Source organism: Rana temporaria, chromosome 1, assembly GCF_905171775.1.
Source record: "Rana temporaria chromosome 1, aRanTem1.1, whole genome shotgun sequence".
Classification (NCBI taxonomy): domain Eukaryota; kingdom Metazoa; phylum Chordata; class Amphibia; order Anura; family Ranidae; genus Rana; species Rana temporaria.
This window is the reverse complement of record NC_053489.1, coordinates 252,849,347-253,113,775: the sequence shown is the minus strand read 5'-3', so window position 1 is coordinate 253,113,775 and position 264,429 is coordinate 252,849,347. Positions and strand designations below refer to the sequence as shown.

Below are 264,429 nucleotides of genomic sequence, written 5' to 3'. Positions count from 1 at the left end.
AACAAAACATTTTAGGCATTTTTTTTCTTTAAAATAATAAACACATCATACTTGTCCTGTACAATGGCTTTGCGCAAAAACAGCCCTAAACACTCTCTTCTCAGGTCCCCTACCAACGCTTCTGGTTCCTCTCCCTTGCCAAATGCCCACAGAGAAAGCTGCCTGCCCTGGGGAAACTTGCGTGTGTGTGCTACCGAGCCACCTCTGAGGTGTCTGTGGGACACAGAGAGCATGGCTCTGTCCTGCCCCCTGCTCCTTACTCAGGGCTGGACTGGGACAAAAATTTGTCCCTGGACTTCATCCAGACTGGCCCACTTTGACAGGTCTCTCCCACGGCGGCCGGACAACTCCCACACCCCCCGGCCACCCAAGCCCCCTCTCCCCCTTCACTAGCCACTACTTTATTAGAGTAGAACGGCTGGTACTGGTACTCTTATAGGCAGTACCAGTGGAGAAGCTAGACATTATTTCACCCGGGTCAAAGAATCAGTTTGATGCCCCCCCTTATGGGACAAGATTAGGCAGAAGTGAGAAACTCCCATAGCTGTTGAGTCAGCTGTCTGCCCCCTCCCCCATGCTCCTCTGTCGTCCCCCTGCTCCTCTGGTCCTCCCCCTGCTTCTTTGTTCCCCCCAGGTGAGTGCTGCAGGGAGGGAGAGGAGGTGAGCGCTGCGGGAAGGGAGAGACAGAGGAGCGGAGGGGGGCAGCGGTCCACTGTCACTGAAGCTGGCCCACTAAGCCATCGGCCCACCGGGAAACTCCCTGTAGTCCCAATGGCCAGTCCATCCCTGTCCTTACTCACTGGCTGGGATTGACATTGCCTCCCGCTGCTGTGTCTCAGCCAATGAGGAGGGAGGGACCCGGGAAAGCCGGTGCTCTTGGGCACATAGCATTCCACACACCGCACATTCCTAAACCCTGCAGTCTGTACATTGCGCACTGCTTACCCTGCATTCTGTACTCTGCAAACTCCTAAACCCTGCACTATGTACTCAGCACACTCCTAAACTCTGCATTCTGTATGTAGCACACTCCTGGTATTTAATGTTCCTTTAAGACCCTCCCACTGTTGTGCAATTTGGCCACACCCACCATTTGCTGTGGCGCACTATCCTGACCCCTCTCGGGGGAAACATGGGGGGCATGGTTGAGTTACTGCCCCGATTCTCTGCGAAAAATCCATCCATATAAATATACAGTATATATACTGTTTACCAGCCCTCAAAATTTTCACTCACCTGCTCACATGTGGTTAGTGGAATTAATTGTAGGGCGAGTGGGGCAGGCAGAAGCAGAGGCAGCCAGGATCCTGCTGAGGGAGGAAAAGAGGCGATTTGTGAGAGCTGGGGGTGCCTTTGTGAGAGGTGAGATCTGGGGGCATTTGTGAGAGATCTGGGGGACATTTGTAAGAGGCGAAAGAGCTTGAGGGGATTTGTGAGAGCTGAAGGGGCATTAGTGAGAGGTGATAAAGATGAGGGGCATTTATGAGAGGTGAGAGTGTTGGGGGGGGGGGGCATTTGTGAGAGGTGAGAGAGAAAGACCGCTGTTCCAGATGAGTGCAATGAGCAATCAATGTCCTCCTCAGAGACCGTGGGTGCTGGCAATGCACAAGGCAGAGATCAATGAAAAAAATCATGGACAGCCGCACACCAAAATCAGCCTTAAAAGGTAGCCTTTATTGGTGCAAAAAGGATAAAAGCACTACAAAGCACAGCACAGCAAGCAGTGGGATATAAAAACTGACGCGTTTCGCACAGAGATTCAGTGCTTAGTCATAGCTTAGTCATTGATCTCTGAGAGGTGAGAGACCTGGAGGGTATTTGTGAGATCTGAAGAGGCATTTGTAAGAGAGCTTGGGTGGGGGGCATTTGTGAGAGGTAATAGTGTCATCATGTACCTGGGTGTGTTTGAACTGGGATCTTACTGGTCCCACAGCTGCAGCCTTACCTGTTGTGCTACGGAGGAGATCCCCTTGACTCACTAGCCTTGGACCTTGGACTCACTAGCCCCACCTGCTGCCAGCTGTGGACAATTTTCAATCAATGCAGCCCATAAATAGGAAGTGATGCTATCTCTCAGCGCCCGTTTGTGTAGATTAGCTCCCTGGGTGTTCTGACTGCTTGTGATCTTGATTATCGTGTTAAACTTCTGCCTGAATCCCTGACTACTCTCTAGCCTGCTGATTTTGTACTTCACCGCCAGCTCGTGTATGACCTTTGCCTGCCTGACCACTCTCTGGATTTCGTTCGTGTACCATTTTTGCCTGACCTGTTGCCAACCTAATCTGCCTGACTACATTTTCGCATAAATCCTCAGCACACAAGTTACACTTTGGACACTACATATAACAGGTACCTTACATAGAGCTGGGGGACGTTTGTGAGAGGTGAGAGATTTGGATGCATTTGTAAAAGATGGGGGGCATTTGTGAGAGGTGATAGAGCTGGGGGCATTTGTGAGAGGTGAGAAAGCTGGGGGCATTTGTGATCATGGCATACCCCTGTATGATCGGTTTCTACCTCTGTATGATCTGGATAAAATATGATAATTAAAGAGGGCGTGTTTAGGGGCGGAATTAGGGGCAGGGCAACTGGTGGAGAGTAACTCTTAAGGCCTGGCGAGTAGCTCAGGACTTGAAATTTTGAGCCCTGCTGTATACAGTGCCTTGAAAAAGTATTCATACTCCTTGAAATATTCCACGTTTTGTCATATTACAATCAAAGATAAAGGAGGGGCTTCTAGAACAGTAAAAGTACAAAAAACAAAGGGGGAGGTACCATCGTCCAGATTAAATGAAAACGGTAGTTCCCCAAACTAGTCTCCAAAGGTAAGGAAATGGACTACTCTGTACCAGGTATACACAGTACATATTTGAGTACATATTCTTTTATTTTATTAATACAAAAGGATAAAAAACATGATATCCAACATAAATAAGGACATCACATTCAATATTTAAAACAAGACAATCATGTTTATGTGGGGATTTATTTGAATGTAAGGGGGCCTATGATTGGACAGATGTTGGCACCAAAGTGTACAGTCCATGCTCTGTTTCTTCTTGGATGGGACAGCCACCCACCTACAGTTCAGATAAACTCTCTGGCATATTATGGCATACTCCCAGCCAGAAACCCTCTCACGACATCCCCAGCCAGAAGTCTTAATATTTAAGAGTTAATGAATGTCTACACACAAATACAAATGCAGAACACCCCATGTGAGGTTAGACATTCTGTAACAGTCACCTCAGTGCAGACACAAGTACACAAATTTTAATTAAGCCATCTTCTCTTTCTTCTTGAGCATCTCGTAGAGTTGGGACCACTTCCCTACATATACTAACTCCACAGCATTGAGATTCCATCACCAAGTTTCAGGACCTTCAGCTTAGGGTCAGAGGAAGGTGCTTCTGTTAGTATACATGTTTCTTCTCAATATCACTTATCCAGTCAGACACACTCTCAGGCCCCGTACTCACGACCAAACATGTCTGCTGAAACTGGTCCGCGGACCAGTTTCAGCGGACATGTTCGATCGTGTGTAGGCAGTAACGGACAGGATTCCAGCAAACATTCGTCGGCCAGACCGTTTCCCAACGAACAACTGTTTCCTGGTCTTGCTTTAAAACAGTCCGCTGGAATCGTGTCCGTCAGACATATTCGGTCGTCTGTACACAAAAGCAGCGTACAAAAACCCAGCGCATGCTCAGTCAAAATGAGGAGACGGGAGCGCTCGTTCAGGTAAAACTCGCGTTTGTTTGGGATATGGCACATTCGTCATTTGAAAGCTTTTATTCTAGCAAGAGAACAATGTCTTAAAAAGGCGCACTAAACCACAGTTTCTTGCCTCGTTTTATTAATTCTTCTCTTGCTAGAATAACCCCGTTCTCTTGCTGATGCAATTTCAATTGAGTTGTCCCATACTGAAATGTCACATTTCTTGCTTGTGATGTAATCCTTTAAAAATGTTTTCTAGGCCAGACGTGTGTTTTTGTTGGTGGTCCTCCATAATTTTTTTTAATCATTTTTGTAAAGGAATGTGCATTTTTTTTTTTTTTTTTTTGGTGTTTCTAGTTATGTCACCATTTTCTTCATTTTTTTCTTACATGTTTTTTTTTGTTTTATAGTGCTTTTTTTTTTTTTGGGGTTTCATTTGAGAATATTGAACCATGTTGGCACACCAAATGTCCCCCCCCCCCCCAAGGAGTGTGTCCTTTGTAAATGACCCATTGTATATTTATTAAAGGTTTGCTGCCTAATAATCCCCACAGTATAACAAACAATAGACATGTTTTCAAATGATAGCAAAAAGTCATTTATTTATGCAAATGTCATCCAAACAAAAAAAGAACGGCAGCACTAGAACAGATAGCAAACTATATGCAAACTTGCATTTCCAACATGGTGAAGGATAAACTACCAAGCCTCAGGAGGCAAAACCAAAAATATGAAGCAGCAGCACAGAAACAAAGGAACCCAAACTGTGGTAGTCCAAACAAGATGTCCTTTGTGTGGAAGGAAATGGAAGGCAGAGAATCACCGTTTCCTCCTCTTTCCAGCCTTCCCTCCAGGCAGCCTTCCAGCGGATCTTACACGGGCTCTTGCAGGTGGGGTCGATGTGGCAGCAGGAGGATGGTGTTCAGCAAGCCGGGCCGGGTCACATAGCCCAGTGTCTGGGGTCAGCAGGCCCTTCTGCATCCACCAAAGGACCTGGTTCATCAGGGCCTTTGCCAGTCTTCTCTGGTCCTCCTCCCCTTCATTTAAATCGTGTGCCAAGGAGGCACTGAAGGCCTCTGTGGGGTTGAGGGGGGCCCTCATGATGGCGCTTGCCTCCTGGATCATGCGGAGGCTTGCCTCCTCCACAGGCCTCAACTGCCTCCTTCGGCCTGATGGCCTCACCTGGGGGGGAGAAGACTGGCTGGTGGTGGTTCTCCTGGCCGGGGGGACCTGCTGCAGGCCACTGGGCCCGGCCTCCTCCTGGCTGCCACTGACCCCGGCCTCCTCCTGGCTGACAGACACGTGAGGATCTGCCACCTCCTGGCTGATCTCTTCTTCCTGTGTGCAAAAAAAAGGACATTTTTTACAATTTTGCAAAATAAAACCACACTCATTTTCCTGTTTTTCGTTTAGTATTTTGGTTCATTATTACTTGAATAGACTCTACTTCTGACCCCTGCAGTTGTCATCCCTGACACCTATTTGTCTGTACACCTTTTTTTTTTGCTTTTTCCCAGCTTGGCTTTTCTTTTACAATATCAACTCATTAATCCACCAATAATTATTTACGCCAGAAATATAGAGGAAACTACTATACCTCCTCATCGAAGGGTGGCAGATCTGCATCTCTGTCAGCCAGGCCCTCTTCCTCCGACTCTGCAGGGCTGTGATCATCTGGGGAATGTCCGCTGGAAGGTAGCGTGGAGGAAAGGTTGGAAGCAAGACTAGACATCGTTTTCCTGCCCTCCATTTCGTCCCGCAAAAAAGCCATCTGTTTGTAATACCACAGTTTGGGTTCCTTTGCTTGTGTTGCTGCTGCTCCCGATTTTTTGGTTTTATTAGCTTTGTATGCTCTTCTATATGTGCTTCAGAGGTTGGCAAGTTTATCCTTCACCATGTTGGCAGTGCATCCTGGCACCCATGTTTGCATATAGTTTGCTAGCTCCTCTAGTGCTGCCGCTCGTACATCTTTATTGCAATATAACGAGTGTTTTGAATTCCACAGGATGGGCATGTCCTGAAATTTTTCTAGTAAGGCCTCTATTGATTCCTTAGTTTGTAGGAGGTCCATTTCCCGGTGTGATTTTATAATTGTTTTTTTGAGTCTAGATTTGCAAAACATAAACCAAAGAAAAATAGATATTAAAAAGGATCAGCGTTGACCTTGATATAATATGTGTCTTCACATTTATGACCTATATCTAATTACAAACACAGTCTCTCTTGTTGAAAAAATGATTGGCAGCTCGGCCGCATTGGTTGTACCAAACATTGATTTGCTAGATGCAGAGCCATTGTTAACATTGCAGTAACTAATTTTAATATAGAAAACTAAACAATGATTACAAATGAGAGCATTCATCTAGGCACTCTTTCATGTGTAGATCTCCTGCCCCTGACAATGGATGACATAAAAGACACTTCCTAATGACCTCTGTACAACCAACACTTGAACAATACTTTGCCTGATCTGAATACACCATTCAAAAACTTGTCAATGAGGTACAGCATTGTTCACATCTCTATTTTGTGAGGTGTCCAAAAGCATTTGGACACCAAAATAACATTGTGGTACCCCATAGACAGAATAGCTTAAAAAGGGTGCAACCAACAGCCCAAACCCCCATCCCATGGGTCTCCATTTTCTAGGCCTCTGCTGATCCCATTTTTAATTTCCTTACCTTCCTGTCTCTCGCTCCTCGTTTCTCACGCTCGCCTAATTACCGCGTAAGCTGCGTAATCACGGCGTGCACCTTTTAAACACTCCGCGTATTTATGAAACGCCGCCCTCGTCACCTTTGCTAGGCCCCTAATCAATGTGTTTAGGAAATATGGCGTTAACTGTGTATGTTCTGGATGCGCTCGAATATTCTCCGCGTAACCTACGTAAACACGTTGTTTGCATTCTCTACACTCCGCGTATGTATGAAACGCCGCCCTCGTCTCCGCCCATGGCGTAACAATTCCTCTTTTCCCCGCCCATAATCTCTGTGGGAAAGGAAAGATGGCGATGTCACACGAGCGGGCACGATGCTCTCATGCCACAAGTGAAGGGACAGAGGCAGGGACGTCCCGATCCAGGCAAAGAAGATACAAAGCCACTAATATGCGGTTCCAGGAAATGGTGGAGTTAGTTTCCATCATGCGGAGGAAGGACTATGATGGTGAATTAGGGCCATACAAGACCCCTAACCGCCGAAAGGCACATATTATGGACAAGGTGGCGAGGAGAATGCAGAGGATGTTTGGGATCACCAGGTCCAAGGAACAGCTGAGGAAACGCTGGTCAGACTTAAAATTGAGGGAGCCACATCAGATGAAGAAGATCCTTAAAATTCTGCGTAAAAGTAAGTAAATATTTTTGGGGGTTGGGGGGGGGGGGGGGGGGTGATAGTCTGCAAGAATGTGTTGCCATGTATATTTCACCATCTGCCTCCTTGGCCTGCTTGTAATTTTGAAGACATGTTGTCATTTATTTTTTATTACATAAATACCTACATATTTACAAATAGTGTTCTTAGTAAACCACGTAACATCACATAGTTTCTCAGAAAGGCTCGGTTAGTCCAGGAACAACACACCTGGACATGGCTCACTGGCCAAAAACTTTGTTTGTAAACATTGTGTAAAAGCTAGTTTGAAAAAATATAATTAGGAGAATGGGAAAGGCAAACAGGATTCATTCTAAAAACAGTGGTAATAAAGCAGATGTTTTCACATCTGCAATGCAGAGCACCTGTGTCTCCCCAACTAAAATTTTGGTTTTGGTAGGGTCTCCCAGAAATACAGTTTAGGGGGGACATCCATGTGTGTCACTTTGCTAAAAAGGGGCAGGATCAGAGCTTGCCATAGAAGTCTTTCAAAAATGTAGGTTTGGTGAAAGCTAAAAGTAAATAAATGAAAGCATCTTCTAAGCAATGTGTGCGATTTCTGCTCTCCAATATCTGTGTGCTGATGAGTATACATTTTGTTTTGTGTTATTTAGGGGAAAGAAATCGCCAGCATTTGGAGGAGGCAGAGAGGGCCAGACAAGGCCAAAATCTTACATCTCGCCATGTGGAGGAGGAGGAGGATGTGGAAGGAGAAGAGGATGTGGAAGGAGAAGAGGATGTGGAAGGAGTAGAGGATGTGGAAGGAGTAGAGGATGTGGAAGGAGTAGAGGATGTGGAAGGAGTAGAGGATGTGGAAGGAGTAGAGGATGTGGAAGGAGTAGAGGATGTGGAAGGAGAAGAGGATGAGGAAGGAGAGGAGGAAGTAAGAAAGGAGGAAGGAAGAGAGGAGGAAGAAGTAATTTTGGACTTAGAATTTATAGCAGATGAAGGGCAAGTGGCGGAAGAAGAATTTGGCGAATTGAAAGAAGGTGGATTGATGGATGAAGGAGGAGTCGAAGATGATGGGGAAGTGGTTGAAGAAGGAGGAGTGATAGAAGATGATGGGGAGGTGGTGGAAGAAGGAGGAGTGATAGAAGATGGCGAAGAGGTGGAAAGGAGAAGCCCATCAGGTCAGTGTCACCCTAGCTTGATTTTAAAAAACATATGTAGATAGGCCTCATCAAATATTTAATTTTTGAATGCCCATTTTTTATTTTTTTAGGGGAGGAGGATGGTGTGGCAATATTTTCACGTGCAAGTGCTGCTATAATTATTCAACAGGTAATGGAGTGCAGCACTGAAATGCACAATATGCGTGAAAGGATGGTTGTCATGGAACAGAATGTAACAAATGTCCTTTTGGAATGCAGCACGGAAATGGACAATATGCGGCAAAGAATGATGGTAATCGAAGCAAATTTTAAAAATATTATTGACATGATGGGCCGTGTCAAAGACTGAAACACCCCCCGCCCATTCCCCGCCACCACAACCATTTTTACTGTTTTAATAATGAATACGCCAAAATTTGAAGATACACACACAGTGTGCCAACATGTGCTATCTGCCATCACAGAATATCTAGTGTCTGTGCTTTGTGGGTCCAACCCCCTCCTCCATCCTCAAGTAGTTGAGAGGAAGGGTTTGCTCCCACAAAACACAGACATTGATCACCCATGATGTCAGATAGCACATGTGGCCATTTGTCTGTTGAACCAATGACATTTGCCGATTTTTCACGGAATGTGTGTATCTTCAAATTTTGGCGTGTTCCAGTGTGAAAGCACACCATGACTGACTGCTGTTGTGAATTCTTATATTTTTATAAGGTTTAAGTTCTTTTGTTTGTCCATTTTGTAAATTTTTGTATACTATAAAGTTTAGACCATAAACAATCAAAGAATAAACACCCAAAAAAAGGAAATATATATATATATAGAATTATAAATCTCTATAATCACTTAATTTAGTGAAGTCGAGATTTGACTCCTAAATCTCCCCAAAAAATATTCGTTTTTAAAAACCCACAAAAAAATTGAAAAAAAAAATACAACAAAAAAAAAAAAAAAAAAAAAAAAAAAATATTATATATTTGTAAAAAAATCTAAAAAGAAAAAATGTAGATTTCAAAATTTATAAATATTTTTCAAAAATTTTTGGGATTTTCGTGAAACAAAAGTAAAAAAAAACAAATAGAGGTTTTTTGACCGAAAAAATATGCCGAAAAGAAAAAATACAAAGGCGGTAAACACCCCACCAAAAATATTCTATATATATATATATATATATATATATATATATATATATATATATATATATATATATATATATATATATATATATATATATGTAAACAATAAATAGAACTATATTTGATAAACAAAACTGTGAACTTGTTAAAAAATGTATATTCTTGATAATATTTTTTGTTTAATTACCTGAAAAAATACTACACAAAGTACAAAAAATATTGTAGACTCCTAAGTACAAAAGCAGGGAGTACTGAAAAAAATATAAATTAATTGTTGTGGTCATGAACAAGCAGAAATGAAAAAACTTGACCTCAAAATTTTAAAATGGAGTGGCTTCTTATTTCTAGACTCAATACCCTGTTTGTAGATGAGTGAATACTGTGCAAATGTGGTTATTTACTAAAAGTGGAGAAATAAATTTTGCACTAAAAATGCAGAAGTTAGTTTGAGAGCCAGGAAGACAGATAAAAAGAGAAAAAAACAACTGTATAAAGTCCAATGGTCTAATTATTTATTAGTTGTGAGAATATTCCTTTCTTTTGGGGGCCGAATTAGAAAGAAATATGATCTGGCATAGCAATGGCCCCCCGACCCATGAAGTACTCAACATATTTGTCGCGTACCTCACGAGCTGATTGGGGGGCCAAGCCAGCGCGACCAGTGTCCAGCCCGGGAAGGGGATCTGAGGGTAGTCTTGCCTCAGAACCGATGTTGGGTAGGTACGTCTGGGAGTGCCTGCGTAAAAAGTTGTGCAAAATGCAGCAGGCAAATACAACGGTGTCCAATTTATATTCCGCCAGATGTATCGATGTCCTGAACAGGCGGAACCGGTTGGTGAGTATCCCAAAGGCATTCTCGACTACCCTCCGAGCCCTGGCCAACCGAAAATTAAACACACTCCTCTCTGAGGTGAGGGTCCTCTGGGGAAAAGGCCGCATGAGGTGAGGACCAAGCCCGAAAGCCTCGTCCGCTAGGAACACAAACGGAAGTCCTTCCACATTATCTTCATCTGGTGGCAATGCCAGACCACCAGCTTGGAGACGATCATAGAAATCAGTCCGTGCGAACACTCCCCCATCAGACATCCGGCCATTCTTCCCCACGTCCACATATAGAAACTCATACTCTGCCGACACCACCGCCATCAACACAATACTATGATAACCCTTGTAGTTATAATAGTAGGACCCCGAGTGGGGTGGGGGCACAATGCGGACGTGTTTCCCATCTATTGCTCCACCGCAGTTCGGGAAATCCCACCGCTGGGCAAATTGGGAAGCCACAGACTGCCATTCCTGTGGTGTGGAGGGTAGCTGTGGGGACAAACAAATAAAGAGATTTAGTACTTTGGCACATAAACATTGAAAACATAATCCTACAAGCATCCTTGTGCTACTTCACAGTATTAAAATTGCATTTCAAAAATGTGCAGGGAGAATTTGGGGAATGAAATATATAGGGCCACTTAATTAAGAGACTCCACAGCCCTCTGATGGGGACTAAAAAAGTTTTAAGGGGGGGGGGGGACACAAAAACCAAAAAGTCGTGTTTGAAAAATTGGCAAGGTGGGTTTGTCCCTAGGATAGCATGCTGGACAGGTTAATATTGGGTAAGGGACAAATATGCAGGTAGGCCAAGAATAAAACATGTAAAGCTTATATCAACATGCATAGGGAGAAAAGGGAACGTTAGTTAAACACACAGCATATCTGGGAATTTAAAAATAAAGTTAGTTGGCCACATTATTACAGCCAGGAAACTTACCTTAATATACTCCTCATGCAGAACTTTGATGATGGCAGCACACGTGTCCGGTATGATGACCCCAAGCGCCTGCGGAGAGATGCCTGTCGAGAACTTGAGGTCCTGCAGGCTCCTCCCAGTCGCCAGGTACCGCAACGTGGCAATAAGCCTCTGCTCGGCCGTGATGGCTTGGCGCATCACAGTGTCCTGCCTCGTGATATAGGGGGACAGAAGATCCAGCAGACTGTTGAATACGGGGTCCGTCATGCGGAGAAAATTCCTAAAGTCATTAGGATTATTCTCCTGGATTTCCCTAAGCAGAGGCATATGTGAGAACTGGTCACTCTGGCGCGACCAATTCTTGGTCCAGAAACGCCTCCGCCCCCTGTTTCTGGCCAAAGTACTGGAATAATGAACATATCCAGCAGCCATCCCATAAACAGCACCAACTCGCGAAAATTGACGCTGCTGCTCCATCATGGCTTCAAACCGGCCGGCTGGTCAGTCAAGAACACACTCCAACAGAAAGCACTCCCAAATCCAGCACTACCTGCGACAAACGCGTGACAAACAGATACGAGCGCACAGGATGCAACTGCAAAAGCAGAAACAACCTGCTAGCCTATAGCCGAATGACAACTACGATCCCGCAAGCACACGCACTGAACCCGTGAATACACGCTGTCAAAGCCTGGAGACAGAGAAGCGCGAATCAACTCTAACCAAACCTTCACTAACACGAGCAAACCCGTAACTAGCAAAAGAGGAACAGAGGGCGGAGCCATTAACTTTGGTCTTCCCCTTTATAGTGACGTCGTACGTGGTTTACGTGCACGCGTTCCGGTACGAAGGGAATTTGGTCCGCTGGTGTTTACAAGCCAGCGGAACAAAACAAAAATCAGCCTTGTACGCCGGAAACTGTCCGGCAGACAGTTTTCAGCGCACAGATCCGGTCGTGAGTACAAGGCCCTAGATAACATACTCATTCCCAGACTTTCTTCACTAATTATATAAGAAGACTTTGTCCAAGCCCCTATAGTTTTATGCACCTCACTACAGGAACTGCAGAAGAAGGTCAATGGAGACAAGGAGACAGCTCTCCTCACATGATCTGTTCCACCTCACCTGGGAATTTAGCTCTGCAGAGGGCCCTTTAGATCTTTGCAGTTCTAGGATTTCCTGTTCCCATGCCCTGGACTCTCAAGGAGCCCCTCCCTTGCTGACATTTATATGGGCACTACACTGTAACTCCACCCAATACATCGCTAGAGGTGGAATTTCTCTAAGAGGGGAGACAACACCTGCTTATAACTTTCACCATATTATACCATATTGACAACAGAGTTATCTATTGGCAGGCAAGCTATCTGCACCCACAAACACACCTATTGTGTTATCTTTCACTGTAAATGTCTTTACTACGTTGGCAGTATATAATGTTTTTTTTAAGTTTGCCTTTTAAAATTTTGCAGGCTTTTTCAGGTGGTGTTGTAGTTGCACTATGCCTTCTAGCTGACGCACTTCTATCGAGAACACAAGAAGCATGTTTGCTGATCTCCCAGCTGGTTGCTTATCCAGAGACACAGAACCAGTCAACGCCTAGGTTAGAACAGTTCCTTTTTCAGACACACAAAGATCTTCTCATTCTGCATCCTTTACCCCACAAAGGAATTCCCTCATTTAACAATAGAGGAGACAAGGCCCAGAGGAGATGAGTAAAAAGGGCCTAATAGCACTGAGATGGCACTAAGGAAAACCAGTGAAACTGGAAATCAGGATGGTAGCTGTTCGTCTGCACTGCAGTATTGTGAGCTCACTTATTGATGTGGTATGTAATAGCCTTTGTCTAGCACCGATATTTCCCCAGTCCAAACAAGCTCTTTTGGGTGCTAAACAGCTGGGGAGTCTAGAAGAACTACAGAAACACGGAGAAGGAGACATTTCCCTCTTTACAATTCATTTACTTTATCTTTTTGCTGTTATGCTGAACGTTGTTGCACTATGCCCTCCATTCAGGGGGAGAACTATAGCCGGGACTACCTACAGTGAGAGTTCACTGCCATCCCACAGGGACTGGTGAGAGGGCACTGCCCATTGTTCACACTGCTAGCAGAGACTAAGTTACTGGAGGCTAGGGGTGTGAAATTTAATCGCAGCATCGATGCATCAAGATACGGCCGTCTGCGATTCGGCACCGATGCTGCTGCCCAAAATAATCTATGTTTATATTACGTCATCCGCGCTGTGCCCTGCCACTCCAAACTGAGCTGAAATGAGCTGTGGGCCTTTGCTGCGAGAGCAGCCGAAAGGCGCTGTGCCTTGCCTTTGCAAACAGAGCCGAAGTGAGCTGTGGCCTCACCCTCTTTTCCTGCCTCCCTTTGACGTCATCCCCAGCTGCCTGGCATCGCTGTGTGTTGAGCTGGCTGCTACAGGAGAGGAGACATGTGGAGCAAGTGTCCCCGGTCTCCAGAGAGTCCTCCTCCTCGGCTCACTGTCACAGGCTGTTGCAGAAGATCCGAGCCAGCACCCCATGCTTGTATTCCTCACAACAGGCTGCTGCGGGCAGCGGCACACTCTGTCATCATCATCATCATCAGGTATTTGTCAGACACTGACAGTTTATATCTGATGCACCATTATGTTCAAATTTGCCACCGACCGATTGACCTTATTGTCCTTAGTGATTGATTCACATCACAACTTCATTGATACCTTCTTTTTTTGTATGGTTTATGGTTTTGTTCATCACTGCTCCACACATGCAGCCATGCAGTTTACTTAAACTGTGGTTAAGTGTGCCAATGCTTCTTAAAGGGCCCCAGCGATAGCCGACTTAAAAACAACATAAAGGAACACCACCAAAAAAAATATTAAAAGCCAGCAGCTACAAATACTGCAGCTGCTGACTTTTAATATTAGGACACTTACCTGTCCTGGAGTCCAGAGCCGTCCGCAGCAGAGGACGAGCGATCGCTCATCACTCTGCTGCCCCCCCCCGCCATCCTCGGTGAGGGAACCAGTAAGTGAAGCGCTGCGGCTTCACTGCCCGGTTCCCTACGGCGCATGCGCGAGTCACGCTACACCTGCAGATTGGCTCCAGCTGTGTACTGGTAGCCGAGTGTTCCCAAAACACAACGGTCGGGGGGAAGTGACGTCATGCCCGCAGTCTGCCCGAGACTGTGTGGCCGGAAGTGGGTGCAAATTCCTGTCTTTAGACAGGTATCTGCACCTCTCTCCCCCTGAAAGGTGTCAAATGTGACACCGGAGGGGGGGAGGGTTCCGATCAGCGGGAGTTCCACTTTAGGGTGGAGTTCCGCTTTAAGTACCCTTCCAGCAGCTAGCATCACTTGGAGATTGACTATTAGAAACTGCTGGCTGCTGGGAGATAAGCCTTCTGACAAGCCTATGGAAAATTTAATAAAGGTATATTAATTAAAAATAAAGAAAGAGAAATGTTACATAAAATACTATTTATTTGTTGATAAACAACATCCAGAAAGTATTTGCAATATATGGTACATAGTTTCGTAAAAAATCAAAATGCAAACAATAAAATCAGCTAATAACCAGGTAAAACAATTATATAATTAATTATTGACCTCTCATGGCGTGACGCGTTTAATGGACATTATCTACTTCTTCAGGAGCCAGCAGTATCTGATTCTGTTCATAAAATCATCTAAAAAAATCACAATAATAAGTATATAATCATGCAGTATCCTGGTACAGTTTTATCAAGGTGTTACATTGGGTGAAGGAAGGACAGGGGAAAAGCCATGACTACTAGCGTTGACTAGTAGGGGGGCCAAAATAGCAGTAGGACCCCAACCTCCCAACGACGATATCCAAGCACACTTTACCTTTATTATATCAAAATAATTGCTGCTATTTTGTATTGATGCACTAGATAACGTACTTCGCCGGGTCAATAGGTTGACATAGCTTTCTTTGCATATGCACCAAATTTTTAGGCTAAAGGCTTGGTTTGGCTTCTTTTGTGCATGCCTTTCATTGGTAAATGCCTCTTTGGTGAATTCCTTGATACATTTGTCAATGAAGTTACTATAGGGGAGATGGTAATTTTATCCACACTAACACTAAAATCCCTGCATTTATAGGCATCCACGATCTAACACTAACCTATCCCTAGCCCTGTAAAGTAGAAATCAATAAACATAAATTTTTTGAAGCTGATCCAATCCCACGCTGAGCTGTTAACTGTAGCTTCGCTGTGTAGGCGGGTGCAGAAGACACAGCTGACATCAGAAGCCCCATAGTAAGTCTATGGGTGATGTCACTCCCCATTCATTACACAGCCGCTGTGTCCTCTGCTGTGTTCTCTGCAGAGATTCCTCCACTGGAGACCGGATCGGATCAGCTTAAAAAAGGTATGTATACTGATTTCTTCTTTACAGGGCTAGATAAGTTAGTTAGATCGTGGATGTCTGTAGATGCAGGCATTTTAGTGTCAAGGCACGTACACACGATACGAAAATTGGAAGTAAAATTTTGTCCGATGAACGATCTAAAGATTTTTGGATCGTTAGTATGGTGCTTATATGCGTGCATGACTTACGTATGCGTTTCCTTCTGCATGCGAGCATGAAGGCATAGGGTGCTTTAATTTTTTTTATTATTTAGTTTACTTTTTTTTTTTTTTAAGATGGTCCCTTTACTTTTTTTATCACTTTTATTCCTATTACCAGGAATGTAAACATCGCTTGTTATAGAAATTAGGATGACAAGTTCTCTTTATGGACAGATCTGGGCCTGGGGTCAAAAAGACCACAAATCTCTTCATTATCTTTAAATGCAAACGATAAAAAAATTATAATTTTTTTGTACTTTCGCTAATTTGTTTCATTTTTTTTCTTCCAGGGTGGACCGAAAGTGATGTTGCTTTGGTCCTCCTAGTTGATAAGGGAGTGTTCACTCTTTGATCGCCTATGGGAGCAGCCGGCTGCACTGTCGGATCGTTTCTCGGGCAAACTGGCGGAAACGGTAAGCCCTAGTAGCGTCCTCTCCCAGCGCTTTTCAGGAACCAGCCCAATGGCTCATGAGCCGTTCTGACTGGTTTCATAAGAAAGCCAGCTGCCTGCTAAACAAAACGGTACTGGGGTTATGGCTGATATCCTTGTTTCTCTGTAACTAGAGTTGTATGGGTATATGAGGCTTATATCTCCAGACAATCTAATTGCGTTTTTATTGCATTTGTTTTACTTAGTTTTTTGTCACTAAGGTTTACAGGTTTTTTTTTTGCAAGCGCACAAATATTTTTTTCTTGGGTTTATTAAATCCTAAACCTTGTCTTCAGTCAATATCCTCAGTAGAGGGAAATCATTAAAGTGGAACTTTATTCAGAAAATTAAGTCCTGCTAAATCACTTAAGGCTGAGGCCTCGTACACACGACCGAGAAACTCGTCGTAAAAGAAACATCGTTTTCCTCCTTGTCAGGCATGTCGAGAATCTGGTCAAGCTTTCTTTGCGTACACACTGTCAAGACAAAATCTTGTTGTTCTCAAGCGCGGTGACGTACAACACGTACAACGGCACTATAAAGTTTGATTCCACTGGCACAACCCTTGGGGCTGCTTCTGCTAATCTCATGTTACTGCGTGTTAAGTAAAAGTTTGGTAAGAGACGATTCGCGCTTTTCAGTCTGTTACAGCGTGATGAATGTGCTATCTCCATTACGAACGCTACTTTTACCGAAGGTGCGCTCCCGTCTCATACTTTATTCTGAGCCTGCGCGTGTTTCTAAGCATACACATGAATGTGTTTCTCTTTATACACCAGCCAGACGAGAAACAAGACGAGGAAATTGAGACTCCCGACGAGAAAAAAGAGAACTTGTTCTCTTTTTTTCTCGCCGAGAACCACAACAGTTTTCTTGACGAAAAACATACACACGACCGTTTTCCTCGGCAAAAAAGCTCTGCCACCAAGTTTCTTGATGGATTTTGTCGAGGAAAACGGTTGTGTGTATGAGGACTGACCCCTTTTGCAGGATTAGCTATGTAAAACATCAAAAATAAGTGCCTATACTGTTAATAATCCAGTAATACACTGTTTGACCCCGCACTGCACATGCTCAGTTGATCTCCATTTTTTGGCACTTTTAGGCACAGATGAGTTTGAAGGGGGCGATCAGCCTTAAAGTAGAATTAAACCCTTCACAGCCAAGAAGCTGCTTCTGTTTGATCTGCAACTGTTATGGTGCTGCACATGTGATACGTTATGACACCAGCCATTTTATGGTTTGACAGTTTGTTTGCGGACACAAGCAAATGTGACAGTTGGCAATCCCAGCATTCCAGAAATGTAACTTTTTTCTGAAACCATTGTTTCAGGGGCTCTGGGCTTCAGCAAAATGGCTGACTCTAGCAAGAAAAAACAGGAGAAATGCTGGAGGCAATTTACAGCACACACTAATCTTGGTAGCATAATTATTAAGGTGAAATGTATGTGCCTTGCTAAAGAACATTATTTTTTATCAAGTTGTTATGGATAAAATTCTGCTTTAAGAATATCAGTTAGCTTTTGGTCGGTTTAAGACAACCTGGAGCTGTATAGAGCCTCATAAAAGGCTCTAAAAGTTTATTGGACCTCAGCAGTATTAGTAGCATTATATTATATATCCTGTAGATTACTGAGTGTGGCTAGTAAGTGGCCAGTGCTCTCACCCTCCTCACAGTACTTCTACTTTAGAAAAAAACTCCTATGCACTGCCTTAGGTAAGTGCAGAATGTTGTAAATATTTTGTATTTCTTGCAATCTGGCCTACTCTATGTAGGGTTATTGTATGCTCTCTCTGCTGACATTAGTTTGGCCATATTGGTTACTTCCCATGCCTTAGCAAATCTTTTCAAATGGAATATATCATGCTATAACAGTCCCCTTTAAGCTTTAGATGTGTTGAACACAACTCCTGGTGACCCCGAAGGTATATTATTCAGACTGTCATCAACACTGTAAGGGAATGAACTTAGCCAAAAAAGGTCTCACTTTCCACTCTATAATATGCGGTCTATCATAAAGATATTTGTGTACCACCATAGGGGAGTGGTCTGAGAGGTCCCTGGGAGCATAAAATACATATGTAGCAGAAGATAGAATATGGCTATTCCCAAAAGCTAAAGATATTTGCGAGAGGGACTCATGGAAGCTTGAGCAACAAGAAAACTGAAATAACTCAGGATGCTTAAAGCATTTGTAACCCTAAAAAATATATATGATCCTGTTCTTTGAAAGCATATTATACAGCACAGTGCTTGTGCTGTGTCATTTAGCCCTTTTTGTCACCTAAAAAACCTGTCTGAGCCTGCCTGGTTCTGCCCTCCCCTGTAAACTGACCACAGTGTGTTATGGTTGCAGAGCCCTGACACCATGGTCAGTTTACATGTCTCCTTCATCTGCAGCTCTCCTGTCTGCTCTACCCCATCCTATCCCCCCTCCTCTCCCTGCCAGCGCCCCTCTCCCCTCCCAGCTGTGTGTAAGGAGCGTTCTCCTCGCCCCTCCCCTGCTGCTGCCATACTATGTACAATAACTTTCTCTACTAACTAAAATCCCCTCTGTTATATCAGGTTATATCGCTCAGTACCTTTGTTTTATAAAAATGATGTGGCGCAATACCTTATTGAAGACTGCCGCTGATCGGTCACTTGACTGCCCGAGGCTCTCCTCCTCTCCTCTCTGTGAATTTAGAGGGAACCTCAGCCCCTCTCTCTATAGTCCTTAGAGCAGGGCAGGAGAGCACCAGGAAAGGCAAATTGGGTAACTACCACTCCAAAGACTTTCCTGTGAGATCTTGAGCCGCCAAAAAATCCTGGGTGCCTGCCTGGGTCCGCAACCCCCATATGCAGGTATAAAAGAAAAAAATATTATATGAGCTTGTTACCTGGTAACTGCATACTCTGCATTGGGATATGTGCTTTGTGTATACGTTTATGATGCTATTTTTTGTCTGTATATCTCTTTGCTGTACTTTACAGTTACCCACTATCCTTGTCAATAAAAAAGTATTGATAAAAAAAAAAATAGCGGCACTTCCAGAGAATAAAAACAGCTCCTTTTTATTGTGCAAAAATGGGAATGAAAGACATGCCACACACACTCAATCCACAGTCGGTCAGCAGAAACGTTTCACACTCCTGTGCTTAATACTTGCTGAGAGCACCGGAATATCAGCTGACTGACAGTGGCACTTCAAAATAAGGTATTGCACCGCATCATTTTTTTAAAACCGAGGCACTGAGCGATCTAACCTGATATAACAGAGGGGATTCTAGTAAGTAGAGAAAGTGACTTAACAACCACTTTAACCTCCCTGGCGGTATGATTCTTTCTGAAAAAAGGTGCTGAAAGCGGTACCATTATTTTGCATGGAAATTTGGCGTTTTAGATTGCAGGCCTGCAATTCTTAGGAATAACTCACCTAAATCTGTCCAAACCAGAGTCTCTAATAGACTATGACAAAGTTTGAAACACAAAATCATAAATTATAATATAATAAATAATAACAAATAATAATTTAATAATAACAATAGTTTTTATTCAATAAATTTTAACAAATAATATATTCAGATACTCTGATTTTTTGGGGGGTCAAACAGGGGTGCAAAATGATAATTCAATAAATGTCTCGGGTGTGGAAATCCTTAAAGCACGGTATGGCGCAAAGTCCAACATCACAGTCGAGACAACAGTAGCGCGTTTCTTTGCGAATTTTCCTTCCGCTGGCGTCGCGCTTGGAGCAGCAAACCACACACATCCGTGTGGGTGCTGCTTTTTTTGGAGTGGGTGGTACATATTCCAAAAAATGTCGACCAGTTAGTCGCTCTGGATTTACAACCCCAGAAGCCCGTCGTCCAGAACGGTTTACCACCGTTGGTGTTTGGTTTTTGAGGAAAATTTGTTCAGCCACCTTCCACATAAAGTCCGCATGGACGATAGACCTGACATTTTTTTTTTTGAGCAGGATGAAAGAGTTCCAAAGACATTGCTCCAAAAGATGTCGGAAAATCTTTTTATAATATTTTTTTTGCTGCTTTCTCATTGCAGGGTAAAAAGTCATGGCCTGGTCAGCCCTGTCCACACCTCCCATCGTGTGGTTGTAGTCCAACACCACCTGTGGCTTTAGAACGTCTTTCCCACCTTTGGTATGGACCATGGCGGTCGAGGTGTTGTGGACCGTGCTCAAAAGGGAAACGTCCTTTTTGTCCCGCCACTTCAGAGCCAACATTTTCCCCTTTTGCCATGCAGCTACTTGTCCTTTCCCGAGCTTTTTGTTTGGAAATCCTGACGGCATGTCACGCCGGTTAGGCCTCACAGTCCCATAAGCGTCTGTCCTATTCAGAAGTAGGAACTCGTATAGTTCTGGGGACGTATAGAAATTGTCCGTAGTGATACAGTAGCCCTGGTTGAGCAAGGGCTCTATCAATGAAAGCACTGACGCGGTTGCCATCCCAAAATCACTGAATCTCGGGGAGAATTTGGTCCCTTTGCCAGTATAAAGTACTGAGTTCCAAATATATCCCGAGCTGGACTCACATAACATAAAGGATTTTATCCCAAAGCGAGCGCGCTTAGACGCAATGAATTGAATCCAGCTTAGGCGACCTTTGTAGGCCATGAGACTTTCGTCTATTGAAATTTCCCTCTCAGGTATGTAGGTCCGCTGGAAATTCTGCAGGACCATTTGGTAAATATCCCAAATTTTTTTAAGCTTTGGAGCTGGATGAGACCGTTCGTCAAATTCCTCATTATTTGCAAAGTGCAAATATTTCATTATAAGTGAAAACCGATATTCGGACATTACTGTTCCAAAAAAAGGTGTGGCCAATAATTTATTTGTGGTCCAGTGCCACTTTTGGAGTGGTTTTCCCACCACTCCCTGCAAAATTAGGAGGCCAAGGAATTTCCATATATCCTCGCTGGTCACAGGCTCCCATTTTCTGCGTCTTGAAAATAACTGCTGGGTAGCAGATTGCTGTTCTTCATACCGATTGGTCTCCAAAACAATTTTGTCGATCACCTCATCGGTCAAAAATAGTCGGAGGTATTCTAAGGGATTGTCATCCTCTATGTCCACTTTTATTCCAGGTGATCCTGTGAACGGAAACCAAGGGGGCGCTACGTGCTCCGTAGCGCAATCAATTGCGCACCAGGTCCGCACGTCGCTGGGCACAGGTGCAGGATCGTCAACCACATCACTTTCTGCATCCGACGATGAACTTTCCCACGCGTCGCTGTCGCTCAGCTCCTCCGCAATGGATTCGGCATCGCTGTCGCTGTTTGGCAGCAAGTCGCATAATAAGTTTGATGCAGAGGCGCGCTTTGCCATTATTGCTGTGCAATATACAGACACTGATACAGTAATTCTGCAGACAGGGCACTGGAAAGCACTGGGGGGGGGGGCAATCAAAGGTCACTGTATTTTTTTTAAATTTTATCCAATGATATCAGTGTGTTTTTACTGTGTTTTACTTTGTTTTACTTTTTATACGTTTGAATTTCCCGCCGCCCCCCCCCCTCCTTCCGCCCCCTGCGTCGCGACGCTCGCAGGGAAGGGAATCAGGGGAACACACAGCATCGAGCGGACATCCGCCCGCCGTGCACTGCGAGGATTCAACGCTGGATCGCGGAGAAAAGGTAAGAAAACCTTTTTTCTGCATCGAGCGAGGCATGCCCGAGTGTGACTCGGGGTAACCATTCGCAGCCTGAAAATCTCACCCCGAGTCACACTCGGGAAGACCGCCAGGCAGGTTAAAGTAGACCTTCACTCCAAAATGAAAGTATCAGCATTTCTCCTCCCCACCCCAACCTCCACTCCTAAAACATTGAGCTATATTTTTTTTTCAGGCAGTGGGTACCTTTTTTAACAAGGTATCCATTCCCACTGCCTAAATTTTTGCCTAGACTCAACAAAAAAATTTGTAGGAAAGAACTTTTTAAAAGGTACATTCACGAAAATGGGGTAATACCACATTCACATATTTAAAAAACTGTTCATTTTATACAGATAAAATGGTAAATGACAGATAACAGATAAATGACCATGTCTACATATTGGACACAGAATGTACACATTCATGACATGTCATTCTTATTGAAAGATGGAAAGATTCACGTGAGAGATTAATGCATTTCAAACACTTTTCTTCTTCAGGAGTCCATGTGAAAGCATACCGTGTTTCCCCGAAAATAAGACCTACCCTGGAAAAAAAGGCCTATTGTGATTTTTGGGGAGGGCTGCAATATAAGCCCTACCCACGAAAATAAGACCCAGCGCAGTATGTGATGTGGGCTGTGTGTGCTGGATGCATTCGGTATAGCGCCGCTCGGCGCTCAGCTGGCCTCCCGCTGCTCTCCTCCTCTTCAGCCAGCTGTCAGCGGGGGATTTTGACCCCCCTCAGTGCTCGGAGTGGGAACAAGAGCTCCGACGGGCCATGGAAGCGCATAGCGGCACTCAGCTGATGTCCCGCTGCTTTTCTCCTCTCTTCAGCCAGCTTTCAGTGGGGGATTTTGACCCCCCCACAGTGCTTGGAGCTGGAACAAGAGCTCCGGCGGGCCATGGAAGCGCATAGCGGTGCTCAGCTGATGTCCCGCTGTTCTTCTCCTCTCTTCTGCCAGCTCTCTTCTGCGGGGGATATCAGACCCCCCTCCATTTGCAGTGCTCTGGCGGGACACGGGTGCGGCGCTATGTGAAGGTGTTTGTCACACATGGATTGCAGAAAGGTACGGTTTTCATTATCTGATATTGTAATCCAGAGCATTCTTGAGTTTTGCAGGCACTTTTACTCGGTTCCACTGGCCACTGGGGATTTCTGACAGGCAGGGAGGGAGATTGGGGGAAAAATCAGCACATGACAAGCCCTACCCCGAAAATAAGCCCTACTGGGTTTGTTGTTGCCAAAATTAATATAAGACCCAGGCTTATTTTCGGGGAAACACGGTAGCATATATTATAAAACTGATATACCCAAGAAAGAGCAGCACAATCAACAATCGTTTGCATGGAATAATTATAATTAAAATGTACATTCCAATGAAATTTGTACAAAAAACTACGGGCATACGTTAACATGCATAAAAATAATATGAACCAATAATTATGTATGTAATATTACAAATTAAATTAATAAAAAAATAAGAGTGTATTAAATGCAATGTACAAATTAAATGACATGCGTTAATGTGCCTACATATCATAAAAACAGCGACTGTGTACACCTTCAATATCACAAACTGTACTTTACTGAAATAAAAGTGCATCCATTGTAATGTATTGAAATGTTCAACTTGGATCAATCAGGAATATTCCATATGTGCTCAATGTCCCAAAAAGTGTACACCTTTAATATTACAAACTGTACTTGGAGTGTAAACCAGGGATCTTGGTTTACACTTCATCACTCCTTTTCCAGGCAACCCAGACTGTTATGCCTAGCGTATGCTATCTTCGTGAAAAGATAATTCTCTAAGCTCCCTTACTCTACCAGGACAAGAACAACACTGAAGATACCTTTTACTGGAGGAGCTGGTAATTGCTTTTCTGAGGAGTGTGGAGATCCTTTTTGGTAAAAAAACACCCAAACACATCTGGAGAGGTTTGGAGAGATAGTGCATATTTATTGAGGTCAGCAGCTAGTGTGACTAGTGACGGATCACACTGGGTGATTCACAAAAAAATCCTTGATTGTACTTACAAAAAAATGCTTTTATGCACTTCTACAATGAATGCACTTTTATTTAGTTTATACTGTAAGTACAGTTTGTGATATTAAAGGTGTCACTGTTTTATAATATGTACGCTTGTCATTTATTTTGCACATTTCATTTGATACACTCTTATTCTTGTATTTTTACTAATTTAGCATGTGATATTGCATACCCTAAGTAATGGTTTATAATATTTTTATGCACATTAACGCATTTCTGTTTTTTTTTTTTGTACAAACTTCATTGGAATGTAGATTTCATTATTTAGTACATTTGCTTGTTGATTGCACTGCAGGAATGCATGTCAGTGCTGGCTGCAGTCATAAGAATGAACACTGTGTAGGCTGAAGGGGGTTTTGATTTTGGTAAGGTGGTAGAGCAGAGACAACATTATTTGATATATTATAAAACTGCAGTTAAGCCATTTTACAGACCTTAAAGGGGTTGTAAAGGTTTGTTTTTTATTTTCTAAATAGGTTTCTTTAAGCTAGTGCATTGTTGGTTCACATACCCTTTCCTTCGATTTCCCTTCTAAATGTAGTCCCAAGGGAGGGGGCAAGCACGCTGACTAACTAAAGGACATTATTTATTTATTTTTTTTAAAGGTTGAAATTCCTCTTTAATGTGCTATAAATTTACTAAATTCACTGTAATGGAAAAACGGGGTGAGACTCCGCCACAGTGGCAATTCCCAAATATTGTCAACTGGGTAACAAAGGAAACTTCTACACAGTAGCAAAGAAAAAGCAAAAAATAGGGGTATGAACCCTAATCGGACTTTCAGCGGCACAGTAAACAATAGAGATGTATAAAAAATATATAAATGTTTAATAGAAAAAGAAAACCACGTATATAACATAGGATACAAGGACAATACAAGAATTAAAAATCATAAATATGAGTACATATAAATGATGAGAGGCCGAATGCATCAATGAGTTTCGCCTTGAGGGCTTCTTCAGGACGCAAATTCAGGAAAACAGTAATTGTAGAGGCAAGAAAGGGATCTCACTCTTACAAATTAGTTTCTTGGTTAGCATGTGGCCAAACCAGACATCCAATAGAGGAGAAAACGAGCCACGCAAAGAAGGTGCAATGCTGGGCGAAGCAAAAACGGGGAGACCAACTGTAATTTCCAAATAGCCGGTGTATATGACTACAAAAGTCACAAATGGAAAAAATGGATATAAGAAGAATGTCTTCCTTTTCAGCCAACAAGCCCAAATATTGGACGTCAAAGTATCATTCAAAATATCAATAGGCTGGGATCCATAACTCAAGAGGGATATACAATATGGATCCCCCAAGTAGTGACTATTATTAGACTGGACAGGTTCAAGGTAATCCACAGGGGAGAGCACAAAAAGAGGGCTCTACTAATTTGTAAGAGTGAGATCCCTTTCTTGCCTCTACAATTACTGTTTTCCTGAATTTTGTCCTGAAGAAGCCCTCAAGGCGAAATGCTTTGATGCATTTGGGCTCTCATCATTTATATGTACTCATATGTATGATTTTTAATTCTTGTATTGTCCTTGTATCCTATGTTATATATATGGTTTTCTTTTTCTATTAAACATTTATATATTTTTTATACATCTCTATTGTTTACTGTGCCGCTGAAAGTCCGATTAGGGTTCATACCCCTATTTTCTTATTTTTCTTTACCACATTATTTACAGATGTTGGCAATGTGAGTGCTATTCTTCTATTTGTTCTACACAGTAGCTTTGTAAGGGAACCAAAAGTAACCTTCAAGTACACTGTGTAAGCTAATAGAGTTTAGAGCAACTGCACTAGTATAGAACTGTACAGTGAGTGATCTCAGTAGGGTGTTTCAAAAAGAGCAGTAGCCTAGCTATGGATGAGATGCCACAATGGCAATTTCAGACTTAGGCTGGTGGAGATTTAATGGGTACAGTTTTATTGTGGCACTCATTACTATCTAGTCACATGGATGCTGCTGCAGGGGTATCAAAAAAAAATTTTCTCCACCACCCTGAGATGGGCAGGTCACAGCATGGCATATGGATGTTTTAAATGTTGCAACATTCTTTATACTTCCATGTAACTGGCTCTGTCTTTGCAATTCTGCTGAGAAATCTGGGAATTTCAGCCCTATTATTGAATACATCCTTATGCTATCTAGCTTTATGTATTATTTTTTCCCTGTCTTTATAGTGAAGTAGTTTCAGGAGCATTAATGAGCTATTTCCCCATAAAGATGGTAGGGAATTTACTCTACACCCAGGAAATCGGATTATACGAACATTGTTTTGTCACAGTCTATTCTTGTGGATGTCTACTTTTTTGTAGCACACAGGCTTTGCCTAACCTACTTCTACTCTCTAGTGCTGTGGTCATGCTTCATTGAGAATATTTCTTCTTTTATGCTCTTTAATTGGTTAGATAGGCTATAGTGATTTTACATACATATAAGTACCTCAAGAAGTGTGGGTTTTGGGTCTCTATCAAAACTGTCTCCTGGGGTTACGAGTGGGCTCTTATGTGATGCTCATGAGCACCCATATGTACATCCACCTGTCTGGGAGGATGCCTGGTACTGTGTGGGAGACACTGAGCACCGTGTGAAGCTAATGTGGTAGGCGCAAATATATTTTTCCAGCCGTACCACTTCATCCTTGCTTCTGTTGCTTCTTGTTGTTAGAGTGCTGCTGGAGGAGATTGGAGCTAGCACTTGGCCTGTTCCTTCCTGTTCCTTCATCATGGTAGGCCAGGGAGAGAGCAGCAGGGATAGTACACTTCCAGAGCAAGTCTGAGGGCGATAGATGGCAGGAGAAAGCACTTGCCTTTAGCAAATATTGTGGAGGCAGGATCAATAGGCAGGATTCCCGGATGAGTTCTACAAGACACAGTTGCTTACATGAGAGCCCAACTTGGCTTTTCTCCCCTTAGCATCCATTTCTAAACAATCAATCTACATACCAACTTCCATATGGCAAGTGACGATGTATGGCTGAAAACTAGTAATATGATTTTGCTCTTTTTTTAAATCAGTGATAAATCTTTAAGGATATAGTGCAAAAAATATATAAATTCTGTAAATTTCTTGTGCATGGCATGTAGTGGGAAGAACGTAAGCTCTATACATATAAATATACTATACAGTATTTCAGATTTATTAATACATAGCTCCACTTAAAATCTGTATGCATTTAAACACACTTCATTGGCTAGGGTTCCCTTGATGAACAACTTCATGGAGTTACTGAATCCAGTACTGTAACAAAATGCTCATCAACCTTATCAAGCTGAAGAATGCGAGAAATGAACCATTTTACCTATAGAAAAACAAACAAAAAAAACAACAATAGTACGTTATATCCTCACTAGTAGAGGGAAATGGTGCATAAACTGGCAGTGTCTTCAGCCTACAGGTAGATCAGCAATACACCTCATGTTCTACTCGAAATGATAATACCCACCTCACAATATTTATACCAATAATGCTTATTGTCATGCTTCTTGGGTCAAACCAGCATGAACGGTGTGTCGGAGGCAAGATATCCAATGTAACTGCTTCATCCCCCAAGTTCTCAACAAACAGAATGAGAGCTAAGGTAACCTATAGTTTGAATCCAGATGTCTGCAATCACAGGCTATGGCACAAATGTTTCATTCATTTTGGATGTCTAGTTTCTTACTATGACATTTAGGCTCCTTATCCTATGTATTAACTTTACGTTGGAGCTTTTCAAAATATAAATATTAATTAGTAGTGCCTTACCTGCCTAGACATAAACAAGTGCTTGTAAGATCATCATTGCTTTTCAACGGCCATGTTTCAAATATCACAGTTAAACACCACAATATCTGACCACTGAAGATAGGGTATTATCCTCCCTGGCGGTATGATTCTGTCTGGAATTACGTACCAAAAGCGGTACAATTATTTTGCAAGGAAATTTGGCATTTTATACTGTAGGCCTGCAATTCTTAGGAATAACTCATTTAAATCTGACCAAACATGTCTAGTAGGCATCCCGGGTATGATTTTTTTTTAAAAACAAAATGATAAATTATAATATAATAAATAATTATAAATAATCATAACAAATAATAATATAAGTATAATAAAAATTATTCAATAATGTAATCAACTCAAAATCACTGAAATTTGCTCAGTTGCAGAATTGTCGCTGTCATTACTTTTATTTTTTTATAATGAATTTCCCCACAAAATCGCTATCGCACAATTCTGCAAGTGATTATAATTTATTATCGCTGTTTTCTAGCTGCTCTAAAACCATTTTTGACATAAAGGGACACTTTTGGTTGCTATGGACAATCTACAGTTTGCAGGCAGAAAGAACAGTTTTTATTATATAAAAGAACATGTAGGGCACTGGGCAGACCACTAGGGACAAGGGGGGTGCGTATTTTTTACATACAGTACTGTAATCTATAAGATTACAGTATACTGTATGTAAGGTGTTTGTTTACTTTTTTGAATTTGGCGCCGTTCTCCGCCCCCGTGTGTCGTAACGTCGCAGGGAACGGAGATCGGCGGCACACGGGGACACTGTAAATCGAGCGAGGTCCCGCTCGCTCACACAGCGGGGATGCATCGCAGGATCCAGGGACAAGGTAAGTAACTTGTCTGTGGATGCTGCGAAAGGTAAGCCGCGCCGCTGCACGCTCTGCACATCTACCCCGAGCGTGACTCGGGGATACCGATCTTAGCATAGAAAAACAACCCCGAGTCACGCTCGGGGATACCGCTAAGAGGGTTAAAGTAACCAATGGGTAGCAATGATAATGTCTTCAGTATAATATGTGTTAAGGCTCTTTCACACGGGACGTATTAGTAATGATCCGCCCTGTGAACCTCCGCTTGCTCAGTGGGGACCGCTCCGTTGATCCCCGCTGAGCCGGCGGATGACAGGGCGGTCCCCGCACACTGTGCAGGGACCGCCCTGTCTTTTCTCTGCTCTCCTGTATGGGGGGATCGGATGAACATGGACCGTCTGTCCATGTTCACTCGATCCGATCCGCAGACGGATGGAAAAATAGGGTTTTCCTCTGTCTGCAGAATCGGAGGAATGCGGCACCGGGCGAGATCGGGTGTCAGCGGATGTTTATCCGCTGACACCCGCAATCTCATAGGGACCAATGTATGTCCCTTTTTCATCCGTACACAGATGGATGAAAAAGCTGACATACGGTCCGCCCGTGTGAAAGAGCCCCTACCAAAACTCACAAGGTCAAATTCTTTGTCAAGGTTCTTGGAGGGGCTGAAACATCAGCTTTTTCTTTTTGACTTTAATAGAAGTTAATTATTAGTTCGCAAAAGGTTCTAAAGAGTGCTGGTGACACATCATATCTGAATTTTGTAAATTCTCATAAATATAAAAACAAAAGGATTAATGGATTCTATTTGAAAAAAAGACACATATAGCAAACATATCTTCTTCCATTATTATAGTAAAAAAACATTATTAGCAAACAATAATATAACATCCCCATTTTTTTGCCATCCTGTTATGTCAAGCCATCAAGGTGAATATTCCTTTACCTTTACAATTGTTATAGTTGCACTGTAGAGGAAACTTAGCAGAAAGAGGGTGATGAATGTAGCAGCTGTTGACCATAGACTATCTTCGTCATCCTCCCTGCTGTCCTCCCAGATGAGGTATACCTCTAAAATGATAAAGATTTGGGGAAACAGGTTAATATTTGTTATAATTGTCACAAAGGGAAAAGCACTGCCTAGGCACACTATATAATAGGTTCTTTACATTTTAAGCAAGACGTAAACCATAGCACAATGATGCCAAAAAAACAAACATGTTTAAGGAGATTGTTTGTAATATGTTTTATTAATTTCCTACCTTGTATAAGTGATTGACTAAAATGTATTATAAGGATCTAACACAGAAAAAGGATCTTAGGCAACAGCAGCACTGAAGTTAAGGCACCTTGTGGTATCTACACGTACCCGTTTTGGTCAATTCCTGTGTGCCCCTTGAATTAAGCCCCGCCCCTAAGATGTGCCCCTGTTGAATAATTGTTAATTGCCAGAATCTGCTCACTGACATTCTGGCATTTAACAGTTGATAGCAGAAGGGGACATGGGTTACTCTTAACTTGGAAAGAGGCTGATTTACTAGAGGCAAAAAGGCTGTTCACTTTGCATTTAGAAATTCATCTCCCCTGTGTTTAGCTTTAGCCTAGGTTTGACAGGGGCTAACACATGTTCTATCGTTGAGCTTCAGTTGTTACCTTAGATATGTGTTGTGCCAAGTCACATTAACTTTAACCACTTGACCACTGGGCACCTAAACCCCCTTAATAACCAGACCAATTTTCAGCTTTTGGTGCTCTCACATTTTGAATGACAATTACTCAGTCATACAACACTGTACCCAAATTTAATTTTTGTCCTTTTTTTCCACACAAATGGAGCTTTCTTTTGGTGGTATTTAATCACCGTTGGGTTTTTTATTTTTTGCGCTATAAAAGAAAAAAGACTGAAAATTTTGTAAAAAAATGAATTTTTCTTTGTTTCTGTTATAAAATTTAGCAAATTTGTAATTTTTCTTCATACATTTTGGCCAAAATTTATACTGCTACATATCTTTGCTAAAAAAAAGTACAAATTGGTGGATATTATTTGGTCTTTGTGAAAGTTATAGAGTCCACAAGCTATGGTGCCAGTATCTGAAAATTGATCACATCTGATGTACTGACAGCCTATCTCATTTCTTGAGACCCTAACATGCCAGAAAAGAATAAATACCCCCCAAATGACCCCTTTTTGGAAAGAAGACATTCCAAGGTATTTAGAAAGAGGCATTGTGAGTTTTTTGAAGTTGTCATTTTTTCCCACAATTTGTGCAAAAATCAAGATTTTATTTTTTATTTTTTCACAAAATGTTCATATTAGCAGGTTATTTCTCACACACAGCATATGCATACCACAAAATATACCCCAGAACACATTCTGCTATTCCTCCCAAGTATGGAGATACCACATGTGTGAGACTTTTACACAGCGTGGCCACATACAGAGACCCAACATGCAGGCAGCACCATCAGGCTTTCTGGAGCATCCAGGCCAATTCTGACATTTCTCTCCTACATGTAAAAATCATCATTTATCTATATATATAAAACTCAATGTGTGTATGTATGTTCCAGCTTCACGTCCAAACGGCTAAAGATATTAACATGAAACTTGGCACACATGTTACTTATATGTCAGCAACAAACATAGTATAGGTGGTTTAACCCTTACCCACCCCCATTTGCCATGGTCAGGGTTTTCCTTTAAAGTCCCATTCAACTCTATGGGAAATACATGTTACTTTATAACTTCCAAACGGCTGTAGATATTTCGATAACACTTGGTCACATGTTACTTATATGTCCACTTAAACTATAGGATAGTTAATTTATCCCTTAACTACCCCCATTTGTGAGGGTCGGGGTTTTTGTTTAAAGTCCCATGCAAATCAATGGGAAATGTATGTTCCCACATAACTTCTGTACGCCTGGAGATATTTCAATAATACCTGGTACACATATTACTTATATGCCAAATAAAAATATATGACAGTTAAATTAACCCTTACCTACACCCTTATATAAAAGATGGGTATATTTATATTACTATGATTTTCCTCCCCAAAAGGTTAAGATAGGAAGACCGGGCAGCGCCGGGTATTCAGCTAGTTTGCTATAAAATTACATAGAACCCCAAAACATTATATATGCTTTTTTAGCAAAGACCCTAGAGAATACAATGACGGTCATTGCAACTTTTTATCATGCACGCGTTTTTTTTGTTTTGTGCTTAAAAAAAAAAAAAACATTAAAGTTAGCCTAATGTTTTTGCATAATATGAAAGATGAAGTAAGAAGCACCGTAGGGCGATGGGACGGGGGGATGGCCCCTTTCACCTCCCGTAAGATTGATCAAGAGGCGGAACAGCCGCCACGATCATTCTTCTGGTGTAGAGAAACACTGGCTGAAAAAGATGATATCTGAATGATGCCTGTAGCTGCAGGCATCATTCAGATATCCCTGCACAAAATCAAGGACGTCATATGACGGCTGGCGGGCAGGAAGTGGTTAAAACGCATTTTTTTTCCAGAGTATTGCAGAGTATTGGTTGGGTATTGCAGAGTATTGGCCGGGGTATTGCAGAGTAATGTGCGGGGGTATTGCAGAGTATTGTGCAGGGGTATTGCAGAGTATTGTGCGGGGGTATTGCAGAGTATTGTGCGGGGGTATTGCAGAGTATTGTGCGGGGGTATTGCAGAGTATTGTGCAGGGGTATTGCAGAGTATTGTGGGGGGGTATTGCAGAGTACTGGCAGGGGTATTGCAGAGTATTGTGCGGGGGTATGGCAGAGTATTGTGCAGGGGTATGGCAGAGTACTGACAGGGGTATTGCAGAGTATTGTGCGGGGGTATTGCAGAGTATTGTGCGGGTGTATTGCAGAGTATTGTGCGGGGGTATTGCAGAGTACTGGCAGGGGTATTGCAGAGTAATTGCGCAGGGGTATTGCAGAGTATTGCACAGGGTATTGCAGGGATGACTGAGCAGGGATGGCTGGATTTGTGACTGCAATAGTCACAGATCCAGCCCACAGCGCTGCTGACACCCGCTCTCTCCTCTCACACTGTACCGATCGGTACATAGAGAGGAGGGAGGAACCGATGTAATCAAATGACGCCTGTTTGTTTACATGTGATCGCTCCATCATTGGACAGAGCGATCACGTGGTAAACGGCCGCTATCAGCGGCAATTTACCGCGATCCGTGATGCGCCGGGTCCTCTGGGCCCGGTGGTCACGGACATTCCCGTGTGCACGCGCCAGGGGGCGCACGGCAGTGCGATTCTGGGAGGACGTCAATGTATGCCCTCCCAGACTTAACGAACCGCCCTGTAGACGTATTTTGTCTATGGGCGGGTCGTTAAGTGGTTAAACAATGCTTTATGTGTTATAACTGTTATGTGAATGTACATTAACATGCTCTATTCTTTAAAGTCAGCTTCTGACAAATAACTTCTATTAGCAAGTGATAATTTGCACAAATGCAGCCGCTGTGTCCCAGTATGACATCTGTGTGAGTGCATGTACAAGAATGCACACAGGGTGAGTTCAGGGACGTGCACTTGCTCACACATGCACCTGCTGTGTTCATGCAGCTACTGTGTCCCAGTAGGTATCAACTAGACTGCCTGAACGGTATTGTATGCCTTGTGTTAATGAGGCCATAGGAGTGGTCCTAATACACTTACAAATAGTTTTGTGTAATGTGATCTTTATTATTGCTTCCCATTTTTCAAGTAATTAGGTAATTTTTTTTATGCAATATTTCAGATTTTAGATGCTGAAAGCGGTACAATTATTTTGTATGAAAATTTGGCGTTTTACATTGTAGGCCTGTAATTCTTAGGAATAAAGCACTTAAATCTGTCCAAACAAGAGTCTAGTAGACATCTTGGATATGATAAAGTTTGAAAAACAAAATCATAAATTATAATATAATAAATAACTCTAAATAATTATAACAAATATTAATGTAATTATAATAAAAATTATTCAATAATGTAATCAAATCAAAAACACTGAAATTTGCTCAGTTGCAGAATTGTCGCTGTCATTACTTTTATTGTTTGATGACGAATTTCCCCACAAATCGCTATCGCTCAAGTGATTCTAATTTATTATCGCTGTTTTCTAGCTGGTCTGAAACCACTTTTGACATAAAGGGACACATTTTGGTTGCTATGGATAGCGTTGAGCGGACACCTGGATGTTCGGGTTCGGGTCCGAATCCGAACTCCGAACCCCATTGTAGTCAATGGGACACGGACTTTTAGAAAAAAAAATGCGCGGGTCCCCGCAAATTCAATAACCAGACCCTTTAGGTCTAGTATGGATATTAGGGGGACCCCGCCGTCAATTTAAAAAAAAAATTACGTGCGGTTCCCCCTAAATATCCATAACCAGACCCTTCAGGTCTGGTATGGATATTACGGGGAACCCCGCCGTCAATTTAAAAAAAAATGATGTGCGGTTTCCCCTAAATATCCATAACCAGACCCGTTATCCGAGCACGTTGACCTGGCCGGCTGCAGAAAAGAGGGGGGGACAGAGTGCGCCCCCCCCTCTCCTGAACCGCACCAGGCCACATGCCCTCAACAAGGGTCTCATCCCCACAACCCTTGCCCGGTGGTTGTGGGGGTATGCGGGCGGGAGGCTTATCAGAATCTGGAAGACCCCTTTAACAAAGGGGACCCCCAGATCCTGACCCCCCTGTGTGAAATGGTAATGGGGTACACTGTACCCCTACCATTTCACGAAGGAAGTGTAAATTCTTGTAAAAAAAAAAAAAAACACACACCGTAGAATAAAGTCCTTTATTAATAAAAAAAGAAAAGAAAAAAACTCCAGCGGTGATAATCCACTCATTCCCAGCTTCCTGCTCCAACGTTGTCCTGATCCAGCGACTAGTGCGGGTGATCTCCAGCGATGAGAAGATCCATCCATCCAGAGCGCAGCATCGCCGACCTCCTCTCACCGCTGGACACAGCCCAGCGAATGACGCGCTGAAGCTGTGACATTACTTATATAGGGGAGGCAGGGCCACCCGTCACATGACCCCGCACCCTCTGACATACCCTCTGCTACGTCACTGGGTAAGCCCAGTCTTCCCTCTTCCTTTGCTTCCCCAGTGACATAGCAGAGGGTGCGTCAGAGGGTGCGGGGTCACGTGACGGGTGGACCTGCCTCCCCTATATAAGAAATGTCACAGCTTCAGCACGTCATTCGCTGGGCTGTGTCCAGCGGTGAGAGGAGGTCGGCGATGCTGCTCTCTGGATGGATGGATCTTCTCATCGCTGGAGATCACCCGCACCCGTCGCTGGATCAGGACAACGTTGGAGCAGGAAGCTGGGAACGAGTGGATTATCACAGCTGGAGTTTTTTTCTTTTTTTTTTTTTATTAATAAAGGACTTTATTCTACGGTGTGTGTTTTTTTTTATAAGAATTTACACTTCCTTCGTGAAATGGTAGGGGTACAGTGTACCCCATTACCATTTCACACAGGGGGGGGGGTCAGGATCTGGGGGTCCCCTTTGTTAAAGGGGTCTTCCAGATTCTGATAAGCCTCCCGCCCGCATACCCCCACAACCACCGGGCAAGGGTTGTGGGAATGAGACCCTTGTCCCCATCAACATGGGGACATCCTCCCCATGTTGAGGGCATGTGGCCTGGTGCGGTTCAGGAGAGGGGGGGGGCACACTCTGTCCCCCCCTCTTTTCTGCGGCCAGCCAGGTCAACGTGCTCGGATAACGGGTCTGGTTATGGATATTTAGGGGGAACCCTATTTAAACTGACAGCGGGGTTCCCCTTAATATCCATACCAGACCTGAAGGGTCTGGTTATGGATATTTAGGGGGAACCGCACGTCATTTTTTTTTAAATTGACGGCGGGGTTCCCCTTAATATCCATACCAGACCTAAAGGGTCTGGTTATTGAATTTTCGGGGACCTCCGCGCATTTTTTTTCCCGAACTCCGAACCCGGACCCAAACTTTTTCCAATTATTCGGGTTCGGGTCCGTGTTTGGGAAAAACCCAAAGTCCGTACCGAACCCGAACTTTACAGTTCGGGTTCGCTCAACTCTAGCTATGGACAATCTACAGTTTGCAGGCAGAAAGAACAGTTTTTATTATATAAAAGTACATGTAGGACACTGGACAGACCACTGGGGACAAAGGGGATGTTTATTTTTTTCATACAGTACTGTAATCTATAAGATTACAGGGCCAGATCCTTAAAAGGGATACGCCGGCGTATCTACTGATACGCCGTCGTATCCCTGTTTCTATCTTTGGAACTGATCCACAGAATCAGTTTCCAAGAGATAGACAGAAGGTCCGACATGTGTAAGGGACTTACACTGCCGGATCTTAGGATGCAGTACCGCATCCGCCTCGGGTATGCAAATTAGCACTTACGGAGATCCACAAAGCTTTTCAGCTTCGTTTTTTCTCCGTAAGTTTTAGTTTGCAATCGTAAAATTAGGGCTGCTTTTACAAAGTGTAAACTGTTTACACCTTGTAAAAGCAGACCCTTCTGTCCAGCGACGCGTTTTTTTTTTGTTTTAAATTATTTTTTTTCGCCGTATCTTTTTTTTTTTCCCGACGCAACTTTATTGACCCGGTGCGATCCACAAAGCTCGGCGTAACGTAATTTTGCGCTATGCACGTTGGGAAAATGATGTCACGAGCATGCGCAGTACGGACGGCGCGGGAGCGCGCATAATTTAAATGGGAATCTCCCCATTTGAAGAGGAACGCCTTGCGCCGGCGGAATTTAAGTTACACAGCCGAAAATTTCTAGGTAAGTGCTTTGTGGATCGGGCACTTAGGTAGAAATTTTAAGGCAGTGTAACTTAAATGGGAATTTTTACGTTACGCTGGCTCTTTGTGGATCTGGCCCACAGTATACTGTATGTATTGTGTGTATTTACTTTTTTGAATTTGGCGCCGATCTCCGCCCCCGTGCGTCGTAATGTCGCAGGGAACAGAGCTCGGCAGCACACAGGCACTGTGTGAATTGAGCGAGGAGACAGCTCACTCACACAGCAGGGAGGCATCGCAGGATCCAGGGACAAGGTAAATAACTCCCTGCCTGTGGACACTGCGAGACGATCCCGAGTCAGGCTCGGGGTTACCGCTTTTGGTTCTGAAATTCCAGCCAGACCTGGGAAATACCGCCAGACGGGTTAAAATGAATTAAAAAAAAACAGTAACTTCTGTGCTTTACAGAGTACTGAACTGTAAACTTCTGATACTAAATACTACCACTACTACTACTAATAATACTACTACTACTACTAGTATCAATAGGCATATACAGCAGCAATAAAGCTTTTCACAACTACCTCATTAGTTTGTGTGACAAAAGACATGCAGTAAAATCCTGTATTGCCTTTTGTCATTTTGTTTCTAAAGTAAATAGTCCACAAAATTCTAAAGTTAGCATTTGATGAGTTTAAACTGATGATACTTAAAGTAATCAAAAAAATCATTATAATTACACTAGGAGTCTGCATTCTGATGAAAAGGTACTAACCCAATGAAAGAATTTGGAGCACTTAATTTTCTATGTAGACTTTATAAAATGAATTAGTTAAGCTTCCGTGCCATTATAATGGAGCAGAAAACTATTGGGAATGGACCCACTAACCAAGCAGATAGGCCTGTTTCAGGTCTATCTGCACCAGGAATGTGCAGTCAGGGGAAGTCAGGGGCAGATATGGGGCTCCTTGCGCAGCCTGTCAGAAGCTAAATACAGAGCGGCCACTTTAAATACAAGCTGCACACACTCTGTTTGCAGCAGACTGAGAGGTTGAGCTCACAGTGCCTCTCATTTCATGTCAGAGGCACTGAGCTTAATAAACAGCTTGGAGCCTTGGACCAATGGTAAAGTACCATTGGTCCCAGCTGTCCAATAAAAATGCTGCAGTGGAGGCACGCCTCTCACTGCAGTGTCATAGAAGGGGCATATGTCTAAAAGACAAATGCTCCCTTCCAGCTCAGCCCTCTTAACTGTTTATGGGTATAAGATTTACCCACAATCCCATGTTTTTCTCACACAGTTAAGAGGGAGAAACTAATTCTGTTGAAAAGGTACTATTATATTCAAGCTAAATCATATATTTATAAGCTATATGTTATAACATAATAATTTATTATTTATCTATTTACTGTGAAATTACTGGTCGGAAGTTATAACTTTTAAACTTCAGTAATTTGTTCGTTAAGCCACCTTCTTGAGTACAGAGTTTGAAAATATAGTAAAGTACCTTAAAAACAATATATAATAATTATTTGTATATTACTTATGGCAATTAACCCCTTGCCACCCAGGCCAATTCTGAAACTTCTCTCCTACATGTAAAAATCATAATGTTTTTGCTAGAAGACCGTATACATATTCATAGGTGACGCTTAAAAAATGTTTTACAGGTTACATATTTGGAGTTACAGAAAAGATCTAGTGCAGGGGTCTCCAAACTTTTCAAACAAAGGGCCAGTTTTCTGTCCTTCAGTCTTTAAGGGGGCCGGATTGTGGCCATTTGGGGTAGAAAATGTCTGGGCCCAATATCAGTAAGGGTAAACATGGCCTTGATGTTAGTGATCAATAGGAGGAGGAGTAGTGCCCCATCACTAGTACCAGTGGGAGTAATAATGCCCCATTGTTGGTGTCAGTGGGAAGAATAGTACCTCATATCATTAGTGCCCCAAGGGCCTGATAAAGGCTAGAAAAGGGCTGCATCCGGCCCTCGGGCCACAGTTTGGAGACCCCTGGTCTAGTGCTAGAATTATTGCTCTTGTTTTAATGATTGCGGCGTATGCAACCTGTGTGTATCTGGCCCTGATACCTGCCAGTGCCTCACCAGCCACTGACCTCACTGCATGTCCCTGATCTGCGCCAGCTTTGCCAGTTTCTATTTCAGAGTGAAATGGAAACTGGCACAGGGTCTGGACCTAACTAACAGAGAGAACGTGGCCATTTTCCATATAGGAAACTGACACAGATCCCTGAACTGGTGTACAGGATGTGATTTGTCAACAGACAGCTACATGAGCAGAGCATGCCGGGCTAATAACCCCCCTCTTCCCTCCCATTCTGATAGAGGGCAATCAGAGTGATCGTAGCATGTAGCTCTAGAACCAGAATGAAAAATGAAGAACTGATTGCTCCTAATTAATATAAGAGCTGTCTGCTCCTTTTTTTATGTTTAGAAGAGTGGTGCATGCATAATGTTCTTCTTGTTAATTCTCCATATGTGCTTTTCAGTTGCTATTGCTAACAAAAAGAAATAAAAAATAGGACTGTCAATGAATCTTATATGCTTCTAATGTTATCCAAGAAAAATACCTATTAGCAGTCAAGAGCATTTGGCAACACTTGTCTGTTTCAGAGCTGCCATGTTGGAAAGGGCCACCAGGCCCCTTTTAACATTACAGCGGAAGGGGTCAGAAGGGGTCACCAGGTAAATCTGGAGCTTGCACAAGTCTAATACAAGTAGGAAGAGTGAAGTGGTTGAGAGACTTTCAAAGGGAATGGGGCAGATCCTCGTACAGCGGCGCATTTATGCGCCTGGCGTAGCGTATCTATGATACGCTACGCCGCTGTAACTTTTTGTTTTAATCCACAAAGAATCCACGTCGTAAGTTACGGCGGCGTAGTGTATCTTTGGCGGCGTAATGGCGCGGAATTCAAATGGCTGTGATGGGGGCGTGTTTTATGTAAATATGTCGTGACCCGACGTAAAAGTTTTTTTTTAACTGCGCATGCGCCGTCCGTGGGGGTATCTCAGTGCGCATGCTCGAAATTAACCCGGAACAAGCCAATGCTTCCGACGGTGACGTCATTCTACGCAAATCCCTATTCGCGAACGACTTACGCAAACAACGTAAACATTTCAAATTTCTACGCGGGAAGGACGGCCATACTTAACATTGAGTACGCCTCATAACAGCAGCTTTAACTATATGCCGGAAAAAGCCGAACGCAAACGGCGTAAACAAATGCGCCGGGCGGACGTACATTCGTGGATTGCCGTAACTAGCTAATTTGCATACTCTACGCGGAATTAGACGGAAACGCCACCTAGCGGCCGCCGAAAAATTGCAGCTTAGATCCGACGGCGTACTAAGACGTACACCTGTCGGATCTAGCCGAGATGCCGTTGTATCTTGTTTTGTGGATACAAAACAAAGATACGAAGCGGGAAATTTTAAATTACGCCGGCGTATCAATAGATACGCCGGAGTAATTCTTTTGTGGATCTGCCCCATAATAACCAGATCAATTTAGCTGAAGGGGAAATGATTAGGAACCTGGAACACTGGGTTCTTTTTTCTCTTTTATGCATTATACCTGTATTTAGCTTTTAAAGGAAGGTAAAAGCAGACAAACACATAACATTTTACACATGACAGAGCTACACACTTGACAATCAAATACATATATAATAGTGGTATTGTGAGGTATGCCGGTTATGCAGGGATTTTTAATGTGATTGTAACTCAAATCTATTTATCAGCATATTTGGTTGTATTCCTCACTTATACACTTGTCTTAAGCAAATAGCTTATTTTCTTAAGTTGAGATTCTGTCAGAAACAACACTTTGAAGTTGATATACTAAAGACAAACTGTTTACTTTACAAGGGAATGTGCTCCAGAACGTAGTGAATGAAGTGAAACACAGTTGATTTCCATCATCCAATCACGCGCAAGCAAACTTTTTTTTTTTCTTGCATGTGACTGGGTATCATTTGCAAAGTGAAGCTCATTCACCACACTCTGGGGCAAATTCCCTTGCAAAGCGAACAGCATCATTTTCTTTAGTAAATCAACCCCTTTTGTGTTGCAGACTGTAAAGCCACTGAAATACATCCATAAACTTTGCAATAAATCCATTAAAAAATTTAAAACTGTATACATGACGTTAAAGAGACTGAAACATATATTTGGGCTTACATAAACTTTTTAGGGCCAGCCTCTGTACCATGATCATGTTATTTTCAGGTATTTAGCTGGTTTCTGTATACTTCTTTAACCGTGTAGCAAATTGGGTTTTTGCTCTCTAAGGCCGGGTACTCACGACCAAACATGTATGGTGAAAGCGGTCCGTCGGACCGTTTTCACCATACATGTCTGCCAGAGGGCTTCTGTACGATGGTTGTACACACCATCGTACAGAAGTCCGCGCGTAAACAATACGCGGGGCGTGTCCGCGGTGTCGCCGCGTCGATGACGCGGTGTCGCCGCGACAATGACGCGGCGACGTGGGCGGCCCGCCTTTAAAATGCTTCCACGCATGCGTCGAAGTCATTCGACGCATGCGAGGGACGGCGGGCGCCTGGACATGTACGGTAGGTCTGTACTGACGACCGTACATGTCCGAGCGGGCAGAATTCCAGCGGACTGTTTTAAAACAAGTCCAGGAATATTTGTCTGCTGGGAAAAGGCCCGGCGGGCAAATGTTTGCTGGAATTCGGCCCGCTCGCGCCCACACACGACCAAACATGTCTGCTGAAACTGGCCTGCGGGCCAGTTTCAGCAGACATGTTTGGTCGTGAGTATGGGGCCTTAAAGAGCACTGTGTTCACACAGAGAGGTGAATTTATGTTATTTTTGAACACATTTTGAGGAATTTAAAAAAGTTGGAATTTCAGTTGCACATGTTTGGATGATTGCAATGAATACAGCTTCAGTGAGCTAGTTATACTCCTTTAGTAAAGGCATCTCACTAAGGTTTGCACAATTATTAAATACATGGAGATTGTTAGTGGACAATTTAGGTTACATAGACTGCAAGGATTTTAATGTATGACTTATTATCTGGATAATATAGATTTATGGAAGTAAATAGGGCTGTGTGACCCTATTGTGCATTGCTTTTTGTTGTATTATGTAGTTAAATGCAGCTTTCTGATGTTTCTGTTTATCCACCATAAGAGTATGTTATAGGCAATTGCATGTATCATATTCAGTGGAGGACTTTTTATTAGACAATGATTTTATTATTCATTTGTTTTATCAAATTCCTAATCAGAAACTATTTAGTGAAATCTGTTGTTTACTCCCATATACTTTGTTTTAATAGTTAAGAATAAAAAAGGCAAAATACTGGTGAGACTTGATGCTCAATGCATTGATACAAATGAGCAATGGAGTTGATGCTACAAGTTGTTAATTATAAAAATAGCCTATACAGTGTTCACAGTGAAATTTAAATAATTAATAATATTTATAATTTATTAATAAAGCTACACGCACCACTGTTCATTAATAATTTCAGTTGGTAAAGTAGAAAAAGACACTATATGGACTGGAAAGGTGCTCCCTGACAAACTACTCATACTTCATATATATACAAGTACTTCCACTTGTCATCTATTGCAAGTTTAGGTCCATAGTGAGAACTCTGCATATGCAGTCTGGCTTTTATAACATAACAGAACATTCTGAATACGAAACTGTGTCTTTCTAAAATATAATCTAATAAAGGATTACATTAATAGTGCTGTATATGCTTATGTACCTATGCAGGGAGTTTCAACTATAGACATTTAGAGTACGTTATCTTGTTGAAAGTTAACCAGCCTAACCGTATTGATTGCAGTATTTGTAAGTAGTGATGCTTTATACATTTATATTTATAATAATGATATACTATGTTGTTATCTGATTTTATCTCTGTACTAATTAATGTATTCTTCTCTTTTTGTTGCATTAAATGTATACTGATATATTAAGACCCCAGATAAGTAAAGACAGACATACTGAGTTTAGCAACATATGTTATACAAGAGTTTATTGAGAAATAAGCACATGACAGGACATGACAAACACAAATTAAATCCAGTGTTCCACACACCAGAAACATAGGGCAAGAATAAATGCAAGATGAGTTGAGATTACATACACAAGGGAACATGTTGGACATCTTGATACACAGTGTTAATACAATGCTGATTTTGTCATTGGTCTACTTTTCAATGTTGGCAGCATTTCCTCTTATCTGTTCTTAAATTACGAGTCTGACGAATCTCAAAATGGCAAAAACTGCATTGGCTTAACAATTGCTTAATTTTATGACATTAAAGCACTAAAGCTTGATGTTCCACACATCAAAATGATGATAGGTTGTGGGTAGAATTTCAATGGTAACAAAGGATAAAAAGAGAGTAAGCCACTGGGAGTACTTCAGATATATAAAAAAAAATAGCGCACAAAAATCATTTACCCCTGGTTTTCTTTATTTCTTTTGAAGTTATCTTCTTGAGTACGCCTGAGCAGGTATATGTTGCTCCTCTGTTCCATTCTGATTTACTAATAAGGGCTGTGGTGTACATAAGGTAGGTCTCACCATCTCCATCTAGCACGGGTTCAGTGTTTGTGTAATTAGTATCGTCAATAGGTACACCATTCTTCTTCCATTGCACATACACATCTTTGTGGCTGAATTGTTTAAGTATACAGGTTAGACCCACAAAGTCATACAAAGAAAGTTCCTCTGGTGCTGGCTGGAAACAATAAATTGTTGGTTCTGTTACGTCCTCTGTAGGAAATAAAAAAAAAATGTAATCTTAAAATGAATACAATGTATGTTTGCATTATTATACATGGAAATTACTTTTAAATCCAATAAAGGGTTTTTCACCCACAAGCTTCTTACAACTGGAATTGCGCAGATATATAGTTAAGTCAATAAGTGGTTCAGCTCATCAGCATCCACCCATGTCTAATATATCCATCCCCCTCAAATGTTGAATTTTTGCCTATTGTGTTCCTTAAATCAATATGTTCAGTAGAGGCCCAGTGAGGATGATGAGTACTTGTTCTAGTTCCATTAAAACACAGCATTCACTAATGGATTATATTGATGGACAGTTAATGTCAGAGACTGCAATATACCAGAGAACACTGTCCCGGGACAAGAGGTTTTTCTAATTTAAAATGGTCCTTTCAGGTCCAGTGCTAGATGACAATAAAGGTCTTAAGGCTTTTTTCCTTTATATATATATATAGACATATCAGGTGCAGGTGTATATCAGTAGATATTTGCTTTGAGACACTTTGTATTTAAAGGTCTGTATGGAGCTGTCTCTGATCTGACTCATTCAGATGTGTAATCTAGACATCAGCTATTGACCTTCGTAAGCAAGAGGCAGGAAAGCAGTTATTGCTACCATGGTGAACATAAAAAAAAGAGCTGAAACTCATAACTATAGTATATTCAATTGTATTCACCTTACTAATAGAAATACATTTAATGGATTTTGTAATCATAATAAATATATATTTATGCATAAATTATTACCATCTCTATATGTAATTGTTTTTTCTATGGGGGCTGGAAGGTCACTGTGTGATACAGTACAGGAAAACTGTTTTCCAGAATCCCAGTCAGCAACAGAAATCTTCAGGATACTTTTGACTGTGTATGTGCCATCAAATCCTTCCTCTGGTTCAAATCTGAAAACCTGAAGTCTTTTGCCATCCTCACGCTTCCACTTAAATTCTGTAGAATCTGTAGATGTTAGTTTTTCTACTATACAAGTAACTTTGGCTTCCTTGGTGATCAGTAAATCTTTTGGGGTAGGTGGCAAAATGACAACCTTTGGATGGGAGGTGGAGGACTCTAAAAAAAAAAATATAAAAAAGTTAATATAATATACTCATTGGTAGAAAAGTAAACAAAAGCATTGGCCTATAATGATCTTGAAAAGTCAAATGGTTACTATTTTATTTTAATGATCTTGGTTAGAACTCACCAATTAACTGTTTTGGATATTACTTAAAGCTGAACTCCGGGATAAGCAAATATTGTCTAAATACCAGATCTGTGTGTATTCTTACTTGAATCTTGGCGTGTTTTGTATATTTCTTCCAGTTCTGTGCAATAATCCAGTGTGAAACTTTGCCTTTGTGCATGAGCTTCCTTTAATTCTTCCCATGCTTCTTTCTCCTTGTGCAGGGAGACTGGTCATGTCTCCACCCCCTCCTGTAGTTTTCTGCAGACAGCCTGTAGTGAGTGGACCTGCTGGGCCCCTCCCACAGCCCTGCTCTCTGCACAGACTATTTGCAGCACAGTAATGAGTTAATGTTTAAAAGGTAATATCTAGGTTTGTAAAGCCTTTTATTGCACAAAAAGTAGATTCATATGCTTTGTGGCTATATATTTAGATGAAAAGCTTTTGTGTCCTGAGGCTTTAAACAATACATAGTAAACACTGATTATTCCTTTTTGGACAGATGTCAGATGTCCTTACAGTTTTAAATCCATGTTATAGAAGTGACTGGTTGGTTGCTATTTTAATAGTCATAAACTGTTTAAATGTCACCTCCTGAGCATCCCAGTTAATTCAAAGTGCAATTGGGCACTAGTGTCCCACACATATTTTCAATACGAAATGGTCTGTTTACTTAATACTTATAAATACTTATACTTATAAATAAATACTTAATATATAATGTTAAGGACATATAATATTATATATGTTGCTATCACAAAAGTTGCAGTTTTAATATAACAAACAATCTGAACATTTCTATTAAAGTGTAGCTTCCTTTTGGTCTGTTAAATTAGAATTATTTTGTGTTTTGTTATTTATGTTTGATAATTAAAAAAAAAACCTGTTGGTCCTTACAGAAATGATGTAAGTTAAAACCTTCATATACACTCTTGTATGTGCCGCACTGTAATCAAATTAGCATTATTTACAGTTCTCTCTATGATCACACATACATAACTCTATGTAAGGCTGGATTCACACCCATGCATTTTTTTGTGCTTTTTGAATTACAGAACGCGTTCCATATGAAACCATGTTAAATGGACTGTAGCACAAAACTGAATAGGTGTGAATCCAGCCTTAAAGAGGAAAGGAAGAAGTATCCTGTAGTCCTTAAACTGGCCACAGATGGATCTTTTTCTTCTTTTTTTTTTTGATAAGCTGGCAGGCTTATAAAAAACAAAAACAAAATGGATTCACTATGGATAGAGGAATCCTCCCAGTTATGTCATTGTATTCTGACTGCTGGGACTCCTCTGCTGTCAGAATACACTGATAAGCGCTGGAGCCGATTGGCTGCATGCACTAATCGAACATAAATTTTCCAACAGTCCCATTCAAGAAAAGTCGATTAATAGATCTGCTCCGCTTGAATAAGAATGGCTATAGATGGATCAAATTTGGCTGGTCCCTGTTTAACCAGACACATTTTGATCCATCTACTGTATGACAAGCTTTACATGTTACTGCCAGATTTCCAGGGGAAAATACAGGGAAAAAAATAAAAAAAAGGCCACTAAAAAAATTATATTTTTGTTCTTAGGTTTAGATACTCTATATCTTTTTTTGATCTTTTTACTAGTACATCTGTATTTCAAACCCTTTCAGCAATGACAATTGTTTGTGTTTACAGCAGAGTATGCTATTATTACCTGAACATCTGTGGATGCTATCTTCGTTTTTGCTGGAGCTTGGAGGGTGGTTAACTCTACAAGTGTAAGTGTCCCCAGAATTCCAATCCTCTTTGGGAACAGAAACTTGACTTCTAGATTCAAATTTCCCTTCGCTATCCTTGTATGGAGTGCTATTTGTTGGAGAAATAGAAGTTACTTTTCCATTTAAAAGCCACTGTATTTTAATTTCATCTGGAGTGTATCCACTGATGGCACAAACAAGTTCAACTGAACCAGTTTCCCCGCACGATCCTTGCAGAACTTTTACAGTGGGTTCGGAAGGTGGGATAGGTTCATCCGGAGTGCACTCTAAATAAACAGATAAAATATTAGCCAATTAAAACTTTTTTTGCAAAACACGGTTAATACCACAACAGTTCTATAAACATTCTCCAGTCTGTGATTGTCTCCTGAAGCATGTCCCCAGTCCCTAAACATCTCCTGTAGCATGTCTGTAATCTCTAACTATCTCTTGAAGCATGAGCATGTTCTGTAGCATGCCAATAGTCTCTGACATATCTTCTCTAGCATGTTCATAGCTTGGCACCAGATCCTGATCACATGACCACTATGACAGCCAATCACAATGATCATGTGATCAGGCAGACCTTCCCACCCCCTGAACATAACATCTCAGACAGTTAAAATGACGCCTAGGCTATGTTTTTAAGAGCCATGAGCTAAATAGCCTTACAATATTGGAAAAATGACTAGTAGAAGAAATTGTTTTGTTCTCACCTGGTATATCCTTGTTAATTTTTACACCTGTGGCCTTGTGATCCACATTACATGTATATTTGTTACTTTTCCAGTCAGATGTAGAAATAGTCAGAAGGCTGGCTGAGAGATATTGCCCGTTTCTACTAAGTATGTTTGGTGGGTTTCTAATTCCAGTAGTTATGGAACCTGAATTCCAAGTAACATCTACAGTAGGAGGAAGGTATCCAGTAGACAAGCACCCAATGGTGACTTCTGATAAGGAAGAAAAGCTGTCACAGCAGGGCAACATGGGGAAAACTGACGGAGCACTTGACTGAGCTGTGGATTATTAAAAGAATGCATTAGTCATCAGATCATATCTGAAATAAATATAGCAAACAAATCTCAATTTTGTCAACTCTACAAGGGAAAATATGATTATGCATGTAGTTATCAAGCAGTAAACATGCCTTTTGTTTGTTATAGATATTGCAAAAGATAAAGTCATGCAAAGTATTTATATTGTGTTGGAGTTAAAACTCCAAGAGTTTTAGGGGAAGCAAGTGGCAGATTTAAAAAGTGACAGTTAATACTGGGCTGGACTCGAAAATGAACATGCACCTAAGAGAGAAAAAGACCAACTCATGTAGGGCGGCATGTGGTTGCCATCATCCCTTAGTAATTAAACAATTGAAAAAAAACTCAAAATGAAATTGGGATTGCGGAGGTAACAAATAGAAACTTCAAAATTTAAAAACATTTTAAAAATGTATTACTAATAAATAAATTAGTAATAATACATTTGTATAATTTTTGTAAATTTTGAAGTTTCTATTTGTTGCCTCCACAATCCCAATTTCATTTTGAGTTTTTTTCAATTGTTTAATGAACATGCACCTTTCCTTTTTAACTCAATCCCACTATGCCATTATTCAGGATATCGCGAAAAGACAAAACCGGAGCAAAGAAAATAAATATAACACTGAAAAACTGAAAGTCTAAAGGCTGCTGACACAATATAGTCAATCGTGTTCACCTATGGAAAAACTCAAAAACAAATGTAACTTAAAGGAGTTGTAAATGCAGAAGGTTTTTTATCTTAATGCATTCTATGCATTAAGATAAAAAACCTTATGTGTGTAGCAGCCTCCCCAGCACCCCCTAATACTCACCTGAACCCTATCTCTATTCAGCAATGTCCACGATTCCCTTAACTGCCTGGGACTCTCCATACTGATTGGCTGAGACACTGCAGCAGTGCCATTGGCTCCCACAGCTGTCAATCAAAATCAGTTAGCCAATCAGGAGAGAGAGGGGGTAGGGCCAAAAGGCAGCTCCATGTCTGAATAGACACATGGAGCTGCAGCCCGTCTCGGGTGCCCCCATAGCAAGATGCTTGCTGTGGGGGGCACTCAACAGGAGGGAGGGGCCAGGAGCAGCAAAGAGGGACCAGAGAAAAGGAGGATCCGGGCTGCTATGCAGAAAGGAGGTAAGTATAACATGTTTGTTGTTTATTACATTTTTTAAAGGAGACTTTACAATTACTTTAAACATGAACACAAATAAAGTATTTAAAAAATATCAATGCTGCATAAAGCAGAAAAATGATCAGGAAACATCAATGCATGTAATTTCACATTGTTCCCAACTGTCCCTCATTTGGAGGGACTGTCCCTCTTTTGAGACCAAATCACGCCGCCCTCGTGCAGCCTCAGCTGTCTCTCTATTTTGGTGTGGTGAGCCCAGCTTGACACAAAATGCATTCTCTACAAAAAGTATTATGCTGCACTAAACTTTGTGTCCAACCTCTATATTATTACATTTGTTATTTATAAAAGCTAAAAGGAAAAATGGAGATTAAAACATGCACTTGTGTGGTTTAGCCAATTATTTTCTGCAGATTTTTGTGGTCGGTGTAACAAGGGCCATGGCAGGGATGTGTCCTTTGCCTACATACTGGGGTATATTTACTAAAACTGGAGCACTCAGAATTTGGTGAAGCTGTGCATGGTAGCAAATCACCTTCTGACTTCAGCTTGTTCAATTAAGCTTTGCCAATAAAACCTGGAAGCTGATTGGTTTCTATGCAAAGTTGTACCAGATTTTGCACTCTCCAGTTTTAGTAAATAACCCCACTGTGTGCTAAACACTTTAGAAAGTTGAAAAATATAAATTACATCTTGCAGGACATGTGAAAACCAGAATGTTTACGTCCTAGAATGGAAATAAATTGTTTCAGTAATCCACAGTATGGTATTAGAGTGTAAAACTTAAATATCAATATGAATAAGAATTTTGCTTCAGTTTGTATTGAAATATATGTACATTTTTGTTCCTCATCTAGGGAATCATGCTGTATTTCAGAAAAAAATGTGTCTCTTAAAACATTATGTTTGCTTTAAAGCTCTTTTATATCTTTACCCTTTAATTTCACAGGCATCTATGAATAAGGTTCTAGTGCTCAGACCCTTTCAGATATCAGGACTTTACTTATAATAAGATAATAAGATGCTAAGATAATCAGCAGATGAGCATCGTAGATCTAGTTATCACAAATGTGTCATAAAGGTGTGAACATCCTCATTATGACTGCTACACTAAATCTGCATCTTTATACTGTAGTCTGTTACCTTCATAATTACACATATCACATTTGCCTTAATACCTCTATTGTACTTAGTTGCTATTTCAAATCTGTTAAGACAATGAACTTTTAATTTATATTGCATCAATTGGGATCCACATGGAATTCCAAAATATCTTTCTGAAGTTCAATATAGGGATAATGAAAAATGCCACACTAACAATAAGGTGGCCATATTTGTCAGATGCGGTCTGTTGCTGCAACATGCATGTTACTGCAATGCATGTTACATGCGCTAGCACATTGCAGTGCTATTGATTTTGAGACACTAAGGTAACATTGCTTCAAAAAATGTTGTATATATGATTTGTGCATTGGCAGCATCTTGAAAATAAATAATGCATCACGTGTTAAAGCATGACACAATGCGCATTATCGCAGTGCACAAAAATACCCAAGGGTATAAACCTAGTGCCACTTTACCTCTCTATGGGCCAGATTCTCGTATAATGGCGTATCTATGCGGCGGCGTAACGTATCCGATTTACGTTACGCCGCCGCAACTTACACGGGCAAGTGCTGTATTCTCAAAGCACTTGCTCCGTAAGTTGCAGCGGCGTAGCGTAAATCGGCCGGCGTAAGCCCGCCTAATTCAAATGTGGAAGGGGGGGGCGTGTTTTATGTTAAACTACTGTGACCCGACGTGATTGACGTTTTTCACGAACGCCGCATGCGCCGTCCGTGGAAATCTCCCAGTGTGCATTGCTCCTAATACGCGGCAAGGACGTATTTGTTTTGACGTAGACGTAAATTACGTCCAGCCCCATTCACGGACGAGTTACGCAAACGACGTAACTTTTTAAAATTTTGACACGGGAACGACGGCCATACTTAACATTGGCTGCGCCTCATATAGCAGGGGCAACTTTATGCCGGGAAAAGCCTAACGTAAACATTGTAACTTTACTGCGACGGCCGCGCGTACGTTCGGGAATTCGCGTATCTAGCTAATTTGCATACTCGACGCGGAAATCGATGGAAGCGCCACCTAGCGGGCAAAAAAAAAATTGCAGTTTAGATCCGACGGCGTAAAAGACTTACGCCTGTCGGATCTAATGGATATCTATGCGTAACTGATTCTAAGAATCAGTTGCATAGATACGACGGGCCAGATTATGACTTACGGCGGCGTACATGGCACTGCGCCGTCGTAAGTCTATTGAGAATCTTAATATAAAAAAATTCTTAAGTAACACATGTTTAAATAAAATACCAGAGGACAAAATTAGTTTTCTAGAAGAACCTATAACGGAAATGGAAATTCGTAATAATTTAAAGGAGTTACCAAAGGGGAAAAGCCCAGGCCCCGATGGGCTAACAACTGCATACTATCAAAAGTTCAGTGACATTCTTGTCCCCAGGATGTGCTCCTATATAAATGGTATTGGTTTAAATTGGGATATCCGTCAAGAGGCTTTGGAAGCTGCCATTACAGTAATCCCTAAGATAGGTAAAGATCCCTCCTTATGTTCTAGTTTTAGACCCATCTCGCTATTAAATGCAGATGTAAAATTGTTCGCCAAAATCCTAGCAGGGAGAATGAAAATAATCATGAAAGATTTAGTACATACTGACCAAGTAGGTTTTGTCCCCGGGAGGGAAGGTAGGGACAACAGCATCAGAACACTTCTGTTGACACAGATAATAAAAGATAGTAAATCCCCAGGTCTACTCCTGTCTATAGATGCCGAAAAGGCTTTCGACAGGGTAGACTGGGGATTTCTATTGAACACATTGGAATTTATCGGGATCGGTCCAAAAATGATGGGGTGGATAAGCGCTTTGTATAAACACCCAACGGCAAGAGTTAAGGTGAACGGGACATTGTCAGGGTCATTCGAAATGTTCAATGGGACTAGACAGGGGTGCCCCCTGTCCCCTCTTTTATTCATTTTATCTTTGGAACCATTGCTGGCCGGGATTAGAAATAACCCCGACATCAGGGGGATTCAAACAAATGATGGGGAACATAAACTCGCAGCGTTCGCCGACGATATTTTATTATATATAACGAATCCAACTATAACACTCCCGAATCTATTAAAAACCCTCAAATTGTATGGAGATGTATCCAACTTTAAAATCAATCCTCTAAAATCAGAAATCCTTAATATTAGCGTGAACGCACAGGATATACGGAGATATAAGCAAGAGTTCCCATTTACCTGGAAAGATACCGAGATAAAATATTTGGGAGTCAATATTACTTCATCCCCTGACTTAATTTACCTGCAGAATTATATACCATTATTAAATGATATTAAAAAAGACCTAAAGAGAATTGCACTGAGACAAAGATCCCTACTAGGGAGAATAAACTGTTTTAAAATGTTTACACTCCCTAAGATACTATATATAATGCAAATGTTACCAATTGCATTACCGGGTGTCTATTTTAAAATACTAAAACAGTTACTAAATAGGTTCATATGGCGAAACAAAAAGGTGCGCATAAGTATGGAGGTGTTAACTAGAGATAAGGAACATGGTGGTCTGGGGGTACCGGATATTTACACATATTATAGGGCTATACACATGGCACGGGTGATCGATTGGGTCAGAGATAACAAAGAGAAAAGGTGGGTGAGAATAGAAAGTTGTTCAAATAAGTCACGGTTAGGAAAAGAGATTTGGATACCGCCACATTTTAGACAAATAAATCCGCACATGCACCAAATCACATTGGCATCCACGTTTATATGGGATAGGGCACATAAAAAACATCGATGGGGCTATAATTCCCCACTAATCCCTCTATATGACACACTTTTTTTTATACCAGGGAAAATGGACCTGTTTGGTAATTGGATTAAAAAACCACATGCACAATTAAAAGATATATTAAAAGATGGCAAAATTCTTACCTACCAGGAACTAAGTAAAAAAAAAGATTTGTTTGAGTTGAACAGGTGGCGATACCAGCAGTTGACGCATTTCGTGGATTCCCTCCCCTCCCCCCTGAGATCAGATAGACACTTGCTTCCTTTGGAGCGCCTGTGTTCCGCCCCAGGGGGAAGGGGCGCGATTTCCGCAATTTATAAAATATTGATGCGATTAAAAGACCCCGGCCTCCCTCATTATATTAATAAATGGGAAGAGGAATTGGGAACGGGTAAAACCGAGATAGAGGTCAGGAAAATATTAGAAAGGACCCATACGACCTCATTTAATTGTGCACTGATCGAAATGAATTTCAAGTGTTTAGCACGATGGTATATAACCCCGGCCATAGCACACCGTTATCAAGACGACACCTCCAAAAATTGCTGGAGGGGCTGTCTTGAAGTGGGAACTATGTCACATATATGGTGGACCTGCCCAAAAATCAAAACATACTGGAATAATATATTATTGGTAATTGAGGAGATAACCGGAATTAAAATACCTCCTGATCCATGGGTCTGCTTGTTCCATGGGACAGAAATGTCAACTAAACAGTACATGAGAACTTTACTTCCTCACGTACTAGATGCAGCAAAGAGTCTGATTCCCAAACAATGGAAGGACCCTATGAGCCCGACAGAGAAGAGTTGGTTTTGCAGAATCAATGACATATATTATGCTGAACAGCTCAGGTTTTTGGGAGAGGAAGGAGAAGGCGGATTTAAACGAAAATGGCAGGACTGGGCCAACTTTAAACTTACACCAAGGTATATTGACAGGATGATCAGATGATTTGACATAGAGTAGGAAGATTATCGGGCAAAGAGTGATTCAATAGGAGACTGACTTCCGGAGGTAGGGGAGGGTGGGTAGGTGGGGAGAAGGGCGGGGGGTGACATGAGGGTGGGATGAGGGTTTGTTTGGCTTGGGAAAAAAAAAAAAAAAAAAAAAAAAAAAAAAAAAGAGAATCTGGGCCTATGTATATTGAAACAGTGGACTTCTTGTTACCCTATTTAAACACATATTTTTTAGGCCATCCAATACATATTATTTCTTTATTACTTTACCTCTATTTATCTGTTTCCAGATTTTTCTCATGTTGCTTCTGACAACACTATCTTCACCAAAGTAGTTACCCCTGTTTGCATATCAATGCTGCAATGTGTTACTTAAGATAAGAAGCTCCTTGGTCTTTATCTGACATTACATACTAAAATATACCCCCTGCCATAAGAATACGTCTCAACAAAATTGTTTTTATCAAGCAAATTAATGGACTAAAAAAAATACAGAAAACAGTTTGACCAATCCATGAAACAACACAGGCTACCACACCACCCTGGGCACTTGCCAAATGGTGGGACAGCTAAACAGTAGAGTAAAATTGTCCTCAGCTAGCAATGTACACTGCTCTACACAACCGGAAATCTGAGCAACCCTACATCCACAAAACAATGCACTGCATGATTGCACTGGTGGCCCATACCCAATGCTGTGATTTTGACACATATTCATCTGATTTTAGAAACTAATATATATATAAACTAATATAATAAATAGCTAAGGAATATTTTGAAGTTCCTGTTGTGGGGTAGCTAAATGATCCTGAACATGCTGTTACAGCTTTTTGGTTCTGAACTGAGCCAATGAAAGTGCATAATCCACACATAGCATTTTAGGGGCAATGAAAGCACTGGTATCCCAAGATTCATGACCATAGCTTTCATGGCACAGCTACCACCACAGGTGATGATACAATACTCCAATTTTTTTATTCATGATTTTTGGACTACAGTGAAGTTAAGGAAGAGCAAACTTTGTTTAGCTCTATACTATTCAGGTTTCAGTGAGCTATAGCTTGTCTTGTAGTTCTATGCTGGTTTGCCATTAATTTTCTGCAACTTTGGTAACTTAGGACTGAATTTTCCATCTCTAGTGAGTAAAGTTTACCACCTACAATAAGCCACGTTCAATAGTATGTTTGCATCACCCTGGCATTCCATATATCGTCCTCTTTTGGGGGCAGTTAACTAAAGCCTGTACTGAACCACTATCTGTATACTTTAGAAGGCTGTAGCCCACAGCTCTAGTGTTTTCTTGTTTGGAGCTGAATTACTATCTGTTTATTTTAGCAAATGATAGCCTACAGCATGGGTGCCCAACCGATGGCCCTCTGATGTGGCCCGTCACCTCCTGCTCTGGGATGGTGGGTCGACAAGCCCAGATTACGGGGGCCCCGGCCACTAGATGAAGCAGAGTCGATGCTTTCTGTATAGCACCGGCTTCTGTCTCAGGTGGAGTGATACCAAATGTGCTTCGCCTGTGACAGTTCCCAGCGCGATACAGGAAGCATCGGCTCTGCTCTCTACTGCAGCCGTATGCTTCCTCCAGCAACGCTCCTGTCACACTGATGGCAGGTCTGGGAGATCAAGAACCAGCCACCAGTACACAGAAATACCAGCCAGCAGTACCCAGAAGTACCACACAGCAGTACCCAGAAGTATCACTCAGCAGTACCCAGCAATACACACCAGTACCCAGAAGTACCAGCCAACAGTACTCAGAAGTACCACCCAGCAGTACCCAGCCATACACACCAGTACCCAGAAGTACCAGCAAACAGTACCCAGAAGTACCAGCGACCAGTACCCAGCAGTACCAGCCAGCAGTACCCAGAAGTACCAGCCAGCAATACAAAAAGTACCCACCAGTACCAGCCAGCAGTATCCAGAAGTACCAGCCAGCACCACCCACCAGTACCCAGAGGCACCACTCACCAGTACCCAAAAGTACCCACAAGTACCCAAAAGTACCCACCAGAACCCAGAAGCACCAGCCAGCAGTACCCAAAAGAACCACCCAGAAGTACCAGCCAGCAGTACCCACAGGCATCACCCAGCAGTACCAAAAAGTACCCAGAAGTACTAGCCAGCAGTACCCACAGGCACCACCCAGCAGTACCAAAAAGTACCCAGAAGTACCAGCCAGCAGTACCAAGAAATACCAGCCACCAGTACCCAGAAGTATCAGCCACTAGTACCCAGAAGTACCAGCTAGCAGTACCCACAAGCACCACCCAGCAGTACCAAAAATTACCCAGAAGTACCAGCCAGCAGTACCCAGAAGTACCAGCCAGCATTACCCAGCAGTACCAGCTAGCAGTACCCAGCAGTACCCACCAGTATCAGCCAGCAGTACCACAAGTACCAGCCAGCAGTAGCCACCAGTACCAGCCAGCAGTACCCACCAGTACTACTCGCCAGCAGTACTTTGCAGTACCAACCAGCAGTACCCACCAGTACCAGCCGGAAGTACCCACCAGTACTGGCCCTCAGCACTTGCCAGTACCAGCCAGCAGTACTTTCCAGCAGTACCCACCAGTACCAGCCAATGGTACCCACCCATACCAGAAAGCAGTACCCACCAGTACCAGCCATCAGTACCAGCCAGTACCAGCCAGCAGGACCCACAAACTGTACCCGCCCCGAAGGACAGCCTCAGCAGCCACCAGCCATACCCATGTAGGAGACAGCAGCAGCCAGCGATACCTGCAGGAATCCTGAGGAAAAAGTGAAGATTGAGGTCAGTTAAAGTGCAGGTAAACCACAGTGCATCAGTGTGAAATCAGCCATTCACATGATCACCTCTATAGAGTGGCAGATTTAAACTGACCTGCGTCCTTTTACACCCGCCTATCTCCAATCCGATCTGCTTAAAAAACAGAAGGGGATCTGTCCCTTTCTGTCTCGGTGGCTCGGAGGGCCCATAGAGTAGAACGGGTTGTGTCCCTGTCTGCTCTGCCTATACAGAGTGGATACAGACCTGTCATCTGCCCGCTCTGCTCATTGTGGCCTGTGACCAGCTGCCAAGTTGGTAAAGTGGCCCTCGCTCTTTCAAAGGTTGGGCACCCCTGGCCTACAGCTTTTAAAACCAAGCTGCAAGCTTATAGTGCATTCTACTATTCCTATGCTTATTTTAATTAGTTAAAACCTTTAAAGCATACACATTTTATGCCCTGCTCCCAAATGTTACAGTGATATAGCCTACCATGCCTTATGTTACCTACAATACATTATTCCATCCTTGTGCTTGGTAACATTTCCTATAGTCAGCCATACCATAGCTCACATGTTGGCATAATGCCCTTATGTTACCTCCAATTTTTTCTACAATTCATTATTCTGTCCTTGATAAAATCTCCTGTAGCCTGATATGCCATTGCTACAGAAAGATAAAAATGTAGGTGATACCTTATTAACACAATCTTGGCTTACAATTCCTACCTTTTAGCAAGTGATAGCCCACAGCTTTTTGAACCAAGCTGCTTGCTTATAGTGCATTCTACTATTCCTATGCACATTTTAATTGGTTATAACCTTTAAAGCATACACAATTTAAGCCCTGCTCACAAATGTCAGAGTGATATAGCCTACCATGCCCTGTTTCCTCCACTTCTTCCTACAATACATTATTCTCTCCTTGCGCTTGGTAAAATTTCCTGTAGCCTGCCAGACCAGCGTTCATATGTTGACACAGTGCCCTATGTTATCTCCACGTTTTGCTACAATGCATTATTCTGTCCTTGGTAAAATCTCCTGTAGCCTGCCATGCCATTGCTACAGAAAGATAAAAATGTAGGTGATACCGAACACAATCTTGGCTTACAATGCTTAACCTTCAGCAAGTGATAGCCCACAGCCTTTTAAACCAAGCTGCTAGCTTATAGCTTATTTTAATTAGTCATAATAACCTTTTAAAGGATACACATTTTAAGCCCTGATCCCAAATGTCAGAGTGATATAGCCTACCGTGCCCTATGTTTCCTCCACCTTTCCCTACAATGCATTATTCTGCCATTGTGCTTGGTAAAATTCCCTATAGCCAGCCATACCATAGCTCACGTGTTGGCATAATGTTACCCTTCACTTTTTACAGCAATTTGTTTTTCTGTCCTTGTGCTTGGTAAAATCTCCTGTAGCCTGCCATGCCATTACTACAAAAAGATAAAAATGTAGGCGATACCTTATTAACACTATCTTGGCTTACAATGCTTAACTTTAAGCAAGTGATTGCCCACAACTTTTTGAACCAAGCTGCATGCTTATAGTGCACCCTGCTATTTGTATGCTTGTTTAAATTGGCTATAGCCTTTAAAGCATACACATTGTCTGCTCAATTGTCTACCCTCCATCCTGGCTTACAACACACTATACTATTTCTGTGCTAATTTTTCTAGCTGTTGGCACAACAAACCGTATTATTTTACACCATACCTGTAGCAAATCCATATACTTGTATGTATAGCCTCCATCCCTGCTTTGAAGTGTCATTATAACCCTACGCTTATTCCAGAAAGTTATAGTATCCCATGGTATGTGTATAGTAAACCCTTCACCTGTGGCTCTTTTTTGGCTGGTTACCATTTGCTGCTGTTCCTGCACTGATTTTAATACATATCTGTGTTATAGTGCTATAGCTTACTATGCCCTATGTCCATTGCATTTTTCTGCCCTTGTGCTTGGTAAAATCTCATGTAGCCTGCAATACCATAGCTACAGTGAAGTAAAGATGTAGGTAATACCTTTTGTGTGGCTAATTGTATATAGTTTAGGTGCAAGCTATCACAATCAATTAGTCTCCTTCTCCAGGAGACTAATTGATTGTGGTTTACATTACCAAAGTTACAGTAAGCCCTGAACGTATAGTTTTCTTCTGCTCCTGGTCTTCTATTCTTCTATCCTTATGCTGATTTCTCATGTTCCAGATCCCCTTTCTGCCCTTCTATTCTATTCTAGCAACCACCTTTGTATACTCACCATAGGTATGCATGTATATTTATTAACACAATATTGGCTTACAATTCTTAACTTTCAGTAAGTGATAGTCCATAGCTTTTTAAACCAAACTGCTTGTTTACAGCACATTCTACTATTCCTATGCTTATTTTAATTAGCTATAGCCTTTAAAGCATAGACATTTTTAAACCCTGCTCCCAGTTGTCTGCCCTCCATCCTGGACTACAACACACTGCTTCTGTGCTGGCGTCTCTAGCTGTTGGAACAACAAACTGTATTTTTTCACAGCATACCCATAGCTAAGCCATGCATCTGTATTTCTAACTTCCATACCTGCTTTAAGACTTCATTATAACCCTATGCTTGTTCCAAAACATTATCGTATCCCATGGTATGTGTAAAGTAAACCCTTCACCCGTGACTCTTTTTTGGCTGGTGATAATTTATTGTGGTGTCCCTACAGTGATTTAAACACATATTTGCTTTAGAGTGATATAGCCTTCCATGCTCTATGTTACCATGCCAGTCAGCTATGGCCGTCTATCCTAAAGCTACAGTATTCCCTGCACCCATTTTTTCACCCCCCAATGTGCTATACAATGGATTCTTGATCAGATAAGTCATAGCTTTCGAAGGTATACATGCTTTAAATTGCTTAGATTGCATTACCCTATCCTGATTGATTTCTCACACTTTGAGCTACAGTGTACTATATATAGCCTGTTGTGGTATGACTATACTAAAACCTGTATATGTTTTTCTAACCTTGGTCCTTGCTTAAAATGTATTTTTAGTTCTGTGCTTGTTTAAATATGTTACAACCTGCTATGGTAAACCTGGAGAAAGCCTGCACCTATGGCTCTGCCATCTAATGGGTTCAAAGGGGGTTCAAAAGCATTGTGCCCTTCCTATGGTAATTTCCAATGCTGCTTGCTACAGAAAGCTATAGCTTCTTCATCAGCTTCAACAAAAGCTATAGCTCCTGCTATATTACTGATATTCTTTAGTGCTTACAGTGCATTTTTCTGGTTGTGCTTGTTCAGATTAGCTAAAGCCTGCCATGGCATACATGCATTAAAAACATAGGTACTTTACTGTCTTCCAGCTGTGAACCCATTGTTTTTATCCAGCCATGGCTTGCAATGCATTCCCAAAATGCCTATGCTACCAATAAAGCCATATCATGTCATGGTATGCCCATGGTAACCCAGTGGTTCTGACCACCACCTTTTATTACAATACATTTTACTTTTCCTGTTGCTTTTTCTATAGCCTGCAAGGGTATTACATAATCCCAAAAAGCTATAGCCTGTTATAGTATAAACAATTCCAAAAATCTATAGCATGATATTACCTAAGTATAGAAGCCTGTCATCCATGTTTGCTAACCTGTTTATGACTTTCACTATATTTTTGGTTTCAGTAAGCTACACCCTTCTGTGGTTTACCTAAAGTTACCTTCACATTTATGCTTCTTAATTTTAACCTTTCGGTCTACCGTAGCATTTATGGAGGAACCACAGTCCTACCTCATACTGTCAAAAACTTTCTCTCTCAGACCGCAGCTTGCTTTGAAGTTAGACCATTCTGGTAGATTATCTATTTCCTACCTTGTAACCTCATATTTTAAATATCACTTTCTAGAATGTGAGATCAGTATCCCACAGTCACTTACCAAGCTTAAATTATTTTCTATATTTTGGTAATAATGGGAATATTAAACTAACATGTTTGAATTGTTTTTATCTCTGGTACTGGGAATAATCTTTTAAGCATTTCAGCTTTAGAATTTGGATATGATATGCAACTATGTTATTCCTTATCCCAGTAGTAAATGTAATAACTAACATTAATTATATTCTATATGTTACCTTTGACTTCCAAATATTAACTTAATTTTCCAATACAAACTCATCAAAGAAAGAAACAAAAAAATCATCCAAATAACAAGGTATAATCAGCATAAACAATTGATACAGTCCACAGCGTAATAAATATAAATATATATATATATATATATATATATATATATATATATATATATATATATATACTAAAATCCTATATTAATATAATATATACTATAAATGTGAAGGCTCAACATGTACTTACGTCAATTAAGTTGTTCTCGTGTAATCTTTTTTTTTTCGGAATGAATAGCAACTGTTTAGATTCTTCTATGACCACTGTACATAAGAAAAAAAAAATCATTTTTATCATTGTAGAAAACTTACACTATAATCTCTTCTTCCTTTGAATCCCAAAGTCATTTGTTTTCAAAGTTTTAGTACTTAAAACAAAGCATGAATTGCCTTCTCTAAATAAAATGTATATAACATAACATATATTAGCTAAAAAATTAAGGTAGAAGGACTTAAAAAAATGTCAAGTAATAATCTTTAAAAGCTTTACCATATGCCATCAAGATGCTGCACCTTATGTCAAGCAGAGATTCACCCAGAGTTTTGGAGCTTACATGGAACAAGAAGCTTGGTACTTGCCAACTTAAGCAAGTAAATAACATTAAACTGGTTCATAAATGCCATTTCCTGCTGTATCGTTTCACACCTTGCTTGATTGTTTGTTCCATTTTCTTCAGAAATACACAATACTAATTTTAATCTCCGAATTGAATCATATTGGCAGTAAATAGAAAACCACCTATTTTGCATATTGGGTATCTGCACAGCTGGGCAACAATGAATGATTGGAATGCCTAGCTATCAAGTTACTTGCACAGTATAGACCTACAGTATGCAGCATGACATGAAACTGTCAGGCAATGCAATTAATACTTGACTTGCTATAACACAGACAGGTGTCCAAAATGATGTTGGAAGTGTTTGTGTCTGTGTCTATTTTATCCTTAGGAAAATAATTATCACTTCACTTTTCCAAATGCCCACAGTATTGTTAAAAACATGAAGCCTAATAATGGTTCACTGGATACATAAATGTATTGTTCATATCCAGATTCAGAAAAAGGAGGTGAAGGGGTTACTGTACAGATCACATACAGAGAAAGGCAGGAGATCAGATGTCCAGGTGTGTATACAGTTGTGTTCAAAATTATTCAACCCCCGAATGCTGTAAAGGGTTTTAGGGAATTTAGTGTACATTTGTAATTGTATTCAGAATGAAATCCTACAAGGACTTCTTAAAGAACCATATGCAACTAAAATGACATCAATTGGTTTTGTAATACAGTAGTAAATGTTTATTTTGTGAATTCTTCATTTACACAATTATTCAACCCCTTAAAGACTACCACTCTGAAGAACAGAGGTTCATTGAAGTGTTTTCAATCAGGTATTGAAAACACCTGTGGATGTCAGGGAGCAGCAATGAAGCCTAATAAGCACCAATTAGGCAGCTTTAAAATGACTGTGATACTCAGCTCCTTCTAGACATTTACTGGTGTGGTTACAAACATGGTGAAGTCAAGAGAATGGTCCAGGAAGACAAGAGAAGAGGTGATTACTCTATAAGAAGCTATAAGAAGATTGCAAAGATGTTAAACATACCAAGAGACACCATAGGAAGCATCATTCGCAAATTCAAGGCAAAGGGCACTGTTGAAAGGCTACCTGGTCATGGCAGAAAGAAGATGCTGACTTCGACTGCTGTGCGCTACCTGAAGCGTAGAGTGGAGAAAAGTCCCCGTGTTACTGCTGAGGAACTGAGAAAATATTTGTCAGATGTGGGTACTGAAGTTTCTGCTCAGACAATACGGCGCACACTGCGTAATGAAGGCCTCCATGCCAGAACTCCCAGGCGCACCCCCGTGCTGTCTCCAAAGAATAAGAAGAGTCGACTGCAGTATGACTAAAGTCATGTGGACAAACCACAGAAGTTTTGGGATTGTGTTCTGTGGACTGATGAAACAAAATTAGAACTGTTTGGGCCCATGGATCAACGCTATGTTTGGAGGAGGAAGAACAAGGCCTATGATGAAAAGAACACCTTGCCTACTGTAAAGCATGGCGGGGGGTCAATCATGCTTTGGGGCTGTTTTGCTTCTGCAGGTACAGGGAAGCTTCAGCATGTGCAAGGTACCATGAATTATCTTCAGTACCAGGAGATATTGGATGACAATGTGATGCAGTCCGTCACAAACCTGAGGCTTGGGAGACATTGGACCTTTCAACAGGACAATGATCCCAAGCATACCTCCAAGTCCACTAGAGCATGGTTGCAGATTAAAGGCTGGAACATTTTGGAGTGGCCATCGCAGTCACCAGACTTAAATCCGATTGAGAACCTCTGGTGGGACTTAAAGAAAGCAGTTGCAGTGCGCAAGCCTAAGAATGGGACTGAACTGGAGGCTTTTGCCCATGACGAATGGGCGAAGATACCCGTAGATCGCTGCAAGACACTTGTGTCAAGCTATGCTTCACGTTTAAAAGCTGTTATAACTGTAAAAGGATGTTGTACTAAGTACTAAGATTGAATGTCACTTGGGGGTTGAATAAAACTGATAATGATGTGAGCACAGAAAAGACATTTGTGGTTACTTCATTATAAATGTTATGTTTTATTTGTCTGACCTACACGTGCCTCTTTGATTTAATTGTAAGCAGGATGACTAAATGATCAAAATCAATGTCAAACTGGCCAAAACAATCAATTTCAGTGGGGGTTGAATAATTTTCAATACAACTGTATGTGTGTGTGCGTGCACGCATGTGTGTTGTGTTTGAGTGGTTAAAAAAAACATTCCCTTGTCTTTATTCTGCTGCTGATTATAATTTATTCATTCATAAAACTTCATTTTACAATGTTGCTTATATTGGCTTGGTACTCTGCCCGTTATCCAAACTGCCAAATGATGGTGGCTCGGTTCACAGCCATTGACGGTGCAATGGACATCTGTGTTTTGTTTCTCTAATGTTCTTATATACACCAATGGAGAAATAGCCATCCACCACTTCACTGTTCAAAAATATACCATGGTAGAAAAGCAGTTAATGTTCTAATGGCAGCCTTTCATACGTATGTCTGAACATCTAGGAACTTTCAATAAACTTTGTACAAACATGTGTAGCAATACCCCAAAGAAGCACCTTGAAATATTGGACTTTCCCACCATCTCCAATGATGGCCCACCTTGTAACTGGACCTACATAGAAATAGTGTAAGTTGGGTTATTTAAAACTGCAATAAGCCCTGCAGAGAAGTATTTTTGAGATGGGTATAGGCAAAGTTGAAAGCACAAGAAGGAGGCCAAAGACCACTCACCAATCTGATGTATGTCCGCCTAGGTACAATCTGGCCTCTGATGACTTACTCATGGGAGCTGGATGAGAAGTAGGCTGCTCCATCTCTGGCAGCTATTCCCTGACACTCCAGGCCCTTTGTGAATGGAGGGAGGGGGGTGAGATGCACTTTTATTCACAAGTAACTTATATTATTTAATTCATTTGTTCAACATTAAATAATTATCATCTTATTGAAATGGTTGTAAAGGTAAAAGTTTTTTTTTACCCTAATGCATTCTCTACAGTAAGGTAAAAAGCCTTTCAAAAACTTCTCCACACAGTCCCATCTAAACACTTACCTGAGCTCGATCTCCATCCAGAGCTGTGCTTGTCTGCAGCAGCTCTCCTCTTTCCTGTCTTCTCACAGGCTACTTGGCAGCAATGGGAGCCATTGTCTCCTGCTGCTGTCAGTCAAAGCCTCTGAGGAGGGAGCGGAGGGCAGGGCTGAGCCATGCTGTGTGTTTCTATAGATGCACACAACCCAGCTCAGGATCGGGCCCGCATGAGTGTCCATATAGCAAGTGGCTTACTATAGGGGCACTCAGAGAAGAGGAGGAGCCAAGAGCTCAGGCAGGGGACCTTATATAAGGAGATTTGGGGCTGCTATGTGCAAAACTATTATACCAAGTACCCATAACATGTCTTCTATTTTACCCAAAAACTTTTAGAATCGCTTTAAATGTTCTTGGGTCTCCACTGAATGTGAATGTGGTAATTAGGGATGAGCTCAATGTTCGAATCAAACGTAAGTTCGACTCGAACATCGGGTGTTCCCGAATATTATGGGGCGTTTTTGGGAAATTTTAGCGCCGTGGAATGTATGATGATTGGCCAAAGCATGTACCTGACCTGCATGCTTTGGCCAATCACAGCGCACTCTGCTGAGAGAGCCATATTTGACCAAAAGCTTGGTGCCTTTTTCCAATAATGGCTCAGGAAGACTAAGTCCACGTCCCACACTACATAAGGCTGCTTACATAGGGCCGTGTATAGTATGTGGATGTAGATAGATTAAGGTTAGCTAGTGGCAGTGTATTTGATATATATATACTCTGCATTTAGTCTAGACTAGATATTCAGTGAAGACGCTATATTCAGTCAATGCAGGCAGTGTAGTTTATATAACACAGTGTATTGAAGTGGTTAAGGGGAGCCCTGCACAAAAAGAAGAAGAAATGTTTTTACACAAAAACGCATCAGGATTTCAGGATGTAGCTATGTGCCTCATTATGACTTATATCTAGATATACAATTGATCGTTTTAAACCCATTGAACCATAAATTATGCTGCCAAGTTGATACATGAATCAACATTCTTCATTGCTATGTGATGATTATATATATATATTTATTAACATGATGTTATTATCAATATGCATATGTACAATATGATATTATTTATTTATTAAATTTTCCTCATGAGTTGTTTTATTGCTACTAATGGGCCCTGTGACGGCATACTAGCTCATTATGTAAAAGTGGGGGGTGTTGAGGCGCTTACTATTAACAGAATATAAATAGCAAAATATCTAGGTGCTATGTGAAATCAATTGTGCAGTTAAAAAAAAAGTGCATATACCTAATACACACAATACTGTCAGCAGTGTGTGTCCGCTGACAGAAATAAATAAATAACTTGTGAAAAAATCCCAAAATTGATAGTGAAATCCCAAAATATGATTATCAAACTTGAATAATAATTAATAATTAGTACACTTGGCAATAAACAACCTCTCTTCATGCAAAACAGTTCCTTCATGCAAAATTAATTATTGCAAGTGTGAGTCTCAGTGCAAAGTCAACACAAAATCCAATATCGTGCAGATTATTCCACCATCCACAGTAATTGCTAAATGTATGGTGCTTCAATCCACAGCAATTCACGAGTGTAGAGTGCTCCAATCCGAGTGACCCTGTTTCCCCAGCCTCTCACCTCAGCTGGCTTACAAATAAGCCTCTTTAAATCTCCACTGGCAATGGTTCCTGAATAGCAATCCAACCTTTAACATGGACAAGCGGCTCCTAGCTGACTTCTAATCAAACCTCCCTCCATCCACACCAACAGCGGCTCCTGAGTAGCAGCGATGCAGCTTTACCATGGGCGAATGGCTCCCAATTGAAGTGAAAACAGAGGGGACTCCATAGTGTAATAACTTATGTAAAGTTTAATAAAGAAAGAAAATACACTTACACTTATGCAGATGCAACATGCGCGTATAACAATGATCTCTCTGCTCTCGACCGTGAGCGGAGATGACGTCACCAATGGCTCTCCTCCCTTAGCTCATTATGTATTACTTACCTCAGATCGAAGCCCCCGTAGCGGTCCACGTCTCGCTGTGATTTGCCGGAGCCGCGATCACGTCACTACCACGCATGTGCACAGGCCCCACCGGTAACGGCAAGCAGACTGGAGCAACGACACATAGGTGCCATTGCTTTAGTTTGCCCCAGTGCGCATGTGCCGATGACATCGGCACATGCAGGACACGGGGATATCTCCTAAACCGTGCAGGTCGAGTATATCTCTCTATGCTGACGTACCATTGGTTGGCCTAGCTAGGATCACGATTGGAGGCCTGACTACATAAGTCAGCCCCCTTTCATGCAAATCCTGGTGACTATATTCGGCAGCAGATTAAAGTGAACTTTCCCAGGCTTAAAAAGAATGGGGCTATCTTGATTGAACATCCCAGCATGGGGTCAGTCACAGAAAGGGGTTTAAATCACTGACTCCGTATTGTCTAGTAACTTAACAAAGGCTTTGCTATATGCTAAATGCCATGAATTAGCATTCTAAATGAACAATATACTCTTGTACGCTGAGTGAAATGTCTTCAGCCACTACTAAGAGAAATATATTCATAATTACAATATATATATTTATTCATATATAGACACAGCCATATATATATATATATATAATCTATCTATCTATCTATGTATATATTCATATATATATATATATATATATATATATATATATATATATATATATATATATATATATATATATATATATATATATATATATATACATAGATATATATACACATCTCTATTTAATTTTGATTACCAAAAAACATATGGCAACAGAGGGGTGGAGGACATTGAAAGGTTGGTAAGGTGAATGAGTCTTCCAGCAGCATTCATGATTGACTGAAGGGGGAATAGCCTATGTAAAGGCAATCCAATGAGGAAGGAGTTGCAGTACTCAAGGCGAGAGATAACCAGGGAGTGAATTTGGTGTCAATGGTTAAAAAGGAGCATATTCTGGAGAAGTTGTGGATGACATGATTTGGACAGGGATTGCATGTGGACTTGATAACACTGTCCAGAGTCCAGGGTTGCACCTAGTACCCTGGCATGTGGGCAGGGCCGGATTAACAAGGGGGCTGATGGAGCTGTAGCTCCAGGCCCCTTTCTCAAGATAGAACCATTTGCCCAAAAAAAAAAAAAGATCGAATTTGGGGGGGTTGTAGCTCGACGACCAGAGGTCACAGAAACCCCACATTTGGGGGGTAGGCATGGGAAGAGCTACCCCACAACTGGTTAAAATATGGGACAGCTATCATTTATGGTTACGGAGATACGGGCCTGCTTGCACAGCCTGTCAGAAGCTACATTCAGAGCGGCCAATATAAATACAAGCTGACACACTGCAGCAGACTGATAGGATCACAGGGCTTATAATAATTATTTGTATATTACTCATGGTAATTGACCCCTTGCCACCCAGGCCAATTCTGACACTTATCTACTACATGTAAATATCATCATTTGTTTTTTGCTAGAAAATGACTCTATGGTGGTCTTTGTACTTTTTATGTTGCAGGGTATAGAGCTGCACAATTCTGGCTAAAATGAGAATTGCAATTTTTTTGCTTAGAAGATAGATCACAATTTTCTCACGATTCTTGCGGCGTAACATCATCTTTCACATTAAAACAAAAAAAAATGGGCTAACTTCACTGTTTTGTTTTTATGGTTTTTATTATTAATTGAAATGGGCAAATGCAGTGTGACATAAATATTGCAGCAATAGCCATTGTATTCCCTAGAGTCTCTGCTAATATATATATAATGTTTGGCAGTTCCAAGTAATTTTCTAGCAAATAATATTGCTTTTTAACTTAAGAAACAAGTGTTGGACTTTAAGTGGTTAAATTTAGTTACAATGTTAGTTAGTTACAATGTTTTATTTTGTTTACAAACTTGGCCTTATGTTTTCTTTACACACAGAAGTGTATCCCTTTGATCTAAGAAGGAAGCGTTAGTTACAATGTTTCCTGTTAAAAACTTGTCAGACTGCCCAGATATTTTCTTTTGACAGCTGAAAGTCTCTCCACTTGTTTTATGAAAGAATCAGCAAACTCTGCATTGGAGATCATCAGGGGGGTTGAATCGAGATCACAATTTTTTTGCACGGTATTTGCGCAGCAATTTTTCATTCATTAAAAAAACACTAGTTAGTTAAGTTAGCATAATTTTTTTTGGTATCCTAAGCGATGCTTTACAATAGCGCTAAAACAGAACTCTTTATGTTCGATGCCAGTCGGAAGAGACAACCGGCAACAAACTGGACACCATCGCCCATTCTGGGACAAATCATCTCCCCTAGCTCCAAAGTCAAAAGTCTAGGAGTCACGTTTGACACCTTCATGACAATGGACGCACAAATAGGGTCAGTAGTCAGCGGATCGCACCATTTGATGCGCCTACTACGCAGACTTATTCCATTTATCCCCAAAGAAGACGTAGCAGTCGTGGTGGGAACAATCGTGAATTCCAGACTGGACTATGCAAATGCCCTTTACCTCGGGCTCCCCAAGTACCAAATCGCTCGTCTTCAAGTCGTACAGAATACGGCCGCTAGACTGGTGACTGGGAAAAAATCTTGGGAATCAATCTCACCTTCACTGAGATCCCTTCACTGGCTGCCAGTGAAAGACAGAATTGCATTCAAAGCACTCTGCCTGACACATAAGTGCATCCATGGGAAGGCTCCTAGATATCTATGCGACAAGATCAAACCGCACAATTGCAACCGCATTCTGCGATCCACCGACCAAAATCTGGTCAAGGTTCCTAAAACCAAATACAAGTCCAAAGGAGAAAGAAGGTTTGCTTTCCAGGGCCCCAGGCTTTGGAATGCTTTACCAACCAGCATTCGGTTGGAGCAAAACCACCTGTCTTTCAGAAAGCAGATCAAAACCCTGCTTTTCTGAAGGCATGAGACACAAACAACTAGCGCCCAGAAGCGATTCAGTTCGCATGTGCCGCGCTATATAAATTTTTCATTCATTCATTCATTCATTTTTTTTAGGTTACATGTTTAGAGTTACAGAGGAGGTCTAGTACTAGAATTATTGTTTTCGCTCTAACGATCGTGGCGTATGTAACCTGTGTGTATCTGGCTCTGATACTACCAGTGCCTACCCAGCCACTGACTAGTATCTCTCCCCAGCCTGTCCCCCACACACCCTCTCACCTGCTGACCTGTGGATGGGGGAATCACTCCTGCAGTGTTATTGTGTTCTGCCAGTGCGTACAATGATCAGTGTTGCTAACTTTAGCTGGCAGCACTGATTGTTTTGGGAAAAACCTAACAGGCTGGTTGTACTCAAGTTGATTAATAGATTGACTTGTGTAAAACCAGCTAGCCCATACATAGATTGACTATGGCTGGTCTCTGCATAATTGGCGTAATTTCAATCCATGTATGACCCGCTTAACCACTACACAGTCCCTAAATAAATATCCTTCCACTCCTGTACATAGTGCTCACTGTCATACTCTCCACACTCCTCTCCTGTACATAGTGCCCACTGTCATACTCTCCACACTCCTCTCCTATACAGAGCGCCCACTGTCATACCCTTCACACTCCTCTCCTGTACATAGTGCCTGCTGTCATACACTTCTCTCCTGTGCATAGTGCCCACTGTCGCACCCTCCACACTCCTCTCCTATACATAGTGCCCACTGTCATACCCTCCACACTCCTCTCCTATACATAGTGTTCACTGTCATACCCTCCACACTCCTCTCCTATACATAGAGCCCACTATCATACTGTCTACATTCCTCTCCTGTACATACTGCCCACTGTCATACCCTCCACACTCCTCTCCTGTACATACTGCCCCATCATACCCTCCACACTTCTCTCTGATACGTTCTACCCTCTGTCATACCCCCACACTCTTCCTGTACATACTGCCCATTGTCATACCCTTCACACTCCTCTCCTGTACATAGTGCTTTTTGCCGTACCCTTTGTACTCCTCTCCTGTACATAGTGCCCACTGTTAGACCCTCCACATTCTTCTTCCTCACCTGCACATACTTCCCACTTATATACCGCCCATACTCCTCCCCTATGTCGCTTACCCACAAAAACAGTTCTTTAAAATTATACTGAATATCCTCATGTTACCAGCTCTAGAATGGACACTTTTTTGTTAGTTCAACTAAAGGAAATCTCAGTTCTCATATTTGTTCTGCCCCATTATTAGTACTCATTTAATTTTGTGATTACTACTATGATGTATAGAGGAACATCGGGGATCTCAGCTACTCTAAATATAGCACTTATATAAAAAAGTGTCCCTGAAAATATTTTTTAAATGTTGGCAATTGTGCACGTAAGCACTGCCCAAGGGCCACTGAGTCAGTAGGGGGCCCCATGAGAGGCTCCTGGGATCCTGTGATAAAAAAGCGGTAGTAAACTTTCCTGACATTACTACTTTTTAGAGGCCCTGGGGTAGGTTATGCCACAATGTACAAGTATGCACAGCATATTAGCACATTAGTGTACACTTAAATTTTCAGACTGAGCCCTCCAGTGCTGCGCTGTGATGAATCAGGCAGGGCCCGGGCACTTCCATCTTCACCCGGTCTTCCTTCTGGGTTCTGTGCCTTTGGTCACTTGCCTTGGCCGGGCTGCGTTCATGTCATTCCCACGCATTTATTTATTATTTATAAAAGGCCCCACCAAAATCCTCAGCACCAGGCCCATGATGTTCTTAATCTGGCCCTGCATGTGGGGATGGACTAATAGTTGTGCCATTGATCATGACAGAGACATCAAGGGAAGGGTAAAGGTAGGGGAGGAAATTTTATGAGTTCAGGTTTTGGATAGATTGAGTTTGAGGAAGTGGTGTAACACCCAGTCAGATATGTCTGTTAATAAATCATTGATATATGGGGAAACTGATGGGGTGAGTTGAGGGGTAGAGAGATAGATTTGTGTGTCATCAGCATAGAAATGGTATTGGAAGCCATGGGAAGCTATTAGCTGACCCAGAGAGAAGGTGTAGAACAAGAATAGGAAAGGTCCAAGGACAGACTGTTTATTGCTGAGATTAGCTCTTTCATGCACCTTTGGTAATGCCTTCCACAACTCTTTAACAGTTTTACACGTACTGTATATTTAATTTAAGCAACATCATTTTCACCAAAGAGGAACAAAAAGTGTCGCAATTAGGGTTGAAATATGACCCAGCCAAGAATATCAAAACTTTTATCGATTTGCACAAGTTCGTAAGGAAGCTCACTTTTAACCACTTAAGCCCCAGAAGGTTTTACCCCCTTAATGACCAGGCCATTTTTTGTGATACAACACTGCTTCATCTTAACTGACAATTGCGCGGCTGTGCAACGCTGTACCCAAATAAAATTTCCTTTTTTCCCACAAATAGAGCCTTCTTTTGGTAGTATTTGATCACCTCTGCGGTTTTTATTTTATGCGCTATAAACAAAAAAAGAGAGACATTTTTGAAAAAAAACAACATTTTTTACTTTCTGCTATAAAACATATCAAATTAAAAAATAAAAAAATCAAATTTCTTCATCAATTTAGGTCAAAATGTATACAGCTACATATTTTTGGTAAAAAATCCCAATAAGTGTATATTGTTTTTTGCAAAAGTTATAGCATCTACAAACGATGAGATATTCTTTTTACTAGTAATGGCGATTTTTAGCAGAACTGCGACATTGACAAATTGTACACCTAACTGACACTTTAGACACTTTTTTTGGAAACAAGTGACACTAATACAGAGATCAGTGCTAAAAATATGCACTGTTACTGTACCAATGACACTGGCAGGAAAGGGGTTAACACCAGGGGCGATCAAAGGGTTAGGTGTGTTCCTAGGGGTGCTTTCTATCTGTGGGGGGTTGCTCTGACTGGATGAAGACAGAGATCGGTGTTCCTGCTTAGCAGAAACACAAGATCTCTATCTTCTCCCCTGTCAGAATGGTGATCTGTATTGTTTACATTCCCTCACTCGGGAATGACAGCGGGTGACCGTCTTGCCACAGTAAATGTGCATAAGGCGGTCCGGAACTGGATAGAAAACATTATGCCACAGAGAAGATTGATAAAATTGAGGAGGATTCTTAGTATAAACATAGCAGTTTAAAAAATAATTCTACCTTTAATCCCAAATCAAGCAACAATCAGTGTCTAGGGGCATTTAGAATTATGGTAGAGGAGGACATAGAGGCTATTAATACAGATCCAAACAGAGGCAATAAACAAGACAGGGTATTGCAGAATTAGAGAAAAAGGAAAAATATAATAAGACCAGCAGATGAGGTGGGGGGATAGTCATCCTTAATAAAGATGACTGTATTAAGGAACTGAATCGTCTTATAAGAGATGAGGACACATATGGGAAATTAAAAGGAGATCCATGAAATAAATTGAATGCTAAATTAGCTAAGATAATCAAAAGAGCACAAAAATGGAATAATAAACAAAAAATAGGCTAAATATCTTATCCTAGAAGCCCCTATCATATACTAAGTGCCCATAATACACAAAGAAAGCAGCAACCCCCCAGGTAGACCCATTATTAATGGGGTAGTGTCTATAATCTCCAGGGTGGGGGAATATTTAGATAATTACCTTCAGCCCATAGCACAAGCATATCCATCGTACATAAAGAATAGCAGAGATCTGATTAACCACATTAAAAACATACCATTCAATAGGCATTGTATTTTGACAAGTATAGATGTCAACACCCTATACACAAATATCAAACAAAAGATCACAAATACAAGATAATACAGCGCTAATAACTTAACCTTTGAAAATTATGTTCTTCAAAACACTGGGGTGTTTTGAAGAATGATCAAATACTGGGATCCATTATCCCAGATAAACCCATAGTAATCTTTAGAGGAGCACCGTCATTACGTTTAAAAATTGCCCCAAACATCATTGATCCCCCTAAAGTGGTGCATTTTTTTCAAGAAATGAAGGGTTTTTATCCATGCCGTAAGTGCAATATTTGCAAAATTAATGCATTTCAGGGACGTAAACTCACATCTTTTCAATCTACTCAGACCCTTAAGGTATATAACATTGAAACATTTATCACCTGTACTAGTGATCATGTGGTTTACTTAATACAGTGTCCCTGTAAAAAACAATACATCGGTCGGACAAAACGAGCTGTTAACATCAGACTCAATGAACATGTTGGTAATATAGGTAGAGGATTCCCTAAACACAACTTATCTAAACATTTTGCGAAGCATCATGCCAAAAGTACTGATGGGACATTGTTTTTACCCATGGAAAAATTATGTCCACACTGAAGGGGCACAAACAAAGTGCGTACCATTTCCCAGCTTGAAACCCGTTGGATTTTTAATATGCGATCTTATAGGCCTCATGGGTTAAATGTGGACTGGGACATCAATTGTAAATAATGCATGATTTTTGTCCCGTCCACATTTCTTATTATACCCCACCACCATTCATTTTTTCCTCCTTTATCAATAGATGTTTTTAACATATTTTTAACATTTTTTAATCATGTAAATGTATACCTTAAATGAAATGTTATGATTCTCTTTTAAGACTCTAAATTAATATATATAGCATATGATGTGTAGATTTATGTATATCTTTATGTGTTATGGGTCGGCTTAAGATTTATATATATATGTTATATGTTTATTTTCATTAAGAAACTTCATGATTTGTGAGGTGGATATGGCGTTCCCTGATTTTTCCTGTGCTGTGTTTACTCTGTCCATGTGTCTTATTCCTTTTTGTCCACAAGATGGCACCCATCTTATTATTTTCACTCTCTTCCGCAATTAGCTTCGTTTATGCGTCGCACATTAACATGTGCACGCTCCGTTCTTTTCTCTCCCATAGTCTCTATTATTTTGCCCTCTTCCATCATGGCGGATGTGGCTATATATAATGAGCTGTGTGATGACGATCTCCCAGGCAGCCAATCCCCGTAGACGTCCGTATTGCGACGAAACGCGTAGGAGGAGCTTAGCCGTAGTGACGTCATCACGTTAGACGGAGAGACACGTGACGAACGGAAGTACGAGGCAAACGGAAGGTCGAGGAAACGCCATCCTCTCCACGCTATATCCCACATGCGAATTTACCAAGTCTTTGTTGTAAGTGCACACTTGTTTTTATTAAATTCAATCTTTATACAGTAACGCACTATGTGGTTTCCTACCATTTTTTATTTTATGAACACATCAACGCCAAATTGCTAAACTGGAGTAGATCTGATCAGGATCTTGTCCCCTGGAGCTCTTATGCTGGTGTTAGTAGCAGTGTCTGGAATAGTCTTTTCAAGGAAGACTTTAAACATCCTTATACCCTATGAGACCGTTGAAAGCCCGGTCTTTTTCTCTGTTAAGGAGATTTAATTTCCCACACATTGGGTGTCCTTTTATCTCATCTTCGGTGGAGTATCTTCTCACATGCAGATATTGTTGGTCACTTAAATTGGACTCAATTCACCGTTTTTTATGGACAATTTTTTTCACACTCATTGATTAATTGGATGGGTCCGATATTTTGAATGGTTTATTCTTTATTCACTCATTGTGTTCACTCACATTATTATTGGCCATTTTTTTCACACATAATTTTCAAAGGTTAAGTTATTAGCGCTGTATTATCTTGTATTTGTGTTCTTTTGTTTACTATGGTAATTAGTAATTAATACTGGCAGCTTTTTTAATTCACACGATTATTTAATTGATTTTATTTTGTTAGCGCAGTGTTTTTTTCTGTTAAGACAGAGAAATCCCTTTCCATCAAACAAAAGATGCCTTAAAAGCGATAAATTGGGCCTTGAATAATGAAACAAAATTAAAGAATCAACAAACTGAGTTTATGTTACAGATTTGACACTTGAAACAATTTTACATACAAAAAAAAGGCATGGCCATGGGTGCTAAATACGTGCCCACAGTAGCAAATATTTTCACGAGTAAATGGGAAGCAGAAGAAATCTATGGAAGACCAAGACAGGAATTAAAGATGTATAAAAGGTATATAGACAACATATATATTTCAAATTTGGGAAGATTCAGAGGACAAATTAAAAAAATTCCTCCATGAAATTAAGTGTGTCATTTTTTTACAGAAAATTGACAGCATTTACCTAGACCTAGAAATGTTTAATCAAGATAATAAGATTTACACTTGAACACACTTTAAAGATACTGATCACAAGGAGTATGTCCCAACTACTAGTAGACACCACCCAAAATAATTAGCAGGCATACTGAAGTGACAACTAATGCGTATAAAACTAAATTGAGACCTGGAAGAAGAGTATGAAAAATGATCAGATGTTATAATTAACAGGTTTGTTGAAAGGGATAGCAAAAGCAACAATTACAAAAAATAAAACAACAAGTTAAGGATATGAACAGGGAGGAATCGCTTAAATTCAAACATAGAAAGAATGACGATTTTGGAATTGCCTTCTGTACTGAGTATATTAAACAATATACATCTATAGAAAGGGTGATAAAGAAGCACTGGCCTATTCCACAAAGGGACTCAGTTCTGACTAAAATATTACCTAAACATCCCAAATTCATTTATAGATGTCCACCAACCCAGCGGGATAAAATCATTAGAAGTATGCCAGACCCACCAAAAAAGATGGTCACATTTTTGGACCAGTTTTTTTATTTTTTATTTAGCAGAATGAGACAAAGTAGATTTATCAGCTGCATACTATGTTACTCACAGGACTTAATGGACTTAATGTAGAAATTGATATCAACTTCATCACAATTTTTTTATATTATTCACATGAGAATAATAATATTAGCTATATATAGGGAAAAATATTGAGACAAATTAATATAAGATAAATTTAAGAGGGAGTCACCTATGTTTGATATCAGTTACTCAAAACACATTCATTATAACGCATAACGCAATCACATATAATGAAATAAACTCATATAGTGTAATACCGTTTAAAAATAATGGGCCAAATTCTCAAAAACATGTGTAAATTTAGGATTATCTAACTTATGTCATTTAAGTTACGGCGCCCTAAGTTGGTGTCGTAAGTACCGTATTCTCAGTGCATTTGCGCACAAAATTGCGCCATCCTTAACTTAAGTTTCAATGCGTAAGGCGTGGTTATGGCAAGTGGGAATGAAGTGGGCGTGCTTCATTGTAATGAGCCGTGACCCCATGCAAATGAAGTGCCGGCCGTACTGCGCATGCGCGCACGAATCTGGACCTCACTGCGCATGTGCAGAACTTTGGTCAGCGCAATCAGTGAGATAGGTAAAAGGCCAAGCGTACTTAGTTTGAAGATCGCCCTGTGTCTAAATAGCCCCAGTCAAACAGACTTCAATTGCAAAAGTATTTCCCTGTGTTCCCTTCCTAAAGCAAGTTGCTTCTGCTTTGAACGTTTGTCAGTGTTTGTTGGTAAGATTTGTTTGTGAGAAAAGTGTTTGTGGAGTTGGAGGGTATAGTTGGTGTTTGTTTTTGATAAGTGTTTGTTTTTTGTTTTCCTTTTTTGCCTGATTGTTTTTGATAAGTGTTTGTTTTTTGTTTTCCTTTTTTGCCTGATTGTTTTTGATAAGTGTTTGTTTTTTGTTTTCCTTTTTTGCCTGATTGTTTTTGATAAGTGTTTGTTTTTTGGGTGAGTTCCCTGTTGCTGGGTGTTGTCTGTCATGGCTTCCAAGCGCAGGAAGCTTAATTTTACCCTGGCAGAGAAGCATATACTTGCTCAGGGCGTCATTAAATTTGGGCGATTTCTCCATGGCCCTGAGAGCCACACCACCACCCCGGCCAGGAGGAAGGAGATCCTTCAAAAGATCACCGATCGGATCAATGCGGCGGGGGGGGGAGACCAGGACCATCGCTGGAGTTCAAAAAAAATTAATGACTTGAGGAGCGTGTCCCGGAAACAAGCTGGCAACGCTGCATGCCCATACCAGGGGCACTGGAGGAGGGGGACCCTGCCCAGTCAGGATGAGTGAGGAGGAATGGGCAGTGGCCCAGTGTTTCCACCCACAGCAGGTGGTGGGCCTGCCTGGCTTTGACAATGATCCTCTTATGAGGACAGGTAATTTTTTGGAATTTCTATCTGGTGATTAGCATGTGTGGGTGGGGGAAGGGAAGATGTGCCAAGTGTGTGGATCCAACAACCTGTGATTGTTTTGTGTCCTCCCCAGATGGCCAGGAGGTTGCAGCCCCATCAGCCCAGGAGGTGGCAGCCCCATCAGCCCAGGAGGTGGCAGCCCCATCAGCCCAGGAGGTGGCAGCCCCATCAGCCCAGGAGGTGGCAGCCCCATCAGGTCAGGAGGTGGCAGCCCCATCAGGTCAGGAGGTTGCTGGCCCATCAGGGCAGGAGGTTGCTGGCCCATCAGGGCAGGAGGTTGCTGGCCCATCAGGGCAGGCTGCTGCACCACCCCCAAGACAGGCTCATGCAGAGTCCCAAGAAGGGCAGGATTCGCCATGGGAGGGGAGTGCCCACAACTCCCCTAATTTGGATGTTGAGTGGGAGGAGGATGAGGGGGAGGAAGATGACAATATTCTGATTGGGCAGGAAATAATGATGGGCCAAGATATGACCTTTGAATCATCCCCTGAGGGAACCCCACAGGCGCCCAGCAGTCAGGCCACCATCATGGGTCGCCCCTTCCAACCCTCCTCCAACATGCAGCAGCACCCATGGCTCACTCCAACTCCTCCCCCAAGGCCACAAGCCTCAGGGGCAAGTAGGAGGCCGACCCCGGAAAACAGAGGGGGGTTGGTGCGTCTGCCGGTCAGTCTGTTAAGGAACAATGTCCGGCAGACCCGCAGTCTGTCTGCAATACAAAAAACAATGACCAAGGTGAAGCGCAGCCTGGGTGCAATGAGGGAGTCACTGGGTGACGTGGCCACCAACTCCGTGGGGGTCATCACCTGTTTGTGGGACCTGAGGAACGCCACAACAGGTGTGGCCCAGGAGGTGACTGCCCTCACCCAGGCTGTGCAGGCCAATACCCGGGCTGTGCAGGCCAATACGGCTGAAATTACTTCCTGTCTGACAAGGATAGCCGTTGCCTTGGAGGGAAGGCCAGCAGGAGGACAGACACCAGGGGAGGCTGCTTCTTCCCCTGCACAGACCCCCCCCCTGAAAATACTCCCTCCCCTGCACAGTCCCCCCCCCCTGAAAATACTCCCTCCCCTGCACAGTCCCCCCCCTGAAAATACTCCCTCCCCTGCACAGACCCCCCCGTGAAGATCCCCCAGTCGGCCGTGGCCGTCCCCGTGGCCGTGCCCGTGCCCGTGGCCGTGGGCAGCCCAGAAGGAGCACTCGGCAACATCCTTAATTTGCAGGGGTACTTTTGTTTTTTTTTGTTTTTTTTTTGGATACTGTACTTATGATTTGGTTTATGTGTGTGAATGATGTGTGAATGTGGGGGGGGGGTGGCATTCCTAAAAACATAAGGGTGTCACCCTCAGTTTTGGTGGAGTAGGGATCCCCAGGACCAGGGAGAAGTCATCCTAGGTTCATGAATGGTGTATGAATGCACAGTGACATAATTGGAGCCGTGGCGGGGCGTTACTGCTCCCAAGTACCAAAGGGGGGGGGGTACTTGGATCTAATCCAATTCGATGTGCATGTGATGTGTCTGTGCTAGGGACCACAGTGACGTGCATTCATGCATTCTCATTGTGAGATAATTAATGTGCGTTTTGTAATAAAAAAAAACATTCTCATTGGCATATAAGTAATGTGCATTTAATTTGCAAAGAAAATATTTAAAGGTCACATAATCTCTGTGATTTGTTCTGGGCAAAGCAAAAACAAAAAGATAATTAGGATCCATTTACTGGGCAAAGATGCCTTCAGACAGTTGTCTCCTTAGTGCCTGGCCCTCAGCAGACCGGGTAGAGGGGTTTGGGGGGGGGGATTGCCTGGGTGGGGGGTTAGGTCAGGACATATCTCCACATGCAGGCCCCTTCTCAAAGCAAAATTGTGCAGGATGAAACAGGCCCCAATAATTTGGCAGACAAAGTTTGGGGAATACAATAGTGTACCCCCAGTCTTGTCAAGGCATCTAAATCTGGACTTGAGAAGGCCAAATGTCCGCTCTACTATTGCCCGGGTCTGGATGTGCACCTCATTGAATTTCCGTTCTCCGGGTGTTTGGGGGTTCCTAAAGGGGGTCATCAGGTGGGGTCCCAACGCATATCCTGAGTCACCTGTAAGGGAAAAGACAGGAGGATATTAGTCATGCATGTGCCCCTTGTGATGTCTGCATCATGGGGGGGGGCATACCTGACACCAATGTCACTCACCAATCAGCCAGCTGTCTCCATAAACGTTCATCTCAAAGTTTCTGTAGATCTTGGTCTGCCTTAGGATGTAACTATCGTGGCACGAGCCTGGAAACTTGGCACAAACGTGCCAGATGAGGCCATGTGCATCTACGATAACCTGTACATTTATCGAATGCCAGCCTTTCCTATTTCTGAACAGGTGTTCAGTATCATGGGGGGGCTGCAGTGCCACATGGGTGCAGTCTATCGCCCCGATGGTCTTTGGAAAGCCAGCAATGTTATAAAAGTCTGTCATGGCTTGCACACGCTGGTCCTCCTGGGTGGGCATGACAAACTGGTTGCTCATGCGCCGCAGTATGGCAGGGACCACCTGATGGACACATTTGCTCATTGATGACTGCACCATCCCAGCCACACCTCCAGATGCTCGCTGGAATGAGCCAGTCGCTAAAAAATGGAGGGTTGCCATCACTTTTTCAAGAGGTGTCAGGGCATGGGAACGTAGGGTTGGGGCGATTAGATCCTCATGAAGGAGTTGGGTGATCTCCAGGATGGCCTCCCTATCAAAACGGTAGTTGCCAATCACCTCATAAGCTGGCATTTGCCAAATATCACGCCGTGGACGATAAACTCGCGCCTGTGCCCTCATCCTCCTCCTCTGTGCCCTCCTCCTCCTTTGTGCCTGTAAGGCAGCAAGTGCAGTCAAAATCATCGCTGGTCCTGGCATTTTTCAAAAGAAAACCTTCACAACTAGAGCTCTAACCTCTAGTCACTACCTTCAGCAAACCCTTCCACAGCATGTGTAAAATTAGGGCTGGTTTTATAATGTGGAAATTTAGTCAGAAAAACTAACAGGTGCGCACAGGGCGGAAAATACGGCACACACACTTAATTCTGAGAATCGCCCTAACTCCCTCATTTGCATCTTTGCCTATCAAAAACAGCGGCGAGCCTAGCGTAATTTGCGCCCGGGAATGCGCAGGTGTAACTAATTTAAGTACGGCTGAAAATACGGAAATGTTTGCTTAAGTCGTTTTGACGATCGTGCGCAAATATACGCGCCGTGTAAATTTAGAAAAATGTAGTTAAGTCTGCGTATCTCTTTTGAGAATTTGGCCCAATAGGTTGAGTCACGCCCTCAGACGAAGTCAGCCAATGACGAAATGCGTCAGGGCGTGACTCCTATCGATCGACCAGAGACACTGTGGATGCTCCAGGACCAGGAACAGGAAAGGAAGCACGAGCGGCTTTGCTGTTATGTCAAGTGGAGATACACAGGCACAGTAAAAACACTTTTATGCTTCAGATTGTTGACTTTGTGGTACGCACATTTTATAAGGGGTTCCTATGGGGATCAATAAACTTTTTTAAACGGTATTAAACTATATGAGTTTATTTCATTATATGTGATTGCGGTATGGACCAAGCAAGTTAACCAATCGGTGGAGAGTGCAATTTTCAGGACAAACGTGGATAATTATTCCAGGCTTCTTTTATCTTATAGTTCGGTGAGTGCATCCCCAAAAGGGGAGTAAAATCCCCCACGCGGTGATCACCCCAATTGGTGAAAGGAGCACAATATAAGGAACACTTTATCAATGACACTCTGTCCACCTGCACCATTATTGTTTTCCTATATGTGATATATAGAAGCCTTTCAAACGGTGGTTTGGAAGTAGCGCTGCTACAGTTTTACACTGGACTTTGGGACTGTCAAAAGTTTCATTTTTCTGTCTTTTTAACTGTTTGTTTTGGTATTTTGTAATTTTAAGCAGCTGCTCAACTGTTTATATTCCTATCTTATAGTCTGTGGTCAATTATCTTTATTGCACACTCCTAAGCGCAGAGTAGTGCTATCATTGGAGGTAGGGCGACATTAGCACTTTTATTTGGGATGAGCAGGTCAGCTGGGCCTTGTAGTTCACCGCTGCAGACGAAGGTGGGATGAGCAGGTCAGCTGGGACTTGTAGTTCACTAGAGTTGAGCGGACACCTGGATGTTCGGGTTCGGACCCGAACCCGGACTTTGAAAAAAAAGTTCGGGTTCGGGACCGAACCCGACCCGAACTTTGACCCGAACCCGAAAACCCCATTGAAGTCAATGGGGACCCGGACTTTTGACTACAAAAATGTCTCTAAAAAACTAAGGGAAAGGACTGGAGGGCTGCAAATGGCAGAAAAATGTCGGGAAGAGCATGGCAAGAAATAAATGTGGATAGGGAAATAACTTAAAATAACATAAATAAAAAATAAAATCATTTTGACCTAGGAGGACGAGGTCTATATAGTTTTGTTCAAAGTTATTCAACCCCCCAATGCTGTAAAGGGTTTTAGGGAATTTAGTGTACATTTGTAATTGTATTCAGAATGAAATCCTACAACAGCCGTCACTAAATGGCGGCCCGAGTCCGGACCGAGTGCCGCTTCTGCCCGGACCGCCAGGCTGCCAGTATAATCATTAATGTCCGCAGCTGTTTGTTTGCTGGGACCGCGAGTTTCCCCCAGCGACGCTGCGAGCGTGCGTGCGTGCGCCGACTCTCCGCTCCCCCCTCCTCACCTCAGGTCTGAGATGAAAAGCTTGCAGAGCCGCAAGTAGGGGCGTGACATCACGTGTGCGACCCGCCCCCCTGCTGCTTGCGATTCCCGGTGTTCTGATGAGACAATTGGTCCTGACTCTTCTTGCTAGTAGGGGCGTGATGTCACAGGTGCGACCTGCCCCCTGCTACTCGCGGTTCCCGAGTCCTGTCTCCTTATCTTGCAGCTTCTGCCCCTTCTGTTGTGCCCTCATTCAAGGTATGTGGGCCACATGTTAGCTGGTGTTTACTGCTGGGCATATTTTTTTTATGTTAACCTCCCTGGCGGTATGATTCTGTCTGGAATTATGTACCGAAAGCGGTACAATTATTTTGCAAGGAAATTTGGCGTTTTATACTGTAGGCCTGTAATTTTTAGAAATAACTCACTTAAATCTGACCAAGCAAGAGTCTTGTAGGCATCCCGGGTATGATTTTTTTTTTAAAACAAAATTATAAATTATAATATAATAAATAATTATAAATAATTATAACAAATAATAATATAATTATAATAAAAAATATTCAATAATGTAATCAACTCAAAATCACTGAAATTTGCTCAGTTGCAGAATTGTCGCTGTCATTATTTTTTTTTTTTTATGACGAATTTCCCCACAAATCGCTATCGCACAATTCTGCAAGTGATTATAATTTATTATCGCTGTTTTCTAGCTGATCTAAAACCATTTTTGACATAAAGGGACACTTTTGGACAATCTACAGTTTTTAGGCAGAAATTACATTTTTTATTTTTATAAAAGTACATGTAGGGCACTGGGCAGACCACTAGGGACAAGGGGTGTGTGTATTTTTTACATACAGTACTGTAATCTATAAGATTACAGTATACTGTATGTAAAGTGTTTGTTTACTTTTTTGAATTTGGCGCCGTTCTCCGCTCCCGTGCGTCGTAACGTCGCAGGGAACGGAGATCGGCGGCACACGGGAACTGTGAATCGAGCGAGGAGGTACCGCTCGCTCACACAGCGGGGTGGCATCGCTGGATCCAGGGACAAGGTAAGTAATTTGCCTGTGGATCCAGCGAAAGGTAAGCCGCGCCGCTGCACGTCCACCCCAAGCGTGACTCGGGGATACCGATTTTAGCATTGAAAACCAACCCCGAGTCACGCTCGAGTTTACCGCCAGGGAGGTTAAGGGGCACAATTTTTTTTAAGGGGCACTCTGATGGACACTTTTTTTTTTAGGCGGCACACTGATGGGTATATTTTTAATGTGCACACTGATGGGCATATTTTGTTAAGGGGCACACCGATGGACACATTTTGTTGTGCCCATTTGAGTGTCCTTTAACATAAAATGTGCCCACCAGTGTGCACATTAAAAAATATACCCATTAGCATGCCCCTTAAAATAAAATGTGCCCATCAGAGTGCCCCTTAAAATAACAGGTGCCCATCAGCGTGACCCTTATTTTATGTTAAGGGACACGCTGAAGGACATATTTTATGAGCAACACTGATGGGCACATTTTGAATTAAGGGGCACGTTTTGTTGTGCCCATCAGAGTGCTCCTAATATAAAATGTGTCCATCAGGGTGCCCCTTAACATAAAATGTGCCCATTAGCGTTTTCCTTAACATTAAATGTGCCCATCAGCGTGACCCTTATTTTATGTTAAGGGGGACTCTGATGGGGCATCTGATGTAAGGAGGCACTCTGACGGGAATGCCTGATGTAAATTAGCGCTGTGATGGGGACCCCTGATGTAAAGGGGCACTGTGATGGGGACGCCTGATGTAAAGGGGCACTGTGATGGGGACCCCTGATGTAAAGGGGCACTGTGATGGGGACGCCTGATGTAAAGGGGCACTGTGATGGGGACGCCTGATGTAAAGGGGCACTGTGATGGGGACGCCTGATGTAAAGGGGCACCGTGATGGGGACGCCTTATGTAAAGGGGCACCGTGATGGGGACAAATGGGGACTTGAGATTCGGACCTCGCCCAAACTTTTTTTTAGTGACCGGACCTCCTTGAATTTTAATTCAAGACCCCTGTCCTACAAGGACTTCTTAAAGAACCATATGCAACTAAAATGACATCAATTGGTTTTGTAATACAGTAGTAAATGTTTATTTTGTGAATTCTTCATTTACACAATTATTCAACCCCTTAAAGACTACCACTCTGAAGAACAGAGGTTCATTGAAGTGTTTTCAATCAGGTATTGAAAACACCTGTGGATGTCAGGGAGCAGCAATGAAGCCTAATAAGCACCAATTAGGCAGCTTTAAAATGACTGTGATACTCAGCTCCTTCTAGACATTTACTGGCGTGTGGTTACAAACATGGTGAAGTCAAGAGAATGGTCCAGGAAGACAAGAGAAGAGGTGATTACTCTTCACAGGAAGGGCAATGGCTATAAGAAGATTGCAAAGATGTTAAACATACCAAGAGACACCATAGGAAGCATCATTCGCAAATTCAAGGCAAAGGGCACTGTTGAAACGCTACCTGGTCGTGGCAGAAAGAAGATGCTGACTTCGACTGCTGTGCGCTACCTGAAGCGTAGAGTGGAGAAAAGTCCCCACGTGACTGCTGAGGAACTGAGAAAATATTTGTCAGATGTGGGTACTGAAGTTTCTGCTCAGACAATACGGCGCACACTGCGTAATGAAGGCCTCCATGCCAGAACTCCCGGGCGCACCCCCTTGCTGTCTCCAAAGAATAAGAAGAATTGACTGCAGTATGCCAAAAGTCATGTGGACAAACCACACAAGTTTTGGGATTGTGTTCTGTGGACTGATGAAACAAAATTAGAACTGTTTGGGCCCATGGATCAACGCTATGTTTGGAGGAGGAAGAACAAGGCCTATGATGAAAAGAACACCTTGCCTACTGTGAAGCATGGCTTGGGGCTGTTTTGCTTCTGCAGGTACAGGGAAGCTTCAGCGTGTGCAAGGTACCATGAATTCTCTTCAGTACCAGGAGATATTGGATGACAATGTGATGCAGTCCGTCACAAACCTGAGGCTTGGGAGACGTTGGACCTTTCAACAGGACAATGATCCCAAGCATACCTCCAAGTCCACTAGAGCATGGTTGCAGATTAAAGGCTGGAACATTTTGGAGTGGCCATCGCAGTCACCAGACTTAAATCCGATTGAGAACCTCTGGTGGGACTTAAAGAAAGCAGTTGCAGTGCGCAAGCCTAAGAATGGGACTGAACTGGAGGCTTTTGCCCATGACGAATGGGCGAAGATACCCGTAGATCGCTGCAAGACACTTGTGTCAAGCTATGCTTCACGTTTAAAAGCTGTTATAACTGTAAAAGGATGTTGTACTAAGTACTAAGATTGAATGTTACTTGGGGGTTGAATAAAACTGATAATGATGTGAGCACAGAAAAGACATTTGTGGTTATTTCATTATAAATGTTATGTTATATTTGTCTGACCTACACGTGCCTCTTTGATTTAATTGTAAGCAGGATGACTGAATGATCAAAATCAATGTCAAACTGGCCAAAACAATCAATTTCAGTGGGGGTTGAATAATTAAGAATACAACTTTATGTAGTAGGAGGTTGAGGTGGATGTGGCGGTGTAGGTGGAAGCGGCGGTGGAGGAGGAGGAGGAGGAGGTAGCCAACACAGCAGGTTTTGGTTTTTAATTGATTTATTTTTTAAATTAGGGTAAACCCCAAAAAAGAGTGAGAAAGATCTAGGGTTGCTAGCTCATCCCTTTAAACCTGAACACAGAGTAATTACACAGGTTCTGGGGCTAATTTAATGTCGATAAGGCACCAAGTGAGTTTAATTAGCAGCACCTTAATCAGCCAGAGAACCTGTGTAATTAATATGTTTTTGCTTTTAAAGGGATGAGATGGCAACCCTAGAAAGATCAGAAAAAAAACAATGGCTGGGTAAGGCCGGCCCGGTGTCTATTCTGCACAAGGTATGGACAAGTCCTCTGGGATCCATGCCTGGTTCATTTTAATGAATGTGAGCTTGTCCACATTGGCTCTGGACAAGCGGCTGCGCTTGTCTGTGATAACGCCCCCTGCCGTGCTAAATACACGTTCAGACAATACACTGGCGGCAGGGCAGGCCAGCACCTCCAAGGCGTAAAGGGCAAGCTCAGGCCATGTGCCCAATTTGTAGACCCAGAAGTTTAAGGGGGCATAGCCGTCATTCAGTACGTGTAGGCGTGTGCATACATACTGCTCCACCATGTTGCTGAAATGCTGCCTCCTGCTAAAACGTTCCATATCAGCTGGTGGTGCTGTTTGTTGTGGCGTGCTGACTGATAGGATAATTCTTCCCCTGTGGTCAAACTTCAAGTGTTCCAGAAGCAAGATAACTTTATTTCAGTTGCACCGGTATAACTGGATGAGATCTACATGCTAAGTGAAAAAGCAAAAAGTCCCATACAGACACGAGGTGTATGACCTTCTTATATGGTCAACAGGAAGTATACTATTGGCTTAAAGACCACCGGTGGCTCATGACGCAAACAGCTTTATTGCCAATCACAGTGTCTCTTTACAACTCTTAGCAAAGTTTGATTTAAGGAAGTAACACAAACAATAGAACTAGACAAGCTAAAGCAACGTGTCTTTTAAAAGCCATTACAGAAACTGGACTCCATTTTACATTTTTATAAATAGTCACACAATACACATAGAAAACTTCCCTCCTCTTGTGTGGCTATTTTATCTCAACACATTTCGATGATAGTCCCTGTGTTTTATGCACTTTTGGACTATATATCATTAAGTTGAACTTCAACGTCCACACATGTCTCCTCAGAGGTAGGAAGTGCTTGATACATTGTTCTTGAGATTGCAGTTTCGATCACTTATTGTGAAAGTCCTCAAACACAGGGAATGCAGCAACATCCGCAAGTGACCAGAACGGCCAAAGCCACAGCAATTGAGATCAAACATGATGCGATAAGTCCAGTCCATTTACCAAACCATCCTTCAAGCCAGTTTGTGAATGGATCATTAATACCTGAATTCTCTGCTAATTCATTCGATAGAGCAGTTAGTCCTTCCAGGGCTTTGGTCACAGTCCCTCCAGGAGATGTATTATTAGGGATAAAAGTACAACACATGCTACCAAACATTTTGCATACCCCTCCTCTTTCAGCTAAGATCATATCTAAAGCCATTCGGTTCTGCCATGCCATTAGAGAGGTGGGGCCCAGCTGTTCTGCTAGACCTTTTACAGCGTCCCTGGTATAGTTTACAAATCGTTGTTGGTTATAGTATATATAGTTAATCCAGTCAACATTTTTATTTATAGTCACCCACCAGAAAAGAGACTCAAACCCAGCTGTTACCTGACTCCTGGCCTTAAACTCATTCGGCACCCCTCGAGGAACTTTAATCTCATCTATGTAGATCTGGGAGTCAAATGACCCTTTGGGAGAGGTGTCCCTTCTATACCGTTGGTGACTCTTAGTCCACGGGTATTCTGACAGGATTCTCAGGGGTATAACCAGCTGGACCATAGCACAATCCCCTTGGGCATTGGCCGGGATCCTAGCTCGCAGTTTTTTATCCCCACACATCCACCAGACATCAGCTGTCTGAATGTCATGTTCCACCCAGTCACCATGTTCCTTGTTAATCCTCTCCGCACAGCAGTCATCAGGTAGTGACCCAAGATCCACCACGCTACTGTTCCCTGGGAGTGTAAAACAAGTAAAATTGCCCGGATACATAGCAACCGCTGGAGGTATCTGAGGTCTTCGCACTGGGGGAAACAACAAACTCAATGTGTGACAGGTAGAATTTGTTTCTGGTTTATAACTCTTATTATATAACCGCAGCATACATTTTAAACCTTCTGGATCTGTATTGTAATCTAGAGGAAAAGGGACTGTTGCTAAATGTGGTCTAGCTCCAGCACAAACAAAACGGTTTCCTTTTTTTTTTTTTTTTGAGCTTTAACCGTGTACCTTAACCATTCTAATCACTCATTTTCTTTCTTGGTAACTCGTCTCCAAAGCTATGGCATCTTCTACTGTTAGGTTATTAAATCTTACAGTGTTACTCAGAACTTCTATTTTAGTATGGCCTTCTTCTTTCTCTTCTGTGTCTACCTTTTCCTGTTTGGTTTTATTGGGTGGTAATACCTCGAGGAAAAATGTACCTAAAGGATCTGTTCCCAACACCCATGCTCCCATAGAATATAACCGTTGATCCTTTTTTTTAGGTTATTTTAATGTTATCAGCAATTGATTGCAATCTCTGCCATGGGTACAGGGAGAATTGGCTGCCTTTGTTATGGTGAGTCTTTCTTTTAAACCATTTATGCCTAGAATGTTGTACCCCCAATCTTGGTGTGCTGTGGTCCACAGGACCTGGTTCCATACTGAACAGTCAGTTCCACTTGGAATATAACAAACATATTTATCTGCCCATTGGAGCCTTCTTGCTTCAGTTAAGTCCCCACAGTCCACCATTTGGCAAAAATCAACTAAAATGGTACTAGTTACTCCTTCTATGAAGGTTAAGTTCAAGGCCTTCCCCTTACTTGCCCATTCTAGAGGTTCCTTCTCTTTCCAGTTTCTGCCTCCACGTATAGACGTCTCACCTAGAGTCACCAGTAGACCCAAGATAATTACTGTACCTTCCATCCTAACCAGCTACAGAGCCCTGGGGGGTAAGGTAATGGAGTTCTTCACCGGTTTGAGATAAGCCCCACCTTGTGCAGAACCTCCCTTTTTAGCCGGACTTTACCAGAGCTCTGCCGCCAACTGACCCTGTTCTGCCTGTAAAACCTTTTTGCAATGGGACTGGTGAGTCCAGGTAGACCTCTCTGCAATCCTTATTCCTTCCACATGTGTCCAATTCAATAAAATCCAATGCATTGAGAACAAAAAGTTTTTGAGTAGTTTGTGAAGCCATAGGCTGTACATACCTTACTTATCATCTCAGTCATCCCCCTGTTTGACACATGAGTTACTCCATGTGTCAACACTGCTGCATACCTAAATAGGGATTTTGGCAATACCGGTTTTCCTTCAGGTGATGTGTAAATGTTCTCTATCAATGTGCAACCTTTTGTTTTCCAATATTGTTTCTCCCCGGGGGGAGCATTCTGCTGCATATCAGTAAGGACTGTATGATCTATCTCTATGATTTCCAGTTCTGTCATTGTTTGATGTGTTTCTTGTGCCGCTATTTTAGCCGCTTCATCTGCTCTTTTATTTCCCTCCGAGATGGGGTCTGTATGTTTTGTGTGTGCTTGACATTTGCATATTGCAAGCTCTTTTGGTAACTGTATTGCATCTAGAAGTTCTAGAATGAAGTTCGTGTGTGAAATTGGCTTACCACTAGAGGTCACCATCCCCCTGTTTTTCCATTGTTGTGCAAAAACATGTACAGTTGAAAATGCATATTGACTATCTGTGTATATGGTTACAGATTTTCCTTTTGTAATTATGCATGCTCTTGTCAGTGCTACAAGTTCTGCTACTTGTGCTGAATAATGTTTTGGTAATGGCCTGGCTTCCAAGATTTCATCCTGTGTCACTACTGCATATCCAGTTGCATTTGTGCCATCTGGATTTTTCCTACTAGAGCCATCAACAAAAAGCGTCATGTCAGGATTAGATAAAGGTACATCTTTCAAATCACTTCGAGGCAGTACCTTTTCAGTGATGGCAGCAGTACAGTTATGTTTATGGCCATCAGTAGGGAGTGGTAGTAGTGTGGATAGGTTTAATGTAATACACCTCTGTATTGTTAAGTGAGGTTGTGTTAAGAGTATTGTCATACAGGAAAGGTGTCGTGCTGGGCTCAAATGTGATATCTTTTGTTGTAAAAGAATAACAGATACTGCATGAGGTACTATGAGTGTCAGCAGGTGATATAGCACTATAGATGCTGAGGCCTTAACTGCTTCGGCTGCAGCTACCACTGCCTGTACACAGGGTGGAAGTGCTCTAGTTACACTGTCTAGTTTTGTAGAATAGTAAGCAATTGGCCTCTGGCGCTCACCATGTGAATGTGTAAGTACTGATGTCATGTGACCTTCCCTTAAATCTTCTGTTTGTTTGAAAAAGGTTTGTCATATTCAATTAAGGCTAGCACTGATGAACTAGAAAGGACTTGTTTTAGGTCAGTAAAAGCTATCTCTGTTTCCTCACTCAATTTAATAGCATCCTGTGGGGCCATGGGGTTACCATGTTAGGCATGGACCAACGGGGCGGTCAATATTGAATACCCGGGGATCCAAACCCTACAAAAATTCCTCATGCCCAAAAAATACATCATTTGTTTTTTTGGTCTCGACACCTGTAGAAGGATTCGAATTCTCGCTTCATCCAGGTGCCGACCTTCTTTTGAGATAATATACCCTAAGTATTTGACCTGCTGTTGCCACAACTAGAGTTTTAGTGTTATTTACCTTATGCCCTTGATCATGGAGAAAATACAACAGAGCCATTGTATCAGTCCTACAAACCTCCTCTGAGGGAGACGCCACTAGAATGTGTCTTCATAGAGGAGGAGCTGGCTTCCCCCTAGGGGCACAAATTGAGCCAAGTTTGTGGACATTGCCTGTGAAAAGATGGTGGGGGACTCACAATAGCTCTGGGGCAACCTCGTGAAGGTATACCTTTTCCCCCGGTAAGTGAAGGCAAACCAAAATTGATGGTCGGGGTGCACTGGAAAGCTAAAAAAAACATTACTGATATCAATCACAGAGAAGAATTCATTCCCTGGATCCAAATCATTCAATAGTGTGTGTGGATCTGGTACCACAGGAGCTCTTGGTATAACTGCCTGGTTAACAGCTTGTAAATCCTGTACCATTCTCCAGCCTGTGGAAGGCGGAGCCTTCTTAACAGGGAAAAGAGGGGTGTTACAGGGGCTGTCAGGACACAGAATAACCACCCCTGTTTGTAAAAATGTATCTATTACAGAGGCAATACCTTCCTCTGCTTCCTTCTATGGGACTCCTCTGTTTCCACCTCGGAAGTGTACTCCTCTACATCCTCATCTCCTTCAACACTTTGCACAAAAACATTTACTTTCAAATTTGTTTCCCATTGTTTTCAGATACTTCTCTGAATGTTTAGCATATTGTAAAACATCTAAAACTGATGCAGTTCGGTAAGTAACCATATTTTTAACAATGTAATCCTTATGATCCTGTTTTAATCCATTTACAAAAGCTATTTTTAGCTGTTGCTGATATGCACTATTCACATCCTCAGCTTCGGGGAGCCCAGAGAACACTTTAAAAACCTCTCGTAGTTTATTTAGGTAGTCACTGACACTCTCCTTGTCTTCTTGTACTGTCATATTTATTTTCTGACAATCAGTCCTTTGAATCCATCTAAGCTGACATCTATTCAGTAATGCAGTCAACCTGTTTCCCAAGTCTGGAGGTAATGGATCTCTTCGCCCTGTCCGTCTGCTAGGCCGCAAGGGTCCCAATCCCCCTTTACGGAAGCCCAATCTGATCCCAGCACTCTCCTCAGGGCTCTCTCTATTTCCACCCCGTTCAACTTGTAACTGTTCCGTAATCCCTCTATGTTTTCAGTAAATTCCACTGGACCTAATTTTGGATGTTATATGTGTTCTGTAGCCTTTTGTATGTCCTTCTCAGTCCATGGCCTTAAAACAGTCATTGTCAGGGGATGCTGTCCTCCCAACCCGTCAGCCTGTCCTCCCCTGGGGTTTGGGACTTCTATCAAAGGGTATACTTCACCATCATCTACACCATACCTAATAGGAGGTTTACTCGATCTCTTGGCACCTGCAGGGGCACCTAGTGTATAGGTTATGGCGTCAGTTAAAGTTTCAAGGATTGATCTGTTCAGCTCCGAGATCATGCTGCTATCTGGAGAGATTAAGGAAGTAGGGTCAGGGTCTTGTTCAGAGGCGGTTCCTCTGACAGGGGTGGATGTCACAGGCAGGGTGGTACTCTGGGCAGTGGCTTGCACCTGAGGGGGAGGACCATTATAAGGAGGTGATCTCTTGGTGCTACAAATTAAATTATCCTCTTTGTCCACTAGGGGAAGTTGGGCTTGGCATTTTTCTTTTGTTCTTCTAGCATGTTCAAGCCAGCATGCCGCCATTTCTAACTTACACCTTCTCTGATCTTAACAATTTAAGCTTTTTTCACCAAATTCTGGCAACCTTTTACAGTTAAAAAACACATTTTCTTTTCCTTTTAGCACAGTATATCACAATTTTAGGGTCTTTGTTATGCATACATTTCTTATCACCTTCTAATGGTGCATTAGGAACACAACAGCAACACACACAATACATCCCTTTACAGAAATTATTCCCCATGGTGCTCTGTTCTTTTGCTTCAGTGTTGAGTTTAGAATACAAATCCCACCAAAATCTATATAAAACAACAAAGTCTAAATTCCCCAAACAGGAAAGCTATGCACACATATATTTCCTATACCATTTACCCTCCCCTCTTTTTTTTTTTTTAGAAGCACAGTTTGTTTAAAACAAACACAGACAAAAAAAACAAACAAACAAAACAAACAAAAAAGAAGAGAGAGAGAGAGAAAAAATGACCTGGTCTAAATTCACACGCGCACACACACACACACACAAAAGAGCAAGTGTACTTAGCAATGTCTGAATGGGGGGGAGCCCAGTGTTTAAACACCAGATTGCAGACACTGCCTTAACAAAAATTGTCCCTGTTGTTAGCATTAATTGGGGTTTCCAATAATTTGTAAATCACTGGTGTAGCAATCCTTGGGCCACGATAACAATAAGAATACAGGGGAGAAAGGAAAAAAAAATATCAAAACACCCCACACTATGGGGAAAAACAGTTAAAACCTGTGTGTGCAGCAGTACTGTTGTTCAAACAAAAGGTAAAGTTAGCAAGGTTAACCATTTGAAAGAGATAAAAGGAGAAAAAGTGATCACCAAGAAAACAGTAGGCCTCGCAATCTATTTAGATAACTCAGCTACTTTTAGCGCTTAAATTGTCGGGTCCGTAACCTACGACATTCGGTATACCCTTCAAATCTTTTTTTTATCTGTCCCGGACAGCAGGCGACGTCCATTTTTACCTCAGGCAACGCCCCAAATGCCTGTTTTACAGTGGACTATTTAGATGTCATACAATCAGTCTCAATGTCTGTTATCACAACTCATCAGCGGACTATTAAGATGTCATACAATCAGTCCCAATGTCTGTTCTATAACTCATAACCAGAATCAAGCAGAGAAAAAAAGAATAGACTAAGGCCCCATACACACGATAGGATTTATCCGCGGATACGGTCCGCCGGACCGTATCCGCGGATAAATCCTCTGCGGATTTTATTCCGATGGAGTGTACACACCATCGGATTGAAATCCGCGCCGAATTCCCATCGCGGTAACGTGTCGCGCCGTCGCCGCGATGATGACGCGGCGACGTGCGCGACGCTGTCATATAAGGATATCCACGCATGCGTCTAATCATTACGATGCATGCGAGGGATGGGTTCGGATGGATCGATCTGGTGAGTCTGTACAGACCACCGGATCGATGCGCTGGTGCCGATTCCAGCGGATAGATTTGTAGACATGTCTACAAATTTTTATCTGCTGGAATTCGGAAATATCCGCGGATAAATATCCGCTGGAACGTACACACCAGGGGATCTATCCGCTGAAACCGATCCGCTGAGATTTTTCAGCAGATGGATCCTCTCGTGTGTATGGGGCCTTAGAGAGAGAAAAAAATATGTAATTTAAAGTATCTTACCTCCAAAACACACTAGAAGGACTGGATCACGGCAGGTTCGGAACCAGATGGTTGGACCCGGGTCCCGGTAGCAATCGGCCCCTATTTGACCACTAATGTTAAGTGGGGGGACTTATTTTCTCAGTGAGTTTTGAGATCCGATACTCACCGATTTCTGATCGATCAGAACCATTGGACCCGGGCTTCACGCATTGGTTGCGGCTCGAAGGACCAAAATGATAGGATAATTCTTCTCCTGTGATCAGTCAAACTTCAAGTGTTCCAGAAGCAAGATAACTTTATTTCAGTTGCACCGGTATAACTGGATGAGATCTACATGCTAAGTGAAAAAGGAAAAAGTCCCATACAGACACGAGGTGTATGACCTTCTTATATGGTCAACAGGAAGTATACTATTGGCTTAAAGACCACCGGTGGCTCATGACGCAAACAGCTTTATTGCCAATCACAGTGTCTCTTTACAACTCTTAGCAAAGTTTGATTTAAGGAAGTAAAACAAACAATAGAACTAGACAAGCTAAAGCAACGTGTCTTTTAAAAGCCATTACAGAAACTGGACTCCATTTTACATTTTTATAAATAGTCACACAATACACAGAAAACTTTTCCAACATGACAAAGCTTTTCCACATTTCGGCCATGCTAACCCTGCCTTCTGAGGTGCTGGCGGTGCCCCTGCTGCTTTGGCGACCTCTTCCTCCTCCTCTTCCTTCGCCTTCTGCTTCCACTGTGCCCCCGCTGTCAGGTGGGAATTGCATCATCAGCGCATCTACCAGCGTCCGCTTGTACTCGCGCATCTTGCGTTCACGCTCCAGGGAGGGAATTAAGGACGGTACATTGTCCTTGTAACGGGGATCCAGCAGCGTGGCCACCCAGTAATCAGCACCTGTTATAATGTGCGAAACACGCCGGTCATTGCGGAGACACTGCAGCATGTAATTGCTCATGTGTGCCAGGCTGCCCAGAGGCAACGAAAAGCTGTCCTCTGTGGGAGGTGTATCATCTGTGTCCTCTGTATCCCCTCAGCCACGCACCAGTGATGGCCATGAGCTGGTCTGGATGCCATCCTGCTGTGAACATGGTTCCTCCTCCTCCTCCATGTCTTCCTCCTCCTCATCCTCCACCGCGTCATCCTCCAGAACTGTGCCCTTGCTGGACAATTGTGTACCTGGCCTTTGTTGGTGCACAAACCCACCCTCTGAGCCACTTGTGAATGACTGCCCTGAAAGCCTTGAAAATGATCCTGATTCCTCCTCCTGTGTCACATCCTCTTCCATCATCGCCCGTAGCATTTTTTCAAGGAGGCATAGAACTGGGATAGTCACGCTGAAAGCGGCGTCATCGGCACTGGCCATGTTGGTGGAGTACTCGAAACAGAGCAACAAGGCACACAGGTCTCGCATGGAGGCCCAGTTATTGGTGGTGAAGTGGTTCTGTTCCGCAGAGCGACTCACGCGTGCGTGCTGCAGCTGAAACTCCACTATCGCCTGCTGCTGCTCGCACAGTCTGGCCAGCATGTGCAAGGTGGAGTTCCACCTTGTGGGCACATCACATATGAGGCGGTGAGCGGGAAGGCTGAAGTTACGCTGCAGCGCTGCCAGGCGAGCAGCAGCAGGGTGAGAACGCCGAAAGTGCGCACAGACGGCCCGCACTTTCTGCAGCAGCTGTGGCATATCGGGGTAAGTTTTCAGGAAACTCTGCACCACCAAATTCAGCACATGCGCCAGGCAAGGAATGTGCGTCAAACCGGCTAGGCCCAGAGCTGCTACGAGATTTCGCCCGTTATCGCACACCACCAGGCCCGGCTTGAGGCTCACTGATGCCAACCACTCATCGGTCTGTTGTTCCATATCCCTCCACAACTCCTGCGCGGTGTGTGGTTTTTCCCCCAAACAGGAAAGTTTTAAAACTGCCTGCTGGCGTTTACCCATGGCTGTGCTGAAGTTGGTGGTGAATTTGTTACGCTGACTGGATGAGGAGGTGGTAGAGGATGAGGAAGCGGAGTAGAAGGAGTTAGGAACAGGAGGCAAACTGAAGCGCCCTGCAATCCTCGGTGGTGGAAGGACATGCGCCAAACTGCTATCCGCCTCAGGCCCAGCCGCCACTGCATTTACCCAGTGCGCTGTTAGGGAGATATAACGTCCCTGACCGTGCTTACTGGTCCACGCATCCGTAGTTAGGTGGACCTTGGCACAGATGGTGTTGCGCAGTGCACACCTGATTTTGTCCCCCACTTGGTTGTGCAGGGAAGGGATGGCTCGCCTGGAAAAGTAGTGGCGGTTGGGCACGACGTACTGTGGGACAGTCAACGCCATTAGGCTTTTAAAACTCTGCGTCTCCACCAGACAGAATGACAGCATTTCAAAGGCCAGTAATTTTGAAATGCTGGCATTCAGGGCCAGGGATCGCGGGTGGGTAGAGGGGATACTTTCTCTTCTGCTCCAGTGTTTGGGAGACAGAGAGCTGAATGCTTCCATGGGACATTGTGGAGATGTTTGGGGACCCAGGTGGTAGTGTTGCTTGCCGGTCCTCTAATTGAGGGGTGGCAGGTGGCACTGTCACTACAGAGGTGGATGAAGAGGCCGAGAGGCCCGAGACTGACGCAGAAGAGGAAGCAGGAGGAGCCAGAGACCTTTCTTGGTTTTTGAGGTGTCTACTCCACTGCAGCTCATGCTTTGCACTTAGATGCCTGGTCATGCAGGTTGTGCTCAGGTTGAGAACGTTTATGCCTCGCTTCAGGCTCTGATTGCACAACGTGCAAACCACGCGTGTCTTGTCATTAGCACATTGTGTGAAGAACTGCCACGCTAGGGAACTCCTTGGACCTGGCTTTTGTGTGCTCGGTCCCTTGCTGCATTGGGCAGTAGCAGGCGTACTGTCTAGGGGACGGACGCTCTGCTTTGGCACCCTGCTCCCTCTTCTGCTGTGCTGGTGGCTCTGTGCGACCACCGCCTCTTCCTCCGAACTATATGGGTCACCTGCATGAGGTTGATTCCATGTCGGGTCGAGGACCTCATCGTCCTCCACATCATCTTCCACCCAGTCTTCACCCTCCTTGTCGGTCTGCACAATTGCAAAAGCACCAGCAGTTGGCAACTGTGTTTCATCATCATCCAAGACGTGCTGTGATGGTCCCCCCATGTACTCATCTTGAAATATAAGTGGTTTGGGCATCGGTGCACTCAATCTCTTCCCCTTCTGGGGCTGGGCTAGGTGGATGGCCCTGGGAACACATGCTAACAGACTCATCAAAAAGAAGAAGAGACTGCTGCATGATTTGGGGATCAGACTGCTTGACTGATTTGCAAGGGGGTGAGGTGAAAGACTGATGGTGGACATCGGCTGCAGGCACCAACTCTGAACTCTCCAACAATGTGAAGGAACTGGAGGCACTGTCAGCAACCCAATCTACTACCGCCTGTTCTGCTCCTGGCCTCAACATTCGTAGAGCTGGATTAGGCCCGACCAAATACCGCTGCAGGCTCTGTCGGCTACTCGCACCTGAGAAAGGTGTTTCACTTGTGCGTGTAGCTGACACAGACATCTCACACAGCAAGCAGGGACAGCGGGAGGATACGAGGAGAAGACGCATAGATTAGTCGTTCACACAGGCGGATGCTTTATCTCAACGCGCGCATTGCCAGCCTATCTGTAAGTGCAATACTTTTTAATAAATATCGCTGTTTGTAGCAATATCACACTATGGGGATTTTATTTTTTCTCCCTTCTGAGACACATATGAAGGCAACATCCAGAATCTAGGAACCGGATACCCCTCAGTCTTGTTGGGAGACTTTAAAAATATCCTGTGTCCATACTGACCGCTGTAGTGGTCATTAGCTCTGGTAAGCAGACTACAACACTTTATCACTTGGATGTTTTCTGGTGGATAGATCGCATGGATCTTTTCTGATGTCACATCTTGAATATTGTATCAGCGATTCACCTGATTCACATTGGATTTTTCACTTTTTGGACTTCCAATCATTCACTGTTTCTCACTTGCTTATATTTTGGACTTTATCAACCATATTAGTCTATATTATAGTATGAACCTTGATTGCCTGTGAATTCAGGCCACTTTTATATTTATATTTATTTTTATATTCATATACTTTTTCTGTGTTTTATTTGTACACCTATGTTCATTCATTAGGTTTTCACCATCAATCACCACTAGTTTTTGCGCTGTACCTCCTTTTATTTACTTGTCTTTAAATTTGTATCTACAATTTTCTGGTACTTGGCAGCATTCACATTATTTATTTCTGCGTAGTGTTTTTTTCTTTTAAGAAATTCATTTTCTTTGAAAATGTTTTTTCCGTGTAGCTGGCACAGATCGACCACGTCCTCTCCTTGTAACAGGAGCTCCACCAGCAGCACCACGACTGCGGCCACGTCCCTTATTTGACATTTTCCTCATATTTCTCAAATGTAGGATCTTGCCCTAAATTGGGGGTTAAACGAGCCGGGTCATACACGAATATACAGAGCAGAAAGTCAGGCTGGATCACACAGTGGAAAACAAAGGTAACTCTATCATGAGCACTGATCGGATGATGACACAGGTGATTTAAAGGTGAGCTGGCCAATCACTGTTGTTTCCCAGGCAAAGGCTGTGTCAGGTGAGTTGTGCTGGGTCCTAAAGGGATCCTGGTACTGACAGTACCCCCCCTTTCTCGAGGGGTTGCTCCTGCACCCCCAGGCTTACTTGGATAACGAAGATGGAACTTCTTCTTAAGGTGGTCAGCATGAAGATCACAAGCTGGGACCCAGGATCGATCCTCTGGGCCGAAACCTTTTCAATGAACGAGATATTGCAAGGAATTGCTTACTCGTCTGGAACCATGAATAAATGCCACTTCATATTCCTGACTATCCAACACATCCACAGGTCCTTGTTCATTTACTTGGAGGCTGGAATGAACAGGTTTCAACAATAAAAAATGAAAGACATTTGGAATGCGCATGGACGGGGGAAGTTTTAATCTATAGGACACAGGATTAACAATCTCCGAAATTTCATAGGGCCCGATGAATTTTGGGCCAAGTTTTTTGGATGGAACATGCAGGGACAGATTCCTAGATGATAACCACACTTTGTCACCAACTTTATATCCTGGAGCCTTTAAACGCCTCTTGTCAGCCGTTTTCTTAAAAGCCTGCACAGAGCGGGAAATAGCACGATTAACATCAGACCAGATTTTGGAGAAATTTTCAATCGTGGTGTTGGCATCTGGAACATCAGAGGGTGGAAGATCAAAGGAGCACACACGAGGATGCAACCCGTAAACACAGAAGAAAGGAGAGGTCCCTGTAGATGAGCTGGCACAATTATTTAAGGCAAACTCTGCCCATGGAAGGATGTTGACCCACTCCACCTCATCATTGGCCATCAGACAACGTACCATCTTTTCTAGAGTCTGATTAGTCCTTTCTGTTTGGCCATTAGTCTCAGGATGATATGCTGAAGAATACGATAACTTAATCCCCATCTGAGAGCAAAGGGCCTTCCAAAACTGGGCTATAAACTAAGTGCCACGGTCTGAGACAATGTTGATTGGTGCCCCATGGAGCCTGAAAACATGTTTAATGAATAAAGATGCCAGTTCTTTAGCAGATGGCAGTTTCGGTAGCGGAACAAAGTGGGCCATCTTACTGAACCTGTCTACCACCACCCAGATCGTGGAACATCCCTGGGACGGAGGCAAGTCAGTGATAAAGTCCATAGATAAATGGGTCCAGGGACAGGTAGGTATTGGTAGAGGACGTAGAAGACCGGGGGGCTTAGAGGTACTGCCCTTGCTTCTGGCACAAACTTCACAAGCCTGGACAAAGGCTAACACATCCTGCTTAATCGATGGCCACCAGAGGTTGCGAGAGATAATCTCATAAGTTTGTCTAAACCCCAGATGCGCTGCAGGTTTTGATGCGTGTACCTGCTGCAATACCTGCAAACGAAGAGCCAAGGGCACAAAAATCATACCAGAGGGAGTGGAGGGAGGGGCTTCAGCCTGTGCAGGTAACAAGGCCTCAGAGATGTCAGTCTGGGTGAAAGCCAAAATCCTATCCTCAGAGATAATGGGTTGTGGAGGAAGCGGAGGTGGAGACTCTGATAAAAAACTGCGAGACAAGGCATCAGCCTTAATGTTTTTTGGCCCTGGTAAATAAGAAATTGAAAAGTAAAATCTGAAGAAGAACAATGACCACCTGGCTTGACGTGAGTTCAGTCTTTTAGCCAAACGGATGTATTCAAGGCTTTTGTGGTCAGTCAGAACTATGAATGAATAGCGAGCTCCCTCCAGCCAGTGTCTCCATTCCTCCAAAGCTAGCTTTATGGCTAACAGTTCTCTGTTGCCTATATCATAATTGCGCTCTGCTGGGGAATATTCACGGGACAGGAAGGCACAGTGGTGGATGGCAGCATTTACAGGATCTTTTTGTGACAGAAGCGCCCCCACCCCTACTTCGGATGCATCTACCTCCACAATAAAAGGTAGCTCAGGAACAGGATGGTGTAGAATTGGTGCAGAGGTAAAGGCTTTCTTCAACTGAGTGAAGGCCACCTGGGCTTCAGTAGTCCATTTAAACTTAGACTGAGACTTTCTGGTGAGAGAGGTGATGGGATGTGCAATGGTGGCAAAGTTCTTAATGAATTTCTGATAGAAATTTGCAAAGCCCAGGAAGCGCTGAACTGCTTTCAGGTCTAAAGGTGATGCCCAGTCTAAAATGGCTTGAATCTTGGCTGGATCCATGGTTAGGCCTGTGTCAGAGATTAGTTAGCCCAGGAAAGGTACTTGTTTGACATGAAATAAACATTTTTGGGGCTGGACAAAAAGGGAATGAGCTTTTAATCGGGCCAATACTGAGCGGGTGTGCCTCTGATGTGTTTCAAGATTGGGAGAGTATATCAAAATATCATCTAAGTATACAAGCATGAAGCGACCCAACAGGTCACGGAAAATGTCATTCATAACGTTCTGAAAGACAGCTGGTGCATTCCTGAGACCGAAAGGCATGACAAGACATTCGTAGTGGCCATCCTTGGTGTTAAAGGCCGTCTTCCATTCATCTCCTGCATGGATCCACACTAGATTATAGGCTCCCCTTAAGTCTAGTTTGGAGAAGATCTTGGCTCCCTGGATTTGGGAGAACAACTCTGTGATGAGAGGAAGAGGGTACCGATTGGGAAGAGTTATTTTATGTAGACCTCTGTAGTCAACACAAAGTCTTAGTTCCCCATCCTTATTTGGGACAAAGAAGCAACCTGCGCCTGCGGGAGAAGTAGAGGGACGGATGAAACCCTTAGCTAGGTTTTCCTGGATGTATTCTTGCAAAGCAAGATTATATGGCTCAGACAGAGGAAAGACTCTTCCTTGAGGAGGTGTAGTGTCCGGCAAGAGGTCAATGGGACAATCGTAACTGCGATGAGGAGGTAAAGTGTCAGCAATCCCTTTAGAAAACACATCCTGAAAGTCCTTATAACAAAGCGGAACCTGTTCCATTCCCACTTGACAGGTAACAAGTCGAACTGGGTGCTGGATGCAATTTTTTTTACACTGATTGGACCAAGCCAGAATATTTCCTGTTCGCCAGTCAATTACGGGATTGTGCTTCTGAAGCCAATGAAGGCCTAGGATCAAAGGAGTGGATGAAGAGTCAATGACAAGACATGAAATCTTCTCCCAGTGCAAGGCCCCCAATTGTAACTGGAAGGGGTTGGTGGACTGAAGCACTAGATTTTGTGAGAGAGGTCAATTATCCACCGAAATCAGGCGGACTGGGCAGTCTACCGTATGAGTTTCCAGGGACAAAGAGGTAATCATAGACTTATCAATAAAATTCTCCGCAGCTCTAGAGTCTACCAAGGCCAGCAGTTCATGAGTCCTTGTCCCAAAGTGAAAAACAGCGGGTAAAAGTATGCGATTGTCCCCCTGGGGAGATGAAAGCAGACCTAAGGTGACCTCCCCATAATCACCTAGGTCCTGGAGTTTCCCGAACGTGTAGGGCACAAACGGAGCATATGACACCTGAGGCCACAATATAAGCAAAGTCCCATGTTACGCCGGCGTGTGTGTTCCTGGGCAGATAACCGGGTGGTGCCTAACTGCATAGGTTCTTCCACTGAACTGGCACTGGAGGTGGAATGGTCAGGTGGCAAGGCAGGTATATGGTTCGCCACAGCCGTAGTTTGTTCTCGCCTCCTCTCTCGCTGACGGCGGTCAATTCTAATGGCTAGACACATAGCCTCCTCCAGTGAGGCTGGGTAGGAGAAGTTGACCAGAGCATCCTTAATTGCATCTGAAAGACCTATTCTAAACTGGCTGTGGAGAGCTGCATCATTCCAGACAGATTCTGGGGCCCATCTGCGAAACTCTGAGCAATACATTTCAGCTGTGGTAGTTCCTTGCTTTAAGTTACGCAGGGTTGATTCTGCAGTAGCAGCGCGATCTGTATCATCATACAGCAACCCAAGGGCTTCAAAGAAGGCATCTACTGTTAGCAGGGCTGGATGGTTTGGTTCAAGGTTAAAGGCCCAAGCCTGGAGGTCACCATGTAGCAGAGAGATAATGATTTGGACCCTCTGAGTTTCAGAGCCAGACGAGGATGGCCTTAACTTGAAATATAATTTCCAGATGTTTTTAAAGTTGCAAAACCTTTTGCGGTCGCCAGAAAAACTGAATTTTTGGTTCAGATGGAGTTTTTGTAACAATGGTAGTAGGAGATTGCACCCTGATGTGCTCTGTGGCCATTTCCTGAACTTGATGGGATAAACGGCAAAGTTCCTGTGCAAACATCTGAGCCTGCTCATGATCCAAGATAGGTTTTCCCTTTTTATGTATGGCTCGTGATAATGTCAGACTAGGAACAGATAACAGTTCAGGTGTGCTAACTTTGCAAACAGTTCAAGAACAAGCACATACCATGAGCAGGTCTGATGAGCAGGTCAGCTGGGACTTGTAGTTCACCGCTGCAGACAAAGGTGGGATGAGCAGGTCAGCTGGGCCTTGTAGCTCACCGCTGCAGACGAAGGTGGGATGAGCAGGTAAGCTGGGCCTTGTAGTTCACCGCTGCAGACGAAGGTGGGATGAGCAGGTCAGCTGGGCCTTGTAGTTCACCGCTGTAGATGAATGTTGCTACAGGAGAGTCAGGTAAAGCGTAGTCTAGGCAAGCCGGGTCATACACAGGTAGATCAGAGTTCAAACGGTACCGAATCAGAAGCGAACAAACAGGGTCAAACGAGCCGGGTCATACACGAATATACAGAGCAGAAAGTCAGGCTGGATCACACAGTGGAAAACAAAGGTAACTCTATCACGAGCACTGATTGGATGATGACACAGGTAATTTAAAGGTGAGCTGGCCAATCACTGTTGTTTCCCAGGCAAAGGCTGTGTCAGGTGAGTTGTGCTGGGTCCTAAAGGGATCCTGGTACTGACACTACTAACCCCTGAACTCTGCACGCTCAATATTCAGTGCAATAAAAACCACCCCCAATTTTTAAACACTGTGCTTCTTTATTAGGCAGGAGGACCTAACTTATGATCTTGCACACTGACTCACTAAAATACTCTCCTTGTTGAATCCTTATTTTTCTACAATAAATTAACATTTAACTACTGAAAGTTTCTTTTAAAGAGACATTTTATTTTATGAGTTGTTGTTTTGTCTCAAATTTCTTTACATTGTTATGAATTAGCCATCACTTTTGGCAGACTGCAGGAGCACTTTTTTGGGGGTTACTGTGAGTCATTTTTTTCTTTATATATTAAATGAATGTTATGAATAGTGCTTGTGCAGATAGCACCTGTAATGTGTTTCCTGCTTAACAGAGAAAAATAAATACCCATTCTGGGAAGCCGACGGTGTGTGCAACACTGAAGGCAGTGAAAGCAACCTACACAGATGCTTCCTCTAAGAACAGACAACAGTGTTTAAAATGACTAAGCACAATTTATATAAAGAATTGCAAATAACTACTTAAAAATATAACATATTTTGAGTTGCATGCACCAAAATGGCACTAATCATTGACTGAAACATCCACCAGCATAGTAGCATGGTAAAATGGTTACCACTGAGAGGGCTGTCGGGGATGCTGTAAATCACTATACATACAGTGAAAGCTGGGTTCTGTGCAAGCAGCTTCCCCTCTGCACAATGAACACAGGAGGTTGCTCGCGTGGCAACCCATCTATTCATAGAATACCTTGTATTTCTTTGGAGATATTCTCTGGATGAGATGGAGATTTGTGACATCACAATCTCCATCTCATTCAATCAGAGGATGCCTTGTATTCATTTAAAAACGTTAAAAAAAGACATCTTCCAAATGGCAAGTAAAGCCGCTTACACAGAACCTAGAAGATCATGAGTTTCACTGTAAGTAGTGCAGACTACAGTAATATTACAGCATGTCCAGTGACTCTCCAGATATCCGACATGTATACCTACATTAAACCAAGCTGGCCCAACATAAGTGTGGCAAAAATATAATTCCCAGAGTTCTGTTTTATGAAAGGGCATTGTATTACATAGATAGACCATTGGTACTGTTTTTAATACAGGCAATGAAAATCCCATATTTATTATGCTATGTATATGACATTATTATTACTGAATGTATCATGTTTCATATATTTTCTCTGGTGTAGTAGATGGTATTCTGTGAATTATATAAGAAACATATAGAAATAAATCAAACACAACCACCTACTTTGGCAATTAGACACCTATAAGGACCATCATTAAAATTATATATTGCTTTTAAACTGTGTGCTAAGGAATTGGCTAAGTACATGTTTGCCACAGATCTGCAGCTTTACTGTTGATATGTCTCCTCTATTCCTGAAGAACAGCAGGCATACAGGTATGTGCAGTTTCAAGCCTTTAACTTGCAAGATTCTGCTGGTACCTGTTGATGCACAAGACTTGTGTTCAAGACAGGTTAACATCCTGCTGGTTGATTGAATTAGCTACACACCCAGCCTATCTCCCTGTCTATTTAAGCTGAGTTCATCATTGTCTGAGCAGCAGCTGGTGTTCCCCCCTGCGTTCCAATTATATTTTTAACATTCATTGTGTTTCCTAAAGGCCGGCCATACACGGTTCGAATTTCGAAAGAATTTTCTTTCGAAAATCGTATGAAAGAATTTTCGTTCGTATTTCGCACCGTTAGTGGGCTGCAGCAACAGACGATTTTCGTGCGGCAAGCAAATTTGAGAAATCCGACATGTTGGAAATTTTTAGAAAAACGAACGATTTTCTGATCAATGATGGGAGAATCGTGCGAGAAATGTAATAGAAAAAAAAAACGCGCATGTGCAAGAAAAGAATATTCCCGGAGAGAAAAGAATATTCCCGGAGATACACGAATATTCCCGGAGAGAAACGAACATTCCCGGCAACATGAATATTTTGTCGGCCGAATTTCGAAAATCAATGGTGGCATCATCGGATCACAAAAAAAACGAACTTTCTGATTTTGAAAAGAAAATTTGTTCGAAATTCGACTGTGTATGGCCTGCTTAAGACTCCTAAGGACTCACTGTGCTTAAAGTGTTACTAAAGTAATTTTTTTTAAAGCGGTAGTTCACCCTCTCGTACTTGATGTTACCATCGAGACAGGCATTGTAGCGCGAGCTACAGTATGCCTGTCCCGATTTTTTTAACCCCGTACTCACCTCGTAGTCGTCCATCGTAGATTTCGGCTCCCGCGGGGAATGGGCGTGCCTATGGAGAGGGAGGATGATTGACGGCCGGCCCTGGCACGTCACTCTCCCCGAAGACAGCCGGAGTAGGTCTCGGCTCTTCACGGCGCGTGCGCACAGGCTATGCGCACGCGTCGTGAAGACCAAGCCTATTTCGGCTATTTCCGGAGAAGCGTGACGCGCCAGAGCCGGCCGTCAATCATCCTCCGTCTCCAGAGGCACGCCCATTCCCCGGTATCTTCGATGGACGACTACAAGGTGAGTATGGGGGGAAAAAATTCGGGACAGGCATACTGTAGCTCGCGCTACAATGCCTGATTTAAAGGTAAAAGAAAAAAAAAAAATTTTTTTCCCGTCGATAGGGTGAACCCCCGCTTTAATTAAAATAACAAACATGTTATACTTACCTGCTCTGTGTAGTGGTATTGCACAGAGTGGCCCCGATCCTCCTCCTTGCGTCCCTGTCAGCGATATTGGCTCCTCCTCTTCTTTTTATGACCACCATAGCTGCTTGCTGTGGGGAGAAATGTTGTTGCACTTCATTGACTCACACAGCAGGACTTAGGCCCCCCCACTTTTTTCTCACTGCATTTGATTGACAACAGCAAGAGCCAATGTTAATTATGCTCCTAGCTTCATGAGAAGATTCATACTGACCCCCAGTGTTTCCTTGTGTCCCTGGCTTCTTAGGAAGATTCCAAGTGACCCATATACTCCTGGTTTCCTATGTTCTGGGTGACTCCTATGACCCCAAAATGATTAGTGTTCCTCCTGCAGCTGATCCCCCTTATTCTTAGTGTCTTGTTTGCAAGCATCTCCCAGTGTCTTATAGTGTGATCCCTGTACCCTGAGTGTCCCCAGTGCCTTCCAGTCTGTCCACAGTGGCTCTCAGTGTGTTCCTGCTTCAACCTGTATTCTTGCAACTGTTGTGACCTTTGGGCAATCCAGTGACATTTTGCCTTTGTGTTCTTTTTGCCAGCTTTCAGCTGTTGCCAGTGGTTTCAGTTTGCCAACAGTTAAGATATTAATGGCTATGTGTTGAGTTATTTTGAGGGTAACAGCAAATTTACACTGTTATGCAAACTGTACACTCACTACTTACATTGTAGCAAAGTTTCATTTCTTCATTGTTATCACATGAAAAGATATAATAAAATATTTACAAAAATGTGAGGGTGTACTCACTTTTGTGAGATACTGTATATACAGTATATACAGATGAAGCTACGCCCTAAACAGCAAAACTAGTCGGCGTTACACCCGACTGTCCGGCCGCCTCGCAAACCCCTCTGTTTGCATGATCCCTCCACAGTGATACCAAGGGGGGTTTGGAACACAGAGAGATAAAACTTGATGAAGGACAACTACTGGAGCAGCAGCTTATACAGAGTGTGATCATCCGTGCCTAAGCTTGAACGTGGATCTAGGACTTGTAACCGTGGCTTTGTCCGTATCGGTACAACTACATCCAGGCAATCTATCTCACCTGTCGTATGAGAGCAATCACCTGTCTACCTGACCCCCAGGCGCGGCACACCTACAGCCTTTGAAGTGCACTTCAGGCATTATACCGAATGTGCCATAGAGATCTCTCTACGACACTACCTATCTGAAGTAACTTGAGTGACAGCAGGTGAATGGCACGCTACAATCAAGTCAGACAGTGTCTTTTCTTGAACTACCTTACTGATGTATCACTGCAACTCTGCTAATATGAGCCGGCATAATCAGAATAATATATCATCAATGATACTTTTTCCTGAATAGAGATATATGAGAGCAGCATTATATGACTTTCACTGAACTACACCTCTATCAAGCTGTGGACATCTTGGTTATCATTAGGAAATACATTTTTTCATTACGGCTGCAGCCCAGTTTATCTTTATCCTTTCCTTCTCTCTCCTATCCCTGGCTCTTTTCTCTACCCAATTGCTCGAGCATCCAGGAGGCCAAGAGGGTTAGCCTATCTCCATTATTCAATATATTAATTGATAATCTACGTACAGGGAATTTCCCCTGAGAGATAGACATGCCTCTTTTACTAACTGACGTCCGGACAGCCATTTAAATGTTTTCTGTTACGTTTTTCGTCTTTAATGTGTATGTTTATGTGTTGATCTGACCCAAGCCCCACTGGCCCAGATCCCACTATAATTAATTTTAGCCCCCCTGCCAACCATATTCTCCTCATATCATGTGTTATCTTATTAAATAAAACTCTATTTTTGGATTAACCACATAGTCAGTGTATTCATATTAGTCCCTCTAGCTTTCAGTCTTCTTTGATTGAAAAACTTTCTATATATGCAGTTAGGAATTGAATCGCTGACCAAAAACACATGATACACATCAATAGCCTAATTTTCTTACTTTAATATTGGGAAGGGAAGCCTTGTGATAGATAATCACTTAGGGGAAAATTAGCGCTTGGAGAAGTTGGGCATGTGTCTGGCTACTAGGGATGAGCCAAACATACCCGTGTTCGGTTCGCACCAGAACGTTCGAACAGACCGATCGTTCGCACGAACATTTAGAACCCCATTGAAGTCTATGGGACTATAACGTTGGAATTCAAAAGTGCTCATTTTAAAGCCCAATATGCAAGTTATTGTTGGAAAACATCTTTGAGAACCCGGGTCTTGCCCCAGGGAACATGTATCAATGGAAAAAAAAGTTTTAAAAACTGTAGTTTTTTCTTGAGCAGCGATTTTAATGATGCTTAAAGTGAAAAAAAAATCCTTTAAATATGGTACCTGCTGGGTGTCTATAGTAGTGGCACGTGTTTAGAAATGTCCCTGCACAACATGAGATTACTCTCAGAAAAAAGTAATTTAATACTGCTTGCGGCTTTAATTTAATGTTTGGTCCCTGCAATATGGATAAAAATCATTGAAAAAAATAGCATGAGTTTCCCCGCCACCACTCCCCCCAGGTCATTACAAGACCCTGTGACGATCCTGACCTCCCTGGGGCCCTAAGCAAAATGACATGGCACATTAAAAATGAGAATCGGGGGGGGGGGGGGGGGGCGCTGGCGACAGTGACATGTCACATTTGCGGGGCCCTAAGCGGCTTGCATAGTGAGCCTATAGCGAGGATCGGCCCTGACAAGACCGTTTGGCCCTATATACTTTGAAAAGTAGTATACAGGCGGTGCAAACAAGATAAGGACTGTAGGTTTCTTAAGTAGAATCAGAACCATGTCATACTTTGCTCCTGCATATTGCACAATTTCCTAAAGAGACCCTCAACTAAACCTGATGAGGCCACTGATGTTCCAGTGGTGGTGGGCCGTGAGACTGTCCATACATGCTTGGCCCCCCAAAGTGCACGTGCTGTGTGGCAACAATATGTCGATTATTTTAGGGGTGAGGGGGGGCCATTACAATGCCAGATCTTGGCTCAATAAATTATTTTTTGGGGAAAGAAAAATTCTAGAAAAAAGGGGGGTTGCCATCCGGGGCCCCCTTTGAACAAATTCTGTGAAGAACTCCTGTTCTCTGAAGGCCTCCATTATTTCTGCAAGTCAAAATGTATAAAAAAAAAACTAATGTCAGTCAAGCCTTAGCTTTCTCCCCATATCAAACCCACAAACTCATCCACTGATCTTAAAGTCCAAAAATCAAGTTTCGTATCGTCGTACTGCATGATCGTTTTCACAACGTTTTCTACCGACTGAGAACAACGTTCTCACTCACGCAATATCCCTTTATACACTATTAAATAGCCCATGTGCAGTAACAGCTAATGCGCTTATGGGCAATTAAATAGCACACGTCCACTAACACTGAGTACTATGTTTAGGTGTACACTAAACACTATGCAGGCAATACAACACGTTAGAGCACTGCATCTAGCACAATTTACTGCCTAACAATAGGAATAGCTGATCTAGCTAAGCTATACAGTGTATAAATATATGTACAACGCTAGGATGTATATATATCCTCTACACACTGTAAATTTAACTAAACTGACTAGCCTTCCTGCTCTATCTATCTATCCTATCTATCTATCTATCTATCTATCTATCTATCTATCTATCTATCTATCTATCTATTTGGTAGAAAAGACACTGTGTCTCTATCTATCTCTCTCTCTCTAAGGCCCCGTACACACGAGAGGATCCATCCGCTGGAATTGATCTGCGGACCGGCTCCATCGGATAGATCCCCTGGTGTGTACAATCCAGCGGATCTGTTTCCGCGGATTTTTATCCCCTGGGATGGATTTCAAGCGGATAAAAATTTGAAGACATGCTTTAAAATCTATCCGCTTGAATCCATCCCAACGGATTGATCCGCTGGTCTGTACAGACTCACCGGATCAATCCGTCCGAATGGATCCCCCGCATGCGTCGTAATGATTCGACGCATGCGTGGAATTCCTTATATGACAGCGTCGCGCACGTCGCCGCGTCATCATCGCGGCGACGGCGCGACACGTCATCGCGATGGGATTTCGGCGCGGATTTCGATCCTATGGTGAGTACACTCCATCGGATCCAAATCCGCGGAAATCCTAGAGAGGATTTATCCACGGAAACAGTCCGGTGGACCGTATCCGCGGATAAATCCTCTCGTGTGTACTAGGCCTCACTGTCTGACTGGTCTTTTCTTTAACAAAGCTGGAACACACTACACGCGGCCGCCTTACAGGTGGCCTTATATAGTGTGGGGCGTGTACTAAACCCCCTGAGCCATAATTGGCCAAAGCCACCCTGGCTTTGGCCAATTGTGGTTCTTCGTTTTTTGCGCCTTGTGATTGGCCAAGCATGCAGGGTCATAGTGCATGCTTGGCTAATCATCAGCGCGCAATGCCGCAGTGAATTATGGGCCGACACGCGTCACTCGAATTTGGCGCGAACGACCCGTTTTGTTCGAAATTAGTTGAACGTACGAACAGACGATGTTCGAGTCGAACATATGTTCGCGTCGAACACAAAGCTCATCCCTACTGGCTACCCCTGGGAGTGAGGGGGTACAACCACGCAACCAGGAGGGTTACTTTTTGTTAGGGGCACTCTGGCTGCTACTGTGGATACAATTGAGGCAAGACGTCACCCACTAAAAGTAAGATAAGCAATTACCACCCTGCAGATATCCCTTAGATGTCACAAATCAGCTATCAAGAAAGCCTTGGAAATTGGAAAATTGGCCCAACAAACAGGGAGATATTTTGCACGCAAAGGACCTACACTCCCTAGCTTGAGATGCATGATCATTGATCGTATACCTCCCCTCCTCCATGAGAGTAACTGACATTAATTTATACAATAAAGGGAGTGCTGTGGAATCTATGAACTGCATAAAGAAGCCCCCAAGAGACTCCACAAACAGATCAGCTTCTCTTCCTTCCTGTAGCTTGGGACCCCTACCATTTACTGCTGACAGGTAAGCAGCGCATGGTAGGATGGGGCACTCTGGTACAAGCAACCTGTCTATGCTATGTGATTATTGGTGAGGGATGGGCCACCAGAGGTAATCAGGTTGGTACATTGGCCTGTTTTTTTTTCAAATGTGGAATACATTCATACTTCTTGTCACGTACCTGGTTGGTGAGTCTGACTTGTAGAGGAAGGCCGCTCGTACAGCTCTGGCTCGAGAGCCACTGATAGTAAAACAGCAGCCACTGGAGCAAGGTGGGGTAAGAGTGCCTAGGATCAGACTGGAAGTCTGTGCAGGAAGTAGCCAGGAACTCAAAGGAAGCTGGACTTGGCTGGCAGCAGGCAGGTGAGGCAGAAAACAGGCTGGCAGACTTGGCAGGTGACAGACTGTGGGTACACAACAGGAATAAGGAACCTAAAGGGGGTGATCTGGACTGAAGGAGCTGTAGCGGGCTGGAAGAGCTGGGAGCAGGGTCAGACGAGCTGGGTCGGTAACAGAAAGGCAGATCAGGCATAACCTGCAGGCAGGAGCGTAGTCGGGTCATGGGCAGGGTTGGCAACAGAGGCAGGGTAAACAAGAGAAGGAGGCAGAGACAGAGTCTGTAGTAAACCAGGGGTCAGAGCAGGAAGCAGACAGGGGTAGTCGGGAGCAAGCCGGATAGGTATCAGAAGTCAAACACAGGAATCAGGATTCAAATAAACACTGTAGACCAAGCAGCAATTAGCTAGTGCCAAAGCTCCATTTAAAAAGGATGTTTGGCGCCAGTCCTGGTGACAGGCGCGCGCGCGTGCAAGCACAGTTGCATTCACAATCGCGCATTTGCAGATGTGTCTGTGGCTGTTCTGCTTGCTCCTTGTTGGCATCTGGCATCAGGTGGTCTAGTCTTCCTATCTGGAAAAGTATCTGACAACGTAGGCTTTAATAATGACACATGGAACACTGGGTGTATCCTAAAAGATTCCGGTAATGACAGTTCATAGGAAACATCGTTAATTTTCCTTCTTACTGGAAAGGGCCCCAAAAATTTAGGAGCTAGCTTTTTTGAAAGACATGCCAGTCTCAGATTGGTTGTGGCCAACTAAACCTGGTCTCCTGGCTGCAGGATCAGCTCCCCCCTTCTTCTTCTGTCAAAAGGCATTTTGTTATCTTCCTGAGCTTTGGTCACAGCCTCTTGTAGCAGTTTGTTGTTATGATTAAAAAAATCCAAAGTACTTTGGACGGCTGGAACCGAAGATTCAGGGACAAGGTCAGGCAGAAAGGTGGGGTGAAAGCCATCATTTGCAAAAAATGGAGATAGCTTATAATAATTCCTGTCATGCAGCAACCAAGCAAATGGTAGAAGTGATACACAGTCGTCCTGGACAAATATATATAAGAAGGCCAGTATGGTGGCCTGAGTTTATGGGAGGAGCCCGGAGGGTATTTAAGCAGCCCACTCACACATGCTCTTTGTCGGTTCAGTGTGCAGTACTACACGTCACTGGGCCGACTCTTCCCAGCTCACCTCATGTCCGTGAGTCTGCGCATTCAATCGCATTCAACATCGCAAGCACTTTGCGGCTTCTCCCTTCATGGTCTTCGCCGGCGGTTCCCGCTTACTGTCGCAGGTAGGATTCAAACCTTTTCGTATCTTGTGCAATCTTACAATTCGTTATGCTTCCTATCCTGCATCCCTTTTGGGAAAAAATCTGCCTGAGTTACTTTTGCTCATGTTCCAACATCATTCGGCTCAGGCGTAGTACATTTGTAACTTCCTTTTGCCAAACATACGATTCATTTGTAAATCCATTTGGAGATTGACATGTGTTTGTATGGGTTCTTTGGCAGATTGAGGTGGTAATTGGACTCACATGGTGCCTTCTCTGCACTTGATTAGCCTGGGGGGATGGGTGGTTGGTAGGTGTTCGGTTTCAAAACAAGGGGTAGCATACACTCTACAACCAATTTGTATCAGATTCGTTCAATACTCCTTACTATCAATTCGTATCGGATTCATTTCATGCATTTTACAACCATTTTGTATCAGATACATTGCATACTTTCTACCGTTGTCATTCATTGTTTCCCCCATGTCGTGTGTTTTAGTTCCCGCAGCGGAACTTACGAATTGCTTGTACACGGCTCTTCTCTCTCATTTATTTACCAAAGTTGTTGCCTGTGTGTCATGCATGGCGCCACACCACACTCTTGGGATGCGTTGCACATCCACTCCAGTCCAAAGCAAACCCAGTCGCACGTTCACTGTCCCAGGTAGGATTCGTTAGCTTGTTTGTCATGTCAAATTCGTGGCCACTCATGGTGTCACCTGTACCATATGTTTGGTTTCCGCAGTGGAGCTTACAAAGCATTGATACGCACTTCTCGTGTTCTATTTTCTACACCAAACCTCGTTGTTTTGCCCCATGCACGGCATCCCGCTACACGTTCCTGACATGTTTCACTCCAGCCACAGTCCGCCGCAAACTCACTCGCATGGCCCACTGTCGCAAGTAAGATTTGTTATTACATTCTTTATGTTCTATCAATTTGCTACCATACGTTGTCTCCCATATCGTTCATTAGTGGCCCCTATGGAACCTACGATTCAAACAGGCGTTGTCCTTCTACCTACTGCTTGCTTAAGGTACAAACAAACCAGGTGTTTCTATCCTTTCTCAGTAACCCAATTCTTATTGATTGAGACCTTGCAACCATGCAAATCATCTCAGCAGTCTGATACCCTTGCTGAGACCCTTGCAACACATGACCCTTACAAAATGCAAAATGCAAAAAAAAAAAAAAAAAAAAACGCAAAAAGGAAAAAAATATATGAAACGCAAAAAAAACAAAACAAAACGATTGCCACCACTTAATCTCAGTCCAGCAACCTGACACCTGTTGAGACCGCTGCAACGATGCAAAATTCGTCTCCACAGCCTGACACCCTTGTTAAGACCCTTGCAAACGCAATACCGTCTTAGCAGCCCCACACTCATCGAGACTCTTGCAACCACACTAAATCGTCTCAGCAGCCTGACACCCTTGTTAAGACCCTTGCAACACATGACCCTTACAAAACGAAAAAAAATTAAATAAAAAAAAAAAAACGCAAAAAAAAACACAAAAAAAAACCCGCAAAAAGAAATATAAAAGTGCAGAACAAAAATAATTTTTTTGCCACCACACAATCTCAGCCCCGCAACCTGACACCTGTTGAGACCGTTGCAACGACGCAAAATTCGTCTTCGCAGCCTGACACCCTTGTTGAGACCCTTGCAAACGCAATACCGTGTCAGCAGCCCCACACTCATGGAGACTCTTGCAAGCACACAAAATTGTCTCAGCAGCCTAATACCCTTGTTAAGACCCTTGCAACACATGACCCTTACAAAACGCAAAAAATAAAAAAATATGCAAAAAAATAAAAATAAAAAAAAAAAGCAGAAAAAAAAAATTGGCACCACACAATCTCGGCCCAGCAACCTGACACCTGTTGAGACCATTGCAACCATGCAAAATCGTCTCAGCAGCCTCACACCATTGTTGAGATCCTTGCAAACGCAATACCGTCTCAGCAGCCCTACACTCATCAAGACTCTTGCAACCACGCAATACCGTCTCAGCAGCCTCACACCATTGTTGAGACCCTCGCAAACGCAATACCGTCTCAGCAGCCCCACACTCATCAAGACCCTTGCAACCATGCAATACCGTCTCAGCAGCCTTACACCATAGTTCAGACCCTTGCAAACGCAATACCGTCTCAGCAGCCCCACACTCATCAAGGCCCTTGCAACCATGGAATACCGTCTCAGCAGCCTCACACCATAGTTCAGACCCTTGCAAACACAATACCGTCTCAGCAGCCCCACACTCATCAAGACTCTTGCAACCACGCAATACCGTCTCAGCAGCCTCACACCATTGTTGAGTCCCTTGCAAACACAATACCGTCTCAGCAGCGCCACACTCATCGAGACCCTTGCAACCACGCAATACCGTCTTGAGCAACCTCCCACTCGTCAAAGACCTTTGTGACCATACAGTCTCGCCCCAGCAACCTGGCATTCATTGAGACCCTTGCAGCCAGACAAATCATCTTTGGCCTCATGTACACTGCTGTTGGTAAAAAAAAAAAAAAATGGGTTCAGACGGATGTTCAGAGGCATTCGAAACGCAAATGCCTGTAACAGCTTGTAAACACTGCCAGATGCGGTAACTCATGTTTACCAGCGTTTCATTCACAGTCGTTTTCATAAAAAAATTAAAATAAAGGGGAATATTGTCTCAGCAACTTGACACTCATTTGAGACCCTTGCTAAATGTAATATCATCTCAGCTACCTCACACCCTTCTAGACCTTTGCAACCACACAATCTCATCTCAGCAACCTGACACCCGTTCAGACCTTTGCAGCCATACAAAGTCATCTTAGCAACCTGACACTCATTTGAGACCATTGCAAATGCAATATCGTCTCAGCAACCTGACACCCATTTAGACCCTTGCAGCCATACAAAGTTGTCTCAGCGGCCGACACTCATTTGAGACCATTGCAAAACGCAACATCGTCTCAGCAACTCCTCACTTGTTGAGACCTGTGCAACCACACCATGCCATCTCAAAACAAACCTCATAATCATCGACACCTTTGCAACCACGCAATATCGTCTCAGCAAACCAGACTGAGACCCTTGCAACCACCAATACCATCAAACCTTCATACTCAAGGCCCCTGCCACCACACAATATCGTCCCAGCAACCTGACACTCACTGACACCCTTGCAACCGCACAATATTGTCTGCAGTAGTATAAAACACTTAGCGGCACGCACCTACGTGCAAACCCGAATACAAACTAAACTTGCAAACACACCTCAGTGACAAACAATCAGCCACACAAACACACAGTGGCACCCAGTTGGCCATTCATCTTCAGTGGCACGCGGGCCACTCATCTTTTCTCAGTTTTTTCCCTGCGGTTAGTTCAGGTTTTCATCCAGCATCAGCGAGTGCACGTTGGCCTGCGAGTGCACGTTGGCCTGCGAGTGCATGTATATCGTCTTGTTGAGCACCTGTGTATTGTCTTGATTTTCTCACACCGATGCAAGATCCAGTCCAAGTTCTCAAACTAGACCAAGCATCAGTAGCAGACTTAGCTATGTGGGACAACTTCCCCACCTGATAGAACATCATTTCAATCTTCATCCCGGCAGTGTCAGCCGAGCCACCAAAGGCTTTTGCAGCCATTTTTAGGCCGCCACTGGTTCTCCAAAACTTGGCCCCCAGAAATTCTATTACATTTTTGCTTCACCCAGTCTTCATCACGCCTCGTGCTGCACCCCATCGTGGCAGCTGCCCAGGTCTGGGACCACACTTGAACAGGACAGACACTGTTCTTCACCACAGACAATCAGGCCACAGCCGACATCATCAATTAAGATAGATCTAAGTCACTCCCCATCACTTCCTGCGCAGGCTCGCGCAGCTGTCACTCCGTCACCAGTTAATATCTTATGTAGACCTTTTCCAGGCAAATGCAAAAAGCAGCTGATGCGCTTTCCTATTCCAACCTTGGAATGGATGTTTTTTCCAGCAAGAGCCTGGAGTTGACCCAACAACTATCCCTGTCCCACCATGGACATTGCTGACGATGGACTGAAGTCGCATCTCGCCAACGCAATCCAACTTATTAACCACTCCTTGGCACGCAACACACTGAAGGCCTATCGCACTGCTTGGAACACTAATCGCACATTTTTGGCCCCTTGTCCCGGAGCAGCAATAGGCAACGTTGGACACATCCTAGCCTTCATATCGTATTGCCACATGCAGCTGACCATTTCTCAATACTATCACGCCATATCTAGATGGCATCCAGCATTTCCTGTCCCTGCAGGACCCCAGTAAACCGTCAGTATTCTCGAGCCCATGCAGCCAAGTCCCTCCTACAGGGCATACAGAAGCACCAACCTGTAGTCAGTGGCAAGCGCCTACCTTTCAAGAGTTCCCTCTTTAGGGACATGTCTAAAATCCTTACTCGTTCCCTGTTTAGGGCTTTGCCCAGTCTAGTCACCCAACAGCCATCTACCAGGCCTTCTACGGTTCCCTACAACCTAGTGAATTTAGTCAGCGGCTCCGGCAGTCACACACTGCTCCGACGCCACCCGACTCGCTTTCGAACCACTACACTCTCAACTCAACAAACAGGCCCCTGGGGTTGACATCAACCTGTTTCGGACTGACAACGCCTGACGCCCAGTGACGGTGCTCGACCCACTACTGCTCCATCTACCCAGCCAATCTGATGGTAGCTCGTTGCTACCCTTTCTAAACCAGCTCCCTGAGTGTCAGCCAGTGTGTCAAGCATGTCAGAATCCTCCTAAGTAACTTGGGCTTCAAACCCCAGTCAGTTCTCTGGACATTCTATCCGAATTGGAGCAGTCTCAGTTGCCTCCCAACAGGGAGTACCAGACTACGTAATCAAGATACCAGGCTGATGGAAGTCTCCTTGTTTTGCCACATACATCCCAAATCCTCATGAAGGAATGGCACAAGCCTTTACCAAGCTGGCTCAATAAATACAAGAAATCAATATAAACTATTTCCCTATCTGAGTCTTTTGCCCCCTTTTCTTGGCATACTGACCAGACCACCAAGGCACACTTCAGGTCTATTTATGTTGTAAGTCTTGTCGCGTGTTTATGTGATCCACATCTCTCTCGGTCAGAGGGTAACGACCATAAATAAGAAGGCCAGTATGGTGGCCTGAGTTTATGGGAGGAGCCCGGAGGGTATTTAAGCAGCCCACTCACACATGCTCTTTGTCGGTTCAGTGTGCAGTACTACACGTCACTGGGCCGACTCTTCCCAGCTCACCTCATGTCCGTGAGTCTGCGCATTCAATCGCATTCGACACCCTCCCGCCCTTCCCTTTTTCAGGGCACTTCTTAGCATGTCCTTCTTCAATTAACTACCCATTACTTACCTTGGGTATGCCCCCTTTTCTTGGCATACTGACCAGACCACCAAGGCACACTTCAGGTCTATTTATGTTGTAAGTCTTGTCGCGTGTTTATGTGATCCACATCTCTCTCGGTCAGAGGGTAACGACCATAAATATATATTATACTCAACATGTCATTGAGATATATAGCTTCAAAATACAAGTCACAATCATCACATAAAGAGCCAAAATAAGCCCAATGGCGCCAAGAAGTAAGGGTCATATTTGATAAATTACACAAACATAGACAGGAATACTCTAGGGAATACAAAATGTAATATAGTTCTAATCAGTCCTAATCCTTATCCCGAGAGACAAAGCTATCCAAAAACGGATCAGAATTAATTGCTTTGTTTAACCCTGGAGGGAATGTGGCTTTTAAAGAATGAGTCTGATTTGCTTCACACCGGAGAAGGCTCCCCTTTCAATCTCCCCCAATGTGTTCTGATAGATAAGATCAAGAGGCAAAAATTTAAATAAGGGGACACGATATCCATGGTCCACTGTGATATGTCTACCCAATGGGCTAGAGCTGTCACCATTGTTATTTGTTGAGGTGTGGTCATATAATCTCTTCCACCAAGGCCTGCGTGTTTTGCCCACATAGAATGCCTCGCTTGGGCAAAGAAACATACTGTATGTATTGCTCCAGCAGTTTTACAATTTACAAAGTGTCTGGACAAATACTTCCTACTACTGGGTAACACAATATTTTTGTCCATACAGATAAAGGGGCAGTAATGACACCCACCACATCGGAATATGCCAAAGACCTTGCAGGAGTTACCTCTTTTTCCACCCCTATATTAACCCTTCTGTTTTAATTTTGTGTAATAGATTTTTAATGGTACATAATAAAGTTATTTTTATGGTACCTACTCAGTTTCTCTTCTATATGTCCACATGAAGTCCATGAGTACATTATCTGTTTATAGTTGTACCTATCCAAGTTCTCAATAAAGCATTAAAAGAGCATACCCCTAGCCTGGTTATTGAGTCTGAAGAGTGATCAGAATTGTGTTCCTGGCTGTGAGGAAATTACTGGGAAAAAGGATCCTGGCATCTACCAAGCCGCTGCTTCGTGGGGTAGTGCTTTGTGTGGGTAAGTAGATAACAACATTAGCTAGTCTGTTGGGATACAATTCTCAGTTGAACTGTACAATCGCTTCACTGGTTTGATCGTGGTTCCTGTATTCTTTGAAAGGAATTTATTCATATTGTCAATATTTTGGTTGGTCATTATCTTGATATCACAATTGATGAGTGAGAGGTCTGAAGTTAGCCATTGTATGTCTGAAGTATCTTTACCTGATTTGGGAATCAAATTGTTCTGATACCACTGAAAAATAAGCAGAGATGGGGAGTTAAAAGCTATGGAATCATTTTATAGTAAGCGTTAGAAAATCCATCTGGACCAGGGCTTTGGTGTTTTTTAAGTTTTTGATAATAGCTAAGATTTCAGCCATAGAGAATTTATTATCCATTAGGCCTGTGTGTGCTTGGTAAATTTCATGGGCCAGATCCACAAAGCACTTACGCCGGCGTATCTCAAGATGCACGGCGTAAGTGTATATATGTGCCAGCGTAACTATGTGCCGTATCCACAGAACTAGATACGCCTTAAAATAGGCTTCTTCCGACCGACGTAACTTTCCTACGCCGGCGCAGCGTGGGTGCATATATACGCTGGACGCATCTGGCACTCCCATTGATTTCCTATTCAAATATGCAAATGAGGGAGATACGGCGATCCACGAACGTACGTGCGCCCGACGCTGGCTACGCGCGCCGCACGTAAGTTGTACGTCCGGCCTAAAATTACCCCTCATAAAAGCAGGGGTAAGTCAGCAGCAGACATGCACAGGTCAGCTGGAAAGCAGCTGCAGCAGCACCGTTACGGACGAGCTGAGCATCCACACTTGCAGGACAACAATCTGTATGCCAACATGCCAGGGGCATCCATGGTCATAGCTATACTACTGGCTTCACAGGCACGTAGGAGGAGGGCACGGGAGAGGATATACCGACCGCGCATAAACGTCTTTGGCATGGGTGATTCGGAGGTGTATCGCATCTTCAGATTCAGCCCTGATGCCATCCTGGAAATAGCCACAACCCTGCAAGATGACATCACCAGCAAGACAGATCACTCACATGCAGTGGAGCCACTGGTCAAGGTACTGGCAACACTGCATTTCCTTGCCAGTGGCTCGTTCCAGCGTGCAAGTGGAGTTGTGTCTGGGATGGCACAATCCTCCATGAGCAGATGCGTGCACCAGGTTGTCCCCGCAATCCTCAGACGCATTTCCCACCACATCATCAGACCCACCCAGGAGCATCTGCGGCAGAAGGCAACGCAGGATTTCTACAGAATTGCCGGATTCCCACGCACCGTGGGGGCCATTGATTGCACACATGTGGCACTACGGCCCCCCCGTACCACAGAGCACATATACCGCAATCGTAAGCATTGGCATTCCGTTCTGTCTTCAAGGCCTATCTAAACCTGTCTCCACATGGCCATGTGGAGACAGGTTTAGATAGGCCTTGGAGACAGAACGGCAGCCAGTGAGTGTATACATAATCCTGATTGCCTAGCTTACTTTGATTAACAGCAGTGGCAGCCAATCAGGAGGGAGAATCTTGGACTGCTGAGACACTTGTGGACATCACTGGACAGGGAGGGGCCTCGGTCTGAATCCAGTACACCCCTATTGGAACGAGCCTATTGGATTGATCTTTCCAGCACTTTCACCTGGAGACAGTCTGCCCGGGAAGACTTAAAATATCCCTGTGCCTGCTACGATCACTGTAATGGTGGTCATATATTTGTGGTAAGGAGACTACAATACACAAGTTGGTGTCCTTTTGGTGGTGGAATTCCATTCACACGAAATTTATATTTTTGCCACAGATCACTTCTTATGAACTTTATCATTAATATTTTTCTGGATTTATTTTGGACTTTGTTTATTATTTGTATTCACTTATTTTTATATACATGATATTTATTATGTTATATGCATGCTGATCAAATTTATTGCTATATGCATATCACCTTATCAATTGCACAGCGCTGTACCTAGATTGTATGTTTTTTGTTACTTTGGGTATCGGTACTGGCAGCCTTTTTTTCATAATCATATTGATTTATTGTTAGCGCAGTGTTTTTTCCTCCTAGGAGGAAAATCTTTTCTAGTTGTGAGCATGCGCAGAGGGGCGCGGGACATACGTCAGTGTCACGGCGCATGCACCGTTCGTTCGGCCCTTCATTTGCATGGAGTCACGGTTCATTTAAATGGAACACACCCACTTCCTTCCTACTTTGAATTATGCCGGCTTACGCCTATGAATTTACGTTGCGCCGGCGCAACATTGGAAGCAAATGCTCTAAGGATACGGTGCTTGCCTCTATGAGTTGAGCCGGCGTAGCGGAAATGAGATGCGCTACGCCGGCCTATATATGCGCCGATGTACGTGGATCTGGCCCCATGTTGTTTATTTGGGATAAATCTAATCTGGTCCTATTGAAAGATATTGCTTGCTTGCAAACTTTAGCTTAGGCTTCATTTCCATGGACGTTTTAAAAAACAGGCTGTAAAGCTAGTACAGACACAAGAAAAAAAGCGGCGTTTTTACCGCGATTTCTCTGCATTTTGCATTGAATTCAATGCACGTTTTGCCGCGCTAGTTTTCAGCCGCGTTTTTCTGTTTCTATTCAAAATCAATGGTTCCCTATGGGAGCCCATTGATTTAAATAGAGGTCGCACCAGAAGTCGGTTCAGGATGATCCGACTTGCGGGGCAACTGGTGTGCAGAGAATCTTGAAGGGGAACCCGCGCAAATTAAAAAAAAAAATTGCGTGAGGTTCCCCCCCAGGATGATAACAGACCCTTTGGTCTGGTATGGATTTTAAGGGGAACACCTACGCCGAAAAAAAACTGCGTGGGGGTTCCCCCAAAATCCATACCAGACCCTTATCCGAGCATGCCGCCCGACCAGTCAGGAATGGAGGTGGGGACGAGCGAGCGCCCCCCCCCCTCCCGAGCCGTACCAGGGCGCATGTCCTCAACGTGGGGGGGTGGGTGACCACCCAGAGCATGCTGGGACTGTGACGTCATAAGAGGCCTATATAAATCATCGCGCACCGCACACCCGGCATACAGCAGGAGGGAGCGACGAGGCAACATCGGAAGAAGAAGGAAGAAGGCGACGAGGAAGAGCGGGATGGCCGCTGCTAGTAAAAGAGCTGCAAGAAGATAGCAGCGGCCAGCCCCGAATACGGCACCGGAGAGCGGGAGAAGAACCCCGAAGGCAGAAGAAGACCCCCGGAGAGCGGAGAAGACCCCCGGAGCTGGCTAATAAATTATTTTAAAAACCTGTGTTGTGTTTTTATTTTATAGAAAAAAGTTGGTAACCACAAAAAGCGCCCCAGTTGTTCCCTCCGCTGCGCTAAGGAATATAAATAAGGCAAAAGTCCGCAGCTGCTGCTTTAAATAAATGTGAAATGGAAAAAATATATAAGTGTATTCAAACAATATGATTTGAATTCTAAATATATAAACAGCGCTAAAGTGTGGTTAGCCCACACCCGTGAACTAATCAATACAAAAAGACAACAACAAAAACAGCTGATTAAACCCGTGATTAAAAATATGTGTAGAATAAAGTTCATATGTGATTGAAGAAAATTAAATAAATAAATAAAATAAATAAAAATCTTCTGTGATCTTCAAAGAAATCTTCCACCACACCTGACGTGTATAGTGATTCCTCCACCAATAAGAACTATTTGCCTCACACTCTCGTGTTACGGCAAAATAAGCATGTTACGAACTCCTCAAGCAGATGGATGAAGTGCCAATTCCGACAAATGACAGGTGAGATCCACATAAATAATGAAAAAAGCGTGTGATAGTGTAATACTGCTAAATCAGTTTAATGACACACCACATAAATCTGCAAAGGTTGCACTCACAAAAGTAAACTCAAAAACAAGCGTGAATCACATCAAAGCAAACTTCCACAATATTCCTTTTGGCTGATGTGTTTTTATTTTATTGACACTTTTCCTCCGAGTGAATGGGTAGGTGTACGATGTACCCCATACTCATTCACGTAGGGTGGGGGGCCGGGATCTGGGGGCCCATTATTAAAGGGGGCTCCCAGATTCCGATGAGCCCCCCGCTCGCAGACACCGACAACCAACGGCCAGGGTTGTCGGGAGGAGACCCTTGTCCCCATCAACATGAGGGACAAGGTGCTTTGGGGCACCCACCCCCCCATGTTGAGGGCATGCGGCCTGGTACGGCTCAGGAGGGGGCCGCTCGCTCATCCCCACCCTCATTCCTGACCGGCCAGGCGGTATGCTCGGTTAAGGGTCTGGTATGGATTTTGGGAGAACCCCCATGGCGTTTATTTCGGCGTAGGTGTTCCCCTTAAAATCCATACCAGACCGAAGGGTCTGTTATCATGCTGGGGGGAACCTCACACAATTTTTTTTTAAATTTGTGCGGGTTCCCCTTCAAGATTCTCTGCACACCAGTCGCCCCGCAAGTCGGATCATCTTGATCCGACTTCTGGTGCGACCTCTATTCAAATCAATGGGCTCCCATAGGGAACCATTGATTTTGAATAGAGTAAGAAACGCAGGACGAGGCTTACAGCTCTAACGCTGGAGCTTCAGAACGCACTGGTCCTGTTTTTTTTTGCAGCTTAAAAACGGCTCAGCCATCTACAGCTCAAAAACGTCATGGTGGGCATGAGGCCATAGTCTGACTTGGAGAGCCGTTTTTAAGCTGCAAAAAACTCTCAGAAAAGTGGCTGTAAAAAAGTCCATGGAAATGAACTAAAAAAAAATATTGTATAATTGCTATGGATTTTCTGAGATGTTGCCTTTGGCAAGTCTAATTTTTGGAATGCAGTTATATGCATTTTAGGGTTCGAATTATACTGTATACTAACAGTGTTCTTTGTTTATTCCCTTGGTTAAAGTATTAATGTTTTTTCTGCCCACTTCCCACTGCCCACAAAGTTTTTTCTGCCCACTTCATAAGAGATTGGTTATCTCCATATGTAGTTGTTCAATTTCTTGCAAATGTCTTTGTGTAAGTTATGTTTGTATTTTGTTAGTAGCATTTGTATGCTTTGGACTTTGATTCTAAAAGTGAAATGCACATTTTTATAATTTCCAAGGATAGTTGTATTATATGACCTCAAACGCTGGCATTATGCATGGACCAGTTATTAGAAGATGTGTCCTCTTGTTTGTTCAAGTGAAAGAAGTCTTTAATGAAAAAATCGATATCATCAGAAAGCCTACTTACCTAAAAGACAGTGGCCCAGATTCAGGTAGAACCGCGCAATATTTGCGTGGGCAAAGGGCAACGATTTTTGCTCTGCGCCCACGCAAATATTTCGATTTGCCCGCGATTCACGGAGCAGTAGCTCCGTAAATTGCGCGGGCGCTATGCTAATTTGCCCTGCGTAAGGGCGCCTAATGTAAATGATCCCGCCGGGGGCGGGAATCATTTAAATTAGGCGCGCTCCCGCGCCGAGCGAACAGCGCATGCTCCGTCGGGAAACTTTCCCGACGTGCATTGCGGCAAATGACGTCGCAAGGACGTCATTTGCTTCTAAGTGAACGTGAATGGCGTCCAGCGCCATTCACGAATCACTTACGTAAACGACGTGAAATTCAAATTTCACGAGCGGGAAGGGCGGCTATACTTTAGCATTGGCTGCGCCTACTATGAGTAGGAGCAGCCTTCCACTAAAGCCGCCGTACGGAAACTCCGTACCTTGCGTGCGCAGGGCCCGCGCAACTTTTGTGAATCGGTGGTAGTATGCAATTTGCATACTATACGCCGATCACAATGGCCGCGCCCCCTAGCAGCCAACGCAAGAATGCAGCCTGAGATATGAAGGCATAAGGAGGCTTATGTCTGTCATATCCTAGGCTGCAGTCCGCGTAGCGATGTTCCTGAATCAGGGGCATTCGCTACGCGGGAGCAAAACAGCTATTGCGCCACGCAACCTATGGTTGCGCGGGCGCAATAGCTTCTTGAATCTGGGCCAGTCAGTCACCAGTGAAACTGGTTTGCTTTGAATTTTATGCAAGTTAAGGGGATCATGACTGAGTCATGATTTTACCAGGATAAGATACACACAAAGGGTAAGTTGGGGATCATATGGAATGGTAAATAGAAATGATCTATTCTTGAGAAATGTTTTTTTTACAGGCAAATAGAAAATGTAGTATCCAGTGGAAGGATTCTTTTCATTCCACATATCAACAAGATTAAGTTGATATAAAAGCTGTGCTAATTTGTGACTATCTTTTGAGGAATGTTATGTGTAGATTCATCTATAATTTGGTCCAGAGAAAGATTAGAGCCTCCAGCCTCAGTGAGATCACCTGATACATGGGGCATCAAGGTGGTGAATAGATTTAAAAAAAAGTTAGCTTTCAGTTTATGGCATAGTGATTAATTACAGTAATTGAAGCAATTAAATGTCCCTGGGCCTGATTCAGAAAGCACTTCCACCGACGTATCTCGATATACGCCCCGTAAGTGTAAATTTGTGCCATCGTATCTTTGCACCGTACCCAGAAAACTAGATACGCTGTAAAATAGGCTTCTTCCGACCGACGTAAAATTCTTACGCCGGCGTATCGTAGGCGCATATTTACGCTGGACGCATCTTTGGCATGGGTGAATCAGAGGTGTATCGCATTTTCAGATTCAGCCCTGAAGCCATCATGGAATTAGCCACAACCCTGCATGATGACATCACCAGCAAGACACAGTGTGTACATGCAGTGCAGCCACTGGTCAAGGTACTGGCAACACTGCATTTCCTGGCAAGTGGATCTTTTCAAAGAACAAGTGGAGTAGTGGCTGGGATGTCTCAATCCACCATGAGCAGATGCGTGCACCAGGTTGTTCCCGCAATCCTCAGACGCATGTCCCACCACTTCATCAGACCCACCCATGAGCACCTGCGGCAGAAGGCAATGGGGGGTTTTGTCAGAATTGCAGGATTCCCACGCACCGTGGGGGCCATTGATTGCACACATGTGGCACTACGGCCCCCCATGACACAGAGCACATATACTGCAATCGTAAGCACTGGCATTCCATCAACATACAGGTGATAGCCGATGCCCAATGCCTCATATGGCACGTCCGTGCCAAACACCCCAGGGCCAGCCACGACAGCTACATATTCCGTCAAAGCACCATCCCAACGTATTTCGAACAGAACGTGTACGGGGACATCTGGCTGGTTGGTGAGTGACATGGGAGTCAGGCATGACTATCCGACCCCATGATGCAGACATCACGAGGGGCACATGCATGACTAACATCCTCCTGTCTTTTCCCTTCCAGGTGACTCTGCATATGCACTTGGACCCCATCTCATGACTCCATTCCGGAATCCCCAAACCAGAGGAGATACAATGATGCACACATACGTACCCGTGCAGTGGTGAAACGCACATTTGGCATCCTGAAGTCCCGTTTCCGATGCCTGGATAAGTCCAGGGGGACCCTGTTGTATTCCCCAAACTTTGTGTGCCAGATCATTGGTGCATGTTGCATTTTGCACAACTATGCCACGAGAAAGGGCCTGGAGATTGACCTACGTGATGACCTGACCCCGAACCCCAAAGTGCCCCCCTGCCCGAGGCAACCCCGTCTGCTGAGGGATCAGCAGTCAGGAGATACCTCGCATCTTTACAAGTTAAACACACACATTCATCATGGCACAAGGAGAATGCACGCATGCACACCACTGTGGTCCCTACCACACACATCCCACATCCACATCACATTGGATTAGCCCAAGTCCACCATGCAGGATTTGGGAGCAGCAACGCCACGCCAAGGCTCCAATTATGTTGCTGTCCATTCATACCACATTCACACGGTCGTGGGGATAAATTCTCCCCAACGAGCCAGGGTGACACCCCTTACTGGCAGGAGTGTCACCCCCACATTCACTCACCAGTCACACTGTAGCCTGCACTCCTGACCGTGTGCAGGGATTATCAACCAAAAAAAAACATAATCTGAGTGAAAATAATAAAAACACTCATAAAAATTAAACCAAAAAACTCATTTGAACAGAAAAGAAAAGCAAAAAAAATTCATCTGCCCTGGCATGGGCTGCGCCTAGTGCCTAGGCTCCTGGTCCGCAGTTGCCTGGGGGGAGCCTCAGGTGGGGGGGTTGTCTGGTGGAGGCACATCCCCCGGTCTCTCCCTGGCTGCCAGGCTGCTCTCCAATGCCAGGGCAATGCGGTGGAGGTAAGTGTTTGTCACCGCCTGCATCCGCAGCTGGCGGGTGGTGGTATTGCGCAGGTGGTGCCGTGTCTGCCTCCCCTCCTCTTTTACGGCAGCTGCCAGGCTCCTCCCCTCCACCTGCATGGCAGCCGTATTGGCCTGGACTGCCTCTGCCAGGCTCCGGACCTCCGTTACAAGGTTGGATGTGGTGGCCTGCAGGTCCCCCAAACATGTGAGAATCCCGGTGCAATTGGCACTCACGTCCTGCAGGTTCTCATTGAAGGCAACATTATGACCTGCCTTCTGGGTGAGGGCCTGCTGCACAGATAGCGTACAGGCAGCCTGGGTCTGAGCCGAGGAGGCCAGGCTCTCTGCAACATGGTGCAGATCCCCCACTAAGGCAGACATATGGTGGGTTTGGCAGGCCTGGTCCCTCGCCAAATTCTCCTCCAATGCCTCCGGGACACCCCTTGTTTTACGGGTAGCCTTCCTTGGGGCAGGAGAGGCTTGGGGCAGGCTGGATGGGATGGCCCTTGAGGGGCTATCCCTGATGGGGGGGTGGCCCTTGAGGGGCTATCCCTGATGGGGGAGGAGGTTGGGGAGGGAACAGGTATGGGGGTCTCCTCCACTATAAAGAACCCTTCCTCAATAGTGACCTGCTCCTCCTCCACTTCCTCTACAGGTGAGGTGGGGTCACTCTCGGCCAGGGATGGGGTCGGTCGCCCAGCAGCCGACGACGGCCCAGCTACCTCCTGGACATCTGTGGATGACACAAAACATTCACATGTTGGTGGACCCACACACTTGTCACATGTTCCCTTGCCCCCCCACACATGCTACACACCAGAGAGAAGATAAAACACACTTACCTGTCCTCAAGGGCTGATTGACCGAATCAAAGCCCTCCAGGCCCTCCACCAGCTCCCTCTCCAGGCACCTGGCAACGATCAGATCATCAGCAGTGAGGGTAATGTTGGTGGCTGGTCCACCTCCTGTGCCACTGGCATGTCTACGGATCTTGCCCAGCTTCTCTTTAACCAGACGCCGCAGATCATTCATTTTTTTTGTAATATCCCTGGTGGTCCGAGCCGCAACGCCAAGGGCATTCACCTGGGTTGTTATTTCCAGCAGGATCCTATCTCTCTCCACCTTGCTTGTAGTGCCAGTCAGTGCCCCATAGAGGCACGCGCCATACTTATTGAGGCCCTCAATAATAAGAGCCTTCTCCTCAGGGGAGTAATTCAGCTTCCTCCGAGGCTTAGCCACTGGTGCAGACATTCCTCCAAAAAAATACAAAAGTACTAGCAGTCCTAAAAAATGCTTGTGTACTTTTGCACTTGACGGGCGCATGTCTGGGCGTATTTATGCACTGGGCGTAGGCGTTGGGCCGGCGTATCTTAGGGGTTACGCCGGGCGTAGTTGTGAGCATGCGCAGATGGGTGCAGTCAATCTATCTACGTCACAGCGCATGCGCCGTTTAAGATACGCCCGACGTAAATCACTGCGACACGGTCGGACCATCATCTGCATGGGGTGACGCCCACTTACACTTATGCTGCCCTACACCGTCGAAAATATGTTACGCTGGCACATCTTGGTGAGTAATATCTTTCTGAATACAGTACATGCCTCTCCGCGCTGGTCTGGCGTAGTGTAAATAAGATACGCTACGCCAGCATAAATATGCGCAAATGTATCTGAATCCGGCCCCCTGATACTAGAAAGCTTTTCCCATCTGTTTTCCTAAAAAACACTTCTTCCATAAATTAGGTTTCTGGCTGTAAATGCACTTCAAAGTCACTCATAATAAAAATACAGATATGAGATCACCATACTTTAGAGTTGGAATTGGGAAAAATAGCTAAACATAATGGGCCAGATTCTCAAAGACTTACGCCGACGTATCTCGAGATACGCCGCGTAAGTCTAAATGTGCACCGGCATATCTTTGCGCCGTACCCACAGAAGCAGATACGCAGAAAATAGGCTTCATCCGACCGACTAACTTTCCTGCGCCGGCGTAACTTGGGCGCATATTTAGGCTGGGCGCATCTGTCGCTCCCATTGATTTCCTATTCCTAAATATGCAAATGAGGGAGATATGCCGATTCTCAAACGTACGTTTGGCCGTCGCAGGCTACGCGCGGTGCGCGTATGCTGTACGCCCGGCCTAAAGTTACCCTTCATAAAAGCAGGGGTAATTTTGCAACAGACTTGCACAGGTCAGCTGGAGAGCAGCTACAGCAGCAGCGTTACGGATGAGCTGAGCAACCACACTTGCAGGACAACACATCTGTGTGCCAACATGCCAGGGGCAGCCGTGGTCATAGCACTACTGTGTCTACGGCACGTAGGAGGGCACGGGAGAGGATATACCGCATGAACATCTTTGGCATGGGGGATCTTCAGATTCAACACTGATGCTAGCCTGGAAATAGCCACAACCCTGCATGATGACATCACCAGCAAGACACACCGCTCACATGCAGTGCAGCCACTGGTCAAAGTACTGGCAACACTCCATTTCCTTGCCAGTGGATCTTTTCAGCGTACAAGTGGAGTCATGGCTGATTTGTCACAAACCAGCATGAGCAGATGTGTGCACTAGGTTGTCCCCGCAATCCTCAGACGCATGTCCCACCACATCATCAGACCCACCCAGGAGCATCTGCGGCAGAAGGCAATGGCAGATTTCTACAGAATTGCCAGATTCCCACGCACCATGGGGGCCATTGATTGCACACATGTGGCACTACAGCCCCCCCGTGCCACAGAGCACATATACCGCAATCGGAAGCACTGGCATTCCATCAACGTACAGGTGATAGCCGATGCCCAGTGCCTCATATGGCACGTCCGTGCCAAACACCCCGGGGCCAGCCACGACAGCTACATATTCCGTCAAAGCACCATCCCAACAGAATTTAAACAGAACGTGTACGGGGACAGCTGGCTGGTTGGTGAGTGACATGGGTGTCAGGCATGACTGTCCGATCCCATGATGTCACGAGGGGCACGTGCACGACTAACATCCTCCTGTCTTTTCCCTTCCAGGTGACGCGGCATATGCACTTGGGCCCCATCTCATGACTCCATTCCGGAATCCCCAAACCACAGGAGAGAGAAGATACAATGAAGCACACGCACGTACCCGTGCAGTGGTGGAACGCACCTTTGCCCTCCTGAAGTCCCGTTTCCGATGCCTGGATAAGTCCGGTGGTACACTGTTGTATTCCCCAAACTCTGTGTGCCAGATCATCGGTGCATGTTGCATTATGCACAACTACGCCATGAGAAAGGGCCTGGAGATTGACATACATGATGACCTGACCCCCGAGCCACACAGTCCCCCCTAACCGAGGGTACCCCGTCTGCTGAGGGAACAGCAGTCAGGAGATGCCTCACAGTAGGCATCTTTGCCCGTTAAACACACACATTCATCATGGCACAAGGAGAATGCACGCTTGCACACTATTGTGGTCCCTAGCACACACCCCACATCCTCATCACATTGGATTAGCCCAAGTCCACAATGCAGGACTTGGGAGCAACAACGCCACGACAAGGCTCCAATTATGTTGCTGACCATTCATACCACATTCACACGGTCGTGGGGATAAATTCTCCCCAACGACTGAGGGTGACACCCCTTACTGGCAGGAGTGTCACCCCCCCACATTCACACACCAGTCACACTGTAGCAGCACTACTGATTGTGTGCATACACTACAAAATAATAACACTCATAACCTGAGTATAATAATAAAATAATATAACTCAACCTGAGTATAATAATCAAATAATAACACTCATAACCTTAGTATAATAATAAAATAATATAACTGGCACTCATTTGTCCTGACGTGGGCTACACCTAGTGCCAAGGCTCCTGATCCTCTGTTGCCTGGGGGGAGCTGCGGGTGGGGGGGTCATCAGGAGGAGGATCATCCCCCGGTCTTTCCCTGACTGGCTGGCTGCCCTCCAAAGCCAGGGCTATGCGTGTGAGGACCGCATTAGTCTGGTTCCCCACCGCCTCAATGGCAGCTGTATTGGCCTGTATGGCCACTGCCAGGCTCCTGACCTCTGCCACAAGGCCTGAAATTGTGTCCTCCAGCTCCACCAGGCAGGTCACTATCGCTGTGCTGTTTGCACTGACCTCCTGCATGCTTTCCATGATGGCAGTAGTCTAAGCAGCCTGCTGGGTGAGGGCCTGCTGGACTGCCAGTGTGCAGGCAGCCTGGGTCTGGCCCAAGGAGGCCAGGCTGTCTGCCACACGGCGCATTTCACATGTTACAGAACCAACATGGCGGGTCTGCCTGGTCTGGTCCCTCGACAAAGTCGCTTCTAAGGCCTCTGGATCACCCGTCGTCTTCCTCGTAGCCTTCCTGGGTGCAGGAGAGGCTTGGGGCTGTCTGTATGGGGATGCCCTTGAGGGTACTTCCCTGATGGAGGAGGAGGAGGAGGGGCTTCCCCTGATGGAGGAGGCCCTTGGGGGGCTTCCCCTGATGGAGGAGACCCTTGGGGGGCTATCCCGTATGGAGGTGGAGGTATGGTGGTCTCGTCCCCAAGGTATAATCCTTCCTCCAGGTCCCTGTGCTCCTCCTCTACTTCCTCTAAAGGAGAGGTGTGGACACTGTCCTTAGGGGATGGTGTGGGTCGCCCAGCAGCCGAGGATGGCCCAGCTCCCTCCAGCACATCTGTGGATGACACAAAACATTCACATGTTGGTGGACCCACACACTTGTCACATGTTCCCTTCCACCCCCACACATGATACACACCAGATAGGAGATAAAACACACTTACCTGTCCTCAAGGGCTGAACAACTGAATCCAAGCCCTCCTGGCCCTCCACCTGCTCCCTATCCAGGCACCTGGCAATGACCTGCTCATCAGTAGTCAGCGTGATATTCAGGGCTGGCCCACCTCCGATGCCCATGCTGTGCCTGCTCATCTTGGCCACCTTCTCTTTCACGAGACGCCGCAGGTCGTTTTTTTTGCCTATGTCCTTTGGGGACCGCTCCTCATGGCCAAGGGCATTGACCTGTGTTGCAATCTCAGCCAATATCTCAGCCTTACGGACCTTGCTGGTCGTGCCACTCTCAGAACCATGGAGGTACTTGTTGTGCCTGGACATTGCATCAATAATAAGAGCCTTCTCCTCTCATGTGAAGTTTAACTTCCTCCTGTCTTTAGGCCTAGGCACTGGTGCAGACATGGCTCTGAAATATGCAAGCAAAAGTAACAACACCAAACCAACCAAAGCTGCTGGTGTACTTTTGCACTTGACGGGCGCATGTCTGGGCGTATTTATGCCCTGGGCGTAAATGGTGGGCCAGCTTATCTCAGGGGATATGCTGGGCGTAAATGTGAGCATGCGCAGAGGGACGCGGGACATGCGATCACGTCACGGCGCATGCGTCGTTCATTCGGCCCTTCATTTGCATGGGGTCACGCTTCATTTAAATGGATCACGCCCACTTCCTTCCCACTTTGAATTACGCCGGCTTACGCCTACGAATTTAAGTTACGCCGGCGCAACGTTGGGAGCATTTGCTCGGAGAATACGGTGCTTGCCTCTCGAAGCTACGTCGGCGTAGCGCATCAGAGATGCGCTACGCCGGCATAAAGATGCGCCGATCTACGTGAATCTGGCCCAACATTTGCAACAGGAGTAATAAATGAAACATGTACATTGAGGCTGATCATTTGTTTGAGAAAATTGCTGGTTGGTGGATTGTTCCACATTCTGGGTTTTTGAACCACACAAAGGAAGAGCAACAAGTTAGCCTTGAATCTCTTAGGTACATTTAACACCCACTTTTACAAAATCTGCTTTAAAACTCATGCTGCTTAACCACTTCAGCCCCGGACCATATTGCTGGTCAATGACTGGGCCCCTTTTTGCGATTCGGCACTGCGTCGCTTTAACTGACAATTGCGCGGTTGTGCGACGTGGCTCCCAAACAAAACTGGCGTCCTTTTTTTCCCACAAATGGAGCTTTCTTTTGGTGGTATTTGATTTTATTTTTTGCTCTATAAACAAAAATAGAGCGACAATTTTGAAAAAAAAAAGAATATTTTTTACTTTTTGCTATAATAAATATCCCCAAAAATATATATAAAATTTTTTTTTTTTCCTACAAAATAGGGGGTAGTTTTATGGCATTTTTATTAATATTTTTTTTTTACTAGTAATGGCGGCGATCAGCGATTTTTATCAGCACTGCGACCTTATGGCAGACACTTTTGACACATTTTTGGGACCATTGGCATTTTTATAGCGATCAGTGCTATAAAAATGCATTGATTACTATAAAAATGCCACTGGCAGGGAAGGGGTTAACACTAGGGGGCGAGGAAGGGGTTAATTTTAAGTTCCCTGTGTGTGTTCTAACTGAAGGGGGTGGGACTGACTAGGGGAAATGACTGATCGCTGTTCATACATTGTATGAACAGACGATCCGTCATTTCTCCCCCTGACAGAAACAGGAGCTGTGTGTTTAAACACACAGCTCCCGGTTCTTGCTCTGTAATGAGCGATCGCGGGTGCCCGGCGGTGATTGCCCACCAGGCACACGCGTTTGCACCAGGGGCGAGCGGGGGGCGCGCGCGTGCCCCTATTGGCTGAAATGCGAGATGACGAATAGCAACGTGATCTCGCGCAGCCGAGCCGACCTGCCGCCGTATAACTGCGGCGGCTGGTCGGCTAGTGGTTAAAGAATAAGTCCACCATTTGCAACCTGTATTCAGGGTGTAACTTGTAACATGTTGCTAATGCAGCACCCCTGCTCACCCCCCAATCCCCCACTGTGACAGCTGATGGGATTTCTTTCCCTGCACCCACTGTCACATTTTGAAAATAGTATAAATAAACTACAATTGTGCTGATCAGCACACTCATAGTTCATTCACATTGCCCACTGCTCAGGAACTGTCTGTCTGTACAAAGGTACAGTCAGAGAGCTCTAGGCATTGTGTACAGGAGCCTGACATTGCATCCATGATCCATTGGTGCAATGCTCTGTAGGCTCGTCACTTTGCCAAATGCAAAACGTTTGCTGTAATCTACATGCTCTGATGTGATTGTGGGTGCTTCTATGTCGGGAAGACCAAATTGGAATTTTGGCATAGAGCATACAGACACATCAGGAGCATGCAGACCTGCAATCCAGACCTACCCTTCGGAATACATACCTCCCTGGTACACCAGGGAGCCTTTCCCAAGATCAAATTCTTGATCCTTGATCGAATCCACCCCAATCCGAGAGGAGGTGATTGGAACAAGTACCTCCTACAACTCGAATTGTGGTGGATCTTCAGAATGAAAAATGACCAGGTCACCAGGGTTGAATGAGGCAGTTTGCTTCAAGCCCTTTCTGGAGGGCCTCAACTCTGGAGGGATGGAAAAGTAGGTATTTTCCATCATCATTTTTTCCTTCCCCCCTCTCTCTTCTTTACCTATTTTAAGCCTCTCTGTGAGGGTACACGATTAGCCATGCACTCCACACGCTGTGTTCTACTCTGTTTCACGCTCTTTCCCTCCTTACATGCTGTTCGATATGCCCTTTATACTGTTTTTTATCCGTTTCTTTTGCTTTTTGATTAACAATGTAATATTTGATTTTTTTGTCATTTGTATATTTGTCATTGCTTATGTAACAACACCACCTTGGCTGCCCTTGAATGTGTTGTTCCTGTGTACACACTGCAGCACATGTACCATTGCTAACCACCCACAAGTCTTTAAATACTTTTTTTTCTATCCCCTTTTTATAAATGTTTCACTTCCACACAGGGGGCCAGATTCAAGAAGCACTTGCGCCCGCGCAACCATAGGTTGCGCGGCGCAAGGGCTTACTTGCTCCGGTGTAACGAGTGCTCCTGATTCAGGAACCTCGTTACACCGACTGCAGCCTAGGATGTGACAGACATAAGCCTCCTTATGCCTTCACATCCCAGGCTGCATTCTTGCGTTGGCCGCTAGGGGGCGCGGCCATTGTGATCGGCGTATAGTATGCAAATTGCATACTACCACCGATTCACAAAAGTTGCGCGGGCCCTGCGCACGCAAGGTACGGAGTTTCCGTACGGCGACTTTAGCATAAGGCTGCTCCTGCTAATAGCAGGCGCAACCAATGCTAAAGTATAGCTGCGCTTCCCGCTCGTGAAATTTAAATTTCACGTCGTTTACGTAAGTGAACCGTGAATGGCGCTGGACGCCATTCACGTTCACTTAGAAGCAAATGACGTCCTTGCGACGTCATTTGCCGCAATGCACGTCGGGAAAGTTTCCCGACGGAGCATGCGCTGTTCGCTCGGTGCGGGAGCGCGCCTAATTTAAATGATTCCCGCCCCCGGCGGGATCATTTACATTAGGCGCCCTTACGCAGGGCTATTTAGCATATCGCCCGCGCAATTTACGGAGCAACTGCTCCGTGAATCGCGGGCATTTCAAAATATTTGTGTGGGCGCAGAGAAAAATCTTTGCTCTTTCCCCACGCAAATATTGCGTGATTCTACCTGAATCTGGCCCAGGGGTTACATATTAGGATTTCGGTGCATTTCGCATTTGCAATCTGTAAGGGGATTGTTTGTTGCTCCATGATCCAGCCAATGGGGAGATCTCCATAGACATACTATGTATGTCTCACACTGGTTGGGTTGTCAGCTTTCTCATATCCATTAGGATGACATCAGGATGTTGCTTGTGTGCCTGGCATGGCACTGACTCCTCCTTTGGAGTCTCTGGGAGGAGGCAGGCTATTCTATCTCTCTTCTCCTCCCCTTTGTTGTGTCCATGGCAACCATTGTTGCTCTTTGGACAAGCTTCCGTGCTAGTGGGACCTGCGCGGTGCGTTGCTCCAGGGCGCACTCGCGGTCTTGCCGCGCTTGCCCTACCTCCAGTGGTGCACAGCATGTCCATTTTGCTTGGGGCCCCCTAATTCCTTCTAACGGCCCTGAGGGAGGAGGTTGTGTCTAGAGGAATCTACATGACATTTAGTTGGAGAGTAAGTACAATGGCCCAGATTCACAATGGAGATACGACAGCGTATCTCCAGATACGCCGTCGTATCTCTGCGTTGCGCCGTCGTATCTATGCGACTGATTCTTAGAATCAGTTACACATAGATATCCATTAGATCCGACAGGCGTAAGTCTCTTACGCCATCGGATCTAAACTGCATTTTTTTTTGACCGATGGGTGGCGCTTACATCGAATTCCGCGTTGAGTATGCAAATTAGCTAGATACGCAAATTCCCAAACATACGCGCGGCCGACGCAGTAAAGTTACAACGTTTACGTTAGGCTTTTCCCGGCATAAAGTTGCTCCTGGGTCTATGAGGCGCAGCCAATGTTAAGTATGGCCGTCGTTCCCGCGTCGAAATTTGAAAAAGTTACGCCGTTTGCTTAAGTCGTCCGTGAATGGGGCTGGACGTCATTTACGTTCACGTCGAAACAGATGACGTCCTTGCGACGTCATTTGGAGCAATGCACACTGGGATATTTTACGGACGGTGCATGCGCCGTTCGTTCGGCGCGGGGACGCGCTTAATTTAAATGATACACGCCCCCACCCGCCGAATTTGAATTCCGCCGGCCGATTTACGCTACGCCGCCGCAACTTACGGAGCAAGTGCTTTGAGAATACAGCACTTGCCGGTGTAAGTTGCGGAGGCGTAACGTAAATCAGATACGTTACGCCCGCACAATTTTGCGCGGCTCTACGTGAATCTGCCCCAATAAGTCTATCCCTTTTGAATACATATGTGATATTTGGGTGTTGGGCATATTTCATGCTGAATACACCCTAACTTTGGATATATTTTTTCCTATATTGTTTTTTGATGATTTTTACTTTCCTTTTTTCTTTACGGTTTCTTACAATATACAGTAGTTGGTTCTTTTACTGATGCTGAAACCATCTGTACTGTTTAATCTTCACACTCCCATTTAAACCTGCCTGCCAGTATGTGAGCACACCAACACGCATAGGTGGGTGTCATATTGCAGTGATTTTGTATATTTTTTAATATATAAGTCATTGCCTTGACCCTAATACCATTCTTATTACCACCCCCCTCCTTTTTTCCCTATGCAGTTATATGTATATATGTTTATGCTCCTGCCACAGGTTCTTGGTTCTTTGGACCCCAGTACACAAACATGCTGTGTAGTAGGAAATACTGCGCAGGTCACAGTAGGTGTAATGAACAAAGAATAATAAGTGTCCAGTGAATGATACAAAAACAAAAACACAAAAAAGTGTGCAACAGCTGCTGCAATTAAATATGCTAGATACATACACTAAACAGTTAACAAAGACATTTTAAGCTTTTCTGCGTTGCACTGCGATAACTATATTATTGGTACAACCAAAAATAAAAATGTGAATAAAGAGTTTGTTGAACAGAACACTCTATATCAGTCAGTGACGGGTTAAACGTGACTGTGTTAACATAGTGTGTAGTAAGTGAAATGCCAATAAATATTAATGAACGGGAACACTAATAATATGCAAACAAAAACAAATAGTGAATACGTTTTAAAATATGCCAAGATAAGTATGTGTTCAAATATACCAAAATTATATGTGTGACACCAATCAAAAAGTTAAATCATTCCTGCTGAACAGACATATCATGTGATAAAAATAGGATGATAATCCAATCGACTTTTTTAAAGTGTATAAATAAAGAGTCCATATTAAGGAATAAATAAAGAGTCCATATAAGTTGAGTAGCCGTGACTTCAAAACGAATAAACACCCAGGAAAAGAGTGCCTCGAGAAATAGATGAGTGCCTCCACCTCTTATATTAAATCTCCTTACCGACTCCTGTGGATCTCTCGTTAAAGAGATCACATTCGCTTGTGGCTATTAACCCTGACCTGGGTCTCTTACTGGTCTCATAGGTTCCCCTCCTGTTCTATTCGCGTATAAACTTCTCAAAATATCAGATTGCCCATGTAAAAATAAAAATTACCATAGTGTAGAATTTTCCAAAATTGTATAAAAAAATAAAGGTATGCGCTCACATGTGGTAGAATAAAATTAAAGCGTTGTATAAAATCTCAAGCCGGCCGGCTCTCACTATCCGCCCGTCCTTCCGGGGAGTAGCGTGGTTTAGTTGGTGACATCAGCACGCCGCTCCTCCCTACGCCGTTTCGTCAAATCGCTGACTTCTTCAAGGGACACGCTGTGTCTGGATACAGTACACAGTTTTCCTGAGGTGTCTAGGACAGAGATTCTCCCAGTGTTATCTTCTGAGGTCCTTGGTATCATTCTTCCCCCTGTCTGCTAACCACCAACATTGACAGAGTGGATGGACTGCATGAAGGGACATGCGCTGCGGTGTGAAACTCTCTTTTTAATCGTTTTGGATACTTATTTGCTTTACCAACATTAAGGATGTAAGTGACAAGTATTTTCTTGATGTGCTAGATGCACTATAGACTTTGTTAATAGATGTATTGTTATACAAATTGCCCATTGATATCTTGCATTTATTATAGATGTGAATTTCTGTTACTACCTTGATGAAGGAAGAAAAAACACTGTTTTCCGAAACGCGTTGGTTCTAAGAATCCATATCTGTATTGCAATTTTTCTGTATCCATGTTTTTGTATTATTTATATATGTGTTTTCAATAAATATTATTTATTTACTTCCTTACTATCATTATTGTTACGGTAGTGCCTTCAAAGTCCCACTCCAGGGATTCTTTTCTCTTTCCAATAGTCTTTGGGATGTGGCACATCCATCTTTAGTTATATTTATCAGATTCCCTTTTTTACTAGTTTTGTCAGTGGGTCATTGGGGCATCATTCACAGTTTGAAGTGATTGGCGTTACATTTACATTGTGGAACATGTTTTTACTCTTTCTACAGTGTGTGTTTATTTATGTTGTCATTTTTTTCCTTTGTAAATGAGTAGCAAAGAATACTATGTACCCTTTGTTTATTCATTCATTCATTCATTCACGTAAGGGTAAATATCTGGGAGCCCCATCCAGACTCTAATAATGCCCCCCCTCACAAACCCCCACATCCACTAGGCCAGGGATATGGGGATGAGACCGCATTGGGGTGGGGGGGGCATACACTAGCTGACGCTCCCTTTCCTGGCCATTCAGGCTGCATGCCTGGATAGTGGTCTGGATTTTTTTTGGAATTTTGGAGGGGAACCCCACACTGTGTGGGATTTGGGGGGGATCCATGGCATTTTACAATTTGAGTTGGTGGGGGTGGCCTGAAGCATGATTTTTGTAGTGGTTGTTATGCTGACACTAAAATAATAACTTTCAGCTAAACATTAACATCCCTAAACATTAACCCTGACCCGCTAGAGTGACAAGAGTTTATGGTTAACATTTACATGTGTGCATGCCATATGTTTGATATGATGAGGATGATAGAGAACCCTGGACTGCTAAGGGCTCTGAACAACACTAAGAAGAGTCTATTTGAGATGAGCTATTTAAAGAGGAACTGCAGTCTGCTCACATCATTTGTAATAAAAATCTCTTTGCCATTTTGAAGCCTCCCTCCAACCACTTTGCATACTTTTTTTATATATACTGCAATTCTGTACTTGCCAAATGTGCTGCAGAAATCTCCCTCCACTAAGTCTGGCTCCATCCATTGTAACTGTGGGCAGCTGAAGCTGCTGCCTGTTCACTTCCTGGATTTACACAGACACACATCTCCAGCTCTGCAGCTCTCATTGGCCCTCTGATGACTCATCCGCCCTTCCTTCCTGGCAAACTCTCATGAGAGTGTTGTGCATGATATCACAAGCCTAGGCTAATGACCAGACAAGAAACAGGAAGTGGGCTGTATAAGGTATTTACTGCCAGACAAAAATGTTTTACTATCCAAAGTTAAAACAAGGGCAAAAGATTTAATAGATAGAAAGATGAAAAAATTACTGAAGGTCCGTTTTAAGTTATGCAAGTCAGAACTTGCAATTAATCAGACTAGCTTACACTAAGCATTACAAGTTGGGCAACTATAGGTTTATAGGTGTACTAAATGTGAGTTGTAAGTCACAACTGACACATTTAGTACACCTATAAACCTATATTTTTGTTCATTTTTAACAAATGTGATATATGTGAGCCTGATCTGGATGTGTGTGTGTGTGTGTGGGATGGAGGGAGGGGTGTCCCTTTTTGTTTGTCTGGTCCATAGCTGTCATGCGCAATAGTGCCTCTCATCCCCATTTGGGTGGTGGTAGGGTGGTGTCCTCCTGCGCATCCGTGCAATGCACAGCGCCCTGCTAGTGGACGCTGGGGGGCATGGACGCTTATTATCCACCTTACACTTCAGGGCGGGCTGGTGCGGATCTGTGTCTGGAAATCCTGCTGGATAGGTGATATGTATCTTTGCCCAATCCAGCCCAGAGAGTGTAGTATGACGCTGGTTGGAACCCGCCCTGGATCTCGGTAATATCGGCTGGGGTCTGGCCGGGAAATCACTCTTCAATCCTTCACCATGAGAGAGACACCACATCACTGGTCTCACACTTTTTTATACACATGCAAGGTAGGCAGGAGACCTTTGTGACTCCACTCACACTTTTTTCTGGTTTGGGTTTCCTCCCTTAGCTCCGGGCCAGGCATGTGATGGGGACCCCCTCTTCCACTCCCTTCACCCCCGCATGAGCCAGTTCAGTTCTTGCGTTGGTCTGTAAGTACCAGTATATCCAAATGCCTTCTAATGGAACTTTTTGTATTATTCAGAAAACTTTCCCTCCCTCATTTTTATGAAGGGTTTATTGTTTTATTTATATATCTGACTTTTCTGCACTTACATAAATACTCCTGATGAGTGAACATGATTCACAAAACACGTAGAGTTTCAATAATAGGTGCCAAGACATATCAGGCTTCAATCCCGCAATTCCTTATATATCATGTGTACTATCTGATAGTTATATTTTATCAGAGGTATGTATTGACTTTTAATATTTGATTCGTTTGTATCCTATATGTCAATCATGTCCAATGACTGTGTTCCCCATGCTGTAAGTATTATCTGTATACTTACCTATTTATTGGCTGTTCTGGTCCAGTCATGTGATTGGCTCCCCTTTGTCAGCCAGCGCAGGCTGCAGGTGAGAGGAGGGAGCACTGACAATGAATGGGCCATAATAAGCTTATGGGTGACATCAGCACTTGAGTATTACCAACTAGGGATGAGCTTCAAATTCGAGTCGAACTCATGTTCGACTCGAACATTGCCTGTTACCCTTTTCAACGAACAATTTGGGGTGTTCGCGGCAAATTCTAAAAGCCGCGGAACACCCTGTTAAAGTCTATGGGAGAAATCTAAAGTGCTAATTTTAAAGGCTAATATGCAAATTATTGTCCTAAAAAGTGTTTGGGGACCTGAGTCCTGCCCCAGGGGACATGTATCAATGCAAAAAAAGTTTTAAAAACTGCAGTTTTTTCGGGAGCAGTGAATTTAATAATGCTTATAGTGAAACAATAGAAGTGAAATATTCCTTTAAATTTCGTACCTAGGGGAGGTGTAAATTATGCATGTGAAAAAGCGCATGTTTCCCGTACTTAGAACTGTCTCTGCACAAAGTGTAATTTCTAAAGGAAAAAAAGTCATTTAAAAATCACTCGCGGCTATAATGAATTGTCGGCTTCCAACAATTCAGAGAGAATTCATTCCTAAAAAAAAAAATGACGTGGGGTGCCCCCCAAATATCTATTCCAGACCCTTCAGGTCTGGTGTGGTTTTTAAGGGGAACTCCACCCCAAATTTTAAAAGAAAAATGGCGTGGAGTTCCCCCAAAAATCCACCCAGGCCCCTTATCCGAGCACGTAACCTGGCCGGCCGCAGAAAAGAGGGGGGGACAGAGAGTGCCCCCCTCCTGAACCGTACCAGGCCACATGCCCTCAACATGGGAAGGATGTCCCCATGTTGATGGGGACAAGGGCCTCATCCCCACAACCCTTGTCCGGTGGTTGTGGGGGTCTGCGGGCGGAGGGCTTATCAGAATCTGGAAGACCCCTTTAACAAAGGGGACCCCCAGATCCTGGCCCCCCCTATGTGAATTGGTAATGGGGTATGTTGTACCCCTACCATTTCATGAAGAAAGTGTAAAACATACACACTGTGGAGAAAAGTCCTTTATTAAAAAAATAAAAATAAATCCAGCGGTGGTAATCCACTCTTGATCCCCGCTCCCCGCTCTAACATTGGCGGTATCCAGCGACGGGTGATCTCCTCTCTGGTCCAGTGATGGGAAGATCATCCGGGATCCAGAGCGCAGCATCGCCGGCCGCCTGTCTCCACCGAAGATAGCCCAGCGAATGACGTGGCTGGAGCTAGTGACATTTGTCACCCGTCACATGACCCCGTCCCCCTCTGACACACCCTCTGCTACGTCACTGGGGAAGCCCAGACTTCCCCCTTGCATCAGAGGGGGGCTGGGTCACGTGACGGGTGGAATATTTCACTTTTATTGTTTCACTTTAAACATTATTAAATTCACTGCTCCCGAAAAAACGTCCGTTTGTAAAACTTTTTTTTGCATTGATACATGTCCCCTGGGGCAGGACCCGAGTCCCCAAACACTTTTTAGGACAATAACTTGCATATTAGCCTTTAAAATTGGCACTTTAGATTTCAAACATTCGAGTCCCATAGACTTTAACGGGGTTCTAAAGTTCACACGAACATTTGGTGTGTTCGCAGGTTCTGGTGCGAACCGAACAGGGGGGTGTTCGGCTCATCCCTATTACCAACCATTGGCAAGCACTGTCTCGATTCCCCTGCAACTGCTGACACAGGGGAGATCACATGACTGGACCTGACAATAGGCAAGTATACTGATCTTGTCTTACACAGGTTAGTCATAATACGTGGTAGGAGGGGAGAGGGAACATTATTAAGAGTAGTTAGGATTTGACTGGAATTGTACTTTAAAATGGCTGTGTTTGATAACACAACACTTCATGATTGCCTATGGAAAAGTAACAGGTAAAAGGAAAAATGTGTATGCAAAGAAATCATTGGGACCCCAGATGAATTGCACCAGGAACTAAAAGTGTTTAAATCCCTAGGTTTGGTTTTGGTGAAATCTGTGTAAAGTTGTAGGTAAGATTTGTAAATCAACACATTTCAGAGCAAAAGACTGCAACACATTTTTTTTGCAAACATTACATTTTTGCAATACACAAAAGTTATAGGATATCACTGTTGCTTTAAACAACAAAATTATTTGAAAATAATAATTTTATTAATAATAATTGTAACAACAGCACCACAATCTTTTGCAAAATTGGAAAGCAATTTATTTGTAAATCGGTCACAACTAGAAAGCAAGACTACAATGTATAAGGTTCTAAATCTCTACAGCTTTACAGCATTACAAATGTATTAACTATGCAATTAAAAAAAAATACTTTAAAGACCCAGCATTAGGTATTTCTGTGATTAACAAAGGGTTATGTATTATATACATCTAATAACGAATTATGACTACATTCTTTATAACATCATGTCATGCATCAGACATGTGCACGATGAACAAAGTTTCGATTAGTTAATCCAGTTATTTCCTTGAGTTCAATTCGGTTGATTCATTAAATTCGTATTTGGAATTTGTATTCCAAATTTTCTTTGAATTTTCTTTGAATTTACCATTTTTTTTTATTTGAAACGTTCAATTGATACATTTTCGAATCGGTCGAAACAAAAACGTTATATTGTTTTCGATTTGAATGCAGCAAAGGGAACAAACAAAAGAAAAATCTCCATCAAATGATTACAATGACGCTTTAAATCACCTTTGGCTTAACATTATTTTGAAATGGTACTCTAATAACACACACAGTCTTTGATTTCAGCAATATGTGTAGTTAGAATTCGACTGGAGTTCAATGTAAAATTCAATTCGAATATCAGTCCGAATTTTCGAAATTTGGATGAATTTTGTTACGTTATTCGGAGCATTCGGTAAAATTTGTTTATATTGTAATTCAAGTATTTGGATATATCCAAATCTCTGAATAATGAAAAATTAGTCTGAATATTAATTCTGAACAAAACAAACCACACATGTCTAGCATCAGTAGACAGTTGTTGTAATACATATCAATTTCTATGCTTGCCATGACTTACTCGGTTGCAGTTAAACTTCTATAGTTCAGATAAAACCATTTCTGTATTGTATTTAGCGTATTCCTTTCTTTTAACATACCCTCAAAGTTTGATTGATACATCAGCCAAAAATGTTGCAGAAAACTCTTAATAACTTTGAGTAATGGACTTCACAGTTTGTGTTTTCACTTCAATGACTTTTACTTAACCTAAAACAAAAAAACTATATTAAAAAGAGAAAAAAAAATCTTGCCCTGTATAATATTTTGGATTATAAATACAGATGAGCATTTCCTGTTTTATAATGCTTTGTAATATAAATAAAGAAGAGCATGTACTGTTTCAAGTCAGAAGCCTTTGAGGACTCTAGCAAGTACAGTTTTACACCCTGTAGAAACATATTCCATCTCCCTGCCCACTCTTTTCCACAGTGCTCATTCCCCCCTCAGCTCTACTTTGTGGAGGGGCACCTCTTGCTTTCTATTAGCCTTACCAAGAGCTTCCTATACACATTCTTCTTCACATACTCCTTGGCTCACACAACATTTTTCCATTTGCTTTTTTCCCATTGCTGCACTGTACCTCCATCCTTTTCCTATATTGCAATTTTACACCCTCCCCGTGTAGGTCTGTTTTGAATGTAAAAAATTGACTCATATGGCCTTAGACTCCAGGCTTATAAACAGGTTTAAACAAGGTGATTACAAATTAAATTATGTTTAATTTGCTTCCACAAATGTTAAAGCCTAAGTGCAGCCAAAGTTAACAATAGAAAATTCAGCAGAAGGGACATATCTTTAGTCAGTAGGATGTGTCCCTTGTGTTGATGCCTCCTCTATTATTAGAAATCCTCCTCCATCCATGCCCCTCACCTTTCTCACCATAATCTTTCAATGCGGCAAGGGTTATTAAAACGAAGGGGCTGTCACAGATTCTCATCAAGAGACTTTATGCAGAGCTACACCAGATTTTGCACTCTGCAGTTTTAGTAAATCAACTTCACCGACAAAGTCTATCCTTTCCAGTCAGCTGCTCCATTCATAGAAGCGCAAAATACACATTCTATAAATGATATTTGGTCTATCACTAAAGAGGGCCTATCAATCAACCTATCAATCATCCGCTCATCCTCCATTCTTAGATCCTTCATTTCATTTGCACATGATTCTTTTGGAAAATGAATTTTTCACTTAGCTTCACCTCATTCACTAAGCTAAATGAAAACCATTTTGCAAAGTGAACATGCTCTACTACTTGATTAAATCAAACACAGACAGAAGTTGAGAATCTTAAAAAACAAATTGTGTGAATATTCACTTAAGTTATTCCATGTGAAGATCAATGTCCTGTTTATTTTGGTTACCTGCAATTAATGGGATATTTAAAGTGAACAAGTCCGATGGACTTGTTTCATCGAAAATTTTGTTCGTGTGTGGGCTTTTGACTTTTTTCCATCGAAGTAAAAAAATAGAACATGTTTTAAATTCTTCCGATGGAAAAAAAATCAGATGGAAAATTCCGATCGTCTGTGTGGAATTCCATTGGAGAAAAATCCCTACATACTCAGAATCAAGTTGACGCATGCTCGGAGGCATTGAACTTAATTTTTCTCGTAGTGTTTTACGTCACCGCATTTTGGACGGTCGGAATTTAGTCTGACAGTGTGTATGCAAGACAGCTTGAACGGAATTCCAATGAAAAAATCCATCGGATGTTAGACCATCGGATACTCCGAACGTGTGTACGTGGCATTACAGTTCAAAAACTACTGATTTGGCCGTTCCAAGATTGGGCACACCTTACTAGTCTCAAACTGTACGATTCACAGTGAAAAGAGATGATTTTCTATTTATCCTAGCAGGGGCATAGCTGTATATGTCTATTTTAAATATTTGCTTTATTAGTTGTTTTTTGTACACTGTAGAACAACTAATTTATAATTACCTTTACAAAAGTCACACAACCACTGTAAATTAGTGTCAGCAAAAAGAGAGCAATGAAAGTTGATGATGACGTCCATATATTGGTAATTTCTTCCGAATCGCTAAGGTCTTCTCCTCCATCATCATGGTAGACAGAAGAATTGTCAGTTGACAAAGGTTTTTCTGAAAGTAGAAAATAACCATATTTCATTATCACCCTTCAATGGAATTGCCAATTTACCAACAGAAACTTTATAAAAAAGCAAAACCCCTGGACAGATTGCTAATTACTTTTTTGATTCCTATACATTTTTTTGAATATACATATCTAAGATGTCCATAAGCTTATGAATTGGTTCACCTTGGTTAACCTCCCTGGCGGTATGATTCTTTCTGAAAAAACATGCTGAAAGCGGTACAATTATTTGCAAGGAAATTTGGTGTTTTATACTGTAGGCCTGTGATTTTTAGGAATAACTCACTTAAATCTGACCAAACAAGAATCTAATAGGCATCCCGGGTATGACATTTTTTTAAAAACAAAATTTTAAATTATAATATAATAAATAATTATAAATAATTATAGCAAGTAATAATATAATAAAAATAAAAATTATTCAATAATGTAATCAACTCAAAATCACTGAAATTTGCTCAGTTGCAGAATTGTTGCTGTCATTATTTTTTTTTTTATGACGAATTTCCCCGCAAATCGCTATCGCACAATTCTGCAAGTGATTATAATTTATTATCGCTGTTTTCTAGCTGATCTAAAACCATTTTTGACATAAAGGGACACTTTTGGTTGCTATGGACAATCTACAGTTTTCAGGCAGAAAGAAAGGTTTTTATTATATAAAATGACATGTAGAACACTGGGCAGACCACTAGGGACAAGGGGGGTGTGTTTTTTTTACATACAGTACTGTAATCTATAAGATTACAGTATACTGTATGTATAGTGTTTGTTTACTTTTTTGAATTTAGCGCCGATCTCCGCTCCCGTGCGTCGTAACGTCACAGGGAACGGAGATCGGCGGCACAGGAGGACGCTGTGTGAATCGAGCGAGGTCCCGCTCGCTCACACAGCGCGGTGACATCGCTGGATCCAGGAGAAGGTAAGCCAGCGCACGCTGCAGGCTCTACATATCTACCCCGAGCGTGACTCGGGGTTACCGATTTTGGTAGAAAAAATCAACCCTGAGTCACGCTCGGGAATACCGCCAGGAGGGTTAAAAAAACATGAGATAAAAAAATAGTCCCAATATTACTACACATTCGTGAGAGCTTTAATATACCCCTTTCAGACTGCTCTTCAGACAGTCTTAATGTTTGAATTACCTCTCCAAGAATGGTTTATATTGTTTTTATTGTATTTTTTTTTGCCATGTTTGCAAAATGATGTGCGTCGCCCCTTGGGGCAATTGTTATTTATGACGCTTATGCAATTGATGTAACCTTATTTATAATCTCAATAAAAATGTATTGAAAAAATAAATAAAAAATAGTCCCATTTAACTACATACCTCAAAAATTTCTATCAACGGTGCTTGAAGTTAGTTGATAAATGAGTAATAATTATGTTTTGGCCCCTTAACAGGGGGATGTGTGCAGGTATGTTATATGTTAGGCTCATTCGCCTACTAAATCCGATGTAGGTATGTTTCCTATTACACGTCATTTACTGTTATTATTTAAGACTATTTAACCACTTGCCTACTGTGCACATACACCCCCTTCCTGCCCAGACGAGATTTTAGCTTCCGGCACTGTGTCGCTTTAACTAACAATTGCGCGGTCGTGCGACGTGGCTCCCAAACAAAATTGGCGTCCTTTTTTTCCCCACAAATAGAGCTTTCTTTTGGTGGTATTTGATCGCCTGTGCGGTTTTTATTTTTTGGGCTATAAACAAAAAAAGAGCGTAAATTTTGAAAAAAAAAACACAATATTTTTTACTTTTTGCTGTAATAAATATCCCATTTTTTTTAAAAATAAAAAAAAAATCTCATAAGAGTTTAATAGTTGTATTTCTTTGGTGCTAATTAACTGACAGGAGCCAATCAGAATTCACTCTGCTTAATCTAGGTCAGTACAGGATGGATTCTGATTAATTAATTTGGGTTTCTGCATTTGTCAATTGGCACTTAAGAATAAGAAGTCTTTATCGAATAAGGCTGATAGCCAACACTGAGCGAAATATTAATAACTGTTTATTGGTTAGCAGATTGAGTTACATTTTATTTTATTTCAAGATCATATTCATTGTAAGTAATGGAATCAAACAGAGGCAGAAAAAAACAGAGCTTGTCAGATTTTTACATTTACTATAGTATATGAGTAAAGTATTTGTACACAAATTCTTAATTAATTTGAGATAACACATACTTGGGTGTGTAGTTTCACCATTAGAATTGCTGATATTTTTTATGTAGTAGAGTTCAGAGGAGATATGAGCCACTTGACACATGTAAATCCTTCCTGCAGCCCAGTCGTCCTTTGAAATGGACAAATGACTGACAAATGAGCATTGTTGGCCTTTATGGTCACATGTGACGTCTTCTGAGTTTGGAACATCTTCCTTGATTATGGTGTCATTGACATTCCAGGTTACAAAGATGTCTTCTGGATAAAATGCTTTCACAAGACAGATTAAACTCAACTGGTCTTCTTCTGTCCCATTCTCGGCATTGGTTACAAGTACGTATACTCTTGGTGCTTTTATCACACTTGGATCTATAATGTATTAATAGATGTTACAACAAGTAAATTATGTTTATGAACAATTATGAAACTGACCTATTAAATTCTTATGGTCCTATTATTAAAGAAAGTTTGTCATACAAAAAAACTCTTTGCTACTTTACGTATTCTACAATTTTTTTAAATGGGTTACCATATAGCCTTTTGCGCACAAGAGACAATAACTGTGTAAAAATTTCTAGATACTACAGGAATGGGAACAATAACAAAAATAAAGTATATATTATCTCAATTTTGATGCAAAAGTGGAAATAATTACACTTTAAGCATATTTACTGCTCTAAACCTAGTGCTTTCTAATGCCCAGAATTTGGGTTTACAAAACAATATGAAGAACACCCATTGGCTATAAATGCAAATACAAATATTAAACGTGTGTTCTCTGTTTTTTTGTTTTTTTTTGTAATATGTTTTAAGGGATACAACAATATTCAAAATCACATTAATCTATAATAGAGCAAGCAGAAGTGAGTTTGCAATTCAACATACCAATTGACCGTGTAATGGTCATCTTTTCTTGCAGTACATTGTTGGGTGGATGCAATTTGCAGGAGACGTTGGAGACTGTTTTCCATTCTTCTAAGCTTATTTCCAAGGTGCTCTCTATCCAGGATAATTTGCCAGGTTTATTTTTTTCCTTATTGAACTCGTTTAATTTTTCCTTTCCATTAAGCATCCAGTGTATGTCAACATAAGGAAGGTTAGTTTTACATGAAACATTGGCACTTTTTAGAAGAAATAAGTCCTTAAAGGATGGTTTTTGTATGTACCCTTTAGGTAATGAGAAGTGATCTGAAAAATGATCTGAAAGTTAATTCTGGCTTCCATGAAGATATAGATACACGCATTTAACTGAGTACACTAGAACCACAGTTGTCTCTGCCCCATTCTCTCAGTTCTATGTCATGACTACATCATTAAATCGTTACATAAACTCCTTACTTACATTTTTAAAGTCCTGGTGGCAGATTTGGGTGAACTATTACAGGTGTACATGCTCCTTATCTTATACTGTAAATATATTTCATGTGACAACACTGAAGAAATGACACTTTGCTACAATGTAAAGTAGTGAGTGTACAGCTTGTATAACAGTGTACATTTGCTGTCCCCTCAAAATAACTCTACACATAACCATTAATGTCTAAACCACTGGCAACAAAAGTGAGTACAACCCTAAGTGAAAATGTCCAAATTCTGTCCAAAGTGTCAATAGAGCTTCAGAGGTTGCCACTGGTGTCCTCTTCCACTCCTCCATGACGACATCACAGAGCTGGTGGATGTTAGAGACCTTGCGCTCCTCCACCTTCCATTTGAGGATGCCCCACAGATGCTCAATAGGGTTTAGGTCTGAAGACATGGTTGGCCAGTCCATTACCTTTACCCTCAGCTTCTTTAGCAAGGCAGTGGTCATATTGGAGGTGTGTTTGGGGTCATTATGTTGGAATACTGCCCTGCGGCCCAGTCTCCAAAGGGAGGGGATCATGCCCTGCTTCAGTATGTCACAGTACATGTTGGCATTCATGGTTCCCTTAATGACCTGTAGCACCCCAGTGTCGGCAGCACTCATGCAGCACAAGACCATGACACTTCCACCATAATGCTTGATTGTAGGCAAGACACACTTGTGTTTGTACTCCTCACCTGGTTCCTGCGACACACGCTTGACACTATCTGAACCAAATAAGTTTATCTTGGTCTCTTCAGACCACCGGACATGGTTTCAGTAATCCATGTTCTTAGTCTGCTTGTCTTCACAAAACTGTTTGTGGGATTTCTTGTGCATAATCTTTAGAAGAGGCTTTCTTCTGGGACGACAGCCATTCAGACCAATTTGATGCAGTGTGCGGCATATGGTCTGAGCACTGACAGGCTGACCCCCCATCCCTTCAACCTCTGAAGCAATGCTGGTAGCACTCATACATCTATTTCCCAAAAACAACTTCTGAATATGATGCTGAGCATGTGCACTCAACTTCTTTGGTCGACCATGGCGATACCTGTTCTGGGTGGAACCTGTCCTGTTAAATGACTGTATGGTCTTGGCCACCGTGCTGCAGCTCAGTTTCAGGGTCTTGGAAATCTTCTTATAGCCTAGGCCATCTTTATTGTAGAGCAACAATTTTTTTTTCAGATCCTCAGATAGTTCTTTGCCATGAGGTGCCATGTTGAACTTCCAGTGACCAGTATGAGAGAGTGAGAGCGATAACACTAAATTTAACACACCTGCTCCCCATTCACACCTAAAAACCTTGCAACACTAGCGAGTCAAAATGTGGGGGATGTACTCACTTTTGTGAGAAACTGTGTATGTATATATATATATATATATATATATATATATATATATATATATAGTGACAAAGCAAGACCCTGCCACTGTGAAAATTGAGGGTTAATGCAAGGTTCTGGACTATCGTTTCTGAGCTGAGAAAGCTGTGTTTTTGGCTTTATTCTGTAGTTCTGGATCGGAACTTTCCATCCTCTGTCTGGATTTTACCAGGTGCCTGCGGCCTGTCTGAATACACAGGTGTGCAGGGTCGTTATACACTCAAGCCTGAGGATAGCTCAGGGCATACAGTTTGGAGACAGCTCCTAGTGTTGGAGACAGGAGGTCTCATCCAGGGGTTAGAGGTGCCCCAGCCAGGAGTCAGGTGACAAGAGTTCTCACCCAGGGGTCAGAGGTGCCCCAGCCAGGAGTCAATCGACAAGAGGTATCACCCAGGGGTCAGATGTGCCCAGAGACAGAAGGTCTCATTCCAGGAGACAGCATATATTGATACAAAAAAATCACTGGCGCTCTATGGGAGAAAACTATTGTCCAATAGCATGCTTGAAAACCCTCGTATGGGCTGTAAACAGTCTGTGCTGCAGAAGTCCGGGTACCCTGAAGTACCACTAATACACAATTACACCAAAAAGGAAATCTGCGCTCATGAAGGTTCACCGATCTAAATCCACTCGATATCAGTGAAGAAGAAACATTCAATAAATCTCTAGTTTTTGGAAGAACCAGTCCTTTATATAAAAAAAGAAGAAATTTCCAAAATATACAAAATATACACAGCACAATGCAAAATATATAAAAAGTCGTTCCCAATGGCTGCATGAAACAAGCAATCTCTCAGGGCTTCAAGGAGTTAAAGTTTGCGGTTTCAGTTTTGGGCTGTCTTGCATGACAGAATCAATGTAGGTTGTGATGGCAGTACATTACCCAGCCAATGCAGACATCAATCGAATGTCACTCTCCTAGCTGGTATCAGTTGATCCGTTGTCCTGGACGCTCTCCTGTGCGGGTCTGGAAGCACCATAGACCCGATGATAGCAGCTGCCGGGGACACAGCGCGGAGAGGCCAATAGCAGAGGACGCTCTCCCTGGATGAACGCACTGGCGTCTCACGTCTGAGACGCCGTCTCGGTCAGACGTGAGACGCCAGTGCGTTCATCCAGGGAGAGCGTCCTCTGCTATTGGCCTCTCCGCGCTGTGTCCCCGGCAGCTGCTATCATCGGGTCTATGGTGCTTCCAGACCCGCACAGGAGAGCGTCCAGGACCCCGGATCAACTGATACCAGCTAGGAGAGTGACATTCGATTGATGTCCGCATTGGCTGGGTAATGTACTGCCATCACAACCTACATTGATTCTGTCATGCAAGACAGCCCAAAACTGAAACCGCAAACTTTAACTCTTTGAAGCCCTGAGAGATTGCTTGTTTCATGCAGCCATTGGGAACGACTTTTTATATATTTTGCATTGTGCTGTGTGTATTTTGTATATTTTGGAAATTTCTTCTTTTTTTTATATAAAGGACTGGTTCTTCCAAAAACTAGAGATTTATTGAATGTTTCTTCTTCACTAATATCGAGTGGATTTAGATCGGTGAACCTTCATGAGCGCAGATTTCCTTTTTGGTGTAATCATTCCAGGAGACATATGGGCTCCTATTGGGGTGTTAGGAGAGCCCTATCTAGAAGCCAAGATTGGGCCATGGAGCAGGGTGCTGCAACTAAAGGCTAAGAGAGCCAAGTGAACAACACAGTCAGAGGGACTGGTAAGAAGAGCAGTGGTTTTGCCAACAAGGGAGCTAGGTGGCTCGGTATTTTCTTTTGTTCATATTGATTTGCAAGACCCCCTGCGTGGGCAACTGATGTGAACTTTACTGCTCCTGAGGAAGTGAAGTGATTTCCACAAAATGCATCAAGAATTTTGGATGCAGCTATTATAATCATGCATTTATATTTTAGATTCTATTAGGAATTTTCTGCAATCACCAATGATTTTAATGTATTTTTATTATATGAATTACAAATCAGCGCACAACAACATTATTATATATCACAATGTGCTATGATGATATTTGTGTATATACTGTATATGAAGTGCAATGTGCCATCATGATATCGGTACATATATGAATTAATTAATGTGCCATCATGTATTTGATCACCTTACCAGCTTTATTCAAAGTAGTCCCAAACTCTTTCCTTTGAATTCCAGATTTAGGGAATTAAAGTCCCAAAACCCCCTTTATACCCACATTATTAGTAGTGTTACTCAAATATGCCTCTGTTTGATTTGTGGCCAGTTTAGCGTCACAGGTAAAAAAGAACCTCACTGAAGTCAATAGGGAAATAATTTTGGTGTTTTGTTCGGGCCTCTGGAGAGAAATTACAGCAGCCAAATGCAACAAAATGGAATGGGATGCTCACCAAAAATCTGAGGAATATCTGAGGAACCCAAAAAAATTGGGAAATGGGTACAGCGGTGGGAAAAAAACATTTTAAGGACAACATGAGCAATGCTGAAATCCTTAAATGTACACATTTTTGGGGTCACTAAATGCTGTACACTTTGTTACAAAGCTACTAAAGGTAATTTCTGAAACTACCAACAGTAACACCAAATGTTGGCAGTCTTTACTTTGCTCTATAAATCAACTTTGAAAAAAACAAAATGGTCTTTTCCCCAAAAACACCTTGGCCCAGATTCTCAAAGGGCTTACGACGGCGCAACGCCATGTACGCCGTCGTAAGTCCTAATCTGGGCCGTCGTATCTATGCGACTGATTCTTAGAATCAGTTACGCATAGATATCCATTAGATCCGACAGGCGTAAGGCTCTTACGCCGTCGGATCTTAAATGCAATTTTTTTTTTGTCCGCTAGGTGTCGCCTCCGTCGTTTTCCCCGTCGAGTATGCAAATTAGCTAGATACGCGAATTCCCGAACGTACGCGCGGCCGACGCAGTGAAGTTACGACGTTTATGTTAGGTTTTTCCAGCGTAAAGTTGCCCCTGCTATATGAGGGGCAACCAATGTTAAGTATGGCCGTTGTTCCCGCGTCGAAATTTATAAATTTACGTTGTTTGCATAAGTCGTCCGTGAATGGGGCTGGACGCCATTTACATTCACGTCGAAACCAATGACGTCCTTGCGACGTCATTTGGAGAAATGCACCCTGGGATATTTTTTGGACGGCGCATGCGCAGTACGTTCGGCGCGGGAACACGCTTAATTTAAATGCTGTACGCCCCCTACCCGCCTAATTTGAATTAGGCGGGCTTGCGCCGGGTGATTTACGCTACGCCGCCGCAACTTTACAGGCAAGTGCTTTGTGAATAAAGCACTTGCCTGGAAAACTTGCGGTGGCATAACGTAAAGGAGATATGTTACGCCCGCACAGTTTTGCGCGATTCTACGAGAATCTGCCCCTATATTTCCTCATTTTCGGTGGGAAAAATGTTTTTTTTTGTAGTTTTAAGAAGAATAACAAGCTAGAAACATAAATGAACTTCAAAACATTACAGCTTCAGCCCTGTAGGTCTGTGGGGTTAAAAAGTACCACCCGATACCTCATTTACATGGCATGGCATAGCATTGCAAAGCACAACTATCTTGTCTTGGTAATAAAAAATAAAAAACAAAGGGCCAGATTCACATAGAGATACGACGTTGTATCTCCTGATACACCATCGTATCTCTGAGTTTCATCGGTCGTATCTATGCGACTGATTCATAGAATCAGTTACGCATAGATATGCCTAAGATCCGACAGGTGTAACTGTGTTACACCGTCGGATCTTAGGCTGCAATTCCAGGCCGGCCGCTAGGTGTCATTTCGCTTTATTTACGCGACGAATATGCAAATGAGGAGATACGCCGATTCAGAAACGAACGACCGCCCGGCGCTTTTTTTTTACGCCGTTTGCGTTCGGCTTTTTCCGGGGTATAGTTACCCCTGGGTCTATGAGGCGCAGCCAATGTCAAGTATGGCCGTCGTTCCCGCGCCGAGTTTTGAATTTTTACGTCGTTTGCGTAAGTCGATTCACAAAAGAGCTGGACGCAAGTTACGCTCACGCCGAAACCAATGACGTCCTAGCGACGTAATTTGGACCAATGCACGCTGGGAAATTTAGCCGGCGGCGCATGCGCAGTTCAATCGGCGCGGGGACGCGCCTGATTTAAATACTACACTCCCCCTAGCCGCGGAATTTGAATTCCGCCGGGGGATTTACGATACGCCGCCGCAAGTTTTGAGGTAAGTGCTTTGTGAATTACCCACTTGCCTCAAAAACTTGCGGCGGCGGATCTTAAATCACATAGGTTACGCGGATCTAAAGATCCGCTAACCTATGTGAATCTGGCCCAAAAAGCCTTTGGGTATATATGGTTCTATATACCCAACTTGATGGACTGTGTGACTACTATACATATACAGTATGTGCACACTAAGTTATGAGCTTTAATTTTTTTTTTAAGCAAGGGTAACTTGAACTTGTTGTGACATGCCAGATAATAGCTATGTTGTATGACTAGAAGTGGGCAATATTAAAAGGCAGAGAATTTGATGTTCACAAAACATTCACTGATGGTAAATCAGTCAATGTCATTTAAAACACATGAACCTGGAAGATTCACCTGCAGTAAATGTTTCATGACTGTCAGATTCATGGATTTGTACTCCATGGGCCAGATCCACAAAAGAGATACTCCGACTTAACTGCTGTTCAGTCTGTGTGTAACTTTGGAAACGATCCTCAAAAGGCTTTTTCCAAAGTTAGGCAGAAGATCCGGCATGTGTAATTGAATTACACTGCCGAATCTTAGGATGCAGTACCGCATCCGCCGCTGGGGGCATTTCGAGTCGAAATGCCGTTTCTAGTATGCAAATTAGCACTTAAGGCGATCCACAAAGCTTTCCAGCTTCCTTTTTGCGCCGTAAGTGTTATTTTGCAAGTGTAAAATTAGGGCTGGTTCTACAAAGTGTAAACTAGTCACACCTTGTAAAAGCCCATTCCAGCGACGGCATTTGGTATGCTTTCCCGAGGGAGAACTCCACGGCAATTTGTAAAAACAAAACCGGCATGGGTTCCCCCCCAGGAGCATACCAGGCCCTTAGGTCTGGTATGGGTTGTAAGGGGGCCCCCCCTACGCCGAAAAATCGACGTAGGGGGTCCCCCTACAATCCATACCAGACCCGTATCCAAAGCACGCTACCCGGCCGGTCAGGAATGGGAGTGGGGACGAGCGAGCGCCCCCCCCTCCTGAGCCGTGCCAGGCCGCATGCCCTCAACATGGGGGGGTTGGGTGCTCTGGGGCAGGGGGGCGCACTACGGGCCCCCCCACCCCAGAGCACCCTGTCCCCATGTTGATGAGGACAGGACCTCTTCCCGACAACCCTTGCCATTGGTTGTCGGGGTCTGCGGGCGGAGGCTTATCGGAATCTGGGAGTCCCCTTTAATAAGGGGGCCCCCAGATACCGGCCCCCCACCCTAAGTGAAAGGATATGGGGTACATCGTACCCCTATCCATTCACCTGTAGGCAAAAAGTAAAAGTTAATAAACACACAACACAAGGCTTTTTAAAATATTTTATTATTCTGCTCCGGATGCCCCCCCTGTCTTCGTTATTAGCTCAATTACCAGGGGGGGCTTCTTCTTCCGCTCTCCGGGGGTCTTCCACTCTCCGGGGGTCTTCTCCGCTCTCCGGGGGGGCTTCTCCGGACTCCGGGGGGGCTTCTCCGGACTCCGGGGGGGGCTTCTCTGGACTCCGGGGGGCTTCTTCCATCTTCTCCCCTCTTCCGCTGTTGACTCGGCGAACCCCGGTTCTTCTGCAGATGTCCGGTGCCTTCTTCTTCAGCGCTGGCTGCCTGCTATGTTTGTGTGTTAGCTCAATTTCTAACAGGCAGCCAGCACGGTCTTCTGTGGCGTCAGGGTCTTCTCTTCCTTTCTTCCGATGTTGCCTCGTCGCCTGTTGTCGCTGTAATGATGGAAGCGCGCCTTGCATCCCATTTATATAGGCATCACCGTCCCATCATGCTCCGGTAGGTACCCACGTGGTGGGTGCACGTGGGTAGGCACCCACCACGTGGGTACCTGCCGGAGCATGATGGGACGGTGATGCCTATATAAATGGGATGCAAGGCGCGCTTCCATCATTGCAGCGACAAGAGGCGACGAGGCAACATCGGAAGAAAGGAAGAGAAGACCCTGACGCCACAGAAGACCGCGCTGGCTGCCTGTTAGAAATTGAGCTAACACACAAACATAGCAGGCAGCCAGTGCTGAAGAAGAAGGCACCGGACATCTGCAGAAGAACCGGGGTTCGCCGAGTCAACAGCGGAAGAGGGGAGAAGATGGAAGAAGCCCCCCGGAGTCCGGAGAAGCCCCCCCCGGAGAGCGGAGAAGACCCCCGGAGAGTGGAAGACCCCCGGAGAGCGGAAGAAGAAGCCCCCCCTGGTAATTGAGCTAATAACGAAGACAGGGGGGGCATCCGGAGCAGAATAATAAAATATTTTAAAAAGCCTTGTGTTGTGTGTTTATTAACTTTTACTTTTTGCCTACAGGTGAATGGATAGGGGTACGATGTACCCCATATCCATTCACTTAGGGTGGGGGGCCGGTATCTGGGGGCCCCCTTATTAAAGGGGACTCCCAGATTCCGATAAGCCTCCGCCCGCAGACCCCGACAACCAATGGCAAGGGTTGTCGGGAAGAGGTCCTGTCCTCATCAACATGGGGACAGGGTGCTCTGAGGTGGGGGGGCCCGCAGTGCGCCCCCCTGCCCCAGAGCACCCAACCCCCCCATGTTGAGGGCATGCGGCCTGGCACGGCTCAGGAGGGGGGGGGGGCGCTCGCTCGTCCCCACTCCCATTCCTGACCGGCCGGGTAGCGTGCTTTGGATACGGGTCTGGTATGGATTGTAGGGGGACCCCCTACGTCGATTTTTCGGCGTAGGGGGGTCTCCTTACAACCCATAACAGACCTAAGGGCCTGGTATGCTCCTGGGGGGTGAACCCATGCCGGTTTTTTCTTTGAAAATTGGCATGGAGTTCTCCCTCTCAGGAATGCATGCCGAGCGACGCTGTAATTTTTTTTTTTTTTTTCCCCGACGCAACTTTTTTAAGCCGTCGCGATCCTCAAAACTCGGCGTAACGTAACTTCGCGCATGCGCAGTACGGCCGGCGCGGGAGCGCGCCTCATTTAAATGGGACTCGCCCCATTTAAATAGGAACGCCTTGAGCCGGCGGAATTTTAGTTACACAGCCTGAAATTTCTAGATAAGTGCTTTGTGGATCAGGCACTTAGGTAGAAACTTTAAGGCAGTGTAACTTAAATGGGATTTTTTAAGTTACGCCAGGTTTTTGTGGATCTGGCCCCATATGTCCGCATTTTCATCCGTCCGTTTGCGGATGAAAACGGGACATACATTGGTTCCTATGTGATTGCGGGTGTCAGCGGATGAATATCCGCTGACACCCGTAATCACCCGCCTCCGCAAAGATCCGATTTTGCGGACGGAAGAAAATCCTATTTTTTCTTCCGTCTGCGGATCGGATGAACACGGACACACGGTTCGTGTTCATCCGATCCCCCCATAGGGGAGAGCGGAGAAAAGACAGGGCGGTCCCTGCACAGTGTGCGGGGACCGCCCTGTCAGCCGACGGCTCAGCGGGGATTTTACGGAGGATCCCCGCTGAGCTGACGGACACACGGAGGTGGATCATTATTGATCCGCCCCGTGTGAAAGGGCCCTTAGCGTGCGTACAATTGTAGTTAATTATATACTGGGGTCTGTTGTATCTTGTATGTGTGACTTACAGAGTTAGGGCTAGATTCAGATAGAATGGTCTATCTATGTGCCGGCGTAACGTATCTCAGATACGTTACGCCGCCATAAATTTGGGCGCAAGTTCCGTATTCAGACAGAACTTGCGCCCTTAGTTACGGCGGCGTAACGTATTTGGCCTGGCGTAAGCCCGCCTAATTCAAATGGGGATGATGTGGGTGTGTTTTATGTTAATACACTGTGACCCCACGTATTTGACATTTTTTACGAACGGCGCATGCGGCGTTCGTGAAAAAATCCCAGTGCGCATGCTCGAAATTACGCTGCAAAGCCCCATTTGTTTCGACGTGAACGTAACTTACGCAAAGACCTATTCGCAAACGACTTAAGCAAACGACGTAAAAAATTTAAAACTCGGCGCGGGAACGACGTCCATACTTAACATTAGCTATGCCTCATATAGCAGGGGTAACTTTACGCCGGAAAAAGCCTAACGTAAATGACGTAAAAAAAATGCGCCGGCGGGACGTACGTTTCTGAATCGGCGTAAATATCTAATTAGCATATTCCTTGCGTAACTATACGGAAGCGCTACGTAGCGGCAAGCGTAAATATGCAGCCTAAGATACGACGGTGTAAGACACTTACGCCGGTCGGATCTTAGGGAAATCTATGCGTAACTGATTCTCTGAATCAGTCGCATAGATACGACGGCCCGCACTCAGAGATACAACGGCGTATCTGGAGATACGCCGTCGTATCGCGTATCTGAATCCGGGCCTTAGTGTCTGTACAATTTTGCACAGTATAGCCATAAACTACTGTACATTTTACAGTTTATAAAACGCACACGTAAGTCACACTCGCAAATGTAAACGATGTTCAGATCACACCGTTGGAGCGAGAACATTTATTCTAGAAAAATATCCCCTCTGTAACTTAAACAGGTAACCGTTAACATTTTTTAAATGTCGCCTATGGAGATTTTTATGTACCATAGTTTGTTGTCATTCCACAAGTGCATAACATTTTTAAAGCGTAACATATTAGGTATCTATTTACTCAGCAAAACATCATCTTTCACAATATGCAAAAAAATGGGCTAACTTTACTGTTTTCTTTTTTCCATTTTTTCCCCCAAAAAAATGCGTTTGAAAGACCGCTGTGCAAATCTCGTGTGACATAAAATATTGCAACGACTGCCATGTTATTCTCTGGGGTCTTTGATAAAAAAATATATATAATGTTTGGGGGTTCTAAGTAATTTTCTAGCAAAAAATGCTGATTTTAACTTGTAAACAACAGAAATAGGCTTGGTCCAGAAGTGGTTAAAGTAATCCCTCAACATTCGGGTCCCCACATAGGTCCCTGCATTCTCATCGGGTGGTGGACTAGGCTAAAAACCCGCCAGACAATCACAAGCCAGTCTGGCCCTGCCAGCCAGTGAAATGTCTACCTGCTCGTTCAGCATCGCCTTCCCACTTACCTCAGAAGTTCATAAAGCAGTAAGTGAGAAAAAAAGTCTATGCAGCCAGGTATTGTATCAGTGTTTGTTGCCCAGAACTACATGTACATTTTGTCTGCAATGGAACCTAGCAGAACACTTCCTGGTATGCAAGTGTGCCTGGGCACGACTGTACATAGTCTTATAACTATATATCTGATGTGTTTGAGCCTAAGTTTCTTCAATGGCTTCAAATGCTTTATAGGTCCCCAGGCCTAGGATTCGTGTGAACGATTACCTCTCTGATTATTTTCTCCTTCAGAGGGGGACCCGCCAAGGTGCCCCTTGTCACCCAGCCTGTTCGCTCTGGCTCTCGAGCCGTTGGCAGTTATGGTCCGGGAATCGGACCGTATTGTTGGACTTCGGGTTGGCCCTCTGGAGGAGAAAATACCCCTGTATGCGCATGACGCCCTCCTGTATTTCCACGATCCAGTTGATTCCCTGTCATCGGCAGGGAATCGATATTTGATGAATTTGGTAAGTATTCTGGGGTACGTATTAACTGGTCCAAGTCTGTTCTTTTCCCACTAGATGTGAGGGCTAGAGAGATGTCCTCGCAGTCAATGTTGCAATGGGTCGAGGAATTTGTGTACCTGGGTGTGAGAGTCTCCCGTGACCTTCAGTCCTACTATCGGCTCAACTTGAGACCGGTAGTTGATAGACTCAGAGATCACTGCACGCGCTGGAGTAACCTGCTGTTGAATCTCCTTGGGCGTATAAATGTTTTGAAGATGATTTTTTTTGCCCAAGTTTAATTATTTTTTTCGGAATTGCCCTGTGTGGTTAGCCCCTTCCTTTTTCCGGGACCTGGATAGCTGTATTGGCTCTTTTCTGTGGCGAGGTTCGTCCCCTCGGTTGGCCAGGTCCACCCTTCAGCTGCCTGTTAGTTTTGGAGGGCTGGCCTTACCCAACCTTTTAGTGTACTACTGGGCGGCAGTATTGGTTACGGTGCGGTGGTGGTTCGAGCAGTCCAGGGCCAATGCAGCAGTCTGTTTGGAGGCAGCTATTGTGGGGTCCCTTACTGAGCTCAGTAATCTGGTCTACCGGGGATCCTCTGGATACCCCCTGTCGCTGGGCCCGTCTAGGACTACGTTGCGGGTGTGGGGAGTGGCTACACGTCGCTTTCTGTCTCCTGGCAGATGGTCCCCCTTTACTCCATTGTGAGGAAACCCTAATCTTAGGCACTTTCGTACCCTTCCAGACCTGCAGTTGTGGGCACGTTGGGGTATTAAACTCCTGAAGGATGTTGTCTGTAATGGGTCCCTACTTCCCTTCTCGGCCCTGTCCAGTCGCTTTGGGCTGGCACCCTGGATGCTTTTCCGCTACTACCAGTTGCAGCATGCTTTCAGGGCCTGTCACGATTGCTACCGTGCCAAACAGACAGCGAGGCGTGGTCACGCCCCAAGTGGCTCTGGGTGGGATTGAACCCAGGACTTCTCCATTGCTGCTCCAGGTCTTTGCCTCTGAGCCACTTCTCAAGTTGATATTCTGCTTGCTGTCCGTCGGAGCCTGGTTCTGAACTATGTGCTGATTGCCTGTCTCTGGATCTCCCTACAATCTGAACTTGTTTATCCTGGTCCAGCTGAGGCAGGTTTCCTAATCAACCAGGGTATAAAGCCCTGCCTCACTATGAGGGAGGTGTCAGTTCTCTGATGGTCCTGTCTGTGCCAACGGATCCTGTGTTCCTGTGGTTGTCTTCAGCCTACTAGACTGACCCCGGCTTCTGACCCTTTTGGCTTATGTACCCTGGAATGCTGCTGTCTCCTGCCCTTTGACTCCGGCCTGTACTTTCGGATTTTCCCTGCCTTCTCCAGCCCTTGACCCACGGCTTGTGCCCTGGACTTGTCTTTGGTTCCTGTCTGCAACCCTGAACTTTCCGTCAGTAGTTACCTGACTCTCTCTGGAATCCTGGACCACGGCTATACTTCGACTATCCTTGGCAAATCCCTATCAAGCCCCTGTGCACAGACTCACAGCCCACGTAGTGTCTTACCTTATTACTGTGGGCTGTGTGTATTTGTAAGGGTGAGCATACAAACCTGCAAAATGGACTCCACTCAAGGTAAGCCCTTACAGGGCCCAGTTCCCTACACCTCCTGTTCTTCAAGCCGATGTGGTTGAGGACTTGTTGGCCCAAAGCTCCCTGAAGAAGGCTCTATCCACTCTATACCTGATGATCCTTAGTAAGGACTCCCCTTGTGGAGGAAGTGGGAGGTGGATGTCCCGTCCCTGGACAGGGAAGTGTGGGAGGATTGTTTTGAAGACAGTTATAAGTTGGTGATCTCCTCTAGGGATAAACTGATACAGGCTAAGTTCCTGCACAGGGTGTATTTTACTCCTCAGAGACTGCATGGGATTTATCCGCATCCTTTTTCTAACTGCCCGCGATGCTGCACCTTAGAGGGTACCTATATACATATGTTTTGGACCTGTCCTAAGCTGTTGGTCTTCTGGTCTGCAGTTTTCGAGATCATTAACGTCCGTCTCCACCTGAATCTCCCAGTCTCCCCAGAGCTGGCGCTATTGGGGGTACAGGACGATGAGCAGAGACCTAGGTGTACTAAGTTGTTGATGTCTTTATTGTTTTTTTACGCCAAAAAGGCGATTCTGTTTAAATGGAACTCTGGGGCTCCCCTTAGGTGGGCGCGTGGATGGATGCGGTTAATGCTGTTCTCCCCCTGTATAGAATGACGTACATGAACAGGGGTTGCCCCTTGAAGTTTGAGCGAGTGTGGAGCCCGTGAATAAATCCTCTTTGACCCTGCCTTGCTGTTGAGTCGCTGCCTTGTGCTGGTCTCTCCCTCCCCCCCCTGCCCTACCCCCCTATCCCTCTCCCTCCCCCTTCTTCCCCCCTCCCTCCTCCCGACCCATTCTCCTTTTTCTTGATCACGATTAATGTGCCTAGCTGTACTCTGATAAGTGTTTGACCTGCCTAACGTTATATTGTGTGCATCAATTCTTCTATTACTTGACTACTCATGATGCTGCTGTTTATTCTTTTGCACTATGTATTGTACCACTTATGCCTTAATAAAGACCAACCTTGTTGTTAAAAAAAATATATATCTGATGTGTGAGCTTCTGTTTGCTCATTTTAGTAGAATTGGAGTGAGATTTGGTGACGGAATTGCTGTGCTGATTACTGTACTCCTTGCTGGAATCTATGACTTGAGGAAACAAAGCCCTTTTCTACCAAGACGGCTAGCTCCACCCAGAGATAATGTGTAGAACAAAGCATTGTAAGTTAGTAATGGCAAAGGGTCAGCTGCAGGGAGACCACAGGCAGTGCTGTTCACTATTCCTTGTTCCTCTGACTGTCTTTTTTGGGACACAGCTTGCAAAGTTCAGCCTCTTGCAGTTTACTATATAAGGTGGGTGGGGGGCAGCATGCTGGTCAGGTGTGCTGTTATAAAAGAAGCATGATGATGGGGGAAGAGAACAGAGTGACAAAGAGATGAACTGCATTTTCTTTAATTTTTCAATCACAGGGCGGAGTAGAGGAAGAGACCCGTAAGTGAAATTGCAGCAGAGAAAAAACTTTAACGTTTGCACAAACCAATCACTATATGCTTATTGCAATTTTTATTTTTACCAAAAATATGTAGAAGAATACGTATCGGACTAAACTGAGAATTTTTTTTTTATTTGATATTTATTATAGTCATATTGATCTTATTCACACAGGATTTATATGTTTATATATATATATATATATATATATATATATATATTTAGGTATTAATATTAGATAATTTTTCCCGGGTGTGCCAGCATTGGCCTAGTTGGGACACTGACACTTTAAATAATTTAAATAATTTATTTATTAATTTTTTTCATCCAAATATTTTTGCATATGTCCTTTCTTTGGAATTTAAGGGTGTAGCCACTTATATATGTATGGAATAATTACACACCTCATTAGGTGGTAATTCTAGCGCAAACACTTTATATATTTTTTTGTGATATTTATTATAGCAAAAAGTAAAAAATTGTGTTTTTTTTTTCAAAATTGTCGCTCTATTTTTGTTTATAGCGCAAAAATTAAAAAACGCAGAGGTGATCAAATACCACTAAAAGAAAGCTCTATTTGTGAGAAAAAAAGCACGTAAATTTTGTTTGGGAGCCACGTCGCACGACCGTGCAATTGTCATTCAAAGCGTGACTGTGCTGAAAGCTGACATTTCACCTGGGCAGGAAGGGGGTATATGTGCCCAGTAAGCAAGTGGTTAACATACCAGTGTGTTGCAAGCTCCTGGTCATCAAAACTTATAGTCCAGGGACATGAACTTGTAGCCACACAGATGTCAAGTTGGTAGCAGCAGCTGTGTCCATGCAGCCACTGTGTGCCAATTGAAATTAATGGGACTAGACAGAATGAAAAAATGTGTTTCATTTTATCAGTTAACTAATTTAATATAGTTACATTTGATAAATTAGTTTCCAGAATTTGTTTAGTTTAGCTTTGTTTATTCAATTTCAACTTAGATTTGAATAATCCAAATTTGACCAAATTGAAAAAAAAAAAACTGACCAAATTAAAATTCAATTTAACCAAATTCAAAAAACTTTAATCGCCATTCAAATAACATTTTTATTTTTTCGTTTTGAATGTGACTGCCAACTTTTTCACATCTAAGAACTGCAATATGTTTACATTTCATATTTGTTTCCGAATTAAAATTTGTTTTTTTTCAGATGAATTTTGCTTCGTTATTTCGTGAAAAACACAAAATAGCTATTAGGCCAACCTGGTCCATACACGGTGTAATACAATTGGTCTATCAATACAAGGAATGAAGTGAACTTTGTAAATCATATAAACAGAAGTCAGTAACAACTAGTAGAGGATTGTAGTCTATTGAAACCTCTAAGGCCTCGTACACACGACAGGTTACCCAGAGGACAACGGTCTGAAGGACCATTTTCATCGGTTCAAACCGATCGTGTGTAGGCCCCATAGGTTATTTAACCTTAGGTTAAAAAAATGGCAACTTGCTTTAAAATTTAACCGATGGATGATAACCGATAGGTCAAAACAGATCGTTAGTATGGAAAACCATTGGTTAAAAACCCACGCATGCTCAGAATCAAGTCGACGCATGCTTGGAAGCATTGAACTTCGTTTTTTTTTTCAGCACGTCGTTGTGTTTTACGTCACCGCGTTCTGACACGATCGGTTTTTTAACTGATGGTGTGTCCACACGACGGACCATCAGTCAGCTTCATAGGTTAACCTAGGACAATGGTCCTTCAGACCGTTGTCCTCAGGTTAACCTATCGTGTGTACAAGGCCTTAGTCTGTGAAAGAGTATTAATTGGGGCAAAATTAGCCAAAAACAAGTCGCTATTAAAAGCAATGGGGTATCACAGTACTACCAACAAAGTGGTGTGTGTGTGGCAGCAATTAAACAACAACCAGCTGGAGTTGGAAGAGATACAGACCTGGATGGGTTGATCCTGAAACCACATCTTGGCCCAGGAGGTGTAATGACAGACTAATTGTATTGCACCGTATATGGACCAAATTTGTCTAATAGTTCTTTTTTCTATCATCATTTTAATTTTATTGTTTTTATTTTAGTATTTAAAAAAAAATCTACACTATTTATTATGTGTAAACTATACTTTGGACTTTTAATATTGTTTGACACTATCAGGGTGATGGCTTTGCGCTGGAATTTATTTGTGTGTTTTTCATGTTACATAGTTTTGTCGCCTTGGGCTCATTCAGTTGCATACCAATAGCCTTGGTCATATGCTATCTAAATTTTTAGCGCTGATTGTCTCCCCTATGAGAGTGCTTTTTATGCTTCGCTATTTCAGTGGATTTGTTTACATTTATTACTATTGTGATTCGGAATTTGAATACATCTGAATTACCATGAAAAACTTGTCCAAATTTTGATTTTGAATGAAACAAATCACACATGTCTAAATGGGACTGCCTGAACACAGATTTATGAAACAGCTGTGCATCCGGTGCAGTAAACGCAGCTCTTCACATGGTTGTATACTTTAGTGTGCCTCTGTGAAGGAGACCTTAACCACACTACATTACATGCAAATGCATTAAAAATATTCCACTATATTCCACTGCTAATAAACTAAAACCATAACTTCATATTAACCCCACTACCACCACCTATAGACACACCTTTCCAGAAAAACATAATATATATAATGAAAAATAAAGAGTTTGATTACTGTAAAAAAGGATCAGCAGTTCATAATGTTTCTCTGCTGAGTAGATTATGCGATGAAAATTGTAAATTAAACTTTTATTTACACATGTTGATATATATATTTACATACATATAAATTGATATACTGTATAGATATAGGGGTAGATTCATGTAGACTTACGACGGGTGTATCAGTAGATACGCCGTCGTAAGTCCAAATCCGCGCCGTCGTATCTTTACGATCAAATTGAGATACGCTTAAATGTTGCTAAGATACGACCGGCGTAAGTCTCCTACGCCGTCATATCTTACTTGCATAGTTACGCTGGCCGCTAGGGGCGCGTACGTCGATTTACGCCGAGAATATGTAAATGACGTAGATTACGCCTATTCACAAACGTACGCTCGCCCGTAAGATACGCCGTTTACGTAAGGCGTTTTCAGGCGTAAAGATAAACCACCAAAAAGATGGCGCAGCCAATGTTAAGTATGGACGTCGGACAGCCTTAGAATTGTTCATGTTTTACGTCGTTTGCGTAACTCGTCCGTGAATGGGGCAGGGCGTAAGTTACGTTCATGTCGAAAGCATTGACTATTTGCAGCGTGATTTCGAGCATGCGCACTGGGATACTTTCACGGACGGCGCATGCGCCGTTCGTTAGAAGCATCAAATACGTGGGGTCACTAGTAATTAGCATACAACATGCCCCCTACCAGCCTATTTTGAATTAGGCGGGCTTACGCCGGCCCATTTACTGAAGGTCCGCTTTAAGTTTTAGACAAGTGTGAACAAGCCCTAACATATTTACTGTGCTCAGAGCACATTACTGTGTTATATTATATGTATTTATTTATTTTTGCTGCAGCTTTACTAAGTAAAGTATTGAATTCCATAGAAAAATTCAAAGCAGACATGGCCCCTTGTAAAGCAAGGATTCATGACTGTAGCTGTGTAATTTAAAAGTGCTTTTTACAAAGAACGTCTAGTGGTGGCAGGGTCTCTTTAGTAAACATTTACTACTTGCCGACTGCTGCACGCCTATTTACGTCGACAGAACGGCACGGGCAGGCAGATTGGCATACAGGTACGTCCATTAAAATCTGCCGCCCAGCACGTGAGCCCGCTGCGTGCCTCGCGAGTGCGACTGCGGGTCCCGGGAACTCGATGTTCGAATCCCGCGATTTCGGTCGGCAAGAGCAGAACAAGGGAATGCCTTTGTAAACAAGGCATTCCCCTATTCTGCCTAGTGACACTGTCACTGATGACCGTTCCCCGTGATCGGGAACGGTCAACAGTGACGTGTCACTGTAGCCACGCCCCCTAACAGTAGGAACCACTTCCTAGGGAACACTTAACTCCTGCAGAGTCACCTAGTGGTTAACCCCTTCACTTCCAGTGTAATTTTTACAGTAATCGGTGCATTTTTATAGCACTGATCGCAGTAAAAATGGTCCCAAAATAATGTAGCAGTCACGATAAAAATCACTGATCGCCGCCATAACTAGTAAAAAAAAAAAAAAAAAAATATATATATATATATATATATATATATATATATATTAAAAATGCCATAAAAGTCCCCTATTTTGTAGAAGCTATAACTTTTGTGCAAACCAATCAATAAACGCTTATTGCGTTGTTTTTTTTTACCAAAAATATGTAGAAGAATACGTATCGGCCTAAACTGTGGGAAAAAATTTAATTTATATATATATTTTTGGGGATACTTATTATAGCAAAAAGTAAAAAATATAAAAAAAATCAAAATGGTTGCTTTTTTTGTTTAGAGCGCAAAGAAAATTGCAGAGGTCATCAAATACCACCAAAAGAAAGCTCTATTTGTGGGAAAAAAGGACGTCAATTTTGTTTGGGAGCCACGTCGCACGGCCGCGCAATTGTCAGTTAAATCGACGCAGTGCCGAATCGCAAAAAGTGGCCCGGTCTTTAACCACCAAAATGGTCCGGGGCTGAAGCGGTTAAAATACTTGGGGAAAATGTTGCATTCTGTCTTTCGGTGATACTCAGCTGTTAGGGGCAGAGAAAGCTTTTTGGACAAAGCAATGGACAAGCATTTCTATGTCACTTAATGTGCCCTACTATATTAGCTTAAAGGGGAGTTGCACCCACAATTTCACTTTTTAAATATAAATACCCCTGTAATACACAAGCTTAATGTATTCTAGTAAAGTTAGTCTGTAAACTAAGGTCCGTTTTGTTAGGTTGTTACAGCATTTAGATAGTTTATAATCTAGAAATAGACCGTGGCCATCTTAAGTGTGGGCATCATGAAGCCAGACTGTATGACTTCCTGGATTTCAGCTTTGCATATCTCGCACATGCTCAGTGGACAAGCAATGTAATAGGTTTCAGTCAGGTTTGCAAGGACTACTGGGAAACATGATGCCTATCCCAGAAACCCTTGCAAATAGCCTAGGCAAATAAGGAGGAGGAAGTAATGAAGGACTACAAAATAAAGGTATTTACAAGCAACAAATTAAATAAAAATTGTCCATTCTGAACACTATGAGATTAGAGCATGCAGCACAGACAAACATAAAAAAATGGGTGGAACTCCACTTTAATAACTTCTTGCTCATTGCAATGGATAAGTGCTCAGGAATAAGCACACTTGCATGCTTATTTTGTTGTGTTTTTGTATGCAGAATTTATTGCAATGCATTATACAATCAGGAATTTCCTTTAACTGAAACTTTGGACTACTGCCTTTTCTCTTGCAGTTATTTGGGGGGATATTTCCAATGTCATCTGGCATGTAAAATCTCACAATGTGAAAGTAGAATGACTAAAACACATCTAGTATAAGGCTCCTTACCTTTACATATACTTATATTCGCCTGAAATGTTTTCTTCTGGTGGGTAACCTCACAGATGTATGACTCCTCCTTATACCAGCTTTCCCTTGGAACTTTCAGTGTGCTTGTAGCAAAGTAATTTCCATTTCTGTCAAGCATTGGGAGGACAGAGGCAGTGTCCTCTTTATAGATGCTTCCATTCCATAACCAATTCACCAAAATATTTTGGGGCCAGAAATTGGAGATTGTGCACACCAATGTCACCATACCTGCTTCATTTCCATCACAACAAGATGATAGAATGTTAATGCTGGGGGACTTTGGCTTGATATCTTCAAGAGCTGCAACATAAAACAGTGTGTAATGATAATCCATAGCAGCCAAACAACCATTCAATTGTTCATACTAATATTTCAGTATTGTAATAGGCTATTTATACATAGCAGGTCTGAGGTATTATGCAAAATGAATTCAGACGCAACCCATTAGGGTCGTTATAGCAGCAGTCAGAATCTTAATGTTTCATACATTTGTATAATTTATGTTTACCTGCTTTGATCCACTATACTTGCAGGGTTTGTAATGTTTCCACTATGTCCATTCAAACATGTTTAAAATTGTATCTTGTTACAATGCGGATACTGTAGAAATGTTGTAATGCTTTGCTCATGTTAAAGTGGTTGTATAGTAATTTCTTTACTTTTTACCTACAGGTAAGCCTATAATAAGGCTTACCTGTAGGTAAAAAGAATATCTCCTAAACCTGTACGGTTTAGGACACAGGTGTCAAACACAAGGACCGCGGCCGAATACGGCCCTCCAGATCATTTCCTGTGGCCCTCACACCCCCCCCCTCATCTCTTCCCCCACCTGGTCTCAGCAGTCAGCAGCAGAGAGGACAGGACTCCTCCACCAGATTCTTCTCTGTCCAGCCCTCCAGGCAGCAGCACAAGGCAAGGGGGTGCACTGATGTAAGGGATAGTGGGGAGGAATCCTCGAAATCTGATGGTGGGGGGCTCTTGACATCTGATGTAAGGGGGATGGGTTGCTGATTCAACCGGCCCTTTGAGGGCAACCATAATGCTGATGTGGCCCACAAGCAAATTGAGTTTGACACCCCTGGTTTAGGAGATATTCCCCTTGCAATGAGCCGCTGACTGCATCGGGATTCTCGGACCTTGCCGGAAAGAAGTCTACCCGTGCAAATGCGTGGGAGTGACGACATTGCGGCTCCAGCCACTCACAGCACTGGAGCCGCGATACCTGGAAGACACGCCGAGGCAAAATGTCAGCTCCCTCGGCGTGGACCGGGTGATATAACGACGCCTCGTTCTATGGTAAGTATTTCATAATGAGCTAGTATGCGTTGCATACTAGCTCAATATGCCTTTTGCCTTACAGGTGTACGAAGAAAAAAAAGTGTCAGCGGGTTTACTACCGCTTTAATTACACACTGGCACTCCTGGCTCTGGCATTAAATAAAATTGATATTTTGAAAGTCTTATGATCCTACCACAAACAATTTGAGCAATAGGTACTATGGGGCATAATGAATTAGCATTTTACATGCAGATATATGGAACTTTTATCCATGTGTACCCAACCAAATCCCCCAACAACTGTAATTTTCCATCAACCAGAAAATGAAATGGTTTGTGTGAATGTTCTCATGTCATGATGTGCAATAAGTGTCCAAATCAATTCAAGAAAATGTATCTATCTCTTTTAGCACACACAAACAAATGAAAGTTTAAATTCCCATTTTCTCCAATGCTGCAACAGACTATGCAGGTTGCTTGGGAGTTTTTTACATTAGTAATTCTTTAATTAGTTTTACCGAATGTTGATTGTACAATATACACTCACTTTTATTTATTGTTACATGAACATCTGGCATAGAGCAGGGCTGCTTCACAACACAGGATATTTCCTTGATTGGCTCCCATTCTTTATCGGTAACCTTGTAACTGTGCTTGACCCTTTGATTGTTCCTATTGTCAATGGTTATACTGTTCTTCTTTGATTTTTTGCCATCAAACATTAAATATACTTGACTGGCTTCTGGGTTGGTGCCCAGAATTGAGCATGTTATTGTAGCATTGTCATTTAGAAAATCTTCCCTGGATGGTAATTCTACTTCCACAGTTGGTGTGACAAAGATTGATTGCCATGCTGGGGAAAGAGAGACATGTTTCAGGCCAGGTTTTACTTAATATTTATCATACATTTTTATCAGATAAATAAATCAATAATGTAGCATTGTACGACATTTTAGACACATTCAGCCATAAACGGTTTGTGAAACTTAAAGAGGAACTTCAGTCCAGTGTTCTTTTGATCCTGTCCTCACCTGTTCAGCTCTGCCATCTTGGTATATATTGTGCATCCACAGGTCTCTGCCACTTCTTTGGGACGTGGCAGAGACCTGCAGCACATCTAAGCACATATAGGGAAGTCCTCCACATGAACAAAGTAGATATTTGCCAGCACACCATGGATCGACAAAAAGTAGCTTCCAAACTGATTATTTATTGCATGATCACAACACAAGGAGAGTGCAATGTTTCGGAGTCACGCAGGACCCCTTTGTCGGGCATGCAATAAATAATCCATTTGGATGCTACTTTGTGTTGATCTATGGTGTACTGGCAAATATCTACTTTGTGACTTGAACCAGTATCCAGCTGGTTGTTGCTGCAGCACTTTGAAAGCTTATCCAGAAATGTGTGCCATAGGAATATGAAGTATTAGTCCTCCACAGGAAAACATACCACATTATGCATTTAGGAATATCCTTTAGCTGAAATTTTGACCCAATACATATATCTCCTACTGCTATGTCTTCTTTTTGACAATCCCTGAAACCCCTTCTTTTCAGAGAAGCCTATCCTTCCCACACCTAACAACTGTACTTTTATTTTGGTTATTAGCTCACCCCCTACAGTTAATACCCTTTGTCTCACTTGACCCTCCCTTCTAGATTGGAAGCTTTAATGAGCAGAACCCTCTCTATCCTCCTGTATTGAATTATATTGTAACTGTACTGTCTACCCTCATGTTGTAAAGCACTGCACAAACTGTTGGTACTATATAAATCCTGTATAATAATAATAATAATAATAATAATAATAATCTAGTATAAGGCTCCTTACCTTTACATATACTTATATCCCCCTGAAATGTTTTCTTCTGGTGGGTAACCTCACAGATGTATGACTCCTCCTTATACCAGCTATCCCTTGGAACTTTCAGTGTGCTTGTAGCAAAGTAATTTCCATGTCTGTCAAGCATTGGGAGGACAGAGGTAGTGTCACCTTTATGAAGGCTTCCATTCTGTAACCATTTCACCAAAATATTTTGGGGCCAGAAATTGGAGATTGTGCACACCAATGTCACCATGCCTGCTTCATTTCCATCACAACAAGATGCTAAAATGTTAATACTGGGGGTCTTTGGCTTGATATCTTCAAGAGCTGCAACATAAAACAGTGTGCAATGATAATCTATAGTGACTACACAACAATTCAATTGCTCATACTAATATATTAGTATTGTGACAGGCCTCCCATACACAGCAAGTCTGATTTATTAAGTAGAATTTACTAAAGCACAACTCACTGTGATCATTGTAGCAGCAGCTCAGATAGAAAATAAATGCCATGCTGTAAGGGCAAAAATGGCAGCAAATCTATGCGCATGTATCATGTATCTTTTTTCCAAGCAGCAGCATGCATTGTGTATATACACATACCTGTGCATGTGGATTGTGATACCTCCAGCACATTGTATACAATATGCTTTTAATGATATCCGTACATGCTTTCTGTTTAAAAACAATCCTGCTGCTCCAGGTCAACCGGCAATAATGGTATCTGCAATCCAGCTATGCATGGGGTGCGTGTACATATGAAGAAAGAAGATTGGACTGCTGCACACTCATATAATGCAGATAAAAGCTTCTTTATTCAAAACATCATCAATAAAAACAGGCACAAGGCATATTGGCAGGGGAACAAAAGGTTGATGCTTTTCAAACGTTTAATACATGCTTTGTCAAAACTGTCAACAGTTTTGAGAAAACACGTATTAAACATGTGAACCGCGTCAACAATTTTGACAAAGCATGTATTAACCATGTGAAAGGCGTCAACCTTTTTTTCCTCCGCCAATATGCCTTGTGCCTGTTTTTATTGATGATTTTTTGAATAAAGAAGCTTTTATCTGAATTATATGGGTGTGCAGCCATCCAATCCTTTCTTTACATGCTCTATGTGGTTTTGTTTCTGCATAAGAATAATTAAGATCCTCAATGGAATTTAGACCCCAAAACACTCACAATTATATTTTTGACATGTCACTGCAGACCAATAGTATGTTCAAACTTCTTAGTAAATCTACTAATGTGACATGTGTGCCTGCCTGTTTCAATGAACATTGCAGGCACAAAGTAATTACTGTGAGGATACCTCTTCTTCCTTTCTTGTAGGGTCTTTACCAAACACTAGAGTTGGGCTGAAGACCCTCCAGTTCGGTTCGCCCCAGAACTCTGGAACATCGAAAAAGTTTGGAACTGAACCGCAAATTAAAGTCTATGGGACCCGAACTTGAAAAATAAAAAATGCCCATTTTGAAGGCTTTTATACAAGTTATTGGCCATACAAAGGGTATGGGGGTCTGGGCACTGCCCTGGGGGAGATGTATCAATGCAAAATGTTATTTTTTTTAAAAGATTGTTTTTACAGGAGAAGTGGTTTTACTGATGCTTAAAGTGAAACAATAAAAATAACACAATCCTTTAAATATAGTGCCTGGACGGTCCCCTTAGTCTGCCTGTAAAGTGGCGTATCTGTACCATGTATAGAACCTGCTGCAGCAAAACTGACATTTCTAAAGAAAAAAATGTACTTTTAAATTTCCGGCAATACAATACCATTATCAGCAATACAAAAATGTAAAATAAAATGGCTTGGGGGTCCACCCCAATCCATACCAGGCCATTCAGGTCTGATATGGATTTTAAGGGGAACCCCATGCCAAAATAAATTAAAAAAACTTGTGGGGTCCTCCCAAAATCCATACCAGACCCTTATCCGAGCATGCAGCCCAGAATGTCAGGAAAGGAGGGGACGAGTGAGTACCCCCCCCTTCTGAACCATACCAGGCCACATGTTGAGGGCATGTGGCCTGGTTTAGTTCAGGAGGGGGGTACACCCTCCCTTTCCTGTCCTGCCAGGCTGCATACTCAGATAAGGGTCTGGTATGGATTGTGAGGGGGACCCCACACCGTTTTTTTTTTTGGCATGGGGTTCCACTTAAAATCCATATCAGACCAAAAGGTCTGGTATGGATTGGGGGACCCCACACCATTTTTTCTTCACTTATTCTATTGCCGGCAGTGGGTTTTTTTTCAGCTGTCAGCGGAGAAGCCCGTTGACAGCTGATGACTCATCCATTGTTAAGGACACAGAAGCCCACTCCTTAACAACCAGCTATGCACTCTGCAGCATGCAGCGCATCGGTGCCTTCATCTCCTGGAAAGCAACACTTGGGGTCTTTCAGGCCTGGACTATAGTCTTTTTAGACTATAGAAATAGAGATAACTTTTGTTGGTAAGCATACAGGTCGGGTATGGGACAATGCAGAAGGTCCAACTGGGCATCCTTGCACACTGTCACATGAAATAGAGTTTGAAGTAGGCCAAACCCATTTGACCAAAACTCTACCAATCTCGGGCACGACCACCACGTGTGCAACACATCCCCCCGTTGTTCACAACAATTTCAAAAGCAGCTCTCACTACATCCAGGGGAGGCATGGAAACCCTATTTTTATCTTTTACTGGGCTCCAATTTTTATTTTGTTATTTTTAGCTGCAGTTACTATGTGGGTATCTTAGAAATTGGATAATGCTGTGCCCACATTAACTTTTTTTAGTTAATTACACACTGCCACTCATGGCACTGGCTTTAAGTAAAGTGAATATGTGAAAGTCTTTATGTCTTAACAAAAACATTTCGGTAATAAATACTATGAGTTGTACATTATAAGTGGAATGAATTTGTACATGCATATGAACCTTTTATCAGTGTGCACCAAATCCCTTAATGACTGTTATTTTTGCATCAACCAGAAAATGAAATGGTTTGTGTGACTGTTCACGTGTCAATATGTGTAACAAGTCTCAATATAAAGATAATATGTCCACTTTTAGCACACACAAATTACAGTTTAGATCCCCATTTTCTCTAATGTTGTAACAGGTTATGTAAGCTGTTTTATTTTGCAATTTACTTACGTTTATTTATTTTTGCATGAACATCTGGCATAGAGCAGGGCTGCTTCACCCCACAGATTATTTCCTTGATTACCTCCCATTCTTTATCAGTAACCTTGTAACTTTGTTTGACCGTTTGACCGTCCCCAGTGTGAACAGTTGTGCCTTTCTTCTTTGAATTTTCGCCATCCAACATTAAATATACCTGACTGGCATCTGAATTAGTGCCCAGAATTGAGCATGTTATTGTTGCATTGTCATTTAGAAAATCTTCTCTGGATGGTAATTCTACCTTCACAGTTGGTGTGACAAAGTTTGCTTGACATGCTGAGGACAGAGAGACATGTTTCAGGACAGATTTACACTTCATATTAATCTCTTCCATCAGATAAACAGATACAATTCCATAAAATATGCAAGCCGTATAAAGGCTCAGTGAAGAAACCTAGCATTGTAATGAAATTTTAGGCACATTCAGCCATAAGTAGTTAGTGAAACTTAAAGAGAAACTTCAGACCAGCACTGTTTTGGTCCCGTCCTCACTGTTTCGCCTTGCCATCTTTGGATATGCATGTGCAGATGTGCTGCAGGTCTCTGCCAAGTCTTTGGCTCTTTACAGAGACCTGCAGCACATCTTCCCATACATGGGGAAGACCCCCGCAGTCAAGCACACTGCTGGTATCTGGGTCCTTGATATCTGTATTGTCTGCATGCTTGCGACGGAATCCCCTGTGTTTGTTCAAATGTGCTGCAGGTCTTTCCTGACTCCTAAATACCTACTGCACACTTGCCCATGCATGGAAACCTGTGGCACACATGCATCCTTCAGTAAAACTGCAGGGGACATCCCAGGAGGTAGTGGGGGCTTTACATCATTCTTGCCTAGGCAATGCTAAAAAGGTTCAAAACCATACTTAAATTAGAAAACATTATCCAATTGTGAAAGGATGGGGAAGGGGGAACTAGGAGCAAGGAAGCTGTTTTAATGAGTGTAGGTCCTTTTAAAGGGGCCTGTTGACAGTGTCATCGATTTTGGTAATATGCTAATTGGTTAATTAATGTATTGTGATGTAGAGCATCTAAATTTTTATGACCTACAAATATTAATTTGTTATCCTTCTTTGTTATGATTATAAATGAGTATGACACTCACAGTCCCCCAATGGTAAACATTCAGATTTTGCCCATAGTTATGCTGCGTGTCTACATCAGTTTGCATGTTGAGGAATATGTCCATGTTCACATCAACTCTGTCTCTACTTATCTGTGGAGCTTGCAATTGTTTTCAAATCTTTATGTTGGTCACTTAATTGTACGAACGTTGTCACTGTGGTGACCTTTATTACTGTGTGTTTATATTCTTTTTTCTAATTAAAAATTAAACTATTTTTATATATCATTGTGCCATACCTGGGTACCACAACAGTCCTACCATCATTGGTTATCAGGGTTACTGTTAGGAGTAGTCCCTGGTTTATCTCCTTTCCCCATGTTTTTAACTACATAATTTATAGGATGATGGTACCCCCCCCCCCCCAGCCCATTAACCTATTGAGGCAACCAATCTCAATCTACATCAGTTTGCAGAAATAGATAATTGCAAAACAGTTGAACACAAAAATTGTGGGTCTTATTTACTAAAGACATTTTTGTACTTAGAAAAGTAAATATTCACTGAGGGCAGTAAATAAGATTAACCACTTAAAGGGGTTGTAAAGGTTTGATTTTTTATTTTTTTTCTCCGCGTCATACAGTATCTGTCCATAGACGCCGAGTGTATGACTCGGTCCCGTCCCCCAGCAGCTGCGTCTATGGATGTGATTGACAGAAGTGAGAGCCAATGGCTGCACTGCTATAAATCTATCCAATCAACAGCCAGATTCCGTAGGATGCATTAAGGTGAAAAAACACAAACCTTTACAACCCTTTTAAGGAGCTTCTTTCTGAGATGTGGTGTTTAAACATTTTTTTTGCTAGAAAATTAATTAGAACCCCCAAACATGATATATATATTTATTTCTAACAACCTAGAGAATAAAATGGCGGTCATTGCAATACTTTTTGTCACACCGTATTTGCGCAGCGGTCTTATAAGTGCACTTTTTTGGAAAAAAATATATTTTTTGAATAAAAAAATAAGACATCAGTAAAGTTAGCCCAATTTTCTTTTATATTGTGAAAGATAATGTTATGCCGAGTAAATTGATACCCAATATGTCACGCTTCAAAATTGTGCCCGCTCGTGAAATGGCGACAAACTTTTACCCTTAAAAATCTCCATAGGCAAAATGTAAAACATTCTACAGGTTACATGTTTTGAGTTACAGAGGAGGTCTAGGGCTAGAATTATTGCTCTCACTTACTCTTACTTTTTGCTATAATAAATATCCCCCAAAAATATATATAAAAAAAATGTTTTCCTCAGTTTAGGCTGATACCTATTCTTCTACATATTTTTTGTAAAAAAAAAAAAATCGCAAATTTTTTTTATTGATTGGTTTGCGCAAAAGTTATAGCATTTACAAAATAGGGGGTATTTTTATGGCATTTTTATTAATATTTTTTTTTTTACTAGTAATGGCGGCGATCAGCGATTTATTTTTTCAGTACTGCAACATTATGGCGGACACTTCGGACACTTTTGACACATTTTTGGGACCATTGGCATTTTTATAGTGATCAGTGTTTAAAAAATTATTGGAATACTATAAAAATGCCACTGGCAGGAAAGGGGTTTACACTAGGTGGCGGGGAAGGGGTTAAGTATGTTCCCTGGGTGTGTTCTAACTGTAGGGGGGGTGGCCTTACTAGGGGAAATGACTGATCGCTGTTCTTTCATTGTATGGTCAGGCATTTTTTTCCCCTGACAGGATCGGGAGCTGTGTGTTTACACACACAGCTCCCGGTCCTCGCTCTGTAACGAGCAATCGCGGGTGCCCGGCGGTGATTGCGCCCGCCGGGCACGCGCACAGGAGTCAGGGATGAGCGGGGGCGCGCGCCCCCGGCGGCCCGCACGCACCACTAGTGGCTGCTTGAAGAGCCGACGTAGAGCTACGGGCTCTCGCGCAGGGGAGACGACCTGCCGCCGTAGAACTGCGGTGGCTGGTCGGCAAGTAGTTAAAAAATGTTTTGTTTTTTTCTTATTTATTTTACTTTTTATTTAAAATGTTTACACTGTTCTTTAACTACTTGATTACACACAGAGCTCCACGTCCCTGGCTCTGTCATTGCCGATCGTGGGTACCTAGCGGACATCGCGGCCGCCAGGCACGCGCATCGGCATCTCAGGGACACGCCACGTGCGCGCCCCCCAGTGGCCGGAGGACCCGAGGACGTCATATGACGTCCTCCTGGATTTATAGAGCCACCTTGAGGCTGTCTTTTGACTATGGCCGGGGCTCAAGTAGTAAAAAAAAAATGGGGTCACATTTTTTGTAAACATCCCTTGTAATAGACAAAAGCATGACAGGACCTCTTAAATATGAGTTCTGGGGTCAAAAAGACCTCAGATCTCATATTTACACTAAAATGCAATAAAAGTAAATAAAAAATGAATGTAATTGAAAAATAAATAAAAAATAAATGTCCCTTTAAGAGCTATGGGCGGAAGTAACATTTTGATATGGAGACTGGTGGGGGCCATCTTCCCCTCACTCATCTCCACATCACACAAGGGAGCAGATGTGATCGCCTCTCCAGCCACCGATAAAAGTGATCTTGCGGCAAATCCGCCACAGAGACCACTTTTGTTTTGAAACGGACCACCCGCTCTTGAAGAGGATACCGGGGTTATGGTAGCTAGCTGCTACCATAACAACGGTATTCCTCTTCAAAGTAGTGGCGTATAACAATGGCGGGCGGTCTGTAAGTGGTCACATGGTCACAAACTACAAGAAACTTCTTACTTCTGTGTTTGCCAACAAGGGTTTCTCAACCACGTACTAAGTCATGTTTTGCTTGGAGGCCCAATACTTATTTTTACTCACTGATGTGCAACTTAATTTATAGCATTTGTTTTTTGTGTTTTTTTCTGGATTTTTGGTTAATATTCTGTCATTTAAAATACACCTATGATAAACATTATAAACCCTTAATTTCTTTGTAAGTGGGCAAACTTAAAAAATCTGCAGAGGATCAAATAATAATTTTCCCCACTGTACATTCTTTGATATAGCCATGTAAGCTAAAGCAAACAAAAAAAACGGTATTGTTTATAAAAATCAAGTAAAGAGAATGGGACACTTTGCAACCGTCATAGCAGTTCTGCAGACCTATGAGTTCATGTGTCAATTTGTAGTAGACTAACACTTTAACAAATAATTCACACATCCCTTGCATATATATTTACCTAAACATTTGCTAATATTTTTTATGTTATTTTCTGTCGTCAAATTTGCTTGACATGTATATTCGTCCTCCATGTTCCAGCTCTCCTTGCTGATATTCAGTGAGCCTCTTCCAAAGTATAAACCACCATCACCCTTTAAAGGTTTGAAGCTTTTATCAGTATAAAAGGGACTTCCATTTTTAAGCCACTGGAGATTCACATTATGGCCTTTAAAATTTGATACAAGACACACTACTGGCACAACATTGTCTTCAGGTTTAATACCACAAGAAGGAAGAAGGACTTCAATATTACTTTTTCCTTCAAAAGGACTTTTGCAGTAGTTATCTGTAAGAAATAGATTTACATGCAAAGCAATATATTAAATACAGTTAGTTGAAGTTATGGCTTGGCATAAAGACTGGCACAAGTTTGAAAGCAGATCTAGGAGGAATAACAAAATGTTTCAACAAAAGAAGAAGAAAATCATCCACTTTGCACTTGTTTCCACTGGACCAAATTGCAGCGCTATGTGTTAATTTTTATTTTTTTAACATTAAAGGCAAGCTGTTAATAGAAAGTTCATTTTTAGGGTGGAACTCCGCTTTAATTCTGCCCCATAAGCAAATGGACATACTGGGGGAGATTCAGATAGAGATACGACGGCGTATCTCCTGATACGCCGTCGTATCTCTGAGATCCGACGGTCGGATCTATGCGACTGATTCATAGAATCAGTTACGCATAGATCTCCCTAAGATCCGACAGGTGTAAGTGACTTACACCGTCGGATCTTAGGCTGCAATCTTCCGCTGGCCGCTAGGTGGCGTTTCGTGTTTTACTCGCAACGAATATGCACATGAGGAGATCCGCCGATTCAGAAACGAATGCCCGCCCGTCGCTTTTTTTTACTTCGTTTGCGTTCAGCTTTTTCCGGCGGATAGTTACCCCTGCTATATGGGGCGTATCCTATGTTAAATATGGCCGTCGTTCCCGCGCCAAGTTTTGAATTTTTACGTTGTTTGCGTAAGTCGTTTGCGATATCGGGTGGAAGTAATTTACGTTCACGCCGAAACCAATGACGTCCTAGCGACGTCATTTGGAGCATGCACACCGGCCGGCGCATGTGCAGTACGATCGGCGCAGGGAAGTGCCTGATTTAAATAATACACTCCCCCCTAGCCGCAGAATTTGAATTCCGCCGGAGGATTTACGATCCGCCGGCGCAACTTTAGAGGCTAGTGCTTTCTGAATACAGCACTTGCCTCAAAAACTTGCGCTTGCAGATCGTAAATAATATAGATTACGCGGATCTAGAGATCCGCTAATCTATCTGAATCTACCCCACTGAAGATAGTGTCCCCAATATGTGCATAAGCTGGCCATTGCATTTACTGTTTTTTTTGCAATCCATATACACATGTCACATGCAACACATGTACCATCGGAATAAATTCCGCATCACAACAAAGTTAATTGTCTCATTGGAATCATATACAACTCATTTTACTGCAAATTTACAAGCAAATTTAAACAAAAAACTGTCATAAGAAACAGTGCTTACTACTACTGATCAACTTCTGAATTTTCTAGATGCTTGGCTGCTATGACCATTTTACTTCAATATTGTCTGCAAGTATTTGTCTCATCAAAATAATTAAATCAAGAGTTATTATGCTTTTTTAAGGTAAGAGACTCAGAAAGTATCAACCCTGTCACCAATGGCAGCAAATGAACCCTAACCCATACTGTAAAGGAAAATTATGTATTTTTATTTTCTTGTGAGTCTTGTCCTAGAACTTAGCTGTGATGCAGAATTTATTCCGATGGTACATGTGTAGCATGTGACATGTGTATATGGATTGCAACAAATCCAGCTTATGCACATATTGGGGACACTATCTTCAGTATTTCCATTTGCTTATGGGGCACAATTAAAGTGGAGATCCACCCCCAAAAATGAACTTTCTATTAACAGCTTGCCTTTAATGTAAAAAAAAAAAAAAATGTAAAACAATTTTTTTTTACTCACTTCTATCTGACTTTTACTAGGCAGATTTCGTAATCTGCCTAGTTCCTGGTCCTAGGTGGTTCAGCTTCCTGTCCTAAGACCCCATTGCCTCCTGAGAAATGATCACACTCATTTTCCAGGAGTCTCTGGGCATTACTGTGCCTAAAAATCGCCCAGCATGCACCTCTCCCTGAAAACCAGGAAGAAAAAGGAACTGGGCTTCACATGCCCACACATATTATGAATACGGCCACAACATGAGCTGAAGGATAAAAGGCAAGTGTTTGCAATGATTTCTGGAACGATTTGGGAGCTATTAATATGTTTTAGGGACTAATTAATGTGATTAATGTTAGTTTGCAAAAAAAATAAAAAATTATACCCAGAACACCACTTTAAGGCTGTTCTCAGACACTATTGTGAATGGACATGCTCTGACCATCCCTAGGTATCTAGTCTTACCCATGTAAAGGCTAATGCCAGCTTATTAGAAAAATCAACAGTGATTGATCAGGTGAAAATTGCTAAATTCCCCAGTATCTGTTAAAGAACAGCTCATGTCCACACGGGTACACAAAAACTTCTCAGTACAATACATAGGCCATATAATGAAGGGTGAAATCCCTCCATTCACAAAGAATGTTAAAACACAACACTTTCACCCTTGAATTTCCAAGATATAAAAATTGCCCACTTAGATAGGTGGATTAACCATTTGAACAGATTTACGGTCGCATCACTGTGATGCAGTTCTATTTTGTATTAGTAGACAGAGAAAAATCAACCTAGATGTCTGTGGCACTAGGCAGGATAATAAATATGTCATAAGAGGGCGAATTTGAAACTGTGAAAGAGGCTTATTATTGAAGATATGTATATGTGTAGATATAGAAATAATGTCTGCTGGTAGTAGAAAAGCATTTTTTGTTGTCCTTTGCTGCTCAATTCTTGTTTGGAAATTAACCTTATTCTTCCTTCATAAGTCTGGGCTCCCTGTAGACTGCAAGGTACTGTTAAAAATTTCCTTTTGGCAGGATAGATAGATAGATAGATAGATAGATAGATAGATAGATAGATAGATAGATAGATAGATAGATAGATAGATAGATAGATTAGCTGTTTAACAACATTATGCAGTAACTTACTTGTGAGAATGACAGGCGTGTTGTTCTGAGAAGTGCAGGTGAGTTGATTTGTCCCCCAGTCACTAACAGCAATCTTCATGAATGTGGCGTAGATATATTTTTTATCAGAGTATACAGATATGGAAATGTTTTTGTAAGTAGTTTCAGGCTTCATTTCTATCTTTTTCCAGGGCAAAGCATCTTTTAGAAGACAGCCAACAGTTACTTTTGGAGAAGTGTCCAGCACACTACAGCACGGAAGTAAGGGTAGCAGATTGCCAGAAGATGAATTAACTGCAAAAAAATTAAAATGATTACATCAGATGTTCAAAGAAAATAGAACCGCGTTCTAGCACATGTTAAAGGATGAGTCAAATGGCCAGTACGTCTGTCATGCAGGGTCCTTGGTTTAAAGGGGTTGTAAAGGTACACTTTTCCCCTAAATAGCTTCCTTTACCTTCGTGCAGTCCTCCTTCACTTACCTCATCCTTCCATTTTGCTTTGTCCTTATTTCTTCTGAGAAATCCTCACTTCCTGTTCTTCTGTCTGTAACTCCACACAGTAATGCAAGGCTTTCTCCCTGGTGTGGAGTGTCGTGCTCGCCCCCTCTCTTGGACTACAGGAGAGTCAGGATGCCCACTAACACACATCTCCTTTCTCTATCTGCAACATAGAGAACATCCTGACTCTCCTGTAGTCCAAGAGAGGGGGCGAGCACGACACTCCACACCAGGGAGAAAGCCTTGCATTACTGTGTGGAGTTACAGACAGAAGAACAGGAAGTGAGAATTTCTCAGAAGAAATAAGGACATTTAACCCTCCTCTTATGTTGGCTTTCTGTTACTATCCATGATGTTAACGGGTCGGTTTTGACCCGTGTCTTAAATCAGCCATAAAATACCCTCTGAACAACTATTTATAATCCAATTTGTTTCCTACCTCTTGGTTACCTTGTTAGGCTTCTTTATCCTTGAAAAGATTGGTTTTAATATATTTGGTGTGACCCCTTAGACCTTTCTTTTGATAGCATACCTCTCATTTTCAAATTTAAAAAATGGTAAAATAAACCTCAATAGAATATTATAAATTGGTCCTATGTTTCTTTACTTTATTTAGAGAAGCAGACAAGCAGGCAAAGAGATAGGCCCCTCCCTAACTACAGCTCACAGGGTTGAGAGGTGATTGGCTGTCAGTGTTACTAAGCAGAGAGAGTGTTTATGATTTCAGTTTTGGCACTTATTAGTGTCCTATAATCCTATATTATAACTGGGTCAGAATTGACCCTAACACCATAAACGTCTTAATTTTCACCACAGTATTTTATAATTTAGTGAAAAGGATTCTTTTTCTATTACATTGTTTAAACAGAGGTTCCTGACAAAGTAAAAAATTCTTGATGCAATAAACAAATTTATGTGATACTTATAGACATTCAAAAGCTGAAAACGGGTCGGTTCTGACACTAACACAATAGGAGGGTTAAAAGCAAAATGGAAGGATGAGGTAAGTGAAGGAGGACTGCACTAAGGTAAAGGAAGATATTTAGGGAAAAATATATTACCTTTACAACCCCTTTAAATCCTTACCAGGACACTACCTGCATGGAGTTTGCATGTTCTCCCTGTGTTTGTGTGGGTTTCACTTTCTTCCAGGTACTCTGGTTTCCTCCAACACTTCAAAGACACACTGACGGGTTAATTGGCTCCTGTCTAAATTGACCCTTATATATATATGAATGTGAGTTAGGGACCTTAGACTGTAAGCTCCTTGAGAACAGGGACTGCTGTGACTGCACAATATATAAAAATGACTGTGTAAAATTATAAAATTGCAGTACAGTGGAACCTCGGATTGCGAGTAACGCGGTTAACGAGCGTTTCACAATACGAGCACTGTATTTAAAAAAATCCTAACTCGGTTTGCGAGTGTTGTCTCGCAAAACTAGCAGGATTCAGGCCAAAGCGGTGTGCAGTACCGCGTTTGGCCTAAAGGTGGGGGCGCCGGAGCCGAGAGGAGCCAAACAGCGCGGATTGGTAATGCTCGGAGAGACTCGGAAAGACACGAAAAAAATCAATTCCCAAGCCTTTCCGAGGTTTGCCAAGGTCAGCTGAGATGTCCTCGGGCCTTTCCGTCCGTTTCCGAGGCTCTCCGGTGCCCCCCACCTCTGGCCGCATGCGGTATTGCATGCCATCGAAGTCAATGCGGAACAAATTATTTTCGTTTCCATTGACTTCAATAGGGAAATTCGCTTTGATATGCAAGTACTTCGGATTACCAGCATTCTCCTGGAATGGATTATGCTCGTAATCCGAGGTTCCACTGTATAGCCTCTAGGAGATATATGTGTAATATATTATAAATTCAAAGTACCATCACCCAAGGAATTAGAGATATAGGGCCAAATCCTCAGCCAGGCGGTGTAACTTAACTTTTTCCATTTAAGTTACACCGCCGCAAATTTCCCAAGTTAGTGCCCGATCCACAAAGCACTTACCTGGGAATTTGCAGCGGTGTAACTTAAATTCCCCCGGCGCAAGGCGTTCCTCTTCAGATGGGGGCGATTCCCATTTAAATGAGGCGCGCTCCCGCGCCGGCCGTACTGCGCATGCTCGTGACGTCATTTTCCCGACGTGCATAGCGCGAAATTACATTATGCAGAGCTTTGTGGATCGCGACGGGTCAATAAAGTTGCGTCGGGAAAAAAAAAAGATACAGCGAAAAAAAAATAATTTCAAAATAAAAAATAAATTGCGTCGCTGGACAGAAGGGTCTGCTTTTACATGGTGTACTAACTTTACACTTTGTAAAAGCAGCCCTAATTTTGCGTTTGCAAACTAAAACTTACGGAGAAAAAACGAAGCTGAAAAGCTTTGTGGATCTCCGTAAGTGCTAATTTGCATACCCAAGGTGGCATTTCGACACAAAATGCCCCCAGCGGCGGATGCAGTACTGCATCCTAAGATCCGGCAGTGTAAGTCCCTTACACATGCCGGATCTTCTGGCTAACTATGGAAAACTGATTCTGTGGATCAGTTCCATAGTTAGAAACAGGGATACGACAGCGTATCAGTAGATACGCCGTCGTATCTCTTTTGAGTATTTGGCCCATAGAAATCGGAATTATTTGGTCCCCAAACCAAAGTTCCAAAGGGTGGGGACAATTGGACTATCTCGGTACAGATTTGAAAAGTAAACTCAGGTGTGGAAACACATATATAGAAAAACATAAATTAGGTTTTTATTAATACAAAATCAATAAAATAATCATATACAGATTAAAAGCATGATGGCAAGCCATAGATATCACCAGTATAAAAGGTCCCAAAAGGGTTTGGTGACATCCACTGCCCCATTTTGGCAAGGGCTATAGGGAAGCAGTTCTGCTCCTTTTCCCCATGTACATCATATTTTTGTGTTTTCTATGTATGAGACTGTACTATTGATTTGATTCATTGTATAATTTTTTTGAATAAATTGTCAATTAAATTACAGATATTCTCCTGACGAAGCGGCAATAGACTGCAAAACTAGTTAAGATGTCTTTCGTGACCCACAATCCCATTGTGATTCTCCCCTTTTGGGGAGCTTTATACTGGTGATATGTATGGATTACCGTCTTGCTTTTAATCTGTATATGAAAAGGCGGGGGCAATTGGACTATCTCGGTACAGATTTGTAAAGTAACCTCAGGTGTGGATGTATGGATTGCCATCATGCTTTTAATCTGTATATGATTCTGTGTCGTCTTTTATTGGTTTTGTATTAATAAAAACCCTATTTATATTTTTCTATATATGTGTTTCCACACCTCAGTTTACTTTTCAAATCTGTACCGAGATAGTCCAATTGCCCCCACCTTTTGGACCTTTAGTTTGGGGACCAAGTAAATACCAATTTATATATCTCTACTTTGTAAAATTGTTGGTGCTATATAAATACCTATAAGGAATTATACAAGTTTTGAAATTTAGATGAATTCCAACAGGTTTGATCATCTATCAACTTCTTTAAAGGGGTTGTAAAGGTACAATTTTTTTTTCCTAAATAGCTTCCTTTACCTTAGTGCAGTCCTCTTTCACTTACCTCATCCTTCCATTTTGCTTTTAAATGTCCTTATTTCTTCTGAGAAATCCTCACTTCCTGTTCTTCTGTCTGTAACTCTACACCGTAATGTGAGGCTTTCTCCCTGGTGTGGAGTGTCATGCTCACCCCCTCCTTTGGACTACTGGAGAGTCAGGACGCTCTCTACGTTGCAGATAAAAAAAGGAGCTGTGTGTTAGTGGGCGTCCTGACTCTCCTGTAGTCCAAGGGAGAGGTGAGCACGACACTCCACACCAGGGAGAAAGCCTCGCATTACTGTGTGTAGTTACAGACATAAGAACAGGAAGTGAGGATTTCTCAGAAGAAATAAGGACATTTAAAAGCAAAATGGAAGGATGAGGTAAGTGAAGGAGGACTGCACTAAGGCCCCTTTCAGACTGGGGCGGGAGCTGCGGTGGCAGTATATCGCCGCTAAAAATAGCGGCGCTATACCGCCGGAATTGCCGCGGGTATTAGCCGCTAGCGGTGCGGTATTAACCCTGGCCGATAAAGAGTTAATACCGCCCGCAATGCGCCTCTATAGAGGCGCATTGCGGGCGGTATTGCCGCGGTTCCCATTGTTTTCAATGGGAAGGAGCGGTGAAGGAGCGGTATACATGCCGCTCCTCTCACCGCTCCAAAGATGCTGCTGACAGGAGATTTTTTTGTCTCCCGCCAGCGCATCGCCTCAGTGTGAAAGCCCTCGGGCTTTCACATTGAGTCTGCAGTGCAGGAGTTTTTCAGGCGGGATAGCAACGCTATTTTTAGCGCTTTACCGCCTGAAAAACTCCTCAATGTGAAAGGGGCCTTAGGTAAAGGAAGCTATTTAGAAAAAACAATTTACAACCCCTTTAATCTGCTGGGAACCCATCTCCAAGATACCAGCTTGGTGCCCCCCATCTGGTAAAATGGGAATTAGCAGTTATGGTTGGGTAACCCAACTTCATGTGCCTAGGAGGCATTGCCCCATCTGTGCTCCTTGCAGTTATGTTTTAAAGGAACACTAAAGGCCACCTGGCGCGCCGCGTCATCCGCTGTGATTGACAGCAGCACCAGCCAATGGCTGCGCTGCTATCAATCCGTCCAGCCTAGCCAATCAACGGCCAGGCCGGGAACCGAAGAGGATCACGCGGACCAGCGCGGGACTTTCGAGGGGTCAGGTTCGAGGGGGGGGGGGGCGGTACCGTTGGATGTTTTTTCACCTTAATGTATAGGATGCATTAAGGTAAAAAAACATTTACCTTTACAACCCCTTTAATATATTGGCAAAATAAAGCAACATATTTCGGTAACTGTATGAAGTTGTAATATAAGATATGAAAATACAGCACTCAACAAATTTTTTTTTTTTTTTTTTTTTTTTATTATTTCACCTGACTTTATTCATATCTTTTCTCAACATTTACTTGCATATTAATCTATCCAGGTGCAGCAGTCACAGGGTTGGAAAACATTACAACACACTACCAAAGGCACTTAAACAGTTGCAGCAACAGTTTAAAACAAACAGCCAGAATTATAGGAATTGCTTCAAAAATTCTTATGCAATACTCGTGGGTCTTGCAAATCAAATCCCTGTGACACCTCACTGCCCACTGTTGCTACCTCCTTCCATATATAATTGTAGTAACAGTAACTATATATATATATATATATATATATATATATATATATATATATATATATATAATATATATGAATTAAAACTGGTATCTCAAGATCTCAAGACATCTTGATATGAGTAGTCGACAGCATAAATGGGTAAATGACCGCACCAGCAGGGAAGACACTGGCGCTACACAAGTCATTCATTCATACAATTACAACACAAGATCTAATAGTGATAATGCAAAAAGGGTGGTTGGCTGATGTTATATTAAATGATTTTATCATTAGGCTATTCTGTTATATTGCTATGCTATTTGCAAATGGGGGGAGATAGCTATGATAAAGATAGTGGAGTATGTAGCAGAACAAACACAGACTGTGTGAAATAAGAAAGACCTAGGAATGAACAAAGTGATTTGAAGAGGAGAGAGAATAATCTCTCTTTCACTTGCTGGTGGTAGGCCGATCTACAGAGTGGTCAGCAGCATGCAAAAAATGGGATTAAGCTTTAAAGAAAAGCATTATTAAATCCAAAAGCCAACATTTATTATATTGCAGCTTACCAATTCTTAGATGTGATGGCTGCATTTGTTTTCATTTTTAGGCTTTCTTTCCCTTATTTACTCCTAGTGATCTGGCCAGTAAGTCTGTTTTTATTTTTCAACTGAACAAACTGTGCTGCAGATGTAGCAGTTAGAGGGTTGAGGCGAACCATTTACCACTGACGGGGATGTTTACAAAAAGCAGCTTTTATTTATTTATTTATTTATGTAAAACCTTTATGGCAAAAAAAATCTGTTACTGTAACTGCTTAAAATGGAAGTGAACCCTCCATTACAACTTTCACCTACAGATAAGCCTAGATTAAGGCTTACCTGTAGGTGTTTGCAATATCTCCTGAACCTACACGGTTTAGGAGATATTTGCCAAAGAGAATGCACTCTGAATGCACTGAGAATGCCGGTTTTCTGAATGTAGAATGCCAGCTTTGACGTCATCGCCGCTCCGGCCAATCACAGCGCCGGAGCGGCGATACCCGGAAGTAACCTCCGGGAGAGATGGCTGAGGCTGGAGGGGAAGACGAGGGCGGCTTCGATCTAAGGTAAGTAATGCATAATGAGCTAGTATGCTAGTCATCCAGGTTTTTATTTTTAAAACGATTTATTTGGGTTTACAACCGCTTTAACCACTTAACCACCGGACCATTTGGCTGCCAAATGACCAGGCCAGTTTTTGCGATTCGGCACTGGGTCGTTTTAACTGACAATTGTGCGGTCGTGCGACGTGGCACGTGGCTCCCAAACAAAATTGACGTATTTTTTTCCCACAAATAGAGCTTTCTTTTGGTGGTATTTAATCACCTCCGCGTTTTTTATTTTTTGCGCTATAAACAACATTCTCGGCACCAGCTTTATATCCCACTTGTATTTTATTTCCAGTTCCTACACGCTTTCCCCCCCCCCCCCGCTTTCAGTGTTATGCTGTGCGTGGCCGCTTGGATGTTTGGGTGGCACTGTGTTCTCTCAACACCTGGGGGCTGCAATGCGCTCAGTGGGTCCTCCCTTTCCTCCGCATCGGCACTACACTCCTTACGCCGTGCGTGTGACGTCACTTCTCGACGTCATCACGCCGACGTTTAGCGTTTACATTCTCGGGTCCCTGTGGAGAAATGTTTGCGCCTGTTGCTGAGTGCACACCGGCTAAATTGATCTGCTGGTGGCGCCATTATGCAACTATGGGGTGATTCCTTTTTTCATAGATGTTCTATTTTTCTTTAGTTTCAGCCCATTCATATCTTTACAATTTTCCTTTCACTTTTTGAAACAGTTTTCATATTCTTCACAACAAACCAAATCCCTCCACTAATCTCTATTTGAGAAATTACACTGGGTTCACTACTAACTATTACTATGTACAATATATTACTGTTATAAACTATACACATATTTAATATTTTGTTCCCAGACATTCCTATCTTAAAGCGGAGTTCCACCCTATTTTACAACTTCTTTGCATTCGTTTTTACACTGCCCCCTTAAATACATTTGGGATGTTTTGTTTTTGTCTTTTAAAAACTCACGTTTTTATCTGTGAGTGTCTTATTCCCCCGCCGCGGCGGAATGGCCCCCCCCCCGCCGCATCCAGCGCTGCTATGCCTCCTGGGATATGTGTGTTATCATCCCCAGGCTGGGCTGAACATCGCAGCCGTGGATGAACATCTCGGGGGGCGGGAGGGAGGGAGGGCAGTGCCGCCCATATAGGTGGTGTCCTTCCTCTTCTCCCTCTCCAACTCCTCCCCCGTCCTAGCTCCTCCACCCGTCCTAGCACCGCCCCCGTCCTAGCACCGCCCCCGTCCTAGCTCCTCCACCCGTCCGTCACCGCCGCCCCCGTCCTCCTCCCTCCACCACCCGCCCATCTGCAGTCTGTCTCCGATGCACGGAGATACAGATCATCAGGCAGACAGAGCGAATCTCACTCTGTCTAATAGATCTGTATGTGAGAGCACCGAGCATAGTACAGCCCCGCCTCCCTGTACACCCCCGCCTCCCTGTACAGCCCCGCCTCCCTGTACATAGAAACAGAGCTCTGCACTGTGTGTTACAAGTCTAGTGCAGGGAGGCGGGGCTGTACTATGATCAGTGTACTCACATACAGACCAATTAGAGATGCGCTCTGTATGCCTGATCATCTGTACCTCCCCCCACTCTGCACTGGGCACTAATGTTGTCACTGCACCAATGTCACGCACTGACGTCACCGCACTGACGTCACCGCACTAACGTCACCGCACTGACGTCACCGCACTGACGTCACCGCACTGACGTCACCGCACTGACGTCACCGCACTGACGTCACCGCACTGACGTCACCGCACTAACGTCACCGCACTAACGTCACCGCACTAACGTCACCGCACTGACATCACCGCACTAACATCACCACCGCACTAACATCACCGCACGAACGTCACCGCACTAACATCACCGCACTAACATCACCGCACTAACGTCACCGCACTAACGTCACCGCACTAACGTCACCGCACTAACATCACCGCACTAACATCACCGCACTAACGTCACCGCACTAACGTCACCGCACTAACGTCACCGCACTAACGTCACCGCACTAACATCACCGCACTAACATCACCGCACTAACGTCACCGCACTGACATCACCGCACTAACATCACCACCGCACTAACATCACCGCACGAACGTCACCGCACTAACGTCACCGCACTAACATCACAGCACTAACGTCACAGCACTAACGTCACCGCACTAACATCACCGCACTAACATCACCGCACTAACATCACCGCACTAACATCACCGCACTAACATCACCGCACTAACATCACAGCACTAACATCACCGCACTAACATCACCGCACTAACGTCACCGCACTAACGTCACCGCACTAACGTCACAGCACTAACGTCACCGCACTAACGTCACCGCACTAACGTCACCGCACTAACGTCACCGCACTAACGTCACCGCACTAACGTCACCGCACTAACGTCACCGCACTAACGTCACCGCACTAACGTCACAGCACTAACGTCACAGCACTAACGTCACCGCACTAACGTCACCGCACTAACGTCACCGCACTAACGTCACAGCACTAACGTCACCGCACTAACATCACCGCACTAACATCACCGCACTAACATCACCGCACTAACATCACCGCACTAACATCACCGCAATAACATCACCGCACTAACATCACCGCACTAACATCACAGCACTAACATCACCGCACTAACATCACAGCACTAACATCACCGCACTAACATGACCGCACTAACAAAATGAATTTATTGACAGTGCACATGTCTGGTATATGTATACACACCACATATATAACAAGATATATATATCATCTTGTTATGTAGATATATCTGCACAGGAACAAATTATTTATTATATTTACTGGTTCCTGGAAGGAGGGGGGAGGGGAGGAGAGGTTTGCATAGATAAGGGGCGGTAACTTTCTCTGACACTCCCGTTGCTATTGAAACCTGATCTGAAACCATTACACTGCTTGTGCAGCACTGAGCATGTGCGAGGCTGAAATCCAGGAAGTCATACAGTCTGGCTTCATGATGCCCACACTTAAGATGGCCCCAGTCAATTTCTGTTTTATAAAGTGTCTAAATGCTGTAACAACCTAACAAAACGGACCTTAGTTTACAGACTAACTGTAGTAGAATACATTCAGCTTGTGTATTACAGGGGTATTTATATTTAAAAAGTTTTTTTTTTTCAATTTGTGGCCGGAACTCCGCTTTAACCACTTGCCGTCGCCGCACCGTCATAATACGTCCACAAGGTGGCTCTCCTAGGCGAGATCACGTATTATGACGTCCTGCCTTTTAGCCGCCACTAGGGGCGCACGCGCGCGCGCCCCCCGCTCGCCCCCGACTCCCGTGCGTGTGTCCGGCGGGCGCGATCGCCGCCGGGCACACGCGATCGCTCCTGTCAGCAGGGGAAATGCTGATTTTCTGTTCATACAATGTATGAACAGAAGATCAGTGTTTCCTCTAGTGAGGCCACCCCCCCCCCCACAGTAAGAACACACCCAGGCATACTTAACCCCTTCCCCGCCCCCTAGTGTTAACCCCTTCACTGCCAGTGGAATTTTTATAGTAATCTAATGCATTTTTATAGCACTGATCGCTATAAAAATGCCAATGGTCCCAAAAATGTGTCAAAAATGTCCGAAGTGTCCGCCATAATGTCGCAATACCGAAAAAAAAATCGCTGATCGCCGCCATTACTAGTAAAAAAAAATATTAATAAAAATGCCATAAAAATACCCCCTATTTTGTAAACGCTATAACTTTTGCGCAAACCAATCAATAAACGCTTATTGCGATTTTTTTTTACGAAAAATATGTAGAAGAATACGTATCGGCCTAAACTGAGGAAAAAAATGTTTTTTTATATATTTTTGGGGGATATTTATTACAGCAAAAAGTCAAAAATATTCATTTTTTTCAAAATTGTCGTTCTATTTTTGTTTATAGCGCAAAAAATAAAAAACGCAGAGGTGATCAAATACCACCAAAAGAAAGCTCTATTTGTGGGAAAAAAAGGACGCCAATTTTGTTTGGGAGCCACGTCGCACGACCGCGCAATTGTCTGTTAAAGCGACGCAGTCCCGAATCGCAAAAAGTACTCTGGTCTTTGGGCAGCAATATGGTCCGGGGGGTAAGTGGTTAAGAACCTCTCATCATCCTTGTCACATGGAGATTCCTGTCATTTTGTGTACCCCTGGACTCTACCCATTGTCGCATCCCTATATGTGCTCCCATGGAGATGCTGTGCTCCCAGCCTACCCGGCACCATTTGCCGCACCCTGCACCCACTGTCTGAGCTGGTGAGTGTGGCTGGTTGACCATCTAACACATTATTTTCATCTCGATACATAGTTTTTCTATTTATTTACAGTATGGCTCATTATTATAGAAAATTATCTAATATCCTCTAGGAATTCTGCTGCATCTGCTCCTGACGAGTGGACATATCCACAAAACGCGTAGAGCTCTATCTGATTCTACAGATACATCTCATATGAAATTATACCCATTTATTTACTACTTATCATATTTTATGATGCTGTTTTTATATATTATTTAGTAGACGTACATATATCATGTGGGTCTACATGTGGGTGTCGAACATGTTGCCACTGGCATTTTTTATGCCATATTATCTTGTATATTTATTATTATAATCATGTGCTGCTACATATGTACCTTCCATCATGTGAATGCCTTGTGCACGCTAATTGTATATATATGAAATTTATTTTATTGTTTCTAGATTTATACCAATAATAAAACATTTATATGGACATTTACCTATACTATCCAATTGCTTCATCTAAAGTCCCAATCTCCCTTTAAGTTGGATTAATTACAGGGATGGAGGCACTTAATTGTGCCTCATATAAAGTCCCAAATTCCCCCCTCTCTCGTATAAACAAAAATTGGGCGACAATTTTGTAAAAAAAAACAATATTTTGTTATATACTTTTTGCTATAATATCCCCAATTTTTTTTTAAAAAAGCAATTTTTTTCTCAGTTTAGGCTGATATGTATTCTTCTACATATGTTTGGTAAAAAAAATTGTAATAAGCGTACATTGATTGGTTTGCGCAAAAGTTAAAGAGTCTACAAAATAGGGGATAGTTATATAGCATTTTTATAATTTTTTTTTTACTAGTAATGGCGGCGATCTGCAATTTTTATCGTCACTGCGACTTTATGGTGGACACATCGGACACTTTTGACACCATTTTTGGGACCATTGTCATTTTTACAACGATCAGTGCTATAAAAATGCACGGATTACTGTAAAAATGACACTGGCACGGGGTTAACCACTTGGTGGCGCTGAAGGCGTTAAGTGTGTCCTAGGGAGGGATTCTAATTGTTAGGGGGAGGAGCTACCAGTGACACATCAGCGATCACTGTTCCCGCTCTTACCGGGAGTTTAGGACCGCAACACTTCAGAATGGAGAACGGTGTGAGAGCAAGGCATATCCATGCCTCAATCTCGCATGTAACCAAAGAAACCGGAAGCAACACTGATTTTATCACTTCTGGTTTCAGATCCACCATTTTCTGCCTGGAACAGCCAGGGGACACATCTAACCAGGCAGATCTGTGTGTGTGTGTATGTGTTTGTGTGTGTGTGTGTGTGTGTGTGCAGGACAGGGGAGACATTGGGGTTTATTACACCCCTAATATCTCCATAAAGAATACCTGTCACCTGCCCAATGCTATCATATGGGGGTTTATTAACGCCCTATGATAACAATCATGTAAAAATAAATTGTTTTGAAAAATAAAATTATACTAAAATGTATTTAAAAAATAATAATAGTTGCAACCCCTGTTGCCCCCACACATGCGCAAACAAAAACGCATGGCGGAGGCATGCTCGCATATGTAAGCTGCGGTTGTTCCACATGCTTGACATATCATCGCAACTGTCTAGTACAAGAACTCCTGATTAGCTCTAAACTGATGAGCTGTAAAGGCTTTGAAAATGTCACCTGGAGATCCTTGGGTACCGTTTGTTTTTTACGATATTACAGGCGCCACGCAAGCTATTTTAAGACTTGGCATGTTTGGTATCTATTTACTTGACACAACCTTGTCTTTTATATTTGACCAAAAATGTGTATTATATTGTGTGGTTTTTCACGAAAATTAATTTTATTATATGTTTTCCTGAAAGTGTGCATTTAATGAAGTTACGCCATGATAATGCAACATTAAAAATGTACAGCTGTCATATTTTTATTCTACGGGGCCTCTGCTTTCAGAATATAAATACTGTTCTGGGGGGATCAAGTAACTTTATTGTCAAAAAAAAAAAAAGATTGTTACATGTGTGCAAAAACAAAAAAAAATTGCTCTAGAGCCAAACTGGCTAAAAAGTGTTAGCTGAAGTTTGTCTTAAATTTATTAGTGTATCTAAATCTTCTATTACATCTAATATTTCCTTTCCCCCAGACTGACTAAGCTGCTTTCCAAAGGTGTTTCTGTGGTAGACATGTGCGGTTAGTTTCATTCCGAATCAAAATTCGGATACATTTTTCGTTGTTCGGAAATTTGCATGTATCCGAATTTTCGAATGACAATAGGACTATATTTTAACGAACCCAAAATAACAAAACAAAATTTCAGACGGAATTCTAATTCTAACAAGTTTCAAATCAAATCCAAATAATATTCAAATCAAATTAGGAAGGAATAGAATATAAAAAAAACAATATAATACAATAGAATAGAAAGAATATAACCATTTACCCAAATTTAGAATAGAAACATTTTAAATTAGAATAGAATATAATAGAAAAAACAATGGAAAATAATTAAATAACATAGAAAGAATATAACCATCTTTCAAAATTTGAATATTATTATTATACAGGAGTTATATAGCGCTAACCGTTTGCGCAGCACTTTACAACATGGGGGCGGGCAGTACAGTTACACTACAATTCAATACAGGAACGAGCAGAGGACCTTGCTCGTTAGAGCTTACAATCTAGAAGTTAGGGTCAAGTGGAACAAAAGGTAAAAACTGTGGGGGATGATCAGATGGAGAAAAAGAAAATGTAGCTGGTTTTCAGGGATTGTCTAAAAGCTAATAGAGTAGGAGATAATTGGACAGGTTGGGTAAGGAGTTCCATAGGATTGGAGAGGCTCTGGAAAAGTCCTGAAAGTCTTGATAAGAATGAACAGAACGGTTAGGTTGATATTTTGAGATTAGGCAGAAGTAGCCAGAGTCGCAGAAAGCGACCTATCATGGTTCTCATCTATTTTGGAAAATCGATCACAAATAGTGAAATTGGGACCTTTCACTTCTGAAAAACGCATGGTGTCATGCGGAGACCCTCAAGGATCCCCTCTGTCACCGGTGCTATTCAACATCTATCTCCGCCCTCTCTTTGAAATCATCAGTAGCCAAAAACTACTTTATCACTCATATGCAGATGACACTCAACTGTATTTTCGCATCTGCAACAAAAAGGATCATCATCTCAGTCTAGAGACATGCCTCTCTTTGATAGAAAACTGGATAACAAAGAGTTATCTTAAACTCAACAGCTCCAAAACAGAACTTCTCCTGCTTCACGCCAGTCGTAAGAACCAACTTGCACCAACTTGGACACCCCCACCAATTCTTGGCCAAATCATCACCCCTAGCGCCAAAGTCAAAAGTCTTGGGGTCATCTTCGACACCTACATGACAATGGACGCACAAATAGGGTCAGTAGTCAGCGGATCTCACCATCTGCTGCGCCTACTACGCAGACTTATCCCTTTTATTCCTAAAGAAGACATAGCAGTAGTGGTGGGAACAATTGTTAACTCCAGACTGGACTATGCAAATTCCTTTTACCTCGGACTCCCTAAGTACCAAATCTCTCGTCTGCAAGTCGTTTAAAATACGGCCGCCAGACTTGCGACTGGGATAAAACCATGGGAATCTATCTCACCTTCGCTGAGAGCCCTTCACTGGTTGCCTGTAAAAAACAGAATTGCTTTTAAAGCACTCTGTCTGACGCATAAGTGCAACCATGGAAGGGCCCCTCAATATCTATGCGAAAAAATAAAAACTTACAAGCCCAATCGCGTTCTGCGATCCTCCAACCAAAATCTGCTCCAGATACCCAAAGCCAAATACAAATCCAAAGGAGAAAGAAGATTCGCGTTCCAGGGTCCCAGACTTTGGAACGCTTTACCAACCACCGAGGTTGGCGGAGAACCACTTGGCCTTCAGAAGACAGATCAAAACTAGGGTTGAGCGAACCCGAACTGTAACGGCAATCTATAGGTGACTCTGTATATTTCAACAGCACTGCACCTGTCCCCTGTGATATACTGTCTGTGCAGTACATTGTTTAGGGCTGGGTTCCTGCTTCTTGCTATAGGTGGAGAAATATATAGGTGAATCTCTGCCTATTTCACCAGCTTACACTTTTTTGTATTTACAATTTTTCAAAATTAGGGCAAGACCCTAAATTTGAGAAATATATAGGTGAATCTCTACCCATTTCACCAGCACTCCACCTTTCCCCTGTGATATACTGTCTGTGCAGTACATTGTTTAGTGCTGGCTTCCTGCTTATTGCTATAGCTAGAGAAATATATAGGTGAATCTCTGCCTATTTCACCAGCTTACACTATTTTTGTATTTAAAATGTCTCAAAATTAGGGCAAGACCCTGAATTTGAGAAATATGAGGAAAACGTCAAATAAGGGACGTGCCTGCGGTCGTGGTGCTGCTGGTGGAGCTCCTGTTACAGGGAAAGGACGTGGTCGATCTGTGCCAGCTACAAGCACAAGTGAAACACCTTTCTCAGGTGCGAGTAGCCGACAGAGCCTGCAGCGGTATTTGGTCGGGCCTAATCCAGCTCTACGAATGTTGAGGCCAGGAGCAGAACAGGCGGTAGTAGATTGGGTTGCTGACAGTGCCTCCAGTTCCTTCACATTGTTTTCCAACCAGTCTTGTGCTGAAAGCTCAGAGTTGGCGCCTGCAGCCGATGTCCACCATCAGTCTTTCACCTCACCCCCTTGCAAATCAGCCAAGCAGTCTGAGCCCCAAAGCATGCAGCAGTCTCTTCTTCTTTTTGATGAGTCTGTTAGCATGTGTTCCCAGGGCCATCCAACTAGCCCAGCCCCAGAAGGGGAAGAGATTGAGTGCACCGATGCCCAACCACTTATATTTCAGGATGAGTTCATGGGGGGACCATCACAGCACGTCTTGCATGATGATGATGAAACACAGTTGCCAACTGCTGGTGCTTTTGCAATTGTGCAGACCGACAAGGAGGGCAGTGGTGAAGACTGGGTGGAAGATGATGTGGAGGACGATGAGGTCCTCGACCCGACATGGAATCAACGTCATGCAGGTGACCCATGTAGTTTGGAGGAAGAGGCAGTGGTCACACAGAGCCACCAGCACAGCAGAAGAGGGAGCAGGGTGCCAAAGCAGAGCATCCGTCCCCTAGACAGTACGCCTGCTACTGCCCAACGCAGCAAGGGATCGAGCACACCAAAGCCAGGTCCAAGGAGTTCCCTAGCGTGGCAGTTCTTCACACAATGTGCTGATGACAAGACACGCGTGGTTTGCACGTTGTGCAATCAGAGCCTGAAGCGAGGCATAAACGTTCTCAACCTGAGCACAACCTGCATGACCAGGCATCTAAGTGCAAAGCATGAGCTGCAGTGGAGTAGACACCTCAAAAACCAAGAAAGGTCTCTGGCTCCTCCTGCTTCCTCTTTTGCATCAGTCTCGGGCCTCTCTGCCTCTGCATCTACCTCTGTAGTGACAGTGCCACCTGCCACCCCTCAATTGGAGGACCGGCAAGCAACACTACCACCTGGGTCACCAAACATCTCCACAATGTCCCATGGAAGCATTCAGCTCTCCATCTCCCAAACACTGGAGCGTAAGAGGAAGTACCCCTCTACCCACCCGCGATCCCTGGCCCTGAATGCCAGCATTTCAAAATTACTGGCCTTTGAAATGCTGTCATTCCGTCTGGTGGAGACGCAGAGTTTTAAAAGCCTGATGGCATTGCCTGTCCCACAGTACGTCGTGCCCAGCCGCCACTACTTTTCCAGGCGAGCCATCCCTTCCCTGCACAACCAAGTGGGGGACAAAATCAGGTGTGCACTGCGCAACGCCATCTGCCATCAAATTCACCACCAACTTCAGCACAGCCATGGGTAAACGCCAGCAGGCAGTTTTAAAACTTTCCTGTTTGGGGGAAAAACCACACACGGCGCAGGAGTTGTGGAGGGACATGGAACAACAGACCGATGAGTGGTTGGCGTCAGTGAGCCTCAAGCCGGGCCTGGTGGTGTGCGATAACAGGCGAAATCTCGTAGCAGCTCTGGGCCTAGCCGGTTTGACGCACATTCCTTGCCTGGCGCATGTGCTGAATTTGGTGGTGCAGAGTTTCCTGAGAACTTACCCCAATATGCCACAGCTGCTGCAGAAAGTGCGGGCCGTCTGTGCGCACTTTCGGCGTTCTCACCCTGCTGCTGCTCGCCTGGCAGCGCTGCAGCGTAACTTCGGCCCTCCCGCTCACCGCCTCATATGTGATGTGCCCACAAGGTGGAACTCCACCTTGCACATGCTGGCCAGACTGTGCGAGCAGCAGCAGGCGATAGTGGAGTTCCAGCTGCAGCACGCACACGTGAGTCGCTCTGTGGAACAGAACCACTTTACCACCAATAACTGGGCCTCCATGCGAGACCTGTGTGCTCTGTTGCGCTGTTTTGAGTACTCCACCAACATGGCCAGTGCCAATGACGCCGCTCTCAGCGTGACTATCCCACTTCTATGCCTCCTTGAAAAAACGCTACGGGCGATGATGGAAGAGGATGTGGCACAGGAGGAAGAGGAGGAGGAGGAATCGGGATCATTTGCAAGGCTTTCAGGGCAGTCATTCACAAGTGGCTCAGAGGGTGGGTTCGTGCACCAACAAAGGCCAGGTACAAAATTGTCTAGCAAGGGCACAGTTCTGGAGGATGACGCGGTGGAGGATGAGGAGGAGGAAGACATGGAGGAGGAGGAGGAACCATGTTCACAGCAGGATGGCATCCAGACCAGCTCATGGCCATTACTGGTGCGTGGCTGGGGGGATACAGAGGACACAGATGATACACTTCCCACAGAGGACAGCTTTTCGTTGCCTCTGGGCAGCCTGGCACACATGAGCAATTACATGCTGCAGTGTCTCCGCAACGACCGGCGTGTTTCGCACATTATGACAGGTGCTGATTACTGGGTGGCCACGCTGCTGGATCCCCGTTACAAGGACAATGTACCGTCCTTAATCCCCTCACTGGAGCGTGAACGCAAGATGCGCGAGTACAAGCGCACGCTGTTAGACGCGCTGCTGGTGCAATTCCCACCTGGCAGCGGGGCCACAGTGGAAGCAGAAGGCGAAGGCAGAGGAGGAAGAGGTCGCCAACGCAGCAGGGGCACCGCCAGCACCTCAGAAGGCAGGGTTAGCATGGCCGAAATGTGGAAAAGCTTTGTCAGCACGCCACAACAAACAGCACCACCAGCTGATATGGAACAATTTAGCAGGAGGCAGCATTTCAGCAACATGGTGGAGCAGTATGTGAGCACACCCCTACACGTACTGAATGACGGCTATGCCCCCTTAAACTTCTGGGTCTCCAAATTGGGCACATGGCCTGAGCTTGCCCTTTACGCCTTGGAGGTGCTGGCCTGCCCTGCAGCCAGTGTATTGTCTAAACGTGTATTTAGCACAGCAGGGGGCGTTATCACAGACAAGCACAGCCGCCTATCCAGATCCAATGTGGACAAGCTCACGTTCATTAAAATGAACCAGGCATGGATCCCAGAGGAGTTGTCCGTACCTTGTGCAGAATAGACACCGAGCCGGCCTTACCCAGCCCTTGTTTTTTTCTGAGCTTTCTAGGGTTGCCATCTCATCCCTTCCAAAGCAAAAACATATTAATTACACAGGTTCTCTGGCTGATTTAAGGTGCTGTTAATTAAACTCACTTGGTGCCTTATCGAGTCTATCGACATTAAATTAGCCCCAGAACCTGTGTAACTCTGTGTTCAGGTTTAAAAAGCAACCCTAGATCTGTCTCACTATTTTGGGGTTTACCCTAATTTGAAAAATAAATCAATTAAAAACCAAAACCTGCTGTGTTGGCTACCTCCTCCTCCTCCTCCACCGCCGCTTCCACCTTCAGTCACATTCTTAGGCTTGCGCACTGCAACTGCTTTCTTTAAGTCCCACCAGAGGTTCTCAATCTGATTTAAGTCTGGTGACTGTGATGGCCACTCCAAAATGTTACAGCCTTTAATCTGCAACCATGCTCTAGTGGAGTTGGAGGTATGCTTGGGATTATTGTCCTGTTGAAAGGTCCAACGTCTCCCAAGCCTCAGGTTTGTGACGGACTGCATCACATTGTCATCCAATATCTCCTGGTACTGAAGAGAATTCATGGTACCTTGCACACGCTGAAGCTTCCCTGTACCTGCAGAAGCAAAACAGCCCCAAAGCATGATTGACCCCCGCCATGCTTCACAGTAGGCAAGGTGTTCTTTTCATCATAGGCCTTGTTCTTCCTCCTCCAAACATAGCGTTGATCCATGGGCCCAAACAGTTGTAATTTTGTTTCATCAGTCGACAGAACACAATCCCAAAACGTGTGTGGTTTGCCCACATGACTTTCGGCATACTGCAGTCGACTCTTATTCTTTGGAGACAGCAAGGGGGTGCGCCTGGGAGTTCTGGCATGGAGGCCTTCATTACGCAGTGTGCGCCGTATTGTCTGAGCAGAAACTTCAGTACCCACATCTGACAAATATTTTCTCAGTTCCTCAGCAGTCACACGGGGACTTTTCTCCACTCTACGCTTCAGGTAGCGCACAGCAGTCGAAGTCAGCATCTTCTTTCTGCCACGACCAGGTAGCGTTTCAACCGTGCCCATTGCTTTGAATTGTGCATTTACTACTGTATTACAAAACCAATTGATGTCATATTAGTTGCATATGGTTCTTTATGAAGTCCTTGTAGGATTTCATTCTGAATACAATTCCCTAAAACCCTTTACAGCATTGGGGGGTTCAATAATTTTGAACAAAACTGTATGGACCTCGTCCTCAAAGGTCAAAAATCATTATATTTTTTTTTTTTATGTTATTTTAAGTTATTTCCCTATCCACATTTATTTCCAGAGTACTTGCCATGCTCTTCCCGACATTTTGCTGCCATTTGCAGCCCTCCAGCCCTTTCCCTTAGTTTTTTAGAGACATTTTTGTAGTCAAAAGTTCGGGTCCCCATTGACTTCAATGGGGTTCGGGTTCGGGTCAAAGTCCGGGTTCGGGTTCGGTCCCGAACCCAAACTTTTTTTTCAAAGTCCGGGTTCGGGTCCGAACCCGAACATCCAGGTGTCCGCTCAACTCTAATCAAAACTCATCTCTTTTGATATCAAGAGAGACAGGAACAACGAGCGCCCAGAGGCGATTTAGTACGCATGTGCTGCGCTATATACGTTTTTCACTCACTCACTCACTCAGGTCAGTGATGTAGCTGGGGGTCGAGTTGTGGATGGCTTTGTAAGTTGTTGTTAGTATTTTGAATTTAATTAGTTGAGTGAGTGTAAGCCAGTGGATGGATTGACAGAGAAGAGTAGCAATCACAGAGCGGTTGGTAAGGTGGATGAGTCTGACAACAGCATTCATGATGGATTGAAGGGGGGATAGACTATGTAGAGGTAAGCCAATGAGGAGGGAGTTGCAGTAGTCGAGGCGAGAGATGACCAGGAAGTGAATTAAGAGCTTTGTGGTGTCATTGGTTAGAAAGGGGTGTATTTTGGAGTTGTTGCGGAGGTTGAGGCAGCAAGATTTGGAAAGTGATTGAACATGGGGATTAATGGAGAGTACAGAGTCCAGGACTACACCTAGGACTCTGGCATGGTCCTATTTATTTGGGGGATATAGTTGTGCCATTGATTTTGACAGAGGGGAAGAGGCACGTAGGGGAGGAAAAATGATACGTTTAATTTTGGATAGAATAAGTTTGTGGAAGTGGTGTGACATCCAGACTGATATAGCTGATAGTAAATGAGTGATACGTGAGGAGAATAAATTGAGTAATAGAATACATTTGAATAGAATAGAAAATAATAGAATACAATAGAATAGAATAGAAAGAATATAACCATCTTTAAAAATTAGAATTTCGAATAGAATAAATACGATTTAGAATGGAATTCAATTCCAAATGTAATTCCAATTTGAATTTGTCTAGTTTATTAGAATTTGAATCGATTTAGAATTTTCAGAATTCAAAACGATTCAAATTCAAATAAAGTAGACGAGTTCTGAAAATGAATTATACCAATTTAACAAATTACATTTCTGTAAATAATGAATTTAAACAAAACATTTTTTTTCATACTGCATATGTCTATTCTGTGGCTCCAGAGTGAAGGTACTGTAATACAAGAGGTGTGTTACAACATTTTTTGTTTTAGTTTAAAACTGCTCTAAGCTTGATGTGCATTACAGCAAGTCCGCTGATTCTGGGTTGTGTATCTCGCAGGTTGGGGGTGCGCAGGTGCACTTCGGAAAGACACTGTTCAGACCAGCTGATGTAAGTATACAATGTTTTGATCAGAAGATGAATGAATTGTCAAGTGTGGTTATGGGAAGGAGACAGTGTTGCTAACCGCCCATAGATTTACGGGCAGCCTGTAAATTTCAGCCCATTTTTGGGCTGCACGTAAATGCCCATTAGGGGCAGCGGCGCCCTTAAAAAAGATGGTTGCTGGCCAACCATGCAACTGCGCATGCGCCATTCCGAAGCCTGCCAGGCTCGGGAAAGCTTGTACTCCTAGGCATCCAATAGGATTGCCTGTCTTTTCAGCCAATCGCTTGACGGGTCCCAAGACCTGCTTCCTGACTGACTGGGAGGAGGATCAGTGTAGCAAGAGCGAATATTCATTCGTTCTTATCACACAACTGGGTGGGCTCGGAGGGCAGTGTCTGGCACCCCCCACGTTAAAATATAAAAACGCCCCACTGTGCCCCCTGCATACCTCTGCATCCTTCAATATCTCTTTGTCACTACTGTGTACCCTCTCTCCACAATTGCACCTCTGGACCCCTTTACATTACACAGCACCCTGCATTGCTGGACCCCTTTACATTACACAGCCCCCTGCACCCATTTATATTACACAGCCCCTTGCATCTCTGGACCCTTTTACATTACACAGCACCCTGCATCACTGGACCTCTTTACATTACACAGCACCATGCACCTCTGGACCCCTTTACATTACACAGCACCCTGCGTCTCTGGACCTCTTTATATTACACAGTCCCCTGCATCTCTGTACCCCTTTACATTACACAGCACCCTGCATCACTGGACCCCTTTACATTACACAGCACCCTGCATCACTGGACCCCTTTACATTACACAGCACCCTGCATCTCTGGACCCCTTTACATTACACAGCACCCTGCATCTCTGGATCCCTTTACATTACACAGCACCCTGTATCTCTGGACCCCTTTACATTACACAGCACCCTGCATCTCTGGGCCCCTTTACATTACACAACCCTCTGCACCTCTGGACCACTTTACATTACACATTGCCCCACAGCTCTGGACCCCCTACATGTTACACAGACTCCCCCTTCAGTGCAGACTCCCCTCTTCAGTTCTGACCCCTCTTCAGTGCAGACCCCCTCCCTTCAGTGCAAACCCCCCTTCAGTGCACACCCCCTTCAGTGCAAACCCCCCTTCATTGAAGACCCCCTCCCTTCAGTGCAGACCCCCTCCCTTCAGTGCAGACCCGCGGAATCATTGATAATAGCTATAAGATACTCCAGCCTTTTAATGTCTCAAATCCTGATGTGAAGCTCTGTCAAAGAGGGAGGATCACAACTTTTCCAATAGAGAGCAACTAAACATCATGCTGCCATGAGGACATGCCCCACCAATTGTTTAACATTTTTAAAGAAAGTGTGAGGAGGTACAGTATGCCTACAAAGAACATGTAAAGGGAAACCAAGCATTGGAAAGGTGGTGGGTTGAAGTATGAAATGCTTGCCAATAAGGTTTGATAAGAGGGCAATACCAATATATATTGAATCGTTCCAAAAGCTTTCTTGCTTTTCCAGCATCTATTGTCAGCTGATGAATATAGAGCATGTAGCCTGTCTGGAGCATATTACCAGTGAAAAAGTATTTTGTATTGGTTTTCTTTGTATAATGTACATATTGAGATCTTGGCATCTTGAAACCATATTACCTGGCAGATTTTCATAACCATTTTTTTTCCCCAATTTTTTTCCCATTTGGACATGTACATGTGTTTAGGGGGATAGGAGGTGGAAAGTATCACCTTATAAATTTGTGAGATTAATCTCTTACTCAATGGACCGACTAAGCTTATTTTTTTGAACAGCGTTAGATCAGAAAATACAAATGAGCTAATCAAGGTATGAACAAAGTGACAAATTTGCAGGTATCCAAATAAGGCCTGCTTAGGGAGTTCATAGGCATTTTGAAGGTCCTTAACCGCTTCAGCCCCGGACCATTTTGTAGCTAAAGGACCAGACTACTTTTTGCGATTCGGCACTGCGCTGCTTTAACTGACAATTGCGTGGTCGTGCGTTTCTTTTGGTGGTATTTGATCACCTCTGCGGTTTTTATTTTTTGCACTATAAACAAAAATGGAGCGACAATTTTGAATAAAATGCAATATTTTTTACTTTTTGTTATAATAAATATCCCCCAAAAAAAAATATATATAAATAAATTTCATCAGTTTAGGCTGATACGTGTTCTTCTACATATTTTTGGTAAAAAAAATTGCATTAAGCGTTTATTGATAGGTTTGCGCAAAAGTTATGGCGTCACAAAATTGGGGGTAGTTTTATGGCATTTTTATTAATAATCGGACACTTTTGACACATTTTTGGGACCATTGTCATTTTTACAGCGATCAGTGCTATAAAAATGTACTGATTACTGTAAAAATGACCCTGGCAGTGAAGGTGTTAACCACTAGGTGGCACTGTAGGGGTTAAGTGTGCCCTAGTGAGTGATTCTTACTGTAGGGGGGAGTGGCCTGGAGTGACACGTCCCTGATCGTCGTTCCCTATGACAGGGAACAGACGATCACTGACACTAGGAAGAACAGGGAAAGGTTGGTTTACACTTACCTCTCCCTGTTCTTCAGCTCTGTGACCCGATCGTGGACATCAGAGGCTAAAGGAGCAGCGGGTCCCATGGGTGCGATCACGGAGCTCAAGACCGGGTCGCAAGCGCGCCGCTGAGACCCGCGGCTGGGCTCTTAAAGGCAACATACCTGTACATGCTTATGCCCAGCCGTGCCGCTCTGCCGACGTATATCGGCGTTAGGCGGTCATTAAGTGGTTAAAGGGTAACTCTAAATAGCAAATAAAGAAAAAATAATATAGCACATATACCGTATTTATCGGCGTATACCACACACTTTTTCCCCCTTAAAATAATGGGGAAATCGTGGGTGCGTGATATACGCCGATACCCGCTTCCCGCGCTCAGTTTGAATGCCTGCGCCGACATATACCAAGTGCAGTACACTCGGCTACATTCGGCCAGGCTCGGCTTTGCTCGTGCTCACGCATAAACGTCACAGAGCGTGAGCACGAGCGAAGCCGAGCCTGGCCGAATGTAGCCGAGTGTACTGCACTCGGTATACGTCAGCGCAGGCATTCAAACTGAGCGCGGGAAGCAGCGATTCGACGGGGAGACAGCGCGGGAGAAGCCGGGAGGACACCACCGAAGCCGCAGACGGACGCCGGACCCGGCGAGGTCGCCGATGGACGCCGCGCAAGACACCAAAACTGTAAGTACTAAAATGTTTTTACAGGAATTGCGGGTCCACATTAGGGGTGCGCGCTATACGCCAGAGTGCGCAATACCCTGACAAATACGGTAATTGCGACACTAATCATATTCTAATTGAATGTTATTAAAAATTACCTTTCCTTTTCCATCTGCAGCCACTATAATTTTCTGAGAATGCATTGCAATATGGCTACCTGGAGCTGTTCTGTACACCAGTGGTTCTCAACCCTGTCCTCAAGTACCCCCAAAAGGCCATGTTTGCAAGTTTTCCTTTATCTTGCACAGGTGCTTTAAATCAGAGTCAATGGCTTGGTATTTTGGACAGCTATTTTATCTAAGATAAATTACCAAAACATGGCCTGTTGGGGGTACTTGAGGATAGGGTTGAGAACCACTGTTGTACTCAGAGTGTGTACTGACCACTCCCCAGAAACATAATTTCCTGCTTGTGTGATTGGCTCATCAATTTTCCCAGAAGTCTGCCTAAGATACAAGTCAGATTTCAGGCAACCCCTGTAACAAAAATGCCATTTTTGGAGAGATACTTTTAATAGGAGCATGTCTAAAGGGATGCAGGCCCAGCAGATTTTCTCATTAGTACCCTGCAGCTGCACACCTGACAGTTAATTATGAAACCACTCCTATTAGACCCACTCAGTACAGATGCACAGAAAACACGCATGGATTTCTTCAGAATAACAAAAGGTAGGAATTTGCAACAAAGGTTGTTATAATCCTTGCAATGTACATAGATCACCAAGAGAGGAATGTTTTTTTCTCAACAAAAGTGGAGTTACTGAAAAAAAGGGATGGAATAGCCTCACATGTAGTGTACATGTTGATATTTGGTCATATAAAATGTGCCACGTCCTAATACGTATGAACAAGAGAGTAACTAGGGGCGAGTTGTTGGACTTTTCAGGCACTATAGACTAGTCAGAATATATTCACACAGAGAAATTATTCTCTAAATTTTTTTTGAATTTATTTAGACATAAAAAGTAGACATTTCATATTAAAAAGAGAACCTCCAAAAAAGTAACAGGAATTAATAAAGTGGTAGTCATAGGTGAGAAAATCATTCCATCATTATATAGGACAATTAATTATTAAACGGGTTATCTTTTCTGCTATGAAAGCTTTTGACCCTATTGTTGAAACTTTGTTTTCTCACCTATGACTACCAATTTATTAATTCCTGTTACTTTTTTGGAGGTTCTTGCATTGTTAAGCTGGTTTACCAGATAGTTTTGCTGTTTATGGCAATCTCTTTTTAATATGAAATGTCTACTTTTTATGTCTAAATAAATTCAAAAATTTTTTAGAGAATAATTTCTCTGTGTGAATATATTCTGACTAGTCTATAGTGCCTGAAAAGTCCAACAACTCGCCCCTAGTTACAGTACTCTCTTGTTCAAAAGTGGAGTTACGCTTTAAAGGAGTGCAGTCTTCTAGTTCTGGGATCCCTGATATGGCCAAAGTGGATTAGGCCCTTTACTTGCCATGGTTAAGACCAGTCCATAAGGGGCACCGCCACCCTAATCCATGCGCCTGGCCCTTAATCTACATGCAGGGCGCCGGACGCATGGGTTTTAATGTTTTTTTTTAAGTACACGGTTAGAGCTTGAGGCTCTAATTGGCTGCGCCCTGAGCCCACCCATTGTGTGACAATAGCAAATTAATATTTATTATTGTCTTCCTGATTTTCCGCCCCGGCCAATCAGGAAGTGGGTCCTGTTCGGTCGGGAGGAGAAGCAATGGCTCGGCTCTTCCTTCCCCCTGCCTCCTACAGTAAGGCCTCTGATTGTCATTGGGGGTCTATTACCACCTTTCCGCCAATATCCCGTGGGGGGGGGGTTGGCATTAGTTTGCTGCCCCCGCAAAATATTGAGCACTGGCCGCCACTGGTTAAGACATCTATGAAGTTAGGCTATCTGGAACGGCAGGGGTGGATAGGAAGGAGGTTGTTGGAGAAACATTGGTCATTAAGGGTAATGACTCTTAGCTCTATGCCAGAGGGTATAAGTCAGCATCATGACTCGTAACAAATTGGATAAATTCACTGAAATGTTAGAGCTCTACTACACAGAGTTTGGATGAATGGGAGACAGCCAGAACTTTTCAATTTAAAGCGGTTGTAAACCCGCATCAAACAATTTTTTTTTTTTCTCCTGCAAGGCAATGCACGCGGGAGATTTAAATTCGGCAAGGTCGAGCGACTGCTGGTCCTTTCGCCGTAGATCCCCCGCGCATGCGCCGCTGCAGCGGCACATTGCGAGGGGAATATCTCCTAAACCGTGCAGGTTTAGGAGATGTTCTCCTTACCTACAGGTAAGCCTTGTTATAGGCTTACCTGTAGGTAAAAGTAAAAAAAGTGGGTTTACAACCACTTTAAGTCCAGCGACTGAATGAATGCAGTGTGAGCCAGGAGGCCAAAGGACTCTTAGCTGAGCTGCAAGATATTGTTTCGAGATATTGGGAAAGGCCTCCTTGATCCCTTGGGACAAACAAAGCTGATCTGGAAAACCTATGGTGTTTGTAATTCCAGACAAAATTAAGGAGATTGTAGTTTTTATTAAAGTGTGGGTTTGGGATCAGTATTGGTAAAGTTTTGAAAAAGCACAGTCATTTTGGTAAGATAGACATTTGAATAGTCCCAATTTAACCAAAGAAGGAGATGAGAAGTGATTTCCATTGAGTGAGGAGTGTATTAATGCTAGCATAGAGAGGAAGATTTTTTTTTATAAAGAGCCTCATAAGTGGGTGTCAGTTTAACCTCCCCCCCCCAAAAAAAAAATGTTTTAATGTAGAGGACTTCCAGTTAGCATATGTTAAGGTTAAGTGTTGCAGAGTCTGTTGAGGAACATTAGAAATATTAGGAGAAAGAGCTTCTGTTTTAGTGTAGCCCAAGATGGAGCCCTATAGGTCCAGCTCTTTGTGAAGACTAGGAAGAGTAACATGTAGTTGAGTGAGTGTCAAGAGGATGACGCAGCAAACAAGGCGATTATAAATGCTCTATTACACACTGGTATGCCATGCTAAGGGCTATATGCATACAGTATAGCAAAGAGGAGGTGAGACAGATGGCAGCCCTAGTGCCAATAGTGATTGGAAAGGAAGCCAAAGCTGCATACAGGGTCTGTATACAAGCAAGTGCACACTTTCTATATGTATTTAAGCCAAATCAAGTTAAAAAATGTATTACACATCCAAGTTATGTAAAGCCATAATACAGCGTCTTTGACTCTGTCCATAATATTGCACATTTTATAATACCACATACAGCTTAATAGCAACCCCCAAACATGAGCATGTAAATGAAAAGATTGAAGTTTTTCCCATGTCAAAGTCATGTTATTTTTTGCTTTATTAAATGTTCCCCCTGACGGCGCCCAGTTTACGATGCCATTTGTTTGGCAATAGCTTAGCTATTAGCCTTGGAAATAGGCCGAATTTTCATCAGCATGTATCAAAGATGCTTAACCACTTCCATACAGGGCATTTTCACCCCCTTCCTGCCCAGACCAATTTTTCGTTTTCAGCACTGTCGCACTTTGAATGACAATTGCACGGTCTTGCGACGTGGCTCCCAAACAAAATTGACGCCCTTTTTTCCCCACAAATAGAGCTTTTGTGTATTTGATCGGTTTGCGCAAAAGTTCTAGCATCTACAAAATAGGGAATTATGGCATTTTTTTTTTACTAGTAATGGCGGCGATCTGCGATTTTTTTATTTATTGTGACCGTGACATTGCGGCGGACACATCGGACACTTTTGACACGTTTTTGGGACCATTCACATTTACACAGCGATTAGTGCTATAAAACTGCACTGTTACTGTGTAAATGTGACTGGCAGGGAAGGGGTTAACACTAGGGGGCGCTGAAGGGGTTAAATATGTTCCCTAAAGTGTGTTCTAACTGTAGGAGGGAGGGGACTCGCAAGGGGAGGAGATCAATGTGTGTTCCTCTGTACTGGGAACACACATCAGTCTCCTCTCCTCTGACAGGACATGGATCTGTGTGTTTACACACACAGATCCATGGTCCTGCCGTGATTGTGAAGTAAATAAAAGGACACATCAAAAACATTTTCACTCTAGTTTGAAAGGATTGGATCACATATTTTATGAGAGGTATTTACAATTTAACCACTTGACCACTGGGCACTTAAACCCCCTTCCTAACCAGATCAATTTTCAGCTTTCGGTGCTCTCACAATTTGAATGACAATTACTCAGTCATACAACATTGTACCCATCTGAAATTTTTGTCCTTTTTTTCACACAAATAGAGCTTTATTTTGGTTTGATCACCTCTGCGGTTTTTATTTTTTGCGCTATAAAAGAAAAAAGACTGAAAATTCTGTAAAAATAAAAAAAATTCTAGTTTCTGTCATTCTAGCAGGTTATTTCTCACACACAGCATATGCATACCACAAATTACACCCCAAAACACATTCTGCTATTCCTCCCAAGTATGGCGATACCACATGTGTGAGACTTTTACACAGTGTGGCCACATACAGAGGTCCAACATGCAGGGAGCACCATCAGGCATTCTGGAGCATCCAGGCCAATTCTGACATTTCTCTCCTACATGTAAAAATCATAATTTATTTGCTAAAAAATGACATAGAACCCCAAAACATTATATATGCTTTTTTTTCAAAGACCCTAGAGAATACAATGTAACGGTTGTTGCAACTTTTTATCTTGCACGGTATTTTCGCAGCAATTTTTTGAACGCGTGTTTTTAAAAAAAAAACTGTTTTGTGCTTAAAAAAAAAAAACAGTAAAGTTAGCCGAATGTTTTTGCATACTATGAAATATGAAGTTACGCTGAGTAAATAGATACCTAACATGTCACCCTTCAAAATTGCACACGCTCGTGGAATTGCGCCAAACTTCGCTACTTAAAAATCCCCATAGGCGACTTATTGCAAGGTATTGGGGTATTGTGGGTATTGAGGGTATTGCAGAGTATGTGGGGTATTGCACAGTGTGGGGGGTATTGCACAGTATGGGGGGTATTGCACAGTATGGGGGGTATTGCAGAGTATTGCGCAGGGAGGGATGGCTGGATCTGTGACTGCAATTGTCACAGATCCAGCCCACAGTGCTGCTGCTGCCACCCCCGCTCCCCCCCTCTCCTCTCACACTGTACCGAACGGTACAGAGAGGAGAGGGAGGAACCGGCGTCATTACATGACGGCGGTTTGTTTACAAGTGATCGCTCCGTCATTTGACGGAGCGATCATGCGGTAAACGGCCCCTATCAGCGGCAATTTACCGCGATCCGTTGTCTTCTAGACTCGGCGCTCACGGATGATTTTACCAAAAATATGTAGAAGAATACGTATCGGCCTAAACTGAGGATTTTTTTTTTTTAAATTGTGATATTTATTAAATAAAAAAGTAAAAAATATTGTGTTTTTTTTTTTAATTGTCGCTCTTCTTTTGTTTATAGTATAGCGCAAAAAATAAAAACCGCAGAGATGATCAAATACCACCAAACGAAAGCTCTATTTGTGGGGGAAAAAAACATAAAGATATAGTTTGGGTACAGTGTTGCGTGACCACGCAATTGTCATTCAAAGAGCAACAGCGCTGAAAACTAAAAATGCCCTGTATGGAAGGGGTTAAATGGCGGCAAAAAAAAAGTCCTGATAAGTGGTGAACAAAAGTGAATCCACAATAGTGGAAATGTGGGAAGAAACCTATGATGACATCGATATCACACGTGCACCTTCACCAGATGTACAAGCCTGCTTACCAGAACGCAGGCTGTATGAGCCTTGCAATCAATCAAACTTACTGGTGGCATTAATCATACGACAAGAAGATGGATGTGGGTAATCCGAACGGATGAAAACGATTGCCTCGATCTCAGCGACTGGAAGATGGATAAGGGTAATCCAAATGAATGGAAACAATCACCTCACTCTCAGCGGATGCCTCATACAGTACCAAGGGAAGAAATACTTGCATAGCATAATATTGTATGCAAAGTGTTTAATATAAAAAACAGATATACTTACAAAGCATCTGAATAAAATCGCAGTAAAAACAAAGAGCCAACCGGCAAGCGGACACCTGTCCTATGGGCGATGACGTCAGCACATCAACCTCCCGACGATCGTTTCGTCTCACAAAGACGTCGTCACAGGGAATCAGGTGATGCACTGATGCATCGCATATAAAGAGAACGATGGGAACCACGCCTCGGTGTGACTTTGAGGCGACGGAACCACAACAATACGATCAGACAGAATCCTCAAATAAAAATGACTATAGTGGGGAACTGTAAGACTCAAACAGAAATATAAATCAACAAAATAAGGACTAGAGAATATGGAATTAATAACTAAAATAGGATTACACAGGCTGGAAATGAAACGGCTTATAGTGCCCATAGAAGAAGGTATTGCACCTCCAGTGGTTAAATAGAAAAATGCAATTAACCATTACTCCAAGGCCATTGTAAAAAAATACAATATATATATATATATATATATATATATATATATAAATTATATATATATATAAATGATAACAACGCCTAGGAGATAACAAAATAATATAGTAATCCATTATATGTGAAATATGGAAAAATCAATAAAAGTAAAAATATAATAATATATCAATACATAAAATTTAAACTCATGCATGATATATATAAAACAATAGGTTGCAAAATCTCAAAGTCAAACCAAGTGTACATTAATAAGAAGAAAGTTACAAAGACAAAAAATTCTTATTATATTATTTAGTAGATGATAAATAAATGAGTAATCACAAATTATCCATAAATGCGTTAAGGTCTACCTCAACATTTAGGCCAAATGGAGTGAAACACTTAATTTTATGGATTCAGGCCATTTCTAGCCTTCATATACTACGCACCATTGAATCACCTCTCCACTGTGGAGCATATTTATCTATCCCTAAGAAAATGGTTTTATCTGGGTTTTTGTCAAGGGCCTCCAAATAGTGCAGAGAGACTGGGTGTTTTGGAAAACCCGTAAGGATGCTAGTTATGTGCTCATTTAATCTCACACGTAAGGGTCGTTTGGTTCTGCCCACGTATTGAAGCCCACAAGGGCATTGGAGCAGATAGACGACTCTTTCGGTGGAGCACGTTATGAAAGATTTTATTTCAAACTCGAGTCCAGTGCTGGAGGAGGTAAATTTGTGAGTACATCTATGGCTACATCCACTTACTGTACATACTCTACATTTTCTACATTGGGCAAAATAAGAAACATACATTATTTGAAACATAAAAAAATTAAGTAAACTGAAAAAAAATCAGGCTTCATAAACAAAACGTTACAACAATTATTCACTTAATCCACTTTAAAGAAATGATACAAATAAAAATTCAGGAAAATACTTGATGATTTTAGAATTAATGAAATCTGAAGAGAATCTGCTATTTGTTAATGTCAGCCCCAACTTTCCTCCTTAAGTTTAGGAGAAGAATGTGAATTGAAAGTAAACTTTTTAACCCAGCCACAGCTTTCAACCAGTGCAGTGTGTATGAACCATACCTGAATTGCCAGGATTTACCAACGCTGTATACATCTGTATACATATGTTTTGCTGATCTTGTATTTTCATTATGATTAAGATAAATAGCTGTTTTTTATTTTAGATCTATTTTTTAAATGTATTGGTATACATACCCAAAAAAAAACACTAAACAATGCTCAATTCATTTTATGTCTTTATTTTATTAATTTCAGAATTTTACATTTTCAGAAAATAAGCATACAGATACTCATAATCTACTATAATAATACATATTATACAGGGTGCTGTTAGCAGGCGATATTTACAATGCTGAAATATATAGGAAGGTTGAATATGACACTGGACCATACATTCTTCTCCAGGAAAATGCAAATATCTTCTTGTAATGCAATTATTTTACCTGTATTGAAAATAAGTAATATTTGATAATGTTACTATGTGTTCATTGTAAGGAACATTACTTGAACATATAGCTTACGAATAATTACTGTATATAGTTTGGATGACTTTGCACTTTGTACAACCTGTTTTTTCTAATAACTTAACAAGAGTTTAAAGTGACACATTTTTTTAAATAACAAACATGTCATACTTACCTCCACTGTGCAACTCGTTTTACACAGAGTGGCCCCCGAACAGCATCTTCTGGGGTCCCACGGCGGCTGTCTTGGCTCCTCCCCGCTCCTCCCAAGGGGGTTACCTTGCTGGCACGCTCCTGAGTCCAACTCCCCGGCCCTCGAGTCATTGGAGTTGATTGACAGCAGCGTGAGCCAATTGCTGTGCTGCTGTCAATCTATCCAATGAAGAGCCGAGAAGACTGAGCAAAGGAAGAGCGCGTTAACGATGCAGGACTTTCCAGGGCTCAGGTAAGTAAAACGGGGGGGCTGGGGGGCCAGTGATTGTAAGATGTTTTTTCTCCTTGATGCATAGGATGCATTAAGGTGAAAAGACATGAACCTTTATAACCCCTTTAAGGGGAATTAGCAAAATATTTTGTTCTGAACGCATTATGCGTTAACATAACAATGTCAAATTTTTCTGTTCCCTAAGACTTGAGAACAATATGGGGAGAATAATATGTATAAAAAAATATGCAAATGTCATGAATAATGCCCATAATGTTTGTAATATGTGTGAAATGTCAGCTTCCGTTTGTTGCCTTTTGCAGGCATATAACATTCCCTAACATTTTATCCTAAGAGAAAAAGCATTCAACCAGAATATTTAGAGAAAATTTGACCAATAGAAAAAGTAGTTGAATTCTATAGGCTAAGTACAGTTGATCAGAAGAGGAAATAATATGGGAAAGACCTCTGCACTGTGCACAGAGTGTATTGAGATTATTGCACACACTAAGGTTGAGTTGAAGGTTCATCCATTATTCAGGATGTTTGGGGAATGGGTGATCTAACTGACATTGGACTGAGTGAACCTACTGCTGCAACAGGAAGTGAACATTTAGCAGCAGTATTACTACTGCTGCTAAATGTGACAGCTTCCGTATCAGGAATTATAAAGCCCCATACACACTATCAGTTTTCCTGCAGGTTTTTCTCTTCAGGTTTACCAACACCATCTAATATGAGGTCAAACCTTAAGAGTTTCAATTTGTATGCAATCAGGCAGGCCCTTCCACTACATGGTTTTGGTAAACCTGAAGAGAAAAACCTGCAGGAAAACTGATAGTGTGTATGGGGCTTAATAGTTAGAGAGCTGGCACCCGCCAGCGTCCTAAAAATGAATTATCATCCATGCCTGGCACATTTAGCTGTTTCTGGATGAAAGCTGAATGTAAACAATGGGGTGGGGATAGTGAACAAAACTTGGGTCCTCCCAAAATTCATACCCGACCCTTCAGGTCTGGTATGGATTTCAAGGGGGACATCATGAAAAAAAATACAAAAACGTTCTGAAGAAAGAAAAAAAAATCAATACCAGACAATCCATGCGTAGTACCCCTACCCATTCATGAAATTATGTAAATAGTAAGTCTATTATTAAGAAAAATAGAGGTAAAAATGTCCCAAAATGTAAATCCACCATCAGTCACTTCGTCCAGCAATGCAGATCCCGATCAATCTTAAAGCGGGGGTTCACCCTAAAAAAAAAAAAAATTATTTGTCTACCATGCCATCCAGCATACTAGCGTCAGCTACAGTATGCCTTTATTTTTTATTTTTTTGCTGTACTCACAGTTTAATCCATTAGTTAAGTTTCAGACTCCCGCGGGGAGTAGGCGTTCCTATGAAGAGGGGAACATGATTTATGGCTGGCTATGGAGCGCCACGCTTCCCGAAAATAGCCAAAATAGGACTTGGCTCTTCATGGCGCCTGCGCAGTCAGCTCCTAGTCTGTGCGCAGGCGCCGTATAGCGCAGTGAAGAGCTGAGTCCTACTCGGGCTATTTTCGGGAAGCGTGACGCACCATAGCCGGCCGTAAATCATGTTCCCCTCTTCATAGGAACGCCTACTCCCCGCGGGAGTCTGAAACAAAACTAATGGATTAAACTGTGAGTACAGCGCAAAAAAATAAAATAAAGGCATACTGTAGCTGACGCTAGTATGCTGGATGGCATGGTAGAAAGTTGTTTTTTAGGGTGAACCTCCGCTTTAAAGAATGAAGCCCACTGACCCATACAAAGAAAAAACCCACCAAGCCATGACATGATCTGCTTTCATCAACTGCTTGCCATGAATAACAGCTCCTGGTCCCCTATGCAATGTAAACATAGAAGCAGGGTCTCACAGGAGACCTATTTGGGCATAAGGACATGCACATTGTGACAGTGGGGTTCAGGACTGTCATTCATGGCTAGCAGGAATTGATTGTGTCACAGCTCACTGGGTTCTACATCACTGCATAATGTGATTGATATATTTACATTGTGGGAATTTATTTATTTATTTTTCATAAGGACTTTTCAAAAAGTGTGTGTTATTTGCTATTTATATATTGGATGAGCAATGAGTAGGGACACTATGGAGGTTATGTACGAAAGGCAAATCCACTTTGCACTACAAGTACAAAGTACACTTGAAATTGCACTTAAAAGTACAGTCACTGTAAATCTGAGGGGGTAGATCTGAAATGAGGGGAAGCTCTGCTGATTTTATCATCCAATCATGTGCAAGCTAAAATGCTGTTTTTTATTTTCCTTGCATGTCCCCCTCTGATCTACAGCGAATGCACTTCCAAGTGCACTTTCAGTGTACCTTCAAGTGCACTTGTAATGCAAAGTAGATTTGCCTTTAGTAAATATGTACTCTATACTTATTTACATAGGGGTGGTCAGTATCTGGTGACTTCCAGAGGCTTCCAGATTAAAAAATCAAACACCCGAAGACCCGCACAATCACCATGCCGGGTTGTTAGGAAGAGGCAACATGGGGACAAGGTGCTTTGACAGGGGGGTACCCCTCATGTTGTAGGCATGTGGCCTGGTAGAGTTCAGTAGGGAGGAGCGTAAGGTCATTTGACCATTTCTTATCCAGCCAGGCTGCATGCTTAGATAAGGGTCTCGTTTTGAGCCTAGGGGGAGGGGGGCACACTGTTTTTTTATTTTATTTTTTTATTTTGTGAGGTCTCCCTTGAAGTCAGTACCAGATCTAAATCATCTGAATTTTGGGGGGACCTTGTGTAGTTTTTGTTACAGTATCAAAGCTGAAAGTACCAGGAGGGGGGGGGGGGGTGAGATACTGGTTGTTTGGATGTAGGAGTGTGCCAGCTCCCTAATAACCAGGAGCCCTGAGCAGAAAGATGCCACATTTGGCAGTGGTAGTAATACTAAATATTTTACTTTTTGCTACAGTTGTAGGTTCTTTTGGGTCTTTTGTCAAACCTTCAGAATAACAGACAAACCGTCAGTTAATCTCTGCACATGACTCTCTATACAGTTGGTACACAATGCAGAGGTCTCCCTCATATTATTTCTACTTATGGTTGAATGCTCTTAGCCTATGATCTTAGGAAATTTTCTCTATTGCTCAAATGCTCTTAAATTATTCAGATTGAATATTCTTAAGGCTTTTATATCTTAGGATCGGATATTGGGGAATGTTACATTCACTCTTCAAAGGCAGCAAACAGGAACTTACATTGCACACTTATTACAAACATTACAGGTATTATTTGTAACTTTTGCATGAATGTTGAGCAATTCGGTAAGCAATTTTTTATATACATAGCCTCCTATGTGTGATTTGAAAACCTTTTTTGTACTATGCAACCGCTTGGATTGAGTTACAGTGTACACACTTATCTGCCTCTTACTCTACAATATATTATTTAAGCTATTATCAATGATAATAGCAGTTGAGGTTTATCTTACAATAAGTGATCTTTTTAATTTGCCTTTTTAAAGCTGGATTTACCTTTACAATATTTTCTACCCATAATATGTAAGCCATAAAACTTCAGTATAAAATCAGAATCAGTAAGCTTTCTGTCATTTTAAAAGGCTAAATACATTGCAAATAAAGCTAAAATTAAAATAAAAAGGCTAAATATATTGAAAATACAGCTAAAATAAAGCAGGCATAGGAGAGGAAAATGTTGTACTTCCTTTTTTTTGTGAGAGCTTTTAAGAGCAAGAAAGTTTGGCTATAAGGTCACTTAAAGCCAATGTTTAAGATTGCTAAAATGAAAAACATAAAAATCAGCACAAGGGATATGGAGGGGGCTGAGCTATTAATCAGCCACTGAGTGGCTGCCCTACTACATTGTGGAGGTTGGATGCTGGGCATTGTCAGCATTCAGAGAATTTTTTTACAACTTCTTAATGAATGCAAAGCATTCCCTGATTAGACAAGGTAGAGAGCATGACGTTACTGCCACTTCACTCCACCTGCTCCAATCAGAGAACACTTTACATTCAATGAGTAGGTGCAAATTCTCTGAATGGCTCTTGTGCTGAGCGGATGACCTTCTGCGTTTACAATGCAGCAGGGCAGCCACTCAGCATGGGGCCTGTAATCTTTTGGAGCTCACTCCAGTAGGGGTGCATACTATAGTGATTTGCAGTTTCTAGGGGAATTCCACAGGTAAAGTGTATGCATAGCTACATTGGTCCAAGTTGGACCAATGTAACTATGTAGAAATACTTATACCTGGAACTCTTTAACATAGGAAATAAGGACTAAGTGATATTTTGAAGATCACTCTAGTAGGGGTGCATACTACAATGATTTCCAGTTTCCAGGGGAATTCCACAGGTAAAGTGTATGCAAGTTGGACCAATGTAACTATGTAAAAATACTAATGCCGCGTACACACGATCATTTTTCGGCATGAAAAAAAAAACGTTGTTTTTCAGCATGTCCAAAAAACGAAGTTTTTCTAACTTCATCATTAAAAACAACGTTGCCCACACACCATCGTTTTAAAAAAATGATTAACAAAGCGCGGTGATGTATGACGGCACTCTAAAGGGGAAGTTCTATTCGCCTTTGGGCTGCTTTAGCTGATTCCGTGTAAGTAAAAGACGATTTGCGCTTTTCTGTCTGTTACAGCGTGATGAATGTGCTTACTCCATTATGAACGGTAGTTTTACCAGAACGAGCGATCCCGTCTCATAACTTGCTTCTGAGTATGCACAGGTTTAAAACTTTGTTTTAGCTCACACACGATCATTTTTTACTACCCGAAAATGACATTTTTTAAAACGACGTTATGTTCAAATTTTTTTTTTTGTCGTTCTTCAGAAGCTGAAAAACTATGTGTAGCCCACACACGATCATTTTAAATTACGTTTTTAAAAACGTCGTTTTTTTCATGCCGAAAAATGATCGTGTGTACGCGGCATCATACCTGGAAAACTTTAATGTAGGAAACAAGGGGCCAAGTGATCTTTGGAGATCACCTTAGTAGAGCTGCATACCACAGTGATTTAAAGTTTCCAGGGGAATTCCACAGGTAAAATGTATGCATAGTTACATTGGCCCAAGCTGGACCAATGGGGCAAATCCTCAAAAAACCTGCCTAACTTAACTTTTAGCAGTTAAGTTACACTGGCGGAAAATTTCTACCTAAGTGCCCGATCCACAAAGCACTTACCTAGAAATTTTCGGCTGTGTAACTTAAGTGCCTCCGTCGCAAGGCGGTCTTCTCATCCAGGGGGCGATGACAATTTAAATGAGGCGCGCTCCCGCGCCGGACGTTCTGCGCATGCGTGTGACGTCATTTTTCCCGACGGGCAGCGCGCAAAATGACGTTACGTCGGGCTTTGTGGATTGCGACGGGACAATAAAGTTGCGTCGGGAAAAAAAAAGTTACGCGGCGAAAAATAAAATTAGAAATTTAAAAAAAACGCGGCGATCGAAAAAAAGGTATGTTTTTACAAGGTGTTACTAGTTTACACCTTGTAAAAGCATCCCTAATTTTACGCATGCAAAACGTAACTTACGCAGAAAACACAAAGCTAAAAAGCTTTGTGGATCTGCCTAAGTCCTCATTTGCATACGCAAAGCGGCATTTCGACTCGAAATGCCCCCAGCGGCAGATGCGGTACTGCATCCTAAGATCCGACAGTGTAAGTCTCTTACAGATGTCGGATCTTCTGCCTATCTTTGGAAAACTGATTCTGAGGATCAGTTCCAAAGATAGGCACAGGGATACGCAGGCTGAACAGCAGTTCCGCCTGCGTATCCCTTTTGAGGATTTGGCCCAATGTAACTATGTAAAAATATTCATACCTGGAACTCTTTAACTTAAGAAACAAGGACAACAACTTTGTCTTGTGATATTTTCTCTTCTATTTACTCAGAAACCCCCAAAATAGTTTTTTGCTAAATATTTAATTTTGCTCAGCTCATTTTGGTTTACTTCCTAAATACCAAACTTTCAAAAACAGCTAAGGACTGTGGAAAAGGCCAGAACAAAAGTCTTTCTCTCACCATTCTGTCTATACCCAAATGAAAATGTAAAAATCACTTTTACTGCTACCAGTTTGAAACTGATGTTTAACTTCATACAGCATTTGTCCAATTTTCAGACACTATCGCCTTTAGTTAGCATGCCCCTTTACCAAGTAATCATGTCACTAACATCAATGAATCACACCTTAAAAAGAGTGACAGTTGCACTGTAGAAGAGGCTCAGTAGAAAGAGCACTATAAAAGTGGAAGCCGTGGTCCAGAGATTATCGATATCATCATCTTCTTCTATATAGATCATAAGGGCTGTTGGAATGTAAAAAATCACATCAATGACACTAAATCACATGCAGAGTTTAAACTGCACAGTTGTGAACTACTAAACAGTATGTGACAACGGACTAGTTAACTTAAATAGCGACATAAGCACAAATACACACAAACATACAAACATACAAAAATACATATAATATTGTTAGAGACAAATCACCCATGATTTTAAATTCCAGTCAGGATAATTTAAATTAGTCTCCAGCTACACGTTTCTTAGTTTTGGAGAGTGTGAGAAAGGGTGAGAAACCCTGCAATTTGGTAACAGTCTCTTCTCCTATACAAGAGTCAAAAGCTGACAGAGCTATTTCCCTTCACCTCTTGTCCCATTTACTGTCAGAACTATTTCCATTGTAATTCAATGGAATCAGAAGTATTTTTCTTTGGTTCAGTGTATGGAAATACATGTATCCATTACCAGGTTCTGATCACATAGATTGCTGATCCTGCCATATAAAATGCAAAGGACAAATGCCATACCCATAGGGTGGCTAAGTTATTTAAAGACACCCTATGGAAATAGTTTTTACATATATGAGCTTAGTGCATTGGTTTGCGCTGTTAGACAGGAGTTGAAAGCTTAGACAGAAGTTGAAAGGTTGACCTAAATGTCTGACTACACCTGGAGGCATTTTCATTCCTGAAAATGTATTCCATATCAATGTTTCTTCCACGCACTTAATAATCTGAACATTATGCTATTTTCTTTTCTATGGTGTTGGAAAGTATATAGGGTCATAGCCAATCCTGATATCTGCCCGTTGATAAATTATTTATAAAGCATCTCTCTTTCATTTATATTGATTTGACTATTACAGTCCTGCTTTACTTGTCATTTTCGTATGTGGTCAATTCTATTAAAATGTTGTAAGTTCTCAGCTGTTAATGTTTATAGAGATTATAAATGTATAAAGACATCACTCAAAAAGATCTTATCTGTAATATTATATATCCAGTTTGTTTATACTGTTTTATGCCTCATGTCTGTCTTTTAAAGTTATAGGAAATGTACTGCTATATCAACGTATGCTATGGCAATATACTTATATTCTTATCACCTGGAATAAGTTAATGAGCTAAATTTCCACAGTCTAATTAATATGTTTTTTAACATGTATGCGTGCCTAATGGAAAACTTATTTGGGGTAATTTATTTGTAACAGAAAGTTCAGATTCAGTTTGATATATGTCTGTGAAGCTTGGATAGAGACATCACAGAGAATTGTAAGTATCGTTTTGAAAATATGAATATTGCAAAGGTTTTATTAACTGACATGCAACATCCAGGCATTGTATATGAATAATATGTGTTTAGATGAGTTTTCATATCTATCTTTTATACAGAAATCTAAATCCTAACCATTAACACATTGGGGTGGCTTTACTAAAGTCAAATAGATTGTGCACTTTGCAAGTGCAGTTGCATTAACTTCCCCGAGAGCCTAGTGAATGTGGTAAAGCGCTGTTAGTTTCCACCATCCAATCCTGTGCAAGCAAAAGTGCTGCTTTTTTTTCATTGCACCTGATTGGGTATTCCTTACAAAGAGAAGCTTCACCACATTCACTAAGCTCTGGGGAAAAAAACTGCACTTGCAAATTGCACAGTCTATTTGTCCATAGGAAATCAACCCCTTTGATTACCTGCCTGCTATTTTGTCCCAGATATTACTAATTTGCTTCACTCTGTGACTACATAAATATGGGGGATTTACTAAAACTGGTTCACACAGAATCTGGTGCAGCTGTGCATAGTAATCAATCAGCTTCTAACTTGTTCAATTAAGCTTTGATTTGACAATAAGCCCACGTTTACGTCGGGCCGCTTTGACATGCGATTTGACATGTAGTTCCTGCACTACTTTTGGCGATTTCGGGGGTGATTTGAATAGACATCTGTGCTTGAACCCACACAAATGTCTGTCAAATGGCCCCCGAAGTTCAACCTAGAAACTGCTTGGTTATTATGCACAGCTGCAGCAGATACTGTGTGCACCAGTTTTTTTTTTAATCTCCTCCAGTGTGTGAAAGCAACTATAATTATAGTTAAATACATTTGTCTACATGTGTATATCTGAGTGTGTCATCCTACAATTTAGTTTAATTTGGCTCTTCAAATAAAAAATGAATCTGGTCTTCAGCTTAGTTGCAATCAAACGTTTATATCATTACCTATTTTGCATTCTGCATTCATAAAATAGAGGATGTCAACTTCTGATAATACAGAGGAGGCCAACGTTTTGTGTTGAGGAAGATGTCAGCAGATTTTTCACTTCAGTTAGAGTTTTTTTACGTTTATTATTTATTTTTTATAATATAAAGCCTGTTTTTTTTTTCCAAATAACAATAGCATATTTTGCTATTATCAGGGTTTCCTGTGTAGGATATATCATGTGCTATGCATATTGCGGCATTTGATTTAAAAATATTAACCATGGGAAAGACCCAACAAAAATGTGTGTGGATTTTTCTTTGTCTTGAAGCCTTATTGTGCAACTCTTTCCACTGTCCCATTTACCTAGTGCATGTCTTCTAATTCCATTGCACTAATCACTCAAGAAATATACAGTATAATATTATTTTGATTATTATAACAAAGGATTTTTTTTATATATTTTGTAGTTTAATATATTTGTTGGCTTAGTAGTCCATGGAATTATTATTACTATTAATAAAATTATAATAATTATTATTATTCAGGGTATAGTGCTAACAGTTGTTGAGCACTATACAACATTTAAATGGTGAGAAATATGTATTTGGTATTGCCTTCTAAGAACTGTATTTTTTTTTTAATTGATACACTTCTAGTGAGAAAAAAGAACAAACAAACAGCATTAAGCAGGACAAACATAAAAAAAAGTTAAGCAGGGAATGGGTATAATTTTAAGTATTTGGTGGATATGGTTTTAATTATCTGCATATCTTAGTGGTGTAGATGCATAATTAGGTTGTACACAATACAGCCCAATGCAAATGTAATTTTTGGAAAAAAAGTTGAGTCTGGAACCTCAAATATTAATAAACTGCATGCTGATTCTTCCAGTATCAGTAGATAAAAAACAGTTCCATTTCTTAGCTGTTCTATTATTTAAAGGCATTTATAAGTAAAATTGTTTTTTGTTAACTTTTCCCCAGGTACAAGATGAAGATAATGTTGGTCCATCGTGACCATAAACAGCATGTGTTTCAGACTTATGGATAATGGAAAAGTTTATAAATGTGTAATATTGGTGCAACTATTTCTTCTGGTTCCTGGGGCACTCTTAAAGGGGTTGTAAAGGTTTGTTTTTTATTTTCTAAATAGGTTTCTTTAAGCTAGTGCAGTGTTGGTTCACTTACCTTTTCCTTCAATTTCCCTTCTAAATGTTTTTTTTCTTTGTTTTCTTTGTCTGAATTTCACACTTCCTGTTTCTCCTCAGTAAGGTGTTTAGTAAGCTGTTCTAAATGACTTTCCACCGCTCAAATGATGGTGGAAAGCTTACTGAGGAGACACATGAAGTGAAAAATTCAAACAAAGAAAAAAACATTTGCTCGACCCCCTCCCCTGGAATACAGGAGAGTCAGGACGCTCTCTAGGTTGCAGATAGAGAAAGGAGCTGTGTGTTACTGGGCGTCCTGACTCTCTTGTATTCCAGGGGAGGGGTCACTCCACACCAGGGAGAAAGCATTGCATTAATGTGTGGAGTTACAGACAGAAGAACAGGAAGTGAGGATTTCTCAGAAGAAATTATGACATTTAAAAGCAAAATCGAAAGATGAGGTAAGTGAAGGAGGACTGCACTAAGGTAAAGGAAGCTATTTAGGGATTTTTTTTTTTACCTTTACAACCCCTTTAAAGGAACTAATTTAGAGAATAAACAACAAACCTTTACAACCCCTTTAAGGACAGCTAAATACATGCAGACACCTCTGTCTGCATACATATATCCAACTGAAGTTTCATGCTTATTTTTTATGAAAAAAATTAGCTGATGAACATGGTTGTAAACCATAATAAGCATTTCTGGCTGTTGTTTGTTGTATCTGACTCTTAAAAGTTGGTTATGATGGGTTAGTGCACTACATTAATGTTTTTCACATGTTATTATATAAACCCTAAGTTTTGACCATGAATAGTGATCACAGTGATCTTGCATTATTTAACATTGTGTTGTCTGTGTGTAAGATGTTAGAATTTAGGACAGCTAATGAAGCAGCTTCAGCAACCATTGTTAGCTTTACTCTAACCATACAAGAACCAGACAGCGACACACATTCCATACATGAAAACAAGCATTTTATAAATTGATTTTTTTTATTTCTACTTTTCAGGATGCAGAAAGGATTCACTGAAGTTAATGTACAAAAAACAGGCCGACAAACACCAAGATGACACTTTTCCTTCTTCCTCCTCCTCATTTTACACATCACGCAGGGAAGAACAAAGCCAGTGTTATCTGGTCATTGTTTAAAGGACTGTTAACAAGAATCAGACATAACAAGGGACACATTCACTTGGTTTGGTTTACCAGCAGTTTTGTCAGTGGTCCTTTGGGTGGTGTGTAGTGGTAGTGATTCATGGCCAACTATGCAGGTGTATGATTTTCCACTATTCCATTCTTGAACACTTGTAAGGGTTAATGTGCTTACGAGAAAGTAGGTTTTCTTGCTAGAAGAAGTGATCTCCTGTATGGGCCCAGTGGTTGCAACATGAGACAGCTCTACGTTATCACTATCCATCCATTTGACAAATATGTCAGGTGGGGCGAAGCCTTTAACCATACATGACAGAGTGGCAGTTTCCTTTTTAGCTAATTCATCTGGGTGTGGTGAGTATAATAGAACTGTTGGAGCTTTGGCATCGTGTCCTAGAAAACAAACAAAACATGTAGAAAAAACATATATGTAACTTGTGAACATGAGCTGAAACTGAATCAATGGCGTGGTTTCGCTGAGATGTAGAACATTGAGTATAAATATGGCTCACCCACATCATGACCATTCCTCTGCCTCAGGGAAAGAGGATGGATGATTTGTTAAAGAGGTGAATGGATTGGGAGCTTATAAAGTCACTTGCATGGTGCACCAATATAAGTTATATTATAGGCACACAAATGTGAGTTATATATGAACACCAGATGTTTACACTTTAAACTTTCTATTATTTACTACATATATGTATCTGTATCTGAGTTTCAAATTAAGTATCTTAAATTCAGATATAATCATTAATTCCTTAATCAGTCTACTTTCTTCAGCCTAATTTTGCTCCCAATTTGACTGCATAACGGAAAGAGAACATGATTAATTTGTATGAACCCCATGAAAGGGTTAAAGCCGTAGGAATCATACAAAATGAATAATGACTGCATTATACCAAAAATGGTCATACATCAACATTTGTAATCCCTGCTATAAGTTTTATAAAATATTTTCATTCAAAAGTGTGAAATTTGAAGGACAGTGAATTAATGAATTTATTAAATATTCACTGGATTAGCTTTTGAAATATGAAATTGTAGAATGATCATTGCAAAGTGGAAAATAGTAATCTGTTATGCAATTTGTGTGTATATGTGCTTTAACCTCCCTGGCGGTATGATTATGTCAGATTTTAGGTGCTGAAAGCGATACCATTATTTTGCATGGAAATTTGGCGTTTTGTATTGTAGGCCTGTAATTCTTAGGAATAACTCACTTAAATCTGTCCAAACAAGAGTCTAGTAGACATCCCGGGTATGATAAAGTTTGAAAAACAAAATCATAAATTATAATATAATAAATAACTATAAATAATTATAACAAATAATAATGTAATTATAATAAAAAGTATTCAATAATGTAATCAAATCAAAAACACTGAAAATTGCTCAGTTGCAGAATTGTCGCTGTCATTACTTTTATTTTTTGATGACGAATTTCCCCACAAATCGATATTGCTCAATTCTGCAAGTGATTCTAATTTATTATCGCTGTTTTTTAGCTGGTCTAAAACCACTTTTGACATAAAGGGACACTTTTTGGTTGCTATGGACAATCTCCAGTTTCCAGGCAGAAAGAACAGTTTTTATTATATAAAAGTGCATACAGGACACTGGGCAGACCACTAGAGACAGAGGGGGTGTGTAATTTTTACATACAGTACTGTAATCTATAAGATTACAGTATACTGTACGTATTGTGTTTATTTACTTTTTTGAATTTGGCGCCGATTTCCGCCCCCGTGCATCCTAACGTCGCAGGGAACAGAGCTCGGCGGCACACGGGCACTGTGAATCGAGCGTGGAGGACACAGCTCGATCACACAGCGGAGAGGCATCACAGGATCCAGGGACAAGGTAAGTAACTCCCTGCCTGTGGACACTGCGAGGCGATCCTGAGTCTGGCTCAGGGTTACCGCTTTTGGTTCTGAAATTTCACCCTGAGCCAGACTCGGTAATACCGCCAGGGGGGTTAATAAAGATTATGAATTTTTTTAATTTACACTAAATACATACCATTTGGTTTATTCATTGAGACAACTTTAACATGGGGAAGTTGAGGATGGCTCACAATGCACTTAAAGGTCTTTGTTCTCCAGTCTTCAGGACAAACTGTAGCAATGGCTTTGGCAGTGTACCTCCGTATTGAACTGTCATATACTGGGTCGTCTAGTTGAGTGTTGGTTAATTTTTCATTATTTGCATACCAGGTGACATTTAATTCATCTTTGGTTTCCATGTTTGTAATAATGCAGGTGAGCGGGGCAGTATTCTGGAAATAAATTGTTTCAAATGAAGGAGGCACGGCAGTCACTTTGATTTCACCACCAGGTGTGTTTGATTCTAAACAAAAAAGACATTAAAAAAGCTTAGAAGACCTTATCTGTGTGATTTGTATTTGTACATTTCTCATTAACAAAGTTAAGAGTTGATCAGTAAAGAATCATTAAAATGCATTTGAGCACCCGGACAGTAGGAAGAGATCTGGCACTTATAGAACATTGCCATAAAGTTAATTTATCTGTGTTTGTTTTCAAATAAAGCTAAGAAGGCATTAAAGTTGTAGATAGCAGCATTTTTCCATTGGACATCCACATGGAAACTATGTAGGAGAACATTGCTCCCCTAAAATATCTTTAATTTAAAGTTTATCACTGCCATGAGGTCACAAAATCTTTATTTTATACTACTACTGTTGTGCACAGTTTTAGTGTGTTGCCCCCTCGCTAACTAGCAGTTGCCAGAGGCATGTTAATAGGAGTGAGATATTGCCTGCTGAATAGGATAGAACATTCACTAGTCACCATCTTTACCTAAAAATGCTCTCTCCCTTTCAAAAATCCAAGCATAGATGATGAAACCACTTTGCCTGTGCTAGGTAAATGTTGTGCACTCCCTTTTTATAATTGTCTTCCCTTTTGCAGCTTGGAGCTGAAACAGTAATCAATCATGTGCAAGGGAAACAAAAAAAATAAAATAGAATTTTGCTTGCTCATGATTGGATGACTGAAGGGAACACAACTTAACATCATTCACAAAGCTAAGTAAATATTTAGCATGCACTCTACATGGAGTATTTTGGTAAATCAACCCTATTGTTTACTCGGTGTTGCCAGTAAATAGTCAGTAATGGTAATTTAGGAGATCTGACTGAAGGTGCAACAGGGGAGACTATTTTATCTATGTCTGATGCTCAGCTGCCTTCCACATGACCCAAACTTGCAGGACAAAGTGGAGGTTTCTATGAATGGAAAGTAAATGAGAGGGCAGGGAGAAGCAAGATGCCCTTATAGCCTTGTGAACCCGTTTCACCCTCAGTGACATTATCCTCTCAGAGCTAAAGCTTGCCCTATTAGTTTGTTACTGCATCAATAAATATATATGAAGATTTAAGACACTAAGGGGTTTATTTACTAAAGCTAGAGAGGGAGAAATGTGTCACATTTTTGCAGAGAAACCAATCAGCTTCTAACCTCAGCTTGTTTAATTAAGCTTAAACAATAAAATCTGGAATCTGATTGGTTTCTCCTTGCAGAATTATGACAAATTATGTCCTCTCTAGCTTTAGTAAATAAACCCCTAAGCAACATACATTCGTTAACCATTGGGTTTTACTGGATCAGATAGAATGTGAAAGAACTTACCACATACAGTCGATTTGCTCACATTCTTCATTACTTGGAAGTCAGAGGGATCATGTTTTACTATACATGAGAATGTTGCATCTGTATCCCAATCTTGTTTAGTTACTACAATATAGGAAGTTATCATAAAATTTCCATTTGCACTGGAGACTGCTTCCTCTGTTACGGCTTCAGGAATCACTTCATTGTTCTTCTTCCATAAAAATGTAATGCCTTTAGGATGAAATCCACTTGCAAAGCATAAAATTGTGCCATTGTTGTTTAATTCTACATCCTCTTTGATGGGAGGATGCATGGTTACTGTTGGTTCCTTTCCTATTACTAAAGAAAAAAAAGAGTATGCAAGTTCAGTATCCCTGGTATACCTCATTAAATGATACAGATCAGTAACACAGATGACTATTATTTCTGATCTACTCTAACTTCCTTGACCTTGTAAACAACATGTGTTTATATAAACAGTAATTTAAAGCGGGGGGTTCACCCGAAAAAAATGTTTTAACATTAGATTGAGGCTAATTACGTGAAGCAGAAGCGGGTGTTTTTTTTATAAAATCAATGCAGTACTTACCGTTTTAGAGATAGATGTTCTCCGCCGCTTCCAGGTATGGTCTTCGGGACTGGGCATTCCTATTTGATTGATAGCCTTCCGACGGTCGCATACAGCGCGTCACGAGTTGCCGAACGTCGGTGCGGCTCTATACGGCGCCTGCGCACCGACGTCCGGCTACTTTCGGAAACTCGTGACGCGCTGTATGCGACGGTCGGAAGGCTGTTAATCAAATAGGAACGCCCAGTCCCGCAGCCCATACCTGGAAGCCACGGAGAACATCTATCTCTAAAACGGTAAGTACTGCATTGATTTAAAAATTCTGCTTCACGTAATTAGCCTCAATCTAATGTTAAAAATTGATTTTTTGGGTGAACCTCCACTTTAAAGGCAAGATATATATAAATCTTTGTTACATTTGTAATATTATTCAATATTGCAATTGCATTACATTACTTAAATTTGACATCCTCGGTTTATTTATTTTCATAAATTATTATGCACAGTGGCCCAGATTCTCAAAGGCGTTACAACGGCGCAACACCATTTGCGCCATCGTAAGTCCTAATCTGGCCCCGGGTATCTATGCGACTGATTCTTAGTTTCAGTTACGCATAGATACCCATTAGATCTGACAGGCGTAAGGCTCTTACGCTGTCAGATCTTAAATGCAATTTTTTTTCCCGTCGCTAGGTGTCGCCGACTTAGTTTTCCCCGTCGCTTATGTAAATTAGCAAATTACGACGATTCCCGAATGTACGCGCGCTCGACGCAGAGAATTTAGAATTTAGAGAATTTTTCCGTAGCCCTTGCGACGTGTAAAGTTGCCCCTGGGTCTATGGAGGCGCAGCCAATGTTAAGTATGGCCGTCGTTCCCACGTCGAAATTTTAAAAATCGACGTCGTTTGCGTAAGACGTCTGTGAATGTCGCTGGACGCCATTTACGTTAACGTCATTTAGCGCAATGCACGTCGGGTAATTTACCCGACGGAGCATGCGCAGTACGCTCGGCGCGGGAACGCGCCTAATTTAAATGGTACCCGCCCCATTTGAATTGGGCGGGCTTGTGCCGAGCGTTTTTACGATACACCGCCGCAAGTTTACAGGTAAGTGTTCTGATAATCAGGCACGAACGCTGACAACCTGCGGTGGTGTAATGTAAATCACATACGTTGCGCTGCCCAGGAGCAACGTACTTCTATGAGAATCTGGGCCAAAATATTCAGACAAAAAGGTGCTTCACAGTTAAACTGTTGCTATGAGATTGTAATGTAATCCATCCAAGGGTAGATTTCTCCTACATACATACATCTCCTACATTTCTCCTACATTTGTTCTTCCCTATGACCGGAAGTGTTACTTGCCTAATCACAAGGTAAAAATAAAGGAAAAAGCCTAAAAAAAAAAAATGAATGCAGCAACCACAATTAAGTATTTGTAAGCTGCAATATTTTAAATGTTCATATTTGGGTTTAGCTATACCTTAACTTTTAGTACAGAATTGATTATAATTTGGCCTTTACAGAGTTTCCCTTTTTAAAATGAATACAAAACTTGCAAAGTGAGCATTCTTCCTGTGAAAAGGAAGTGGGTTTGCTAAGCACTATCTAAGAGCTTGATCAGTAAGTGGGTGCACTAGTTAGAAAGCCTAGATAGTACATGGTAAGAATCACTAGCTACAGTGAGCACTTGCAGTTCATAAAGTGTTAGCAGTCTGCTGAATCTACTTTATTACTAAGCCTTTTAGCACTATTCAATAAACTAGTGGTGTCACTGTATTTGATGCAAAGGTAAAAATATATTGTTGTTTTACTGTAATGTAATGGAAATATAAAATTCTTACCTTTTGGAAACTGAAGAACCACAGATTCGCTCTTATCTAAATGTTTTGCAGTGCAGTAATAAGAATCATTGTTCTCCCAGCCTTCTGTTGGTACTTTAATTTGGGAGCTTGCTGCATAGGTTCCTCCAGTTTGCAACACAGAATTGTATTTCTTGAAGCCAGTGGAATAGTTATTGCTGAGCTGATCTACCCAGCTGAAGTCAATGAAGTCAGGAAGGAAACCTTTGGAAAAACAGCCAATGATGGTGCTCGTTTCCTGTGACTTGCCGCAAGAAATAAGTGGAAAGAGAGATGGGCCCTTCGATTCAGCTGAGAATAGAAGCAAAGATGGAAGGAATGAGTACTGTGGTTAGGAGCCAGAGTTTAGTAGAAGTTAAAAGGGGAGATCTGAAAATATTTCAGTTTCGGGTCAAAACTGAAATTGGTTAATACTAGATGGTTGCAGTTAGTGTTAAAAAGGGAGCTAAAGGTTCAAATTAAAGGTAGAATTAGGATGAGATTCATATTAGAATTAGATAACCTTTTTATCATACATGTTTGAAATATCATGTATTTGTATTACGTAAAAAATATTATGTGTTGAAGAAATGTTACCTTTAAGATCTTAAACACTGCACCAGTTGAAATGCTGGAAACCCCCCCCCCCCCCCCAATACATGTGACTGGCTGAATGTGGCACATAATAAAATAATATGACATTTTGCTATAGATAATTATAGATACTTGAGGTTCTAAATATAATATTTAGGCATTTAAAATGTGATAAACCCCCCCCCCCAAAAAAAAAAAAAAAAAACCTTAGTTCACTGCCCTTAGCTCCTTAAAGCACAACGAGAAGACTTTTCTGATTTTACAAAAATACAATTGAGACATGTTGAACATAAAACTTTCATAACTTTTATGTGCTGACCAAACCTGGGTTGTTATAAAACAAATCTATGGCATAAGCCATGTATTTTGAACTTTAAGGTATAGTTTTCAGTAAGGACTGGTGAATGCTGTTTAGTTCATTTAGAGTATACTAGTAGCAAGATGATAATTTGGCCATAACATCCATTCATCTTTTAGATAACGCTGCTAAAAGCTGGTATATTTTGGGTTAACTTTAGATACTGCACACTACTACTCATTGAATTATACTTTTAAAAAATTACAGTCAACAATCACATTTCTTTAGCCATACACTGACATTGTATTGCTGTTTTCTGGTTATTTGGAGAACATCCCCTATTTGCAAATATGAGTGGGCTCAAGTGGGACATGCTAACAGGTAAGACAACACAATGCCTAGTAAAGGTAATGCCAAAAAGTGCTAATAATAATACCAGCTCTCATTCTGGAAAGCGGTTAATTTTATAATGCATCACTACTCACACATAGCCAAACATACTTATCTGTATATGCAATGGTAACAGGATAGCATGTGCAGTATTTTATTTTTTTTTAGAAATGGAAGTAATTATGGCCAATGTGAATATTGTACTTCCTATACTTAATTTTATGTATATACGCCTAGCAGTAGTTAGAGTTGATTTACTAAAGGTGTATATAATGTTCACTTAGCTTAGTAAATTAGGCAAAGCTGTGTTCACTTTGAATAACCAGTCATGTACAGGACAATCAAAAAATAAAAATCTGGACTTGTCTTGAATGACTGAAGTTAACAGACCAATATTTTATTAACTAAGCATTCACTTTGCCAAGTAAACATTCTTTGCTTTAATGAAATTGACCATCTTTGTTCATGTATTGTACATTACATTCATACACATTGCCACAATGCAGAACTGTTTTTCTTCATTCCTATTTCTTTTTGTGTATGTCACACAGATACAGTCTCTGCATTTTATATAATTTTGTAAGTTTTTACAAATGATTTTGCATTGTTTTAATGCTATGATTATAATTCCTATTCCTATGATCCTATGTAGTGTTTCAGCACTATGCTAGTGGACAGCTCAATGATGACATATATCTTACAAGCTACAAATACTTATTTTTCTTTAAACTATGAACTGTTTACTGCTATGATACTGGTTGGCAAATGTATATAGTATGATGCTTTTAAACTCTATAAAAACAACATTGTACTTGAAAATATTTTATATATTATATACAGTCATTTCACTCTGCAAAGAATGGAGAGCAGGCACACTAACTAGACCATTTAACAGGTTAAACTCAATAATACAGCAAACTGTACATATCATGGTGTTGCATAATACCATTAGTTTGTTGATATCTTTATTGATATAGATATTGGTATCTGTTCTGCTTTAGACTCAGATATACAGTTCTTAGCCCAAAAGATAACAATCTGTACTAGTGTGTATCTTCCCCATGTGTACAATGGCTACTTAACCCATTGGAACACAGGTGTCAAACACAAGACCCGCGGGTCGAATCCGGACCTTTAGGCAATTTCATGTGGCCCTCACACCTCTCCTGCAGCTGTAGGAGAGCTCCAGCCCACCTCTGGTCCTCCTCCAGACCCTTACTTTCTGCTTTCAAGCAATGCATCCAGCTTCTTTCCAGCAGCAGCATAAGGAAAGGGGGGTACACTGTGATGTAAGGGAGAGTCAGGGACTCAACTTCTGATGGTGGGGTGGCGCTTGACATCTTATATAAAGGGGAGGGGATGCGCTGGACACCCAATCTTGCAGATACAACCGGCCCTTTTGGGGGCAATGCGGCTCATGATGAAATTGAGTTCGACACCCCTGCACTGGAACAATACTCTCAGGTTATCTACTTCCAGTTTATTTCTATCATATCCGCTTACTGTAATCAAATATATTTTGACTTGTCTGTTTGTTCAGGTCAGTGGTAAAGCACTCTGTAAACTTTCTGATTAGCTAGCGCTCTATTTCTTGGTCACTGAGCTATGCAATACCTGTATTACAATTACAGGGCCTTTAAAGGCTTTTGCATCAGAACTGCTTCTCTCCCCATACACATCTATGGGAATGTAAAAACTATTTGAATCAGATACAATGCAGGTCAATTGTAGTTCCAATGCATTTAATTCTAAACTATTTCAGAAGCATTTCATACAGATGTAAAAAAAAAAAAAACAAGCTGTGTTTTCCCATCGATACAGGCCCCAATGGATCTAGCAAGCATTTGTGTTAACCTATGCAGAATCTTTACATCATGCTCAGCTTTTTCTTTTTTCATATCAAAGGGCAAGTTGGTTCTTGAGATGTTTATAGCCTTCTTATAATCTGATAATTCTAAGATCTGGTTCCTGCTATATTTATTTTGTTCTATCTGCAATGTATATTACATTAATATGTAAAATAACAAACATACTTTCTTTAGATGAATTGTGAGAGATGTGCAATGCTATCCATTTGCTTTATAGCTACCTGTGTACATTAGGTTTTGTACACATTATATATGCCCTATTTGTTTAAATGACCAGAGATTATGTACTTTTCTTGAGCAACTGCCACCAACTATGGAATGAATTACCTTCTCCAAATAAGCTGTATGGAACTTACCCTACGTTCTGCTAGTCTCAGCATTGCCCATACTTTCCTTCGGTGAGCTGTGCCTTGAATATTTTATATTCTGAGCTTTATACTGCATTCTCCTCTATCAGATGAGTCTGCAGTACTTGCCAAAAGCTGTTCAGAACAGCACATATACCCTCAGGTATGGTGTACACGTTCTTTGTTGTGCGGTATAGTAAAAGTAGCATTACATTCTCCTAACTAAAGAGCAACTCCACCCAAAACTGATTTCTTGGTTTTAGTTGGCATGGGCCACAACTTGGTGTTTCAGAAAGAAGATCGCACCTTACAGTGGCATAACTATGGCACCAGTCCAAGTGAGATTTTCCTGCTAGGATTGTGCAAAGGAAAAAAAATAAAGGAAAAGATCCAACAAAGATATGACATGCCCCACTCAGTCCACAAAAAACCTAGAGACAGCAGTTTTAAATGGACAAAATGTATTCTATAACAACTGTCATTATTTCTATCTGGATATGGATTATCTGCTATGTTTATGTTATTGCACTGCTTTTTTATATGCAGTACCTCCTATACATTTACAGGCATACCCCACTTTTAAGTACACAATGGGGTTTATTTACTAAAGCAAGAAAGCGCAAAATCAGGCTCACTTCTATATAGAAACCAATGAGCTTCTAACCCCAGCTTGTTCTTTTGGTAATAAAACCTGTATGCTCATTGGTTTCTATGCAGAAGTGAGCCTGATTTTGCGCTTTCCAGCGATAGTAAACACACCCCATTGAGTACTTAAACGTGGGGTATGCCTGTAGTTGCACTGCCCCATGCCTGTCTTAATTTTTGTTTTGCTGATCTATCTTCCACAATATACAATGCATGCTACACAATTATTAATTTTTTGTTACAGTACCTAGCTTAGGTTACATTGACTGCTGAGCAGTACATTAACAGTGCCTTGAACTACTAAATATAGTATGAAGAAAATGCTTTTATAACCTTCTGTGTAGTTCCTGCTCTATCCCCTGTGTAATACAGGATTTGTACTACATGCTTTCTAGCGTAGTTAGTATTTTCTATACCTTGTATTAATACGTTACAGCTTGTGGTTTAACTTTGTCTATTCTATCTGCTATACCACAGTTCTAATCTATATTGGATTGTCTTCTACTGTATAAATGGCCTGCCAATACAATAATTATTTAAGCAGTTGTGATGTAATTTACCTGCTATACTGAAAATACCTGCTGAGCAGCACCTTACCTCCATCACCTTCTACTGTACTCATTTATTTCATAAAAAGATTTATACAGTACACAACATACCTTTCCTGCATCTAACCTGTGTTCAGTTTACAATTCTACTGGGCTGCACAGTACATTCCCTGCTGTGTCATCTGCTGTGCTGGATGCTACCTGTGCTATTTTCTGCTGCACAAAGCCTTGCTCTGCCATTACATGCATTGTATATTACATATTTATCCATATGCAGTTCTGTCCTGTACATGCTGACATATATAGCACCTACTATGCTGTAAGCTGTACAGTACATGCTAAACATATCAGTTATGCTTTACAGTTAATGCTCTGTTGCCTGCTGTACTACTTTTTGTGCCGTACGCTTTTTGCACTACCTTCTATTGAGTACAAGGCTTTACATGTATTGTATAGTACATGCTATGCTGTCTGCTGTGCTATACAAAAGCTTTATGCCATCCTCTCTGCTGTATACTACTTATATCACTTTCTAATGTATACAAAACCTGCTATGCAATTTACTGTATGGTACCGTACATTCCATAGTGTTTAAATATACTGTCACTTGTGTTGTAGGTACCTGCACCATGTTCTGCTGTACTCCACATCTGCTTTAGTACCTGTGCTATACTCTCCATGTACACAGTACCTACTGTATCATTAATTGTAGAGTACAGAGCATGCTGTACTGTACAATAAATGCACTCCATACCACTGTAAATGGCACTTGCTTAGCCATTTTCCATGATGTAGTGCATGCTACACATTACTCCCAACCTGTGCATTACAATATACTGTATGCTGTATAACTAGCTGTGCTGTACACTACATGCACTACCTGCTGGTAAATACAGAACCTGGTATACTACATGCTGTGCTGTACAGTAGCTTCTCTGTCAATTTCTGTGCTGTATACTATTTGTATCACTTTCTGAAGTATACCGAACCTGCTGCGTCATTTATTTTTACAGCATATGCTATACAATTTAGCTATGCTATCATTAGTGTTATGTACCTGCACCATCTTCTGATATTTTCAACTTTGTGACTGGCTATGCACTACCACACAATAAACATTTCAGTTGTGCTGCACTATATATGCTTTGCTATGGACTGTGCTGTATAGTATGTGTGTTATACTCTCCTGTAGACAGTGCCTGCTGTACCATTAATTATGGCGTACAAAACATGCTGAACTATACGGTGTATACTATACATCACCTGCACTGGCTTCTGTTGTATACAGAACTTGCTGTAACAATTCTAAATGCTATACTGCAGTACTGTATATGCTCCAGCATCTGCTTGGCCCTACAATAACTACTCTCCATGCCATTGTAAATGGCATCTGCTTTGCCATTAACTGGTGTAGAACATGCTTACTTTTATGCTGTGCTGAACAATGCATAGTGTGTTACTTGCTGTGCTGTACGCTACATGCACTACCTGATGGTTAATACAAAACCTGGTATATCATTACTGGTATGGTATAGTACATGCTATGCTGTCTGCTGTGCTGTACAGTAGCTGATAGGCCCTTTTTCTGGACTGTATACTATTTGTACCACTTTCTGAAGTATACAGCACCTGCTATGCCAATAACCGGTACAGCATATGCTATATAATTTAGCTTTGCTGACATTAGTGTTGTAAGTACCTGTACCATCTTCTGAGATTATCAGCTTTGTGACTGGCTGTACACTACCACACAAACATTTCAGTTGTGCTATACAATATATGCTTTGCTGTGGACTGTGCTTTATAGTACTTATGCCTATACCGTATACAATGCTCACTGTACCATTAATTTTGGGGTACAGCACGTGCTGTGCTGTAGTGTACGGTGCATGCTGTATACTGTACAGCACCCGCACTGGCTTTTGCTGTATACAGCAGTTGCTAGAACATTTGTACATGATATACTGCAGTACTATATATGCTTTGGCGTCTGCTTGGGCCTACAATAACGACACTCCATACCACTGTAAATGGCATCTGCTTTGCCATTAACTGGTATAGAACATGCTAAACATTACTCCTAAGCTGTGCTGAACAATGCATTGCGTGTTATTTGCTGTGCTGTACACTACCTGTACTACCTGCTAGTGAACACAGAACCTGATATATCATTACTTACATGGTATAGTACGTTTTATGCTGTCTGCAGTGATGTACAGTAGCTGCTAAGCCATTTTTCTGTGCCGTATACTATATTTATACATTTCTGAAATCTACAGCACCTGCTATGCTATTTTCTGGTACAGTATATGCTATGCAATTGAGCTATGCTGTCATTAGTTTTAGTAGTACCTGCACCATCATCTGCTTTATACATAACCGGCTTTGTCACTGGCTGTACATTACCATACAATAAAAATGTAATTTATGCTGTACTATATATATGCTTTTGCTGTGTACTGTACAATACATGAGCTAATCTCTCCTGTATACAGGAGAGACAGCTGTAAGTACTGCTGTACCATAACTTTCAGAAAATGTTGCATGCTGTGCAGCACTTGCACTGGATTTTGCTGTATTCAGCACTTGCTATAACAGTTGTATGTTACAGTACATGCTAATGCATTGCAGACGGGTGATACCATGTATGCCGTGCTGCCTGCTGTGTTCTACAATACCCATACTTCCTTATAGGATATGCAACAACCAACTATACCATTACCTTTATGGTACAGTGCATACTACACATTTCAACTAAGCTGTGAAATATGGTATGTTTTTAGCTGTGCTGGACAGGATCAAATTTACCTTTTACTGTATACAGCCCTTACTATGCCATTAGCTACAGTTCGTGTTATCCTTTCTAAATTATACCATATAGTATATGCGGTTCTGACTGCTGTGCTGTGCCTTCTGCTGTTCAGTACAGTAAATGCAATAATCTTCACTGCAAATGGCACCTGCTATGCCATCGCTTGCAGGGTACAATACAGTACATACCCAACAATTTATTTATGCTTTACAATAACTTATGTTCCATTTTCTGTGCTGTACAGTTCCTAAATCACCAACTGTAGTTTGCGCTGCTTTCTACACCTTCAGCTATATGGTACAGTACAGCTATACAAGGCAGCTGTGCTGTGCAATCTAAGCTATACTGTCAGCAGTATTGTCTCTGCTTTAGCTGTACAATATATTCTATACAATGCAGCTATGCTGTTAATGTTGTCTGTGAGTGGTAAACTCGCCCTATCAAAGCTGTTGCTTTATGATACCTGATAAGCTCATTGCAAAGCTACAGTAATTGCTACTTGTGTGACCTATGCTAAGTTTAAGGCACCCGCTGTGCTATCCTTTGAACTGTACATCCCAGGCAAAATAACGCCTGTAAAATTTTTGGTGCAATACAGACCTCACAATCTAGGAACAGAATGACCCAGGAGACTAGTAGGAAGCTTACAAATAGCCCTTGCTTTTGTATGATAAATATGAATGATCTGCCAGACACTACACAGTTGTCACAGGCAGCTAAGGTTGACATTGTAATCTACTATAAAAACAATCTATAACTGCAGTTGCAAACACAGACTGCTTACAAAATGAGCCTGATACACACAATTTCAATTTAAATCTATGCACTAAACTAAAAGCACAACAAAATAAAAAATTATACCAATTCATTGCAATTAATATTATAGATTTATATTAAACTAAAATAATTATTAATAATAATAATAATAATAATAATAATAATTAGTACTAATCTATATTCTTATATGATGACAAATTAATATTCAATAAAAGATAAATAAATCCCTTACCTGTTCCCGGTTCCTTTGTTCCTAGGTTCTTCTTAACAACTTAACGTTAGTAAATAAGAACTATATATATATATATATATATATATATATATATATATATATATATATATATATATATATATATACACATAGATATATAGATGTATAGATATATAGATGTATAGATATATAAATGTATATGAACGATAATATATGAACGATAATAAATATATATATATATATATATATATATATATATATATATATATATATATTATTTCTAAGGACATAATTTAAAAGTAGGATCTAGCAATATCATTTAAATCGAGAAACCAGTAAAAAAAAAACACATTGCAGTATACTAGTCATATCTGGATTCATACCTTGCAATATGCATGCTTCAAATACATAACACTTTATAGTTATATAAATTATAACTTATGATTATATAGACAACTTGTTTTAAATTATTGAAATTGCATTTTTAAAGATGTCGATGGCCATTTGATCAAACAAAACAATAATAATTTTAACAAATATATAAATAGATATATATTACTGTAAATGTGTGTATATATATATATATATATATATATATACACACATTTGGATTATACATAATATATATTATATAATAGACATTATATATATATATATATATATATATATATATATATATATATGTGTGTATGTGTATATACATACATACACATATTTAAATTAAGGCCATTGTCATCTTTGTGCTACTAATATTAATATCAGACTTTTTAATAAAATAATAATTTAATACAGAATTATGTAAAAAAAACTTTAATAAAGGCTTGAAATACTAGTATCTAAAAATATATTTTGTGGTAAAACTGTTTTTCTTGTCCATGGACACCTGTGACCACTGAGTCATCAGTGTGTAACTTTCAGTTCTAAATTTAGTAATACTGAAATCTCTAATAACGCACAGCTGTCAGTTTCAGTTACCGCCCAGTGCACCTGATGGTTTCACTTCTCTATGGAACAGAAACCAAGAATTTCTAGAACAGCAGCGGAGTTTAACAATAATTTTTTTTTTATCTACATTATTTTTATAGAAATAATTTTTCATATTATCCTTCTTTAATGAATATTAGGTTTTATTACTAACATATTTGAGTAGTTTTACAAAACCTGCCTGGATTGCGTTAATACATTGTAATAGTAATGACTGATGTCAATTGATCATATTAATAAAAATATAAAATACAACATTACATTATTATTATTATTAATAATATTATTATTATTATTATATTAATAATATTATTAGTATTAGTATTATAATTATCATTCAACCAAGTTATTATTAATTATTATAACAATAATCATCATATTAATACTATTTGTTTACAGGCGACTCATCAAATTATGTATTATGTATTGTATCATCGCAATTACTATAATTTTGCCTTTGAGTAAAAAATAAATAAATAATTTAACATAATGTTATGAAATATGTTAATTGTTATTATTAAAGTAAGTTAATTACATATGGGACATATGGAACAAGTTATTCTATGATTTTGTTCTAACCAAAAAATAACTAAAATGTTATTGTACGTTGCAAGAAACAATTACCTGCAATATATTTATATTTTAATAAATCTGTCCCATGGTAAGTAGTATTTTTCATAATAAATCTCCAAGTTAAGTATATAAAAGGGAAGGATAGTTTAATATCCTATTTAGATATCTATTTTTTCTATTTCAAAGATTAGAGCAAAAACATACCCACTGCGACTGTAACAAATGATTATTTTTTTATCCAATATAATAAACAAAATAATTACATTCATATACATTAGTAATTATGAGTATAAAATTTTTTTTTTTTTTAGATAAATTAGGATAATTGTTTCTGAAGAAAAACCGAATTTATAATTTTTTATATCATAGATAATAATACATTTGGTGTCAGTCACAAGTGTTATGAATACAATTGAAACATTTTATACTAACAAAAGAGAACACAAAAGGTTAAGAAAAGAGAGGCACAATATCCAATTTACAGTCACTGATGTCCCTTGTCCTATTTGTTCAAACTATATGGGCAGTTTTTACATTATTTTTCATTAAATAATACCAACTTAGCACTAAGTATGATATTTCAAATAATGTTCTTTCTTACCTGCCGTTACAGTGATTGTGGTGCCTGGTCCCCACACATCCATAGCGTAGTAACACATTATTTAATCACTAACTTCATGCTATACAAAATGTCACAATATTCTAGTATATTGCGCCCAAAAAAAATCTGATCATATTGCATAAATTGAATTCTTAAAGTTTGTCTATGTACTTTTAAAACATATTGTCCTGTTATTCAGATATAGCTAAGACTCTAATGACATACATTTACACCAAATTTGCCAAATAACTTGTCCCACTTAACTGCACAAGAGATAATTATGCCGTTGTGACAAGTTTTTACACAGGAGATAGATACATTAGAGAATCATATACTATACTGAATAACATGTATAGCCACTTAGTGGAAAACTTTACATTATTTTGAAGTCATTTAAAATAAATCATAAAGACATGAAATTGAGCTGTTACCTGATGTGACGGTGAGTGTTGTCCCAGGTCCCCAGATATCAAAAGCCCAGCTCACTGTGTGACCTTAAGACCTACTATCATTACAAAAACTCCCCAAGACACCCTAAGTAATTATTTTTTATAATACTTAGAGGTATGTGGAAAACACAATATCAAGTCTTTTTAGAAATCTTGGGGAATCAATGTCTCAACTGATAGTGGGAAGTTGAATTGCAACAGAACCCAAACAGGTTGGTTTACAGTGAAAATTAACATTTCATGTTGAAAAAATTGCAGATAAAGTTATTTTACAGTTTGAGAGAAGAGGTAAGAGAAAAGGTGAATTTTCTTACCTGATGTCACAGTGATAAAGGTCCCTGGTCCCCATATGTCGAAGTAATCACAGTGAGTCAGTTAGCTGTCACTGGCTATCAAATACTATTAGTGGTAACCCACAACTAACTGCAGAGAGGCTTTTACTGTAGGGTTATACATGGGTTCTGTCTCAAATATTTTCCCACATAACTCTTCTAACCACAGCCTTTTGTCAATTACAAATGTAGTTTCTTGAGATGTAAGCTGATACTTTTCTCAAGAAACTTGCACTCACCTGTCTTAAATAAATTAATTCCTAAACATATATACATTATATATATATATATATATATATATATATATATATATATATATATATATATATATATATATATATATATATAAATTATTAGCCTTATATCAAACATGGGGGCAATATTGTAGCAACATTAACCCTTGAATTTTTGTAGTGACAGTTTAAGCTAATATTAAAGAAACACAGCAAAGTATAAAAGTAAACAGTAATACAAGGACAGAAAAATGAGAAGAAAATGAAGAAACTTACCTGCTGTTACTGTGACAAAGGTCCCAGGTCCCCAAATATCGAAGTAAGCGTAGCTCACACAGTTTCATCTGCTATTATCCACAGAGCAAAAACCATGCAATGTTATGGGGTCACTTTACTTTTTTGTAATTAATTTGGACATTTTAAACAATGTTTAAGAGATAGTCGACTTACCTATTGTGACTGTCATATACTGTATGTGCCAGAAATAGAAAAATAACACCCAACCAAGAGGTCAAATTGCCTCCAACCCAAACAAAAGCTTATAAAGAAGTGTAAAATACAAAGACCCCTGGGATTTTAAAGGAAGTCAACGTACATTTCATTGCACATAGCTTACGTTAAAATCAATCCTTTATTACAAACAGTAGAAAAAGATTAAAAAACAGAAGTTGCACCAACACAAAACATACGCATTAAAAAATACTCCATCTTGATGCATGAACATATAGTGTTTCAAACAAAGTTTGTGATTAATGAGTTAACATTCAAGAAAAAAAAAACATAGAGCATCTTAATCTTAAAGTGTTTCTGAAAACACAGTTCACTTCATCAGGAGTTTGAGGATCCCCTGTATCCACAGCCCCCGGGTTTGAGCTTTCTTCTATGGGCTCGGACTGGGATGGGTGTAAAAGCCCCCCATTTTTGTCACCATAAATGAACTATTACGATTATTGGTGAGGTACTCCCTTGTTTCCTCTTTCTCTTTTTTTACATTATGGATTTATTTACAGATCTTTGAGTACCCTGTTGGTAGCATCAAACTTCTGATGAAGTTCACAAAACACGTTGAGATTAAGGCAATATTTTTAATGTGTATGTTTTGTGTTGGTGCACCTTCTGGTTTTTAATCTTTTTCTTCTGTTGTTTGTAATAAAGGCTTGAATATAAAATATACTATTTTAAATTAAATGTATGTTGACCTCCTTTAAAATCCCAGTGGCCCTTGTATTTTAAAATTGTTCACATATCATATACAGTGGGTAAATTTTCACCACATGTCGGTAACAACCCATGCAATCCATACATACACGCACTGTTGGTATTGGGGTGTTTTTGGGGTGATGTCCAGACTATTTAACCTTCAAACATGGTGTGTATTATGACATCCAAGAGTAAAATTTTGGTCTCATCTGATCAGACTATATAGTCCCAGTATTTCACAGGCTTGTCTAAATGTTGTGCAGCAAACATTAAATGAGCTTCTACATGATTTTTCCTCTTGCGTGGTGAGCGTGCATACAGGCCAGGGCAGTTGAGTGCATTATTTATTGTTTTATTTGAAAGAATTGTAGCAGCTAATTCCAGGTCTTTCTGAAGCTCCCCACAAGTGGTCCTTAGCACTTGTAAGGAGCACCTGGTCATAGTCAGTCTATCGTGAAATTATGTTCTTTCCACTTCTGGATTATGACCCCCAACAGTACTCACTGGAACATTCAGAAGTTTAGAAATACTTCTGTAACCAATGTCAGCAGTATGTTTTGCAACAATAAGGTTGCAAAGGTCTTGAGAGAGCTCTTTGTTTTTACCCATCGTGAGAGGTTTCTTGTGAAACATCTTCGGAATGAGACACCTTTTTATAGGCCATCAGTTGAGACTGAACCAGCTGATATTAATTTGCATTGACAAGGGGCAGGATTGCTTTCTAATAACTTATAGATTTCAGCTGGTGTCTTGGCTTTCCATGCTTCATTGCACTACCCTTTCTTCAGGTGTTCAATACTTTTTCCATGTGTCATTCCATTTTATTACACATAACTTAATTTCTGAACTTGTTTTGGTTTCTTTATATGTATATATTGCATGGGTTGTTACTGACATGTGGTGTCATGTCAATAGCACCTTTAAAAATAAATTTACCTAGAAAAATTGTGACATGTTTAATACTTATTTTACCCGCTGTATGTGCCACCTCCCTAGATGTCAAATGTGTTGTAAGCAATGCAGCATTATGCTTCTTCAGTTGATTAGTATAGGTGAGAGAAGTGATCAGGTAAGTGGCTGACACATAATGTGTGCTGAGAGAAGTCTAGCTGTGGTAGCAGATGCACAGAAACAAGTGTGCATGCAACAGGTCTAAATACCAAAGAATGGTAAGCTGCACAGATTTGGTGAGTGAAGAGAGATAGAAATGGCATGATCAACATGGTGTTGTGTGGAACAGGTAATCCCTATCCTAATACAGGGCACCTTAGTTTATGGTTCTTCTAGTTCGACAGGTGGAATATATGTGACTTGCTAGTATTGTAGCATTATGCATGTGCACATGTTTAAAGTTGAACTTCAGCCAATAAAACAACTTTCTTCCTTGCACACATGGGGGTTTCCTATGCATGCTAAAGGAACTAATCGGTGCTGTTTGAACATACTTAGGATACCCCCTGAGTACACAGATATGCTACAGATTTCTGCTAGGTCCTGAAGACCTAGTAGATCTAGTTTACATCTGACAGACACTCCAAGATGGTGGTGTTGGTGAGGAGGGACAGGGCAACAATTTCAGGAGGCTGAATCTCCTCTTTAAGCATGGTCTCCACGCTAATATGGGGATGATGTTCTTATGTTAATCAAGAATTTCCCCCATATCCAAATGTTCCCCTGTATTGAGGGCTGGTTTACAACACATGCAGTCCAGTACATTTTTTCTGCATCAAAAATGCATGGTACTTTACATAGATTCCAATTGCCTAGTTCTCACCATTGCAGTGTCCGCCAGTACAGTCAACAAAAGTAGAACATGCTGCATTTTTTTTGCATGGAACTGCACTGGATTGCGACAAAACACATAAAAAAACACTGGAATACACATGTCCCTAATTAGCCCCCTTGGCACTAATGCGACTTCTGATGCGACTTGAGTGACACAGAATCACATGACAAGGGAAAATACATTGTTTTCAATGGTGCCTTGCGATTTCAGCCCCATAGACTTCTATATTAGCTTACAGAAGTTACATCAGCATCGACTTCGGTAAGATAAGAGTTTTTTTTTTTACCCTCACCTCTCTTCTCAGGTCATCCCTGCTGCCTAAAAACTCTTGCCCTAAGCACATTCTATCCACAGCCGAGCATAGCTGAAACACACTTTCCCACTTTCACATGGAAGTGCACATTGTGCATTGGGTTGCCCTATGTGTGACAAACGCCTTAAAGTAGCTTAAGAATCTTTTCAGTTGTGGAGCATTGTGTGTTTTTGTATGATAAACATGCGGGCATGTGGGCAAAAGACGTGACTGCTAACCACATCTGAGCATTTTCAAACGTGAGGCAACCTGCACAGAAAATGTGTGCTTTACTGTGCTTTTTGGAAATGCACTAAAAATCCCCATTATGGCAATGTAAGCGTGATGCAGGTTTGCAGTGTATTTCTAAAAGCACCCTCTAGGCTACTAGACTGGTTCCTGCAGTCTCATCTAGCCTGTTATCCAGTGTTCAGATGCCCTCCGATGTCATCCATAGTGATGGGCCGAACAGCACCCGGTTCACCAGAACCGCCGAACATGGAAAAAGTTTGGACCAAAAATTTTGGAACCCCCTTGCCCCAAAACACCTCCCCATGTTGTATAAGGATCTGGTATGGATTGTGGGGGCCCCACCCTGTTTTTCTTGGCATGGAGTTCCCCTTAAAATCCGTACCAGACCCAAAGGACCCCCATGCCATTTTTTTTACATTTTGCTAATGCTGGCAATGTTTTTTTTTTTCAGTTGTCAGTGGGGAAGCCCGCTGACAGCTGGTGAGCCATCCGTTGTTAAGAATGAGACGGCCGGCTTCCTGGCCCACTCCTTAACAACCTATTCACTGTGTGCTCGGTTGGCAAACTCAGGCGTTTCCTATCCACAGAAGCAAGGTGGAAGAAGGAATGCTCCCTGCTGCACCATTATATTCTGACCGCTAGATTGCTCTGTGGTCAGAATACACTGATCAGCGACTCCAGCTGCTTGGCTGCAGCCACTGATCGAATAACAGTTTTCCTGAGTGGCCACTTGACAGAAGTCAATCTTCCAACTTCTGTTGAAGTGGGAGGGCCATGCACAATTAAAACTTTGTCTGGTTCAGCAAGGATGACCTATCTGTACCCACCTTTATTGTTAAGGGTTTATTATTATTATAGGAAATGATTTCTGCTACACTATGTATACTATTTCTCAGAACCAGGATCTTTAGTCCACATCCTGCTTGAAATCTGCAAAACCTGAACTTAGCAGTGAAATCACATTGGAGGCTGAATATTACTATTAAATTCTGGACATTTTCAAAGCTATAAGGAAAACTGGTGTTGAAAAAAAGAGGACGTGGTAATCCCTTCAAGAATGATATGGGAAAAAACATCAATCCTTTTAGCTACATGCTTTGTAGATGCATTTGAGCTATACGTGATTTTATGAAGCAATACAATTTTCAAGTAAAGTGTCAGTGGCACTATATTCTGCCATTACATATTCTGACATGAACTGAACTGAAAGTTTGAATTGATTTAGCTTGACCTATTACAGCAGCAGCACCTAATCTGATTTTGTTTCAACTTGATGAATAAAGATTAGTTTTGGCTGAAACACCTGATTTTTGTATTCAGTGGAAAGAGGCCTGAAATGAACAGTGGAAGTAGGTAAAACAGATCTAAAATCTATAGGGAAATTCACTCTAATAAAAAAAAATATTCCAGACGTATATAAAATATAAACTTTAAAGCGGGGGATCACCCAAAAAAATGTTTTTAACATTACATTCAGCCGAGTTGTCAGAATGACATTAGGCTGTTTTTTTATTTCATTGCCGTACATACTGTATTTTCACCGCCGCTTCCGGGTATGTAATCTGCGGGACTGGGCATTCCTAATTGATTGACATCCTTCCGACCGGCGCATACAGCGCGTCACGAGTTGCCGAAAGAAGCCGGACTGCGAGTCGGCTCTATACGGCGCCTGTGCACCGACGTTCGGCTTCTTTCGGCAACTCGTGACGTGGTGTATGCGCCGGTCAGAAGGATGTCAATCAATTAGGAACGCCCAGTCCCGCAGATTACATACCCGGAAGCGGCGGTGAAGATACTGTATATACGGCAATGAGATAAAAAAAAACAGGCTAATGTCATTCTGACAACTCGGCTGAATGTAATGTTAAAAATTTTGTTTTTGGGTGAACCCCCGCTTTAAGTATGTGTATGGTAGAAATTGGCTAACGTTATAGCAGTACATCAGCGCTTGAATAAGCAGAAAAACAACATTTGCTGGATAGAATGTAAGCAGCTTAGTTAGGTTACAACATAAAAGGGAGAGACAAGACAGGTTTTATCTCAAAATAAACTTTATTGTGTATTATTTGAGAAACAGTATCCCAAAATATTGTACAGTGGTTGTACAGTATGTAAGCAGTTTGATTAGGCTGCAATATAAGAGGAAGAGACATTAGAGTTGACCAATTTAAATTTTGTGTGAAGAATAGCTGGTTGTCAATGCAGCCATCCACCGCATCCTTAACAACCGATGACTCATCAGCTGTCAGTGGGCTTCCCCACTTTAAGCTGAAATGTAAACAAAACAATGCTGGCAATAGAAAATTCAGAATCAAAGTCTGGCTATTTAAAAAAATAAAGAAAAAACGGTGTGGGGTCCCCCCAGTTCTTACCAGGGCCTTTGTATAATTTTTAAGGGTATCCCCACGCCAAAAAAAAAAAAGCGTGGGGTCCCCCCAAAATCCATACCAGACACTTATCTGAGCACTCAAGCCTCAACATGGGGGTGGGTGGGTGGTTTGGGACAGGGGGTTCTGACACCGCCCCCCCCCAAAGCACGATGTCTCCATGTTGATGGGGACAAGGGCATCTTTCCAACAACCCTGTGTGGTGGTTGTGGGGGTCTGCGGGAAGGAGGCTTATTGGAATCTGAAAGCCCAGATCTCACCCCCTATGTACATTGCACCAAAAAAGTGTAAAAAAAATAAAGAAAAACAATATACTTTTTTTATTAAAAAAATGTAAAAAATGTAGATCCTTCATCAATCATGATGCCTGCTGCACCAGACCCAGAAAAAAAAGCTCCACCCAATTCGACGAAGGCTGACTGCCCAATGCTTACCTCGCCAGGTGACATTTCTTAAATAGGTAAGGGGTAGGGCCCCCTGGTGATGTTACCTGGTGGCCCTGTCCCCTTACCATCACAAGGGGTGGGGTCACCCCTTAGCTAGTTAAGAAATGTCAGGTGGAGGAGCAGGCATTCTGAGTTTTTTTTTATTTTTAGGTCTGGTGGTGGCTGAGGACTGCGTGATTGACGATGGATCTACATTGGGGGGACATTTATTTTTTAATAAAGGAATTGTCAAAAACTTGTGTACTGTCTTTATTCACTTTTTACACTTTGTTGGTGAATAGGTAGGGGTACTAGTTAAAAGGGGCTTCCAGATTCTGATAAGCCACCCACCCATAGACCCTGACAATCACAGCCCAGGGTTGTTAGAAAGAAGCCCTTGTCCCCACCAACATGATGACAAGGTGCTTTGGGGTGTGCGGGGCAGTGCCCCCCTTGCCCCAAAGCAGCCCCCCCCCATGTTGAGGACTGGTATAGTTCAGGAGGGGGACGCTAATTTGTCCCCCCTCTTTCCTGGCCTACTGGGCTGCATGCTCTGATAAAGGTCTGGTGTGGATTTTGGGGGGACCCCGAGCCTTTTTTTGGCATGGGTTCCTCTTAGAATCCAAGGGTCTGGTATTGATTGGGGGGACCCCACACCATTTTTTTCTTTATTTTTGTTAAATAGCCAGACTGGGGGGACCCCATGCTGTTTTTTCCCTGGAATTTTCGATTGCCGGCAATGTTTTGTTTACATTTCAGCTGTCAGTGGGGAAGCTTGCTGACAGCCGATGAGGCTTCCCGGTCCGCTGCTTAACAACCAGCTATTCTTCACACAGAATTAGAATCGGTGGATAATTTTTCAACCAATCCAAACTTTTATTGTTCCGAAAATTTGGAATTCATTAGAAAATGAATAAACAAAACAAAATTTTAACGAATTTCAATGAAGTTTGTTATAATTACTAATTCATTCGGAGATTCAGATACATTCAAATCTCCAAATAACCAAAAATGTCAGCGAATTTGTATTCGGGCCAAAAAGAATTGCACATGTCTAGTAGACATCAGCTGCCACTTGGCGCTGCAAAAAAGCTACACCATAGCCACATTAGGTCCGGTGGTCTGAGCCCCAGTTTGTCCAAGCTCTTTCACTAGAACTCTATATACCCTATATAACTACTTCAGCTCTCTGGACATATGTGGCATGTTCAGAGTCAAAAAGCATTTAAAACAAGCTCATGGCTGCAGTAGCAGTCATGAGCTTGTATTTGTTTTGTCCCACCAGCTTCCAACTTCAATATACCGTAACAGTGATCCCAGCGGCTGTATAGCTACCTGATTACTTTTACAGTTCTGGTGGTGTTCTGCCTCTCCCCTATCATGGCTCCCTAGCTCTCCCACTCTTTCCGAAAGCCTGGAACCATAACTAATGCTTTTAGGATGGCGAGTGGGAGGTGATCAGATAACATCCATTCCATGACCTCCTCCTCTGTGTATTAAGCTGGAAGAGCATAGCTCTGAGTTTTTCCAGCTACAGAGCTGAATCAGAGCTGAATCAAGCACTTACGCTGTAAACTTGCGGCGGTGTAACGTAAATGGGATACGTTACGCCGCCGCAGCGTAGCGCAATTCTATGTGAATCTGGCCCATAATTGTTAATTACTGTATTTATTAGAGTATAACACTCACTTTTCTACCCTGAAAATATAGGGTAAACTGTGCCTGCGTGTTATACGCAGGGGGCTGTGGAAAGTTTTTTTCCTGAAACTTCCCTCTTAAAGTTAGGGTGCGTGTTATACACCGATAAATATGGTAATTGCTTTAACTTTTCGACTTATATCCTTATCAACACTATATTTGTAACCACATATGAATATTATATAATTATTTAGAATTGTATAATGCACAGTACTTCATTTATTGTATTTAACTTATTGTATTTAACTAGTTAAGCCCCGAGCCTGTTTTTCAGATTCGGTGTTTACGAGACTAAAACATTTTTTTTTTGCTATAAAATTACTTAAAACCCCCAAACATTATATATTTTTTTTCTAACACCCTAGAGAATAAAATGGCAGTCATTGCAATACTTTTTGTCATACCGTATTTGCGCAGCGGCCTTACAAGCGCACTTTTTTTGGAAAAAATTCACTTTTTTAAATAAAAAAATAAGACAACAATAAATTTGGCCCAATTTGTTTACATATTGTGAAAGATAATGTTACGCCGAGTAAAATGATACCCAACATGTCACGCTTAAAAATTGCGCCCGCTCGTGGCATGTCGCCAAACTTTTACCCTTAAAAATCTCGATAGGCGACGTTTAAAAAATTCTACAGGTTGCATTTTTTGAGTTACAGAGTAGGGCTAGAATTATTGCTCTCGCTCTAATGATCGCGGCGATACCTCACTTGTGTGGTTTGAACACCGTTTTCATATGCGGGCGCTACTCGCGTATGCGTTTGCTTCTGCGCGCGGGCTCGTCGGGACGGGGCGCTTTAAAAAAAAAAAAAATTCGGATTTATTTTTATTTATTTTACAATTTTTAACACTGAAATAAAAAAATAAAAAAATTATGACTTTTATTCCTATTACAAGGAATGTAAACATCCCTTGTAATAGAACAAAGCATGACAGGTCCTCTTAAATATGAGATCTGGGGTCAAAAAGACCTCACATCTCATATTTAGGCTTAAATGCAAAAAAAATAAAAATGAAACTGTCATTTTTTCAAATGACAAAAAAAAAATGTTTCTTTTAGGCCTTGTACTCACGACCGGATCTGTCCGCTGAAAACTATCTGACGGACAGTTTCCGGCGAACAAGGCTGATTTTTGTTTTGTTCCGCTGGTACACACCAGCGGACCAAATTCCCGTCGTACCGGAACGCGTGCACGTAAACCACGTACGACGTCACTATAAAGGGGAAGACCAAAGTTAATGGCGCCGCCCTATGTTCCTCTTTTGCTAGTTGCGGGTTTGCTCGTGTTAGTGAAGGTTTGGTTAGAGCTGATTCGCGCTTTTCGGTCTCCACGCTTTGACAGCTTGTATTCACGGGTTCAGTGCGTGTGCTTGCGGGATCGTAGTTGTCATTCGGCTATAGGCTTGCAGGTTGTTTCTGCTTTTGCAGTTGCGTCCTGTGCACTCGTATCTGTTTGTCACGCGTTCCTCGCAGGTAGTGCTGGATTTGCGAGTGCTTTCTGTTGGAGTGTGTTCTTGACTGACCAGCCGGCCGGTTTGAAGCCATGACGGAGCAGCAGCGTCAATTTTCGCGAGTTGGTGCTGTTTATGGGATGGCTGCTGGATATGTTCATCATTCCAGTACTTTGGCCAGAAACAGGGGGCGGAGGCGTTTCTGGACCAAGAATTGGTTGCGCCAGCGTGACCAGTTCTCACATATGCCTTTGCTTAGGGAACTCCAGGAGAATAATCCTAATGACTATAGGAACTTTCTCCGCATGACGGACCCCGTATTCAACCGTCTGCTGGATCTTCTGTCCCCCTATATCACGAAGCAGGACACTGTGATGTGCCAAGCCATCACGGCCGAGCAGAGGCTTATTGCCACGTTGCGGTACCTGGCGACTGGGAGGAGCCTGCAGGACCTCAAGTTCTCGACAGGCATCTCTCCGCAGGCGCTTGGGGTCATCATACCGGACACGTGTGCTGCCATCATCAAAGTTCTGCAGGAGGAGTATATTAAGGTAAGTTTCCTCATTTTACCCTCAAAATCTGGCTGTAATAATGGGGGCAACTAACCTTTTTTTTTATTTCCCAGATATGCTGTGTGTTTATTAACTAACGTTATCTTTTCTCCCTATGCATGTTGATATAAGCTTTCCATGTTTTATTCTTGGCCTACCTGCATATTTGTCCCTTACCCAATATTAACCTGTCCAGCATGCTATCCTAGGGACAAACCCACCTTGCCAATTTTTAAAACAGGAGTTTTTGGTTTTTGTGTTCCCCCCCCCCCCCCCCCTTAAAACTTTTTTAGTCCCCATCAGAGGGCTGTGGAGTCTCTTAATTAAGTGTCCCTATATATTTCATTACCCAAATTCTCCCTGCACATTTTCGAAATGCAATTTTAAGACTGTGAAGTAGCACAAGGATGCTTGTAGGATTATGTTTTCAATGTTTATGTGCCAAAGTACTAAATCTCTTTATTTGTTTGTCCCCACAGCTACCCTCCACACCACAGGAATGGCAGTCTGTGGCTTCCCAATTTGCCCAGCGGTGGGATTTCCCGAACTGCGGTGGAGAAAACTGAGATGGGAAACACGTCCGCATAGTGCCCCCACCCCACTCGGGGTCCTACTATTATAACTACAAGGGTTATCATAGTATTGTGTTGATGGCGGTGGTGTCGGCACAGTATGAGTTTCTATATGTGGACGTGGGGAAGAACGGCCGGCTGTCTGATGGGGGAGTGTTCGCACGGACTGATTTCTATGATCGTCTCCAAGCTGGTGGTCTGGCATTGCCACCAGATGAAGATAATGTGGAACGACTTCCGTTTGTGTTCCTAGCGGACGAGGCTTTCGGGCTTGGTCCTCACCTCATGCGGCCTTTTCCCCAGAGGACCCTCACCTCAGAGAGGAGGGTGTTTAATTATCGGTTGGCCAGGGCTCGGAGGGTAGTCGAGAATGCCTTTGGGATACTCACCAACCGGTTCCGCCTGTTCAGGACAGCGATACACTTGGCGGAATATAAATTGAACACCGTTGTATTTGCCTGCTGCATTTTGCACAACTTTTTACGCAGGCACTCCCAGACGTACCTACCCGACATCGGTTCTGAGGCAAGACTACCCTCAGATCCCCTTCCCGGGCTGGACACTGGTCGCGCTGGCTTGGCCACCCAATCAGCTCGTGAGGTACGAGACAAATATGTTGAGTACTTCATGGGTCGGGGGGCCATTGCTATGCCAGATCATATTTCTTTCTAATTCGGCCCCCAAAAGAAAGAAATGTTCACAGAACTAATAAATAATTAGACCATTGGACTTTATACAGTTGTTTGTCATTAATGCTTTTTCTCTTTTTATCTGTCTTCCTGGTTCTCAAACTAACTTCTGCACTTATAGTGCAAAATTTAGTTCTCCACTTTTAGTAAATAACCACATTTGCACATTATTCACTCATCTACAAACAGGGTATTGAGTCTAGAAATAAGAAGCCACTCCATTTTCAAATTTTGAGGTCAAGCTTTTTAATTTCTGCTTGTTCATGACCACAACAATTTTTTTGTTTTTTTAAAGTACTCCCTGCTTTTGGACTTAGGAGTCTACAATATTTTTAGTCCTTTTTGTAGTAATTTTTTATTTTATTTAACAAAAAATATTCTCAAGAATATACATTTTTAAACAAGTTCACAGTTTTGGTTATCAAATATAGTTCTATTTCTTTTTTACATAGATATATATATATATATAATGTCGTAAAACTTTTGCCAATAAACTCCAAAAATAGAGAGATATATATATCGAAATTTTTTGGTGGGGTGTTTACCGCCATTTTTTTATTTTTTTTTAGCATTTTTTTTTAGCAAAAAATAAGATATTTTTTTTGGACCTTTTTTTTCCAGAATTTTTTTTTTTTCTTTTTGTAAAATATTTTTTTCTGATTTTTCGAAATTTTATCATTTTCGATTTTTTCACAAATATATATTTATTTTTTATTTTTTTCTTGTTGAAATTTTTTTTATTTTTGTTTTTTGGAAATACGATTATATTTGTTTTTGATTTTGGTGTCAAATCTCGACTTCACTAAATTTAGGATTTTTAGAGATATATAATTATATATATATATATATATATATATATATATATATATATATATATATATATATATATATATATATATATATATATATATATATATATATATATATATATATATATTTTTGGTTGGTGTTAATTCTTTGATTGTTTATGGTCTAAACTTTATAGTATCCAAAAATTAACAAAATGGACAAACAAAAGAACTTAAACCTTAAAAAAATATAAGAATTCACAACAGCAGTCAGTCATGGTGTGCTTTCATACTGGAACACGCCAAAATTTGAAGATGCACACATTCAGTGTGAATTCGCCAAATGTCATTGGTTCAACAGACAAATGGCCACATGTGCTATCTGACATCATGGGTGATCAATGTCTGTGTTTTGTGGGAGCAAACCCTTCCTCTTAACTACTTGAGGATGGAGGAGGGGGTTGGACCCACAAAGCACAGACACTAGATATTCTGTGATGGCAGATAGCACATGTTGGCACACTGTGTGTGCATCTTCAAATTTTGGCGTATTCATTATTAAAAAAGTAAAAATGGTTGTGGGGGCGGGGGATGGGCGGGGGGTGTTTCAGTCTTTGACACGGCCCATCATGTCAATAATATTTTTAAAATTAGATTCGATGACCATCATTCTTTGCCGCATATTGTCCATTTCCGTGCTGCACTCCAAAAGGACATTTGTTACATTCTGTTCCATGACAACCATCCTTTCACGCATATTGTGCATTTCAGTGCTGCACTCCATTACCTGTTGAATAATTATAGCAGCACTTGCACGCGAAAAAATTGCAACACCATCTTCCTCCCCTAAAAAAAAAAAAACGGGCAATCAAAACTAAAATATTTGATGAGGCCTATCTACATATGTTTTGCCAAATCAAGCTGGGGTGACACTGACCTGATGGTCTTCTCCTTTCCACCTCCACAACTTCGCCATCTTCGATCACTCCTCCTTCTTCCACCACTTCCCCATCATTTTCCACGACTCCTCCTTCTTCCACCACCTCCCCATCATCTTCCACGACTCCTCCTTCTTCAACCACTTCCCCATCATCATCGACTCCTCCTTCATCCATCAATCCACCTTCTTTCAATTCGCCAAATTGTTCTTCCGCCACTTGCCCTTCATCTGCTATAAATTCTAAGTCCAAAATTACTTCTTCCTCCTCTCTTCCTTCCTCCTTTCTTACTTCCTCCTCTCCTTCCACATCATCCTCCTCCTTCCACATCCTCCTCTCCTTCCACATCCTCCTCTCCTTCCACATCCTCTTCTCCTTCCACATCCTCTTCTCCTTCCACATCCTCTTCTCCTTCCACATCCTCCTCCTCCTCCACATGGCGAGATGGAAGATTTTGGCCTTGTCTGGCCCTCTCTGCCTCCTCCAAATGCTGGCGACTTCTTTCCCCTAAATAACACAAAACAAAAGGTATACTCATCAGCACACAGATATTGGAGAGCAGAAATCGCATACATTGCTTGGAAAAGGCTTTCATTTATTTAGTTTTATCTTTCACCAAACCTACATTTTTGACAGACTTCTATGGCAAGCTCTGATCCTGCCCCTTTTTAGCAAAGTGACACACATGGATGTCCCCCCTAAACTGTATTTCTGGGAGACCCTACCAAAAACGTTAATTTATTTTGGGAGACACAGGTGCTCTGCATTGCAGATGGGAAAACATCTGCTTTATTAGCACTGTTTTTAGAAAGAATCCTGTTTGCCTTTCACATTCTCTTAATTTGATTTTTATAAACTAGCTTTTACACAATGTTTACAAACAAAGTTTTTGGCCAGTGAGCCATGTCCATGTGTGTTGTTCCTGGAATAACCTTGCATTTCTGAGAAACGATGTGATGTTACGCGGTTTACTAAGAACACTATTTGTAAATAGGTAGGTATTTACGTTAGAAAAAAAAATGACAACATATCTTCAAAAGTACAAGCAGGCCAAGGAGGCAGATGGTGAAATATACATGGCAACACATTCTTGCAGACAATCCCCCCCCCCAACCCCAAAAAAATTTACTTACTTTTACGCAGAATTTTAAGGATCTTCTTCATCTGATGTGGCTCCCTCAATTTTAAGTCGGACCAGCGTTTCCTCAGCTGTTCTTTGGACCTGGTGATCCCAAACATCCTCTGCATTCTCCTCGCCACCTTGTCCATAATGTGTGCCTTTCGGTGGTTAGGGGTCTTGTATGGCCCTAATTCACCATCATAGTCCTTCCTCCGCATGATGGAAACTAACTCCACCATTTCCTCGAACCGCATATTAGTGGCTTTGTATCTTCTTTGCCTGGATCGGGACGTCCCTGCCTCTGTCCCTTCACTTGCGGCCTGAGAGCATCGTGCCCGCTCGTGTGACATCGCCATCTTTCCTTTCCCACAGAGATTATGGGCGGGGAAAAGAGGAAATGTTCCGCCATGGGCGGAGATGAGGGCGGCGTTTCATACATACGTGGAGTGTAGAGAATGCAAACAACGTGTTTACGTAGGTTACGCGGAGAATATTCGAGCGCATCCAGAACATACACAGTTAACGCCATATTTCCGAAACACATTGATTAGGGGCATGGCAAAGCTGATGAGGGCGGCGTTTCATACATACGCGGAGTGTATAAAAGGCGCACGCCGTGGTTACGCGGTAATTAGGCAAGCGTGAGAAACGAGGAGCGAGAGACAGGAAGGTAAGGAAATTCAAAATGGGATCAGCAGAGGCCTAGAAAATGGAGAGCCATGGGATGGGGGTTTGGTCTGTTGGTTGCACCCTTTTTAAGCTATTCTGTCTCTTGAGTACCACAATGTTATTTTGGTATCCAAATGCTTTTGGACACCTCACAAAATAGAGATGTGAACAATGCTGTACCTCATTTAAAAGTTTTTGAATGGTGTATTCAGATCAGGCAAAGTATTGTTCAGTGTTGGTTGTACAGAGGTCATTAGGAAGTGTCTTTTATGTCATCCATTCTCAGGGGCAGGAGATCTACACATGAAAGAGTGCCTAGATGAATGCTCTCATTTGTAAGCATTGTTTAGGTTTCTATATTAAAATTAGTTACTGCAATGTTACCAATGGGTCTGCATGTAGCAAATCAATGTTTGGTACAACCAATGCGGCCGAGCTGGCCATCATTTTTACAACAAGAGTGACTGTGTTTGTAATTAGATATAGGTCATAAATTTGGAGACACATTATATCAAGGTCAACGCTGATCCTTTTTAATATCTATTTTTATTTGGTTTATGTTTTGCTAATCTAGACTCAAAAATCAAATTAGAAAATAAGGCCGGGAAATGGACCTCCTCCAAACTAAGGAAGCAATAGAGGCCTTACTTGAAAAATTTGAGGACACGCCCATCCTGTGGGATTCCAAAAACTCTTTATATTGCAATAAAGATGTACGAGCGGCAGCACTAGAGGAGCTAGCAAACTATATGCAAACATGGGTGCCAGGATGCACTGTCAACATGGTGAAGGATAAACTTGCCAACCTGAGAAGCACATATAGAAGAGCATACAAAGCTAATAAATCCAAAAAATCTGGAGCAGCAGCAACACAAGTAAAGGAACCCAAACTGTGGTATTACAAACAGATGGCTTTTTTGCGTAAGGAAATGGAGGGCAGGAAATCGATGTCTAGTCTTGCTTCCAACCTTCCCTCCACGCTAGATTCCAGCGGACCTTCCCCAGATGACCACAGCCAGAGTCGGAAGAAGAGGGCCTGGCTGACAGAGATGCAGATCTGCCACCCTTCGATGAGGAGGTATAGTAGTTTCCTCTATATTTCTGGCGTAAATAATTATTGGTGGATTAATGAGTTGATATTGTAAAAGAAAAGCCAAGCTGGGAAAACCAAAAAAAAAGGTCGCCAGACAAATAGGTGTCAGGGATGACAACTGCAGGGGTCAGAAGGAGAGTCTATTCAAGTTATAATGAACCGAAAATAATAAAATAAAAACATGAAAATGAGTGTGGTTTGATTTTGCTAAATAGTAAAAAATGTACCTTTTTTTGACACAGGAAGAAGAGATCAGCCAGGAGGTGGCAGATCCTCACGTGTCTGTCAGCCAGGAGGAGGCCGGGGTCAGTGGCAGCCAGGAGGAGGCCGGGCCCAGTGGCCTGCAGCAGGTCCCCCCGCCCAGGACAACCACCACCAGCCAGTCTTCTCCCCCCCAGGTGAGGCCATCAGGCCGAAGGAGGCAGTTGAGGCCTGTGGAGGAGGCAAGCCTCCGCATGATCCAGGAGGCAAGCGCCATCATGAGGGCCCCCCCTTAACCCCACAGAGGCCTTCAGTGCCTCCTTGGCACACGATTTAAATGAAGGGGAGGAGGAGCAGAGAAGACTGGCAAAGGCCCTGATGAACCAGGTCCTTTGGTGGATGCAGAAGGGCCTGCTGACCCCAGACACTGGGCTATGTGACCCGGCCCGGCTTGCTGAACACCATCCTCCTGCTGCCACATCGACCCCACCTGCAAGAGCCCGTGTAAGATCCGCTGGAAGGCAGCCTGGAGGGAAGGCTGGAAAGAGGAGGAAACGGTGATTCCCTGCCTTCCATTTCCTTCCACACAAAGGACATATTGTTTGGACTACCACAGTTTGGGTTCCTTTGGTTCTGTGCTGCTGCTTCAGATTTTTTTGTTTGCCTCCTGAGGTTTGGTAGTTTATCCTTCACCATGTTGGAAATGCGAGTTTGCATATAGTTTGCTATCTGTTCTAGTGCTGCCGTTCTTTTTTTTTTTTTGGATGACATTTGCCAAAATAAATGGCTTTTTGCTATCATTTGAAAACCTGTCTATTGTTTGTTATACTGTGGGGATTATTAGGCAGCAAAAAAATACAATGGGTCATTTACAAAGGACACAAACTCCTTGGGGGGGGGGGACATTTGGTGTGCCAACATGGTTCAATATTCTAAAATTAAACAAAAAAAAATGCCCTATAAAAAAAAATATAACATGTAAGAACAAAATGAACAAAATGGTGACATAACTAGAAACACACCCAAAAAAAAAAGAAGATGAACATTCCTTTACAAAATTAAATTTAAAAAATATGGAGGACCACCAACAAAAACACACGTCTGGCCTAGAAAACATTTTTAAATGATTACATCACAAGCAAGAAATGTCACATTTCAGTATGGGACAACTCAGTTGAAATTGCATCAGCAAGAGAACAGGGTTATTCTAGCAAGAGAAGAATTAAGAAAAAGAGGCAATAAACTGTTGTTTATTGCGTCGTTTGAAGACATTGTTCTCTTGCTAGAATAAAAGCTTTCAAATGACGAATGTGCCATATCCCAAACAAACGCGAGTTTTACCTGAACGAGCGCTCCCGTCTCCTCATTTTGACTGAGCATGCGCGGGGTTTTTGTACGCTGCTTTTGTGTACAGACGACCGAACATGTCCGAGCGGACACGATTCCAGCGGACTGTTTTAAAGCAAGACCAGGAAACAGTTGTTCGTTGGGAAACAGTCTGGCCGACGAATGTTTGCTGGAATCCTGTCCGTTACTGCCTACACACGATCGAACATGTCCGCTGAAACTGGTCCGCGGACCAGTTTCAGCAGACATGTTTGGTCGTGAGTACGGGGCCTTAGACGCTGGGTGGGACTGACGTTTTGACGTCACTTCCGCCCAGCAGAGCTAAGGGGACGGGTGAAGGCCATTTTTCCCTCACTCGCATCCCCAGTCAGCAGCCGAGCGGACCCGATCGCCTCCGCCGCTACCGACGGCTACGGTAAGCGGCGGAGGGCGCGGGAGAGCGGCGGAGGCCCCTCTCCCGCCACTGATAACGGCGATCTTGCAGCGAATCCGCCGCGGAGACCGCCGTTATCGTTGACAGGACTGCCCACTGAAGAGATGAATATCTTGGTTGTGGCAGTAGCTGCTGCCGTTACCGAGATATCCATCTTTAAAGTGCCGACGTATAACGACGGTGGGCGGTCGGTAACTAGTTAATAAAATATTTTTTACAAGGAAAAATGCTATAAATCTATCCCCTATTTTGTAGACACTATAACATTTCCGCAAACCAATCAATATATGCTTATTTTATTACCAAAAGTATGTAGAAGAATAAATATCGGCCTAAACTGAGAAAAAATTTGCTTTTTAAAAAAAATTGGGGATATTTATTATATAAAAAGTACAAAAAATTGTGGATTTTTTTTTCAAAATGTATGCTTTTTTTTTTTTATAGCGCAAAAAATAAAAAACGCAGAGATAATAAAATACCAACAAAAGAAAGCTCTATTTGTGGGAAAAAAGGACGACAATTTTGTTTTGGTGCAGTGTCGCACGACCGCGCAATTGTCAGTTAAACTGACTCAGTGCCAAATTGCAAAAAATGTCCTGGTCATTCAGCAGCCAAATCTTCTGGGGCTGAAGTAGTTAAGAAAATGACATCAAGAGGTATGTAGAACTAGTTACAAGTAAAGAATGGTAAAATAGGTTCCAAGAGATTCCTCAAACATACAGCAGATAGAGATAGCACAAAAACATTTTAGGCACGTGTATGCATAGCAAAACCCAACCCATGAAGTATAACTAATAACATAACATCTAGCATTTGTACATATGTAGTGTGTTTTAGAGCTATAAGAATGTCGTGGGAGGATGTACCTATACGTATGGCTATACAGTGAGGGAATTTTTTCTTGTTGTTATTCTGTCTCTCACTGTTAAAATAAACTGACCATTAAAATTAAAGACTGATCATTTCTTTGTCAGTGGGCAAACTTCCAAAATAGCAGGGGATCAAACACTTTTTTCCCTCACTGTAAATGATTATCTTGCAGACCTTTGGGTGGAAAGCCTTCTTTCTCCTAGGATGTTAGACCTCTCCATTTGACTATATGGGAAGATCAAGGAATTCCTGCATGGTCGATATGTAACAGGTTGAGGAGCTAGGCTAGGCTAGGCTATAGGGGGAAGGCAGAGGAGCAGCCCGAAAAAGAAGAGTACAGGGAGTAGTGCAGAGAGTAAGAAGAGGAAAGATGATGGAAAAAAACAGCTTCATAAAGTTTACCATAGGTTTTGATGTGGTCACTCCAGGAAACATTTACTTAATGCTTAAAGCGGAGGTTCCGCGGTTTCTCGTTTTTTTTTGTTTTATGTGCAATGCATAGTGTAACCCATCTCAATGTAGCACTCACTTGCTAGCCGCTTATACTTGTTTTCCTTGAGAAAGGAGAAGTTTAAAAAATGTAATTCCTGGCGTTTTCCATTTTGCTTGTGGGCATTGTGAAGCCAACAAGCAAAGACTTCCTGGTAGCACCGCAGAATCCCATGCATGTGATGTGTTGACGGCGACTGCGCCGTCAACACTTCCTCATTACCATGACAACCGCTTGCCAAGTCACGTGACCCGCGAGATAGCGCGAGAATACAGTAAAGATCGTCTCCTGGGAGTCTCGACACATCACTCCCAGGAGACATTGCGCACAGAACCCACAACACACTTGGCCGTCAGGGAAACAAATGACACGCCCACTCCCGCGGGGAATGAAACCCGTAAGCAACATTAAAAGCATCTGAATCAAGGTAAACATTGACCTATGAAAAAAAAAAAAGGATTCTACATGTATTAAGGCTGCTGCTGTTAGTCGTATGAAGTTCATATTTAGGGTGAACCTCCGCTTTAAGCATTACAAGCAATCCAGTATATAGTGAAATGAACATGTAGCCAGGTCACAAGCTTGGTATGGACAAAGCTTGTGCTGCCTGGAGATGGCTAATGTCTATTGTAGCTTGCAGGGCTTCACACGAACTGTAGATAGTATATAGAAGCTGTATGCACAGTTTTTGGTTATATAAGCTCACTTTAAAAAAAAAATTGAAGACGCGGTCAACATTGATAAAACATGGTGAAAACATCAGCTACTTTGCATTACGTAGACAACAGTCCATGACATGGCAAACATGCTGACCCCAGTGTCTCATTGATATGCAGCATATAACAAGTTCAATTGATAAATGCAATTAGTTCAGTATAGTCTACTTATGAGGTTATAAATATGTAACAAATGTAGGAATGTCCTGGCAGTTAGATAACCATAAAGCATATACGATCAATGTGAATCAAACAAAATGGCCCTTGTCACATGTAGCCTATCACTGCCTGATCCATGCTTTCACGATCATGCAGTGCTCAAAAAAGTGTCAATACATTTCATAAGTCTAGAAAACGCCATAAAAAGTCCAGAGGAAAACAATTGGCAAGGAAGACTAGTAATCACTGCCTGTCTGGTTCTGCCATTACTCCACTGGCTGCATAAAA

General features: G+C 42.3%; 1 protein-coding gene and 2 gene segments (V, D, J or C); all 3 read right to left on the bottom strand.

Annotated features, from left to right (window-relative positions):
• Nucleotides 1-42,155: 42,155 nt before the first annotated feature.
• On the bottom strand, nt 42,156-243,479 carry LOC120940889. The segment is given in 5 exon segments: nt 42,156-42,929; nt 43,692-44,012; nt 45,819-46,148; nt 46,578-46,877; nt 243,428-243,479. Coding segments are annotated over 4 exon segments (1,245 nt in total).
• On the bottom strand, nt 142,663-182,794 carry LOC120940874. Its single transcript, XM_040353971.1, has 10 exons — nt 182,500-182,794; nt 179,365-179,691; nt 175,038-175,343; nt 171,895-172,215; nt 170,609-170,914; nt 168,763-169,083; nt 148,665-148,967; nt 147,801-148,148; nt 145,438-145,598; nt 142,663-143,702 (listed from the first exon to the last, which is right to left on the bottom strand). Exons 1-10 carry the CDS (start codon nt 182,651-182,653, stop codon nt 143,694-143,696), a joined length of 2,556 nt encoding a protein of 851 aa, XP_040209905.1. The 5' UTR covers nt 182,654-182,794; the 3' UTR covers nt 142,663-143,693.
• LOC120940881 lies at nt 215,040-243,092 on the bottom strand. The segment is given in 7 exon segments: nt 215,040-215,055; nt 221,712-221,830; nt 226,363-226,701; nt 228,331-228,657; nt 229,959-230,279; nt 232,352-232,660; nt 242,997-243,092. Coding segments are annotated over 7 exon segments (1,482 nt in total).
• Nucleotides 243,480-264,429: the final 20,950 nt, after the last annotated feature.

Coding starts and splice junctions, on each gene's coding strand:
- LOC120940874 (XM_040353971.1), bottom strand. CDS start 182,653: ATGAAGCCTGAAACTACTTACAAAAACATTTCCATATCTGTATACTCT. Junction 179,692..182,499: donor CACGCCTGTCATTCTCACAA/GTAAGTTACTGC, acceptor TATTTCTTACAG/ATAACTACTGCAAAAGTCCT. Junction 148,968..168,762: donor GAATATAAGTATATGTAAAG/GTAAGGAGCCTT, acceptor ATCATTTTTCAG/ATCACTTCTCATTACCTAAA.